The 221,879-nt window shown below is 42.7% G+C and overlaps 2 protein-coding genes across 7 annotated transcripts; one reads left to right on the top strand and one right to left on the bottom strand.

Annotated features, from left to right (window-relative positions):
• The first annotated feature begins 6,895 nt into the window (after positions 1-6,895).
• On the top strand, positions 6,896-56,216 carry ABITRAM (actin binding transcription modulator). Of its 5 annotated transcripts, none has more exons than XM_069960266.1 (7): positions 6,896-6,914; positions 9,510-9,616; positions 11,592-11,643; positions 38,911-39,040; positions 49,800-49,876; positions 49,990-50,059; positions 55,047-56,216. In XM_069960266.1, exons 2-7 carry the CDS (start codon positions 9,550-9,552, stop codon positions 55,188-55,190), a joined length of 540 nt encoding a protein of 179 aa, XP_069816367.1. In that variant the 5' UTR covers positions 6,896-6,914; positions 9,510-9,549; the 3' UTR covers positions 55,191-56,216. The 5 variants fall into 5 exon arrangements, with proteins under 5 accessions (XP_069816367.1, XP_069816363.1, XP_069816364.1 ...); XM_069960262.1 differs by having other exon boundaries at positions 6,903-6,953; XM_069960263.1 differs by lacking the exon at positions 6,896-6,914 and adding an exon at positions 6,956-7,014.
• A 9,546-nt stretch (positions 56,217-65,762) lies between these two features.
• On the bottom strand, positions 65,763-221,313 carry CTNNAL1 (catenin alpha like 1). Of its 2 annotated transcripts, none has more exons than XM_069958155.1 (19): positions 221,006-221,313; positions 150,222-150,411; positions 128,714-128,901; positions 121,282-121,401; positions 116,727-116,816; positions 114,830-115,000; positions 112,609-112,809; positions 105,467-105,553; positions 92,281-92,439; positions 90,035-90,127; positions 87,968-88,118; positions 84,355-84,392; positions 79,258-79,308; positions 77,988-78,142; positions 75,467-75,515; positions 72,502-72,558; positions 71,840-71,959; positions 70,516-70,599; positions 65,763-67,057 (listed from the first exon to the last, which is right to left on the bottom strand). In XM_069958155.1, the coding sequence occupies exons 1-19, from the start codon at positions 221,129-221,131 to the stop codon at positions 66,893-66,895; spliced, it is 2,295 nt and encodes a 764-aa protein (XP_069814256.1). In that variant the 5' UTR covers positions 221,132-221,313; the 3' UTR covers positions 65,763-66,892. The 2 variants fall into 2 exon arrangements, with proteins under 2 accessions (XP_069814256.1, XP_069814257.1); XM_069958156.1 differs by lacking the exon at positions 221,006-221,313 and adding an exon at positions 176,548-176,616.
• Positions 221,314-221,879: the final 566 nt, after the last annotated feature.

The following is a 221,879-nucleotide window of genomic DNA, read 5'->3' as shown; positions in this document are numbered from 1 at the left end:
CTGGTTATGAATTCTCCGAGTTCTTTGCCTTAAGTAGGGGTACACGGCAGGGATGTCCTCTCTCCCCTCTGCTCTTCGCCCTTGGAATTGAGCCCTTAGCAATTATGGTTAGGTCGGATGCTTTAGTAGAAGGCTTTGGGGTGAGGGGCGGAGGGGACAGGATATCCTTGTACGCGGACGATCTCCTTTTCTTTTTAAAGGATCCGGTAATTGGAGTCCCACGTATAATGAGTCTAGTCCAAGAGGTGGGGAGATTTTCTGGCTTGTTAACCCCTTGCCGCAAAATGACGTTTGGGGAACGTCATGTAAAGTAGGTAGTTAATGCAACATGACGTTCCCCAAATGTCATGTTGTTCCTGCCTCCCCCCGCTGTCGGTAAGTGAGATCGGGCAGCGGGAGGAGGCAGTATCACACCACATCCTCCCGCTGCCTCTGCCCGGAGGGTATCCGCGCTCCCCCCGGGCAGTTAACCCCATAAACGCCTCGGTCGATGCGACCGCAGCGTCTATGGGGGAGATGTGATGTTTGCCGCCGATCTGGCGGCGGGAGGAGGCTGCAGCACGTTGCCTTCTCCCGCCGCCACTGTCACTGTGTCCCCCGGCCCCCCTTCCCCTGCCGCCGGTACCGGAGATCGCCGCTATCAACGTTATAACGGCAATCTCCGGTACCGGGGCCGCCAACAAGTTTTCATCTCCCCCCACCGTGAATACACGGTGGGGGGAGATGAAAATGTAATAATCAGACCCCCTAGTGCCCCGATCACTAACCCGCTCCCTCCCCGGGTGGCCATCAGATCCAAGACGGCCGCCCCCATCCCTGCGAACAAACAATGTTTGTTCGCAGGGATGGAAATGAAAAAATGATCAAAGCCCCATGCTCTCCGCCACCGGAGGTAGCGGAGAGCATGGGGCAGTGATCGGGGACCCCCCTGTGGGGTCCCAGAACAGGCGATCGGCGGTATATACTATATACCGCTGATCGCCTGTTCCCAGTGCTGCCGGCACTTTTTATCCCCTGTCACCATAAATCATTGGTGACAGGGGATAAAAAGTGTTACAGTGTCGCCCCCCACCCCCCCAGTCACCCCCGTCCCCCAGTCACCCGCCCTTCCCCATATACTCACCGGATCCACGGAGCTCCTTCCTCTTCGGTGTCCTGGCTGGTTATGAAGTGCACATGCGCTCCACAACCAGCCAGCTCTGAAAATTTAAAGTGACAGAGACCAATTTGGTCTCTGTCACTGAACTATGATTACTGTGATAGAAAATATCACAGTAATCATAGTAATACAGTGAAAATGAATGTATAAAGTACAAAAAGTGACAAACATACAAAAAAATAAAACACACACTTTTTATTATAGTAATAATTGCAGTTTACTCCCAAATTACCCCTAACCCCCCCAGATTACCCGTGACCACCGCACGTTGCCCATAACCGCCCCAGGTTGTCCGTAATCACGCCAGATTGCACGTAACCACCGCACGTTGCCCGTAACAACCGCACATTGCATGTAACCACCGCACGTTGCCCGTAACAACCGAACATCGCCCGTAACCACCGCACATTGCCCGTAACTACCGCACATTGCCCGTAACCACCGCACGTTGCCCGTAACCACTGCACGTTGCCTGTAATCACACCAGGTTGCCTGTAATCACACCAGATTACCCATAACCACGCCAGATTACACGTAACCACCGCACGTTGCCCGTAACCACCGCACGTTGCCCGTAACCACCGCACGTTGCCCGTAACCACCGCACGTTGCCCGTAATCACGCCAGATTGCACGTAACCACCGCACGTTGCCCCTAACCGCCCCAGGTTGCCTGTAATCACACCAGATTACCCGTAACCACCGCACGTTGCCCCTAACCGCCCCAGGTTGCCCGTAATCACACCAGATTACCTGTAACCACCGCACGTTGCCCCTAACCGCCCCAGGTTGCCCGTAATCACGCCAGATTACACGTAACCACCGCACGTTGCCACTGACCGCCGCACGTTGCCACTGACCGCCACGCGTTGCCACTGACCTCCGCACATTGCCACTGACCACCACACATTGGCACTGACCACCGCACATTGCCTCTAACCACCGCACACTGCCTCTAACCACCCCAAATTGCCAAAGACCCCCTCCAGATTGCCGTAACCAACCCAAATTACATATAAGCACTTCAGTTTATATGTAACAAACCCAGATTGTCCGTAACCACCCCACGTTGGCCGTAACCACAGCAGGTTACCTGTAACCACCCAGATTGTCTGTAACCACCGCAGATTACCCGTAACCACCGCAGATTACCCGTAACCACCCCACATTACCTGTAATCTAATTTTTTTATTGTATTTTAGTAACTGCGCTATTCTAATAACTGTTTCTAGCTGCGGTTTTGCTCCAGCAAATTGGCGCTCCCTTCCTTCTGAGCCCCTCTGTGTGCCCATACAGGGGTTTATGCCCACATATGGGGTACCGTTCTACTCAGGAGAACCTGCGTTACAGATTTTGGGGTACATTTTCTCTCCTGTTCCTCGTGAAATTTAGAAATTTCCAGCTAAAGGAACATATTATTGGAAAAATTCGAGTTTTTCATTTTTACTGTCTACTTTTGAATACTTTCCTCTAATACCTGTGGGGTCAAAATGCTCACCACACCCCAAGATGAATTCTTTGAGGGGTGTATTTTCCAAAATGGGGTGACTTATGGTGGGATTTTACTCCGCTGGCACTACAGGGGCTCTGCAAATGCACCTGGCGCTCAGAAACGTCTTCAGCAAAATCTGCACTGAAAAAGCTAATTGGCGCTCCCTTCCTTCTGATCCCTGCTGTGTGCCTATAGAGTGGTTTATGCCCACATATGGGGTACCGTTCTACTCACGAGAACCTGCGTTATAAATTTTGGGTACATTTTTTCTCCTGTTCCTCGTGAAATTGAGAAATTTCAAATTAAACAAACATATTATTGGAAAAATTCGAGTTTTTCTTTTTTACTCTCTACTTTTAAATACTTTCCTCTAATACCTGTGGGGTCAAAATGGTCACCACACCCCAAGATGAATTCTTTGAGGGGTGTACTTTCCTAAATGGGGTGACTTTTGGGGGGGGGGTTCTATTCTGCTGACACTACAGGGGCGCTGCAAGCGCACCTGGCGCTCAGAAACTTCTTCGGAAAAATCTGCACTGAAAATGCTAATTGGCGCTCCTTCCCTTCTGAGCCCCGCTGTGTGGCCATACAGTGGTTTATGCCCACATATGGGGTACCGTTCTACTCAGGAGAACCTGCGTTACATATTTGGCATGCAGCTTCTCCCCTGTTCCTAGTGAAATTGAGAAATTTCAAACTAAACGAACATATTATTGGAAAAATTCTAGTTTTTCAATTTTACTGTCTTATTTTGAATACTTTCCTCTAATACCTGTGGGGTCAAAATGGTCACCACACCCCAAGATGAATTCTTCGAGGGGTGTACTTTCCAAAATGGGGTGACTTTTGGGGGGGTTCTCTTCTGAGGACACTACAGGGGCACTACAAAAGCACCTGGCGCTCAGAAACTACTTCAGCAAAATCTGAACTGAAAATGCTAATTGGCGCTCCTTTCCTTCTGAGCCCGGCTGTGTGCCCATACAGTGGTTTATGCCCACATATGGGGTACCGTTGTACTCAGGAGAACCTGTGTTACAAATTTTGGGGTGCGGATTTTCTCATGTTCCTTGTGAAATTGAGAAATTTAAAACTAAACAAACATATTATTGGAAAAATTCAAGTTTTTCATTTTTACTGTCTAATTTTAAATACTTTCCTCTAATACCTGTGGGGTCAAAATGGTCACCACACCCCAAGATGAATTCTTTGAGGGGTGTACTTTCCAAAATGGGGTGACTTTTGGGGGGTTTCTCTTCTGCGGACACTACAGGGGCGCTGCAAACGCAACTGGCGCTCAGAAACTTCTTCAGCAAAATCTGCATTAAAAAAGCTAATTGGCGCTCCTTCCCTTCTGAGACCGGCTGTGTGCCCATACAGTGGTTTACGCCCACATATGGGGTACCATTGTATTCAGGAGAACCTGCGTTACAAATTTTGGCATGCTTTTTTACCCCAAGTGTAAAAAACTGGGAGAATTGTGTGGTTAAATTTAAAAAATGTTGGTAATTTATAATTTTTTTATTTTTTCACCTTGGCGGGGTGGGGGGGGGGGGGGAACTGGGGGAGATGGGAGGGATGGGAGGGAGGGTAGGGAGGGGGGGTAATTTAATTAGAGGAACACTTTAGGGTTATTGTTTTTTTCTTGCTCTTCTTTTTGTGGATTGTTAGCTGTGGGGCATCCCCGCTACCCTGGAGGTGTATGGTTTTGTGCATGGGGATCGTTGTGGAGGGGCTGGGCGGGGGGGGGGGGCCCCCTGCTCGCCCTGTCTGGGGTCCCCCCCGGGCCTGTTCTTAGCTAGAGATGTGTGTTGGGAATTGTTCTTGTATGTTATTTGCTGGAGTGGATGTATGTTCTTTTTTTTTTTTTTTGGACCTTGGTTAGATCCGGATGGGCGTGTGCCCTGCAAGATTGGAAATTTGTCAGTGCGGTGAGCCTGGACACTCGTACTGATCATAATACATGGTTGGACGCATGTCTGGGTGGAAATGTATTGTGAGGTACTTTGCAGGTGATACTGTCAAGGGCCAACAATGATATGTTATGGAAGTATGCCCCCCTTGCGGACGCCGTGCACCCTCCCTTTATGGGGGGGGATAGCGGGCGTGGGCAGGGGAATATAGCTAAGTGTCTGGTTGTGTGGGCAGGATGGACACGTGAGACGGTGTACTGTGGTCCTTTTTTTTTTTTTTTTTTTTCTCTCCCCTCCTCTTTCTATCTTGTGGATAATTGTGGTGTGGTGTTCCCGCGCAGATAGCGTAGTATAAATATTGTTAGTGATACTAGAGGGTGGTTTATCGAAGGGTTGACAGTTATCCTAATGTTAGGTGTTGTTTAAGTGGGTCTTGGGGTTGCTCCACAGTGATTCGATTGGCTGTAATTGCTTGATGTTGATATTGGGAATGTTATTTGGATTAGGGTAGGTTTTGGGTGGGTAAGGGGTGAATATATTTGTCGGGTCTTGTTTTTATGAATGTTATAGGGTTTTTTTTCGTAAAGTGAATAAAAATTGATAAAATAAAAAAAATATATATACATAGTGTGAACCCAGCCTAATGGTGCGATTACACAGGCAGATTTATCTGACAGATTTTGGAAGCCAAAACCAGGAATGGATTTGAAAAAAGGAGAAATCTCAGTCTTTCCTTTATGATCCGTTCCCTGTTTATGGTCTGTTCCTGGCTTTGGCTTCAAAATCTGTCAGATAAATCTGCCTGTGTAAACGCACCATCATAGTGCGTTTACACAGACAGATTTATCTGACAGATCTTTGAAGCCAAAACCATAAACAGACTATGAACAGAGATCAGGTCATAGAGGAAAGCCTGAGATTTCTCCTCTTTTCAAATCCATTCCTGGCTTTGGCTTCAAATCTTTGGCAGATAATTTGTCAGATAATCTTTCTGTGTAAATGGACCCTAAATCCTTATTCCCATGTTCCATGCACCTGCCATACATATGGACGGTGTGCAGCGGAATGGATTATCGTAACTTTCTGCATCATGTAGGGTTTAAATCTTCTTCGTGGAACTGTATTGACACTGATGCCGGGAGATCTAATAATAAGTTCCATATATAAGTCAGGTGCATGGAACGTGGGTATAAAACACGTCAATTCTTTCAGCGGAATATGGAATCAGCCAGCCCATAGAATGGTGTCTATGGAGCCGGCGGAAAAGCGCTGTGCGCACGTATAGGCGATGGAATTCCGCAGAATTTATCCGTGAGAATTCCTCAGTGTGAACCCACCCAAAGAATTGACATGTCAATTCTTCAGGCGGAAATCGGATCCGCGGCGGAATTTTTAGCACGGAAGTTCCACTGTGTGAACAAATAAGCGGAAAGCCCATTAAAGCCAATCTACGTTCACAATGTTTATACTTTACGGGCGGACTTCTGTGCAGATTCCGCACCCATTTTGCTGCGGAATCCGCCTGAAAGTCCGCGAGAATTCCTCAGCGTGAACCCACCCTAAGGGTGCATGCACACTACCGAATCCGCGCGTATGACCCCCGGCGGATTCCGCCGCTTGTACCCGCACGTGGCCGCGTCATCTCCACCTGTGTCATAGACACTATTCTATGCACAGGTGGATTCTGCATTCCGCTGAAAGAATTGACATTGTCAATTGATATGTCAATTCTTTCGGCAGAATGTGGGATCCGCCCGTGTATAGAATAGTGTCCATGGCATGGGCGGAGATGCGCGCCGGTGGTCATACGCGCAGATTCCCTAGTGTGCACGCACCCTTTAGCTTACACAAAACCACTGCTGTGTGTAAGCCAGCTGCCCCCCCCCCCCCCCCCAACACACACTTTATCAGTGACAGTGTTGTATATACTTACATAAGGAGCTGTCACTGAGATCCCGGCAGGAGAGGGTTAAGGGGTCACAGGTCATCATCATCCACAGCGTGCAGGCCTTTAAGGGGCTAGATAACAGAGCGGCCTCTAGCTGCAGAAGCAGAGTCTCCTATTCAATTACTGCTGACAGGATGAGAGGGAGAGGGAGAGGGAGGGGGAGCCAGGTGCTTTATCTCCCGACCCTCTCTCTCTATATATATATACATACTGTAGGGGACAGTATAGGAGCCATCTGGGCTACAATATGCACTTTTTCTACACTGATGAAAATTCCTCGTCTGTGAGAATCTATTGAGCATTATTCAGTGTGGAATCAGCGAGCACCAATGCGCAGACGCGCTTCTCCCATGTTTGTGACGAAAATGCTTCCCGGAAATAACTGCTTGGTTGTCCTGGCCCCGGTGTAAGTGCAGAGCACGTGAGGTGAAGGCTGGGACTGGGTGTAAGTTGGTCGGTGTGTGAGCTGCTGTGCTGCTGTGGTTACTGGTCCCGGGGTAGACTGTGTACGAGTCTTATGTCAACTAACCTCTTATAGTGTGGCTGCAGTGTTATCCCCGAGAAGACTATTGTGTAGCGGACGCGCTCCAGCCTGTCAGTAGAGCCAATATAGAGGACGTATATGGTTTACTATGGTGACAATGACCACCCTTATACATACATGCTGTCCCATCTGTATACCTATGGTTACCTCCTGTATACCTGCTGTCCCATCTGTATACGTGCTCTCCCATCTGTATACCTATAGTTACCTCTGTATACCTGCAGTCCCATCTGAATACGTGCTCTCCCATCTGTATACCTATAGTTACCTCCTGTATACCTGCTGTCCCATCTGAATACGTGCTCTCCCATCTGTATACCTATGGTTACCTCCTGTATACCTGCTGTCCCATCTGTATACCTATGGTTACCTCCTGTATACGTGCTGTCCCATCTGTATACGTGCTCTCCCATCTGTATACCTATGGTTACCTCCTGTATACCTGCTGTCCCATCTGTATACCTATGGTTACCTCCTGTATACGTGCTGTCCCATCTGTATACCTATGGTTACCTCCTGTATACGTGCTGTCCCATCTGTATACCTATGGTTACCTCCTGTATACGTGCTGTCCCATCTGTATACGTGCTCTCCCATCTGTATACCTATGGTTACCTCCTGTATACCTGCTGTCCCATCTGTATACCTACGGTTACCTCTGTATACCTGCTGTCCCATCTGTATACGTGCTCTCCCATCTGTATACCTATAGTTACCTCCTGTATACCTGCTGTCCCATCTGAATACGTGCTCTCCCATCTGTATACCTATGGTTACCTCCTGTATACCTGCTGTCCCATCTGTATACCTATGGTTACCTCCTGTATACGTGCTGTCCCATCTGTATACGTGCTCTCCCATCTGTATACCTATGGTTACCTCCTGTATACCTGCTGTCCCATCTGTATACCTACGGTTACCTCTGTATACCTGCTGTCCCATCTGTATACGTGCTCTCCCATCTGTATACCTATAGTTACCTCTGTATACCTGCTGTCCCATCTGAATACGTGCTCTCCCATCTGTATACCTATAGTTACCTCTGTATACCTGCTGTCCCATCTGAATACGTGCTCTCCCATCTGTATACCTATAGTTACCTCTGTATACCTGCTGTCCCATCTGAATACGTGCTCTCCCATCTGTATACCTATAGTTACCTCCTGTATACCTGCTGTCCCATCTGAATACGTGCTTTCCCATCTGTATACCTATAGTTACCTCCTGGATACCTGCTGTCCCATCTGAATACGTGCTCTCCCATCTGTATACCTATAGTTACCTCCTGGATACCTGCTGTCCCATCTGTATACCTATGGTTACCTCCTGGATACCTGCTGTCCCATCTGTATACCTATGGTTACCTCCTGGATACCTGCTGTCCCATCTGTATACCTATGGATACCTGCTGTCCCATCTGTATACCTATGGTTACCTGCTGTCCCATCTGTATACCTATGGTTACCTGCTGTCCCATCTGTATACCTATGGTTACCTCCTGTCCCATCTGTATACCTATGGTTACCTCCTGTCCCATCTGTATACCTATGGTTACCTCCTGTCCCATCTGTATACCTATGGTTACCTCCTGTCCCATCTGTATACCTATGGTTACCTCCTGTCCCATCTGTATACCTATGGTTACCTCCTGTCCCATCTGTATACCTATGGTTACCTCCTGTCCCATCTGTATACCTATGGTTACGTTTTTACATATTGTGTTACTTGTTTTAGGAGGCTTCCTTTGGCAATAAATAGTGAAATGACCAAGCTAATGTAGCACTCTGACATCCTTATAGGAAGAGGAGATATTTAGCAGTCCGAGACTGCTAAAACGTTCCATCAACTTCTAATTTAAGACCCCCCCCCATTGGGACCCCACAATCCTGGGGGGCCGCAGTGCAGAAAGTTAAGCACTGCCCAGTACAGAGACATTACTAGGGTCCTACACCAATCAGAAAGTAGCTCTAGCTATTTGGACACCCTATGTCTGTATTCCTTTTAGTGAGATGCCCCCTTTAAATTCCAGGTTTCTGCAATAAAAAAATTATTATAATGGGGTTCTTAAAAATGGATCCAGCTCTATGCCATACAGCAGAATCTGTTTCCCATTGACTTACCTTAAAGAAAAAGAAAACACTTAGCAACATATACATGTGTTTTTGGGTTCACAAACTAACGGCATTTCACTCCCACTGCCTGGAGAGGATGGATTTAGCCTTACTGTGAGTTCACTCATCTCTGCTCCTGACACAACTGATGATCTGTTTGAAGTGGTTGGCTTGCCTTCAAACATAGAATTGACCAAGGTGTTGGACCCTCACCCACCCAACGGACTGGACCACAATTCCTACTTGACGCTAGTATAGTCTTCTGTGTTATGCATTTGGGGGTGAACTAATAAGGTTGTGTGTAGTGCATATATTTTACACTCACTACTTTTCCTTATTTTTCAAGGCACCAAAAGTAAAACAACTTTACTATCAGTGACCTTTATATGGCTGAAGCATCTCAGCAGTTCCCTTCTGTAGTTGATCGTTATTTTACGCGATGGTACAAATCAGGTAAAGTATAGAAAAAAATGCTGACTGAATGTTACATTAAATGGCACATTAAATGGTTACATCCAACGGCATCAACTATTTAAGTTTTTGCGCTACTGTACTGTCACATTGTATGTAAGCCACAGTTGAAGGGCTTTTGCTGTTTCTGAAAAAAGGGTCGGCCGAGGTTTTCCTTCGCCATCCCTATCACCATTGACATTTGTCGGTGGTGGTTCTAGATGGCCTGCTTAACTGATGAACGAATATGCGGTGAGTGCCGAGTTTGACTTCTCCAACTCTAAAGTGAACTCCAATGATCCAATAAAAAATAAAATGCAACAAAAGCATATTGTTTGACACCTTTCCCACTTGTCTGCACTGCTTTCTAGCCCCGGATTCAAACTTTTGATCTAAAGTTTTACATCATGGCACTGAACTAGGAATCTACATCTCCCAGCATGCATTGCACCTCAGAACCAACTGCTGGGTACCTGTACCTGTCTTCTAGTATCTGCCCACCACTGGCTCAATCTTTTGCACATTAAACACAGTATATATCTTCATCTACATAGATTAGAGAAAGATAGAGATTAGAGATGAGTGAACCGGGTTCGGCATTTGATTAGCGGTGGCTGCTGAACTTGGATAAAGCTCTAAGGTTGTGTGAAAAACATGGATACAGCCAATGACTATATCCATGTTTTCCACATAGCCTTAGGGCTTTATCCAAGTTCAGCAGCCACTGCTAATCAAATGCCGAAAGTTCAGGTTTGGATCGACTCGAGCATGCTCGAGGTTCGCTCATCTCTAATAGAGATTAAACAACATTGTCTCCTTCCCCATATGCTACTCAGGAGAGGCTGTTGGTTGGTGGGGTTACAGATGAGGTGTTACAGCTTATCAGGCAACAGAAGAGACAGACCATGTAACCTCTGTCTCAGAAGGTAGGGGGAGGACAGAGGATGTGATGTCAAGATGTGCTGCAGACAAATAGAAATCTATTACAAACAAGCTTAGATTATGAGTGGGGACTTAACAGGGTTAAATATTTCTTAACCAAAGTTCCTCTTAAAAGGGTTGTCCAGCGAAAATGTTTTTCTTTCAAATCAACTAGTTTCAGAAAGTTATATAGATCTGTAATTTTGCTTCTATTTAAGAATCTCACATTCTTCACATACTTATCAGCTGCTAAATGTCGTGCACGAAATGTTTTCCTTTCAGTCTGACACAGTGCTCTCTGCGGCCACCTCTGTCCAAGACAGGCACTGTTCAGAACAGCAGCAAATCCCCGTAGAAAACCTCTACTGCTCTGGACAGTTCCTGTCTTGGACATAGATGTCAGCAGAAAGCACTTTGTCAGACCAAAAGGAAAACATTTCCTGCAGGACATGCAGGAAGACAAGATTTTTAAAGAGAAATAAATTACTAATCTATATAACTTTCTGAAACCAGATGATTTGAATAATAATAATAATTTTTTTTTGCTTGATAACCCCTTCAAGCTCTCCTTCAGGCAGCTTTTCTTATGTGGGAGAAGGTGTTGATTCTACTTAACAAAATAAATTACTTTTGATTAAAGTAGAGGACCTATGAGCTGCATAAGTTCCCTGATTTTTCTTTGCAGCCAGAACTGCTAAGAAACTTTCTTGTTTTGGGGCTTCACACTTGTAATAAAAGAGGAGAGAGTCAAGGAGCCTTTCCCAATGTTCTTAAGTGCTGAGGACTGTAATTCTTCCTTGCTCCATCTCTGGTCCTCCTCCCTGCTTGATTGACAGCTGAAAGCTGTCTCGAGCGGGGAACAACTGTATCACAGTGTCAGCAGTTTGGAATGTGGGAAAAAATTGAATAGTTTGTTATTGGTAACTGAATTAAAATAAAAACCTCCAAATTGTTGAAAATCAAGATTTTTAGGCCATATCTCCTACCGTTAGGTGAACATGACAGATCTTCTCTGAACTTTGTTGCACAGTTTGCCCTAACAAACTTTATGTTTCAGATGTAAAAGGGCAGCTTCATGAAGACTATTGTATACTGCAACATTCCAACAGGTAAACAAATTAATTTAAAAGGCTATGCAAATGAATGGGTTTTCTGGGATATTCATAATTAATGCCTGAACAGAGGGTAGCGAACAGTTGGGGCTTTCATAAAAGCGACTCTATACCCACAATCTGCCCCCCCACCCCCAAACTGCTTGTACCTTCGGGTAGCTGCTTTTAATCCAAGGTCCTGGGGTCCGTACGGCAGGTGATGCAGTTATTGTCCTAAAAAACAACTTTTAAACTTGCAGCCCCGTGCCCAAAGGGTGTGGCCTAGATTGTGTATGCATTAGGCTTGCACAACCTCTCAGTCCCTTCTCCCCACCCTCTTCATTATTAGGAATGCTCCTGGCAGATTGTCTCCTAATTATCAGCTGTGTAAATCCTAAACATGGGCTGTATCGTTAAGGCACCTGTGCATGTTCAGCATGGAGAAAATGTTCTAGTGGCATTCCTGATTATGAAGAGGGTGGGGAGGAGGGATGGAACGGTGGTGCAAAGTTAGGGCACAGATATTCTAAGTAGATATGAGCGAACCAGCCGGATCTCAGTTTTCCAGGCGTTCCTTACAATGTATCCACCTGCTGCACGGAGGCGGCAGACAGCGGGAGTCAGCCGCCGAGATTTCTGATTCATACGAACCAGAAATCCGGCTGGTTCGCTAATCTCTAATTCTAAGCCACTCCCATTGGGCACGGGGCTGCAAGTTTAAAAGTTGTTTTTTAGGACAATAACTGTTTCACCTGCCGAACGGACCCCAGGACAAATCTTGGATTAAAAGCAGCTATCTGACGGTACAAGTGGTTTGGTGGGGTCAGATTGTGGGTACAGAGTTTAATCTGCGTGCTGTTTTCTATAACTTCAGAAAATATACAGACTTTTGCAATAATTCTTTGTGTTGCAAGGCTTCCCATAGTTTAGACAGGTAAAAAATCCATGCATGATTTAATACATGATGCGGTCAAGCATGCAATTCACCTGCAAAGTTAAGGCAAGTTAAGCCTGTGTTTTTCATTTTAAAAATGAAAAAAGAAACTTTGGGTGACTTTTATCAAAGAGTTTGCTTTACTATTTTGGCTAATTTTTTGCGCAAGGAGTTAAAATTAGCTTTTTAGCAGTTTGCGCAAGATTCATCAAGACCAATGCGCCTACTGATAAATTTTGCGCAAGGTCTGGGGGGTTTTGTGCAGCACGGAAAAAATGTGCAGGCATGGTTTAAAGAAGTGAAACAAAATGTTGGAAATATACAACTAAGTTCTCCAGATTGACAATATAGTTATTAAATATGTGTATAATATACAGTTGAAAACAGACGTTTACATACACTATATAAAAAGGTACACTTGCATGTTTTTCTCACTAACATTAACCCCTTGCCTCCGCAGCCTGTTTTGTCCTTAATGACCAGGCTCATTTTTCAAAATGTGACCGGTCTCTCTTTATGCGCTTATAGCTCAGTGATGCTTTAATGTATGCTAGCGATTCTGAGATTGTTTTTTCGTCACATATGGCACTTTATGTTAGTGGCAAAATTTGGTCACTACTTTGTGTGTTTTTTGTGAAAAACATCAAAATATCATGAAAAATTAGGAAATTTTGCATTTTATGAACTTCTGAAATTCTCTGCTTCTAAAAAAGGAAGTCATAGCACATAAATTAGTTACTAAATCACATTACCAATATGTCCTCTTTATTCTGGCATAATTTGGTAAACATATTTTACTTTTTTAGGGTGTTATGGGGCTTAGAAATTTATTAGCAAATTATCACATTTTGTGAAAGTTTCCAGAACTGATTTTTTTTTTAGGGACCAGTTCTTTTTTTAAATGGATTTAGAAGTCTGGTATCCTGAAAACCCCCATAAGTGACTCCATTTAGGAAAATAGACACCTTAAAGAATTAATCCAGGGTTATAATGAGCATTTTAACCCTACAGGGGCTGGAGGAAAGTATTCACAATTAGGCCGTAAAAAAATCGAAAATGAAAATTTTCAAATAATATATAAGTTTAGATTAAAGTTTCTCATTTTCAAAAGGAACATGAGAAAAAAAGCATGCCAAAATCTGTAACGCAGGTTCTCCTGAATACAATGGTTCCCCATATGTGGGCGTAAACCACTGTATGGGCACACAGCTGGACTCAGAAGGGAAGGAGCGCCAATTAGCTTTTTTAATGCAGATTTTGCTGAAGAAATTTCTGAGCGCCAGGTGCGTTTGCAGTGCCCCTGTAGTGTCCGCAGAACAGAATCCCCCCAAAAGTCATACCATTTTCGAAAGTACACCCCTCAAAGAATTCATCTTTGGGTAGGATGAGCATTTTGACCCCACAGGTATTAGATGAAAGTATTCAAAATTAGACAGTAAAAATGAATAACACGAATTTTTCCAATATGTTCGTTTAGTTTGAAATTTCTCAATTTCACGAGGAACAAGAGAAAAAAAGTACCGCAAAATTTGTAACGCAGGTTCTCCTGAGTAGAACAGTACCTCATATGTGGGCATAAACCACTGTATGGGCACACAGCCGGGCTCAGAAGGAAAGGAGCGCCAATTAGCTTTTTTAATGCAGATTTTGCTGAAGTAGTTTCTGAGCGCCAGGTGCGTTTGCAGTGCCCCTGTAGTATCCGCAGAATAGAACCCCCCCTAAAGTCACACCATTTTCGAAAGTACACCCCTCAAAGAATTCATCTTTGGGTAGGATGAGCATTTTGACCCCACAGGTATTAGAGGAAAGTATTCAAAATAAGACAGTAAAATTGAAAAACTCGAATTTTCCAATAATATGTTCGTTTAGTTTGAAATTTCTCAATTTCACTAGGAACAGGGGAGAAGCTACATACCAAAATCTGTAACGCAGGTTCTCCTGATTAGAACGGTACCCCATATGTGGGCATAAACCACTGTATGGGCACCCAGCCGGGCTCAGAAAGGAAGGAGCGTCAATTAGCATTTTCAGTGCAGATTTTTCCGAAGAAGTTTCTGAGCGCCAGGTGCGTTTGCAGCTCCCCTGTAGTGTCAGCAGAATAGAACCCCCCCCAAAAGTCACCCCATTTAGGAAAGTACACCCCTCAAAGAACTCATCTTGGGGTGCAGTGAGCGGTTTGACCCCACAGGTATTAGAGGAAAGTATTCAAAATAAAACAGTAAAAATGAAAAACTCGAATTTTTCCAATATGTTCGTTTAGTTTAAAATTTCACGAGGAATGGGAGAAAAAACGTACCCCAAAATCTGTAACGCAGCTTCTTCTGAGTAAAACTGTACCCCATACGTGGGCATAAACCACTGTATGGGCACACAGCAGGGCTCAGAAGGAAGGGAGCGCCAATTTGCTGGAGCAAAACCGCAGCTAGTAATAGTTATTAGAATAGCGCAGTTACTAAAATACAATAAGAGATTACAGGCAACCTGGGGTGGTTACGGGCAACCTGGGGTGGTTACGGATAAACTGAAGTGCTTATAGGTAATAGCGGCGATCCGCCGGTATCGGAGGACGAGGGGAGGGGGCCGGGGGACACACTGTTAGTGGCGGTGGGGGGGAGGCAACGTTCTGCAGCCTCCCCCCGCCACCCGATCGGCGGGAGGACACAGAATCTCCCCATAGACGCTGTGGTCGCATTGACCGCGGCAATTATGGGGTTAACTGCCAGGGGGGAGCGCGGCTCCCCTCCGGGCAGAGGCAGCAGGCGGAGGCTGTGTCACACAGCCTCCTCTTGCTGCTCGATCTTAGATAGGGTCAGCGGGGGGAGGGCAGGGAAGCCATGACGTCCAGTGACGTCATGATGCGTTCTGCCACTGCTTTTCATGATTTCCCTGGACGTCATATTGGGGGAAGGGGTTAAAGCAGATTTTTTTTAAAGGCATTTTTATTATTTTTGGCTAAGTCAAAAATTTACATGCATTAAGATATACCTTATATACCTATACCTTTAAACAATGTAGAACAGCCCATAGGATGATGTCATGTCTTTGAAAGCTTCTTATTGTTTATTGGCAACATCTGAACTAAAATACATCTACAGGTATGTCCTTAAGGCAAACCTGAAACACACTGTAACATCATAGGAAAATCTAAAGAAGTTAGCCAAAATATCAGAATGAGAATTGTGGACTTGCTAAAGTCTGTTTTATCCTTGGGTGCAATTTCCAGATATTTAACCCCGTAACGACCCATAGCGTATCTCATACGTCATGGCACCGTTAATGGAGTTCAGAGAGGGGCCGCGCTGCAACCCCCCCCCTTCTGAACCGCCGTGATCCCGACTGCTGCGTGCAGCCCAGGACCGCGGCTATTAGCCGATCGCCGCACCTGCTAATAAGGACATTTAAATGCAGCTGTCACACATGACAGCTGCATTTAAATGCCCTCCATAGTCCATCGGGCAGCCCTCAGCGTCGGAATGATGCTGATTTCGGCACGGTATTCTGTGAATCTGGTCTGCAGCAGGCCAGCTCTAATATATACACAGCATTGATCTCAATAGGAGATCAGTGCTGCGTATATAGAAGTCCCCCAGGGGGCTTCTAATTGATATGAAAGTTTTTTTTCTTAATAAAAAATCCCCTCCCCTAATAAGTCCAAATCACCCCCTTTTCCCATTTAATAAATAAAAGAAAAAATGTAACATATTTGGTATCGTCGCATGCATAATCACATGGACTATTAAATTTATCCCAACCCTGATCTTGCACGGTAGACGCCGTTATTTCCAAAAAATTCCAAAGTGCAAAATTGCACATTTTTGGTCGAATCAAATCCAGAAAAATTGTAATAAAAGGTAGTTAAAAAGTTGCTTATACGCAAACGTAGTATAACAGTGCTATAAGCATGCTCATTTTAAGGAACATTTAGTTTTTTTTTAAAGATTAAAAAATTTTAAAAGCTGTCTAATAAAATAAGTTATGCAAGTTAAATAGTTGTATAGTTAATAGTTGTAATCGTAACATTTTGAGGAACATGCATCAACATGTTCAAGGGCCATGTCGCATTTACAAAGGCAAATTTACAGCAAAGACATTGGAAACCCCCCACAAGTGACCCCATTCTGGAAAATACACCCCTCAAGGAATCTAACAAGGGGTGCAGTGAGCATACGGACCCCACTGGTGACGGCACAAATGGGGAACAATGTGATGTCAAAGTGAAAAGTAAAATTTTTTCACTTTCACGGCACAAATGTACCCGTCATCAAGGGGTCCATATCACTGCACCACTTGTTAGATTCCTTGAGGGGTGTAGTTTCCAGAATGGGGTCACTTGTGGGGGGGTTTTCACTGTCTTGGCAGCACGAAGGCTTTGTAAATGCGACATGGCGTTCATCATCCATTCTAGCCAAATCCAGCCTCCAAAATCCAAATGGCGCTCCCTTCCTTCGGAGGGTTGCCCTGTCCACGTGGGGTATTTACAGACTCGGAGGGGGGGGTTGGCGGGGGGCAAGTGCTCTACACATTTTGTGTGTTGTGTTTTTTTAATTTTTTTTTATTTTAACTTCTTGTGAAATTCAGAAATTCAAGGCTAGATCAACATTATAGTGTAAAAAATGTATATATCATTTTCACGGCATATTGTTAGTTACACATATGTGCCCGTCACCAGTGGGGTCCATATGCTCACTACACCCCTTGTTACATTCCTTGTGGGGTGTAGTTTCCATAACTGGGTCACTTGTGAGGGGTTTCAACTGTCTTGGCAACACAGGGTCCTTTTTATATACAGCATGGGCCTTGAAAATCCATTCCAGCCAAATCCAGCCTCCAAAAGCCAAATGGCGCTCCTTCCCTTTGGAGGCTCGCCCTGCGGCCGCATGGCGCCTTATGTCCAATGTGGGGTATTTCCGTACTCGGGGAAAATTGCTCTACACCTTTTGATTTTTTTATCTTTTAACCCCTTGTCAAAATGATCAATCATTTAGTGTAAAAATAAAATTTTTTTACACTAAATGTTGGTTTACGCTCTTGGGCTGGATTCACACTGAGGAATTCTCGCGGATAAATTCTGCGGAATTCCGTTGCCTGTATATGCGCACGGCCCCGCGCCTTTCCGCATAGACACCATTCTATAGGCCGGCTGATTCCGCCGAAAGAATTGACATATTGGTAATGTGACTTAGTATCTAATTTATGTGCTATGACTTACTGTTTTTAGAAGCAGAGAATTTCAAAGTTCATAAAATGCTAAGTTTTCAGGATATTTTGATTTTCACAAAAAACACACAAAATAGTAAAAATTTTGCCACTAACATAAAGTACCATATGTGACAAAAAAAACAATCTCCGAATCGCTAGCATATGTTAAAGCATCACTGAGCTATAAGCACATAAAGTGAGACAGGTGAGATTTTGAAAAATGAGCCTGGTCATTAAGGACCAAACTAGCTGCAGCACAAAGGATTTAAAATTGCATGGACTATTGATTTCTGCAAAAAAATTAAACAGTGACACTTTAAAAAGCCAGATTAATGTTTGCAAATGCACACAGGAACAAAAACCTTAATTTTTGGTCACATGTCCTGTTCTCTGACCAACCTAAAATGTAACAGTTTGGCCAGTAATGATTGTAATGTTTGGAGGAAAAAGGGGACGCTTGCAAGCCTAAGAACACCATATTAACTGTGAAACACGGGGTTGGCAGCATCATGTTGTAGGATTGTTTTTGCTGCAGAAGGAACTGGTACACTTAAAAAAATATATCATAAGGAAGAACATTATGTGGCAATACTGAAGCAACATCTCAAGATATCACTAAGGAAGTTAAAGCTTGGGCGCAAATGGGTCTTCAAAATGGACAATGACCTGAAGCATAATGCCAAACTGGTTACAAAGTGGTTTAAAGGGGTTAACCACCTAAGAACTAAAAAATTAAATGCTAGATGGTCTTACTCACCAAGTCCCCCATCTCATGTCTTTCTAGCTGCTGCCGTTCCTGAGTTAAAATTAGGTTATACATGTATATTAGACATAGGGTGGTATTGGGAAAGGGGATCGTTTAGAATATTGTTTTTGTTACCCAGATAACAAAGTGAAAGTTGTGGAGTGGCCATTACAAAGCCCTGGTCTCAACCCCGTTGAAGCCGTGGACCCCGCCTGTCCTATTCATTGAATAGGATGCATAAGGCTGTACACTGAAACATGAAATAATGCACTTTTTCAGAACGTCCAGTCATGACAGCACCACCTGGAGACTGATCCCCATTAGTCCTAATAGGAACAGGAAGCACAAGAGGTTAAAAGGAGCCCCTCCCTGCTTCACCCTCAGTGTTTTCCTGTTCCTATTCAGGACTAAGCACACAGAGGTTCTTACCTCTCCTGGTCCGGGGGGCTGGCTACTGGATCAATGTGGCGTAATTGCCAGGCAAGCGGGGTCGGCTGAATCAATCTCCCCTCTCCATGGCTCGCATCGGGTCGCGCGGAGGATGGTTTCCTGCGCCTCCTGGTCCCTTTTTTTTTTTTTTGCCCGCTGTTGCGCTCTAGGAGTTTAAGCGGCAGGTAGGTAAGTCTGCCTCGGGTGCACGCGTGTGTTTCCCCTGGCTCCTTCCGGTTTCGGGCCGCGTCGGCGTGCGTGGTGCATGACGTCACGCCGGAACCGGAAGCCCCGCCCCCAAGATGGCGCCGCACACCGGACAGCCAGGTGCTGGGGGGCATGGAAGCGCCTGTGTTTGGCGCCAGATCTGGGCTGGTCTGAGGTCTGACAAGATATTTAAGGTAAGAGAGAGCACTCCTGTGCCCCCTTTGTTTGTCCTGACTGCTATGATGGATGCCTCCCGCCCTGAATCTGTGGTGTGGGCCCCTTCTGCAAGCCCAGTGAGTAATTGGGCCTTGGGTTCACTTACCTTATTTTCTGATGTGGCATTCATTAATGTACTCCTTCTCTCCCGTAGGGAGACAAGGAGCCACCTGTGAAAAACTGTGGTATATGTAAGGAAAGACTGCCGGAAGGTCACAACAAACCCCTTTGTAAGGCATGCACATCTAATATCCTGAGACAGGTCAAAGCCACGGTTTCTGCGGCCCTGGCGAAAGATAGGTCTCAGTCCCCTGAACCTCCACCTAAAAGATCTAGACGCATCATAATATCTGATTCCGATTTTGAGGAACAAATATCTGCAGAAGACAAGTCTGATCATGAGGAGATAGAAATTGTCCATGAAACCTACCAAGAGCCTAAAAGATTTTATTTCTCTGCTGAGGATACTGATATTCTTCTGGCCGCTATAAGAAAGACAATGGATATCAAAGATGTGCAAGTCCCTACAAATAAACAAGATCAGATGTTTGCGGGGCTTAGGCCCATGAAAAAAACGTGTTTTTCCTGTCCATGAAAGTATAAAGAATCTTGTGTTAGATGAGTGGCATGAGTCAGAAAGAAGGCTGCAAATTCCCAAGGAGTTTAGAGCAAGATTCCCTTTTGATGAAAGTGATGTGAAACTGTGGACTGAAACTCCAAATATAGATGTTCAGGTAGCCATGGTAGTTAAAAAGATCTCTCTTCCTTTTGAGGATGCCTCTCAGCTTAGAGACACCATGGGCAGGAAGATGGACGGTTTACTGCGTAGGGCCTGGGATTCCTCTGCGGCAGCCCTTAACCCTAATATAGCAGCCACTAGTGCGGCTAGGTCTCTTTTTTGTATGGTTGGAAGAGTTGGAGGGGCAGTTGCAAAGCAAAACATCTACAGAAGAAATTCTCAAATCAGTTCCCATGTTAAAGCTTGCTACAGCTTTCCTAGTGGATGTATCGGCAGAGTCTATTCGGTTCGCAGCTAAAGCAGCCGCTTTAACCAATGCTGCCAGGAGAGCACTTTGGTTAAAGAGCTGGCAAGGAGATAATATTTCTAAAACTAAACTTTGTGCTGTTCCATTTGAAGGTTCGTTTTTGTTTGTTCCCGCCCTTGATTCCATCCTAGAGAAGGCCGCTGACAAGTAAAAGGATTTCCCAAATGCGAAGAAACCGAAAGGTAAACAAAATTTTCGTTCCTTCAGACAAAACACATACCAAAGCTTCAAAGATAAAGGCAAGACGGGAAGGTGGAGCTATCCCAAAGGAGGCAAGGGGCTAGAGTCTTCTCACAACCCCAAACCTTCAGATAAAAAGCAATGACACGTTCCCAGTAGGGGGGAGGCTGTCCCATTTCTTTTTTTTCGAATTCTCATTTTTATTAAAGTTTTCAAATTTTAAAGAAAAAACAACTAATCCAGGCATACCCAAATGGGCAAGACAAAACAATCATGACAAGCTAGTTACAAACATGGAAGGAACATCCATCAACGGCAAACATGTATGCGAAAATGAACAAGTGTACTTCACAATCTTGTGAAAGCATCGAAGAAGGAGGAGTGGGCTGCCACTTGGTCAATGACCAAGAAGGAGCACCTACAAGAAGAAGAAAAGAAGAGAGAGGAAAAGGAGTGGGAGGAACGGGACAGGGGAGGGGGGGGGGAGAGAGGGGGGGGGAGGGGAAGGAAGGGCTAGGATGTCCGCACCTCACTGAGCCAGAAGAGTCCGGTATTCAGCCGTCTCCGTGAATTGGTCCCAGTAGAACCATGTCCGGAAAAACTTGGAGTTATGGTCGTGTAGTTGTGCAGTAAGGTCTTCCATATGCTTAATATCCTCAACCTTGCGGACCCACATAGCTATGCTGGGGGGATCGGGTCGGCGCCAGAGAGCCGGGATGCACGCACGCGCTGCATTAATCAGATGTCGGAGGACAGAGCGCCGGTAAGACTTGAGGGGGATATCTGAAATATGCAGGAGAAAGAGTGACTGGGAAAAAGGGAGCTGACGGTCAGTGAATGTGGAGGAGATGCGCCACACTTCCGTCCAGAAAGGAACCAATTTAGGACGGCTCCAAAACGTATGTATAAGGGTGCCTTCCCCACCACAGTTTCTCCAGCACAACGGGGAGACCTCTGGAAAAATTCGGTGGAGGCGGGTAGGGACTCGGTACCATCGCGAGAGCAATTTATAACCCGCTTCCTGTAGGCGTGAGGAGACGGAGCAGGAGTGTGTGCACGTGAGAATTGTCGACCTGGGCAGCAGAAAGAGAGATATCTAGATCTCTCTCCCAGGCCTCGAAAAAAGGAGGAGGTGGTTCTTCTGGTGGAGAGCCCAACATAGTGTATAGGAGGGAGAGTGAGTGGCGGAGGGGGCCGGAGCCCAGTCAGAGGGCTTCGAAGGGCGTGCGGGAGCGGGCAAAGCCAGAGGGGTTCGGGAGAGAGCAAAGGAAGTGATGGAGTTGCAGCGCCCTCCAGAACCCTAAAGGGGCAGGATCTGAAAGGTCCTTAAGGTCGGACAGGGACAGCCAAGTCGGGCCTCGGAGGAAAGCGGTAGCTCGGAAGGAGCCAGCTCTGAACCAGGCTCGGAAGACAGGGTCCTCCTTGCTGATCGGGAAAGAGGGGTGGCCCAGGACGGGGAAGAGAGGGGAAGGGTGGGGTGCTAAAAAACCCTTGGAGAGGTGTTTGTGACACAGCTTCAGTGTAGGGGTGATAGTGGGGGGGGGACCAGCAAAGCGAGAGGAGGCAGGCATCCACGGAGCCGCCAGTAGGGAGATTGGAGAGATTGACATTTCCAATCCTACCCATAATTTAATGGGCGCATGACGGTGCCAATCTAACACCCGAGAAAGATGGGCAGCAACATGGTAATGGTAAAGGTTAGGGAGACCAAAACCACCTCTCGCCTTGCAACGGTACAGAATTGATTTAGCTACACTGGTTGTTTATGTGCCCAGATGAATTTCGTGAGGAGCGTAGAGTGCTGTCGAAAGTAGGACATGGCCACCGTCACAGGGAGGGCTTGAAAGAGGTATAACAAAAGCGGAAGAATGTTCATTTTGAAGATCGAGCATCGCCCAAACCAGGTGAAGGTGCCCCTGTGCCACCTGAGAAAGTCCGCTTCGATACGTTTAAGCATCGGTAGGAAGTTAGCTTTAAAGAGGTCAGACGCCGTGGGTCTCAACTGGACTCCCAGGTATGTTAGAGAGGAACGAGACCAGCGGAAAGGGAACAAGGATTCCAGGGAGGTAGCAACGGAGTGAGGAAGAGAGAGGTTAAGTGCTTCATATTTTTGTAAGTTAATTTTATAGTTGGAGAGAGTTTGGTAGCGGGAGAGCTCCGAGAGAAGGTTAGGAAGAGAGAGAAGAGGTTGGGTAAGAAAGAACAAAAGATCGTCTGCATAAGCCGCAACTGTGTGGACCACCGGCCCCACCCGAACCCCGTTAATGTTTGTATTGTTTCTCACGTGCCGGAGGAAAGGTTCGAGGGTCAGGATAAATATAAGGGAGGAGAGGGGGCAACCTTGACGTGTTCCATTCGCTATGGGGAATTGGGGGGAAAGAAGGCCGTTGACCGAGACCTGGGCCGTGGGGTGAGAATACAGGGAGCCTATCCACTCCAGCATATTAGGGCCAAGACCCAAATGTCTGAGTGTGGCGAAGAGGAATGGCCAACTGACTCGATCAAAGGCCTTCTCGGCGTCTGTGGATAGGAGCATGGTGGGGAGGCCTGAGGTGCGGACATGATGAATGACGTTGATCGCCCTAGTCGTGTTATCCCGAGCCTCTCGGGTGGGCATAAAGCCCACCTGATCGAGGTGGATAATGGGTTGGAGTAAAGGGGTAAGACGGGCGGCTAAGATTTTTCCGAAGAATTTAAGGTCCAGGTTCAATAAGGAGATAGGGCGATAATTCTGGCATTATGAGGGGTCCTTGCCTTCTTTGGGGATAACAAAGAAAGATATGGGCACGCAGAGAGTCCGAGGGGTGGGTGGAGCCGGTGGAGACAGAGTTGTATGCAGACAAAGTGATCTCGAAGGAGGGGGCCAAACGATTTGTAATAGGGCAGCGTAAGGCAATCAGGGCCCGGTGCTTTGCCTGAGGGCGAAGATTTCACCGCCCAATCCCATTCCATAGCGGTGATCGGGGATTCAAGCGAAGAGATGCTCTCCTCTGGCAGAGAGGGAAGGCCGGAGTCACGCAGGTAAGAAGAAATGGAAGAGTGAAGGTCGGCACCAGCCGGGGTAGACGTGGAGGGGAGCCCATAAAGATTCATGTAATAGGAACGAAAGGAGTCTGCAATTTGGGAGGAAAGAGACAATCGTGTGCCGTTGGCGGAGGAGACTTGGGGGATAAAGGAACGAGCCCTCTGCAGCCTTAATGCCCGAGCTAGGGTCTTGCCGGGTTTATTGCCAAACTCAAAATAGTGGCGACGGCAGCGTGCTAGAGAGGCCTTGGCATTGGTAAGTGTGAGGTCTCGTAGCTTACCCCGCAAGACCGCCAGTTCTGCACCCGTGGAGAGAGCTAGTGTCCTTTTATGTTGTTTATCAAGATCAGCGATTTGCGAGAGCAAAGACAGGATCTTGGCAGAACGCTCCTTCTTGAGCCGCGCGGCTAGTTTAATAAAGGTCCCCCGATGTAACATTTATGGGCTTCCCATACCACCGAAGGTGAGGAGTCGGGAGTGACATTAGTAGTAAAATAGCTGGTTAAATCCGAGGTGACTTCCGCTAGGACCGTAGGGTCTCTCAGCAGGGAGTCGTTAAGACGCCAGCGCCAAGACCGGGGTTGAGGAGGAGCAAGTGAGAAAGAAAAGGAAATGAGCGCGTGGTCAGAGAATGAGAGAGGGTCAATGGAAGCTGCAAGCACTTTATCCAGATGCGTGTGGGAGATAAATAGTCAATACGGGAGTACCGATTGTGCGGGTGGGAGAAGGTGTAATCCCTGTCACGGGGGTGGAGGAGCCTCCACACGTCCATTAGCTGATAAGAATATAAAGTGCGCTTATAAGCAGGAAAAAGAGAGAGAAGAGTGCCCCGAAGAAGAGTCAAGTAGGGGGTCCAAGGCCATATTGAAGTCACCACCAAGAACAACCATCCCCTCCAGAAAGGCTTCAGCTTTCGCCAAGCAACATTCTAAGAAGGCCGTTAGGCCGGTGTTGGGAAGGTACACCGTGCGGAAGGTACACCGTGCTGAAGGTACAGAGCGTCCCAGCCATCCTACCTTTTACAAAGAGGAACCGACCCTCTGAGTCCGACATCTGATCCAGCAGTTCCCACGGAGAGGAGCGAGCAATTAAGATGGAGACTCCTTTGGTTTTGGAGTCTGAGGAGCAGCTGTGAAAGACATCTGGAAAATTACGATCGGACAGACGCTGCACTTGATCTTTCCGGAAATGGGTTTCCTGGATAAAGGCCACCGAAGCACGCTTAGCCCATAAAAGGCGCAGTAAGGAGGACCGTTTCTCCGGTAAGTTCAGGCCTTGCACATTTAAAGAGACACAATTGATAGCAGACATGGCTCAGTGAGGAACGGACAGAGGAATAAGAGAAGGAACTAACAGGGGAGAAGAAAACAGGTGGGGGGGGGGGTGAAAAGGAGAAAGAGACAGAACAGGGAAGGAAAAAGGGGAGGGGATTGGGTAACAAAGACCCAGTCACGAGGATAAGCAGGAGCCACAAGGCAACCCGCCCAGAGCCTGTGTGGGGAAGACCACGCGGGGGAGCATGGAAGAACAGACCAGAGGTCACGACTCTAGCATCCAGCACCTGAGGGAATTCCACTCAGAAGGAGGACGTAAAGGAGACCTAGAATCTCAGCATACGGGCAGCCTGGTCCAGGTAAACAGTGGAACAGCCACCCTGGGTGACTGAGGACCCATGGACTGGTAAAGAAAAGGTGTCGTGAGGCTGCAATGAAAACAGGGAAGGGGAGAGGAAGAAAGAGAGAGAAAAAAAAAGCGGGGTAAGAAAGAGCAAGGAGAGTCTCGTGAGCGGTACAGGGTGCCCAACGATAGGCTGGTAGGCTTTAACGGTAAAATGCCATATACCTGAGAGAGCTGCATGGAGACTAAACAAATAACATAAAACTACAAATCAGAGTAGCGCAGTCATAGCGCGTCAATGAATATACCACATATACCCTCTGGTGGGATTTAGTGACACAGTAAGGTCCCTCCATGTCAGGATTCCACTATATGGGGGGTGGGAAAGACATGCAACAGGAGGGAGGGGGGAGGGGGATATGCGGTGGGAGAGGGTCTGGATCCAGTTAGTGAGGAGCAGTGCCCGGAGCCGAGAGAAACCACGTCTTCACTCGGCCATGTTCAAACCATGCCCCCCGGCTGTCCCATTTCTACCATCAATGGGAAAACATAACATAACAAACCCCTTCATACTGTCAACATTAGAAAGGGGCTACAAAATAGAATTCTCAGACCTCCCTCCTCTAAAATTCTGTACTACCTCTCTAGGATCAGACTTGTTAAACGAGCGTCTGTGGCAGGGGGTATCAGAGCTTCTATCCCTGGATGCCATTGTCCAAGTTCCCGATTCTCCATTGGAAATGGGCCACTATTCTCGCTTATTTCTAGTGCAAAAGCCAAATGGAGCTTTCAGGACAATTATAAACCTCAAACTTCTCAACAAAGTTATTACAAGAGGTTCAAGATGGAGACTCTGAGATCTGCTATTCCCCTGATATCCAAAGGAGCCTGGTTAGCCACAATAGATCTCAGACGCGTATTTTTACATTTCTATTTACGAAAAACCACCAAAAGTATCTAAGGTTTGCTGTTGTTCACAAAGGAGTCACTCACCATTATCAATTCAAGGCGCTACCCTTCGGGATAGCCTCGGCTCCTCGTATCTTCACGAAAGTGATGGTGGAGGTTGTAGCTCATCTCAGACTTCAGGGGGTGACAATAATACCTTACCTCGACGACCTGCTTCTTGTGGCACAGTCCAAAGATCAATTAAATGTTCACATCATGCTCACCATTTCTTGTCTCCAGGATTTAGGATGGATTGTGAATCTACAGAAATCAGATCTGGACCCTTCCCATGTGAAGAAGTTTCTCGGAATGTTGTTGGATACAAAGCAACAGATGACCTTTCTTCCTCAGGAAAAAGTCGTGTCACTTCTGGACAAGTTCAGGAAATTCTCCAGAAAGAAAACAACAATCAGAGAAGCGATGTCTGTGCTGGGGTCCATGACATCTTGCATACCGGCGGTGCCCTGGTGTCAGTCATTCAAGGGTCCTCCAAGCGCAAACCCTAAAATCTTGGAATCGACAGCAGTCATCCCTAGACTCAAGGATGTCGGTGTCAACACAAGTGAAACTGTCGCTGAGCTGGTGGTTAAAAGAAAAAAACTTAACAAAAGGTCTTCTATGGTTCCCTCCGCAGATTGTGACACTCACCACAGACACCAGTCAGTGGGGATGGGGAGCCCACGTGCAAGACATGTATCTTCAGGGTCAATGGCAGAAAAAACGAGATACTCCTCCAACCTGAGAGAACTAAAAGCTGTCTTCAAGGCGTTGAAGCAGGCAGTGCATCTCCTTTACCAAAAAAGCGTAAAAGTTTACTCCGACAACGCGATGACAGTAGCCTTCATAAACCACCAAGGCGGAACACGCCACTCTCTCCTACAGAGGATGTCTCAAAAGATTTTCAGCTGGGCAGAACTCCATCTTCAGTCCATCTCAGCGGTCCATCTAAAAGGCTCAGACAACACGAAGGCAGATTACCTCAGCCGGGAGAAGGTCCTTCCAGGAGAATGGAGGCTGAATCAGGAGGTGTTTCTAGATCTCACAGAAAGGTGGGGCGTTCCAGAAGTGGACTTGTTCGCGACAAAAAAGAACAAGAAAGCAAATCGCTTCTTCTCCCTAATCCAGAGGCAGTGGATGCTCTAATACAACCGTGGGTATTCCATCTGGCATACGCATTTTCTCCGTTTCCCTTGCTGGGGAAGGTCCTTCAAAAGATCCTGAGAAGTCAAACCCAGGTAATCTTTGTCGCTCCAGTCTGGCCAAAAAGGAGCTGGTTTTGCCTGTTAAAAAGACTAGCAGTGGAAGGTCCCATCAGGCTGCCACAAAGGACAGATCTCCTCGTCCAGGGCCCTCTAAATCACCAAGGGCTACAGCAACTCCATCTTGCAGCGTGGCTACTGAAAAGTCCTTCCTGACCCGTAAAGGCCTTTCCTCCAAGGTAATTGATACCATGTTAAAAAGTAAAAAAGATGTCACCTCTTCCATTTACCTTAAGTATTGGAGGAGATTTTGCTCACGGTGTAAAGAAGCAACTCCCGATCCTCTCAATCCAAATATACCTCAGATCTTGGATTTTTTCCAAGCAGGACTTGACAAAGGACTTTCACTAAGTACTCTTAAAGTCCAAGTATCCGCTTTAGGGTGTTTTTTTGACTCCCCTATTGCAGACCATAGGTGGGTCAAGAGGTTCTTTCGGGCTGTGTCGAGGCTAAAACCCAAGATTTCCAACCTTACTCCTTCTTGGGACCTCAACCTGGTACTTCAAGCTTTGACTCAACAACCTTTTGAACCTCTTAGTGAATTGTCTACAAAATTTTTGACTATAACAACTGTATTTCTAATCGCAATTACATCTGCAAGGAGAGTCTGCATACTACAAGCGCTCTCTATAGAGCAACCTTACCTGAATGTCTTAGAGGATAGGATTATCCTCAAATTAAACCCTTCCTTTTTACCCTAAGTTGTCACCGATTTTCATCGATCACAAGATATAGTGCTCCCTTCATTCTGCGATCCGCCTAAAAACTACAAAAAAGCTTGCCTCCACACTCTGGATGTTCGCAGAGCAGTAATCGCCTATCTTCAAGCCACTAAAGACTGAAGGAAAGACTCTAATCTACTCCTGCAGTTCCAGTGTCCGAATAGAGGCAAAAAGGCTTCTAAAGTATCCATAGCCAGATGGATGAAATCCGCCATATCAGAAGCCTATAAATCTCCAGGTAAAGAAGTTCCTGACAAACTTAAGGCTCATTCCATCAGAGCAGTATCGGTCTCCTGGGCAGAAAAATCTGCAGCCTCACTTGAGCAGATCTGCAGGATGGCAATGTGGTCGTCACCACACACCTTTTATCGTCACTACAAACTAAATGTGGCCTCGTCTCAAGATTTATCCTTCGGACGAAAAGTGCTACAAGCCGTAGTCCCTCCCTAAATGGATTATCTTGTATGTCTCCAGGTGGTGCTGTCATGACTGGACGTTGTGAAAAGCCAGAATTATTTACTTACCGATAATTTGTTTTTCATGAGTCCATCATGACAGCACCCATCTATTACCCTCCCTTGTCATTATATTGGTGTTGGTGCTATTTAAATAGTAATTGATAAACACTGAGGGTGAAGCGGGGAGGGGCTCCTTTTAACCTCTTGTGCTTCCTGTTCCTATTAGGACTAATGGGGATCAATCTCCAGGTGGTGCTGTCATGATGGACTCATGAAAAACGAATTATCGGTGAGTAAATAATTCTGGCTTTCAAAAAAGTCAAGCAACCTTCTATGTAGAAAATAATAAAGGTGTAAACTTACCTCTCCAGGCTCCCTTGGTGTCCTCCTGCCTTTTTTTCTCGCTGACTGCAGTCGGCGCTGACACTTATGAATCTGCCTCTGCAGCGACAGCCTGCTCCGCCATTCACTGACTGAGAGGAGTGATTGGCTGAGTGAGTGGGCTGTAACTGTGTAGACCGGTCCAGAAGTGGCTGCAATGGCTATGGTGAGCAGGAAAAAGGCAGGACGACAACAGGGGAGGGTGGAGCGTTAAATATACGTTTTTATTATTTACTTTACCCTTTCATCAGCCATCAGTTGATGATTTTTATTTTTTTAACATTAGCCGATGGCTGATCGTTGAAAGGCAACAATTAGCCAATGATCGGCTCATCGCCTGATTGTTTTAGGGTGCGTTTACACAGAAAGATTTATCTGACAGATTTTGGAAGCCAATACCAGGAATGGATTTTAAAAGAGGAGAAATCTCAGTCTTTCCTTTATGACCTGTTCTCTGTTCATAGTCTGTTCCTGGCTTTGGCTTCAAAAATCTTTCTGTGTAAACACACCATTACACGGGACAATATCTGACCAATTCTGCCTGATTTGGCAGATAATTGGCCTGTGTAATAAGGCCCTTAGTGTAAACAAAATATGGTTTTATCCCTTCATTAGACGTTCTTTGTCGAGCTTTGAGCAGACATGGGCCCATCTCCCACTGATCTTTCGCTGTAATATCAGCTTTTGAAAACTGTAGGGGCTTAGAAAGGGGATAGGGCTTAAAGGGGTTTTCCAGGCTTACAAAAGCATGGCTGCTGTTTTTTTTTTCAGAGACAGCACCACTCTGCTTTTGCAGATCCGTTTTACTAAAGTGGACAGAACTGTACTGTAATACCATGCACAAACTGAGATCAGGTGTGGTGATTTTTTAAGCAAGAAAGCAGCTGAGGGGATAACATTTGCGGTTAGGTCATACCCATGGCAACCCTCTGCAAAGCCGCCATTTTGGATTCAACTTTACTTTTTTCAATGAGAAGGAGGTCATACAGTTCGACAGTAACCCACTAAAGGATGTGCTCAAAGTGCTGCATATTGTGTTGAGTTGTCAACGCGATTCCCTTCTTTGAGTTGTCAACGCGATTCCCTTCTCCCACTCTTGACACACCGAGCGCAGTGCCACAGAAGAAATGCTACCACAGTCCTCCTGTATCCGTTGTTTCAGGTGCCCCAAATCCTGGATCTTGAGTACACCATAGCCTTCAAATGGCCCCAGAGATAGAATCCAAGGGAGATGTGGAGACCTTGGGGGGGCCTTTTCACTGGGCCACAGCGGTCAATCCACTTCCTAGGAAAATTCATCGAGGAACATTCGGGCCTGACATCCATAATGTGGGGGTGCACCATCTTGCTGGAAGAACTCGGAGAATGTGCCAGCTTCAATGCACAGAGAGGGAAACACATCATCTCAAAGCAATTGCAGATACCCAATGGAATTTAGGTTTCCATTGATAAAGAATGGCCCCACTGTCTTTTTACCCCGTATACCACACCATCAGTTTTAGTGTTCAAACACATTTGGAGCCATCTGTGTGTAGCCAGTATCCACCAAATGGAGTGCGCTGTGGGCTCTTAGTAAATGCTGCCAGGACAGTCACTGATGTTTGGTCATTGGTGACAGTTTTCATATGTCCAGATTTTGGCTTATCGAACACCGAATCATTAGCATAAAATTTGATGAGCAGTTTGCTAACTGTGGCATAGTGTCATAGGGTCTCTTGCATTGAAGTCTTCCTTGATGACCCGGCTGCATTTACCAGACATCAATATAATGTCTGCCTGCTCCTTGTTGGTTAACCACAAACAAAGGTGATGTCAGCAACCGCTTCCATTTTATTGGTGTATCCAAACTTGTGGTCCATCGTGTATATTATGGACTGAACGATTAACTCTTACAGGACTCCCTGCATCATATTTTATTATGATGCAGTAAGCTCTGGACCGATTAGAGCAGTATGCTGCTGAGCTGACATAGCTGTGTCTTTTCAACAGTACAATGTTTTAACTTACGGATCTCACTGTATGATAATTATGATGCAGGGAGTCCAGTAGAGTTTAGTCCATGATATACAATGAGCTTACGGAACAATATATATTTTTATGTTTTTTCAGCTAAAAATTGGCACTGAACAGATAGCCCTGGGGTCCATTCTAGGTCCTCCCTGTCACAGACTATAGCGTGCACTATAGCCTACTGTACACCCATCCTGCGTGCATAACAGGATGGTAACTTAAAGAGAATGTATGGCCTAGTTTTTATTTTACTGGTTAGAACCAGATACTAAAACTTGTTCTTTTATTCTAATCTATTTTTATTTTCATCCTTTTTTTTTTTTATAATCTCATCGTTTGTACATTATGGGGGCTGCCATCTTGCCTGAGCTGTTTTTAACAGCATTTAACCCTTTAAGGACAGAGCCAATTTCGATTTTTGCGTTTTCGGTTTTTCCTCCTTGTGCTTAAAAGGCCATAGCAGTTGCATTTTTCCACCTAGCGACCCACATGAGCCCTTATTATTTGCATCACTAATTGTACTTTGCAATGACAGGCTGAATTTTTGCATAAAGTACACTGCGAAACCAGAAAAAAATTCAAAGTGTGGGGAAATTGGAAAAAAAAACGCATTTTGTTTATTTGGGGGAAATGTGTTTTTACGCCATTCGCCCTGGGGTAAAACTGACTTGTTATATATGTTCCTCAAGTCGTTACGATTAAAACGATATGTAACATGTATAACTTATATTGTATCGGATGGCCTGTAAAAAATTTAAACCATTGTCAACAAATATACGTCACTTAAAATCGCTCCATTCCCAGGCTTATAGCGCTTTTATCCTTTGGTCTATGGGGCTGTGTGAGGTGTCATTTTTTGCGCCATGATGTTTACTTTCTATCGGTACCTTGATTGCGCATATACGACTTTTTGATCGCTTTTTATTACAATTTTTCTGGATTTGATGCGACCAAAAATGCGCAATTTTGCACTTTGGGATTTTTTTGCGCTGACGCCGTTTACCGTGTGAGATCAGGAATGTGATTAATTAATAGTTCGGGCGATTACGCACGCGGCGATAGCAAACATGTTTGTTTATGTATTTATTTATTTACTTTTATTTATAACCTGGGAAAAGGGGGGTGATTCAGACTTTTATTAGGGGAGGGGGCTTTTTACTATTAACAACACTTTTTTTTTTTACTTTTACACTTGGGCTTCTAGTATAAGTGCTTTGATCTCTCATTGAGATCTCTGCAGCATAGATATGCTGCAGAGATCCATGAGATCGGCACTCGTTTGCTTTCGGCTGCTGCAGCCGGAAACAAACAAGTGCCGAGCCGAGGACGGCGCCATCTTGGACGCGTCCCCGGCCGGCTTCAGTTACGGAGATCGCTCCTCCGGGATAACATCCCGGAGGAGCGATCTCCCCACTAGACCCCAGGGAACAGCTGAATCCGGTAATCGGATGCAGCTGTCATGTTTTGACAGCTGCATCTGATTACTGTATTAGCGGGCACGGCGATCGGACCGTGCCCGCTAATACCTACGGTCCCGGGCTACAAGCGGCACCCGGGACCGGCGCGGTTCAGAGCGGGGTCGCCGCGCGGCCCCGCTCTGAACTTCCTTACCGGCATCAGGGCGTAAATTTACGCCCGATGTCGTTAAGGGGTTAATGATATGCTTTACAACAAGCCCTATGGAAAAAAATTACAATAGACAGGATCTTTACCTTTTGAGATGAACTTCAAAGGTCACAGAGCATGCTCAGTAATGTTTCAAGAGTCATTCCACAGTTAGCTGCTATTGTCTTGATACTATTTATCTACTGGTGTCACCTGTCACTGTAGTTCTGTAAAGCGATCAATAAAACAAGCTGGTGAGGACTGTGCCTTTTTCCAGCTCGTTCTCACAAAAGGTCAGAACACTTAAACCAGGACTGATCAAAACTTTTGACATTTCTCTCGTTTTTTTGTGTTGACACTGCGTCCTTAGACATGTTTAACATAAAAGCTTGATTTACCAATAGGTAACTTTCTAATGAAACATTTAAAGGGAATCAATTAGCACAATTGTGCTGATATGGTTCCCAGCTGCAGCCATGTCTGCAACGGTAGGTTTACATTGGGGGAAAAGGGTGTGTTATCCGGGGTGGGTAGCTCTCTGCCTGTCAGCGCGCTCATCAGAGATGGTTGACAGGCAGAGAGACCTGTTAGTGGCCTCTCTGCCTGTCAATCATCCCTGCAGAGCACACTGACATAAAGAGAGCCATGACTAGTCACATGCAGCTCTCCTCGCCTTGCACACCAGAATAAAACTCCTTTTTCCCCCTCAGTTAAAGCTACCACTGCAGATGCGGCCAGAAGCCTTAACCCCTTAGTGACCGCCGATACGGCTTTCTACGGCGGTCACTAATGGGCCTTATTCTGCTGCCATCAGCTTTTTACGGCGATGGCAGAGAATAAGGCTGCGGGGCCGGGACGGCCCCCACCCCATCCCCCCGGCTACCGGAGGTAGCTGTGGGGTTGGGGCAGTGTGTGGGGTCCGTCCCGGCCCCCCCCCTTACCGACGATCGCCGCTATTAACGTTATAGCGGCGACCGTCGGTAAAGAGGATTACCGGTGCTGCCGCCGCCTTTCATCTCCCCCCGCCGTGAATCTACGGCGGGGGGAGATGAAATAAGTGTCCCCCAGACCTCAGATCAGACCCCCCTAGGGCCCCGATAACTAACCCCCCTCCCCCGGCGGCCATCATTTCCAAGATGGCCGCCGCCATCGCTGTGAACCGACTAACGTCGGTTCACAGCGATGAAAGAGTTAAAATGAATGAAAGTCCCATGCTCTCCGCCACCGGAGGTAGCGGAGAGCATGGGGCAGTCATCGGGGACCCCCCTGTGGGGTCCCGGTACAAGCGATCAGCGGTATATACTATATACCGCTGATCGCTTGTGCCATGTGCTCCCGGCACTTTTTATCCCCTGTCACCATAAATGATTGGTGACAGGGGATAAAAAGTGATGTCCCCCCACCCCCCAAGTCGCCCCCCCACCCCCCCTGTCACCCCCGTCCCCCAGTCACCCCCCCTTCCCCATTTACTCACCGGATCCACGGAGCTCCTTCCTCCTCGACGTCCTGGCTGGTTATGAAGTGCGCATGCGCTTCACAACCAGCCAACTCTGAAAATTTAAAGTGACAGAGACCAATTTGGTCTCTGTCACTGAACTATGATTACTGAGATAGAAAATATCACAGTAATCATAGTAATACAGTGAAAATGAATATGTAAAGTACAAAAAGTGACAAACATACAAAAAAATAAAACACACACTTTTTATTATAGTAATAATTGCAGTTTACTCCCAAATTACCCCTTACCCCTCCCCAGATTGCCCGTAACCACCGCACGTTGCCCGTAACCACCGCACGTTGCCCGTAACCACCGCACGTTGCCCGTAACCACCGCACGTTGCCCGTAACCACCGCACGTTGCCCGTAACCACCGCACGTTGCCCGTAACCACCGCACGTTGCCCGTAACCACCGCACGTTGCCCGTAACCACCGCACGTTGCCCGTAACCACCGCACGTTGCCCGTGACCCCCTCCAGATTGCCCGTGACCCCCTCCAGATTGCCCGTGACCCCCTCCAGATTGCCCGTAACCACCCCAAATTGCCCGTAACCACCCCAGATTACCTATAAGCACTTCAGTTTATCGGTAACAATCCCAGATTGTCTGTAACCCTTCCAGGTTGCACATAACCCCCCAGGTTCCCCGTAATCATGCCAGATTACATGTAACCCCCCCAGATTGCACGTAACCACCGCGCGTTGCCTCTGACCACGCCTTGATGCCTCTGACCACGCCACGATGCCTCTGACCACGCCACGATGCCTCTGACCACGCCACGATGCCTCTGACCACCGCACGTCGCCTCTGACCTCCACACGTCGCCTCTGACCTCCGCACGTCGCCTCTGACCACCGCACGTCGCCTCTGACCTCCACACGTCGCCTCTGACCACCGCACGTCGCCTCTGACCACCACACGTCGCCTCTGACCACCCCAAATTGCCAATGACCCCCTCCAGATTGCGGTGCCCATGTCAGATTACAGGTACCTACCCCAGATTGCCTATAAGAACTTCAGTTTATCCGTAACCACCCCACATTGCCCGTAACCATCCCACGTTGCCCGTAACCACCCCAGATTGTCTGTAAGCACTGCAGGTTGCCCGTAACCAGCCCACGTTGCCCGTATCCACCCCAGATTGTCTGTAAGCACTGCAGGTTGCCCGTAACCAGCCCACGTTGCCTGTAACCACCCCAGATTGTCTGTAAGCATTGCAGGTTGCCCGTAACCACCCCACGTTGCCCGTATCCACCCCAGATTGTCTGTAAGCACTGCAGGTTGCCCGTAACCACCCCACGTTTCCCGTAACCATCCCAGATTGTCTGTAAGCACAGCAGGTTGCCCGTAACCAGCCCACGTTGCCCGTTACCAGCCCACGTTGCCTGTAACCAGCCCATGTTGCCTGTAACCAGCCCACGTTGCCGTAACCACAGCAGGTTGCCCGTGACCACCCCACGTTGCCCATAACCACCCCACGTTGCCTGTAACCACCCCAGGTTGCCTGTAACCACCCCAGGTTGCCTGTAACCACCCCAGGTTGCCGTAACCACAGCAGGTTGCCCGTGACCACCACACGTTGCCCATAACCACCCCACGTTGCCTGTAACCACCCCAGGTTGCCTGTAACCACCCCAGGTTGCCGTAACCACAGCAGGTTGCCCGTGACCACCCCATGTTGTCCGTAACCACCCCAGATTACCTGTAACCACCTCAGGTTGCCCATAACCACCCCTGGTTGCCCGTAACCACCCCACATTACCTGTAATCTCATTTTTTTATTTTATTTTAGTAACTGCGCTATTCTAATAACCATTACTAGCTGCGGTTTTGCTCCTGTAAATTGGCGCTCCTTCCCTTCTGAGCCCTGCTGTGTGCCCATACAGTGGTTTATACCCACATATGATGTACCGTTTTACTCAGGAGAACCTGCGTTACAGATTTTGGGGTACATTTTCTCTCCTGTTCCTCGTCAAATTGAGAAATTTCAAACTAAACCAACATATTATTGGAAAAATTCGAGTTTTTCATTTTACTGGCCAATTTTGAATACTTTCCTCTAATACCTGTGGGGTTAAAAATGGTCACCACACCCCAAGATGAATTCTTTGAGGGGTGCTCTTTCCAAAATGTGGTGACTTTTGGGGGGAATCTATTCTGCTGACACTACAGGGGCTCAGCAAACGCACCTGGCGCTCAGAAACTTCTTCAGAAAAATCTGCACTGAAAATGCTAATTGGCGCTCCTTCCCTTCTGAGCCCTCCTGTGTGCCCATGCAGTGGTTTATGCCCACATATGGGGTACTGTTCTACTCAGGAGAACCTGCTTTACATATGTTGGGGTGACATTTCTCTCCTGTTCCTCGTGAAATTGAGAAATTTCAAACTAAAGGAACATATTATTGGAAAAATTCGAGTTTTTCATTTTTACTGTCTACTTTTGAATACTTTCCTCAAATACCTGTGGGGTCAAAATGCTCACCACACCCCAAAATAAATTCTATGAGGGGTGCACTTTCCAAAATGGAGTGACTTATTGGGAGATTTTACTCTGCGGACACTACAGGGGCTCTGCAAACGCACCTGGCACTCGGAAACTTCTTCAGCAAAATCTGCATTGAAAAAGCTAATTGGCGCTCCTTCCCTTTTGAGCCCTCCTGTGTGCCCATACAGTGGTTTACGCCCACATATGGGGTACCATTGTACTCAGGAGAACCTGCGTTACAAATTTTGTTGTACTTTTTTCCTCTTGTTCCTCGTGAAATTGAGAAATTTCAAACTAAAGAACATAATATTGGAAAAATTTTAGTTTTTTCATTTTTACTGTCTACTTTTGAATACTTTCCTCTAATACCTGTGGGGTCAAAATGGTCACCACCACACCAAGATGAATACTTTGAGGGGTGCACTTTCCAAAATGGAGTGACTTATGGCGAGATTTTACTCCGCTGGCACTACAGGGGCACTGCAAACGCACCTGGCGCTCGGAAACTTCTGCAGCAAATCTGCATTGAAAAAGCTAATTGGCGCTCCTTCCCTTCTGAGCCCTCCTGTGTGCCCATGCAGTGGTTTATGCCCACATATGGGGTACGATTGTACTCAGGAGAACCTGCGTTACAAATTTTGGGGTACTTTTTTCCTCTTGTTCCTCGTGAAATTGAGAAATTTCAAACTAAACGAACATATTATTGGAAGAATTCGAGTTTTCATTTTTACTGTCTTCTTTTGAATAATTTCCTGTAATACCTGTGGGGTCAAAATGGTCACCACACACCAAGATGAATTCTTTGAGGGGTGCACTTTCCAAAATGGGGTGACTTATGGGGGGTTTTCTCTCTGCTGACACTACAGGGGCTCTGCAAACGCACCTGGCGCTCAGAAACTTCTTCAGCAAAATTTGCATTGGAAAAGCTAATTGGCGCTCCCTTCCTTCTGAGCCCTGCTGTGTGCCCATACAGTGGTTTACGCCCACATATGGGGTACCGTTGTACTCAAGAGAACCTGCATTACAAATTTTGGGGTGCTTTTTGTCTCATATTCCTTTTGAAAATGAGAAACTTTAATCTAAACGTATATATTATTGGAAAATTTAAATTTTCAATTTTTTACTGCCTAATTGTGAATACTTTCCTCCAGCCCCTGTAGGGTTAAAATGCTCATTATACCCCAAGATGAATTCTTTAAGGTGTGTAGTTTCCAAAATGGGGTCACTTATGGGGGTTTTCAGGATACCAGACTTCTAAATCCATTTAAAAAAAGAACTGGTCCCTAAAAAAATCAGTTTCACGAAAATGTGATAATTTGCTGATAAATTTCTAAGCCCCATAACACCCTAAAAAAGTAAAATATGTTTACCAAATTATGCCAGAATAAAGAAGACATATTGGTAATGTGACTTAGTAACTAATTTATGTGCTACGACTTTCTTTTTTTAGAAGCAGAAAATTTCAAAGTTCATAAAATGCAAATTTTTTTAATTTTTCATGATATTTTGATGTTTTTCACAAAAAACACACAAAGTAGTGACCAAATTTTGCCACTAACATAAAGTGCCATATGTCACGAAAAAACAATCTCAGAATCGCTAGCATACGTTAAAGCATCACTGAGCTATAAGAGCATAAAGTGAGACAGGTCAGATTTTGAAAAATTAGCCTGGTCATTAAGGCCAAAACTAGCTGCAGCACAAAGGGGTTAAGGAGCTGCACAGAAGATCTATACTGTGCAGCTGGGAACCATATCAGCACAATCAGCAGTTAACAGGTTGTTCTTATGCTGCGTTTACACGGAGCGATAATTCGCCCGATCATACGATTAACGATTTCGAAGTAAAGATTTTTTTTCTAACGATCAGCGTTTAGACCGAAGAAAAAGCGTTTTGCGATCGCTTAAGCCTCGCAGATAGGTTAAATCTGTGAACAACTGTTTACACGGAAGGATCTGCAATTTTTTTTGCGAATGACCAACGACGATTTGAAAACATGTTCAAAGATCAAAATGAACGATTTCTCGCTCGTTGCTTGATCGTTCGCTGCGTTTACACGTACGATTATCGTTCGAATTCAATCGTTATCGTGCAAATTTGCACAATAATCGTTCCGTGTAAACGCAGCATTAGAGCAGAGTGTTCTGCAGCGACATTGCTGTAGACTCAAGATGGTGAGTGGTCAGTAAGGGGAGATAACATCTGTGTGTATAAACTATTATGTCAAAGAAATTAAAAGAAATACGAACTAAAACTAGCTAGTAACAAATGTTAAGTTCCTAATGATTAACTTTTACTTTTTCTTTCCTTTCACTTTTAGAATCTGTGTCATTACGCTGGCAGAATGCCACCCAGTTCTTCAAAGTGGCAAAAATATTTCTAGTATTAGTTACCAAATCAGTGCCAACTGCAGCAGACTACAGAACAAAGTGTCAGGAAAATCGAAAAGAGTAAGCATGTCATTTTCTGCACCCATTTTTCACATTGTATTGTGATTTTGCCAGTTATCATATATTAACCCTTTAGTGTAAATTCTTATAAGGCTGTGCTGCCCTTTCATTTGCAGGAAGAAAAAATACTGCACAGTATACTTTTTTTTTTTTCTAAATAACACTTGTGAAATTTTGTAGGCATATAGGGATGTATGTGGAGTAGTGTTGCTCAAGGCTCAGAAGCAATATAAAGATAGCTTAGGTATAGCACGTTTAAAAAAAACAAAAAAAACGCTTTAGCTTAGTCATATACCCATCTTAATATTATACTTATATGTAGCAAACTTCAATGTACACCGGTGCAGAGCTGGCGTAGATTTTACCAACGATATTCCCTTGCTCGCCATCCCGTCCTCTCCATGCAAGAAGCAAAGACACAAAAGGCTGTACACCTCTTCAAAATAACATTCAACAATTTAAGTCACAAGCACCTTTATCGTTCAAACCCAAATGGCAAGTTAACTCACAGCTTGAGACTCCAGCATCTGCTTAGGAAAGAAACTTGCATTGTTTGGATTTTTTTTTTTTTTTTTACAAAGCTGCCCAGAGTTTAACTTTAACCCCTTAAGGTCAAAGCCAATTTTCGTTTTTGCCCTTTTGCTTTTTCCATTTTATGTTTAAAAGTCCATAGCGCTTGCATTTTTTCACCTAGAGACTTATTGAGCGCTTATTTTTTGCGAAACCAATTGTACTTTGCAATGACAGGCATTATTTTTCCATAAAATATGCTGCGAAACCGAAAAAAAATCCTTTGCGCTGTCTAATTGAAAAAAAAAAACGAATTTGTTTTGATTTCGGGGAGTTTTGCATTTACGCCGTTCGCCTTATGGTAAAACTGACTTGTTATGCATGTTCCTCAAGTTGTTACGATTACAACAATATGTAACATGTATAACTTTTATATTATGTGATGGCTTTTAAAAAATTCAAACCGACTTCCGGTTCCGGCGCGTATGGGATGGCAGCAGTGTGAGTGAGCTCCTCCACCCTCCGCTCATAATATCGCTCCCCGCTCTGACTCCTGACATTACCGGCCCTGCCGGACCACACCTCTGACTTCTCTAAGTGCCGAGGAGTCGGAGGCACCACTTCATTAAGCGGGGAACCAGTTATACACCTCCCCATAAGCCCTCCTTCATTTACCTCACAGCTCTGTCACAGGGACACCTAAGATGGCGCCGACACGAGGTGCTGCTGCTGAGGCACACACAGAGGAAACACATACCTCACAAATCCCAGTGCCGGACCTCTGTGAAACCATAATACCAGGACTAAATATGTCTTGCAAGGCACTGGCAATTCAAGTGTCCAAGATGATATTAAATGACAGAAAATCCTCTCTTGAGGCCACTATAGTTTCCTCCCTAGCAACCATACAGGGAGATATAGCAACGCATACCTCACAGATTACTGAACTTCAGGACAGAGTCAGCCTGTTAGAAGATGAAATACATTCTACAAAAATAAAACTACAACAGAATATGAATGTCACAGCTTCATTGCAAACAAAGACTGATGATCTAGAGAACCGCTCTAGGCGCAACAATTTACGTATTATAGGTTTACCTGAATCCATTCCAGCCATGCAATTACATGCTATATGTTCTCTAGAAATTCCCCAAGCCTTGGGTATCCCAGGTCACATTACTGTGGAAAGAGCTCACCGTGTGGGACCCCCACCAGCCAAACAAAAGCAAGATGCAAATAAAAAAGGACAGAAACCCAGACAAGTGATTGTCAAGTATCTGAATTATAATGATAAAAACAACATTTTACAAAGCTTTAAAAAATCTACAGTTGATGTTGCAATTCGTGGCCACAAAATCCTCATGTTTAATGACTACTCCGCAGCAGTGGTTCAAAAACGTAAAGCTTTCGCACACATTTGCTCGACATTGGTGAAAAATCAAATACGATTTGCTCTTCTTTATCCTGCCATACTGAAAGTTTTCAAATCGGATGGTTCAGCCTCTCTTTACAGTTCTCCTGAGGAAGCCATTTCTTCCCTTAAAGATGTAAAGGGTCTCACTCCACCTATTCAAGACAAGCACACGAGACTACGTTTGGATAGTCCTACTGACACGGTAGAAAAAATGGAATGATTATGAACTCAATCTCTATTCTGTTGGACGCTATGCTGCTCATTAAAACTGAGTATTTTTTTCTCTATTTAGTCCTATATATGTTGACTAAATACTATATTAGGGACACCTTGTTACTACATTATTATTTTCTTTAGTCTAGGTAGTAATGCATTTGGTGGTGTGTGTGTGTAAGTATGTATTTATGTATGTATATACATGTACAGTATATGTATGTGTGTGTGTGTGTGTGCATGTATATGTATGTATATGTATAATTCCACCTTGTATGGTTTTAGGTTTAGGTACAACTTCTTTAAGTACTAATCATTATATACTGGCTCTTCCTTTTATTTTATTTATTTGCTTCCCTGTGACAACTCACACATTTCTCAGGAGGGTAGGGATGTGTATGTCTTTAATTTTAATATATACTCATTTAGTGGCGCGGAGGTTGATGTGACCTTTCCACCAGTTATTTCTTTCTCTTTATTTCTTCTCCATAATGCGGAGTTTGCGAATGCTCCGAACATTGGACAATACGAAAAAAGTGAAGTCCACATCTCACTTTATTCGCTTAGTTTATATTGTTAACTGTTTTATTCTTAGGTATATCACCTTTAGTTTGTCTGAAAATGCTACATGCTATCCTCTTTTTCTGCCTGAAAGGGTTACCCACTATGTTATTGTGCTTCTAGGGTCTCTTCTTAACACCTCCTCTTCTATTAATATTGTATGAAATTAATCACTTGGAATGTTAAGGGACTACGTTCCCCATCTAAGAGGACTTTTATACTTAAACATCTTAAGAGACTTAGGGCCGATATAGTATTATTGCAAGAAACACATTTAACTGAATCAGATTATTTCAGACTCAAACGTTTTTGGGTGGGTGCAGTTTATGGTTCACCAGCTATTAACCGTAAAGGTATGGTTCACCAGCTATTAACCGTAAAGGCGGGGTAGTTATTCTTACACATAAAAATTTAGCCTGTACGGTATTATCTCAATATCAAGATGATGCAAGGCAGGATATGTCATCTTCTTATTGACACTCCAGCGGGCAAATATAGCATATATAACGTCTATGGTCCCAGCACTCAGAGACCTGATTTTTTTTAAACAATAATAATCTTAAAATAGTTGGTGGAGACCTAAATACTGTTCTTAATACAACTTAAGATAGAAAAAAAACTAAGACCCCTACTGTATATACTTCATCAGATAATATTTTATCCAATTTCCTTAATTCTACCTCCCTATCTGATTCTTGGCGTCATCTACACCCAGATGGTAGAGAATACTCTTTTTACTCACTCCCAAACAGCCTGGTCAAGAATAGACTACTGTTTAGTGTCACCAGACTCTCTTGGCAGAGTAGAAGACTCTGAAATTCATGATATAGTAATTTCGGATCACTCCCCTGTTAGTTTACAATTAAGAGATATTTTTCAGAAGGGATCCGATATTATTTGGAGATTTCCTTCTCATTTAGCTAATGATGAATCATTTATCAAACTATTAAAAAAATGGTGGTCAGACTTTTATTCTAATAATGCTGAACATACACAATCCCCAATACTTTTCTGGGAGACTGCAAAAGCAGTTCTAAGGGGCCAAATAATTTCTTATGTGGCTGCCCAGAAACGTGAAGCACGTACAAACTATCTTCAACTTTCCCAAGATCTGCGCTCTACATACGCTCTTTTCCTGTCTTCCCCTACAGATGACAATAAATCTAAATGGACAGCAGCTAGACAAGCTTTCGAAATTGCACAGGAAAAACTCAATGCTATATATAGAGATCAATACATATCCCGTTTATTCCGCTATGGTAATAAATCAGGGAAAATGTTATGCTCTCAAAGATACAGCGGGTAATATACAAAAAGATCCCAAAGTCATATCACAACTTTTACAACAATTTTACCGCTCACTATATTCCAAAGATAGGCTTGATTTAGCTGCTGGTAAGAACTTTCTAGAGTCATTAACTCTACCTTCTCTTGATACACCTTCTCTTGATTCTCTCAACGCCCCAGTCACATTGGAGGAAATTACTGCCACTATCTCTACACTTAAAAAATAACAAAGCTCCAGGCCCTGATGGCTATAGTGCGGAATTTTATTAATCTATGTCTTCTGTCATCTCCCCCACTCTTCTTTCTACTTTCCAAACTATTCTGACTGACCATCACATGCTCCCCTCGGGAGATACTGCATATATCAAAATACTACATAAACAGGGGAAGGATCCGACCTCTCCTAATTCGTACAGGCCAATCTAATAAATGTAGACCTAAAATTGTTGGCAAAGATTATGACCAATAGATTGGCAGACATCCTACCATCACTAATATGCAGCCATCAAGTTTATAAAAGGACGTTCTGGTGTGACTTAATATAAGAACGGTACTAGCGGCCCAGTCTGGTGTCCAATCTGGGGGTCGTTCCAGCCACTCTCCAGGTCTGTTGGCAATTGACGCCGAATAGGCTTTTGATAATATCAGCTGGGAGTGGCTGGACATGACCTTAACAAAATTTGGTATCACAGGTCAATTCAAAGATTTTATTTCCACAATATACACATCTCTGAAAGCTAGAATTCATACCCCGGGTTTCCTTTCAGATAGCTTTTCCTTACAAAAAGGTACCAGACAGGGTTGCCCCCTATCCCCTCTATTGTTCAATTTGGCAATGGAGCCTCTTGCTAGATATCTTATTTCTTCTGACTTTTTCTCAGGCATACGGGTTGGTTCCCAAATCATCAAAGTTACATGCTTTGCTGATGATACTTTTATATATTTAGATAACCCAGATCTACATGTTCCGGCAGTATTAGATGCCTTAAAATGTTTTGGTTCCTTCTCTGGGTATAGAATCAATATACATAAGTCAACTTCTTTACCTAACTCCACATAAGAGGTCTACTTCGGGTCCTGCGGGGGTCTCCATCGCTAAATCTTATATTACTTATCTTGGAATCCAGATTGGCAGAACTCCCTCCTCACTATATTCCCTGAACTATTGCCCTATAATTAAGAGAATAAAACAAGATCTCCAGAGATGGGAATCTCTACCATTGTCAATTCTAGGCCGTACCCACTTAATCAAAATGATGTGTTTTGGAAAACTGTTATATCCAATGCAACCAATACCCCTTTTACTCAAACATTCTGACGTTTCCCTACTCCAATCATATTTCTCTAAATTTATTTGGCAATCAAAGAGACCTCGTATTGCCTATTCCACTCTCTGACTCCCTACTTCTAAAGGTGGCGCTCAATGCCCAGATATTAGATTATATAATTTAGCCGCTCTCTTTCGCCATGCTAAAGATTGGATTATGGACACGTCATATTTCTCCAATATTTTAATTGAGAAAGCTTTAGCAGCACCTGGGCCTTTACCCACCCTGCTACATGCTAAATTACCAGAACTACTAAGAGAAGTGTTATCTTTAAAGACACCATTGCCACATGGAAGGCGATACAAAAATTATATGGTTTACCCTTTTGCCTATCGAAAAGATTTCCTCTGTGGCATTCACCTCTTTACCCTCCTGACTCAGACAAATTAGATTACTCAGTGGCAGAGTGCACATGTTTCTTCTGTTGAGGATCTGCTGGATACTAATTCCAACACTTTCTTATCATGGGATATCGTCAGAACACGATTTAAATGGTCTTCATTTCATTTACCTCAATACGATTCTATAATTGAATTTCTTACTTCCAGAGTACGGGACATAGCAGAAGCAGAAAGTGATATGGAATTTGATAATCTATTCCCAACACCACCGGTACATAATTCTTTATCACATACATATGGAGAACTTAGATCACGCTCTCAAAAGAATTTATCTAGACAAATTTTTTTCAAAAAATGGTCCTCCGTAATTTTTTTCAGAGGATCTGACCCAACAAATATTGAGAGGATCTCAACTAGTGCATTCTGCCACTCCCAATGTGGTTCTACGTGAAATACATTTCCGCTTTATACACAAGGCTATATATGCCTTTAATATTCCTTTTTCCAACTCCCACACTTCTCACATAAACAGTTGCCCGAAATGTTCACTTCCTAAAGCAGACTTGTTTCATTGTGCCTGGGCCTGCACGCGAGTGCAGGAATTTTGGGACTCTGTGCGGCTCTATCTTTTGTCCACTTGGGGCCATGCCATACCACTTCTCCCTCTTAGTTATCTTTTTCATTTTATTGATATAGACTCTACTACTCCCTCTCCTAAATTACTTACTTCTAAAGGAATTCATTTAACTCTATTAGTTTCCCTGAAATGTTTATTAAGACACTGGATACTGGATACTCTACCAGACATTTCTGAGGTAATCTCCGCTCTGAAGGAGATCTTTCATTGGGAACTTTTGGATGTATTGCGCACCAAAGAAAAATCAACAAAAACATTTATGTCCAAATGGACACAATTTCTAATTCATGATTTTACTATAGAAGAGAGAGACTCTGTCATTAATCAATTTAAGGACACTGATTGGTAATGCATGGCCGCCCAAAAGGGAAATCTGGGAGCACTCCAAATATCTTAAGCTTTTCCCTTTCTCTGTTAAAGACAATTCTCTCCATTCTATTGGTAGCATATTTGAATATCTGACATCTATACCATGTTTTAAGGTGAAATTATAAATGACTGTTTTTCTACTTATGTTTTTGGTAAGACTACGTTGTATTGTATATGATAATATATCTTTTAAGGTTATTACAAAGGCTCATTGTATCTGTATGATATTGTAAACATACAATCCTTTGTTGCCTGTGAGCGACTTTGTTTTTGAATATGTAATGAATTTTCAATATGTATGTTCAAATATTACATAAGCCACTAATAAAATATCGTTTAAAAAAAAAAAAAAATTCAAACCATTGTTAACAAATATACATTCCTTAAAATCGCTCCATTCACAGGCTTATAGCTCTTTTATCCTTTGGTCTATGGGGCTGTGTGAGGTGTCATTTTTTGCGCCATGATGTGTTCTTTCTATCGGTACCTTGATTGCGCATATACGACTTTTTGATCACTTTTTATTACATTTTTTCTGGATTTGATGCGACCAAAAATGCGCAATTTTCCACTTTGGATTTTTTTGGCGCTGACGCCGTTTACCGTGCGAGATCAGGAATGTGATTAATAGTTCGGGCGATTACGTGCCCAGCGATACCAAATATGTTTATTTAATAATTTATATTTATAAAATGGGAAAAGGGGGGTGATTTGGACTTTTATTAGGGGAGGGGATTTTTTTTATTAAACACTTTTTTTTTGTTTTTGTTTTTTTTTTGTTTTTTTTTACATAAACTAGAAGTCCTCCTGGGGGACTTGTATATAGACAGCACTGATCTCTCATAGAGATCAATGCGGATTGCAGCCGGGATCAGTGCCGTTCAGAGCGGGATCCCGGCGGGACCCCTCTCTGAACACCCCGCGCGGCACCATGACGTACCAGGTAAGTCATGGGTCGCTGAGGAGTTAAGGGTGCATTCACACGTACAGGATTCGCAGCAGACTTGATGGCGCAGATTTGATTTGCTTTGGATCTCTACCTTCAAATCTGCTGAGGATACCTGTTCATTCAGTTCAATGGGATGACAACCTTGTATGTCAAACTTGGCACCATTAACCCCCGTGAATATCCTGTGGCCCGGGAACATACTGTACTGGGTCCCCAATCCGGCTTGCTTCAGGGGCTTCCAGTGGTGAGCCAATCAGTGCGCTCCCCCGCCGTTTGGGTGGGGTTTTGTAACTGTTTCATTGAAGTTAATTGCAAACCCCACCTGAACTGGAGACGAGAGTGGTGTTGTCTCTGGAAGAAAGTGGCCATGTTTTTTTTTTTTTTTTTTTTTTTTAATGTTTGATAACACCTTTAACCCCATAGCGACCCATGACGTATCTGATACGTCATGGTGCCGCGGGGGGTGTTCAGAGCGGGGTCCCGCCGGGACCCCGCTCTAAACGCCGCTGATCCTGGCTGACATGTGCAGCCGGGCAGTGCCTCTATTAGCCGGCGCGGGTCCTGTTGCCGCGCCGGCTAATTAAGCCTCTAAGTGCAGCTGTCAAACCTAACATCTGCACTTAGGGGCTTTGATCCACATGTCCCTGGTGTCTAGTGGGACGGATCTCCCCCCCGCGATGCGATTGCGGGGGGGAGATCCGTTCTTCTGCCCGTGCTGGGCCTCAGCGTCGGAATGACGCTGATCCCGGCTCGGCAATAGATTGCTGTGGCCTGCAGCAGGCCATAGCAATCTATGACCGATCTGATCGATCTTTGCTGTGTATATACACAGCATTGATCTCTCTGAGAGATCAGTGCTGTGTATATACAATTCCCCCAGGGGGACTTCTAGTTAAAGTAAAAATAAAAGTAAAAATGTTTTTTTATTAATAAAAAAATCCCCTCCCCCATTAAAAGTCCAAATCACCCCCCTTTTCCCATTTTATAAATATAAATAAATAAATAAATAAACATATTTAGTATCGCCGCATGCGTAATCGCCCGAACTATTAATCACATTCCTGATCTCGCACGGTAAACGGCGTTCCAAAGTGCAAAATTGCGCATTTTTGGTCTCATCAAATCCAGAAAAAATTTAATAAAAAGTGATCAAAAAGTCGCATATGCGCAATCAAGGTACCGATAGAAAGTACATGTCATGGCGCAAAAAATGTCACCTCACACAGCCCCATAGACCAAAGGATAAAAGCGCTATAAGCCTGGGAATGTAGCGATTTTAAGGAACATATATTTGTTAACAATGGTTTGAATTTTTTACAAGCCATCAGATAGAAGAAAAGTTATACATGTTACATATCGTTGTAATCGTAACAACTTGAGGAACATGTATGACAAGTCTAATTTACCATAGGGCGAACGGCGTAAATGCAAAACTCCCCGAAATCAAAATAAATTCCTTTTTTTTTTTTTTTTTCATTTGACAGCGCAAATGATTTTTTTCCAGTTTTGCAGCATATGTTATGGAAAAATAATGTCAGTCATTGCAAAGTACAATTGGTTTCGCAAAAAATAAGGGTTCATGTGGGTCTCTAGGTGAAGAAATGCAAGCGCTATGGACTTTTAAACATAAAGTGGAAAAAGCAGAAGTGCAAAAACGAAAATTGGCTTTGACCTTAAAGGGGTAGTGCGGCGGTAAAGAATTGACAGAATAACACACATTACAAAGTTATACAACTTTGTAATGTATGTTATGTCTGTGAATGGCCCCCTTCCCCGTGTCCCACCACGGTCAGTATTTCAAACCAAAACTAGGAATGGGTAAAAAAAACACAGAAAATGTGCAAATGTTTTTATTATAGTGTGTTTTTTTTATGTTGCTTTCACTCCTGGTTTTGGCTAAACATGCTAACCAAAATACTGTGAACATAACCTAAGGTCCAAAATGGCTTGATTTACCATGAGAAAACAATTTGGATACCAGGGGGAATTGGACATTTTATATCTCTGGTAGTCAGCAAAATCTTATATTAACCCCTTAGCGACCCATAACGTACCTGGTACGTCATGGTGCCGCGGGGGGAGTTCAGAGAGGGGTCCTGCTGGGACCCCACTCTGAACAGCGCCGCTCCCGGCTGTGATCTGCAGCCGGGGAGCGCCTCTATTAGCCGGCACGGGTCCCGTTGCCGCGCTGGCTAATAAAGCACTTCAATGCAGCTGTCAAACCTGACAGCTGCATTGAAGTGCTTCAGACCTCACGTCCCTGGTGTCTAGTGGGACGGATCTCCCCCCCCGATCCCGGCTCGGCAATACGTTGCACTGGCCTGCAGCAGTTCAGTGCAATGGATCACAAATCTTATGGATCTTTTCTGTGTATATACACAGCATTGATCTCTATGAAATATCAGTGCTGTGTATATACAATTCCCCCAGGGGGACTTCTAGTTACAGTAAAAAAAATAAAAATAAAGTGTTTTTATTAATAAAAAAAATCCCCTGCCCTAATAAGTCCAAATCACCCCCCTTTTCCCATTTTATAAATATAAATAAACATATTTAGTTTTGCCGCGCACGAAGACTCTCCGAAGTCTAAAGAAATTCCGGGTTTTTTTTTTTCAATTTGACAGCGCAAATGATTTTTTTACAGCTTCGCAGCATATTTTATGGGAAAATAAAGTCTGTCATTGCAAAGTACAATTGGTTTCGCAAAAAATAAGGGCTCATGTGGGTCTCTCGGTGAAAAAATGCAAGCGCTATGGCCTTTTAAACATAAAGTGGAAAAAGCAAAAGTGCAAAAATGAAAATTGGCTTTGACCTCAAGGGGTTAAAGTTAGGCTGGGTTCACACTACGGTTTTGCAATCCGTTTTTTTTTCCTTTTCATTTCTTTTTCATCAGTGTTTCCTCCGTTTTTTTTTTTGTAAAAACAGATGAACAAAACTGATTGCAAAACCGTAGTGCAAAATGTGTGCCTGTTTTGTCAATTTCATTTAATTAAAAGGAACAGAACTTCTTGTTTTTGCCCTTTTGCGTCTCAATTTGGCTGAACAATAGTGCACCCTAGAAACACTGTAAATAGTATTTCATTGATCCATTATAAAGATGTAACAAATGAAATACATTGCTTCTAATACATACTTTTTTTTTGTATTCAGGGGGCTCAATTCCTAACAGAGTTTGCACCTTTGTGTAGAATAACCTGCTGTGACGGTGATGAATATACCATTTACAGGTGCACATTTTGCCATTACCATAAGTCACTTGATAAATAGCTATTACATTGGCTCAGGAAATAGTTTTCATTGTTAAGCCTAATGTTTTTCTCTGTTTTACATTGTGTCCTAGTTGTATTAGAGGCCGGTTACTGGAAGTAAATGAAAATATCCTTCACAATCCTGAGCTGCTGAAAGAAAAGGTAACCTTGCTGAAAAGACAGACATCTCAGATGCCATAAAGTTCTCCCAGCAACCCTTGTAAACTAATTATGCTTAATAGGGAAAAAAGTGAAGAGACCCATAGCATCTAATGTGCAGGGAAATCACATACATATATTATGTATACACCTTTAGGACCAGTTCGCACTGAGCAAAAATGGCGGAATTCCGCGGAGACGCTCTCCGCCACGGAATCCCGCTGTGCTCAGTGTCCTGTAATATGCCTATGGAAGCACGCCCGCGCCTCTGCTGTTGATCTTCACTCAAAGAATTGACCTCTCCCCCACGGAATTCTGCCATTTTTGCTCAGTGTGAACTGGGCTGTACAGTGCACACAACAACTTGCTTGTCAAAAACTATATTATATGTACAATATATATTCACACACATATACATCCTGTTTTGACAGTTTAGATGGATACATGCTTTGTATGGCACAATAATAATGTGAACCCATCCTTGGGCTAATTTCACTCTGTGTTAGGCACTATACATTGGGGCTCTCCTCAAATATATCTCTGATGGTTACCTATGGGAAATGTTGAGTCCTATTTTTGAATTGTTGAAGGTTACACCTTGGCACTCATTTTGACTGCTGGCAAAAGGTGCTTTATTCAAACATATAAACAGCATAGTGACAATGTATCCAAACATAACTCGAGCATCTGGAGATGTACACTGACATGCGCAAAACAGCTGTCACGCTGCCTAGAGTTACTGGTGTCTTTGCTGTCTGCTATACCCTGCACAGTTTTAACGTTTTTCAATAAAGTTTTTATGGTAGTGCCCTTAAAAGACAGACGCATATTCAGATCTTATACATTTCTTTTTTTTCTAATGTATTAAGTGAGAACCCCATATATATTTTTTTTGTGCAATACGGAGTATGTAACATTTGAACTATAATGTTTTGGGGGGGCAGTGGTGCCGATCGCTTTATCCTTTCATGAAGTACAAACGACTCAAAGTTTCATTCCTCACAATAGGACAGTTTTCAAGCAAAGTGAATATAGTGCAGAATATGTACACACAACTTCCTCTTATTATCATCAAGTTTAAAATGCCAATTATTCAAACTCCTTAGTGCAAGGGTAGGGAACCTTGGCTCTCCAGCTGTCACAGAACTACAATCCCATCCTGCCTGGACAGCCAAAGCTTATGGGCTGAATAAATCCACCAGGTGCATTACATATAATTTCAATACAAATTGGAGATAAACTCAATTGGCTTTAGAGATTGCATGTCTTTTAAGTCATGGAACACCATGGCGACGCATCCTTAATCTTTAATGCCACATATATGGGGTCAGGACCAAATGGGGCTCCTATGATGGCCGTATCTGGCTCGCAGCCTGCCGGCGTCTCAATGACTATGTGCGTGTGTCACAGCCAGCTCCAACGCGGCCGTAACGCGTGCATGGAGGAGCACGCCGGGCGCTACATAGAGGTTTGCTGTTAAACCTTTAAAGGGGTACTCCGAGCAAAATGTGTTTTTAAATAGCTTATTACATAAAGAAAGTTATACAAATCCCTAATATACACTAATTATGGGAAATGCACATATTCTGATATTTAGCTCACTTTAGTAGGTCAGGCAGGCTCACTTTCTCAAAAAAAATGTGACGTCACGTCTCAAGTGTATGCAGCAGCAGGGGGCGCATGTAAAAGTATAGAAAGGGAAAAGACGTCTATTCTCCATCCCTCCCTCCCTGAGCTGGTAATGTCCCCCTCCCTCTGTCCCACCCCCCTGCCCGGTCCTATTATACTTGCTGCAGTGGCTCACCCCAAGTAGCTGCCCCCTCTGAGCATATCTCTCCCCTGGCCGATCCCCTGCAGGAGCACTCACCCACTGTCCCGTTTCGGCGGGGTGAGAGCTCCGTCACCTACTCCCAACTTGCCGCCCCTCAGCTGAGCACTGTGCCCGGTCCTTTGCACGAGCGCTCACCCGGCCACCCGGTTCCATGCATGGTGAAGCAAGCTGCTTGGGAGAAGGTGCAGCTGCTTGGGAAGAGGTGCATAAGCGTTCACCCCGCCAGGACGGGGCCAGGCGGGTGAGTGCTCTGCACGGGGCCAGGCGGCGGGCTGTGATGGAGGGTAGCAGACTTGGAGGAGGAGGTGCATGAGCGCTCACTCCGAAGGGCGGCGGGTGAGTGCTCATGCAAGGGACCAGGCACACTGCTCAGATGAGGGGCGGCAAGTTGGTATTAGGTGCAGGAGCTCTCACCCCGCCAGAACAGGGCGGCGGGTGAGTGCTCCTGCAGGGGACCGGCCAGGGGAGAGATGGGCTCAGAGGGGGCAGCTAGTTGGGGTGAGCCACTGCAGCAAGCATAATAGGACCGGGCAGGGGGGTGGGACAGAGGGAGGGGGACATTACCAGCCCAGGGAGGGAGGGAGGGAGGGATGGAGAAAAGATGTCTATTCCCTTTCTATACTTCTACATGGCGCCCCCTGCTGCTGCATACACTTGAGACGTGACGTCACATTTTTTTTGAGGAAGTGAGCCTGACTGACCTACTAAAGTGAGGGAAATAGCAGAATATGTGCATTTCCCATAATTAGTGTATATTAGGGATTTGTATAACTTTCTTTATGTAATAACATATTTAAAAACACATTTTGGCCGGAGTACCCCTTTAATCTTACAATCATAAATTTGGTTTTAGCTGTCCCTGGGGGCAGGTATAATATCAGAAGAGACTGCATTGGTACATGAGACAAGGCCAGGTGGGATTTTGCTGCTGTTGCTTTGCATGTAATTTGTAGTAGCACAACATGCGTGGGTCCTCAGATGAGCTGTGCTCACATTAGTGCCATTGGGGAAAGGGGTGTGTGTTTGTGTGTGTGTGTGTGTTTGTGTGTACGTACACATTTTTTTAATTTAGTTATAAACATTGTGTATGGCTCTCGCTGAATTAAATAAAATAAAAAAATTGCATTCATGGCTCTCACCCAAAAAGGTTCCCAATCCCTACCCCTGCAATATATCCTTGCTCCTGCCTGACCTCAGATACCTCATGACCAAATAGAGAACACCTGTTGCCAAGACCACTGCACTTCATATACCGATCATGTATCTGATCGATATGCAGTTAATGGACATCATAGACAAACAGTGTATGATTGCTTAGGCCAAAGGGAAATATCTGCACATTATGGTTTACTTATAGACAATAGTGTATGTATATTGTGCTCCAATAAATACACTTAATACTCATGTAGTCTGAAATTACGTATCTTGCTAGATGTGTGGCACAAGCAACAAAAAATATTTTTTTTGTTGCTTGTGCCACAGAAAACCAAAATACATCTTAAGAAAAATCAATAAAATTCTAAATTCAAAGTGCTTTACTTTTATCTGCCCAGAATCTGAAGCAAATTAATTATTTAAACATCCACATATTAGTGATAATACACCCAAATGTACTTTTACCACTGTTCTAGCATGAAAAATAACTTTAGGCTGCAAACACACTGGGCGTATCCGCAGCAGATTTCTCGCTACGGATCTGTGCCCCGTACACTAATAGGCAGACAAACTCGAAGCAGGATGGACATCCCGCTGCGAGTGTCAGCAGCCCGCCCTGTTAACCCCCAGGCCACCGGAGCGTATAAATCACCTGGTCCCCGCTCCGGCTTGCTTCGGGGGTTTCTGTCAGGTCCTGCTCGGCCAATCAGTGTGCTGCCCCGCCGTAGCGCACTTATTGGCTGAGCGGAACGTGAAGACACCAGGAGTCCCGAAGCAAGCCAGAGCGGGGAGCAGGTGATGTATACGCTTCGGCGGGCGGGAGGTTAACGGGGCGGGCTGCTGACAAACTTGAAGCGGGATTACGGGGGGGTCAACAGGGCGGGCTGCTGACATTTGTCTGCCATTGAGTGTACAAGGCAGGGATCCGCAGTGGGTTTCGCTGCGAATTCTCAGCAAGAAATCCGCTGCGAATTTACACAGTGTGTTTTTACCCTAAGGGGGACATGTATCAAGTATCATATGTTTTCCGGCGTAAAGAGCCGGGGGGGGGGGGGATGGGCGGGAGGGGGTGTGGTTGGGGCAGAACGGGGGCGCGGACTCATAGTCCGCGCAATTTACTATTATTTTCTCTAAAAGATAGCCGAAAACCTACTCCAGTCCTTAGCTGGTGTAGGTTTTCGGCTGTGCGCACTGGATTTATGTAGAGGCAGTCCGCCTCTACATAAATCTCCGTAGCGCCGGAGATGCGGGGATATTTTTAAGTCCGGCGTAAAAAACGTCGGACTTAAAGGGGTTATCCAGCGCTACAAAAACATGACCACTTTCCCCCTACTGTTGTCTCCAGTTTGGGTGGGGTTTTGAAACTCAGTTCCATTGAAGTAAATGGAGCTTAAAGTGTCACTGTCGTTAAAATTTTTATTGCAGAAATCAATAGTCCAGGCGATTTTAAGAAACTTTGTAATTGGCTCAGTCACCACTGAGCTATCTGACCTCTAATTAGGGCTCTGAATAGAGCAGATACGCAACAAATACGCAGCAAATTTGATGGTGCAGATTTGATGCTGTGTTCAGTTATTTAGATCTAAACTGCTGCGTATCGCATCAGTAAATACGCTGCGTATACGGTGTGTGGGTTTATACCCTGATACATCTGGGTCTTTGTATGTGCTTGAAAATGGTTCTATTGTGAGGACTAAAACATTGTCATGTTTGAATACATAGCCACCATATATATTTTTGATGCTTGAATAAATTTACCTTTTGATTTAGTGGAATTTGTTTGCCATGGAACACACACTTTTTTTTTTTTTTTTACTGGCTCTAGTGGCATAACACAGATGCTAGCCACCATTAAGTGGCTCTGTTAAATTGCTATTGCTAAATACAGTGTGAAAACAGCCTGATATGGACAGGCTACTATGATAGGAAAATAAGATGTAACACAAATGCTCATCTTTGGTTCACTTAAGACAATTTATATAACATTTTCTTTCTCCAACCCAGCCCTCGACAGAAGGTTACATTGCAGTTGTGCTGCCAAAATTTGAGGAAAGCAAAACGGTCACGGAAGGACTTCTTTCCCAGAAGCAATATGAAGAAGTCCTGTTAAAGCGGACATCTGCCCCTGATCCAAAGCCAGATTTATAACAAGTCTGTTCAGTCTTTAGAAACCTACAAGTGCATCTCAATAAATTAAAATATAAAAAAATTCAGTTATTCAATTCAAAAAGTGAAACGCCTATATTTTTATATAGAGTCATTACAAACAGAGTGAACTTTTTCTAGTGTTTATTTCTGTTAAAGTTGATGATTATGGATTACAGCCAAGGAAAACCCAAAATTTATTATCTCAGAAAATTAGAATAATTAACCCAGAACACTTACAAAGGCTTCCTAACCATTTAAAAAGGTCCCTTAGTCCGGCTCAGTAGGTAACACAATCATAGGGAAGGCTGCTGACTTGACAGATGCCCAGAACAGTCACGGACACTCTCCACAAGGAGGGTAAGCCCCAAATGTTTATTGCTAAAGAAGCTGGCTGTTCTCAGAGTGCTGTATCAAAGCATAGTAATGGAAAGTTGAATGGAAGGAAAAAGTGTGTTAGAGAAAGGTGCACAAGTAACGGGGATGACTGCAGCCTTGTTAGAATTGTTAAAAAGACCATTCAAAAAATTGGGAGATATTCACAAGGAGTGGACTGCTGCTTGAGTCAGTGCTTCAAGAGCCACCTCTGTAGTGCTTCAAGAGCCACCACGCACCGAGGTATCCAAGACATGGGCTACAAGTGTCGCATTCCATGTGTCATGCCACTCATGACCAATAGACAACACCAGAAGCGTTTTACCTGGGCCAAGGAAAAGAAGAACTGAACTGTTGCTTAGTGGTCAAAAGGTGGAGATGAGCGAATTTGCAGTAATAACGAAGCAAAGTACTTTTAACTCGCTGCTGCTCTGTGCTGTTTCTCCCCAGGTGCCTGGAAAAGCTGTATCAGTCCTGGAAAAACTTCTCCCAGTTTCCAGGGACTGGATCCAGCTTTTCCCACCACCCAGGGAGGAGCAGAGGTGAGTTAAACAGCAGCAGGCTGTAAGTTCACTAGAGATGAGCGAACCGGGTTCGGGTTCGAGTCGATCCGAACCCGAATGTTCGGTATTTGATTAGCAGTGGCTGCTGAACTTGGATAAAGCTCTAAGGTTGTCTGAAAAACATGGATACAGCCAATGACTATATTCATGATTTCCACATAGCCTTAGGGCTTTATCCAAGTTCAGCAGCCACCGCTAATCAAATGCCGAAAGTTCGGCTTCGGATCGACTCGAGCCTGTTCGAGGTTCGCTCATCTCTAAAGTTCACTCATCTCTAGTCAAATGTGTTGTTTTCAGATGAAAGTAAACTTTGCATTTCATTTAGAAATCAACGTCCCAGAGTCTGGAGGAAGGGCGGAATATTTGAGTATAATCTAATGTATTGAGATGCACCTAATGTGATTTACCTTGTTATGAAAGGACCACAATTTATATGCCTTAGGGTCCATTTACACAGAAAGATTATCTGACAGATTGTCTGCCAGAGATTTGAAGCCAAAGCCAGGAATGGATTTGAAAAGAGAAGAAATCTCAGTCTTTTCTCTATGACCTGATTTATGTCTATAGTCTGTTTCTGGCTTTGGCTTCAAATCTTTGGCAGGTAATCTGTCAGATAATCTTTCTGTGTAAATGGACTCTTAGGCTCCATTTACACAGAAAGATTATCTGACAGATTATCTGCCAAAGATTTGAAGCTAAAGTCAGGAATGGATTTGAAAAGAGGAGAAATCTCAGACTTTCCTTTATGACCTGATCTCTGTTTATAGTCTGTTTCTGGCTTTGGCTTCAAATCCTTGGCAGATAATCTGTCAGATAACCTTTCCGTGTAAATGGACCCATAGCTGCTGTCATGCATTTATTTGGAATCTTGGACTTGGAGATCAGTTCACATTCTGCAATACTGACTAAATCATTTTCAGTGGTAAAAGTCTTTTGTGTTGGCTTTTTCTACTTTATTTGTAGTTTGTTTTAGAACTATTAGTGTATTTTTATATTTAAAACTGAGCACATTATGGGCATCATACAGTAGGCAATAACAGAATACCTGCTACAGTTCATAGCTATAGCCACTGAAACTGCAAGTTTCATTTTGACTGTAATAATTTTTTTTCTTTGAACCCTTTAAAAAAGAAATCTGAATGTTCCTACTGGACACAGTAATAATCAAACTGCATCTATGATATTAACAGCTTCAATTGTGGAATTCAAAGCTATACTGAAATGGGATCATTATGTGTTGGAGGTGATCATATATTTTTAATGCCTCTTTGGCACCATAAACTACAGTTTTGTTGCGGGCTGTGGAGTCAGAGCCTGTTTTGGTCAGCCTCGGAGGAAAAAAAAAAAAAAAAAAATAGACTCCAGAGTTGAAGGGAACCTGTGGAGTCAGAGCCTGTTTTGGTCAGCCTCGGAGGAAAAAAAAAAAAAAAAAAATAGACTCCAGAGTTGAAGGGAACCTGTGGAGTCAGAGCCTGTTTTGGTCAGCCTCGGAGGAAAAAAAAAAAAAAAAAAATAGACTCCAGAGTTGAAGGGAACCGGCACAGAGCCGGCCCGACCCCCATGGTGGAGCCCCGGATACTTACCCTTTGCTGGAAGTCCCGTTCCTGGGACAGGGACATCATAGTCGGCAGCCGTGCGCGCACCAGATATGAGTCCGACGCCCATAGAGAATGACGGCTCCAGTCATTCTCTGTGGCCATCGGACTCATCTCAGGTAATTAGCATACAGCGCGCTCACCTTCGGACGCCGATATCTGCTTGCGGGATTTCCAGAGAAGGGTAATTATCTGGGGCTCTGCGCCGGAATGCCGGGTGACAGGTCCTTTTTAAGAAACCTTTAAAATTTTAGTGTTGAATTTTCATATGAATTGTGTAAATGTTACTCAATATATTTTGTGTTTTATCAATCTTAGACCCTTATTTAAAAAAAAAAAAAAAAAAAAGTTTATTTAGTGTGCTATGTCTGCAGCAGATTGCAATGTGTGTGAGTGAGAGGCAGAAATTAAAGGGGAATCAAAGCATTTGCTTTGGGGGTTTTTGTTCTGTATTCTGTGGCTGTACTTTCTGGTTGAGCAGCTGTACATAGTACTACAAGTTGCAGAATACATTGCTTTCCCTCAGCTGCTGTTCACAGTGCCCCACCCAAATCTGTTGCAGAACATCTAGGCTGTGTTCTCACATTGCAGTTTCATTGTGTTACTGAATTAATTGCTGTTCCCACCCACACAGCACACTGTATTCTCTACCTGTAATGCTGATATTGGAATAAAGTAAAGAACTTTTTTAATTTTTTTTTTCCTTTTCATCTCCACGCACATATTATGATTGAGCATCTTTTATCTTTGAGGTTGCGCCTCACGATAAGGAATTTATCCGATATTATCTTACATGGGATATACTGTGTATGCCTTGTTTGTTTTTGGTCCAGGTGGGGTTGGCAGTGTCGGCTCTGATCCTCTAGCATACTTTTTGTGAAGAAGCTGCAGTACTGCAATGTAACTCCAACATGTGTGAACACAGCCCTTTTCACTGCAGACTTTTGCACAGCATCAGTGAAGTTGCAGCAGCTGTTTCTGGCTGATCAGAGATGGTGAATCACTCAGGGGATTGGGGAATCCAGCCAAGCCTACTGTGACATCACACCCTGTCTGCATCATCATTCTGTGCTCAGCAAACACACACAATGTGAGACGGAGGCATGGAATCTTGTCTCCTAAGGGGGGGGGGGGGGGTGGGGGGGGGGGGGGGGGGGGAGAGAAGAAGAAGATAAAGTGGATTGGCACACAGGCCAGTTTTCTTCCCTTCCTGGATTTCAGTCAGCTACCAGTGTGGCAAAATAGTACAGATATGATAATACATTGTATAGACACATCTATATAACAATGTACTTTTAATAGAAAAATGGTTTTCCTTATGAGGACTTCTCCTTTAAAGGGGGTTTCTGGGCAGCAGTGAAAAATCCAGGTGGGACGGGGTGGTGGGATCAAAATAAAGATGATCTATGTCCCCTTCCCCCCCACAGTGCAGCATCACAGCTTATAGTCCCCCGCCGGGCTCCTGATCATGTGAAGTCACAGCCTCACTCAGAAATGCTGGCTGAGTGAGACCGGGCACAGCTGAATTCACATATTGGCTGAGCGGGTAGTTCCTGTGGGGCCGTGATGGTTCAGGAGTGTGGACCCTGACAGCTGATAAATCTGGGCCTATGTCTGATCTGTATATCACAGATATCTGGCATTGTTATCAGCTTTTCTTTGTGTATGGTGAATATTTTAGTCAGAAACATACAAGATTGGCTGCAGAAAAAGACCACTTGGTCCTTCTAGTCAAGTTTAGAGACGTTCGAACAGCGTAAAATCTTATGGAATCAAATGGTTCGAGTTTGATAGAACGTCCCATTGGCATCACAACATATGGGGTATTATCGCCCCTGAGAAGAAGAAATATTTTAATGAAATGATAAAGTAAATCTTTTATTCCCCTCCTCCAGGAAGTATAAATAGGCCCCACCTCCCCACACACCTCAGTCTTTTTTTCTTCATTCTTTTAGCCCTATGGGACCTAGTCCCTCCTCCTTCTATTTCAGATACCGATGCCAGATGTCGCCGCAGGAACCATCTCAGGCTTGTATTCTGTATAGGCATCGCACTGGCTGTGTGGGTTTCCTTGTTCAGGTGCTGGCTTGGGCGTGGGGCGCTGCGTTCCACGTCCGTTAGCCTTGCAGATTCTTCCTGGTATGCGGCCGAGCTGTGGAGCGCAGATGCGTTCTACCGCGGTGTATGTCACTTCTGGCGGCGGCCTTCTATGCAGATGTGATGCGTTGTGGAACGCAGTTTGCGTTCCAGAGCGGCGAATGTCACTTCCGGCGGCGTCTTAGGGTATATTCACACGGGCGGGCTCGTGTGCGAGCCCGGGAGGTCCTGGCAGTTCCCACACACTACATACTTGCTGCGGTCTAAACGACCGCAGCGAGTATGTAATTATACCGCCCTTAACCCCTTCTGCTCCCCCGCTGTGTATATACTTTACCTGTCCTCGCTGCACGGGTCCGGCGTCCTGCTCTCCTGTCCGGCCAATCAGTGTGTTGCCCAGCCGCAGCCACTGATTGGCCGGGCGGGAGAGCAGGACGCCGGGACCCGTGCAGCGAGGACAGGTAAAGTATATACACAGCGGGGGAGCAGAAGGGGTTAAGGGCGGTATAATTACATACTCGCTGCGGTCGTTTAGACCGCAGCAAGTATGTAGTGTATGGGAACTGCCAGGACCTGCCGGGCTCGCAGCGAGAATCTCGCTGCGAGCCCGCCCGTGTGAATATACCCTTACGCTGTGTTTAAGCAGCACTATAAAGAGGCTGCTGTATCAGCAGCAGGCAGATGTTCCATTGGGTAGATCTGTTACTTTTGTAAAGCCTGTAATTTCTGTAGCGAATTTCCTCAAATAGATCTCATGGCATCAGCAAGCAATGCCAAACTGACACGGTTTTGCTCCCTGTATACGTCGGACAACCCGACTGTGGTGGACGCTATGACAATTCTGTTGAATTTTCAGCTAGCTTACATCTTTCCACCGATTGCCATGATTCCCAGAGTTCTAACGAAAATCCGGATGGATCAGTCGTCAGTGATCATGACAACGCCCTTTTGGCAAAAGAGGTCATGGTTTGCCCTGCTCATAAACATGAGCAGGGAGAACCTTTGGAAGCTTCCTTTATATCCGGATCTAATATCCCAGGGTCAACATCTATGCAGAGACCTAGTCAGTCTCAGCCTGGAGGCTAGAAGGCCCATATTAGAATCCGGCTTGTCTGAGAAGGTTTTGCAGACACTTTTCCATGCACGCAGTTATGCCACAAACCAGTCCTATTTGAGAATAAGGAAGATTTTTCAAGCTTGGTGTTCTTCCAAGGGAATTAATTCATTTAAACCCTCTACACCACAGATATTGGATTTTCTTCAAGAGGGATTTGATAGAGGGCTCAAGCCTGGATCCATTAAGGTACAAATAGCACCCCTTTCGGCTCACTTAAACTTACATCTGTTCCAGATTATGAAAAACAAGAATTTTGTTAAGGCTGTAACTAGGTTGAGACCTAACTTGGTAAGGCAGGTGGACACTTGGGACTTATCCTTAGTGTTGAGGCGCCTATGCCTGTCTACATTCGAACCCCTGGAAGAAACAGACTAAAAATACCTGTCATTTAAAGTTGCCTTTTTGTTGGCAATCTGCTCTGCCAAGAGAGTGGGAAAACTGCAAGCACTTGGATCCACTCCTCCTTATGTCATGTTTTCCCAAGATAGGGTCATTCTGCGATACCTTCCAGGATTTCTTCCAAAGGTGGCAACCTTTACCAACATCAATCAGCCAGTAATATTACCAGTTTTTTCTCCTGCCGGGTCGGCTCAGGAAGATCTAGATCTTTCCCTTCTGGATGTGTCAAGATCTATTAAGATTTATTTGGACAGAGTAAGCTCGTTTTTTTTATTCTCTTTTCAGGACAGAATAAGGCCCCCTTCACACGTCCGGAAAAACCACCCGGAGTTCCGGACGCATAGACTTTCATTGGACACAGACACCCTTCCGGATTTTTTTTTAGAACCGGTCCTATTTTCATCTAGAAGTCTATGGGAGCGCCCGGGCCTCGGACACTTACCTGATGCACATCAGGAAAGTGTCCGGAGTTCCACTCAGCCGGACCACCTTTCGGCGCTGATCCCCGGTCTTCCCCGGCCTCCTGCTGCCTCTTCCCCGACCCAGTGTCAAAGTCTCCCCTGCCCGTGGCAGATCCTCGTCCCCGCGGCCACTCACGGCAGATCCTCGTTCCCCAACCCCCCCCCCCACTCGCACCACATCTCTGTTGACAGGTCATGATGGGAGTTGTACTTCTGCAGCCTGTGGCCATCCAGGTTGCAGAAGTACAACTCCCACCATGCCCTGCTGACAAGTCATGATGGGAGTTGTACTTCTGCAACCTGGATGGCTGCAGAAGTACAACTCCCATCATGTCCTGCAACCTGGGTGACCACAGACTGCAGAAGTACAACTTCCATCATGACCTGTCAGCCAGGCATGATGGGAGTTGTACTTCTGCAAGCTGTGACCATCCAGTTTGCAGAAATACATCTCTGATCGTGTCCTATTTTTCTTCTGATCAGGAAATCCTGAAGGTTTTTCCTGATGGTAAAAACAGATTACTGTCAGGAAATCCTGATACTATCCTGATGACATTTAAGGCCTCCTGATCAGGATTTCCTGACAGTAAAAACTGACACGGACGTGTGAATGGGGCCTTAGGGAAAGAAGGCTTGTAAACCAACCATATCTCGCTGGATCTGCGATACCATCGCGCTATGCTATACTACAGCCGACTTAACTCCACCAGAGTTCACAAAAGCCCATTCTACCAGGGCGGTAGCTTCCAGTTGGGCGGAACGTGCCTCTGTGCCACTGGAGGACATATGCCAGGCAGCTACCTGGTCAACCTTCGTTTACCACTACAGGTTGGAGTCGATTTTTTTCAGCTAGAACAACTTTTGCAAGGTCTGTTCTGTCAGCAGCTGTAATTAATAACCCACCCAATGAGAAGTATTCTTGCTAATTCCCCATATGTTGTGATGCCAATGGGACGATAGGGAAGCAAAAATGTTATAATTTGACTTAGGTGTGTGGGGAGGTGAGGCCTGTTTATACTTCCTGGAGGAGGGGAATAAAAGATTTACTTTATCATTTCATTAAAATATTCCTTCGTCCCAGGGGCTCGCAGGGGCGATAATACCCCATATGTTGTAATGCCAATGGGTCTCAGGGAAAACAAATTAACATAATAATTTTCGCTTCCCGATCCGTGGGGAAGGAGGAGACAGCCCGGGTACTGGCTGTATCCCACAGTTCCAGGCAGTACCTGCGCTGTCTCCTCCTTCCCCACTGCCCGGGAAGGTACCTGGAATCAAATGCGGAAGATTAGAGTTTGATAGAACCTAAGATTTTTTTTTCTTTTTGATCATTTCTAGTCTAGTTCTGAGTTCAAGACAACTAGTGACTGAAGACTAGCTGCATCCACTTGCCACACAGAAATAGCATTTGCTTTCCATGTTTGGCTCATTCACATGAGTTAGACTCATTCAAGTTACCCCAGGATCATGTAGGACATTAAAGGGAATCTGTCAGCACCTATAGAGGGGGAGTGGTGAGGCTTTGTGCCGCACTTTGGTCCGTCTCACTACTACCTCCTCCCAGCTTGTATTGAATATCCATGGCGCCCGTCCCCCAACGACGGCATCTGTAGCTTCCTGGTTCAGTGTAGTGCGTGCACGCTCCCGTGGGGTGATTAGCGCATGCGCCGTAGTGCGTCAGAGCAGCACTGAGAGAAGCCATTGAGGGCATAGGCTTGCGCATGCGCGAATCACACCGCGGGAACGTGCCTGCACTACACTGAACCAGGAAGCTACAGATGCAGTCGCTAGGAGGCCGGGCGCCATAAATATTCAATACAAGCTGGGAGGAGGTAGTGGTGAGGCGGGCCTAAGTGCAGGGCACAAAGCCATTACCAATCCCCCTCCATAGGTGCCGACAGATTCCCTTTAGGAAGCTGCTGAGCCAGATCTACTATACATCAGTGTGATAAATAACACCCCTGATGTCTAATTGGCCATTTATGAAGGAGTTGGAAGTTGGTGTCTGATAAAATTAAGGATTCAGAGTTAGAGCCGCAGTTTACAGACTCCACAGACCAGGTTTTGTCATTGTTATTGAGGTTTAGAAAGGGCTCAGGAGTGAGACCTATCAACAGTGTACATAGCCTGTGTGTTTTCAATCCACTACTGGTCTTGGTTGCAAAACACTGTGTGGGAACATAGCCCAATACTTTTGTAAAGTTTGCACCTAAAGCCACACCCACCTGGCAAGCCAGGATTAGATCGTCCAAAAGTGGCACAATTTTGTGGAACCCAAGGGGGTAGGGTAAATGTATGCATCTATTGTCCAATCTGCATAAGGCGCAGAGCATACATTTCTCATGTAATGTTTGGCTAATGCAAATATTATATTACATTAACCCTTTGAGGACAAGGCCCAAAATGACCCAGTGGACCGTGCAAATTTTGATCTTAGAAGGGGAGGAGGGAAAAACGAAAGCACTAAGAGCTCTAGCACTCTCAGTTTTCTATCTACAAGCCATGTAAGTGCTTGTTTTTTACAGGAATAGTTGTACTTTGTAATGGCGTCATTCATTTTACCATAACATGTATGATGGAATTCCAAATATATTATTTATGAAGATATAAATAGGTGAAATCGTAAGAAAGAATGCAATATGGTAACGTTTGGGGGGTTCCTGTGTCTACGTAATGCACTATATGGTAAAAGCGACATGATACTATTATACTATAGGTCAGCCCGAACACAACCATATGCAGGTTACACAGATTCTCTAATGTTATATATTTTTTTATGAAATCCTTTTTTTTGGCAATTAAATATTAATAAAATGGGCCTATTGTGACGCTTATAACGGTTTTATTTTTTCACCTACGGGGCTGTATGGGGTGTTATTTTTTCCGCTATGATCTCTAGTTTTTATTAATACCATATTTGTGAAGATCGGACGTTTTGATCTCTTTTTATTGATTTTTTTTAATATATAATGTAACATAAAATCGGTAATCTGCGCACTTTTTCCCCTCTTTTCGTGTACGCCGTTTACCGGTCGCAATGACGCTTGTTATATTTTAATAGATCGGACAATTACGCACGCTACGGTATATTATATGTTTATCTATTTATTTATTTTTATATGTTTTATTTATATAATGGGAAAGGGGGGTGATTTAGACTTTTATTGGGGGAGGGGTTTTGGGGTAGTGTGTTAGTGTTTTGAACTTTTTTTTTTTTTACACTTTTGAAGTCCCTTTGGGGGACTTCTACATACATTACTTTGATTTCTACACTGATGAATGCTATGCCATAGGCATAGCATTGATCAGTGTTATCGGCGATCTGCTCATTGAGCCTGCCTGTGCAGGCTCAGTGTAGCAGATCGCCGATCGGACCGCACGGAGTCAGGTAAGAGACCTCCGGCAGTCCGTTTCAACGATCGGGACCCCCGCAGTCACACTGCGGGGGTCCCGATCGGTAAGTGACAGGGGACTCCCCCTGTCACTTACACTTAAACGCCGCGGTCGGCGTTTAAGGGGTTAATGACACGCGGCAGCGCGATCGCTGCAGCGTGTCATAACCGGTGAGGTTCCGGCTGCTGATTGCAGCCGGCCCCCACCTGCTAAGAAGCGCGCTCCGCTCCGGAGCGCGCTTCATAGCGGGAAAAACACCCAGGACGTAAGGTTACGACAGACTTCCATGACGTAACCCTACGTCCAGGGTCGTCTAGGGGTTAATTAGGTATTGCAAATATGTATATGCGTTTCTTTGTTTTCTTGCCAAAAATGTCAATCACTGTAGAACTAAGTGGCTCCGTCTATTGCTGGGATCCATTTTTAGCACCGAAAAAAAAAAAAAAAAAGATACTGCAACCTGAGAACAAGCCCTTAAGGTCTTTCTCTATCAAATCAGAACAATTACTGTAAAATTAAACTGTTGCTTAACTAGAATGAAGTTTTGTCAAGTGCTTTATATAAAACAAGACACACAAAATTCATTAGAATTTTATTTTAAAAATAGAATCTTACATTGTAAATGTTAATGTAAAAAAACTACATTTTCATGATACTTAAATATGGTATACATTCTTTAACATGCATTTAAAATCCTAGGATTTAAAAGTAAGGGTGAGCTTTATAAGTCTATGAGATTGACAACAGACCCAGGGAAACCTTCAGCATGTTCCACCTAGTTGCCATCTCCAGCAGCTAACTACAGGACCATCTTCAAATCCAAGAACATAATACATAGCCAAACTAAGTCAGAAAATAGTTCTTTATGAGAAAATCTCCAATAAATTTAAAGATTTCAGCAGCAAATTTAGACTTAAAACTGAGGGGACAGAGGTGCAGGTTGTACATCTGGATACAGTGTGCTGTTTATTCTTGGTTGTGAACATCAGCCATAACAAGAGTAGCTGATCAGTGCTTCAGACCACAAAACATTGCCCTGATACAGGTAAACACAATACAACTGAAAAAAGCAAACCAGCAAGAATAATACAATGTTGACTGCAAATTGTAACACAGCAAATAGAAATCAGGGTTTCTGCATATTACACGTATACAAACCATAGCAGCATCTTTGGGTTAAGGTTCCATTAAGACATTCACAACAGAGCTTTTGATAGCCATTAAACAGTGCGATTGGTGAGAGGAAGGAAATGCAAACATTCACTTTAGCAAAGACGTCAACCTGACATAGCAAATGTGTAGAAAGTACAATGGTACCAGTAAGATGTGAAGCAAAACACCAAAATAATCATGTAGAGCTTAATATTCAACATCCTCTCCTTTTAGGGCGGGTTCACACTACGGAATTCTCGCGGACAATGTCCGCGGAATTCCGTCAGCTGTCCACACGCACATCTGGGCGCATTTCCGCCGGCCCCATAGACACCATTCTATGGGCCGGCGTATGCCACTATACGCTGAAAGTAGTGTCATGTCACACCTTTCAGCGGATCGCGGAATACGCTGGCCCATAGAATGGTGTCTATGGAGCCGGCGGAAAAGCACGTGCCCCGTGCGGGCGGACAGCTGAAGGAATTCCGCGGACATTGTCCGCGAGAATTCCGTAGTGTGAACCCGCCCTTACTCCTCCGGAAACTCTACATTGCTATTTACTTTCTAAAAACGTCAGGTTAGCTACATGGTGTTCCAAAGACTTTACTCCAAAAGCTTCTACTGTTTTTCCTTCCAGACCATCTTCATTTGAAACATTCTGTATCCGGTTTTCTTTCCAGAGTCCTGGAGGGCGGTAGCATCCATTACCTGCTTTACACTGCAAAATAAGGACAAATTTATTAAAACAAACATTAATATGCTACTCTCTCAGAATCTCTAAGGCTAATGAAACTTCTTTGGCGTGTGTGTACTGTGAATTGCTAGAACCCAAAAGCTGTTTATAGCTTGTCAAAGCTGGTTTTCACACTGATGTCAGGTACATTCTGCACTGCAGTCTATGAGAAGTCCACCAACAAACCATGTCCCATTATTTTCAAATCTGTGCTATAACACAAAAGTGCTATATTGGGCACCCAGGACAAGGATTAGCTTCATTGAGTGGGGGGGGAAGGGGGAAAAACCCACAGCAGAAATCCTAAGTTATGCTGCCATGTAAAAATAAAGTCAGTGCGCCTGCAACAGTTCACTGGGCCATTGTGTATGCTCAGAATACGGGTGGGGCTGTGCGATTTAATTCAGGCCACAGGGCATTACTATAATCAAGAGGCAAATGATAAAAGGAACACAGTCATGTCAAAACTTTGTTGGCAGCTACATAGCACTGCCCATACAAAGCACCACTCCCACAGCAGCACACACAAAATGATACCAATCATGTGGCAAATTAGAGTCACGCTGGGCATCATCAAAGTCACTACTTTCACAATGCTAGCATGTAGCTACATCTTCCCTGTCACGAATAGAAGACAATTTCAAAGCTGTTAAAGGTTTGTTCAGACACAAAGCTTCTGTACTGAAGTCCAGACATGCTTTCACATGGTTCACAGCCCAGCCATACAGACAAAGCCAGGGTGACCTTTATTCCAGTCTCAGTTACAGACCACATTAGCTCCATCTGAGTGACTGACTGCTCTCTTCACTGTAGCTACTCACAAGCTTTAGGCTCTGTTTACGCTGGTGTCATGGATTTTGCTTATAAAGATCTACCGTAGGGCAAATCCAATTTTAAATGTCTAGAAACATAAAGCAGACTTTGCTATTTTACCCTCCACAGGAAATACAGTAGAAACTGACTGAACTGTGATTCTAGTACCCTATTTGCACAGAGATAGGGACAGGTTTTTGGAAGTATAATTTGTTAGGTTCATACTACTTTTTGTGTTTACATTAAATGTGTGCATTTTTATTGAAAATGATAGAAACATATACATGAACAAACTGACTTCTATGGTGTAATGGACAAATGGAATATTTCTGTTTTTCTATGTCATTAGGTTTTTTTTTCTGTATACTACTATAGTGTAGTAGTGTGCACTATTGTATCCAGGTGGGCGGTCCTCTTATGACACGAGGGGGGTACAGAAATCCCGAAAGCGCTGCTGAGTGCATTGTAATATACTTACAATGCAGTCTATGCAATTTTTTTTTATCCTGCCCAAAACACAGCTGTTTTCCTGTGTACCCACCCTCTTGTAGTGGTGCAAACAAACATTCTTGTATGGAAAATACCATACATTAGAATAATGAAATTTGCTGCCTTTTTTTTTTTTCTTCAAAAGGACTTAATGGTCTTCTTTAGCTGCTTTAACACAGATCGTCCAGAACATAGGTTGAATATCTAAAGGCAAAAAGGAGTTAAAAAGATTGACTAAGGGGCTGTTCACACTGAGCTTAACAGGCGAAATTCCACCTGCTTCAGTCAATTGTTTGAGCAGAGAGTGGCGGTGCACGAGCCATCCCATAGAGACATTGGGTGACACTGAGGCAGTCGGGTTTCTGTGGCGACGAGCTCCGCTGCATAATTCTGCCTGTTTTGCTTACTGTGAACATACTCTAAAGGGTCCTATTACATAGGATAATAATCTGTCAAATCAGGCCAATTTGGGACCTCCGCAGCCAGTGATTGGCTGAGTGGCCTGTCACTTTAGAGCTTGGCTCTGAAGTTGCATAAGCAGCTGTGGGGAGGAGACAGGAAGACACTGGGGAACAAGGAGGGGTAATATATGAACTTTATTATTACACTTTTAAAAGCAAGGAACTGCACGGACATCGCTGACAATCTCCATGCAGCCCTTACTGAACAATAATCGTGACCAGCAGTAGGCTCAGTAAACGAGCGCCGATCTAGCAGATTGGCGCTTGTTTACTATATGATTGGGCCATCTCATACGACCCTAAGTTTCAGGCTGTAACGTCCATTGTTTCATTTATTTTTGAAAAACCCTTATATGCAACCTTCTTACCCACGCTGATGGTGTCAACGTTTGCTGCACTACTCAAGCTGTTCTACCCATTCCTGCATTAGGTCTGCTATCATCTATTTGCTTTACTAACAGTTGCTGTCAGCACCTGCTCCAGGCTCGTGTGTCAAAAACAGCAGCACAGTCAGCTGTGTAATGGTGCTGCACATCCTCTACTATCTGACAGTTAATTTTGCTTTTAGAAGAAAAAATGAAAAATAAAAAACAAATGTGCAAAAGTGTAAAAAAAACCAAAACAAACTTAAATATGCAGATCCGCTTCTTCTCTCCCTCCTTTACTAATTGGACAAGCTTCGGAAACTCCAATGCCACAGAACCAAAATGCTTTATATTCCGTAATAGAACTGATAAAGGTTACGATTTCAGCAGAGGAAAATACAAATATTTTTTTTTTTTTTTAACAAATGACAATTTAAAAGACAAGAGAATGTAACATTACAAGATTACCTATTGCAGTGTCTATGTTAAACATATTTTGTAAGAATTTTTGGTAATGTTTTTTCTAGTTATCCATTTTTTTAAATCTATATTATGAAATAATCCTGAAATCTTGCAGTTTTCACTCTCACCACTGGGGCTATATCTAAACTTTGATTTGGTGTGTGGTGATAAGAGGAGGCTGCAGTATGGTGATTTGTGAAGCCTTACAGCAACATGGGACACCAGTAGATAGATAACACCAGTATAAGACAATAGCAGCTCCCTGTGGTCCCAGTACACTCAGTAATGTTTCACATTTATCTTAAAAAGGGACAAGCCAGGCAAGATGGCAGGCAAGCCAGGCAAGATGGCAGCCATAACAATGTACAGAAAAATTACATTAAAAAAATTGCCATAAAATAGAAACAGATTAGAAAAAAAAGAACAGGTTTTAGTATTTGTCTCTAATCAGTAAAAGAAAATCTCGGTGATACATGCCCTTTAAAGTATGACATTCATGGGTTTGCCACAGGGGTGACAAAGCATTAAAATTCACAGTCTTCCGTCCCTCTCAGCAATGCCTGATAGCTGCCTGCTGTGAATCTGCACTCATATAACATAATTCAGATATTCCGGCTGATGATTTGCCAATACATCACTGGTACTAATGGAAATAACCAAAAAGATTACCTATATATCTAAAATGATTTCTCTGTCTATATAACTTTCCATACATGTTTCCTATGGTATCCCTCAGAGATGGGAGAGAAATACCAAAAGGCAGATAAAGATGGGTCAAGAATGGATGAAAAGGATGGAGAGATGTGACTAAAAATGAAACAATACACTTTCCATTTTCATATCAGCTGCTCACCTTCCTTAGCAACTTGCAGCAAATTGGAAGAACTTGAGCTAGTATCATCATGATTGCCTTTGATTTCTGAATACATGTGTCAACCTACCAGAAAAAAAGGAGAAGAAAAAGCATTCACTCATCCGAAGATTAAAACAATACACTAAAGTCACCCTGTCATCACTTAGTTCCATAAATGTTACCATTGACTAGAGAATTAAAAAGGACATCTAAGAACCTTAGAATGCATTCTTATGGGCTCATAATACTGAACAAAAATAGTAAAACAACCACAACTTGATTGATTCCTATCCTGATCCACCAGTTACCTATGCTGTCCAGCATCAGAATGACTACAGTATCTTCTATAGTGATTTCACCTCTGTGCAGAGCTATGTTCCCACTTAGGGAACATAGCGGAGAAAGGCGTTCATCTAGTAATATAGACAGGGGCAAATCATGATTATTAGCGGTCCTCAGTAGGTAAAGGCAGCCGCCTTTTAATACAATGTTCGTGAAGTGGGAACATATCCAGTGCCATATTGCATGACCACAGCATTGTCTAAAGCTTGCCACCTCTATATTTTTGATAGCCGCCGTTGGGACCATCTACACCATGGGTCTCCAAACTGCGGCCTTCCAGCTGTTGCGAAACTACAACTCCCATCATGCCTGGACAGCTAAAGCTTTGGATTTGGCTGTCCAGGCATGATGGGAAATGTAGTTTAGCAACAGCTGGAGGGCCGCAGTTTGGAGACCCATGATCTACACAAATATCAATTAACAAAAGAAGCATTTATACCAATCTACTCTTCAATTTGAATGCAAAGTATAATCTAAACATTAATTCAACAAAGAGGGAAATTTATTAAACTGGTGTAAAGTAGAATTGGCTCAGATGCCCCTAGCAACCAATCAGATTCCACTTTCATTCCTCACAGACTCTTTTGGAAAATGAAAGTGGAATCTGATTGGTTGCTAGGGGTGAGTGGGCCAATTCTACTTTACACCAGCTTGATAAATCTCCCCCAAGATATCTAAAACAAACCAGAATAATAATTTGCCTCAATACAAGACAGATACAGACACAGACACTATGGGGATGATTTATCATTTATTTATTACAGCATGACAATTTATGTACTCGTATTTGGCAAATCTGGGGCTGGTGTAGATTTCCGCATGATTTCCCTGTTAGGAGGGTTAAATGACGATAAGTCAGACGCAGGAGAAGGCCTCCAACCTCATGCTCATATTAGACTCAGGATTATGGAGTAACACATAGTACAACTCTAATTATCAGATGACTTTTAAACTCCCACATCATGCAGAAGATGGAGCTCACCTTGGAGAAGGTGGCAGTTTTGCCCTGGACAGGAGTTCTTGATGTTATCTGAAGCTGCTGACTGAGTGGAACAAGCTTTTCAATCTCCAACAAAAGTAAAGGTTTGTCATCATCTTCAAGCTGTCAGGATGTGACATATATGTATTATTTTCTACAAACAAATGACTAGAAGAAATGTAAAGTCATAAGGATACTGCAATAGTATAGCAAGTATAGCAAGTATAGCAAAAGGGCAAAATAATTTCCAACAGTTTCAATCATCTTAAATGTCAGATTTATTAGAATTGTTAAAAGAATACAAAGCTTAGACTCAGCTTGTGTTATCAGATTTACAATTAATAATTGTAATTTTAGCCAAAACCAGGAGTGCAACAGACATGGAGTAGACCTATAATAGAAGGATTTGCACACTTTTCTGTGATTTAGTTAAAGTAACTATTATTGTTGGCTGGCAGCAGGATACAATGTCAAAATCTTGCCGCCATGCTCCCTGTTCAGGTGCAGACCAAAGACAGAATTCTTCCCGCAGCGCCATCAATTACACTGTAGACAATGTAATCTGCAAGTATGTTCCCTGTCAGCATCAATGGTCCTGCATCACTCACAAATGCCACACTACTCTGCATTACCTGCCCATCCACACACTAGTGGTATTTAATTACCTGATTAGAAAAAGTGTGTAGAACTGATGAAAGCTTTAAACCAGCTGCAGCAAACACCTAAGGAGGGGAAAAAAAATTGAGAATTTTTTGAGACACTTATATTTTGTGATCTGCAAATACAAAAAACCATAACTTAAAGAATTATGTCATGAAGAAAAGTAGGTCTAAAGATGCATTATGTTAAATGAGACCTAATTCCAATGTGCATGCATTTCCCATTAGTACTGACCATTGGTTTTCACTTTACATGCAAGCAAGGGAAAATGTCTGTCCTGTTGCATGGTAACAGCAGGATCACAGTTTAGAGAGGAAACCAGGGAGTGAATAAATCAATGGGGAAGAAAAATGGTGCAGGAATGTAAGCTACTTTACTAAAAACAGAACATTCGTTCTCCTCTACATATATGTATGTGGTACACATCTGAATTTAAAGGGAACCAATCCCCTAAAAAAAAAATCGATATGATGGCAATAATCTGTGCTAATACACCTTCCAACACACTTTCCACACATATCAATAGCATATCTATAGCATCTGCCTGTGCCCCATACACCCCAAATCATACTTTGATCTTGTTCCCGCCGTATGCTAATTCCAGAAAGGTAGTCATGTGGGCGTTTGTTCAGGCAGAGTAGTCACGGCCTCGGGGGGCGGGGTTTGGCTGCAATCACGCCTCTATGGGCGTCATTCCCAGCCCGTCACTGCATTATCATCCGGGGGGCAGGGCTGGGACTATGTAGCTGAGATACAGCATAGTGGCTGCCTATCCCCTGTACTGTGTATGTGTGACCGGTCCTCCCACACAGGCAGCTGCTGCCTTACACAGCCTCCCTGAATTAATGATTCTAACCCAGCTGCAGCCAGCACAAGCCAAAGCAGTGTTATTCCTGTGCTGGTGGCTGCAAAAGGTTAAATCATTCATTCAGGGGCGTTCTTATCCCCCCCTCCGGCAGTTACTTTGTGTGGCCCCCTCCTCTCTCTCCCGTGTGCTTCTGGTGCCGCTCTGTCTGATTCTGTCAGTGAGGTAAATAAGGAGTGCAGCGGCCACGGCAGGAGGAGGAAAGGAGAAAGAAGAGGGGAGAGGAGGGGGGCCGGAGAACATGTGGAGAGAGAGGGGGGATGGGGCGCTGCAGTCACAGGGCGATGGAGTTACACAGAGAATATGTGGAGAGAGGAGGGGGGATAAGAGCGTCCCTGAATGAATGATTTTAACCTGTCTGCAGCCACCAGCACAGGAATAACAGCACTGCTGGGTTAAAATGATTCATTCAGGGATGCTGTGTAAAGCAGCAGCTGCCTGTGTGAGAGGCCAGGTCACACATACACAGTATAGGGGGAATAGGGTGCCGATGTGCTCTGCCCCGCCCCCCCGGATGATGATGCAGTGTCAGGGGGCTGTGAATGATGCCCATAGAGGCGTGATTACAGCCAAACCCAGCCCCCCCAAGGCCGTGACTACTTTGCCTGAACAAAAACCCACATGACTACCTTACTTGAATTAACATACAGCGGGGACAGGATCAAAGTTTGATTTTGGGGTGTATGGGGAAGGGGCAGATGCTATAGAGGCCTCATATCAATTTTTTAGGTGATTGGTTCATTTTAACTTTTATGCAACATGACACCACACCCCTTTAAGGGTGCCTTTGCAGCCCCTGGCAGCTGATAGCAGTGGAGAATGGCATGGTACAGAGAAGGGTCTCTTTGTACCCTTATGGATGCTATGATGTACACGTACCCCATGATTCCTTAAGAGATTGCCATATTCAGACCCCCTATAACATTTTCTGTCTACAGAGCTGTAGACCATTTGCACCAAAATCTGTAGTCTTTAGCGATACTATGTGTGCATATATTGGACCTATTGATCATTTCTTTTTTTTATTTTCTTCATTTGGATATGATAGGATTAATAAAAACTGCAATTCTAACATTTGTTTTTTTTGTGTTTACATCATTCACCTTGCTGTTTTGATAACAATATTTTAATAGATCAGACATTTTTGTATGTGGCAATACCAAACAAGTTTATTTTTTTTCACTGTTTATTTGAAAAATTGGCTATTAAGGGCAGCCCCCCAGTTGCAGATAGCAGCTGGGAGTCACACTGTATGGAGTTTCCCAAGCCATCTCTATTCCTTCTTAATGGCTGACGCTAAGATGAAAATAATGTTAAAAGGTCAATTAGGGGGGGGGGGGGGGCTATACGCATCTGCAACACTTGTACATTGTACTTGTACACTTGGACATAAGTGTCCCCTAGATGCCGGCCCCACCTCTGGCAGCCACACCTATCTTCATATCAAAGCTCCCTGGCCCCCTCTGGCCTGTTCAAGGTCAAAACATCCAAAGCTGGCAAATTACACTGTTTGCCTAACACCCATTCACTGTAACAAGAGTTGCACAAACAGCATAGGTCCAGAGTTATGTAAAGTGTAGCTTGTGGGCAACGTCATTTGTGCCCATTAATGCCAATAGGTGTTACGTAAATTGCATAACTTGCAGGTTTTTGCTGTTGTCGGATTCCCGATCACCTCGAGTGGCTGCAAATGAGCTGGAGAGGGTGGCGAGGGGAGCTCTCAATCTTAAAATAAGTGCGGGTTCCAAAGGTGGAACCTTCAGTAGGAGACAATAAAGTATCCCCCTTAAGGGGTTTATGCAATTTGTGAAACGGGTGTGCATTTTCTCCATTACAGAGCCACATCTGAGTTTGTAAAATAAACTGACTGTGCTGTAACACCAGACAAAGCGTGGGGACAAAAGTGATGCAGGTCCTTGGGGAAAAAAGCAGGCCTATTTGTCATAAAACCTTTTAGGATATATAAGTACCAACGCAGGAACAAGGTATCAAAGAAGGCACAATACAGAGGTTAAAAAATATGTCCCAGACTTGTTAGTTCATGAAGAATAAGAAAAATATGAAGTATTTACTACCTGCTATACTGCAAAGAGCATCAGGCTTACCTCTGCTTGATGAAATAAGTCCTGGGTGGTTTTTAGTAACCCTTCACCCCTGCAGAGTAAGAACAAGCTATAAACACTGTGTCCAGCCAAAAAACTTACCATGTTCAAACAACATATAGTGGAAGATGATTTTATAACTGGGATTATAGTTATTGTACTTTTGTAACATGTTCAAAGCCTTGACAACTATTATGCACTGTATATGTAAAATGATAGATCAATAGACAGGAGACATTTCAACTTCCTGACTTTCAGTGAATTAATCCAACAACTATGCTTACACCGAAAAAAGGCACCCAAGTCTACACAGTCATTATACAGCCTACTAGTACCACCAACTGCTCATACGGAGAACTGCAAAAGTTTACTCCACATTCATCTTTGCTACAAATTTACACAATGCACAGACGTTTCAGTACAAAAGGTACACATGAAATCTGTTACTTCCTGGACTGTGACCTTGTCTATTATTCAAATTAGAGATCCCATGGTGTAAAACAATGAAAAAATAAACAAATATTGTGTGCAATGAATTAAGTATCAACATTGTTTATCTGGTGCATTATATGCAACAGCTGGATATGTTAGTGGATTAACTAATATTTATTCTTTAAAACAAAAAATATGACACTTGTTCTGTTACCATAACAGAATAAAAATGGGAATGCGAATATTTGCAACTTGTTCTGTATTTTACATTCACTCCTGACCAATATACTTATGTGTGCATCCAGCCTAAAGGCCCTATTCCACCAACAGATCTGACGACAGATTATCTGCCAAAGATTTGAAGCCAAACCCAGGAACAGACTATAATCAGAGAACAGGTCATAAAGGAAAGACTGGATTTCTCCTCTTTTCAAATCCACTCCTGGGTTTGGCTTCAAATCTTTGGCAGATAATCTGTTGTCAAATCTGTTGGTGGAATAGGGCCATAAGTGTTATTGGTCCCCCGCAAGCAATTGTTTACACCACTGCAGCAACAAAACATTGTTCTGGCATTGAATAGCGGTGGCCAATCACCGGCCCCATCTGTGAGGTCAGTAAGAATGAAGCATCAAAGTTTACAATAGCAGCCAGCCACTGGCAATGTAAACTATCCTCAGGCTGACAGTTTCCATGTCTTGTGCAGATCTTTCTTATCCACACAGTATGTACCTTGGTATTATATTAACAATAGTCACAATATCCATTATAAAAAACATGATGTCATTTTAAAAGAAGCACAGTTTTTTTTTGTCTGCCTTTTATTGGTTGAGTTTAAGGTGGGGTCACATGATTATTCAGCAAGACCGCAGCAGCCTCAGATTGGTCACAAATATGACATACAAGGATCACCCCAGGTGAGTAAGTATAACACCTGATTCCTAGACAGGCAATAATGAAGCCTGCTTCTTTAAATGACTCCTGTCATCACTTATTTGTGCATGAAGCAGTGGTTTTCATTAATATATGCAGCCCCGATTCTAGCTTTTTTGCCGCCTGAGGCGAAAACTGACAAAGCGCCCCCCCCCCCCCCCCCCCCCCCCCCCCCCCTCAGAGCAATAGTCACGGAGAGAAGATCCAGGACAGGCACAGTGCAGCATCGCAGTGTGTATGGGACAGCACTATAGATAACAGTGTGCGGTGACCAGAGTTTTTAACTGTTTGAGCCACTATGGGCCCCCCTGGGAGCTTCAAAACAAACTACAATCTACAACTGCTGACCTCTGGAACCAGAGAAGAGCCATAAAACGGGCTGCTCTGTTAACTCTTTCAGTACTGCAGAATGTAGAGTATTACTGTGCATCCCTTACATTCTGCTATACAGAAAGAGTTAACAGCAGAGCAGAACATGACTTTTATGCCTCTTCTCCTGCTCTTGCACTATGCTGAGGTCAGCTGGGAGTTCGGCAGTGCAGAGAAGACGTAATATAGCGTCCCCGCTGCTGGTAACTTTTTCTTTTCTACAGTGTGTAAGTGATGCAGAGTATAATAACTCTGCATTATTGAAAGGGTTAACAGGAGGCACTATATCTATGTCTAATGTGATGTGAATACCTGTGAATACGAGGCTTCCAGCGCCTCCTCAGCGCTTCTCATGAGGCAACTGACAGGAAACACGGCTGGGCACTGAGCCGTAACTAGTTGTAATGATAAGGACACAGGAGGCTGATGCCGCCCCCCTCAAGGGCTGTGTTATCTGCCGCCTGAGGCAAACACTTCACCTCGCCTCATGGCAGATACGGGCCTGAATATATGCCTCCTTCTTATACATATGATTGGTAAGTTGCATCTTTCGCATACCCCGGGAGTCTGCATTCTCTCTTTACCTGCTTACAGACACTAAATTTTTAGACATTGAAAACTATATTTCCAAAACCAACAGAGGAAAGAAAGTATATGCAGATAATACACATTTCTGGTTACAGTATATCTGGTGCTTATAGAGAAATTGGGATTCTTTATTCTAATTATAACACATCATATTCATGTGGATTTTGAATGCTATTCACAGACAAAGGTTAAAGTGAATGCTTACCTTGTAAACAGATACATAGTGTAAGCCATACTGGACATGGTCTGCCCATGCCTAACCAACTCATTCTCTTGATCTTCCCATTTCTCTGCTTCAGAATCCACATCTGAGGTAAGTAGACGCAGCTCTAATCCTAGTTTAGAAATTTTTGCCTGCTCCTGCAAAAAATATATTTAGTGGCTTAGTATTGTAGTTAGGTGGACCAAACCTCATTTATATCTCAAGCCTCAGATGAAAAGCTGGCTGTATAACTGGAAATGATGTCATGCAACCTGCACATAGAAATTTTCCATTTCTACAGGAAATGAACACCTAATGTGTCCTAAAATGCTTCCCCTGGTTGTACGCAATAGAGTACATTCTACAGTGCATGGATGTCAGGATATAGTGGTGTATTACTGCATCATGTTTTATATAGAAATAGAAGTGCTACACATTCTGTTCTGTATGCCAGGACATCACACCATCCTCCAATAAATGTGGAGATGGTGGGATTGCAGGGTTTTTATAGCCAAAATACACTTGTAAGCCTAACTTCACTTCAGAAACATAAATGTGCAGTTTACTCCTTTACTATTTTATGACTTTTCTGCTGGAGAGAGACACTAAAGTTACAAACAGTAATGCTACTTACTTACAGAGTACCTGTCACCGGATTAATGCACTTCTAATCGCGAGGAGCATGAAGTAACCTCAGATTTCCTCACTACAGTATTATTTTTCAGAGAAAAAAAAAAAAAATCCTGAGTACCTTAGACTAGACAGTCTAAGAGTGCGGCTAACTTAACAGCGGTTCAGGCTATTTGAAATCCTGGCGCTTCTTTAGACTACCTATAGACCATTTTTAAACTTGGCTTATCTTCAAGCCTTAAAAGGTACACCAGAATTTGGCACAAAGTGACACCTTTAACCCATATACCAGTAAGACAAATTTCCTTGTTGAGTGTGCCACACATCTCTTGTCTTTTTGGCTTGCCTTGTTTTAAAATCAGTCTAACAACATGCCAGTTTTTTTCTCTCAAATTCTAGGGCCCAAGTTTAACAGTACCCACAGTCTTAGTGCAACATATGGCACTGGGCAACTCGTTCCCTTTATGTTTTCCTGTCACCCTGTGTTTGTTTCTATGTGCTAACTGAGAAGAAAACCTTCTGTATAGCATTTAGTTTGGTCTCCCACCTTCAACATGTAAAACAGTGAGTTTGGGAAGAAAAGGCGAGCCAACTTCTTCTATATTCATAGTAATACTTAATGTTCCCATGCATGCAGACCTACCTCTCCATCAAGCTTCACAGGTTTGAGGGTCTTCAGGTTCCCACTATGTTTCTAACAAGCAAATCATACATTAACATATGCGTTAAACCATAGAAATTGCTTCATTGATCAAAATCAGTCAAAGTTATAAAGTTAGGCTTACATTAACAGGCAGTCCAGCTATTAGAGTCATGGAATATATTTCAGAGGATATACTAGAATTTAGGATGCAATTCTATACAAAGACTTATTGTGTGATGGCTTCTGAAACCACATGCAATTTTACAACAGGAATAAGTTGGTTGCTAATAATTTAATCTATAACTTAAGGTGTTTTAAGTTTTTTAATGCACCTAAAAACAGAGAAAGGCTGGGTTCACACAACGTTTTTGAAATCCGGACAGAAATCCGCACACAAAGGCATCAGTTTTCCAATTGACTTCCATTATTTAAAAAAAGGTGTCAAAATGCAACCTTATTTTTGTGTACACTAAAAAAAAAAAAAAAGGAGGATGTGTTTTGATCCATTTATTTTTTTATAATGGAAGTCAATAGAAAAATGGATCAAAACGGATGCACACAAATGCATCCTTTTTATCAGTTTTTTGTAGAGACAGATGAAAAAACGGATTGAAAAAACCTAGCGTGAACCCAGCCTAATCCATCTCCAACCATTTCATTTATAGAGACTGGGCATTTTTACAAAAACGGATTGCAAAAACGTAGTATAAACCCAGACTAAGTCAGAGTTATGTATTTCAGGAACACAGAGTATAAATGATAGTGAACTCCGGCCATAAGATCAGACTTTTACAGAAAAGTTAATGGTCTATTGTATATTGCTTGTATTGCAATGTGTGTTTCAGTGGGCAGGACTGTGCTGAAAGCAGAATGTTCTCTCAGGTTGAGCTCCATATATCCTTTGTAGCATGCAGTACAAGCCATGGATTTTATGTTCTGAGAATATCTGACAGTGATTTTCTCCACAAAACTAGCGTTGTGTGATTGATAAATAGGGCAGTATTTCCTGGGAGCACAATGAATTAATGATAGTGATGTGCTTGACTGGCGCTGCAGTGATGTACTTTGCCTGTCATAGGAGTTTGTGCGGTCCGCAGACCATCTCACTTTATTATACAGCATTAATCAGTTTAAGGCATCAACACAACCTGACCTCCTCAGACAACGCACAAAACACCAGAAAGCGTGAATGATCCATCAAATTACAAATCTCACTCATTCTATGCTGTACACATGCCACCATTAGCTACAGCAACTTTTTTTTTAAGCTGCCCACAGATAAATATTCACTCAAACGCCAAAATTCAGCAAGTGTAGTTACACAGACAGATTTATCTGACAGATCTTTATAGCCAAAACCAGGAACAGACTAGAAACAGAGAACAGGTCATAAAGGAAAGACTGGGATCTATCCTCTTTTCAAATCCATTCCTGGCTTTGGCTTCCAAAATCTGTCAGATAAATCTTTCTGTGTAAACGCACCCTAAAAGTCCCTTTAAGGCTGCTCCTACACAGGGCAGTTTAGTTGCAGTTTTTGCAGCACCTTTAGAGCCCAAACCAGGCATGAATAATAATAAACTAGAGAACATAAAGAACAGATGCTACCTCTTCTACCTTTTTTTTTTATTCAGATGTAAGTTTTGGTTTCAAAGGTGCAGTAAAAAGTGCAACTAAATGGCACTGTGTAAGAGCAGCCTACAGCTAGGATTAGGATAGGATGTGGCCGAAATGCTGCAAAAAATCAGCTAAATGCTGCAGATTTTCTCCAGCATTTCTGCAACATGGTTTCCTAGCCTAAAAAAGTGTTTGCCGTTGGGTGGTTGGGTGTGTGTGTGTGTGTATCCTTATGAGAGGAAACAGCTGCAATTTTGCTGATAAGATATATTACATTGTTTTACATTCACTTGTACTATTGACCTGCATCTTGAGAAGTAGGGTCCCAAAAACTGCATGTGTGATTCCTGCCTAATGCTATAATTGAAGTAAAGTATATTGGCAACAACAGCAGGGCAACCTTAAAAGGAACCCATACACTTTATTGGCGCATTTAAATTACGGAATCTGCGAGCATAAAATCCTGCGGATTCCGGTGCACTCCCGCTTTACTCTATGCCCATCCCATAGACTCAATTCTATGGTCAGGCAGATTCCAACCTCCGCCCAAAGAATCGACATGTTAAATGGCTTACTATAAAATTAGACTGGGAGCTTCACTGTGGAAAGGAGCTGAGGGTGACAATCTCAGTATAATACTGAGTATAGTAGCAAAAAGTACATTAAAAACTGCATGCATAAATCCACTCTGAGGCCCTTTTTTTCACACAGCAGTATTTTATTCAGTATTTTGCCTCAATATCTGTAACATAAAACTAGGAGTGGAATTCACAGGGGAAAAAGGTAAACTATTAAATTAAACGATATATCCTTCCTTTATACGTTTTTTTCTTACTTTGTAACATAAAAATTATAAAAGAAAATGTAAAGTTTGCACTGAATAGCAGCAGTGAGGGGCGACATTCCTCCCCCCCCCCCCCCCCTGCCACTAGTGGCTGTGTCAGCCTTGATCAAGCCCCGATCCCAGCAGTTACAAATTGCTAGCATTAGCTATACAGTCTCCCGTTTCCCCCAATGTCAAAAATATATGTATATAGACATACACTGGTTATAAAAATAATCAATTAAAGTTTAAATAGGCTAAGATATACTAGTTAAAAAGAGAAGCAGAAGAAATAACCATGTCCATGTATGTGTGCCCACGTATGTAGAATAAAGCATTCACCATGTAATGATTAGTAAAGAGTAATATCTGAAACTACTTTGAAAAACTGATCTAGGTACCTCTGCCCTGCTAAGAAAACATCAAAAATATATAGAAGCAGGATGCTACCGAGATCTCTTCGGTCATAATTACAAAAGAAAAAAAAACATACCAAATTTATTTTTCAGTGCAAGGGACTGAAAATGACTGCACTAGCTACTATAAACTCCTATACCTTGGCGGCATTCACTCCAAGTTAGTGCCCAAACAAGTAACAAATGGGCAAAGAATTTGATAGCCATGAGTAGTGTCTAATTTCTGTTGCATCTAGTTATCAGACTTCCTCTTGGCAAGGACTAATACGCTGTAATCTGAAGTGACAAATGCACGTGTTTCCAGATGGCCTGGCTAACACCAGAAATCAACAGAGCTTGTTGTTGCAATACACACATTTTTCAACATCAGCAGACAAGCAAATCTGCTTCCAGAAGCGGATACAGGAATATTCATCTGCCTAAAGCAAACACGTTCTTTCCACATTCAAGTGATTAAACGCTTGCTAGTGCTTGAAACCAATATTCAGAATGAAGCATTGCCCATTACAGATAACATTACTCAGAGGAAAAAAAGCATCTGAAAGAAATCCATTTTAGATAAGTCATGATTCTTATTAGGTTGTATTATTATGTCATATCACTGTACAGATTAGTATCATAGTCTACCGTTCTATGGGTCAGAGCTATATTCTTCTGTTAAAGAGCTCTGAACCTGTGGCTTTCCTTCACACAGCTATAAAAGGGGTAATACATGTAATCTAGTTAAATCTAGTTAAATTTGTAGGCCTTGCCTCCTTCTCCTATATGTCAGTTTTTTTCCCTCATCTGGCAGACAGCGAATTGTCTAGGTTACCAACCACCAATCTGCTCTAAAAGCAGTAGTCTGCCTGAATATGAGTATAGTATACAATACATATACACTGAGGCCCAGATTTATCAAATTGAAAAAACAGAAAATGGTGGAAACTGTCCACAGCAACCAATCACAGCTCAGTTTTTACTTTACAACGGCAGAAAGCTGAGCAGTGATTGGTTTCTCTGGGAAGTTTACACTAGTTTCACTTTTACACAGTACAATAACACCCCCTTCCTCCATGACTATCCTGTGGATAGAGGATAATTTTAAGTTTTGTACCATAGATGATTCATATATCTTAGGGTGTGTTCACACAGGCAGATTTATCTGACAGATATCTAACAGATTTTTTTAAGCCAAAGGGCCCTTGCACACTGAGCAATAGGCAAGAAATTTGTTTTTAATTTCTGCTTGAAATTCCTCCCGTAAAATATGAAAAGTGCAACGTCCCATTGTGTTCAATGGAATGTCCGCTCTTTTATTCACACTGCAGAATTTTCTGCTGCAGATCCGCTAGAGTCTTTGGGAGGAATCCTATAGAAGTTAATGGGGCTTGAATTCTGCTTGCATTTAGCTTGAATTCAGTTCGAATTCCACTCAAATTAAGCTCCTATTCTGCCAGAGCAGAATAGAAGAGGAATTTCAAGCAGAAATCTTCTCTCTTCAATTCCTAGTGTATTGCTCAGTGTGCATGGGCCCAAAGCCAGGAACAGACTATAAACAGAGGACAGGTCATAAAGAAAAGACTGAGATTTCTCCAATTCATTCCTGGCTTTGGCTTTAATATAATCTGTCAGATAAATCTCTGTGTAAACACACCAATACCGATTAGCTTTTATTTTTCCTTGTCAAAACTTTTTAAAATCAGGCAGTTCCTATACTTATTTGGTATCTTTGCAGTCTTGTGACTCAAAAGAAATGGAAAAAATGGAAGATTTGCATTTTTTTGCTTTTAATATTTCATTTCCCAAAGGAAAAATAAAAGCTAATCAGTAATGGGGTGTTTAGACAGGCAGATTTATCTGACAGATAAATGTAAAAAAAAAATGCAAATCTTCCATTTTATTTCCTCTTTGAATGACAGACTGCAGAGGTACCAAACAAGTATTTATTTTTATGGTGTTCATTTATATTGCTCTACTACACAGTCTTTACACATGTCAAAACCTTTTTACATCAGGAAGCTCCTATCACATTAATAGTGCTCTGCAGATGGTGTGTAACTGCAAGCTATATTGATAGGGAACACTGTCTATCATAATAGGGATTGTTATGACTGATTTAGAAGTTACAGAAGCCGTATTTAGCCCCTGTATACGTGTGTCTCCTATAACATGAACAAGTTTTAACAAGTCGCATTACTCTTTACTAAAAGCTGGAGACACTAATAAAACATTGGACATCAAGTCAAACTCCAAATAGCTTACCCCTGGTCTTGGTAGAGAAAGATATGCACGCTTGTCCCCTGCCAAATAATAAGAAATGACAAATAAGTGATAGTCACTGTCGCTGCTGTTATATATGCCTTTCCTACTTACACCCACGCTTCTTCACATAAACCTAACATGCTGGCATTCTAACTATTCCAGACATTATATGTAATGTACAAACCTTTAGGAGCTAGAGGCGGCAGTCAATCACGCAGAGTTCTGTGCAAAATAGGTCAACACTTACACTATGTAATGGCAACATACAGTATATTTTTCTAAGTGTTCCCATGTGCCATTATGGATATGCCTTACGTATCATTGTGGATTTACAGACTGCTATTAGCTACAAGTACTTTAATTTGCTGATTACAGAAGTTCATTTAAATCTGTAATCAGTGCTAGCAAATGAGCAACTTCAATTCTCAGCACAGTTGTTCCAGATCTAATGAAATATAAACAAGACATATGGGAGGTATACATTTCCAAAATATAACTGCTAAAACAAAGAAAAAAAAAACTATTTTGCGTTGTGCTATGTAGTAATCTCTGGATATTGTAAAATAATAATTAGCATTAAATCTAATCATCAAGACCTTATAAATGCAAATAGTAGTCGCAAGTGACTCCTTCAGGTATTACTTTTGAGATTGGAAGAAATGCACTGGAGGCATGGCTGTTCAGACACAAGCTTACAAGTGAGCTGAGCTGGGATAAATGTAGTCGCAGTCTTCATTTATATTTTGTTCACTTGTTTCCTTATGCATCGAGTTGTAAAGATGTAAGAATAATTCACCCTTGCAAAAATGATTGCAGTCAAGTAACATAATTCTACATAAAAAATATTCATTGAGTTGAAATACTTCCCGGGAAGTGACTGTGCTGTCCATGCATATTTATTGAAATTAGACCTGATGGTATTTGCTTGCAATAAAACCCCAGAATCCATTAAATGGTGCTGGTCAGATAAAGGTATGATTCTGGTGATTACTCAAGTAACAAAAAAAGCACAAGCAACAAGTGACGACCATGTGCATAAATGACTGTGCCAAATATTTACGCCACCATTGCTTAGTGGAAGCCAATCTTAGCTTTTTATCTTTATTATGTGTGTTTGGTGTATAGTACCGTCCATATTTTCTACCACCCATTCTGATCCCCACGGATTTATATTTTTATAGGAGATTCTATAACCATTTTTATTGTCTTACTTCAACTGTAAACTAATATTGATTAACACACATTTATTATTTTAGTAATTTTTAAATCAGCATTTTCTGTGCAGCATGATGAAGACATATGCTAAAAGGGTTTTAACTAGAGATGAGCGAACCAGGTTCGGGTTTGAGTCCATCCAAACCCGAACGTTCGGCATTTGATTAGCGGTTGCTGCTGAACTTGGATAAAGCCCTAAGGCTATGTGAAAAACATGGATATAGTCATTGGCTGTATCCATGTTTTCCAGACAACCTTAGAGCTTTATCCAAGTTCAGCAGCCACCGCTAATCAAATACCGAACATTCGGGTTCAGATGGACTCGAACCCGAACCCTGTTCGCTCATCTCTAGTTTTAACCTAAATTAACAAACAAAAAACACACACTTGACTTGCATATTTTATCCACCAATGCAGGTCTGGTCAGTAAAGGAAGGGAGATAAAGTAAAATAACTTTAGTTTTGAAGTTTAAAGCTTTGTATTACTATTAGGTTAAATATTAGGTTTAATAAAAAACAGAACAGCACCCTTTAAGTCTTGGGGTTGTACTGTCCAGAAGCAGCTCTGAAAGGCACTATAATGCTATGATCACAGTTTTCTAGCTTTATTGCAGGTAGAAGCACAGAAACATGTTTTGGATTCATCTTTTCTTGGGTATGCATCGGCAGAATGGTCCATTTCTTCTGCTCCTGCTTTTGCCTCTGGGATGAGGATCACAGGCTACAACCCAGCAACACATTCCAATAGGAGTTATTTGGCTGGTGGGAGTGTTGCGCTCGTAGCCAAAGTTGAATGCAATCCAGCACTTTTGGGGTCATGGTATGTTCAAATCTGTACATGTGCACTCTCCCTTTTGTGTATGTGTATATTTCTTGCATATAACGGATTTGTCACTTTTTTGGAGCGTCGATCTTGCTGGAGATGGACACGATTAGCCTCAATGAATGAGGCTAATCAGTATTTTTCTGCTAAGGAAAAGTGTGTCTTTTTAACGTGCCCTTAAAGCCCCTGCTGTGTCATATTTTCTGTGGAGGTTATGACACAATATGTGTTTTTAGGATGGTCCATGACTAGTCCATAAAAAGTAGGGACAGTCCGAACCAAGTTCAGTTCGGGTTCGTACAGTTTATGATTCCCGCTGTCTGCCTGCTCCGTGAAGCAGGCGGATCCAGCGGGAGGACCGCCTGGAAAACTGGGATACAGCTGTAGCCATAGGCTGTATCCCAGTTTTCCAGGCGTTCCTCCCGCTGTATCCGCCCGCTCCACGGAGCGGGCAGACAGCGGGAATCTGCTGCCGAGCATTCGGGTTCATACGAACCCGAACCTCGGCAGGTTCGGACCATCCGTAATAAAAAGTAACCCAAACTGTCACAAAACAAAATTCTAACATTCGTTTTGTGTTCCAAACTAAAGAAGAATTTCCTGACATTAGAACGTAGACACGATTTCCACTGTATAAATATTTGATGCCGTGTTAAACACTAAAAGTGTTATGTTATGACATTTGCTGAACATAAATTTCCTCTCTCTACAAGGCAGTATATCACAGACCTTTTACTGACCACAGCACCTGTTACCAAGGCAGCTCAGAATGAAACCAGCAACCAGAAGGCAGCATTGTGGATCAATGGTGGGACCAGGCTTGGACTGGGAAACCAGGAAGCCAGGGAAACCCCAGGTGGTCTCTGCCCCTTCCTCCTCATTGTTGGGCCCTAAACAGGAGGCTTCCTGCTTCCACATCACCTTCCATGGTCATCACTAACAGCACAACACCTTTTTGTAATGATGGGTTCCCTAAATTGTGCACCTGCGATGGCTGCTACCTTCATCGTTACGCCATGTAAGCCAATCTGTCATTAAAAAGGCAAGTAAAGAGAATGCAGGGACCGTGTAGCTTTAGGTTTTGCTGTCTGTATTCTCTTTATTTTACTGCCTGACAACAAAAGTTTATATCTTCCCACACGCAATCAATTCCATTTGCTCACTACATGTGTAGTAGGCTCGCTTACCGAGCCTATTGCACAGCTTGATAATCGTCCGGTCAAGGCTGCACAGACATTACTAGAGATGCTAGCGCATACCTTGCTTTAATCAGCCGTTGGTCACAGAGAGATGTGCGGTCAGCGATTTCTTGACAGGTTGAAAGACAGCGATCAGCCAGCGAGCAATCGTTTGTTCACTTGTTGATCACTGTTTCTATTACACAGAGAGAGATCGGCCTGCTTTGGAAGATAATCACTCCGTGTAATAGGGCCAGTAAAACTCTATTGACATGTTATATTTGCACCTACTGTAGCCCTGGTTTCAAGAAAATCTATTAGGACACAGGGTATATAAACTAAACAGCCCCCCTCTTTCTCCTTCCTTCCTTCTTTTCTCTATATTCAATATTCTTACCTCGCCTTCCCTCGAAAACATCATTGATTTCCCGCACTAAAATGGACATATCACTCAGCTGAGACTCCCAGGCTTCACAAAAGACATCCAAGTTTTCTTTAGCAATCTTACTGGTTGGATGTAGAGCTAATGTTTCAGCGGCTGACATAATCTGGACATTACAAAGTCAAAAGGAAAGACATGAGTATTTTAAAAAAGACTTCTGTTAAATAAGTTGGATGAGAACACTTTGCACATTAGTAATTTTCTAGGAAACTATATATCTTTCAGCTACTCCCAATCTTTGACGTCAGTTAAAGGGATTATCCAGGCTTAGAAAAACATGTCCCCTTTCTTCTGTTTGTGTGTGGTTGTGCAGCTCGGTTACATTTTATTGAGCTGAATTGTAATACCACACACAACCAGTTATTATAAAAAAGTAGTTGTGTTTTTTCTACTACTGGATAAACCATTTAGGGTGCGTTCACATGTACAGGATTTGCAGCAGATTTTATGGTTGCAGACTCAAAGCAAATCTTCAGCTTCAAATCTGCGCCATTAAATCTGCTGCAGATCTTTCTCAAATCCTTCAGATTTTCTTGTTCACACTAAATTTCAAAAGGAAAAGTCCTGCAAAAGTAAAATAAAAATTACTGACAAGCAGGGGGTGCAGGAACATAACAAAAGAATTTGTACTATCCTGTCCATGTACCTGTCCACCATTTCCTGAAGGAAAAACAGCAGCTACTGGAAGGCTGGAGTTTTTTTTTTTATGGGAGCAATTTAAAATCTAAATAACTTTCTGACACCAGTTGGTTTAAAAACATTTTTTTTTCCCTCAAGAGGACCCCTTTAATTTACCTTTCAGAGACACTGGGAATCCTCGATAGACACAGCCAAGGTTCTCTTCTGCACATGGCACTAGCTAAGCCCCACACCCCCATTTTCCGAGGACCACAAATTTAACTGTTTAAGCCTTTGTTAATATTTAATTAGAAAATTAAGCCCTAATTTCCAATTTTGAGAGCACTGACGTAATATCAAAGCGATTCTATTACTATCCATAAAGGTTATACAATTATCAATGTGCTGTATTCGCTACACAGATAAATACAAATCACAAGTACAAAAACACACAGCAAGAAAAACAACCGATTTTGCTGTCCTCTACTCCCATATGAACAGATTGTATTAGGCTGAATGGAGAGATATATGCCTACTGGTATAAAACTGCTACAATAAATATCCGGTAAAATTGAAGTATCTACATGATTGGCCTCTGCATGGCAGGAAATGAGCTGATAAAATGAATGTGAGGCTATGTTCACACATAGCAGTTAATGCACACAGTATTTTTGCTCAGTATTTTGCAACCAAAATCAGGAGTGGATTGAAAACGCAGAAAGGCTATGTTTACAGAGGGTTGAGTTTGAGTGGATAGCCGCCAATATTTGCCGTTATTTCAAAATAACTACCGTTATTTCCACAGTGTGTCAACATAGCCTTTCTGTGTTTTTAACCTACTCCTGATTTTGGTTGCAAAATGCTTATCAAATTACTGAGCGGAAATACTGTGGCGGAACATAGCCTTAACTAGCATTAATTAGTGCTATAAAAAAAAAATAATCTATATTTTTGTTGCAATTCCACCAAAACCGCAAAAAAAACAAAATGCTAATTTACCACAAAACTTGTGGCAAGATAACACTAATTAACGCTAAATAAATGCTATGTGTGAACATGGCCTCACTGTTATTTTCCTTTGGCTCAGCCACAGTTGTGCATCTTACGTTATTTCACCATTTGCAGAGTGCAGCTCTTGGGCTCCAGTTACATGTTTCTTCCAATTAAAAGCACTTCCGCTACAGATACTCTTTGGCAGCCATTCATACTAGTAAAATCCTTAATTATCTGTTTGTAAATTCTTTCATTGTCTCATGTTATATTGCTGCCTAAACAAGGATGTTTTCCATTCCCGAGTGCTCTTGATTAGGTTTTGCTGTTGGTCATGATTGCATTGTCACTTCATATTAACAGACTGCTTGCTTACAACATTCTCCATACAAAGGATTTCATAGCTTTCCATACCTGAGGACCAGTCACCTGAAACGTATCTTCAGCATGAATACATGTGATTTCCAAAGGTTCTGTGCCTGAAACATGTCTCAACAGTCGACAAGTCTACAAGCAAGAGCAGAAATTCCTTAGTAATGAAAAATGTCTATGTACTTACATTATGATTCCATATGAAGAACAAGACAAAAACAATTGTTATAGCTTTAGGACATAACACTTTCACCCCCCATCATCTGCAGTGGTATTTTACACTGTCTGGAGCTTACCAGAAACAATATCATCTTACATCTTAGTGTCAACATGAGGACAAAAGAACAGTGTAACAGTTCCACAATAAGTAGTAACAAAAGCAGCTGTATTATTTTGGGGAATTGGGAATGCATACTTATGCCTGGATTATTCTTTTCTCTTTACTTGCCATGAAATCCTTTGTTTCCTTGCTGAAAATGTTGTATACCAACTAATGAAACATCATGGCAATCCATCCTATGGGGATGACTTGTTGCTGTAGTTGTGGGCTGCATCTCATGGTATAGACCCCAAAACAGAGTAAGGCTAGGTTCACACTGCGTTTTCAGCATCCGTTTAACTGATCAGTTTTTTGCAAAAAACGAATGCATTTGTCTGCATCCGTTTTTCCATTGACTTACATTATAAGAAAAAAACGGATCAAAACAGATGCGTTTTTTTGATGCACAATAAAGTACTGTTGACACTACTTTTTTGACCGTTAAAAAAAACGGATCCGTTAAACGGATTGCAAAAACGCAGTGTGAACCCACCCTAAGCAAAAAAATAGGTGCACCCACAAGTTTTTACAAAAAGGCATATAACTTTTATTCATAAAACTATGACATGATCCGCCCTTTTATTCAGATATAATGATGTATGAAATGAGGGAACCTTAGGATTGCTCCAGTTGGCTGTAATAAAGCTGTATTTTAGGGACCATATAACTGGCTTACCTGCAGCTCTACTAACCTGAACTTCCATCACTTCGCAACACTTAGTAGATGATTTATGAAAGGGTGTAAATATACACCTGGTGTAAACTGCCCACAGCAACCAATCACAGCTCAGCTTTCAGCTCTGGTAAAAAATAAAAGGAGCTGTGATTGGTTGCTGTGGGCAGTTTACACCAGGTGTTTATTTACACCCTTTCATAAATCTCCCCCTTAGTGTGTAGCTGAAATATAATAGACCATAAAATGTATGTTTTTCAGTGGTGTTAAATGTGTCCTATGTTCTGTTTCCATGTGATTTCTGTCAGGGTTTTACAAGTGCACACTATTCTAGTTCTATCATAAATCACCCTAACAGTAACTAGACCCATTTCATTATAAATTATGACATATCAGATGTTGCCATAGTGGTGCAATCTGGTTTGGGGAAGGGGGGTCAGCAGAGTGAAGCAGCATCTCAGAATACAGTGGATATTCTGCACTAAGTTTATCAAAATGGCGCTCTGACCTTGATGAATTTGAGTCCACTAAGAGGCAAATGAATGTCAGTGTTTCACCAAGCTAACAGACGTAGCCATTTAGGTGTGGTCTGGATTGAAGTGGATTTGGGCCAGCATTAGTGATTTTTGAACAAAAGTCGCTATTGATAAGTGTTCTGTGAGGTCTAAAGACAACGGTAATAAGATGTATAATCACGCTTAAAGGAGAACTCCAGCCAAATGTAAAAAGCCATGATGGGCAGGGAAATGGATAGGAAAAAAATCAAGGAGTGATTCCTACCAGTATTTTTTTAATATTTGGCTAGAGTTCTCCTTAAACTGACAACAGTCATAAGGAGAAGTACAATTGCAACAAGACATTCCCCTCTGTATGTTTAGCGAGGCTCCAACTATAAAGTGACATACAGAAGAACAAAATAAAAGAAAGCTTGGTGGAGAGGCAAGATGTGTAAGAACTGCCAGGAGGGAGTTGATGGTGCTGAGGTAATCCTATAGGTTACAGGAAGCCTACCCACAGACAAGACTGACTTCCTGTAGAGGCAGGAAAGCAAGCTTTTTACCAGTGATCAGACTGGGGGCAACATCACACAGCTACCCATAGTGAAAGGGTTCAAAATATACTGATGCATGTTAGCTCGAATGAAACAAATTACAATGTAGAAATATGTTTAATGAAAATTGCTAGAGTGCTCTTTAACCAGCACATAGGAAGACTTACTAAATGTAGACATATACTGCACATCGAACAGGTCCCAACTAGTAAAACACTCAAATTCATCAAACTGTGGAAACTCACTTCCACAAGTTGTTCTTTTTGTTCTGATAACTTGCAGGTGTACTGTGCCACTGCTTCTAGGTTTCCTTCTGCTCCAGCAATTTTTAGTGCTTTTAGGACAATGTGATCGGCATGGTATTTTAGTAAGTCAGATGCCAGTGTTGTAGCTGCAATATGAAGCTGAAAATAAACACAATTCTTGTTAGCATTTATTAGCACAGAAGTACTTGTACAGAGTCTATAATAGAGCACTACCACCTATCATTTGCCATTATAATACAGTAGTATTCTTCTGCAACGAAAATGCCTATTGGTCCCCCTTAGGCTACATTCACATTAGCGTTCGTCCTTCCGGCATAATCCCCATAGGTTTCAATGATATTTCATTGTGCTCGGTTTGACCAAATAGTGCTCCGTTAACATGCAATCAGTTCAAGTTCCGTTTTTCTGAACGGACAAAAAATTGTGTTAGCAGTATTTTTTTTTCCGTTTTAAAAAACGGAACTAAAACAGATCGATGCAATCAGTTTTTTTTTTTTATAATAGTCAACGGTGACGGATTGAAACGGAAGGTTAATCCGTTTGGGTCCATTGTTCAAGTTTCCGTCCCATTCAGTTTTCTAGTTGGAGCATGCGCAGAAGGGGAGAGAAGACAGGAAGATCTTCTGGGAAGGAAGGGGAGGAGCTGGAAAAAAAAACCTGTGGAAAACGGACACGAACGGAATTACAAACGGATGACAATGGAAGCAAACGGATGGCAAGCTTCCGCTAATTTTACTAAAATAAACGGATACACTAACATTTTTGGTTATCCGTTGACATCCGTTGGCAAATCCGTCTTTAGCTATCAGTTTACAAAAAATGAACGGATCCGTCAGTTTCATGTAAAAACGCTAGTGTGGCCGAGCCCCTACACTATTTCATAAGGACACTTCTGCAAAGCAGCTTACCAGGACAGTGCAAAAGTTTGGGATGAATTCACAGTGCTGCGACAAGGACCCATTGAACAAACTAAAAACAAAACGTAAAACAAAAAAGGAAACTAAAGTTCATTAGGTCATCTATTTGGCGCTATAATTATACACTTTTTTATATGCTGAATGAATATAAGTTTCTACTTGTATGAAAGCTGTTTCCGAGTTGAGACAGGACGGAGATTTCTCTTTCCTGGGTACACTGGCCTATATTTATCTCCTGAGTGGTACATCTAATAAGTGGCATTTGTTTCCTGTTTAGATCTGGCATGGCAAAATATGTGTTTAGCAAAACTAGATCTATTTTAGGCTGACAGATCAGCTATGCAATAATACACTCACACTGCTCTCTTGGCAGCTAATATTTTCATTTGTTTCCTCCTCAAGTATTTGGATTGTGGGAGTAAATTTTCTCACAGAGTAAATCACCAACAGTACAACAGGTCCAGTCAGCAAGCCATAGCACACGGTTAGTATGTAAATCTCATTTTTGGACAATACATTAAGAATTCGCTTCATTTTATTCTGCTTGAACCATGGGCTCTGAGTTACCGGGTTGGTCTCAGCAGTCTTCTGCTGATACAGCACTCCATTTTTTGTGTATAAAACTTGTGTGTGATCTTTCACTACCTGATGCTGGATGCGACATTACATCAACTAAGGTTGCCACTTACAGTATAAGTCACGAATGTCATATAAAGTGTTTGTTTTCTACCATGCTTTTCCTTTATGAGTTTCCTTACTTTTTTAATACCCTTTTGGGTTTGGCTTAAACTGCACCAAAAATGCCTTATGTGAATCCTACACCTATAGCTGAATTAAAGGGGTACTCTGGCCATTTATTCTTTTTATACTGTACTGAGGCTGCATAGAACATAACATGCAATCCCCACCACATCATGCTCCCCTGGGGACCTCCTATGACGTCTTTGGGCCCCCTTGTAAACTGAATGATTAATTTATCTCGCCGGTGACAGTCAGTTTAGCCACTGACTGAAGCAGGACGGCACTGTAGTCGGTGATCTGCTGAGAAGGCTGTCACTGCTGAGACAGGTCCATTTCGGAAATGGCAGCATAAGCGTTTACCAGGGGACCCAAATGATGCCAGAGTTGGACCCAAGGAGAACGTATTAAGAATAGCACTTGCATTATATTTTATGCAGCCACAGATATGAAAAAAAAAAAAAAATAAAAAAAGGAAGAGGAAGTTAAAGCGTCACTTCAAAGTAATTTCAGGGTCATTTTTCTGAAAACAATAACTATAGTACAAGCGATTTTAAGAAACTCTGTAAAAGGTTTAATTTACCAAAAGAGTTTCCTTCTGTACAAAAAAAAACAAAAAAAAAAAACTGTTTTTCTAGCTCCCCCCTCACATCAGAAGCAGCAGGATTTCTGTGTCCATTATGTGTCTATAGAGAGGGGATGAGAGGAGTGAGTGAGTACGGAGCAGTCCTGCACAGCACAACACCCTGCAATCTTCTCTCAGTAAGTTCCTAGATAAGCACTGACCTTTCTGACCTCTGAATTCAGCGTTTTAGGTGCCCAGGCAGTCTATAAAAAGCTGACCTTCATGTCTCCTCTTCCTGCTCACGCATCTCCCTCGGCCCCTCCCCCCTCCATAGGGATATAATGGAAAAAGCAGAACCTGTCTTCACTGGCTTCTCTGTAATGACGACGGATTTGCCTGATAATGCACAGATAAGAAGTGAGGGGGGGGGGGAATTGCTTTTTAAATACAGAAAGAGGCTTTTTTATCTAATTAAACCTATTATAGAGTTTCTTAAAATCGCCTATACTACTGATTTCTGCAATAAAAAAAAAAATATGACAGTTACGCTTTAAGAAATAGATACTATTAACGAGGTTCTTTATCACATGTTTTTACCAAACCATTTTTAGTTTCTCTTGTGGGTAAATACTAGATTTTAAGCAAAATATTCATTAGCATCTTAATATAAACTGTAAAGAGTTATTATGTTGCTTGCTGTAAAGCATTGGGGAAGATGCTATTTTAACTACGCCTTAGGCAGGAAAGCCATTAGGTATACACCCACAGCTCACCAAATTTATGTTTATACAGGCAATGCTTAAAATGTTAGAATAGTCAAACTAGCACTGATCCTCTGTCTACGTGTCCTGCAAGTGATGTCAACCATAAAAGTATTGACACAATATGGCTAGATAGAAGCATTAAATATCAAGGGATATGGAAGTAGCAAAAAATAAACACACTATGACTAACTTTATCTACAACTCCATAAGTCTGGGGAGGGGCAAGACCGTTACACAAGATGTCCTTACTTTCCTTACTATTAAACAACATATTTGTTGTTACTTTCCCCTTGCGAGACTTCTCACAAGGAGGATTGTGGGAGTAAATTTAGTTACAGAGTAAATCACCAACAGTACTACACACCCAGTTAGCAAGCCATAGCACACGGCTAGTATGTAAATATACAGGTGCCTATTGTAGACAACAAGCAAACATCAGCACTGCTCTATTCAAATGAATGGCTGTAGTTCACTGCACAGTTGAGAGGGCCACACCATCACTGTAGCGCTCCATTTCCACTTTCCTTGGGGTTGGAAACCCCACTGAATATAATGAGATGACAAATCGTCATGATAACCACCCCCCTATAAAGGTATGTTATGAAATCTCCATATGTGTTACATTTGTTGGGACTCTCAGAGGGTGTAAAGTTCAGACTAAGCTTTGGTATTGAGCTGTATGATTTCTGTATAGCAACGAGGATTTAAGTTGAATACAATACTCGTTATATTACCACAGGAAAAAAAGCCTTATGTCTCTTCTGTATGTAAAACTGCCTGTAGGCCATAGTTCACCAGCACTGTGCACCTTTGCTATCAAACATATTATTACTTACACTATTAATATGACTTTTGGAGCCCTTAAGTACAATGTCCTTTTAGAACACTACAATAAATCAATTTAAGGCTATGTTCATACAATGTCCTTTTCAGGCAAAAAAAAAATTGCATAAAAACACATTGCATGAACATAGCCTAAAAAGGGTTTCCTACTAACATCCAGAAAATAGTTGACAAACTATGGGGGTCAATTATGGGGGGTAATGGGGTCTGAGTGCAGAGCCCCACCAGTCATGAGAATGATGGACCTCAAGTAACCCATGTGAATGGAGCTGTTTAACCCGTTTCATTCACTCTCTGTGCGACTAATGGAAATAAATACAAAAGATAACGTGTAAGGTCAATGGCATGTGTAAGAAACCTGTGTCAGCCAAGGTATGTGGCTTACAACTGTCTACAAGGTATTAATCTATGCTGTTGTCTTTGTGTTATTTTGGTTGCTGCTTAGCACATTTCCACACTCCAAGTATAAGCCTATAAAGGTTAAATATTAATACATTGTAAATATCCAGTTGCCTGTCATTGAGAGACTAAGTCTTTTCTAATTCTGTCCTAGTTGCGAGTTTCCATGTGACCTTGGAGTGTTATACTATATGCCATATCTCAGTTTACCTGCACAGGAAACCGTACTTGAAATAGTCATTACAGGTTAAACTACAGTGACTGTCACTTACACAAGCCCTTAACACTTTGTATATTTACTGAACTCTGAGGTCTGTAAAAAAGATTGCAGATGGGATTCCAAATCAGTATTATCTGGGTTCAGCTATAAGACGTCAGAATACTCAGGATTTGTAAGCACAATACACAGACAGCCATACACAGCTTCATTGGCTAAACCTGTCATCACAGATTTTATTAAAATGAATAAAATATTCTTCTGCAGCAGGGCCCCACAAGAAGAAAAATTGCTTTCTAACTGTTCCAATGCTACAGAGACCCAAAAGTAATTGAATATTCCCTCCACGGGAGTGAGCATAAATTAAAATGTTTCTTTTCAGTTTCAGTCATTTGTGCCAAGCAGTTCATGCATGCAAAGATTACAGTTAATCGTGTATTAATTGCTGGGTCCATTGAACAAAGGGTTTTGATCATTTTAATGTGCTTCTAACTGGGCTATTAATGTGCTTTAAGAAGTTCTAAAATGTTGTGTTTATCATCCGGCAAGTATAAGTAGTCATAGCTGATGGCTCTAGAGGCCTGGGAGGAAGTATGTAGTGTATTACCGAGGCAGAACTGTCTGCTGGGTAAATACTAGAAACCGGACAACTCTAAATCCTCGCTGTGGCCTAAAGGATGACATAACTAGTTGCTAAGACTTGCCAGCCCTGATGTGTTCATTTTCAAATAGAAGAGTGTGAGATTTTTGTGTCTCACACTGAAGAGATATAGCCAGTAGTCCTCCTTCCGCTGAATAAATAGTCCAACAAGGTAAAAAAAAAAAAAAAAAAAGCAAAACTGAATGAATGCAGTGCTGTAATTGAGTCATAAATGTAACATAAGATTGAGAAGAAACCAGGGCTTACCTAAACTGGACCTGTAAAACACGTGCTATAGGTGATTAAATATAATTAGCTCTGAAGTGGTAGCAATGTGGCTCTGAACCAAATACCAGAATCAGTAGTGATAGTAGTATTGTAGTAAATTTAGTGACTTCTTTGGCAAGTATTAAAGTGACTGTGTAAAAGGCAATTTTGTATTCCAAACTGCTGACCCTGTTACATAGCTGTAAGTGCAAGTAGACACATGGTACCTTTCATATATCAGTCAGTGCTTACAGAACATAGAAAAATGCTTTATTTCTCTAGTGACATTTTTACTGCAGAATTAAAAGCATTTGTTCTGAAAGCGTGGCTGGATATATGAAATACACAGTGGCCTCCTTATCCGAACAGCTGTCTATATCTGTAAAACCTAACAGTGTCAGTAAGTTTGGGAAGTGAATGGCATCTGAAAAATTCACTTTAAAGTGTTACTGTCATTATAAATAACTAACTCAACAGTGGATGCGATATAAAGCAAGTTAGCAATTTACATTTATTTTTTTATTTTTTTGTTATGCTGTAAAACAAAGCTGAACTTACCAGATATCCAGGTCCAGTCTCCTGAAGGCAGATTTTTAGATTTGTGCTGACTGAAAAAAACTAAACACAGGAAGTCTGACCAGTAAAGAATGTCATGGCTTAATGCATCAATCACATGACTGCCTTCTCTCTGAGCACTTAGATGACATGGGAAACAAGGGACTTCCTGTGTTTAGACTCTTTGGGGAAAAAAAAACTGTCAGAAAACAGAAAGTGCCGTGTTTTCCATGATAACAAAGTGAATTACAAACTTGCTTTATATGCCATCTACGGTTGAGTTAGATTTTTAAAGTTATAACGACACTTTAATGAAATACTTAAAATAAACATTTTTGTGCCTTTGTGAGATAACTCCTATTCGAAAAAATAGTTTGTGTGTGTATCAATTTTCAGATTATGACATTAGTGACAAAGTTACTGAGGTTAAAGGGGTTATCCAGCGCTACAAAAACATGGCCACTTTCCCCCTACTGTTGTCTCCAGCTTGGGTGGGGTTTTGAAACTCAGTTCCATTGAAGTAAATGGAGCTTAATTGCAAACCACACCTGAACTGGAGACAACAGTAGGGGGAAAAGTGGCTATGTTTTTGTAGCGCTGGATAACCCCTTTAAAATGGAACATTAGGGACAAGTGACAAACAAACCGTCAGCAGCTTTGTATACCCATTCATGGATACCACCTTTTTTCATTAAAGGGTTATAACAGGGAGATAAAATTACAGGTAAATATGTCCCATTCCCAAACTTGTTTTATAGTGTCATTTATGTGCGTTTTAAAAACGAAAGCTTTTCTGTAATGCCAGTATACTCGCCCTCCCCAAATATACGTAGTGCTGTCTTTTTGTCCTCTGCGCTAATTCTGCAGGCTCTGCTCAATTCTCCGGCCCTTTGAGGCATTAGCTTAGGTGGTTTGGCTTTATGCAGCACTGCTATTTAAGCCAAGACACCTAAACTAAGGGCCCTATTACACATAGATGTCTGACAGATTTTTTTAAGCCAAGGCCAGGAACAGACTATAAAAAGAGAACAGGTCATAAAGGACAGACTTGGATTTCCTTTTTTTCAAATCCATTTCTGGCTTTGGCTGCAAAAATCTGCCAGAGAAATCTGTGTGTGAGACAGGGCCCTAAATGTGTGGCATGTTGGTCCTGACAGGAAGGAGGAGCAAGCAGAGCCTGCAGAACAGTGGGGTATAACAAGGAGAAAGAAAAGGCAGGAAGAATACCAATAAATTCACAATCTTAAGTTTTTAAAATAAGTATACTTCCACTATAAAACCACTTCTAGCATGGAAGTTTGGCTGTAATTTTATCTCCCCAGAATACACCTTTAACATTAAAGGGGTTGGCCACTTTATAGTAAAATAGGTCAGTACAAAGTATTAGTAACTGTGCTCACTGTATATATGGACAGCAGCTCCCTGTGTCCCTCATAGAGCTAAAATCACACTACCCTCCTCCAGGCTGGGCTGCCCTGCTCTGTTTTGTTTCAGTCCATAAAATGCCCAACATGGAGGAGCATGTGACCATGTCCTGTCCCCTGTGTCCTCCATAGACATATACAGGCTCAGTGGTGGACACTGGGGGGGACGGGGCTTGGTCACATGCTCCTCCATGTCGGCCATTTTATGGACAGAAACACCACAGAGCAGGGCAGCCCAGCCTGGAGGAGGGGAGTCTGATATTAGCTGTATGAGGTGCATAGGGAGCTGCTATCAGTATATACATTGAGTACACTTACTAATACTGTACACTGACCTATTTTACTATAAAGTGGCCAACCCCTTTAAGCAACATCACATTTATGAATGAACTGTGCTAAGAAATGAGATTGTATTACAGTAACACTGTCCCAATCCCATAATTTAGTAATCAGTACTGAAGTTGTGAAAGCTGAGAAGGTTGAAGCTGACCCTCACTTTCTAAAAATAGATAGGTAAGTCTAAACTGAGGGAATGTTGAACATGCCACACAGACTTAACCAGGTAATTCAGACTACTATAAAATGGATGTTATAAAGAACAAAAATGATACAAAACACATTTTATTTTCTGGGAGAGGATGGGTAGTGGGCTGGCTTGTATTTTCTCTATACAAATACCACTACAGAGTGCATATAATATCCCCTTTGCAGTACTAAATCAACACTGCAGTGCAGAAATAACTATTGCTCTACCAGTGACAAACCAACAGCACAGTAGTATTGTCCCTATTCCTCTACCCATCTGGAAGTTTTCACCTCTTCCTACCCATTCCCTGTTAATAGCAGCACTGACCCAATGGGTACCTCTGCAAATGGGTGCTGAGGGTATCAGTGATGCTATGAGAAGAGGTGCTGAGAGGGTTTGTGCTGCACCTGTTCTAGCGGCAACACTGACTTCTCCAGAACCTCTTTTACAATCAGCACTGACTTAACACATCTTTCCATAGCTGCACTAGCCCCTTCATCCCCTCTTCCAATAGGAGCACTGATCCCCTCCCTCAGCACCTTTTCTAAAAGCAGTTACCTCCTCTCTACTTCTCCCCCTAATCAGTTTCCCCCTCCCCAGCCACAAGATCTGTTGTAGAAGATTAAGGAGACCCCAGCAGAAGAAGTGGAAAGTAGTTTTATTCTGATAATGATACAGACAACCCAGGAGATGCTGGAGGTGTGTGTTTGTATATATATGTGTGTGTGTGTGTGGGGGGAGGGGGAAGCTTTGACCTCAGCCCAGATGATGCTAGAGGGAGAAGGGTGGGGGAGAATCCCTGTTTTGTCTTCTTTCATCCAAAGCAACTTGTAACCTTCGTACAACAATTACCATATGTAACCGAGGCGTAGGAGTGAGCACACTTCAGCAAGTTTTTATTAAAAAAAGAAAAGAAAAAGAAACTGAGCAATGTGTTTCTACGGCAAAACAGTGTCTTTCTCTGTCTCTAAAGATATGCATGTATACTCCGCTTATATAACTGATGCTGCATACATACCTACATACATACAAGTATCTTAAAAATGCAAAGGATTCAAAGTCGCAAATATCCTTCATATAACCGCAGTACAAATATCCATCCCTAACATACATGTCTGAAAAGTCCTTGCATGGGTCTGAGCTTACGAACAGTCCCCATTACGTTCCAACATAATAACAGTTATTCTCTATGCAGAGAAACAGTATACATCTTACTTACACTAGTAGTGGATAACTAAAGGTAACCCTTAGTGGAGAGACACAAAGCACAGATTCCACAGAGATACACCTGTTCTTCATACATTGTCTCTCTCATTACTTCTCCCTGCGGTCTAGCCTATGTGGGTGACACTATATTGGAAGCACAAAACAGAATCAGCACCATAAAAGCACCATAAGAAAGGCTATGCTTGATTAGCCCATTCCTCCTTTCTTCCATGCCGCCATCACACAAATAGTCAACTGAAATAAAAGCGATGCTCAGACATAAGGGAAATAAATGGATGCTGGACACACTGTACCCAAGAGGTTTCAACCTTGAATTAAAATGGCAGAAATACTTGGCTTAGATTTTTATTACTTTTCATTTTGACTGCATCCTCTGTATATAGCGTAGCTACAGTAACTTTACAATAGTTTATTTTTTTTATTATAGCGCATGTGTGACATTGTATATAGTTTCAGAGCGACTTCAATGGTTATGACTTTATTTACTTGACTCTGATTTATGGATTGGATTATTAATACTATTTGATACTTATCCTCTCTTTCTGCTGCAGATTAGATCATTGGTGGGAGGGTCGCTTTGATAAGTACTATCCAGCACTATTTGGGGAGCCTCTTCTACTCTCAGATTTATTCTTCTAAGCAACACAGGACCTGAGACAGTTCTTCACTGGATATTATACCACTGTCCAGTTTTGCTTTATATGTATATGTATAATAAATAATTCAGATATGAGCGTCAGTTTGAACCTGTTAGGCTGGGTTCACACTGCGATCAAAAAGCAACCCTTTTTTTAGCATACAAAAAAAAAAGTCGACCACGTTTTTCTGTAAGCTAAAAAAAAAAAACGGATATGTTTTAATCCTTCTTTTACAATGGTAGTCAATGGGGGAAAAAAAGGAATACATTTTTTGCACAAAACTGATGAAGAAAACAGATTACAAAAATGCAGTGTGAACCCAGCCTTACATGGAGGGTGACTGGATCCATGCAGCCACAGTAATGCCCACTGTTGTGAGGGTGTTGACAGGGAATGCCTTTGGGACCCTTTAATGGTGATCTCGATTTGGTGACACCGAATGATAAGGCCACCTGCACCTGGAGCTGACTGACTCCCCATTCACTAGTGGGGGGCAACCGCAACCTTTGGAGCAGTGGCATTTATAGTATGGTAGGGGACTCTCGTGCCATTGGCCCTTGGGATCTGGCTTCAGTGTACTCCAGTTTATTCATAACTAGAGATGAGCGAACCTTGAGCATGCTTGAGTCCATTCGAACCCAATCATTCGGCATTTGATTAGCGGTGGCTGTTGAAGTTGGATAAAGCCCTAAGGCTATGTGGAAAATATGGATAGTCATTGGCTGTATCCATGTTTTCCAGACAACCTTAAAGCTTTATCCAACTTCAGCAGACACCGCTAATAAAATGCCGAACGATCGGGTTCGGATGGACTCTAGCATGCTCGAGGTTCGCTCATCTCTATTCCTAACCCAGTTATACTTTGCCCCAGTCATCAGAATGATTCTTTGTATAATGTTTAACCCAATACAAGGTCCAGGTCGACCTTTGCCTTCGGTAGCCTCGTGGAGATGCTGAACCTTTTTTCCTGGTCCGTTATTCACTCAGCTTACTATCACTATACTACTTTCCTTCCTCCTCTGAATAGTGTGGTGTGGACACTGTCACTGCGGACACCCGCTTGACTGTGAGCAGATGACACAGCGTCCGTGTTGTCATGACTACCTTATGCAATGTCCTTGCAGATCTCGGGAGCATTTTTCAAGACATGGAGTAGATTAGGTATGAGTTGCTTATATGATACTACTATAGGTCTCTTTTCTGGTTCATAGCCATCTACAACATTGTATTACAACACTTCTCATCTCATCTTGCTACCCAGGTTTTGCTATATACCATTACTGATTTAAGTTTTGCTTATACACACTCAGTTTGTCTGATTGGTTGGGCCACACACAGAGACCATTTTTATACCGCCATGTTAGTGTATACTTGACAAAGACTTATAACACATTTGAAAAGTCATATGCTGTGCTTATGATCAAATCCTCCACTCCAAAAACTCTGAGTAGGTACAGGCGCAGGTCCAAGATAGGCAAGATAAAAATGGATGGAACTATAAAAAATATTTATTAAAACAATGACACAACGCGTTTCGAAGTCGTGCTGACCTCTTTCTCAAGTGTCCTGTACAAAGTGTGTTCTAAGGTCTATAAAAAGGGATTGCACATGCTCAGAAGGAGCTGTGATTCAGGTGGTCTCTAATTACAGATACAAGAAACGCCCATCAGTAGGTGGAACATTGTAACTCTTGGTGAGCATATACACAAAGCAATGCCAACAAAATTGTATATGTACACACATATATACGTGGAGACATAGAATATACATAAAATACGTGAAAAATACATAATCTAATAAGTATACATATTTATCGATTTTTTATCTATTATAATATTAAAACATTAAATATATAATATTAAATAATATAATTATTATTTATAATATTATTATTATAATTATAATTATAAATAATATTATAATAGATAAAAAATCGATAAATATGTATACTTATTAGATTATGTATTTTTCACGTATTTTATGTATATTCTATGTCTCCACGTATATATGTGTGTACATATACAATTTTGTTGGCATTGCTTTGTGTATATGCTCACCAAGAGTTACAATGTTCCACCTACTGATGGGCGTTTCTTGTATCTGTAATTAGAGACCACCTGAATCACAGCTCCTTCTGAGCATGTGCAATCCCTTTTTATAGACCTTAGAACACACTTTGTACAGGACACTTGAGAAAGAGGTCAGCACGACTTCGAAACGCGTTGTGTCATTGTTTTAATAAATATTTTTTATAGTTCCATCCATTTTTATCTTGCCTATCTTGGACCTGCGCCTGTACCTACCCAGAGTTTTTGGAGTGGAGGATTTGATCATTTGCTTACCGGTTTGGTCTCTGGGAGTGGCTGCGGTCCACACACATGCTTTACTGAGTGTTGTGCCTTCCATATGCACAACCTTCACAGGTGAGAGTCTCCAATTTCTCGCCTTTCCTTTACACATTTGCCATCAGACTTTACACTATGGAGCGCTGTCCACACTTCTCTTTTTTATATGCTGTGCTTGGTTCCTCAATAAAGTTTTGAAGACTACTTGGATGCTGTATCATGTCTGAGGATGTGTGAAAAGTTACTGAAAATGAAAGTAATGCTTTAAGTGGTTGTGTTGGAACAACCGGTTTAAATTTATCAAATATACTAATAGTGTCCAGAAGCCATGCCTCAAATTATATTTAAGAATAGCAGTGGATTAAGATTACATTTTAAAGTGTAATTTAAAGCAGAACTGTCATTTCAGGGTCATTTTTTTTGAAAACATTAAATATCAACAGTACAAGCGATTTTAAGAAACTCTGTAATAGGTTTTATGTACCAAAAGAGTTTCCTTCTGGACTGAAAAAGCAATCTCCCAGCCTCCCCCCCCCCTTCAGAAGCAGCAGGATTTCTGTGTCCATTATGTGGCTATGGAGAGGGGAGGGGCTGTTAGGAGTGACTGAGCACGGAGCAGTCCTGCACAGCACAACACCCTGCAATCTTCTCTCAGTAAGTTCCTAGATAAGCACTGACCTTTCTGACACCTGAATTTAGCGTTTTAGGTGCCCAGAGAGTCTACAAACAGCTGACCTTCATGTCACCTCTTCCTGCTCCCTCATCTCACTTGGCCCCTCCTCCCTCCATAAGGATAGAATGGAGAGAGCAGAACCCGTCTTCACTGGCTTCTCTGTAATGAAGACGTGTTTGCCTGATAATGCACAGATAAGTAGTCAGGGGGGAGGCTGGGAAATTGCTTCTTAAATACAGGAGGCGGCTTTTTTGGCTAATGAAACCTATAACAGAGTTTCTTAAAATCGCTTATACTACTGATTTCTGCAATAAAAAAAAAATATGACAGTTACGTTTTAAAAACTTGTGTAAATTTAAAAACTTAAAAATATATATATTAAAAAAAATATATAACAAAAATAATAATAATTTCACAAAATACTCACTTCTCGTTTAAGCTCTGTAATGCATTGACATGTTTTCAGTATGGCCAACTCCAAGTCTTCCACAATGTCTTTAGTCTTTTGGGTTTGCTGCAGGAGAAATACACTGACTGGTGAACTCAATCAATTCCTGTGATACTACTAAAACAATACCAAAAAAGATCACTGTATACACAGCTGTATGTAATTCATTGCTTCGAAAACAAGTGTGAATAGGACTTTAAAATTGACCTGTCAGCAGCTAAAGAGGTAAAAATAAGCCCATGGCTACATAGGGCTTTTTATCAGGATTCCAGGCATCCCATTTTCTGCTCTATATTCTTTTCCAGCACAGTGATACAATACATTTTGGTAATCTATAAATGAGGCTCAAAAGTGCCTAATGCGTTTTCTCTTGCACAGCAAGCCGAACTCATCCTATTCACCATCTATGTGCTCACTGTCAAAAGGGAAGTAAGCATATTCAAGCAGACACAGAGGAGGTAAATAAGAGGTGATAGGCTGGCTAGCCTTGGACTCAAACACTGAGAATCCCCTCAATCCTCCTATTAGGAGCCATTGGGGCTGTTGGACTTCTCGTCTGTTGTGCGGGTTATGTCACCAGGCATGTCAGATCTCGATATCGATCACAGTGGGTCTCACTGCTGTGACCTGCTGCTATTAGAAAATATAGCCAGGGCGTGGGAAAGAAACTTAGATTAACCTTTTACATGCAGCTGTGTCCTCCTCTGGCAGATGAACCCATTATAAGCAGCTATGCCCTAGGCTAGGATACTCTTTACAAGCTGTGTCCTTTCTTTAGCTGGGCTGTACAACACACATGGAAATCTTATTAAATGGCTGTTACTATTCTGTATGAACTAAATTAAACAAATAATGAATGCTCCCATTTTATTCTATGGGTCAGAAAGTCACTAAAATGCAGAATAGATGAACTGATTCACCCATTAACATGCCATATATAATTAATTACTTTTAAATAACCCCTTTATCTTTGCACACACACCCTCCAAAAAAATTATAATATTAATAATCTTCAGACACTAGGGATGTGCAAATTAAATAATATTTAGGGGGGATGTGAAATGTGAAACTGTACAAAGCACACAAAATTCATGTCATTGAAAGAATAGGTTAGCTTTATTTTCATGCCATGAAGCAAAAAGCAATAGCCTGGATGTTAAGGAATTCAGAATTGTAGTAAATACTGTGCTGATAAATTTGTAGATTCTTACTTCCATACAAATTAGTGTTCATAGGAGGGAATAAAAAAAACTATCATAACCGCATCATTACTAGAACACAAAGCGCAGTGTAAGGCTTGGTTCACACTGAGTTTTTGAAATCCGTTTTTGTCATCCGTTTTTTTCAAAACGGATCAGTTTTGATCCGGTTTTTTTTTACAATGAAAGTCAATCGAAAACGGACCTTTTTTTTTTTTTTACGGACACAAGTAGTAATGTCAGCTACGTTTTTGTGTTTTTTTTTTACAATGGAAGTCAATAAAAAAACGGATCAAAACGGATGCACACAAATGCATCTGTTTTTTCCATTCTTTTTTTGTAAAACACGGATGAAAAAAAAAACGGATTGCAAAAACGCAGTGTGAACCTAGCCTAATAGAAAATTTGCAATCTGTTTAACCAATCCAGCATTTCACTTAATCATAAATTCTACAGGTTTAAATATATGTTTTTATTTTTATTGAATATATTTCTGGAAAATACAGATTACGGAGGAGATTTATCAAACATGGTGTAAAGTGAAACTGGCTCAGTTGCCCCTAGCAACCAATCAGATTCCACCTTTCATTTTCCAAAGAGGCTGTGAGGAATGAAAAGTGGAATCTGATTGGTTGCTACGGGCAACTGAGCCAGTTTCACTTTACACCAGGTTTGATAAATCTCCCCCTACAGGTCTAAAATTACTTGTACTCAAATATATAGCAGTGTTTCTCAACTTTATTAAAATTTAAATTTTTGCGCCTTCGTTTTATTTTTTTCTCCACGTACTTAAAAGGCCATAGCTCTTGTATTTTTTTTTTTTACCTACAGACCCAAATGAGCCCTTATTTTTCCCCCCACTAAATTTACTTAACAATGACGGACTTTATTTTAGCATAAAGTATGCTGCCAAACCAGAAATTTTTTTTTATATATGTGTGGTGAAATTGAAAGTTACACAATTTTATTTTATTAGAGGGGGGTTGTGTTTAAGCTGTTCACCCTATTGTAAAACTTGCATAACTTATTTTATTTGACAGCTTTTAAAAAATTATGATTTAAAAACAAAACAAAACACTAAAGGGGAGATTTATGAAAGGGTGTAAATATACACCTGGTGTAAACTGCCCACAGCAACCAATCACAGCTCCACTTTTATTCTACCAGAGCTGAAAACGGAGCTGTGATTGGTTGCTGTGGGCAGTTTACACCAGGTGTATATTTACACCAGGTGTATATTTACACCCTTTCATAAATCTCCCTCTAAGGGTAGCTGCACACTGCAAGTTTGCAGCGAAATCCGCTGCGGATCCTGTTCTAGTGAAGTTCTATGGGGTCACATACCCGCAGCGGAATTTTCAATCTGCTGCGGATATGTGATCCGGCCCCTTTAATCCCCCCCCCACAGCCCCGGCACATACATTACCTGCTCGGCGCCGCGGCTGCGTGAAGCTCCCGGCTCCCCCCGTTCCTCATCATCCAATCAGTGCACAGCAGGGGATTTTTTTTATAACAGTCATTGATTAGAAATCCCCCTGGGGGAACTCTAATACAACTACACTGATCTATCATATAGATCAGTGTAGTATACTCAATACAGCACTGATCCATTAGATCGGAGCTGTATTACTCTGGTCTTCTGAAGACCAGATCTATAGATTACTAAGCAGGGATCGGCATCATTCAGACACTGAGGCTTGGCCGGGTAAGGAGAAGTGGTCCCTCCCTCCCAGATCCCCCACTAGACCACCACGGAGGGGCACCGCAGGGCACTTAAATACAGCTGTCATGTTTGACATGACAGCTGTATTTAAATGTCATAATCAGCTGGTGCGGCAATCGGCTGCACCTGCTAATTGTCACAGTCCCAGGCTGCAGAAAGCAACAGGGATTGCAGCAGTTCAGAGCGGGGTCGCGGCGCAGCCCCTCTCTGAACTCCCCTAACGGCGCCATGGCATATGAGGTAAGTTATGGGATGATAAAAGGTTAAGGGGAATCTACCCGAAGTGCTGACAGTGTGCTGTAGTTGGCAGGCCACAGATGATCATGGTACCTATTGGAAATTTGTCCATCCAGTGGATTATGTGCAATCTGAGTACTCCTCTTTGACTCTTCATTACAATAGGAGTGTTTGTGCCGCACTCATAGCTTATTTTCACCTTCTCCTCCCTTCTTCATGAATAATCAATGCTGCCCAGCCTCATAATCACTAAAGCTGTCAGTATCTGCCAACAGAGGACTGATCTGCACTCAAATATAGTTGAATCTCCTAGCCCGTGTTGGCACTGTGGTCTAGGAATAAATCACCTGTCTAGGGACTAGTAACAACTTTTCCTTTGGTACACAAGCCTCCTGGCTACTTTGAAGTAAAAAATAAATAAATACATTTTAAAAAGTTATTCCTTTTGGAATTTGGAGATCAAATATCATAACCACAAAATTCCATCAAAAAGGTTATCCAGAGCTAGAAAAACATGAATGCTCTTCTCCAGAAACAGAAGCACTCTTGTTGTCAGTTTGGTATGAGATTTGCAGCTTAGTTCAATTGAAGTTAAAGGGGTTATCCACCATATACAAAAACATGGCCACTTTCTTTTAGAGACAACACGACTCTGGTCTCCAGTTAAGGTGCAGTTTGCACTTAAGCTCCATTAACTTCAATGGAACTGAGCAGCAAAACCCCGCCCAAAATGGAGACAAGAGTGGGGCTGTCTTTGGAAGATAGTGGCCATGTTTTTGTAGTGCTGGATTAACTCTTTAATGAAGCTGAAATGCAATACCACACACAACCCCCTGGAGACAGATGTGGTGCTGTTTTTGTAAGAAAGTGACTTTACTTTTTCTTATCCTAGATAACCCCTTTAAAGGGAACCTGTCAGCTGTAATTCAGGTTCCAAGCTGCTGACACGGTTAGATAGACACAGATTACCTTTCTAATATCCATCTCTACTGTCAGAATGCAGAAACATGCTTTTATTACCTGGTACAAAAGCTATCCCAAGCTCCTGAAAATCTGCAAGCAAGAATGTCCTTTCTTTTCACCGTCCACCGTGAAGGGTGATTCAGGTTTGGGAGGGGGCATAAGGAGGTGTTACAGCTTGCTATACTTTAGGAGCTTGGGAAAGCCTCTTAACAGTGTCAGCAGTTTGGAACCTGAATTGTATCTGACAGATTCTCTTTAAGCCCCCAATCTATCTATGCTAGGATTTTAAGGGGTTAATTAAGATAAAATGTTAAGAGTGCCACAGTAAAAGCATGCACTTAGTCTGACCCTGGACCTAAAAAGTTTCCACCATTAAAAAAATATTTATTGCCAAAGAAACAGAACTCTTGCTGGCAACAAGCCGGCATCTTTAAAAACAGGAAATTGGCAAAACTGGTATTGTATTTTGAGTACAATTCAAAGTACTGCATGACCCAAATGTGCTCCTATGCCTCAGCCTTTTGTTTTCCTAATGCACATTATGATGATGGGCTTGCAATCTGCTACTAAAGTGTCACAGACCATAACTTGTTTCACGCTAGCTACCAAATTGCTTTCATATGGTAATAGAACTGGTCACCCCTGATTGATGGCAGGATGAGCAAACTAAACTGCACCACTAAGCTATGGAAACAAAGACATACTCATACAGCAATGTCAAGACAATGGACCAAGGCAAAACTTTCCTTTCTAAAAGTCCTTTAGAATTCAGACAGCATTGCTTGCTGCTGCTTACGCAACAGTCTGCAGCCGCTTATAGAGTTGAAAGCGCACAGCCAGACTGACATCCAGAACAGTAAGTGGTAACATTATGTAATACACAACACCACATTATTTACGTAAATATACATGTTAGCAATAAGGCTCAATGTGTCCAGGGTCTACAGAATTCATTGTCAGTAAGCAATAGGCAGCCTAAAATATCAGATGAAAAATTAGATTTTCTCATGGGAATTGAATATTTTCTCTCAAATTGAATTCTCTTATGAAGCAAATTCTTAGCAGTTTGCACACTGGGCTTAGTTGTATGTAATTTATTATAATTGAAACTAGTGTATGGTAGGAACCAGTATTACAAAGTGTTCTTTACAAATATTTGTGTACTTTTGTATTTCCATTTTTAGAAATATAATGACTGCTCTATGTGAAATACTGGCAGAAGTAGGGATCTGCAGATTCGAAAGACAGGGCAGCATAGAGTAGAAAATGCATTTGTCCCTGGGCAACGTTAAACAAGGGACAACTTCTCAGAAAAGGTGGGAAGATAAAGAAAGCAGGAGAATATTTAATATTTCCATAAAACTGTACTCAGACATGATTCTGGTGGAAACCTTCAACATGAACACACACACAGGCAATGTTTGATTAAATGCATGAGAAAAACTAAAAATGGGATAGGACTGTTTGAGGTTAGACAAAAAAGGCAGCACTCTTGTCCTTTGGTTGTGTCTGGAATCACAGCGCAGCCTCATCTTAAGTGTGACGAATTGGGGTATAAAGGGGGTCTCCCAGTGAGGAGCCATAAGGGCGGTCTCTGCAAACACGACTGTGCATTTGTGGGAAATTTTTCCATCAGGAGGCGGTGGGGGCCAGTATTGTATGGGAATATTGCCCCTCAGGTAAAGGCTGGGCTGTAATGGCTGCTGAGAAGGGAGGGGGTAAGCGAGCCAGAGGGCTGTGTGTAGAAAAAAAGGGGAATTAGCATGTGGAGCGAAATACCTGGGGGAGGGAGGGGGCAAGTCAGGGAAAGAAGGAGGGCGTGAGTCATGGTCATAAAGGGCAGGTAACTGGGTCAGAGACAAAGACAAGTTTTCAGATCCCTCCCACCAACCCCTTTTATTCTTGCTGTATGGTTATGCAATTGTCATTGTATTATGTAAAAGGTTGTCGATCCAGGGATTTATTCAGGAGTCGAAAAGGATTTTTTTTTCCTGTAATGGGGCAAATTGGCACTGGCCTCATGACGGTTTTTCGACTTCCTCTGGTTCAACAGATTAGGGTTATACTGTTGGTGGAAATTCCTTCTCAACCTTAATACCTACGCGACTATTGATGTGAGGCGGAAATCACAGTTCTTTATCCAGGGTTATGGCGATCGAACCAGGGGCCTCCTGGATGAAGGGTCGTGATTAGCCTCAGGCCTACCCACTTGTGCCTTAGGGTATAAACCCACACACCGTATATGCAGCAGATATGCAACAAATACGCAGCAGATTTGTTGGTACAGATTTGATGCTGTGTTCAGTTATTTAGATCTAATCTGCTGCGATTTTGCTGCGAGTTTGCTGCGTATCGCAGCAGTAAATACGCTGCATATACGGTGTGTGGGTTTATACCCTAAATGTTGCAAATAAAATGCAGCAGACCCTGCAAAATGTCCGCTAAACTGTTGTGTTTATGGTTAATGGGCTTTTGGGTAGCTTTGGGAATGGGGTTAGCAGGTTAAAGGGGTTATCCAGCGCTACAATAACATGGCCACTTTTCCCCCTACAGTAGTCTCCAGTTCAGGTGCAGTTTGCAATTAAGCTCCATTTACTTCAATAGAACAGAGTTTCAAAACCCCACCCAAACTGGAGACAACAGTAGGGGGAAAGTGGCCATGTTCTGTAGCGCTGGATAACCCCTTTAACCCCTAAAACTTAGCGATAAGCGCAACTCACTTATGCTCAAATCCAGTCGTTTGGCATCAGAGTACCAGTGGCTTACCCAAAACTACATAAAACATTGCTTTCCAGAGAGGTGGTCATCTACAGCAAGGTGGTGAGTATGCAAAGTACATGATGCATCCAAAAATCCCTTACAGATTCAGTTCCAAATAAGAGGTCATTTTTTAAAGAAGAGGTTTCTCTGTACAACATTTTCGAGATGAACAGTAAAGATGAGGTAGAAAAAGAATTTTTCAGAATATAAAAAGAATTACTTTGTTAAAAAGCTCTTACAGCTTGCATCCACACTGAAACCAGCTGTTCTAGCTCCATCTTGGCTTGGTTAGACAATTCCAGAATATGTTCTCTATTCTCATGGCTAGTATAGGCAGAGTCTGTGAAGTCCTCTGTATGTTCCAAGATAACTTCTAACATAGTGGATAGATTCTCCTTTGAGAGGAAATATAGGTTCTCTCTAAGTCCTTCAACTTTACCCTAGAAGAGAAATATAGAGACACTGTAAACATATAAGGGAGAAACATTGACAATACCTTTCCTTCTCTCTGTCAAGTGTAGTACTTTTTTTTATAATGTGTAATTCTGACATTGTCTGCCATCTTGGTCATCTGAGTAGCAGAAGGGACTCCCTGTACTTGCCAATATTTAATCATGTCAGGGCTGTGGCCCTACAATCTAAAAAGTTGCAAGTAAGCAGGCTCAATTCCTAGGTTGTCAAAGATCCACAATATTAAATCCAAGGCAGCACTTTTAACACCATTTCACCTTGATATAGGGCACATCTTAAGTTGGAAGTGCTGCCTTGGATTACTTCAATGTACAGGCTGTCCCACCACCCCTAAAGTGTCAATGTTGTTTTGCAAAACTTTTGACATGTCAGAGACATGTCAAAAGTTTTGATCGTTCCGAGTCAGAGTGTTCACACCCATACCGATCGGGAGAGCAAGTGGGGAGAGGACTACATTCCAGCACGTCTTCGCTTCGCTTTTTATTAAAAAAGACAAAAAAAAGAAGGGAGCTGTCCTCTCTCCACTCATTCTTCCGATCAGTACAGGTGTGAACACTGGCTCGGACCAATTAAAACCTCTCACATGTCTCTATGACATGTGAAAAGTAGGAGTGACTGCTTCCCTCTCTTTTTTTCTGAAAAAAATATTGAGCTCTCTCTAAGATAAAAATCAAAAAACAAACACCAGAATCTGCATCTGTAGAGGTCCAAAAATAAACTGCCCAAAGAGTCTGTTGAGTGTTGACATTACCTTGGAAGCCCCAGGCACAATACAGTGGCGTAGCTATGACCCAGCCCCCCCCCCCTCCATAAATCCCTATTGTGACCGCAAGCATTGTTTGGCTTGCGGTCAGAAGAGCAGGCTCGTGCAGGCCCCCAGTTGATGCACGGCTGCCGGAAGTGTCCCGTCCTATCCCCAGCAGCATGTGCATCAGCAAACTCCCTATGCGATTGGGGCCCTGACTTCCGGTACAGGAAGTGCACGTAAGAAAGATTCCCTGTGCCGGAAGTCGCAGCCCCGGCGCATAGGGAGTGGCTACATGCAGAGGGGGGGAGGCATCTATAAGGGGTGGGGGAAGAGGGGGCCATCTATAAGGGGGTGGGGGGAGAGGAGAAGGGGCCAATACAGATGTGCAGTTTGTAGAGAGATGAGGATGGTGCCAGAGTGAGAAGCATAATATGTCTGTCTGGCAGATTCTGTGGATTCGTGGCTCGGAGTTCTCATAATGGCCCAGGGCAGAAGAAGAAGAAAATGAAAAGGGAGGAACTCTGATCAGAGAAGACGCCCCCTGTGAGTCACTAAATATATCTGCACTGTAATTTATATAATGTATGGAACCTGTGTAGAGCTGCGTCCACCTTTATATGACTGCATGAGGTGATCGTGATATGTGTACTGTGGATTATTCAGTAGCAGCGGTGGTTTTAGTCAGTATGTGGTGTTAATATTTGTTACTTTTATCTGGTACGGTGTTTTAATGGTCTTAGTATACTGGATTTGGTCAGTAACAATATGGTGGAGATGGTAGTGGTTGTGGTGTGGCAGTACTATTTCCCCCTTGTATACTGGTATTATTGGTAATATTGGTCTCAGTATACAGGATTTGGTCAGTAACAGTATGGCGGTAATATGTATGGTGATAATATTTTCTCTTCCTATATGCTGGTGTTATTGGTAACATCTGTCTTGCGGTACATACACACAATATATATATATATATATATATATATATATATATATATATATATATATATATATATATATATATATAAACACACATACATATATACACCAGTAGCATTGGTCATGAAAGAAGGGGGGTGCCCAAGTTGACCTCTCGCACCAGGGCCCAGGAGACATTGGCTACACCCCTGGCACAATATAAGCACTAGTAGGGAAAAGATATACCTGTACTTTAAGAATGAAAGATAACAGTAATCCACAAAACCTGTAAGAAAATTGCTATTTGCACAATGATATAGTCTCACCTTAAAATCCCTAATTCCAGTGTAGATACTGACGGGTGCAATTTCGGTGTCTCCACTGGGTCGTGAGTCGGTAACAATTTCAATTACCTGCTCTAATGCCAATCTCATTCTTTGGAAGACTCCTTCCTTATTAATACGTGCCGACTCACAATCAGGATGCCTTAGACAAGTCTAAGGAGAAATAAAATTTACAGGTTAGAGTTATAAGAAACCTATCCTACCTTGGGAGCAAACTATGTTCTTTAAAAATGATATGGTTTCTTGTCTATCTAAGGCCCTGTTCACAGCAACATTTTCCTCTACATTTACCAGGTACATCTGGAAGGCACCCAATGTTCCTTTTGGCCTCCTTCTGACTTGTAAACTCCAGATTACTGGGAAAAAAAAACTAAGTATGGAATAGCCAGGTAAAGTTTGCTATTTCATACTTAAAGGGGTAGTGCGGCGTTTAACTTTTATACAACTTTGTAATGTGTGTTATTTAAGTGAATGGCCCCCTTCCCCGTGTTCCCCCCACCCAGGAAGTGTTGGTGCATTATACTTACGTTTTCGCTGTCGACCCCGGCCGCCACGCCTTACGAACAAGTATAATGCACCAACACTTCCGGGGTGGGGGGAACACGGGGAAGAGGGCCATTTACTTAAATAATACACATTACAGACTTGTATAACTTTGTAATGTGTGTTAGTGAATAAAAGTTTAACGCCGCAATACCTTTTTAAGGGTTCTTAAGAAATGTGTCCATTAAATGAAAGCCATGTTAACAGTGATGGATGACATTTAATGAACTTGAACTTCTAGAGACAGATATGCGGGGACCCCCTTCCTCGCCTGCACATTTTAAGCTACCCCCAAAGTGGTGGTACTGCAGACATCTACCGAACACACCTATAACATTTTGTGACAGGTGGCTAGCAGCAGTACCACCACTCTGCAGGGATCTTGGAAGGAGGTAAGGAAGACTTGGTAGCTTCCCTGGGTAAGCTCCAATTATGTCACTGTCAATCTATGGACAGTGACATCACTTGCGCTTCCCTATGACTTTTTTTTCAAAACATTTTAGTTAGTTTAGTTAGTGATATAACCAAGTAGAATACGACAGAAGTCACTGAAGATGTCAGTTGTCAAGGTCAGGCTGTCAAACAAGCTATAACCATAGTTTTCAAAAGACGTATTAACACGTCAAACTGGGAGATCTCTTCTTCTATTGGAGCTGCCTTAACATGACTGGGTGTAGTTGCTGGGGAGCAGCACACATTTTCCCCATGAAATGCAGCAATACACAGCAGCCGAAGAATTAAATGATACAATCATAAAAAACATAGTTGTGCCTAGGAATCTAGGAGATCTAGGGTGAAGAAACGTTAAAATTATTTTAAATAAAAACTATAAAATTGCGCTCAAAAGGTGTAGACCATCTTTAAAATGTAAAATGTACCTGTCATGTCAAATCAGCAGACATTTCCTCTGTTAACATGAAAGTTTGGGTCTCCATGGCTACGGACACCCTGTGGGACCAAAATTAAAGCAACCGCCATTGGATCCCATCAGATTAACAAGGAATATCTCAGCTGATCTGACAGCGGGCCATCATAACAGGTACACTATAAGGAATGACCACCATTAAGAAATGCACAGATACAAGAACACCACAAAATAAAGACTGCTGAAGGTAATGTTGCAGTAACCATTTCACCTTTGCCGTGAATAATTATTAAGAAGTTGGACGTAACATTTCATAGATGTTACAGACAAAATTCTTATTTATCTTAATGCTATACTGGATAAGTGTTTTCCCCTTGATTTAGAAAAAAAAAATAGTGGCCTTGCAAATTTTTAGCTGCAATACCTATACAAGAACACTGTGTGCTAAGTTGATAAATATAGTAATCTTACCTTGGAAGCTGTGAGCAGCATCATGGTACATTTCTCTAGCACAGCTCTTGCAGCAGCCATACTGGCCTTTTTCTTTTCGCTCTTCAAGTCCTTGAAAATTATTTTATTGAAAGCATTATTATTTGACCACTGAATACTTTGGAAACATTTTAATGTTTTATTAAAGTTGCAGCTATTGTGCAGAAATGGCTATATTAGCGAGTTTGTTCTTTAAGAACTGTATGATAGAAGAATCTAGTATTTTCCATAGAATATTAACACCAAGCATAATTTCTTACATCTCTGCATTGTGTTGTTCCTATAGCTCCTCCTTGAAATAGATGAATGACAACTATTACCTTTATCACTGGGGATTTTTACTCTCTAATGGTCTAATTAGTGATTGACACACTATTGAGAGGGAAGCCAGCACCGACCTGTCAGTTCACTGCTCGCTTCCTGTGCTATTACACGCACAGACAGTGAGCAGGGTGCTGCCTGCCGGAGGGGCCCATTGAAGTCAGTGGCAGTCTGCTGTAGCCGCTCCTATTACACGGAGCAATGAGCAGCAGACCATCACTGTTAAGATTGGGCTGTTTCAACATGTTGAAAGACCAAAAAGCCGTAATTTAATTTGCGCTATTACACCAAAAGAATATCAACCAGAATGGCTGGTAATCAGCCAATTACGGACAATAAAGATTTGGTGTAATAGGGCGTTTACAGACATGGGAAATGAGTCTTTAGTGTTAACAATGAAAAAATAAGAAATAATTACAATAATATCCAATATATACAAGTGTCCTACTCCCACTAAAAACACTAATGCCAAATTTTAAAGGGAAGCTGTCACCCCCCGTGACGGGGAGAAGGCTGCCTGACCCCCTGCTAAAGCGCCAGATACTTACCCCATCTCGCCAAGTCCCGGGACGGAGATATCCTTGTTGGAAGCCCGGCTCGCTGCATAGATAAGTCCGATGCCCATAGAGAATAAATGGAGCCGTCATTCTCTATGGGCATTGGACTCATCTCCGCAGCGCGTGTCCCAGGCTTCCGACAAGGATATCCCCGTCCCTGGGACCGGCTCCAGGAGCGGAACTTGGCAAGATGGGGTAAGTATCTGGGGCTCTAGCAGGGGGTCGGGCGGCCTTCACCCTGGCACTGGAGGGGTGACAGGTTCCCGTCAAATATGCCAATATCATCTCATCACATAAATTCACTAAGATTGAACCTGACTGATCAGATTCATAGATCGATATAGTTTGGGGAACCATTCTAAATTCCAGTGCCACTTGTTCATAACAATTAAAAAAAGAGAAGTGAAGATACAGAAGAAACTGCAATGATACTTGGCCTAAAAAAACAAAAGCAAAAAAAACAAACAAAAAAAAAAAACAACAAACATTCGGGTTCATCCTCTCTTCTTGCACTGTGTATGCCATTTCAGGGATTAAAATAAAAGCAAAGTGAGTGCACTGCTGAGTGCAGATGATACTTTTCTGTTTTTCTCATTGTTGCTAAGCACCACTACAGTTTGTTGCAAGCAACAGATACTCACTTCTGCCTTATTGTGCACAGGCAACACTCAGTGTTTGCTTAAAGGGGTTATCCAGAGCTGCAAAAACATGGACACCACCCTTGCACCACTCTTATCTCCAGTTCAGGTGTGGTTTGCAATTAAGTTCTATTTACTTTAATGGAACTAAATGCCAAACCCCACCCAATCTGGAGACAAGAATGGTGCAAAAGTGTCCATGTTTTTGTACCACTGGATAACCCCTTTAGGGTACCTTCACACCTACCGGATCCACAGCGGATCTCATTTCTGCAGATTCGAAGCGAGAACCGCTGCGGATCCGGTACCATTCACCCCTATGATAGCACATATTCGCAGCGGGATTAACATCCCCCTGTGTATATGTGCTTTAACCCCTCGCTGTCCGCAGACCCGCCGCCGCATTAGCCCATCCTCAGCTGCATCCCCCCCATCCCCTGCCGCATCCAGCAGCCCGCATCCCCGGCCGCATCCTGCAGCCTGCTGCCGAGAGCATAAAGTACCTGCTCCGCTGCTGCAGTGAGGCTCCAGACTCTGGTCCCGCTAATGAGCGGGACCGAAGCCGGGAGCCTCACTGCAGCCGCGCCGCCGAGCAGGTACTTTATGCTCCTGGCGGTGGGCTGCAGGATGCGGCCAGGGATAGGGGATGCGGGCTGCTGGATGCGTCCGGAGATGGCGGATGCGGACGAGGATGGGCTAATGCGGCGGCGTGGCTCCAGACAGCGAGGGGTTACAGCACATTCACAGCAGGATGTTAATCCCGCTGCGAATATGTGCTATCATAGGGTTGAATGGTACCGGATCCGCAGCGGTTCTCGTTTCGAATCCGCAGAAGTGAGATCCGCTGTGGATCCGGTAGGTGTGAAGGCACCCATAAAGGGGTATTCCCCCCAAGAGCTAAAAAATGAAATGCCTCCAAGCTGGTCTTACTCACCAAGTCCCCCTGAGTATTTTGAGCCGTCTCCCGTCTTTCTGGCTGCTGTCGTTCCAGAGTTACACTTTTTTCTAAAAGATGGTCTATATGCAAGATAGGAAACTACATTTCCCATCATGCAATGCTTCTGCCTGGAGATGGCGATGTAGCAGGGCTGAGATGGCGATGTAGCAGGGCTGAGATGGCGATGTAGCAGGGCTGAGATGGCGATGTAGCAGGGCTGAGATGGCGATGTAGCAGGGCTGAGATGGCGATGTAGCAGGGCTGAGATGGCGATGTAGCAGCAGAGGAGCACTGTGGGCGTCCAGGGGTGAGGGGGATGCAGGTGGCCACAGGTGAGTTCGCAGGGGGGGGGAGGTGGGACTGGGGGGCCACACGCACAGGAGTGCCGTGGGCGGCAACCTGGACAGCTGGGGGGGGGGGGGCCCACAGTGTATGTGCGGCCGTCGGGTGAGCTGCCGGGGACGGGGACAGACTGGGCACGCTACAAAGTGGCGCCGGGTGAGCTGCGGGGGACCACACAGACCGCAGGCACGGGTGGCCCCCGGCAGACCTGGGGGGCTGCACGCACAGGAGTGCCGTGTGCTGCGGGCTGTCACTGGGACAGCTGGCGGGACAGCACAGAGTGCCTTTGTGTTTGACGTTGGGTGAGCTGCCGGGATGGGGACAGACTATGGCCACACTCCGGAGCGGCGCGGGCGGACGCCGGGAGAGCTGCAGGAGGAGGACACAGACCGTGGGCACGGGCGGCCACCAACAGACCTGGGGGGCTGCACGCACAGGATACATATTACTGGTGAGCTCCAGGGCGAGGGGGGGTGGCGGCACAGTTGGGTGAATGGGTTTATACAGTGAGGGGTGCTGCTGTCAGAAACGCAGAGAGAGATCAGCTGCAGCTGTGAGCGTCTCAGTGTCCTCCATCACTTCAGTGAGACGAGTTAGAAGCACTATCCCAGCCCATTGAAGAGACTGAGGACACGTGATGCCGTCTCGGAGGGTGCGGGCCAGGAGCAGAGAGCGTGTCGGGTTGGACTGAGAGCTGATGATTCTGTGCATTCCGTGGGGGTGAACGCATCTAGATTAACAGCAAAACTGTGCAGAATCCATAATAACTTGATATTGGAAAGATGGAAAGCTAGGGGTGGGCAATGTATTAATGCAAAAATAATTTTTTTGGGGGGGGGGAATACCCCTTTAAATAGCATTCTATGAAGCGGTTTGATGATGGTGCCAACTATTCCTCTCTATATTGTGTGATATACCCTTTTAGCACTGTGTTACGTTATGGTAATACAGCTTTAGGCTGCGTTCACACTACGTATATTTCAGTCAGTATATGTATATTTCAGTCAGTATATTTCAGTCAGTATTGCAACCAAAACCAGGAGTGGATTAAAAACACAGAAAGGATCTGTTCAGACAATGGTGTAATTGAGTGGATGGCCGCCATTTAATGGCAAATATTTGCTGTTATTTTAGAACAACGGCTGTTATATTGAAATAATGGCCGTTATTTACTGTTATATGGCGGCCATCTACTCAATTTCACCATTGTGTGAACAGATCCTTTTTGTGTTTTTAATCCACTCCTGGTTTTGGTTGCAATACTGACTGAAATATACTGACTGAAATATACGTAGTGTGAACGCAGCCCCCGTGTGGATCATCATCTCATGGTCCTGAAAGGCTATAGAATATAATTTTATTGCATGCCATGGATGCTTACAATTTAAAACAGACCAGCTACTAGCCGTACTAGCTTTGAGCTTGTATATACGAAGGTACAGTACCTGTGTTCATTCCACCAGAAACCTCTCCATCTTCCCCTGAAAACCCAAGTTGAAATCCTATTTGGTTTACATTATTTTTATTTTAGATTGGTCTTCAGGAGGTAATAGGCGGCACAGATTGAATAATATACAAATGCGAACTGTACAGTAAAAAGTATATAACATTTTAATTAAAAGCTAACTGTAAATCTGTTTTATTTGCAAAAGTAATGTAAATGCAAAAAAATATTGTCTCAGATTTCAGCCCACAGATTTTTAATTCACCCTCACATCAAGTGTAAACCGGTTCTTACATACATTTTGTCGATCTCCAGTAAGGTGGGCAAACTCTACCATTTCATTTCCAAACTGACTGAATATCTGAACAAATTCTTGAAAGCTGTTTACTTTCTCAAGATGCTCCATGGTTGCAAGAACCTGAAAGAAAACAAGAGGATTTTATTTTGTACTAATATAATCTCCTATTTGCATCATGTCACCTGTCAAAGCTTTTAGTGGCGAACATTTTATAGAATATCATCTAATTCACCACTTGTTCTTATAATAATGACTGGCTTCCAATATAATAGCAATATCAGCATCAGTATTAGAAGTATCCTATTCGGTGCTCAGGGTCAGTGGTGTACCCAGAGATCAAATGGAGCATCCAGAGTGCTATGGTGTCACGGACATCAGCAGTCTCAGAAGGATGTGGATAAGAAAGTTCTTATAATGTACTGTGGGGAAAAAAAAGTATTTGGTCAGTCACCAATAGTGCAAGTTCCACCACTTAAAAAGATGAGAGAGGCCTGTGTAATTGACACCATATGGAGACCTCAACTATGGGAGACAAAATGAGAAAACAAATCCAGAAAAACACATCTGATTTTGTAAGAATTTATTTGCAAATTATGGTGGAAAATAAGTATTTGGTCAGTAACAAAATTTCATCTCAATACTTTGTTATATATCCTTTGTTGGCAATGACAGAGGTCAAACGTTTTCTGTAAGTTTTTACAAGGTTGGCACACACTGTTGTTGGTATGCTGGCCCATTCCTCCATGCAGATCTCCTCTAGAGCAGTGATGTTTTGGGGCTGTCGCTTGGCAACACGGACTTTCAACTCCCTCCAAAGGTTTTCTAAAGGGTTGAGATCTGGAGACTCGCTAGGCCACTCCAGGACCTTAAAATGCTTCTTACGAAGCCACTCCTTCGTTGCCCCCGCGGTGTGCTTTGGATCATTGTCATGTTCAAAGACCCAGCCACGTTTCATCTTCAATGCCCTTGCTGATGGAAGGAGGTTTGCACTCAAAATCTCACGCTACATGGCCCCATTCATTCTTTCATGTACCAGGATCAGTCGTCCTGGCCCCTTTGCAGAGAAACAGGCCCAAAGCATGATGTTTTCACCCCCATGCTTTACAGTATATATGGTGTTTGATGGATGCAACTCCATATTCTTTTTCCTCCAAACATGACAAGTTGTGTTTCTACCAAACAGTTCCACTTTGGTTTCATCAGACCATAGGACATTCTCCCAATACTCTTCTGGATCATCCAAATGCTCTCTAGCTTCAGACGGGCCCGGACATGTAGTGGCTTAAGCGGTGGGACACGTCTGGCACTGCAGGATCTGAGTCCCTGGCGGCGTAGTGTGTTACTGATGGTAGGCTTTGTTACATTGATCCCAGCTCTCTGCAGTTTATTCACTAGTTCCCACCACGTGGTTCTGGGATTTTTGCTCACCGTTCTTGTGATTATTTTGACCCCACGGGATGAGATTTTGCGTGGAGCCCCAGATCGAAGGAGATTATCAGTGGTCTTGTAGGTCTTCCATTTTCTTATTATTGCTCCCACAGTTGATTTCTTCACTCCAAGCTGGTTGCCTATTGCAGATTCAGTCTTCCCAGCCTGGTGCAGGGCTACAATTTTGTTTCTTGTGTCCTTTGACAGCTCTTTGGTCTTCACCATAGTGGAGTTTGGAGTCTGACTGTTTGAGGGTGTGCACAGGTGTCTTTTTATACTGATAAGTTTAAACAGGTGCCATTACTACAGGTAATAAGTGGAGGAAAGAGGAGACTCTTAACCTCTTAAGGACATATGACGTACCCCTACGTCATATGTCCTCACTTGCACTTCAAAGCGGGGCCGCGCGGCGGCCCCGCTTTGAAGTGCCGCGATCCCGGGTGCCGCGAGTAGCCCGGGACCGCTGCTATTAGCGGGCACAGTCTGATCGCCGTGCCCGCTAATTAGCTAATCGGAGGCAGCTGTCAAAGTTGACAGCTGCCTCCGATTACCGGAGGCAACGTTTCCCTGGGGTCTAGTGGGGGAGATCGCTCCTCCGGGACCTTGTCCCGGAGGAGCGATCTCCGTTACTGATGCCGGCCGGGGACGCGTCCAAGATGGAGCCGTCCTCGGCTCGGCACTCGTTCGTTTTCGGCTGCAGCAGCCGAAAGCAAACGAGTGCCGATCTCATGGATCTCTGCAGCATATCTATGCTGCAGAGATCTCAATGAGAGATCCAAGTGTATATACTAGAAGTCCCCCAGGGGGGCTTCTAGTATATGTGTAAAAAAAAAAAAAAAAAAAAAAAAAAAAAAAAAAAAAAAAGTGTTGTTTATAGTAAAAAAGCCCCCTCCCCTAATAAAAGTCTGAATCACCCCCCTTTTCCCAGGTTTTAAATAAAAGTAAACAAATAAATAAATAAACATGTTTGCTATCGCCGCGTGCGTAATCGCCCAAACTATTAATCACCTTCCTGATCTCGTACGGTAAACGGCGTCAGCGCAAAAAAACCCCAAATTGCAAAATTGCGCATTTTTGGTCGCATCAAATCCAGAAAAAATTTAATAAAAAGCGATCAAAAAGACGTATATGGGCAATCAAAGTACCGATAGAAAGATCACATCATGGCGCAAAAAATGACACCTCGCACAGCCCCATAGACCAAAGGATAAAAGCGCTATAAGCCTGGGAATGGAGAGATTTTAAGGAACGTATATTGGTTAACGGTTTGAATTTTTTATAGGCCATCAGATACAATATAAGTTATACATGTTATATATCGTTTTAATCGTAACAACTTGAGGAACATGCATAACAAGTCAGTTTTACCCCAGGGCGAATGGCGTAAAAACACATTTCCCCCAAATAAAAGAAATGCTTTTTTTTTTTCAATTTCACCACACTTTGAATTTTTTTCTGGTTTCGCAGTGTACTTTATGCAAAACTTCAGCCTATAATTGCAAAGTACAATAAGTGACGCAAAAAATAAGGGGTCATGTGGGTTTCTAGGTGGAAAAATGCAAGTGCTATGACCTTTTAAACACAAGGAGGAAAAACCGAAAACGTAAAAACGAAAATGGGCCCCGTCCTTAAAGGGTTAAAGACTACGTTACAGGTCTGTGAGAGCCAGAAATCTTGATTGTTTGTAGATGACCAAATACTTATTTTCCACCATAATTTGCAAATAAATTCTTACAAAATCAGACAATGTGATTTTCGGGATTTGTTTTCTCATTTTGTCTCCCATAGTCGAGGTCTACCTATGATGTAAATTACAGACGCCTCTCATCTTTTTAAGTGGGAGAACTTGCACTATTGGTGAAGAACTAAATACTTTTTTTCCCCACTGTAGTCTCAATAACTTCGAGACTATAATAAAAACTTTCTTATCCACATCCTTCTGAGCTGATCTATGTTTGTGACACCATTAAACAAAGTACCGTCAAGCCTATGGGCACTATGATTCTCTAATTCGTACTCTCATATCCAGCAGCTACCATCAATAGTCCAGCTGGGTAACGTCCAGAGATTATAAAGGATAACCCTGGCTTTTGTTCTCAATGAAACAGCATACATACCTGACTATAGACCAGAGATGCTGCCTAAAACTGGCTTATTGTAAATGAAAGCAATAAAAGATAGAATCAGATATACAGTACTATATGCCACATGAAGAATAACTAACATACATTAGGGCAACAATACATAAGCCTGACTAAAAGTGACAGACCCATTCTTCATCAGTAGCACTGTTTCTTTGCTGAAGTGGCAGTCAAACAATTAAAGGGGTTTTCTGCTTTAGAAAATATTCTCAAATACCATATTAAGAAAATGTGAGTTAACAGACTTAGTACTTTATTTGCTACATCAGAGTATGCCTAGCACGAACGATTCTTTCTAAGAAGGAAACAACATATGCATTTCTTACATGAAAAAGCGTACTGTTGGCACTATGTAATGCTGTACTGATCACAGGGGCTTTTAATAGTGCGGCACCCAGCAATCAACCTATTGTCACAGGACCTGCCAAATAGAAATGGATCACTTCTATAAGAAGCATCCCCATCTCATGAAGCGATTTTAAGCTACTAACAGTGGTGGTTTGACCTCTGACTCCACTGATGTTAAAAGAGGTACTACATTCAAATATAGTATTATACATTATTATGCTCCGACCCCTTCCTGACCGCCGTGGGATTTTTACATTTGGCCAGAGTACCCCTTTGAGAACAAAAAGGGCCGTGGCACCGATTTAGCACTGTACCCTTTAATGAGCCCAAATGTCCCTGCGGCCTATAAAGTAATGTCATACCCTAGAAATAAGGCATCAACAGAAAAAGCTGATCAGCTGTTGATTTCTTTTCTTTTAGGATAGCTGTATGTTTATCCGAGGTAAATTCACATTTACTTACTACGGATTTACCAACCACATGTGCTGGAAGTTTGTCCCAAGCATGTTCTATTTCAGTAAAATATTTTCTCATGTTGGTTCTGATCTTTCCCCTTAGCTAATCTCAGACTGTGCCCCTAGCTCTTGTGTTAAACCTCATTTTGCCCCTTAACATATTTAAAAGTTTTGATCATGTCCCAACTTTCCATTCTTTCCTCCAGACTATACAGATTTCACTCTAAGTTTCTCCTCATGAGCTTTATGCTTCAGACTGTCCACCAATTGTGGACCAGTTCTATTTTATCAATACCTTTTTGTAGGCGAGTTCTCCATTATTCAAGTTATGGTCTCACTAGAGCTCTATGAAGTAGGATCCCAATCTTCCTAGTGGTTTTACCACTAGCTATACAGCCCAGCAATCGATTAGCTTTCTCTACCACCTGGCTGCACTGATGACATAATCCTTCTCTTCTAAAGCCTTCTATAACACAACTGTCACTCACGCCTCCTTGTGTTTAAAAGGCCATAGGACTTGCATCTTTTCACCTAGAAACCCACATGAGCCCTTATTTTTTGCGTCACTAATTTTACTTTGCAAACGCAGACTTAATTTTTGCATAAAATATGCTGCAAAACCAGAAAAAAAAATTATGAGCGCTGTAAAATTGACAAATAAACGCAAATATTTTTCTCTGGGCGGTTTTCGTTTTTAAGCTGGTTGTCCTATAGAAAAGCTGACATGTTATACATGTTTCTCACGTCGGTACGATTAAAACAATATTCAACTTGCATAACTTATATTTGATGGCTTTTAAAAAATAAAACCTTCTACATCAAAAAAAAAACGTTCCCTAAAATTGCTCTGTTCCCATGCTTTTAACGCTTTTATCCTTTGGTCTATGGGGCTGATTGAGGTGTCATTTTTGGCACCATGATGTGTTCTTTCTATCGGTACCTTGATTGTGTATATGCGACTTTTTGCTTTATGCTTTTTATTACAATGTTTCTGGATTTGATGTGACCAAAAATTACACAGGTCTTTGCGCTTACGCCGTATACTGTGCAAGATCAGGAATGTGATAAATTATGAGTTTGCACGATTACGCACGCGGCGTACCAAACATTTATTTTATTAATGGAAACACTTTTTTTCTTTCACTTTAATTTGAAGTCCCCCTGGGGGACTTCTAATACAGCTACAGTGATCTCTCATAGAGATCAATGCAGCTGTATAACACAGCGCCGATCCATGAGATCTGTGCTTTACTGCTTTGGCCTGCTGCAGGCCAATACAATAGAATACAGAGTCGGGATCAGCGTCATTACATCGCTGAGGCCCGGTCCGGTAAGCTGAACGGATTCCCCCTCCGCAATCGCATCGGGGGGGGGGGGGGGCGGTGCTGGGGGGAATCCGCCACTAGACACCAGGGATGGGCTGCATTTAACACTGTTAGATGCAGCTGTCATGTTTGACAGCTGCATCCAACGGTGTTAATTAGCTGATCGCGGCAGTTCAGAGCAGGGTTGCGGCGCGGCCTTGCTCTGAACTCCTCTTGCGGACATATGACGTACGGGTACGGCATATGTCCCTAAGAGGTTAAAAAGCTATGTATCGCCTTCTGGGCCCACCCCAGCATAAGTGGCCATGAGGTAGACAGGGTGCAACATAAATGTTTGGCATTCGTTGATTTATTACTATATTTGTAATGTTCGTCATCTTCACTTCTTTCGTTTTCCCGATTTTAACTATATCTCTTCACCCCTATAGTCCAAAATGTACAGGTGAACTGTTTCTGTGGAAATCAACTCAAATATTTATATTAAGGGTACAAACCCACACACCGTATACGCAGCAGACACACAACAAATACGCAGCAGATTTGATGGTTTAGATTTGATGCTGTGTTCAGTTATTTAGATCTAATCTGCTGTGTATTTGCTGCGTATCGCAGCAGTAAATACGCTGCGTATACGGTGTGTGGGTTTATACCCTTAAATACACTTATCTGCAACCATATCTGACACAGATCTGACTTGGTAGGAGAAAAAGGGTGTTCCTGGTTTGGGACATACAGTATTAACATTTTGAAGAATATATTTCAATTTGTTACTCTCCTGCCCTCCGAAGTTTTTTCCTCTCCCATAACCAGATGTTTATGAACTTTGGTCGCAAAAGCAAAGGGGCAAGCACACTCCCCACACCCACATATCATATATTACAAAACAAAAGGAGTCATATGCTATTGTCTGTGTTGACCTTCTGTATAAAAGGAAAACAATCAAATCTCTCAGTCGAAAGTTTTAGATAAACATTGGTTTATCAAGCACAAAAAAGGAGCAATCAGTATTGTTAAATATGTGCATGAGAAGTATGTGTTTAATAAATAAGGGCAAGACAGTAATAACATACTCTTATAAAAAGAGGCCTGATGGATTATGGCCACCGGAGCACAGGGAGGAACTGATCTTAAAAACATGCTAAAGGTCTATACTATCATTAGTCACTCAATAAGTTACATTGTATTGGTTTTAATAGTTTTTTTACACCCACTCTTGAACGTCACAACAGGTATTTAACCTAAGACATAAGGAAGGGGTGACATCTGATGAAGCACGCATGAACGCAAAATAGCTGCTACGTTAATTAAGTGTTAAGCAACCCCCGTAAAGCACCTCCATGCTAGATTTTAGCAGAAGTTACACAGAATGATGAGTATCCTCTGTTTCTTCTTTTTATAAATATATGCTTTTATGTTGTGTTATATAGACATATTAGAACTAAAAATATTGAAGAAAAAAAAAAAAGATAAAGATAAGAAAATTTAAGAAAAATATTTCAGAAAATAGCTATGTTTATTATAAAATGCTTAATATATCAGTAATGAGTAATATGGCTTTAAAAACAGCAGTTCTTAGCGTGGAAGCAATAACTACAATTTGAAAAGATAACCGCCTATCCTTCTGCAACACTTGTTTACTCATACAAGAAATATAATCTGATGTCATTGATAAAAGCTGCAAAAACACATCTTTCTTCTGCAAATGGATCATGCCCATTAAAAGAAACTTAAGTACCTTGTTTCGGGAAGTGATAATTTGTTTAACGACAATCCTGTCTGCCAGCACAAGCACCTTGGTAACTGAAGACAGCAGAAGTCTAGCAGCTTTTACCACTCCAGTCTTATCAGTAAAAATCATTACTCGCCCATCAGAGTCATGGTGTTCCCCAAGGTTCATATCTGTTAACTGGGCTATGATTTCACCTGTAAGAGAAAAAAAACAGGACATATAAGACATATTAAAGGAGACGTCCGGCCAAAATTATTTTTTATATGTTATTACTTATGGAAAGTTATACAATTTTCTAATGTACATTAATTATGGGAAATGCTCATATACTGCTATTTCCCTTAATTTTGAGTATCAGGAAATGTTAGAATTCTCTCAGAACCAGTGAAGTCACGACGAAGGGTGTAATTCCTATGGAGTGTCCAGCAGGGGGCGCTCTCTATATAGAAGTCAATGAGTACCATTGACTTCTATATATAGTGCGCCCCTGCTGGACACTCCATAGGAATTACAGTGTATGTAATGTTATGCACTATACTTTTGTGACTTCATGAATACATTTATGGAATACTTTGGAGACTAAGTGTCCTTGCTCCCCAAAGTATCCCATAAATGTATTCAATGAATACATTTGCCTGGCACCGAGCAGGGAGGGAGAGAGGTGCCTGTGCATCTACCTCCCTCCTCCCTCCCTGCTCGGTACTGGGCACATATACAAAGTACTACTCCCCCATTATCTGCAGATAATGGGGGAGTAGTACCTGTGCTCGGTGCCCAGCAAATGTATTCATTGAATACATTTATGGGATACTTTGGGGAGCAAGGACAATTACTCCCCAAAGTATTCCATAAATGTATTCATGAAGTCACAAAAGTACAGTGCATAACATTAAAGGAATTAGTGTATGTAATGTAGAGTGTCCAGCAGGGGCGCACTATATATAGAAGTCAATGGTACTCATTGACTTCTATATAGAGAGCGCCCCCTGCTGGACACTCCATAGGAAATACACCCTTCGTCGTGACGTCACTGGTTCTGAGAGAATTCTAACACTTCCTGATACACTAAATTAAGGGAAATAGCAGTATATGAGCATTTCCCATAATTAACATATATTAGAAAATTGTATAACTTTCCATAAGTAATAACCTATAAAAAAAATAATTTTGGCCGGACTTCTCCTTTAATGACTGCAAATATAAATGTTATATCACATGCAAAGAGGAAACAAAAAATATCAGTTGTCTTATTTAGGATCTACAGTTTGGGTGCTCTCAGTATTAATATAGCAATGTACTGCTACAATTCTAGTCCAACACTAGGGTTAATATATTGTACAATTGTAATGACTGGTATTGACCAGTGCATTGTCCTCTGTAGCTGGACAAATCCTGAAACACGTGTATGTTACACAACACAGGATGCTAGTGTTCTCTAACGTCTCAGAAATCAGCCTCAGTTGCACACAGCACATCTGCCAGTCAACAGTGTTAAGACTACAGCATTGAACCAATCCATTCATTAATATCGGTGTTATTTACTAAGGAACATTAGTTACAGAAATATATCAAGTCATTCAATTCATCAGGCACATGAGCACTTTCCTTGCTCTCTAACAGCTAGATTAGCATAGTCTGCTGCACTTATCTTTCATATAAAGAATAAAAATAAAAAGCATGTCGGTTCATCTACAAGTCATGTACATTAGATCAGTTATTAATCTGGTAATAACAGAAGTCATGACAAGTTACGGTGTAAACTGAGCCCAAGCATGTATCCTCATGACCAATTTTTCTCTCTGTAGCCAATTTTATTTAATGTAATGATTCATGTTCACGATTAGTATGGAGCAAACTCTGCATTTAACTCTCCACATCTGGAGAAGGAGGATTTAGCTAAAGGACTGCCTGAAAAAAAAACATGGATGCAGCCTATGGGCTGTGTCCAGGTTTTCCAGGACTCCCTAGCGTAGTATCCACTTTCTTCAGGCGTGGGGAGTTAAACTGAGCGTTTGGGTTCAGAGAAGTTGCCGAACCCAGACACCTTCATGAAGCTTGCGCCACACTACACAAGGCCAAAAGCAGGTATGGCTAAATACTATGGTTTGCCTATGTAAAAAAAATATCACTTAATGAACAGTTATCCTCTCCTAGGAGGATTTTTTTATACACATTTGTCCAGACAATCATTTTTCTAATTAATTTGCTTGACTATAACTCTGTATAACTGAATGGCATGTAGGTAAGTAACCTGGATCATGATTATAAACTCTTTTTTCAGGGTAATTGTATGGCGTGTAATGCATGGTCTCAATGTCACCAATTTTTTTTTAAAGGCTATTCCCCTCAGACATTTATGGCATAACCACAGACGTCCATTTAGGTTGGATTCAAACAATGCAGTACTTGTGGCAATTTTTGCTGTAGTGCTTTTTTTTTTTTTAAATCAAACACAAGAGTTATCAATATAGTATCAGTCCTTTTTTGGATCCACTTCTGGCTTACGCTGGTTTCATAATGTATTTGTAGTATTTCTGATGCTGAGTATTGAGAATCATTTATGCAGCCATTTCTCCACTCCTTCCCTCTCACAACATTTTGGACAAGAGGAAGGTTCCACATATCACTTATTTAAGACATGCCGTGTGAACACCACAGAGGAAATCCCATTAAACACAATGGGACACTGCTTTGTTCATATTTTATTGGATTCTGCTTCAAATTACTCACCTATTCCTCAGTGTGCACATAAAAAGTGACTGATGGGTGGTGCTCAAGCAAGAAGGTTTCTTATATAGAGATTTTTACAAAAATTCTAACAGATGTGGGGTTAAAATAAGCATGGTATATGGACATACAGTCAATGGCTGCTTTGCAAATCTGTGCTTCTTCCAGCTTCTTGACAAAATAAATGACCTAGTCCAATGGGATGTTGTATTCAAATAACATTTCTTTTTTCAAAATCTTTTTATTGTTTAAGACATTTTGATTTTATGGAAAACAAACCATTGAATGATGCAGCACTCACAATACAGCAGAGAAATACGATGCGTAAGCAGTTCCATTTTGACATAGTTTAACATTCCAACAACAGTGACAAGTAGGATTAATCTCGGGGCTGGGTATGAACACAAGGGAAAAGGGGAAAAAAAAAAAGAGGAGGCAGGGGAAAAAAAAGGAGATCCAGAGAGAACACAAAAGGGACGGAAAATAGATAAGGCAGGTAGGCATGGTATTGTTGCTTGGGTATATACAATTGTAGTTTCACACTAAAAGATAATACTGCATGTCTCACTGAATTCTCAGTGGTCCCAAGGTTCCTTGAAGCTCAGCTTTTTAGGTACCATGTTGTGAGTGTAAAGTGTATTACAATTTGGCTGATTTGGTCTCACGAATAATGAAATGTCAAAAAGACCTTGTATTTAACAAAAAAAAAAGAAAAAGAAAAAAAAAGCCAATTATTCCTTGCATCTTTCTGCCTCCTATCTGTCTACTTCAAAATAACTCTGGATTAGGAGATGTTGGGGATCGCTGCAATGCCACAATTGGGGCAACATTGCAACCTATCTGGCACGTTAGCCGTTTGCAGAATGTTAAAGCCCTTATAAGCTCTATGCATCTTTTGAAGGCGGCTTCACGCCACACCTCTCTGATCACCACTGAGCGGACCTTCATCCAACCTTCCAAGATTTTTTTCTCTGATGTCAGCATCCCCTGTTAACCTCTCCCATTTGGAGTAGACAGTGTGTTTTGAGATTTTCAGAAAGTTTTCGTTCATCACCCTATAGAGGAACGAAAGAAAACTCTCTGGGGTGTCATTTTAAGATATCCTAAAAAATACTGGATGAGAACTCAGCAGTAGGCTGTGTTAGTCTAGCTTTACAGAAAGTTATCACCTGCGATCTAAAACTTTCTCTGTTCGCAGCCACCTTTTCTGCTCTACATGCATGAGCTGCCCCGCTCTGGCAATCGTTTAACAGGGTGCTATATCCTGTCCTTCTGGGAAATCAGGGTGATCCCAGAGAGGAAGCCGCATTGACATCCAGTACGGCAAGCTAAAAGTTTTCAGAGGACGCCCGGGAACGTGATTAGGCGAGTTAATATTTATTTTTTTATATTACAATCAGCTGTCAGCCGTGAATCGCTATTACACGTAGCAATGCGCGGTTGGCACCCAATGATTTTAGGTCTGAACCTAAAGAAACGGTCAGCCAATGATCTTAACATCGGATGATCGTTCTCTTTATTACAGTGAGTAATGCTGTGTTTACACGTAACGATCGTGCGAATTTGCGCGTTAACGGTCGAATTGGAACGATAATCGTACGTGTAAACGCAGCGAACGATCGAACGACGCACAATAAATCGTACATCGTGATCTTTCATCAGGTCAGCAAATCGTCGTTCATCGTACGCAAAAAATTCGCAAATCGTTCCGTGTGAACAGTCGTTCGCCGATTTAACCAATGTGTGAGATAGGCTTAAACGATCGCAAAATGATCGCAGTGCGAATTTTCGGACGATATATCGTACCGTCTAAACGCTGATCGTTATAAAAAAAAAATCGTAAATCCGACACCGCTAATCGTACGATCGGGCCAATAATCGTGACGTGTAAACGCAGCATAATAATCAGCCTGATTTATCTGATCACTCCATGTAATAGGGACCTTAGTGTCATGTGATCTGTCCATAATGTGTCTAAATAAGCTTGCTAAATTGTATCCCCTGATGTTTGCCAAGTTGAACCCTCCATCCCATCTTGTATGCATGAGTTTGTTCCAAGCAATCATGGGATGTTTATAAATGCCAAGTTGAGTCGGTTCACATCTTTATGTTTGAGCAGTAGGGGTAAAGCTTGCAGGAGATTTAGGAGCTTAGAAATACATAACATTTATATTTTTATTCTAGTTTTTGATGTGGATTATTTTCTCAAATCAGATAAAACCTTTTGAAGGATCTCTCTCATTGACTACTCCCATACTGTACACTATTGTTCCTGTAATAACACTGTGGATACCTCTGCTCCCTGTTCTGCAAAGTGAAAAGATGTCTCTCTGGGAAGCTACAGCCTATTAGCTTCCAGCAGAGATGTGTGTATTAGACACTTCGTTTTAACTCTCACACACAGAGGCATGATAAAAATAAAAAAAAAAAGCAGTAAGAAATCCCTGAATACTCATGGCATCAAAAAGAAATTCCTTGTCTAAGATGTTAAACCATAAAAAGTGCATCACATACAATCCAAGTTACCATATTTGTATTAACTTTTTAATTTTATATATAAAGAACAAAAGATCTTTGCTCCTAAAAGGAGAAGTCCGCAGGGGACAGGGGTGTAGGGCAAAACAATTACAGGCAGGGGGTGGGGGGAATAAAAAAGTAGATACAGTCACCCGTCTGGGCCCCAGCCCGCTGTCTTCCGATCTCCGCCCAGGCTAAATTACAACCTGGCTGAAGGATAATCCACTCAACCAGTGACTGGGGCGGGGCACTGCTGCAGTCACTGATTGGCTGAGCGGGCTAAATCACAACCATCTGATGTTAAACCTGGGTTGTAATGTATCCAGAACACGGGAGAGAATGACAGCAGGTGGGGTTCAGGAGCTGGGTGATATTGTCTTTTTTATTTTCCCCCCACCCCCTGCCCAAAAAAGCAAAACCTATGTATTCCTTTTTTGTATAGCTTATCACATAAATCAGCTTTTTTGGGGTACTATTACACGGAACGATAATCAGGCCGATTATTGCTCCTTGTAATAACTAAAACTATCAGCCGATGACAACGATCATCGGCTGATCGTTGATATAGGTTTGGACCTACTTTTGTTGGGCACCGATCGCGCACCGCTACATGTAATAGCGGTGCACGGCCGGGGACTGACGATATACATTACCTATCCACGTTCCAGGGCTGCTGCGGTCTTCTCCTCCCCAGGTCCTGTGCGCTCTGGCTTCAGAGGGACCCGTCAGCTGACCGGACGCCCGGCCAATCACAGGCCGCGGTGGTCCCGGCCTGTGATTGGCTGAGCGGCCTGTCAGCTGACAGGTCACTCTGAAGTTAGAGCGCGCGGGACCCGTGGAAAAGAAGACCGCAGCAGCAGCCCTGGAACGTGGATAGGTATTGTATATGGTTAAGCAAGGGCTGCAAGGACATCGGTAACTATGTCCCTGCAGCCCTTGTTTAACGATTATCGGGCCGTGTAATAGGTCCAGTAAACGAGCGACAATCTAGCAGATCGCTGCTCGTTTACAGGCATTATCGGGCCCCCATCGGCCCCTGTAATACCACCCTTAGACTGGGGTGTGTTGTTTTAAATGAGCAAAACAGCATGAATGACTCCCTTTACTGTTAAGCGCTGGAGCCAGCTGCCTACTGGGGTTGAGTGGCAGTGACATACCTGTGCTCAGTAACAGTTAGCTTGTGAAACAGAGAGATGACAAGGAGTCAACACAAAAACATACAAAACTATGTAAATATGGCATCACAAATCCCTGCTCGTCATCCTGTCACAAAGAAAATGAGCCAAAACAATGTAATCCACAAAATATGACCAGCCCTGGCATGGAGCCTGGAAACACAAACCACCCTGAGGCCACTGAAGCTAGGGGAGGCTTTGAAATAGCCCAGAAGCGGAAAATGGGATTGTTATTGCTTGAAATCCTGACTGACAGCCTGCTTGCCGAGGATGAGAGAAAGTGAACACAAGCCGGAGAAAATCAGCAGACCTCTAAGTTATTTAGGGAATGCAGCAGCCTGATTCCTAGGCTTTTCTACTGTATGATAAATTTGGTAAATCATCCAGTGTCACACTTCTGATGTTCCGCAGGCAAAACTACAGCTCAGGGACCACATAGGGAAATGCAAAGACCTAGAAAATAATGTGCTCAACTTGAGTCATGTGCCGGGGAAAAGGGGAAAAAAAAAAGACAGATCTTCTGTATTATAACATATAATTCAGTCATTCAGCTGACAATAACTAATATATTACCAGGGGCGGATTAAGGGTACCATGGGCCCTGGGCTGTTCAGAAATTGTGACCCCCACCTCACTAACCACACTGCACCTAACCCTGCCCTCTAACCTGGCTGAGAGGCTATATAACAAGTCCTCAGGCTATGTGATCTATAAATGCTGCACAGGGATTTTCTGTGGCCATTAGCCATATAAGTTACCACAGAAAAGCCATATACACCATCTACAGGTAAATAAATTATAGATAGATAGATATGTACCGTGGTTTGCAATAAATTAGAATATCAACAAAATTTTCAACAAAAAGTGACCTCATTCTATAGTCATTACATACAGATTGAACTTTTTCAAGTCAGTATTTCGGAAAATTAGAATAATTAACCCAAAACACCTGCAGTGGCTTTCTAAGGGTTATAAAAGGTCCCTTAGTCTGGTTCAGTATGCAACACAATCATGGGGAAGACTACTGACTTCACAGATGTCCAGAAGGCAGTCATTCACACACTCCACAAGGAGGGTAAGCCACAAAAGATCCTTGTTAAAGCTGGCTATTCTCAGAGTGCTGTATCAATGCATATTAATGTAAAGTTGAGTGGAAGGAAAAGTGTGGTAGAAAAAGGTGCACAAGCTATCGGGAGAACCGCAGTCTTAACAGGATTGTAACGAAAATGCCATTCAAGAATTTGGGAGAGATTAACAAAGAGTGGACTGCTGCTGGAGTCAGTGCTTCAAAAGCCACCACACACAGCCGTCTGCAGGACATGGGCGACAAGTGTTGCATTCCATGTGTCACTGCTGACCAATAAACAACGCCAGAAGCGTCTTATCTGGGCCAAGGAAAAGAAGAACTGGACTGTTGATCAGTGGTCCAAGGTGCTGATTTCATTCAGATGAAAGTAAATTCTGCATTTCATTTGGAAATCGAGGCCCCAGAGTCTGGAGGAAGAGTGGAGAGGCACAATCCAAGCTGCTTGAGGTCTAGTGTGAAGTTTCCACAATCAGTGATGGTTTGGGGAGCCATGTCATCTGCTGGTGTAGGTTCACTGAGTTTCATCAACACCAAAGTCAACGCTGCAGTCTATCAGGAAATTTTAGAGCACTTCATGCTTCCCTGTGCTGAAAAGATTTTTGGAAATGGACCTCTGCAGTGCCATCAGCTGATCGCCTCCATGCCACACCATATAGAATAAGCCCCTTTGTGTAGAATCCCCTCCATATAGAATAAGCCCCTTTGTGTAGCATCCCCTCCATATTAGTGTTGCACGATGCACCGAAATATCGATACTACTAACGATATTCTGGGCCGAAAAACAGTTCGATACCAGGATTTCCTGGTATCGAAACTTTATGTTAAACTGCGCTATTATGCAGTTTAACAAAGTATAGCGCAGAGAACACGGCCGTGTGAGTGCCGGCCGTGTTCTCTGTGTGCCGCCCCCTGCTCCCACCTGTCATCTCCTCGGCGCGCGCACCCTCTTTCCCCATCGGCGCCCAAATTCAAATAGCCGGCACATAGCTATTGCTTGTGCCGGCTATGTAACTATATAGATGCCGCTGTCACACTGACAGCGCATTAACCCCCTCCTGAGCCCGCTCCATATACAGCAGGGGTCGGCTACTGTGTGTAGCAGACCCCGGCTGTTAATGACTGCGGGCAGAGCAGGTCACGGCTGCAGAGGGAGAGCGGTGTCCGGGAGAGGAGAAGGCTGGGGGAGATGCGGCCACTACATCTGCACCAGACTATGAGGTGGTGGGGGCAGGAGGAGTGTGAGGAGGGGCGGGAGGCCGGGGCCAGCAGGAATCTCCAGAGCAGACATTAACAATGTGGGGGGTTTACAGTCAGCCTGACTCTGACTGAGGAGGGGGGCTGTAACCTGCAGATTACAGACAAATCCAGGTCACCCTGCTAGGTCAGTGGCCAGCATGCCCTGACACCAGGAATAGTAAAACTACAGCCCCCATCATCCCCCCTGCTGGCTGGTGTGTGTTATATGGCTACAACCCCCATCATCCCCCCTGCTGGCTGGTGTGAGTTATATGGCTACAGCCCCCATCATCCCCCCTGCTGGCTGGTGTGTTATATGGCTACAGCCCCCATCATCCCCCCTGCTGGCTGGTGTGTGTTATATGGCTACAACCCCCATCATCCCCCCTGCTGGCTGGTGTGTGTTATATGGCTACAACCCCCATCATCCCCCCATCTGGCTGGTGTGTGTTATATGGCTACAACCCCCATCACCATCTGATTGTTAAAGTGTAACATGACTACAACCCCCATCCTCCCCCTGATAGCTGGTGTGTTACAGGACTACAACCCCCATCCTCCCCCCTGATAGCAGTTGTGTGTAACATGACTACAACCCCCATCCTCCCCCCCCCAATAGCAGGTGTGGGTTACATGACTACAACCCCCATCCTCCCCCTGATAGCAGTTGTGTGTTACATGACTACAACCCCCATCCTCCCCCTGATAGCAGTTGTGTGTTACATGACTACAACCCCCATCCTCCCCCCTGATAGCAGTTGTGTGTTACATGACTACAACCCCCATCCTCCCCCTGATAGCAGGTGTGTGTTACATGACTACAACTGCCAACCCTGGCAGCTGAAGTGTTATTGTCCATACTACCCGTCACCTTCCTGATCACGCACGGTAAACAGAGCAAGCGCAGAAACCACCCAATTCAGTACCACATAAAAAGATGGTACTAAATAAAACTACAGATCACAGCGCAAAAAATGCCCCCTCACCCCCCAGCCAGACAGGCAAAGAGATAAAAAAAAAAAAAGTGAGTCAGAGTTGGGAAAGTTTTTATTTATTTTAAATAATGGGGACTTTATTATTAAAGTAATAAAATTAGGGGAACATAAATTTGGTTCATACTGACCTGAACCCAGGGGGGTTTCTATTCTTCTGTTTTTTTTTTTTGTTTCTTAAATATAATTTAAAGTATCGAATTGGTATCGAGCATTGAAAAAAAAAAAAGTTGGTATTGGTATCGAACTCAAAATTCTGGTATCGTGACATCACTACTCCATATAGAATAAGCCCCTTTGTGTAGCATCCCCTCCATATAAAATAAGCCCCTTTTTGTAGGGTAAAATAGCTCCATCTGTGTAGCACCCCCCTATATAGAATAGCCCCCTTTGTATAGCACCCCCCTATATAGAATAGCCCCCTTTGTATAGCACCCCCCTATATAGAATAGCCCCCTTTGTATAGCATCCCCCTATATAGAATAGCCCCCTCTGCGTAGCATCCCCCATGAATAGTCCCCTCTGCGTAGCATCCCCCATGAATAGCCCCCTCTGCGTAGCATCCCCCATGAATAGCCCCCTCTGCGTAGCATCCCCCATGAATAGCCCCCTCTGCATAGCATCCCCCATGAATAGCCCCCTCTGCGTAGCATCCCCCATGAATAGCCCCCTCTGCGTAGTATCCCCCATGAATAGCCCCCTCTGCGTAGCATCCCCCATGAATAGCCCCCTCTGCGTAGCATCCCCATGAATAGCCCCCTCTGCGTAGCATCCCCCATGAATACCCCCCCCCCCCTCTACGTAGCATCCCCCATGAAAAGCATCCCCCCATGAATAGCATCCCCCCATGCGAAAGACACAATAAAAGTATACTCACCTCTTATATAATGCTCACCAGCAGTGTCTCTCTGCTTTGGAGCGACATTGGTCTTCTCTTCTCTCCTGACCTCAGCTCCCTAGCTCCACCGCACCAACATGGATCCAGGAAGTGACATCACCGGTCAGAGAAGGCTCTAGCACACATGCCTGTACGAGCGGATATTTTAATTTGGGGGGGGGGGGGGGGGGGGGGGGGGGGGGGGGCAATGGTGTGCAGCGACAGAATTATTATAATGGGGGCAATCTCATTGGGCCCCGGGCAGGTAGCCCAGATTACCCTCATTATAATCTGCCTATGTATATTACACACACAAATCTATGAACTTAATCCCTGCATTAAGAACACATACATAATAGACTGGCGTTCCATTTATTTTGACAGTTACGGTTTGCAGATATCATGGAACAGGTTACACCAGATGGCAAACATTCTCCACACTTAAAGTGACACAGTCCCCCCTTTTTGCATTCTGACTTCTCTACACATATGTAAAGGGTAAATTTAGTAGTTTCCAAACCTTATTTTATATCATACGTCATGGTGCTTGTTCAAGTAAAAAGTGGGCGGGGCACAAAATATTGTAAAAAGTGGGCGGGGCTTCACTGCAACAGTGCCACTTAGCCCAGCTCACTGCGCAACCGTAGACCCACCCCTCAGTAATATTGACACAGGCCCCGTCCCCTCGACGTCCTTGGTATGGGCCGACTTAGAGGGGGTGGGGCCTAGACCTTTAGACCAGCCTGTTCCAATGGTCGTCCAGGGGCGGGGTCGATGTGCCTATGACGTCATGGAGGGGCGGGGTCAACAGTGGCGTTGTGGTTGGGGCTAAGTGGTGATGTTGCCGTGAAGCCCGAATAGAGTTCGCCGAACACACGTCTAATTTATTTGGCAAGCTGCTCTACTATAGTGTGTCAGTCTGTCCATCTTAGCCAATGTTGACCCTACAACCATTTCTTTGATTACCACTTTAAAAAAACAATATTTAAAACAAAATTGAGTGAATCATACATACTCACACAGATAGATATACATGTTTAGACACAAAACATGGTCACCATGGTATGCATGGATAAAGGCTTTTCTTATAGTATTTTTCCTGTATGGTGCGATACCTGTGTCATATTATGGGACAGATATGGTTGTGATAGGCTCACATTTTCACGTGAATTGTTTCTATCCAAGCAGTGACCATGTGCATTAATCTGTACCTTGGGCAACAACAACTGAGGAGAATGTAGTATTATAGCGGTTTAACTTTACTGTTTGATGTTGAATTATTTTTTTCTAATAAAGATATGTACTTTCAGAGGTGCACGTAAGTTGACACAAGTCTTTTGTTTGTAGTCTACCTGGGGTCCCTCCTGCACCCATAATGGTGTAACTGAATGGTAATCTTATCTGGAAATTAGTAAAATCTGTTACTTGGGAAGCACATGGCTCTCATACTTTGGCACTGCAAATAAGGTTGTAGGCACTCTATGGTAGAAGTATACAAGTCTTATTGTAACATAACTTTTCATGTCTTGCTGCTCATGGTGAGACTAACTATTCATTCTTTTCTTATTATCTATTCAGTTCCCTTCCCCCTGTTCGGAGCTGCTGTTTTCCGCTGAAGACACAAACTGTATGTGATCTTTTCACTCAATCTCCTCCCCCCTCCTTTCCGAGACGTCTAATATAAACAAGTCCCTCTCTGCAACTCTGTAGCATCGAGAGGCTTAAACACATTGGGGGACATTTATCAAGCTAAAAAGACGAATAAATTTATTCACAAATAAATGGCATAGGTTTCCTGTCGCACACACTGGTGCACATGGGATTTATGTAGAGGCAGTGCACCTCTACATAAATCTCCGTACTCCAGGAGCTGCGGGGACATTTTTTAATCCGGCGTTTTTCAGAAAACGCCGGACTTCATAAATGTTTCCCCATTGAGTTCTTCAGCAACTTGACCTCAGATTAACCCTCCCAGCATTACAAAGAACCTACAAAGTTGCAGATAAAGCCTGCAAGGGAGAGACAGGGGAGGAGGGGGCGTCGGCGACAAAATATCATATAGTTTTTTTGTGTCTTCAGCACAAAGCAGCATCTCAGAACTAGGGAAGGAGACTGAATAAATGGAAGTATGGAAGCAATTGTTAAGGTATGTTTACACTGAGGAACAGGCGAGGAATTGAAGAGAAACGTATTCTCTTCTTCAGCTCTGTTGGAACCAGCAAGAATTCGATTGGAAATTCAAAGCCCCATAAAAATATAAAAATGTTTGAGTGAAATACCCTTATAAGTAGGACACTGCTAATGCTACAATTTGTCACTACCGCTTGAATAAATAAATGGCACACCACAGGACCTATTTGCCTCCGCAAACCTTGATCAAGCACGGATAATAGCAGCTTCTTTTCTACCAGTGTAATGATTGATGATTTCTATGCCTATGTAAAGCATTATAAAGACTACTGTAATGTCATCAACTTTAGTGTGCAAATAAAACAATAGGATCTGCAGTTTGGCAAGATAACTTGACTGTGGTGCAGCTTTGAATTTTTTACACTCTTCAGGTCACAAAGAAAAGGCCATCGTTCCTCCCTGCCATCGATCTTCTATAAGCAAGAAATGCTGAAATGTAATTCATGCAGAATCCAGAAGCTGTTTGTCTTAGAATTATCAGTGAGGCCACATCTTAGCTGTTGTATTAGTAATGAATGATGTACAAGGAATAAATATTGGCGCATACAGAGCTGTTTGCTATGGCTGGGAATCTATTTACACAAGTAATGGAGGAAAGTCTCTCCAATAAAATGATACTAAACTAATTCTGTACTTTGACAAATGTTTAGTAAGGACATAATGAATAAAAGATTACAAGAGCATTTCTCCTTTGATGTACAAAGATAATGGTGGCAAAAAAAAAAAAAATGTGCAGGGTGACCGGTCATCCTCAGCAGCTACTGAGAAATATCGTTTAAGATTTAGATACAGACATATACAGTTTTGCACACTACAACAGTGCCCAGTTAGGTTTCAGCTAAAAAAGTCAATGTATCATCTTATTACCTTTAACTAATAGAAAAAGACTGTTAAAGTATCTATTGAGTGTTTTGTTTTCTCTTTACATATTTTTTACATTAGCAATATCCAAATCAGAAAATAACTTCTTGACTTGAGAGTGCTGTGGGCATGCCCTGCAGTATGTTAAATACTTTGTTGAGACTCCATTAATCATACTCATATATTGTAATGTTAGACATTCTATTGTATGTTCCGGTGGCTTAGATCCAGTTCTGGATTATCTGCAATATGATGCATGCCTCTCTGCCTATTCAATCCTCCATTATTTTTTTTTAACTGTATTTTTATTGAGATTTTACATTTATACATCAAAAGTAATACACAGAAACAAGAAGATGCCAGAAACAGAGTATCCCAGGATAACAGTGGTATCTAGTCATAAAATAACATAATAGCCATCGAATAACAATGTATAAGGTGAAGAGAAAAACGGGACCTCATCCCAACTGATTATAATGTGACACAGAACATGAAACAATGGACACAAGAACAGGGGGGGAAGACATTAGACACAACAGGAAAAACTAATGGGTGTGGAAAGGGTGGGGGTGGGGGGTAGGCCTAGGATTACATCAAGTAGGATCTAGGCCACAGTAGGAGTCCCACGGAGACCATATAGATTCAAATTTTGAGATGCTATTATTGAGCATTGCGGTCAGCTTCTCTAAGGATCTCAATTCCTTGATTTTAGATTGTAGGCAATCCATAGAGGGAGGGGAGGTGCGTTTCCAGTTCCTGGCAATCAGGGTTTTTGCCGCGGTGAGGATCGTCAATAACAATTTGGCAGATTTCTTACCCAGTCTCTTAGGGAAAAGATTGAGAAGACACACCGCTGGGTCTTTAGGCACTTCCACCTGCAGAACCGTAGTAGAGAGAGCACAGACCTCTCCCCAGAATCCCTGAATTAGGGGGCAGTCCCAAAAAATATGGAACTGAGAACCGACAGCTCCCAGGCATCTCCAACATTGTGGGGAGATACTACTGTGAATTTTATGGAGTAGCTCCGGTGTGTGGTACCAGAACATAAGTACTTTATAGTGCACTTCTTTATACGTTGTACATATAGATGAGGTTGCTGCCCTGCTCCAGATCACACTCCAGACTTCCGGAGGTAATTGTCTCCGGAGGATATTTTCCCACCTATCCATATAGGTATGTCTAACCTGTTCATCTCCCACCGGGGACATTAGAATACGGTAGATATCAGATATCAAACCTTTGGTAGACGTGCCAGATCTAGCCAGTTGTTCAAAGGCTGTGGGTTTAGATACTGTAAGGGATCCTAGGTGAGAGTGCATAAAATGTCTCAGTTTAAGGTAGGTGAAGTGTTCGGATGCCGGGAGATGGAACCTGTCTACTAGCTTTTCAAAGGGCAGTATGGTGCGAGTGAGAGGGTCAACAACGTCTGCAAACTGAAAAAGTCGTAATAAACCCCAGGTTCGCACAGTTTGAGATTGTAGGCCTGGGGAAAAGGTTGGAAATAGTTGGAAGGAGACAAGCGGAGAGGAGCGAGAGAAGAGGCCAAATTTAGCAGCACAGGTATTCCAAATGTGCATCGTGAATCTGATAGGACCAAGCAGGAGAAGGTGGGATGAGGTAGGGGGGGAGACATGCCAAAGGAAGGAGTTGGGGTGGGACGGGGCCAACCAAATCTTCTCAATCTCAACCCACTTCCTAAATGCCAAATAGGAGGACCATGCCGGCACATGTCTCAGGTGGGACGCCCAGTAGTACAGAACAAGATCCGGGACTCCAAGTCCCCCAAGCGATTTACTTCGCAACATTACAGACTTAGGTATGCGATGCCTCCTAGAGGCCCAAATAAATTTAAGCAAGTCCTTCTGTAATTTTCTAAGCTCCTGGAGCGGAACACGTACCGGCAAGGTCTCAAAATAGTAGAGAACCTTAGGAAGGATGGTCATTTTGACTGCCGAAATCCTCCCCAGAAGGGAGATGTAATGTGAGGACCATTTGGCAAGTAGGGATCTAATGTCCTTAAACAAGCCGGGAAAATTAGCCGAATATAGGGAGGAATATGTGGGTGTCAGACGGATCCCGAGATATTTAATAGAGGAGGAGGTCCAGCGGAAGTGGAAGGTAGAGGACAGAAGAGAGACTATAGAGCTAGGTATGTTAAGAGGCATAGCCTCCGATTTAGAGGTATTCACTTTGTATCCCGATAGTGTGCCATATTTATTCAGCAGAGCATGGAGGTTAGGCAGAGTAGTCAAAGGGTCAGACAGGGAGAGGAGGACATCATCAGCAAACAGCATGATTTTGAATTCTTTTCCTCTAATGGATGCTCCCCTGATGTCCGGGCAGTTCCGAATGGCAGCCGCCAGGGGCTCAATACATAGAACAAAAAGTAGGGGTGATAAAGGACAGCCCTGCCGGGTGCCATTCGAGAGGGGGAAGGAGTTGGACACCATATGAGGAAATTTAAGGGCTGCAGTGGGGCGTGAATATAGACCACGCACTGCCGTTAAAAAAGGTCCGGTGAAGCCAAAACAGCCAAGTGTCTCGAACAGAAAGGGCCAGCCCAGGCGATCAAACGCCTTCTCTGCATCCAGACTTAAAATAAGGGCCTCACTGGATTGCTGGTTCACAGCATCTATGATATCAATCGCACGCCTAGTGTTGTCCCCTCCCTGTCGACCAGGTACAAAACCCACCTGATCTGCATGTATTAGGGAAGGTAGCCAATTACCTAAACGAGTGGCCAACAGTTTGGTGAATAGCTTAAAGTCGGAGTTCAAGAGGGAGATGGGTCTATAGTTAGCACAATCTAGGGGGTCCTTACCAGATTTCGGGATAAGAGTTATATAGGAGTGGGACATAGAGGAGGGTATAGGGGCTCCTTGTAGGAAAGAGTTAAAGAGGGTAAGAAGGCGGGGGGTTAGTTCAGCGGGGAAAGTCTTATAGTAAAGATATGTGAAGCCATCAGGCCCCGGGGAGCGCCCCGACGGAAGAGATTTAAGAATTTCTGTGAGTTCCTCTGTCGTAACCGGAGCATTCAGCTCCTCCAGAGCCTCACTCGAAAGAGAAGGTAAATTACAATCTGCAAGAAAATCCTTGATGCGTTGGGAGCGCAAGCCCGGGTCTGAGGGTAGAGTGGAGGGCAAGGAATACAATTTAGAATAGAAGTCAGAGAAGATATTAGAGATTTCCTTTGGGTTATAAGTAAGAGTACCTTGTCCGTTCCTAAGGACCTGCGGGGACTGAGCAGCAGAGCGATCATTGAGCATACGAGCAAGGAGGGTATGAGCCTTGTTGCCTTTCTCGTAAAATCTTTGTTTAGAGTAAAGGAGAAGCCTCTCAACCTTATGAAGGGAAAGGTCTTTCAATTTAGCTCGGGCTGCCGTCAACCGTCGCAGGACCCCAAGGGAGGGGCGTTGGTTAAGAAGGCGTTCCAAGGTCTGTATTTTTGTTTTAGTGGTGTCCATAAGTGCACGTGCGTCTTTTTTTTGGCGCGAGCTTAGGGCTATGCAGTGACCTCGAACCACAGCCTTATGGGCTTCCCAGAGGAAGGCTTCCGAGGACACGGAGCCGTCATTGGTGCGAAAATAGTCAATAATGGCAGTCTTTATAGAGTCTCTGGTAATTTGGTTCTTTAGGAGGCTCTCATTTAGCCTCCAGTGGCAGTGGCGAGTTGGGGCAAGAAAGGAGGCCAACTTAAGCATAACTGGGCCATGATCCGACCATGAAATAGGCTCAATGAGGGCACCGCGCAGTAGGCGGACCGTAGGGACGTTGCCAAAAAAGTAATCGATACGTGAGTGGGTGTTGTGAGGGGAGGAAAAGAATGTATAGGTTCGCTCCGTGGGGTGGTCTAGTCGCCAAAGGTCATAAAATTGGTGCCTACGAATCAGTTTGCGGAACTCCAAGGAGAGTTTGGCTTGTTCGATTGGCGTAGGCCGGCCAGAGACCGAATGTCTGTCCATGGTCTCAGAAAAGGAGAGGTTAAAGTCACCCCCCACGATTCTGGGACCCGGAGGATACTTGGAGAGGCGAGAGAGGACCCCACGGAGGAAGGGTATCTGAGATCTATTAGGAGCATAGATGTTACAGAAAAGGATACTTGTACCCTGCAGCATGCCCTCTACTATCACAAATCTCCCGCCAGGATCAGAGTAAGATGAGGAGATCTGGATGGGGCAAGAGCGGGAGAACAGGACAGCAACCCCAGCAGTTTTGTTGCCTTTAGAGGCCGAGACCACTGTTGGATAAGCGTGCCTGGCAAAACGAAAATTGGCCGTATTATCAAAGTGGGTCTCTTGCAAAAAAGCCACATCAGCCTGCAAATTACGTAGTTCCCTCAGAGCTAAGCGTCTCTTAGAGTTGGAATTGAGGCCCTTTACATTCAAAGATACACAATTAATCATTGGGACAGGGGGAGAGGATAGACCCAAGTGTAATGAAACTCACCGCACCCCGATAGCCAGGCCAGGAACCCTTGAGGGAGGATCCAATGGAGTCCCGGATAATGTCAGCACCCCGCGACCTAGGGAGAAAACACCAGGGAACACACAAAAGGGAGGACAGGGGAGAAGACAGATACCAGACGTACACAAAAGTAACACAAAACAACATCCTAAGATTGGACAGGGCACACGGCCCAACATCCTGAGTACCAGTACTCGGATAGGAGCAAAAGCAACTATGGGAGGGATACTCCCCATTGAGGAAACGTGAACTTATAGGTAGGGTTGCACAAAGAAAGCTCCATGAGGGGGGAAGGAGACTCCTCCAGAGCATGACAGCAGGGAAACAGAACAAGTGCTACCCTATTCCCCACAGCTATGTGAATTAACTACATCAATAACTTGGAAGGCCCAGATAGCAGATCAAAAACTACCGAAAGGACATTAGAAACCAGGAGGGGGTATCATAACAGGGACCCCATTTGCTGCAGAGCAGCATCTCAGGCAGGGCAGCTACCCTCCATGTTGGGTAGCGGTGGAGATCTCTCTGAGCGTCTACGTCTCCTCTTCTGACGGACCGTTTGCCACACCGGTGGAGGTGGTGGGGGTGGGGGGGCAACAGTCCAGTCTGAAATCTGAGGAACCGGGATTCCTAGGGTGTCGCAGAAGCCAGGGAGGTCCGACAGATCACGTAGGACTGCAGAGCGTCCGTTCTTCCTGGCTGACAGGGCAAAGGGGAAATTCCAGCGATACAGTACATCATGATCCTTCAGGGCTGTTAGCAAGGGGCGCAGGAGGCGCCTTTTTTGCAGAGTGACCCAGGACAAATCCGGAAAAAGTTGAATGGGGGCCCCATCAAAATCAAAGTTACGAAGCGTGCGGGCTTTGGTCATGATGCGCTCCTTCACCGAATAGTCGTGCAGGCAGCAAATTACGTCTCTGGGGGGTCCTGAGGTGGGTTTCGGCCTAAGGGCCCGGTGGGCTCTATCCAGCTTAATTTTATGAGACGGCGGTTCCCCCAGGATGGTGTTAAATAAGCCCTCTAATGTCGAAGCCAGATCATCGTCCTGTGTGGCCTCCGGTAAGCCCCTGACTCTTATGTTACACCTCCTGCCCCTGTTGTCCAAATCTTCCAGGTGCCTTTGCATATTGTCTAAGGCGACTGTCTGGGAGCAAATGGTAGATTGTAGATGGCCGATGTAGTCGCGAGTGGAATCATGCTCATCTTCCAGGGACTCCACTCGTGTTGAAACATGGCGAATGTCTTTCCTGACCTCCGACAGCTCTTTTCGGAAGGCCTCTTTGACCTCAGATTTCAGGGATTGGAAGTCTCGTTTAGTGGGGAGCTGAGAGATCAGGTCCCGGACATCATTTTGGGAGCGGAGGCCCGCACAAGAAGTATCAGAGTCTGAGTCAGCATGGTGCTGCAGTGTTTTATCTCTGTGAGGGGACTGTCGGGCCGAGGCCGGAACCGCCCTAGTACATTCTGGGTCTATGGCCTGTGCAGCCATGAGGGTTTTTTCAGCACGGCGAGATTTTGTGGAGGACGCCATGTTGTACAGGCCCTGGCCCTTTAAGACACCCGACGAGGTTGTAGTATTTATCCCCACTGCAGAGGGTGCTTCTCCCAGGGAGCAGCCGGTGATCAGGGTATGGTGGAGTAAGGATGGGGCAGGAGTAGCAGTGTAGGCCAGAACCCGAGGGGTTAACAGTTCAGCTGCTGCTCTCTCTGCTAGGGGCTGTGCTGTGTCCGGGAGGCAAGATGGCACCTCGTCACGTGACGTCTGTGCAGAGGATTGCGGCTTACCTTGCCCGCCTGAAGACACTGGAGAGAGGTGCTGGGAGGAAGACCAATACTCGGGGCCCAGCCGGGGTTGAAGGAGGTGTACGTCCACCCCAGGTGCCGGACTGATCGCTGCTCCCGCCTGCGGCTGCTCTGTGTGAGGGAGGCAAGATGGCGCCTCACCACGTGGCGTCCGGGCGGAAGGCCGCAACTCACCCGATCCGCCGGGGAGCGCAGGCAGCAGGTGACGGGATGAGGTCTGAGGCACAGAGCGCAGCGGAGTGTCCGGAGGGCCGTTCCCCACACCGACGGATGGATCAGCTCCGGTCCCGGGCTGCCGGATGGAGGGACGTACCGCGGCGGGATCGCAGCTTCTTGTAAGGTACCGGAGAAGCGTCCGCGGACGGGGTACCGGGTCCGGGGTGGTGAGGGGTAGATCGGGTTGGTCTCCTTGGCCGTATGCCCATCGGTGGGGTGTGCAGATGTAGCTGGGGCCGCTTATGTAGCTGCGAGGAGCGGGAGCTCAGTTAGTGCACGTCTGCTCTCATGGACGGCTCGCCACGCCCCCAATCCTCCATTATTAACTAATTTTCCCACTTGCTACTGTCCTTCCATAGAGAAATGTGTTAAAAATAGACTATTGTGTAAACCACATTTTATAATATTACTAATAATTACATTTTGGGTTTTCTATAGCACTGTATTTATTAAAAAAAAAAAAAAAAAAAGGAAAATCTAGCAGTTTTCACACTCATGCATACAGCACTCTAGCAGATATCACAAGTCATTATAGTAAACGCAGACAACACAGGATCCACCACTTAAGGTGATTGTCACAGCTTACATTTTCTGCTCTACAAAGTGACCTATGCACAAGTCAGAGCACTCCCACAAAATTAGTTATCTCCAAACTACACTTTTTATATGTCCTTTTAGCTGCTGTAAAGCAAATCTCTAAATTGCTGCTAAAATAAGTATGATTCCTAAAGTAAAAACAATACTTTACAGCTATTGTTTGTATTCATAGTGGCCCAAATGGGACAGACATCTATATCAATTGACTTATTGGAGCACTAAATGACTGCAGCAAACCCAGAGTTATGAGCTTTCTGTATTCATTGGGGAGGGGCGGGGATGCTATACTCATGCAAGCAGGACCATATGAATGATCACTGGATCATTTGTGTAGCTCTTCAGTTTATCACTGTCAGCCAAACAAGGTGATGTGCAGCTATGGGCGAATTTTAAGGTAAGCAACGCAATCCAAAAAAAAACAAAAACCTAACATTTGCATGTATATTACACTGTATTATATCTACCCATTCAGCCAAGAAAGACCACGTGTAATAGATCCCAAAGAGTCTGCTACATTCATTCAATGCTTCTATCAGCCAAATGGAACAAAGATTGTTTTTTTTATGCCAGTTGTGCTACAAGAAGGGCTTGCAGCTAAAGAACTGTAGTATGAGATATTATATATATATATATATATATATATATATATATATATATATATATATATATATATATATATATATATTACACACACACTATTCAGCAAGTCTTTAAGAGTTAAGCAGATGTATGAATTTCTGTAAAAGAACACACAGTTATAGCAGCTTCTTACCAGCTTTCTTTGCCTCGCTGCAGGCTAAACTCATTTCTTCTTTAAGTTCTCGGTTCTCATTCGCTATTGTTTCACCTACAGTCACAAATCTCCCAACTGCCTGGTTTACGGCCTGGCCTACCCGCTGAATGGCCTGCAAGGTCTTCTCTGATTTCTTTGGTTTCTCTTTGTGGTTGATGAGTGTTGTAATCTAAAAAGAGAACACATCATAAAGACTGACTGTCAACAATCTAGACATCACTTCCTAAACTGACTCAATGTATGAAAGGTCATTGTCATTAAACTTTATCCCCCTCAAAGTAAGATCTCCAACATGTCAATCTAAACAGTTCCCCCAGATTTTCATGAATTAAAAAAAAGCTAGTCCTCAAGCTATTTCCATCTAAAATTTTCATACAAATGAGCAATGGGCTTAGTTCATTAAAAATGCAATTAATTTTTTATTATGTATAAAAGGTACCAATACATATAACATTTCATCTGAATTAAGTAAAAAAAATGACCACAAGGTTAAAAAACAATAGTAAAAAATGGTGTCAGCAAATATAAATTATTATGGATACTGCAACTATTTAAAGGACAAGTGCCATGAAAAACTTTTTCCCAGTAATTGAAGCACATTACAAAGTTATATAACTCTGTAATGTGCTTCAATCACCTATCTGCCTCCCTTCCCTGTCTTTTCCCCCCTCCACCAGGAAGTGTCCTGACTCACACAGACCTGATTACTGTCGTCACCGTCACCAAGCTCTTCTCTCAGCTCCTTCTCCTGTTACACTAGCCTCCCCCCTCCCCTGCCTTGTCAGGTGACAGGCTTGCTCAGCTCCCATTGGCTGAACAACTGCAAGCCATCACTTGTCACATCTCACTTGCTTATCTTCCCTCAGACTGACTCCGGCACTTAGGCAGCTCCCTCCTCCCCTCATACCCTCTCTCCTGCTGCCCTGGACTCAGTGAGTGAATTAGTCATGTCACTAGAGAAGATAAGCTGAGCAAGCAGAGTCACCTGACAAGGAGGGGGAGGGGGAGGCTGGTGTAACAGGACCTAGAGCAGCCCTCCTGCTGATGACTCATCCTCACAAGATGGAGCTGCCTGGTGACGGTGACGACAGTAATCAGGTCTGTGTGAGTCAGGACACTTCCTGGTGGGGGGTGGAGGGGGGAAAAGACAGGGAAGGGAGGCAGATAGGTGATTGAAGCATATTACAGAGTTATATAACTTTGTAATGTGCTTCAATTACTGGGAAAAAGGTTTTCATGGCACTTGTCCTTTAACATCCTCTGTCATGACCTCAAATTCAATATTCTGCATGGGGATAAGCACCAACTATATGTTTAAAGTCTCACAGTGCCTTCTATGACTTAGTTCATCTAGTCTCTGGGAATCTATGACTGGTTACTATCACAGCATCAAACCGAGATCGTCCAGGCAGCCTATAGGGGATAGCTGCGGTCTTCTGTCGCCGCAAATTTTCTACGGAGTGCCGGCAGCAGATCGTTACTATCAGTCGTTTGTCTTTGAAAGACAAACGACTGCAACGATCGGCCGACATCGTTCATGTCGGCTGATCATTGCCTTCTATTACACGGGTCAATCATCTGTTGACAGGTTCCTTAAAGAAAAAAAAAAAAAAGAAAAAAGCAATACATCAGTTTGGAATGTACGTCTTCTAGGCCTTGATCTGTGTTGTAGCCTAGTGAGACTGAGAGGTCATCTTTTCTGCACACATGGCAAGGAGATATTTCTAAAGCAACCTGCAGACAATTATAGTCACAAGTAAAATCATCCAAATACATACTTTTCCTGACTGTATATATAGACTGTATATATAGAACAGGTTTAAAGAAACTAGACAGGCAGTCTCGAGATATTTATTTAGATGCAATAAGTTTAATATTTTGAATGTAGAGTTAAAACCAGACATGTTTTAGTCTTTGCATCCTTTGGTGAGCAGACCTGAAACTTCTATAAGCCAGGAATCATACACAGCAGTGGTGGCAGGAAGCCACCTTGCATCTAAAAACCTCTACATTTTTTTTTAAAGGGAATGTATCATCAGAAAATGGCCTATTGTTTAAATAAAGGTTCAATGTTAAATAAATATATCTTTTAAAGAATATCTTTGATGTTTTGTCTATTTTTTCATTTTACTGCCGATATTTTTAAATAATCCCAAAATCTTGCCATTTTTATTCTGACCACTAAGCCTAAAACTAAGATAACCCTTTCTGTTCTGTCTGTGACAAGAATGTGGGTGCTGGAAAGGGTTCTGTACAGAATTCCAGCAAATTCTCCCCTGATAATTACAGTAACAATAACCCTTCAAACTTCCTGTTCTGAAAAGAAAGCCAGAGGAATGTAGGTGTCACTAAAACCATGGTCAAAATACAGGATACAATAATTTAATTTTAGGACCATAGTATCAAAGTATAGTTACAAAAGACTTGATTGTACTCAGACAAACTGTCCAAAGCCCACATGCTAACATTTTCTATAGCATTACTAGACTGTCTTACACTGAGCTTATGGACTATGCACACATACCATACAAAACAGTTTGACAGTCACAAAAATCTCAGGAATTTTAATGCCACGAGGATAGGTGTGTGCCGCCTGTACTCTACTAATACATGAATCAACCTATTTGCACTTTGAAATTCCACAACTATACTAATGGAAAAACAATGCAAATGTAAACACACGGCTTTAGTACATCTTATTGATCGCGATTATGTGTTTCCACCCAAACGGACTGTTTAAAAATCGACAAACATAAGACGCAAAAGTTTCACATTACAAGAAATCAGTGGGCATGAGTTACTGACCTAACGCCATCATACCTTGCTACTTCTTTGGGTCCTATTAGACGCAGCGGTTTTTAACAATTAACAATAAAACATCGCAAACAGATCGTTTACCATATTACAAAGAACAATAGTCGTTAGTTATGCTTGTTACCTCCATCCGATCCCAGAACAATGAACGAATAGCAAACAAATGTGGAATTACAGTGAACAACTGACAATGATTTTAGGTTCAGATGAAAAGATTCAAAGCAACGACACACTAACAATTTTTTAATCGTTGCCTGCATTTACATGAAACAATTATCGTTTACATTCGAACACTATAGCGATTTCTTGCACGATAATCAGTCTGTGTAATAGGGCTGTTACATTATACAGCTTCTATGTTATCCCATGTGTTAGACATCTTAGTTCCTTACTATAGCGCTAATAAAATAGTAGCTCACTCACTGATTTGGCATTAGATAATAACACCAGCTCCCCTGGTCTTTGTAGTGGATTTATTTCATCACTTCTTGCAACCATTAATATTCTATTCATAATTCTGACAACACACCCCCCTTGCAGCTGCTATAAAGCACACACTTTGCTGTACTGTCTGTAGAAGAAATTTCTCTTGAACAGATAAAATACAGTACAATACAATTTTGTTGCCTAGAATTGCACTGCAAATCTGCAGCATAACTAACACATGTTGGGGTCCTTTTACACACACAGATACAGATTTTTGAAGCCAAGGTCAGGAACAGACTATAAACAGAGAACAGGTCATAAAAGGAAAGACAGATTTCTCCTCTTTTCAAATCCATTCCTGGCTTATCTGTCAGATAATCTGTGTGTCTAATAGGACCAGGAATTTACCCCTACTACATTGAGATTATGAAATACATATCTCCAACTGGACATTGCAACAAGCATATTTTATAAAGCTTCACATCTGGGTACATATACAAAGTCCATTCTAATTGTATTCATAAGAAACTACTACAACGATCAGCCGTCAGCTGATCATTATGTTCTATTACACAGGACGATTAACGGCGTTATGGCCGATATCAGCCGATAATCGTTCTGTGTAATAGTGCCTTTACAGAACATCAAAGGGACCAGGAGAGTAAGCGGTGGCGTAGCTACCAAAGAGGCAGGGTAGACAGTTGCAGGAGGGGGGCCCAGGGGAGAAGGTAACCCCTGCTTAACCCCTTATGTACTGCAGTGTGTAAGTGATCCAATGTTTACTTACATGCTGCAACGCAAAAAAGGGTTAACAAGCAGAAGACAGAGCTCTGCTTCTCTGCTCTGATAACCCCTGACCTCTGCAATGAGCACTGGAGAACAGAGCTCAGAGGTTATCAGTGCACGAGCAGTTAAGCAGTTATCTCTGTCTTCTGAACTTTGGGTCACTATGTATTTAAACCATAAAGGGCCCTTAATGGGCACTTATAGGTAAAAACAGTGGACTGTCATAGCAAGCAGCCATTGGCTCTCAACTCTGTCAGTCACTCTTGTGGCTGCAGCCAGGAACATAACCGAGCATACAGTGTGTGTGTGTGTGTATATTATACACACACACACACATATATATCATTAATATATATATATATATATATATATTAATGACGTGTGTGTGTGCGTGTGTGTATACACACACACACACAGTGCTTTGTGGTGTTTGTAGGGGAGGAGGCCCCCTTAAAATCTTTTCCTCTGGGGCCCCGCGAAAAAAAAGTTTATTACAGGATATGGTGCTTTTTGCCCTGGTACCCCACGTGACAGGTCCCCTTTAAGGTTTCTGTACTTTGTACTTTTTGGCTGCGTTCACACGTAACAGATCCGCAGCGAGATCCACTGAGGATCCCTGCCCTGTACACTCAATGAAAGACAAAATCCCGCTGAATGTCACGAAGCGTATACTTCACCTGCTCCCCGCTCTTGCTTGCTTCAGTGCTCCTGGTGTCTTCACGTCCTGCTCAGCCAATCAGTGTGCTGCAGCTTGGCAGCGCACTAATTGGCTGAGCGGGACGTGTCAGGATCCCAGAAGCAAGCCAGAGCGTGGAGAAGGTGATGTATACGCTCCAGTGAGTTTGTCTTCCACTGAGTGTACAGGGCAGGGATCCGCAGCGAGAAATCCGCTGCGGATCTGTTACGTGTGAATGCTCCCTTTGGAAGTTTTATAAAATACAATTCAAAAAAATTTCAATGATAATTAATTGCACAGATATTTAGTTTCTTCATCTAATAAGAAGGAAACCTGGTGTAGTCATTCCAACAAGCAGCGATTATAAACAAAACTGTGAAATAAGACAAGGTGAGCTAAAGCTACGTTCACATCAGCGTTTGACCATCCGGCACCATTCCGTCTACCTTTTCCGTTTTGGAGTAGGCAAAACAGAAACTGTCAGATCCGTTAAAATCACCACAGATTCCCAAGCTATTTTAGTGTGCTCCGTTTGCATGCAATCCGTTCAAGATCCGTTTTTTTGAACAGAAGAAAAAATAGTGTTTGCAGTATTTTTCTTTCCGCTTAAAAAAACTGATCACGAACGGAAAGTGCACTTCCGTTTTTTTTTTACATTGTAGTCAATGAGGACGGATCTAAAACGGGAGGTATTTCCGTTCACATCCGTTTTTTTTCATCCGTTTTTGCACTAAGCATGCGCAGAAGCAGCAAGAAACCAAAGAAGAAAAATAAACGGATAGAAAAACGGATGCTGACTGATGCAAACGGATGTACAAAAGTCAGTTTTTTTAACCAAAATACAAACAGATCATTAAAAAAAGATGAACATTTTGCAATCAGTTTGCATCAGTCTGCTCATCAGTTTATGCTCATCCGTTTAATTAATATAGACGGATCCGTTAGAAACAAAGAAAAATGCTAGTGTGGCCGAGCCCTAACAGGCTGCACATTAAAAATAGAAAATTACTAATTTAATTGTATTTAGCACAACTACTGAATACAAACATTTAAAAACACAACAATACACATAACATGAACCTGGTGAGGATCAACCTTGTGCTATGGCAAAGATTACCCAATATCCCCAACAACAAAATATAAATAATTAAATGGATAAATACCCAAGAAGTGTTTGCAAGGTAAGTAATAATGAACAAAGATCAGGCAATTAAATAGATGAATACCCAAAATTGAAAAAAAGTAACTGCAAAGTAGATAGTAGTGAACAAAAATCAACCACATTATCGTATACAGCTCTCAGATGGGTAACCCTCATAATCGTATACAGCTTCTCAGTGGGATACCCCTAATGATGTCCATGCAACCCTTACTGGCCGATTATTGGGCTGTGTAATAGGTCCTGTAAATGAGTGCCTATCTGGCAGATCAGTGGCTCATTTACCATAGTCAGCCGGTGTAATAGTACCCTTAGACCCTGTCACATTGGCTCCCCAGGCCCAAGCACTGGTGTTCGCATGGACTGAAAAAAAACAAGATCTAGATACTGCTGTACAGAGTTTATAAGACCTCAACACACTGCTGAAAAGTGACGGAAACTCCATTGCATAATCCACCACTCGCGCACTGCGGCAGGCGCGCGCGTTTCCGCCCGTGTCATAGTTGAAGTGATTAGTTCATTTTTTGAACGGAGGAAGGAATTCGCCCGTGCATAGAATAGAGTCTATGACACGGGCGGAGACGCAGGCCTGCCGCAGTCCACGAGCTGAGAATTCCACAACAGAGTTCCTGACAGAATTACTCAGTGTGCACATACCCTTACTGGAAAAAAAAAAAAAAATTCTTCTCCAGAGAGAGACCTGTTGCAGAACAATAGAGTCTGCCTTCTATTCCACGGGATGATTATCAGCCGAATACGGCTGATAATCCTTCCGTGGAATAGAGTCTGAAGGTATCCATATCTTCCGCCGCAGATTCTGTCTCCTTAAAGGGACCTGGATTCACTAGGAACCCAGGTGAGATGTTTCATCTGAGCCTTGTAATAACAGTAAAAAAAGAACAGTAAACACTGGGTGCAAGGGGACTCCCCCCCCCTCTTCCTATTAGGTCTTAGGGGGACAGTCTCATCTAGGGTGTCATGGTGTGAGACCTTTAAAAAACACCTAGTGGGGGCATATGTTATTGCCCTGTCATGGTTGCGCTACAAAAAGGCATCTAAAAATATATATAAACAAACTGATATGTCTTTAAAAAAGGAATAGAAATATTAAATCAGCAGATTAGTTTTGATAACACATATGTGGTATACTTAGCCACACATCCAACTTCAGTATAGGTTCAGTATGTAGGCTGCACCTCTGCTCCACTGATTCTAATGAAGCAGCGTCACACTGGGGGCCAGCGGGCTTGCCTCCAGTGCTTCATGCCTGGTGCTCGATAATAAACCGGCGCTGTGCTCGGGAACCATGTGGTGGTTCTGTTCATGTAAAAAAAATAAAGAAATACCAAGCAATGTACCTAGTGGTACATTTACTTTAAGAAAAAAATGTACACTTACCAGTCCTTGTGCCTCCGTAGTGCCACTTCCTGATGCCACAGACAGCCACCAGCTGTCTTTTTGGGCTGGGATATGAGCATGTCACATACTTGGCTCTTCCAGGTGCCACATCAACTGCCTGAGTGATTGCACGCTCCGCCAGTCAGTGACATGGCCAGTGTCCTGTCCCAGTTACTGGCTCAGCTATATATATGATATTGCAGTTGGAAGAGCAGCAGGAGGCTGGCAGTTGTCAGCAGAACCTGGAAGTGGCACTAGGGGCAACTACTTGTTATGTTCCTGCCCCTTTTTTAATTATTATTCATGGGACTTCCCCTTTAATAGGAGCCAACATTTGATTGTTTATTGTTAAATTTCTTAAGTCTCAATAAAGCCTTGAATATTTTAACAGTTGTTGGGTCTGTTCTATTTTGTCTCATTGCAGGTGACTACTATACTTTCATCCATTCTTACACAGACAAAGGTGGAATGATCTGGACTTGCACAACATTTTTTCAACTTCTGATACCAGTCAGTATCTTCAGATAAACTGGAAGTAACTTTTAGAGCACAATTCTAAAATGACATAGCTGGTTATCGGACAAGACTGTTGATTTGGATGAATAGTTAAGTATCTCTCTCTCCACAAGCGTAGCAGTCAAACATCTCCAAGCAGCTGCTTCCACTCCAAATTGTAATAGCATGTATATGGTCAACATCTGCTCCATCTTTTTCAACCACCAGAACACCCATAATGTGCAAAACATAAAATGTATCAAAGCAAAGACTGCCAATCAAACACGTCCTGAAAGGATTTCCTGTAGCTTATTCATCATTGCTTTATAGTGTGAAATATTTTTTAAAATTTCAATCTATTCTTATCTACAATGCATAAGAGAAACCAGCAGGTGCCAGATACCATTCATGCTGCTTCTCACAGTAGGATCTAGTAACATTTATCCAACGTCAACAAGTGACATATGCATTCAGACCATATAATTAAAGAATACGTATCACATTATTTCATTACATGTTTTTATCTTTATTAATAATTGGTGCTGAGGTTACTGTGCAGGGAGGGGAAGGTGGAAAGATGAGACTCCTATTGTCAATGATGGAAGCTAGGTTATCACATATACACAGTGGTAACTCCGTTCTCGAGCACCTCCGTGTTCGAACGATTCGGGTCTTAGCTCCAGTCCCGCTCAGTAAATGTCCACTCAGCAAACTACTAGGCAATCATTGAGCAGGAACCAGAGCCGATGCCAGAAGGCATGGGAAGGATGGGTAATCCTTTTCTTTAAAATCAACAGGTTTCAGAAAGTTACATAGATTTGTAATTTACTTCTATTGAAAAGTATCAAGTCTTCCTGTACTTACCAGCTGCTGTATGCCCTGTGGGAAATGTTTTCTTTTCAGTCTGACACACTGCTCTCTGCTGACATCTCTGGCCGAGACAGGAACTCTACAGAGTAGTATAGGTTTTCTATTTCTATGGGGATTTGCTGTTGCTCTGTCTTGTCTTGGACATAGATGGCAGCAGAGAGCACAGTGTCAGACTGGGAAATTTTTTTTACTGCAGGGCATACAGCAGCTGATAAGTACAGGAAGACCTGAGATTTTTAAATAGAAGTAAATTACAAATCTATATAACTTTCTTAAACCAGTTGATTTGAAAGAAAACCTTTTTCCCTGGATAACCCCCTTTAAGTTTCTCTTTGAAGGGTCTCTCATTGAGAAAAGGATCAGTATTAGTAAATTAAATAATGCATTGAATAAATAAAACACATCATTTGCATAAGGAAAATAGCAGGTTCTCCCAGAAACAGTTAAGTAGGTTGAGAAAGTTTAGCAAAAGAAAAAAAAAAAAAAAAATCATAGCACAGTGATGTACTGCTAAAAAGACAACAAGAACTGTAAGCAAACAGTTAAAACCAACCAGTAAGAGAGTCTTTGAAACTAATCCTGGTATGCCTTTCACTTGTCCTTCCTCCTAATGTTGTTTTCACCAACAGTTATGAACTTGATTTCTGTAAAATGAAGTTTAGAAACCTCTAAGGACTGCCATCCCATTCTCTATTTGTTCAGGCATATCCATCATTACACTTGTTGTCATCAGCTTCTAATAAAAAGAGACATGTTTGCAGAAGAACAGATTGTCAGTAAAAGAGCAGTGTGTGACAGGAAAGGTAACAGTAATGAAAACTGGCACTTGTTACCACTGGAACACTTCCAAACACTACTTGGTGATTTAGGTGCCTAACCATACCCATAATGAGATCTTAATAACGGCAGCGTTTCAGCAGGAATGGATGTTTTACTGTAAAGCCTTTGAGATTTCTAACAAATGCCATATGTTAAAAAGTAACATGCATAAATTAAATTGCTGAGTGTCTACATATTTACGAGTGTTACTTCTGTATTCAAATGCATCAGAGTTCAAACTGTCCAGAATTCAAACTAAAAATTTCCATGAAATTAAGTTGGGAACCAAGTTCAGTGTCTCAAAACAACATGTGCTCGGACGACAGTTCGAATGTTCAGCAAGTTTACTCAACAACGCAGTTTTCACATGTCACTCGTCTGTTCCCTTCTCCTTCTGGTATCCTGACTAGAGATGAGCGAACCGGGTTTGGGTTCAAGTCGATCCGAACGTTTGGTATTTAATTAGCGGGGGCTGATGAACTTTGATAAAGCTCTAAGGTTGTCTGGAAAACATGGATACAACCAATGACTATATCCATGTTTTCCACATAGCATTAGGGCTTAATCCAAGTTCAGCAGCCACTGCTAATCAAATGTCGAAAGTTCGGGTTCGGATCGACTCGAGCATGCTCGAGGTTCGCTCATCTCTAATCCTGACTTCTCCTGTCCCCCTCTAGTGTCTGATGTACCCACTAAAAAGTCTATAAAAGTGGTGATATTATAAAACAATAAAAACCGTGCAAATAAAAACAGCCTATCCAATAAATTCCAGTTTTATGTGCCATGCTGTAATAACTAGTTTTTTGTTGCAGTATTATAAAAAAAACTTAACAAAAATATAATTAAAACCTGTATAAATTTGGTATCACTGTAACTGCATTGATCAGATCAGTCAACATGTCATCTATACCATTATACCATACAGTGAACACTGATTATGAGATACATTATACTCGTATGTAACTATGGAAGAGGTTACCTGTTAGGTCAAGGAGACACATGGTACCTTTCATATATACATTGGTAGGGGTAGTGCGGCGCAAGAAAAATTATTGACGCGGCTGCGTCATCAGCTGCTCACCGCGGTTGGCTGAGCATAACTGTGCTCAGCTAATCACGGCTAAGCACAGTTATGACGTGGCGGAGGGGAGGGTGGGGGCAGCCATTCGGAGCCAAACTACCCCTTTAAGGCTTTCCTAAACTGTTGCAAGCTGGAATTTCTCCTCACTCCACCTCCCATTCCTGACTATGCTTGGGGGCTTTGCATAAAGCAGACTGTGAAACATGCAGGGATTGGGAGGCAGAGGGAAGGAGCTTGCTGCACTTCAGGAACTTAGGAAAGCCTCTAAGGGCCCTATTACATGAAGCAATTATCTGCCAAATCAGGCCAATTCGGGCAGATATTGCGCCATTTAATAAAAGACAGTTATCAGCTAAGGAGCCAATCATCGACCCATCGTTATATTTCAGTATGTTTAAAAATCATTGGCCACTGGCTCCTCGGTCTTTCTGGCTTCTCCTGGCAGCCACTCTTGAAGCAGTCTCTGCAGCGACAGGCCACTTAGCCAATCACTGGCTGTGGCACTGTCCCATCTCGGCCAGTGATTGGATGAGTGTCCTGCCACTTAAGAGATGCCTCAAAAGTGCCAGCAGCAGCTGTAGCATACACAGAGAGAAGCTGGAAGGAAACTGGGGAGTGTGGAGAGGTAAAGGTTTTGGATTGACACTCGCCGTGTAATAATGGCCTAACAATGACAGACAAAAGTATTTTCTACATTATGGAAGTACAGAAGATATGAAAAGTACCACGTGTCTCCTTAACCTCACAACTATCTAACATTGTCAGCGGTTTGGTCTTGCACACCTGGAAAGGAGGGGGGGGGGGGGGAATCAAGGCAGATAAGCAAAATAGGTGAGCCATGGAAGTAGTCATAAGGTGTTTAAAGGGGTTATTTCAAATCAACGGATATCAGAAAGTTATAAAGATTTGTACTTTACTTCTATTAAGAAATCTAAAGTCTTCCCATACTTATTAGCTGTTTTATTTTCAGTCTGACACAGTGCTCTCTGCTGACATCTCTGGCCGAGACAGGAACTCTGTCTCAGTTTTCGATGAATCCCTATAGAAAACCTCTGGGCAGTTCCTGTCTCGGCCAGAGATGTCAGCAGAGAGCACTGTGTCACACTGAAAAAACATTCCTGCAGGACATATAGTAGCGAATATGTATGGGAAGACTTGAGATTATTTTTTTAATAGAAGTAAATTATAAATCTATATAACTTTCTTATATATCGGTTGTTTTGAAAGAAAAAGATTTTGGCTGGACAACCCCTTTAAGGAGTAGCAAGCAGGATGATGAAATAAGGCTAAATTGTACTCTGTTCCTGGATATGCCCCTGAAAGTGTTACAATGTTAAGTATGGCTGATAGTTGTCATATGAGTAAGAAAGAGTTCACCGATTGCATCTGGCTTATAACATTGTTAAAGATCAGTCAAGATAAAGAAGAATGTAAATGTATCATCAAGGACACATAACGTGTGAGTATAAAATTACCATATAATGACAAACTAATACATAAGGTTTCCATTATGGGTGGGGTCCATTCATGTCCACTACATCAATATCTACAACACAGCATGTAATGCAAGGGCAGGCTTATATATACACTGAAACAGAGAAGACATGTTCCCTAATTATTACAATGTATGCCTCAGTAAGTCTGTTCTAGGAAAATGATGCAGGATCCCACATCTGTTGCTAGCCCTGGTTAAGTGTCTATTACAAGTCTCATGGGTGTACATAATTTCCTATCACACTGCCGACACGCGACCACAGCATCTGTTCCACAATGCACTGACTGCTTGAAAAGCATTTGTAAATGATTGCTTGTTACAGGTGAAATGATTGGGCAAGTTTAATGACAACCATCATTTTATGCCTATGTATTTGTTTAGCGGGGGGGGGGGGGGGGGGGGGATTAAAAAAAGAAGTAATATTGCAGAAATGGATCTATTCAGGAGAATCATCAACAAGGAGATTTCTAGATGACTGGTTAGCCAAACTCCATAGAGGCCATCAAACAACTAAATCTATTCTTCTTCTACTATTTTTGATTCTCTAAATAGGAACAAAAGCTGAGCATTTGTTATTATTCATGCTCAATGGCAGTCAGAACATCCTTATTCTAATACAGCGCCCCAAATCATATGCTGATTAGAGATGAGCGAACCTCAAGCATGCTCGAGTCCATCCGAACCTGAATTTTTGGCGGTGGCTGCTGAGGTTGGATAAAGCCCTAAGGCTATGTGGAAAACATGGATATTGTCATTGGCTGTGTCCATGTTTTCCAGACAACCTTAGAGCTTTATCCAAGTTCTGCAGCCCCAGCTAATCAAATACAGAACATTCGGGTTCAGATGGTCCCGAACCTGAACCCAGTTCACTCATCTCTAATGCTGATACATACAGGCCCAGATTAATCAATCTGCCTAAGGGTCCATTTACAGAGAAAGATTATCTGACAGATTATCTGCCAAAGATTTGAAGCCAAAGCCAGAAAGACTATAAGCAGAGAACAGGTCATAAAGGAAAGCCTGAGATTTTTCCTCTTTTCAAATCCATTCCTGGCTTTGGCTTCAAATCTTTAGCAGATAATCTCTCTGTGTATATGGACCCTTAGGCTCCGTGCACGCGGAGCAAAAGGGTCATAGTTGTCCACCTCAGAATGCCACCAGCCTTCCTGTCATAATGACAGTCTATGGGGGGCTCGCACGCCTCCTCCATCATGCTGAAGAATGAACAATGTGACACTGCTTCTCTATGGGAGGGCTCACGTGCCTCCGTGTGAGTCACTCTCTGCTCAAAGAATTGACGTGTCAATTCTTTGCGCAGAGAGTGGCAGGAACAGGGGCACGCGAGCCCTCCCATAGAGAAGCAGTGTCACATTGAAGCATACCCTAAAAGACAAACTGGACTGATTTAGCCACAGTAACCAATCACAGCTCAGGTTTCATGAGCTCTGGTAATAAGAAGCCTGAGCTGCATTTAGTTGCTATGGGCAAATCTGACAGATCTGGGCCTGACCACTTGAGAGTATGGCCTGAATATTGTTTCTACACTAGACCTAAAATATTACAAAGATAGCAAAGCCTTTATTACAGTGGAGACATTTTTACAGAAACAACACACATTGTTAAAATAAATGACAGGTTTTCATATAGCACCAGAATTTTCCTACAAAATTCTAATAAAACTGCCAGCTATGTTTTAGAGAATAATAAAATGTATATGCCTAGATAAACTTTTCTGACATCGGTAAGAAAATGTAAGAACAAGATATAGCAAAATAATAGTTAAAATAAGGACATTTTAAACAAGACTGACAAAATTAGTAAAAGTAGATAAATTAATAAAACTATTCATCACAATTTAAGGAACTTCATTCGAGACAAGCAATAAATTGCACTCTGACCTGCATGGGGAGCAGTGGCGCAGTTACAGACAGCCTCCAGCTTAAACGCCAAGTCAGAAGTGCCTCGCCCCTCCCCCACCATGCCTACCAAGTAACTACAATTACTCCTCCCACTACTGCTCAAAACTCCAGATAACACCATCATTCATTATGATGCCAGGATCACCATATTTAAACTGTTAAATATCACGTTAAACTAACATTTTGTTGAAGTACCCTATGAATTTATGACAGCACTCTTTCTAAATATGTCAGATTACAAAGGGCATCTCCTGTGTTTCACCCTCTTCAGGTCAACCTAAAGATTTTATATTGGATCTAGGGCTGGGCTTTGAATGGATCATTCTAAAACAATGATCTTCTAGTGAACTTTGATCTTCTAAAGCAAGGGACTCCAAACTGCGGCCCTTCAGCAGTTGTAAAACCAAAATTCCCATCATGCCCCAACAGCTAAGGTTTTGGATTTGTCTGTCCAGGCATGATGGGAAATGTAGTATTGCAACAGCTGGAGGGACACAGTTTGGAGACCCATGATCTAGACTAGAGTTTGGAAATGGACACCTATCAAAGCCAGCATTAACTGATTCAGCAACCTATTCAACTGATTCAGCAACCTATTCACCTACACCCTCTAACAAGATGATACAAATGTGAACCGCTCAGGGTCACTGGACCTGGAAGAACAAGATTAACTCTGACAAGATGGACTATCAATTGCTTTCCCTTTGTATCAATGAGCCCTGCCCACTGACTGTTCTTTCCTGGGAAACAACTGGTAAGCCACAAAATTTGCCCCTTTTGGAGAGGCCCACTTATCTATCACAAGCTGGCTTGCACATTTTTCCTACATTTAAATACATCAAATTTAAGTGACTTTACTGCTGCATAATACATCCCTCATCCTAAAAAGTACCAGTCATGAGGTATCAGTGTTATTTCCTTCCCGTCAGTGGATTTTCCAAAACCATTTCTGATTACACTGTTTTGCTGTTTAGTAGCAGCATGGACTGGCTGCTCATAACGCTGCAGAAATAGAGCTTAAAAAAAAAAAAAAAAAAAATTACAGTGCTGTAAATAATCGTATTTAAAATGCTTTGGAGCAGTAAATAAAGTGTACTTAACCATTAGATGTAGATTAAATCAGAAAGACATTGTAACAAAGACCAGATAGAATTTTCCTCTACTTCATCTCCTCTTGTTCACTCAGGCCCTTAAGCAGAACCATTTTCCTGCTTCTAACTTGCCTGCCCATTTTACCTCCTTTAAACCAGAGTATGAGGAGAGCCTAATAGTTATGGAACACTCAACCAATATTTTACAGAAATAAGTAGTACCACAAGAAAAACTTGAGAAAAAAAAAGTAGTTGAAAAATACAAACAGTAGAGTAGATGAAGAGTATTTTATTACAAAATGTCCCACTGTAATAAGCACCTAGGCAAGCTCGGAGTCCATTCGTGGCAGCTCCCAGTGTAATCAACTCTTGATTAGTGCAATTTTTAATCATTTATTCAAAATTCAGCCTCTGGGGAGCAGCGAGTCTCCTAATCAGTTTAAAGCCATCTGTTGGCTGCACTAAATGGAGCAACAAGAGAAAGAAATGCATTTAAGCAAGCAGCCAGCAAAAGAGCAGTGATGTATCTACAGGCAGTAGGACCTTTCCTACACGCCGAATATCCACTTTGAACCTAAAAGGAACTGCAAGACTCTAAGCAGATACATATACTCCTTTTTTCCCGCCTAGAGATTCAGTTTTGTTTTTGAACTGTTGCTATCAGGAAGGCAGTGGTTTCAATAAGCATTGATTTTGGTATTTTAATTAGGAAAGAAAGCAATAACAGCATTTGTGGAATCACAGGTTTAATTAAATAAATCAATTGTAAACTTGATTGAAGGAGGCGGCACAGCCAGCCATGGGCAATCTCGGTCTCCTTGGAATGTCACACAAATTTAATTTTACACACTATGCAAATACGGACCTTGTGTGCTCAGTTTGTCGATCGCAGTGCATTCTTCAAGCAATAACTTGCAGCAACACCACAGCTAACAGGATGGTTTCCATTGTCCTCTACAACTACTTGTCAATTTCAGGTTAATGTACAATCACTGTCAACAAGGAAACCCAGCAACAGGTCTGCTGCTTGGAAAATATTTATTACATTAGACCGAGCAGATGGCTCCTGCTAGAAAAAAAGAGAAAAAGCAGAACAAGAGAAAAGGAATCAATCAGAAAGCACCTCCAGCAAACCAACAACTGCAGCCCGGAAGCAAAATAAAATGAATATTGATGTTTAATAAGAGCCAAGGTCTTTTTTTTTTCTTTTTTTTTTTCAAATCAGCTGGTACCAGAAAGTTAAACAGATATGTAAATTACTTTCATAAATATATCTTAAATCTTCCAGTACGTATTAGCTGCTGTATGTCCTGCAGGAAATGGTGTATTCTTTCCAGTCTGATACAGTGCTCTCCACTGCCACCTCTGTCAGTGTCAGCAACTAATCAAAGAAAAAGGTTTACTATGGGGATTTGCTACTGTTCCGGACAGTAGCAAAGGCCACGTGCCTTTCCGCAGGCTCCATAGACACCATTCTATGGGCCGGCGTATTCCGCTATCCGCCGAAAGAAGTGGCATGTCACTTCTTTCGGTGGATAGCGGAATACGCCGCCCCATAAAATGTTGTCTATGGAGCCGGCGGAAAGGCGCGCGGCCGTGCACGCGGACAGACGGCAGAATTCCATGGACATTATCCGCGAGAATTCCTCAGTATGAACCCAACCTCAGACTGGAGAGAAAACACTATTTCCTGAAGGACAACACTACTTCAGTCCAATATACATATTTAACATGCACAGTATTGCAGTATTAACTGTACTATTACACTTGACAACACTGGTTGTGTCAAGCATCACAATCCCTGCGTAGTATGATCAAAAGCACCATATCAAAGCACTCTGAAGACTTCCAAACCAAGTGAAGAAATCTGTCACTTATAGGAAAACTCTTAATACTATTAACCTCTTAACCACTGCCTGATACGCCTTTTTACAGCAACTGCAGTCGTTGCATGTAGAGGGGGCATTATTTTCACTGGGTGCTAGCTGTATGTTACAGCTAATATCTACTTTAAGATTTAACTGCAAAATTAAGACTTCTAGCTTTATGAGCTGAAATTTATTCAATCTAACAATTCATTTGAAAATAAATGAATCAGAAAATCAGAAATCAGGTCATAAAAGGAAAGCCTGAGATTTCTCCTCTTTTCAAATCCATTCCTGGCTTTGACTTCAAATCTTTGGCAGATAATCTGTCAGATAATCTTTCTGTGTAAATGGACCCTGAGGCAGACTAGAAGCAGGGCACTGGTCTAACACCAGAATTGCAGATCTTTGGTCATATCATACAATCAGATAAAAAGCACACAAAACCTACCATCAATCATCTGATATTAACAAAGAAAAAAAAAAAAAACAGATCACAGCACAAAAATAAGCCCTCACAGTTCTCCATACGCTACAAAAATTAAAAAGGTTATAGAGGATATATATATTATATATATATATTTTTTTTTTTTTTTTTTTAAGTTGACATTTTTGTCAAAAAGAGTCTATGGGGAGAAAGGGTTAAACACTCAATCCAGGATAAGTAGCTAGCATAGATCATTGACCTATATCATTGAAACATGATCACTTCCTGAATGTTTGAATCTCTGCAGCACTGTAGGGACTAATAGCCCGATTTCACAAACGATTATCGTTCATAGACTCGCTCCAACGACCGCTCGTTAACGAGCACTTAACGATTTTTTTAAGCGAACGATAACACATAATACGTGTGGGAATGTGAATGATATCTGTAGTGTAACAATTTTTTTTGCGGTCGTTACATCGTTACATGGTCGTTTAAAACGTGGGGAAATGTAGGTAGACATTTCAAGAACGTCTGAAAGATTTTTTTATTCAACGAAAAGATTAGCGAATTATTGTTGAAAGACCAACGATTTTTTTTCGACATGTTGAAAAAAAAATAGTGAGCGACTCAACGACGATTTCGCTGTTGTCGTTCGCTCGTTTACAGCTTTTCCACAGAACGAATATAGTTAACGAGCGGTCGTTTGAACGATTTTATGAACGATAATTGTTCAAAAAAGTTCAGTGGAAAAGGGCCTTGAGCCACAAGGCTGCTTCATTACAGGACCACAGAGTTTCAAACAGTTTTCCCCACTTCCAGCATGATACTGATACATCATTCCAAACATTCCACTACAGGCCTTCCCTATCGGTAGAGTGTGTGTACAATACTGTGGGAATAAGCACTAAACATTTAACGTTTTGGTTATTAACGTCTATCGTTAAAGATGTTCCTTTGCAGTACTTTATTATTAGAGTAGTAGAAATCAAGGCATTTGCAGGCTTGCAGAAGGCTCCCAGTATCACTGTTGTGCAGTTTTAAGTTTTATGAAAAATAAGTCTTTACAGTGAAAACCTACTAAAGAAGCACAGGATCAGCAATATATTTACAGCAATACATGGCTTAGGATAGAGATCTTCAACACTAAACAGACAATTGCTTCACCAAAACTATAGGGTGCAAATAAAGGGTTGCCAAAACTTTTACGTTTTCAACCAGTTCTATAAAAACGCCAGCCCGGAGCATACATCACCTGCTCCAGGCTCCTGCTTGCTTCGGGGCCTCCCAGCGGTCAGCCAATCAGTGCGCTGCCCCACCGCAGCGCACTGATTGGCTGACCGCTGCGAGTTGCTGGAGGCTATAGAGCAAGCAGGAGCCTGGTGCAGGTGATGTATGCTCCAAGGCTGCCCCCGGCCCGAAGCATACATTACCTGCTCGGCGCCACGGCTGTGTTAAGCTCCCGGCTCCCCTCACTCCTCATCAGCCAATCAGTGCACAACAGCACTGAATGAAAATTCCGCTGCCGGAATGGGACCCCATAGAACTTCACTACACCCAGATCTGCAGCGTGAAATCCACTGCGGATCTGGTACGTGTGAAGCTAACCTTAAAGTAGATATGGCTCAGTAGCTACTTCCTAATACCCTACATGATCCTGGGGCGACTTGTGTGTGAATAAGGCTAATTTGTAAAGCAAATCCTATAAGTGCAGTGGATGCAGCTCTCTGTCCTGAAGAACCCAACACTAGACTATATGGAGCAGGTGGTCTTTTCCTGCTGATAATCTTCTATGTTTCTAACAAAATTTTAACCATACACAAAGACACTGCAACAATGCCAGATCCCTGTTATGTAGAGGGGTCACACATAGTGATATAGAGGGGTCAGCCATAGTGATATAGAGGTCAGACAAAGGCCCAGATTTATCAACTATCAGTACCTGTGCTCCTAAATCATTCCAGCCCCGCAGGAACTACCTGCTCAGTCAGCCAGTTGTGTTCTCCCTCAGTTACTGATTGGCTGAGTGGGCATTTCTAGGTGGGGCCATGACATCACAGGATTGGGAACCCAGAAAATGACCATGAGCCATGACTTTGCACTGCAGGGGTATGAGGACAGGTAAGTAGGACTTCTTTATTATGATGCCACCACCCCCTGTCCCCCCTAGATTTTTTACTCTTCCCCAGAATCTCTTTAATTTCTGCCTCTCTAAAGCACACATAACAGCTTGCTGCAGCCACAGCGCGCACACAACAGCCTGCTGCAGCCATAGCATGCCCACACACATAACAGCCTGCTGGAGCCATAACACACACACAGCCTGCTGCAGCCATACCATACACACACAGCCTGCTGCAGCCATAACATACCATACACACAGCCTGCTGCAGCCATAACATATATATCCCCTTAAGGACAGAGCCAATTTCGATTTTTGCGTTTTCGTTTTTTCCTCCTTGTGCATAAAAGGCCATAGCAGTTGCATTTTTCCACCTAGAAACCCACATGAGCCCTTATTTTTTGCATCACTAATTGTACTTTGCAATGACAGGCTGAATTTTTGCATAAAGTACACTGCGAATCCAGAAAAAAATTAAAAGTGTGGTGAAATTGAAAAAAAAAAAACGCATTTTGTTTATTTGGGGGAAATGTGTTTTTACACCATTCGCCCTGGGGTAAAACTGACTTGTTATGCACGTTCCTCAAGTCGTTACGATTAAAACGATATGTAACATGTATAACTTATATTGTATCGGATGGCCTGTAAAAAATTTAAACCATTGTCAACAAATATACATCACTTAAAATCGCTCCATTCCCAGGCTTATAGCGCTTTTATCCTTTGGTCTATGGGGCTGTGTCAGGTGTCATTCTTTGCGCCATAATGTGTTCTTTCTATCGGTACCTTGATTGTGCATATACGACTTTTTGATCACTTTTTATTACAATTTTTCTGGATTTGATGTGACCAAAAATGCACAATTTTGCACTTTGGGATTTTTTGGCGCTTACGCCGTTTATCGTACGAGATCAGGAATGTGATTAATTAATAGTTCGGGCGATTACGCACACGGCGATAGCAAACATGTTTGTTTATTTATTTGTTTACTTTTATTTATAACCTGGGAAAAGGGGGGCGATTCAGACTTTTATTAGGGGAGGGGGCTTTTTATTCACAACAACACTTTTCTTATTTTTTTTACACATATACTAGAAGCCCCCCTGGGGGACTTCTAGTATATACACTTTGATCTCTCATTGAGATCTCTGCAGCATAGATATGCTGCAGAGATCCATGAGATCGGCACTCGTTTGCTTTCGGCTGCTGCAGCCGGAAACAAACGAGTGCCGAGCCGGGGACGGCGCCATCTTGGAGCGGTCCCCGGCCGGCTTCAGAAACGGAGATCGCTTCTCCAGGATAACATCCCGGAGGAGCAATCTCCGCCACTAGACACCAGGGAGATGCTGGATCCGGTAATCGGATGCAGCTGTCATGTTTGACAGCTGCATCTGATTACTGTATTAGCGGGCACGGCGATCGGACCGTGCCCGCTAATACCTACGGTCCCGGGCTACACGCGGCACCCGGGACCGCCGCGGTTCAGAGCGGGGTCGCCGCGCGGCCCCGCTCTGAACGCCCTTACCGGAAATAGGGCGTACCTATACGCCCTTTGTCGTTAAGGGGATATACACACACAGCCTGCTGAAGCCTAAACATACACACACACAGCCTGCTGCAGCCTAAACATACACACACACAGCCTGCTGCAGCCATAACATACACACACACAGCCTGCTGCAGCCATAACATACACACACACAGCCTGCTGCAGCCATAACATACACACAGCCTGCTGCAGCCATAACATACACACAGCCTGCTGCAGCCACAGCGCACACACATAACAGCCTGCAGCAGCCTTAACATACACAGTGACAGCCTACTGCAGCCATAGCATGCCTACACACAGCCTGCTGCAGCCATAGCACACACACACACACACACACAGCCTGCTGCAGCCATAACATACACACACACACAGCCTGCTGCAGCCATAACATACACACACAGCCTGCTGCAGCCATAACATACACACACACACAGCCTGCTGCAGCCATAACATACACACACACAGCCTGCTGCAGCCATAACATACACACAGCCTGCTGCAGCCACAGCGCACACACATAACAGCCTGCAGCAGCCTTAACATACACAGTGACAGCCTACTGCAGCCATAGCATGCCTACACACAGCCTGCTGCAGCCATAGCACACACACACACACACACGCACACGCACACAGCCTGCTGCAGCCATAAACACACGCACACATACACACAGCCTGCTGCAGCCATAAGCACAGTGAAGAGTAACATACAATCTTCTCCCAGAGAGAAAACACCACACTGAGTACAGAGGTTACTACTACACTTCTTATGGCTTATCCTCCTCCCCCTCTCTATATTACACAGGATATCTTCATATTACACTGCTGCTCATATACAGAAATTCAGCATCCAGGAAGAGAACAGCACAGATCACCCCGCGCACAATGGACTCTTCCAGCTCAGAAACAAGCTGCCAAATAGTGACTGAATACTTTTCCACGACCACCCTTATGTAATAGGGTCAGTGTCTTATTACTGATATATGGAGGAAACTAAATGTATATGAGAAAGGGTTTTTCATAAATAAGGTATTTAGACTGATAGGACATAAAACATAAAAACTAAATTTTTTTTAAGCTGCAGTCAGAGTCTGTACATTTTTTATAACTCCGACTCCAGCCAAAACTAGCTTCCTAAAGGGAACTGGTACCATCTCTATAAATCATAGAGCAGCAATCATGCCTGTGTCCATTGCTAATCATTTGAAATTGCTATATTTGGTCCAGCTGAAGTGTCAAAGAGGCGGTTTGGCTAGGCACAAATCCCCCCTCCCTCTCATCTTAATGATGTACAGTGCTCAGATCACAGCAAAGAGCCCTGGAGCCCTGTACCGAAACCATATGTCAATTAAATGAGGGCAGTGTCTTTTTTTTTTTTTTTGGGGGGGGGGGGGGGGGGAAGATTTGTACTATGCAAGCTAAATCTGTCATTTCCATTTCTTCCAGAAGTAGAGCCTTACATCTTTGGTATCTGCGCACACAGAGGAGATTCTGCACACCCTAAAAAGCAACAGCAGAAGCATGGAAGCCATGTCAAAGCTGAAGTGAGCCGTCTACACTGCATATGAATCCTTGGGGTGAGATAGACAGCTTTGTAAATAAGCTATTAGCGGTCTCTCCCTCTAAGAAGAATTCCCTTCAACCAGGTGTAGGATAAACATACAACTTTTCTAAAAGAAAAATAATCAGGAAATTATATAAATAGGGCAGAATAGATGGTCTTGTTCTGCTGTCACTTTTTTGTTTTTCTAAAAAGGTAATTGAGCTGGTAACTCTGTGCACCCCGGGCCCTATAGCTGGTAACTCTGTGCACCCCGGGCCCTATAGCTGGTAACTCTGTGCACCCCGGGCCCTATAGCTGGTAACTCTGTGCACCCCGGGCCCTATAGCTGGTAACTCTGTACACCAGTTGTACCCAGGTCCTACAATATGTGCCACAAAGGGCAGCAATCATATAAAAGACACAAAGTAAGTAGTAGATGCTGTTAGTAATTTTCCATTGGTGCTCTTGGGATTCAAGTTATACTTTTCCCTACATAGGAGACAAAATCCAAACCTGCTTCTGCTTAAGCTGTTTGGAGTAAAGAGGCCCTAAAAACTTGCTGTATATTGATCAGTCCTGAATAACTCTTACTAAAGTGTTCTTATGCATTTCATACTAAACTTCTCTAATTAAAATAAGCAATATCCTGGAAAGTCCCAATACAATATTGTCCTTTGATGGTTTTCCATGGTTCTTCATTAAACGGTTAAGTAAAACAGGAATATATTGAGAACCTAGAATCTGCTCTAATAGCAACAAGAACATATCGCTCCAGTGAGTGGAATATTATTCCATCAGTAATGGAAATCAGATGTTGCAGCAAGGGACTGATGTGCTTGAACTAGAAACTGCTACAACTCATTAAAGAACACTTTGAAAACTTAAAAACAGTTACATCACTCCCTGAGCACGACTGCAGCAGAACAAACAGGAATATAGTACAGACCGAGACCACCAACACAACCCAGGTTGGAAAGACAAACCCCACGGCCAAACAGATTTTATTTCAACTAACTCGTCAACAGGGGTACATGCACCTGTACAGACGGAGTTCAATTTCAATACTGTGAGTGAACAGGCCGGTAATTGTGGCATGAAGATATCAAGCAGTGAATGGCATTATTATACTGCGCTCACAGTCAAGTCCAGACCTCAATATTGTTAGGTTTGAGCACTGGAATATGGTTAAGCACTGTTCTATAAAGCCTAAACTGAGTGCTCTACAACATTTATTCATTGCTCTACAACAGTTATTCTAAAATTGCTTTCGCCCCAAGGAAATAAAAAACAGCTATATACCCCAGTGAGAAGCTCTTACCCATCAGTAGGCATAATGTCTTGTCTGCTTTTACTTTCCAGAGATGGAGTAGTTGAAATTAGATTGACCGGCTTAAACTCGAGGAGCAAGTTCTCTGAGGTTAGGTTCGATAATATTTTCATAATAAAATACATGGAATGGGTTTTAGAATTAATACAATCTGGGGGTTACTCACTCGCTGGGATCACCATCTCCTGGGTCTGAGAGAGTTGGCACATCACGAGTTGCAGTCCAGTCAGTGCTGTATGCTTTATACTGATCTCAGTCAGCTTTATTTATCCGTTCAAAGAAAAACACAAGACATAGGCAACACTGCCAATAAAACCTAGGCCGTCTAGCCACTGACTATCACATTACAGCTTCCCTAGCAGACTTTCTGAGCCTACTGCTCAACTTTACCAGGTACACTGGTCTCATCCAGACTTCTTGTCTGCAGCTCCCACAGGCCTAGCACTGCCTTTGTTCTCCCACCCTGGGAGTCTTCACCTGGGAGCCATCACCTGGGAAGCTCTGGAGTCTCTAATAGAGCTCCACCAGGTGTGTTTCAGAGCCTTATCAGCTCTTGGACTGGAGTGGAGTATCTGGACCAGGAGCTCCACCTGAACTCCAATTCCCACTCCTGAGGCACAGAACTGCCTCTTACAGCCCCACCATGCCACAATATAAATTATATATATATATATATATATATATATATATATATATATATATATATATATATATATATATACACACACACACAAACACATACATACATACACACATACATATAAACACACGCAAAAAGGCACTGTGAATGGCTTATAGCCAGCGTCAGATGCACAGCTCCAAGGACCTCGTCTTCCCAAGTTCACCAATAATCCAATGTATAAACCAAACATGCAGCATTTTTTTATTAAATTGTAACTATCATTGTTAAAGCATCTGTGATAAAAAAGAATCATTGGATATCATCTGTTCCGTGCCCCTTGTCTTTCTCTACAATGCTTGGGGTCTATTGACCCAGTCCAGCCCAAAGGGATTTAGACTATTGGGATCCACCATTTTATTCAACGTTTGTTTCTATTAGGGATGAGCGAATTTACAGTAATAAAGCAAAGCACTTTATCTCTACAGTCTGCTTATGAGCCTGCTGCTTTTTAACTTACTGCCGCTCTGTGCCGCTCCTCCCCGAGTGGAGCATATTTGCATCAAAATATGCTCCATTTCCTTCTGTTCCCACGTAATGTAGCCCAAATATTTCCTTTAGCGACCACACCTAACCTTGCAACACCCAAATTAGTAGAGCAGTGAGAAAACTTGCAAATTGTACAGCGGAAATATTGCAGTTATCTATGACATTGTAGTAGAGCAGTGTATGGCTTAAAAGGTACCTAACACTACATTTGAGCAGAATACCTTTTCAAAACATCCACAGCTCAGCACATTAAAGCAAGCATGGTACAGAGCTGGTAGAAGCTCTACAGACTGCATTGTAATAAACTAAGGGTACAAACACACACACCGTATACGCAGCAGATACGCAGCAGATTTGAGGGTGCAGATTTTAAGTTGTGTTCAGTTATTTAGATCTAATCTGCTGCGTATTTGTTGCGTATATGCTGCGTATTTGCTGCGTTTCGCAGCAGTAAATACGCTGCGTATACGATGTGTGTGTTTATACCCTTACAGCGCAGACTTTGGAGCTTCTGGAAGGTCCTTAATACGCTCCCTAAAGGAGGGAGTGCAGAGCCTAAATGGTAAATACCTTTTGAAGGGGTTGTCCTGGGATTAAAACATTTTTACATCGGATGGTGGTATATAGAAAGCTAAACTCACCGGTCCCAATTGCCCTGCTGATGCTCTTATTCCTGTCAGACACTTCCTGTTTACTGAAGATGCATCGCCCCGCCGTAACTGCCCCTTGCTTACTGGATGAGGCAAAACAATGCTTGATCCACCGACATGGATATTAAGAAATGTGGGTCATTACGCTGACCTCCTGCCCAAGTTCCCATGTCTACGGTAATGCAACATGGATGAAGGTACTTCATGTATTTTTTTGCATCAATTTAAAATTGACAATTAGTGCAGAGGCAACAAAAAATAATTTTTAAAAATTATTGTTGTATTAAGACACACCCCTAGTTTAGACAATTAATATCTATCTATCTATCTATCTATATATATATTTTTTTTTTATTTAATGCTTATTAAACTTCCCTGGTGCTCAGACAGGGCCATTTCAACACTCCGCATAACAGTACATTATACCCACAGCTCTGCTGCATGCACAATACACACCCAGCTCTGCTACATCAAAACATACATGCCTGTTACATAAACATACCCAAAGAGAGACACAGAGCTACTACATAAGTATACAGAAACACACCCCTCTGCTACATCCCCACAAACAGCTCTGCTACATACAGTTCTGACACACAAATTGTAACAAATATTGTCCTTACCTACAGTATCTGTATTTTAAATGTACAAGCCTCACTGTCATGTGACTAAAGACTTATGGTCCTGCAGCTCCTATTCTGATGATGATGATGATGATGATCCAGTTCTCAGATGGATCTTCAACAAGTAGGAATCTGGAGGTGGTTCACACAACATCTTGATTCCTCTCCTGCAGGGCACTGATCTCACAGATCAGTGTCCTGCAGGAGAAGGGAAAGGACTGCACAACTCTCAGTTAAAGCACAGTTCACTCAGCAGTTGTGGACAGCTCTAAATCAGCCCATTCCTGGAACAATAGGGGAAACAGTCAGGGCGTCTCATAAATCGTAACATACGGTAAAGTGTACGATGAACACACAGAACAATACAACCAATTGGGTAATACAAACTAAATACAATAAAATGGAAACATGCCTCTAAATTTAACAATTCTACAAAAAAAAAAAATCACTATGACAGTGAGGAGATGTAACTAATCTGGTCCTTGTAAAAGTGTCCTTGTAATAGACAGATACTTTAGAACAAGGTTATTTAGCGGCAGGATATACCGTACATAAGTAGATTAGATATGTGAACATGTGGAGGGTCAGGACAACCTTGAAATGGTAGGGTTATATTAACAGTTGGTGCTCTTTATATACCATCAGGTGGCCCCACTGACTAGGTGCATATCTGTTTTGTTCTACAGCTAGGCATACATTCTGGAATCTATCTTGTCTAGTTTATGCATAAAAATAGTAAATATTTAATAGCAATTATTTAAAACAAAAATACAGCTGTCTGGAATTTAAAGAATAGCAACTTGTCACTCACTTACCAGAAGAAGCATATATCATCACAGGGGGAAAAAACACTGTTTATTGGTGCGTTCACACAGGATCTGCAGCTGATATTCTGCAGCAGATTTCATTTAAATAACTGAACACAGCATCAAATTTGCTGCAGATCCTGTAGGTGTGAACGCACCCAATATTTGTTCCCTTGGTGGATCCTTTTCTCAACGAGAGACCCTTCAAGAGAGAAACTTAAAAGGGGTTGTCCAGCGGAAAAAATTTCTTTCAAATCAACTGGGGTCAGAAAATTATAAAGATTTGTAATTCCCTCTATTTAAAAATCTCAAGTCTTCCCATTCTTATTAGCTACTATATGTCCTGCAGGAAGTGTTTTATTTACATTCAGAAACAGTGCTCTCTGCTGACATCTCTGGCAGAGTCAGGAACTGTCCTGAGCAGGAGAGCTTTTCTATGGGGATTTGCTGCTGCTCAGGACAGTTCCTGACTCTGCCAGAGATGTCAGCAGAGAGCACTGTTTCTGAATGAAAATAAAACACTTCCTGCAGGACATATAGTAGCTTATAAGTATGGGAAGACTTGAGATTTTTAAATAGAAGTAAATTACAAATCTATTTAAAAAAAAAAAATTCGGACACCAGTTGATTTGAAAGAATTTTTTTTCCGCTGGACAACCCCTTTAACAAGCTCCCTTTCACCATCACTTCCGCCCTCTCAATCTTAAATGTCATTAAGCTGCACAGGCACCAGTACTTGAAGTACTCCACTTAAGGTTTAAACCTGTTCTAATCCTACCAATAATCCAAGCTTGTTTTTAATAGGTTTCTATTACACAAATTTGTCTGCAGCACATCCTGACTCAAACCCTGAAAATGCTCACTTCTTGGTCCTCCTCCTCCCTTCTGAGACAGAGTTCACACGATCTCTTTCTCTCCTGTCCAGGAAAGCTATAACACCTCTATGTAACCCTGCCCACCACTGACATCACACCAATCAGTGAGCCCCTGGCCAAGGGGCAGGAAACAAAACAGTGACAGGCTCCTGAGTGGCATAGGGGAAAGGAAACACTGTTGTTTCAACTCTCTTTCTAATCTATTTATGCAGATAGAAATATTTTGTTAACAGTATAATGCAGAAGCAGACTGAGCCAACGATGGGCAGATTACTACAAGACTACACTTTGACAGCTCTAACAGCAGCTTGAGACTCGCCAAGCGTGTCAATCACTGGGGGGAAGTCAATCAAACAGAGGAAGGTGTTGCAGTCCAGGACACACCAACGCCCCAGCTATGCCTCGACACTTTGGTTTGTAACACAAAGCATTTTTCATGGAAACAAGCCACATCTTAACATAACAAAAGGTACCTCTTCTATCTGTTGTCTAATTTCATCAGCAAATTATTAAGCATTTCACTTCTACCTTTAGCGTTTCTTCCAGTTATCTTTTTAGTTCTAAAATTCCTATAGAGGCCTGATAAACCAGTGTGAAAGCTGTGGAAAATATGCTCAGTAATATCTAACATTTGGTAATTTATTTATTGCAGTTTGGTTAAAGGGGTACTCCAGAGGGGGGATTCAAAAACTGGTGTAAGGAAGTTACACAAATTTGTAAATGACTTCTATTGAAAAAACTCCAGCCATTGAGTACTTATTGGCTGCTGTATGTCGTACAGAAATTGGTGTATTCTTTTCAGTCTGACACCGTGCTCCCTGCCGCCACCTCTGTCTGTGACAGGAACTTTCAAGAGCAGTAGCAAATTCACATTGAAAACATCTCCTGTTTTCCAGACTGGAAAGAATACACCATGTCCTGCAGGACATACAGCAGCTAATAGGTACTGGAAGGCTGGAGATTTTTTTTTTAAATAGAAGTAAATAGCATATCACTGGCACTTTCTGACACCAGTTGATTTGAAAGTTCACTGGAGTACCCATTTGAGAATGAGCTTAGCCTCACTAAAATCAGCCTAAATAGACAAACAAATTTAGTCAAATTTTTCATGTATAAATGTAAAAGGTTTATATACTCCTAGAAGATACATGTAGTAGTCGTACAGTGCATAGGTTGTAATGATCACGAGGGCACAGCAGTACAATTTGTAAGGAAAGGTTACACTCTAGAGACTTGCTTGAGGTCATTAGGATTATTTTAGCAACTCATTATAAAACATATCTAAGCAAAACTGTTTGAAAGGCGTCATTAACCAAATCAATTAGCTAAATGGGATAAAATGGGAAATACACATAGGGCGGTACAAAATGGGAAATACACAGGGCGGTAGAATTACATACTCGCTGCGGTCGTTCAGACCGCAGAGAGTATATAGTGTGTGGGAACTGCCAGGACCTGCCGGACTCGCAGCGAGAGTCCGGTCGTGTGAATATACCCCAAGGCCATCTCACACACTAGGGTGAATCTTTGAAAGACTGTCTAGACTTAGCGATTTGCGAATTATCAGCGAATGACCAGTGTTTATTTGAGAACATGTTGGAAGACCATGATGAACAATTTCTCGCTGGTCGCTTGATTGTTAGCAGTGTTTACACAAGCAGATAATCGATAAGATGCGATTGTTATTGCACAGATTTGAACAATAATCCCTCCACCTGATCGGACCATAAGGCCTCATGCATCCGGCAGTATCTGCATTTCATGTCAGAGCTCTCCGTTCTGTATTTCAATACAGCCAAACAGGTCTGTATAAAAAAAATGGGGTTATACAAAAGATTTTATGCAGAATTTTCACTGGTTCTAGGAGAAAACCAAGTCTGAAATTTGTTGTGCATTTCCTAGAAGAGTGCCGTTTGATAAACAAACCTGGACACGAGGCAGAGGTCTGATCTGCTATGCCTGTCTGTGTAACAATGACAGGAATAATGTACTGCAGAACCGATTAGTACATACACAACATATAGTAAACACAGGCCTAAACCCACTGTGTGAACAAGTCCTGAGCCAGGCCGCTCAACTTGGAATACTACCGCAAATAAAAATGATCAGGACACAGTCTTTTCACAAGAATATTTCCTTGTTGCTTTTTCCAATGCAAATACAAAATAGAGTATACAAAACCACAAAAGGATTTTACCACAGTACTCGAAAATTCGAAGAGTCCGGTCTTCACACTACAGCACTGGTAAACTCCACATCTTCCGTGAGACACTCACTCTAATCAGGTAGCAAGTCGGTGACCTCTGGACTCACTATGTTTCAGGGTCCTGCCCCCTTTGTCATGCTTGACAAAGGGGGCGGACCCCGAAACTAAGAATGTCCAGACATCACCGACTTGCTGCCTGATGAGGTACAGACCAGTACACCTGAAAATACACAATCCCCATGTTCCTCATTACAAATCATCTATTAAAAAAAAACAAAAAAACACCACCACAAAACCCACATGGTTTTTAATAAAACACTCAATAAAATTTGTTATTTATGTTACTCTGCCTAAAATTTAGACTGCATAAATAACGCAAAAAATAAACAGTGGCAGAACTGATGAAATGTGATATATAATAAATATATATACATACACATACATACATATACACATACATATATACACACACACACATATATATCTATATCTACACACACATATATACATACAGGGGTAGATTAATTTTACCATAGGCCCCAGGCTCTTCAACAAGCCTGGGCCCCTCCACTTCACTGTAATTATGGCAGCATTAAGGCCCTATTATACCAAAATATGTCAGACAGATTATCTTACAGATTTTTTCAGCCAAAGCCAGGAATGGATTTGTAAGGAGGAGAAATCTCAGTCTTACAGTATGTTTACGACCTGTCAGATAATTTGTCAGACATCATTTGGTGTAATAGGGCCCTTAGTGTGATGTTTATAGTATGGGATAATGTCATGATGCCCTGATTTGTGCAAAACTGAGGTAACAAAAGCAGCGATTGTTTGCAAATCATGGCAGAACTGTAGAGAGGGACAATGCACCACTGAAAGTATAAGTCTGTTTGGGTGGCGATTGCCACCCAGGAGCTCCCGGGCCCACGCTCGAAACGGATTGAAATAAAAAGCAATCAATAAAAGTAAAATGTACCCAAAAATAAATCCATACATCACTCACATGGCTACAAAATAGGAGGTGAGCAGTGCTGAGCATAAACAAATGGGCACAGTGCCCAGGTGAACACTTGTCATTTCTTTTACTGAGCTCCCAGTAAATGGTGCCCAAAAATGGTGTTCAAAATCTCCTCCAAAAAGCTACTAAGCCCTGCTGGGCAATCAAACAGCAATTCACATCCACATATAGGGCAATGCTGTACCCGTCAGAACCTGCTCAACAGTTCTTGAAATGCCTCTCTCTGGTGGCACAAGCTGGACACAAAATATTGGGCATTAAGGCCGCATTCAGATGTTCCGTGTTCTGCATGGAACACGGACGTGGAATGCATGTAACGGACTCCCCCTCCACCCGGGCAGCATCTGTAATTAGATGCTGGAAACAGGGGAACTGTATGCATATGCAGCGCGGCGCTGTCCATACGCAGGTGCATATGCATACAGTTCTATGCAGATTACAGATGCTGCCCAGGCAAAGGTGGAGTCCGTTACGTGCAGAACACGAAACGTGTGAATGCGGCCTTATACGGCAGATTTGTAGAAAACAGCAGTTTTCACTTATCTCTGGAAAACAATAATGTTCCCTATACTTCTTTATAACTGCCTTGAGCAGTGTAGTTTTCAAAAAGGGTGTTTCTTTTATTATTCCTTGTCAGATATCTGCAATTGGAGGTCAGTGCAATATTTTGGGTCAGGCACAGGATAGCTAGGGGGAAAACGTCTGATCTTCTAGGCCACAGTTTTCTTTTCCTTTGTAATTTTAGGCAAAATAGGACTGAAAGAAAAAAAGGATGTGGGGGGGAAACAAAGCAGTAAGGTTTGTTTTGTGCAATTTTTCCATGCTTAGCGATCCTTTATATAGATAATAAACATGAAAACAGTGAATCGCAATAAAAGTTTATGAATCCTATAGCTCAGTATCTGCCTTTCTAGTATATACTTCCCTCAGATAACCAAAGGACACTGCTATCCATACAGAACATAAAACATTCACTTTATGTTCTCTAAAATGGGAACAAATTTGGAACCAAGATAATTGTTCCATTATATTATATTATTACACTGAATTTCTTTGGCAAAAAAAAAAAGTTATGTTTTAAAGTGAAGAGGCATGTTCTGCATGACATGACTATGGGAGGCAGGAAACTAGTTGGTACCAATCTAATTTTATTAGTCCATACACTCAGTGCATATCAAGCCAAATGACACCATGCATAGCACACAGCAGCAGATCAATTAAATGATAACATGCCTACAGAAGGCACACAATACATTATCCTCATTAATACAGATGTAAATCACTCATCTGAAGAAATGTAATAACGGTGATACTTCATTTGCTCTAAAACACCTATTGTTTATGGTAAGGACCAATTCACACATCCGTAGTGCTGTCTGCAGCCATGGACCTGCAGTTACAGACAGCACTACCATGGTGTATGAGCCATTGTGTATGTCATAATGCACAATGGCTTGTCATTTTTTTATTTTTGCTGTACGGATGACAGCCTCAACAAGGATCCGCAACACCTACGGATGTGTGTGTATGGGACCATAGAAATGAATGGGTCCTTATGCTGTCCGCAAATGAGGACAGAATAAATAAGTGTGTGAAAGGGGGCCTAAGGACACAAAATTATGTGCACAAAGCTCAAAATCAAACCTCTGCAGATGCCTGGGGAGGTTGACCCTGTGCAATGTTTAAGCAAGATAGGTCGCAACGACATATGTGTAAAGGAGAGAGGATGCAAATGTAGACAGAGGGCGTCGATATGGTATGCTGGGGGCGGCAACCGGCGGTGAGAGAGGCGATGCAGGGCCAGGCATGTGACTGCCATGGGGCGGGGGTGGCGTGAGGAAGACACACCACAGAGGCAGCAAGGTACTGGCAACGTCACTGCAGATGCGCCCTTTGGGGAGAACAGTGGTGCATGCGCAGTGACAGCTTACACAGTACCGTCGGCCGGGGTGGGCGGCCAAACAAGAATCTAGGGGGAGCGGAGAGCACCACCACATAGGCGGTACTGGCCTAGGGCTGAGGGATTTTTGCCCTCAGCAAAGCAGCACCAGCATTTTTAAACACATCACCAGAAAGGACTTGACTGCAGCTACACAAAAGGTATAAATAGTTAGGGGGGGGTTACAAAGTGGGTACAGAGTCACTGTAGGCCAAGGTTGAAAGATTGCGGCTTTATGTGAAAAGTAAGCACTTAGACCCCGTCCAAACAAAACATGACATGCCAAAAGTTGTTTTTTTGTGACAGTACCCCTTGTCAAGCTTGACAAAGAGAGGAGTCTCCCAAATTGTTGCAGAACAAGCAGCCTCCATGGACTGCCTCATGTGAAGCTCATTGTGACATTGCACATAACTCGGATTGCATCCTAAAGCATGGACTATTACACTATTGGGTGACTATATTACCACTGTATGAACTTTTGGATATTCTATTAAATAAAATACAAAACTAAAAGGTATCTGTGTTATTTGTAATATTGGACTTTGGTCTAGGATTAACAAACTCCTAGGATACACTTCTGGCTGAGTGTGAAACGTGGGCAGTTTATGTTACTTGTTGGATTTAAAGGAGAAGTCCGGTGAAAATTTTTATTTTAGTATTGTACTGCCCCCCCAAAAGTTATACAAATCACCAATATACACTTATTACGGGAAATGCTTATAAAGTGCTTTATCCCTTTATTACTGCATCAAGGCTTCACTTCCTGGATAAAATAGTGATGTCACGACCAGACTCCCAGAGCTGTGTGGTCTGTGGCTGCTGGAGAGGATGATGGCAGGGGGATGCTCAGTGTCCCTCTCCAGTGCCCTGTGTCCCTCAGTGTCCCCCTGCCATCATCCTCTCCAGCAGACACAGTCCGCACAGCTCTGGGAGTCGGGACGTGACATCACCATTTTATCTAGGAAGTGAAGCCTTGATACAGTAGTAAGTGCAGGGAAAAAAACAGCACTTTATAAGCATTTCCCATAATAAGTGTATATCAGTAATTTGTACCACTTTCGGGGGGGCAATACAATACTTAAAAAAAAAAAAAAAAAAGTTTGCCGGACTTCTTCTTTAAGTTTTCCATTTGCCCCAAAGAACCTCACAAAATATTCATTTGACATCATTAGACATGTCAAAAGTTATTGCTCTCAGGAGAGATTGTAAGAGCCGTGCCAGTTACTCTCAGACCGTATCTCCATTACAGCTGAGCTTATCAATAGATGGAGCTTCCTCTCCCCGGCTATATCTCCTCATCCCAGAGGGTGGAATCAACTTGTCAAAAGTTATATTTTGTGACAGAAACTCTTTAACATTAAAAGCATCTGCCAAAACATCTCCAATCCATTTAGCAATGTACTCCAAAACAGGGCTGTGAAGTCGGTAAGCCGCAACTCCGATTCCAATTTTATCAGCACCGACACAGACTCCCGACTCCTGCTCCTTCATAAATGCCAGTCATATACCAGGGGAGTTAGTTATCACACTGGCTCAGCAGCTTCTCCCTAATGTCCTACATGATCCTGGGGCGATTTCTGAGGGAATGAAGATAGATATAAAGCTGAATCTCCTGTGTGTGCAGTGGATGCAGAGAGTCTCCAGCTTCCATGTCCTGAACAACTCACAACTACTGTAGACTAGAAGGAGCAGGTGGTCTTCTCCTGCTGACAATCTTCTATGTTTCTAAGTAAATATTCATCATACACACAGAAACACTGCTAACAATGCCAGATACCTGTAATATAGAGGTCAGCCATAGTGATAGAGGGGTCATGCCATAGTACACACACACACACAGCCTGCTGCAGCCATAGCGCGCGCACACACACAGCCTGCTGCAGCCATAGCGCGCACACACACACAGCCTGCTGCAGCCATAGCGCGCACACACACACACACACACAGCCTGCTGCAGCCATAGCCTACACACACAGCCTGCTGCAGCCATAGCGCGCGCGCACACAGCCTGCTGCAGCCATAGCATACACACACTGCCTGCTGCAGCCATAGCATACACACACTGCCTGCTGCAGCCATAGCATACACACACTGCCTGCTGCAGCCATAGCATACACACACTGCCTGCTGCAGCCATAGTGCGTACACACACACACAGCCTGCTGCAGCCATAGCATACACACACAGCCTGCTGCAGCCATAGCATACACACACAGCCTGCTGCAGCCATAGCATACATATACAGTACACCCACACACACACAGAGCTGCATCCATATAACACTGAAGAAAAACACCACATTGAGGACAGAGGTTACAGCTACACTACTAATGTCTTCTCCTCCTCTATATTACACAGGATATCTTCATATTTCACTGCTGCTCATATACAGTCATCCAGAATCCAGGAAGAGAACAGCACAGATCTCCCCCCACACAATGGACTCTTCCAGCTCAGAAACAAACTGCCAAATAGTGACTGACAACATCTCCCCGACCCCCTTATCTAATAGGGCCAGTGTCCTATTAGAATGTTGCTCATAATATATATTGATGAGCAAAACTTATAAAATTCATATCAAAACTCAATTTTAAATCATTCGAAGATTTTTTTAAAGCTGGAGTCGGAACATTTTTTCCGACTAACTCCGACTCCAGCACTCAGACTCCACAGCCCTGCTCCAAAAAACCTCTGACAGTGTTCTGTGGTGTCTGAAACCAAGATGTTAGCAGTGGATCCATTAAAGTCTTTTAACGTCCATGGGGCCTTCTACGCATTTTCTGCCATTGCCATTACAGAATACCGATTCCATAAAGAAGTGTATACTTGGTATGTATGTTTAGGTAGGTTGTAAATATTGTGTCATACACATGAATGCTAGGACTCAAGGTTTCCCAGCAGAGCATTTTTCAGAGAATCACACAGTCTCTGTGTTATGCATCCATTGAAGGCACTTTGGTAAGTGGACAGGGGTCAGCTTAAAAGGGTATTCAGATTTAGCTCAGCACTGCTATGTTCTGCAGGGGGTGTGTGTATGTTTGTGTGTGTGTGTGGGGGGGGTATCGATGATTAGCTGCAGAGGGAATTAATGCTGCAGGTGCTAAAAATTTATTGAGTACAGAGCAACAGTCTGCTGTATGCTGAAATGTTCTGCAACAGCTCTGGGAGGGGACATTCCCATCCCAGAATGCAATAGGAGGAGCCAATGCACTGCTTCTCTACCACAGTTCTTCCATGCACAACAGCGGTCCTGACACTGGCTCTGCAGACATCACTGTATTGAGAACAACATTTTTTGCAAACTATCCTCCAGCATTTCTTAAGAATGCTGAAAGATGTTTTATCACCACATAGGAACATAGATTTTGGGCAACTTAAGAATGATTGAAAAATGGAGACAAATTTGTCTTGAGGTTATAGAATTGCATTATAAACAATTGCTGTAATCTTGTAAGACATAGGCATGGGACATGTGGTTTCTACTTTTTCATAAAACTGTGAAGGATCGATTTGTGTTTGTTTACCCTGAGGCCCCGAGTGACTGTTCCTGTCCAAATTAGATATATATAGCAGCAAGGAATCACACCAGAGAGGTATGATCCTCTCTCTGCCGAACAAGGAGCCTTTCCCTTTATATGAGGAAGTTACAAAGTTTACAAAGTCATGATATTCAGATATGATCATGTGTATAGTTATCAAAATATGACTGGTTAAATAAAGCATTGTCTCATATGAAGTGAAAAAAGTTCTTTTGCATCTGCATGGTGAGTATTGGGCACTGGATTTCCGGGCTAGCTGTTCCTCTTCTTAGCACACAAAATCTGTATATAGTTTTTTTTTTTGTCTTGCATAAGAAGAAGTTGCAGCCACAAGCTAATGTCATTATATTATATATATTTAGAGATGAGCGAACCTCGAGCACGCTCGAGTCCATCCGGACCCGATCGTTCGGCATTTGATTAGCGGTGTCTGCTGAAGTTGGATAAAGCTCTAAGGTTGTCTGGAAAACATGGATACAGCCAATGACTATATCCAGGTTTTCCACATGGCCTTAGGGCTTTATCCAAGTTCAGCAGCCACCGCTAATCAAATGCCGAAAGTTCGGGTTCGGATGGACTCGAGTATGCTCAAGGTTCACTCATCTCTAATTATATTATAAATTTTAAGGAAAATATAATGTCTCATTTAAAGATTACATTTTTTTGCCATTTATGATCATTACCTTGACAAAACCAAGTCTTGTTTAACAAGACTTTGTTTTGTCACTTAACTATGCCAGTTTCCTGCTAAAGTCATTTCTTTCCACTGCTCACTGCCTCCAACACTGCACATTCATGGAAAATGATTTGATGCCAAATGAGACAATTTAGTTTTAAAACACGACAATGGATTATTTCCAAGCATTTCAAACTAGTGTAAGGTTTGCTCTGCTTTTAATAGAAGCTACTATTCTTGCCAAAAATTATGTTATCACTTTCCCTCTTGTTTGTAGCTTCATAGCAAATACACAAATCAAACATATTACATGAGACCATTCCATATGTAAATACAAATTAATGGTAGAAGCTTTTAAAATTAGTCTGCAGTTAACAGTAAAAAGTAGGAATGGTCCGAACCTGCCGAGGTTTGGGTTCGTATGAACCCGACCGCTCGGCAGCAGATTCCCGCTGCGGGAGTAACACCTGGAAAACTGGGATACAGCCTATGGCTATGGCTGTATCCCAGTTTTCCAGGTGGTCCTCCCGCTCCACGGAGCGGGCAGACAGCGGGAATCATTACCGAGAGAGACAATTTGCGTAATAGAATTGAATGGGAGCCCCTTCAAAGTGGAAATCCAACAGTGTAGGTGGCAAGGGACTGTTTCAAGTAAGCTTGTAAGTAAATCTTGCGAGTTTAGCAGCGAGATCCGCTACGAGTCAAGGTCCTTGCAAGCCCCTGGGACTACATACTCGCAGAAGTCTGAAAGATGCAGCCGACCCCTTAACCCCTTCAGCTGCCGCTCGGCTCCCCTGCTGTCTGTATATACTTTACCTCTCTCCTTGCTGCATGAGGTCCCGGTGTCCTGCTCTCCCACTCAGCCAATCAGTGAATGCGGCTGGGCAACACACTGAAGGGGTTAAGGGGGTTGCTGCATTACATACACGCAGCGGTCTTTCAGACCGCTGCGAGTATGTATAGACAGGGACCTGCCAGGACCTTGACTCGTAGAGGATCTCGCTGCAAAACTTGCAGTGAGATTTCCACCGCGAGTCAGTACGTGTTAATGTAACCTTAAAGGGAGTCTGTCAGCACCCAGACCCTACCCGAAGGTGCTGACAATGTGCGGTGGTTGGCAGTCCCCTAGTGAGCATGGTACCTTTGGGTAATTTGTTCATAATTGGATTATGCATCATGAGTCTCCTACTGTAATGAAGAGTTGGGGCTCAGCATTTGTGCTGCACTCTGGCACACCTCATCCTCTTCATTAATAATCTCTGCTGCCCGGCCTCCTGTCAGCCAATGTCTCTAAATGTTTGTCTCAATCAAACTGCCTGCAATCAGATATAGTTGAATTTCCTAACCTAACTGTATTTGAGCCTTAGTCTTGGGGTAAATTATCTGTTCAACAGTTTTTTTCCTGGGTTTAATTCTCCTGATAATAATTCCTAATCAGGACTAACAATTATATATTTTTTTTCATTCATTGATAAGAAAAAAAAAATGATTAACTATATTTCATTTTCGTCAGAGCAACCTAACCCAGGATTTACCCCAACCACGGCTCCAACACTGCTAGGCTTGAAGATTTAACTATATATATGAATGCAGATCAGTCTTCTGTAGGTAGTATATGACTGAAATAAACACTCAAACATTGGCTGACAGCATGTGCAAGCAGGAGGCCAGGCAGCAGAAATTATTCATTAAGGAGAGTGTGGCACAAATGCAAAGCTACAACTCCTCTTTGACTCTTCATTACAAATAGAGACATGATATTGCGCATAATCCACTGCATGGATCGATAACCAGAAGGCAACAGGCTCACTAGGGGACTGCCGGCTACAGCACACTGTCAGCACCTCCTTTAAAAATACAAACTGCACAACATAAATAGTGGAAAAGAGGAATCAATAGGTTTACATACTGAAAATACAAACAAAACCCAGAAGTAATATACCTAAAACAGAAAAAAAAAAAAAAGGTTACAGTGAGCTAAAGACAAGCAACTGTGGCGTGTCAAAGATTGTATGAAAGTAATCTGCATAGACCAAGGGAGCCGATGCTGAAACTTTTATCTGATGCCATTCTAATAAAACATTTAAAGATTTCCACACTCCTACATTATGGGGTTGCAAATCAGATAAACTAACAGGCTATATGGCAATTCAAAAGAAAAAAAAAATGTTCCAGCAAAAAAGTCCTAAAAAACACTTTTTTTGTGAAAAAAAAAACTTTCATAAAAAACAGCATGTGAACATGTATGTATAAGCTAGACACGTTTCGGCTGTTACCAGCCTTTATCACAGCTAAATAAGTAATGGACATACAACTCATATACAAATAAAACAACAAAAGAAACACCCTGCCAATCCCACCTAGAAAAAAAACAAGGCATAAACAGTATATCCCATGTAACATATCAGACTAAGTCCTTATTGTGGGGCTCAACCACAAAGATAAAAGATGCTTAATCATTATGTGTGTGGAGATGAAAAGAAAAAAAAAAATTAAAATTTAATTTAAAAAGTTTGTTACTTTATTCTAATATCAGCGTTACAGGTAGAGAATACAGTGTGCTGAGTAACTGGGACCACAAGGACATGATAAAGTACTGCAAATAATTCAGTAACACAATGTAAATGCAATGTGTGAACACAGCCTTGATGTTTTGCAACAGACTTGGGTTGGGAATGGGCAGGGTGGAGGACTGTGATGATCAGCTGAGGGAAAGCATTGCACTCTGGAAGGGCAGAAACACAATACAGAACCAAAAATCCCAAAGCAAATGGATTTTTGGTAGTTTCAAAACTGGGATAGACAGGTAAGTAACTCTATTTGCTTCTGCAGAAGTTTCATTCCCCCCCCCCCCCTCTACCTGGAGTTCACTTTAACTATTGCAATTGTAGAGCCAAATTCACATGAAGAGAAAGCCAACGTCCTAAAGATGAATGAATGGTACACCAAAAGTATCAGAATAGTTTTGAAAAAAAATCTATTCATAGATATAAAGAAGATCTGATCTGAAATGTAAACCTGCTGGAAAGCGTGTATTCAGTTTGAGAATTCAGAACGCTTCTCTATTGAGAAGCTTTGGTTTCCAGTCACCACCCCTTACTTTCTTGGTTACTTTTTCTAAACACATGAAAGTGAAAAATGTAACATCTCCTTCATGGTGATCAATGAAGTTCTTAGCTGCACCAGATGATTTTACATTTTTGACTCTTATGCCATGTAGGTGCTCCGCTATTTGGGTTTAAATTTTTCTGAGCGGTGCATCCTACATACATAAGGCTACAAGAGGAGCACTGAATGGCATAAACCGCATGGTGTGAATAAATGACTGGATATTATAGGACTTGTTGTTTGTACCTACAAATGTTTTTGTTTTGTGTGCAAACTTGCACACATTGCATCTTGCGCCCCACAGGCAGAGAAACCTGTTTCAGCCACACTATTACTGGACGCCATGGGGAGCAACGATGGTGACACGATATTACTAACAGAGGTGCCACTACCTGACAGGCATTCTGTAAGATGTCACTTAGCTTACTATCCTGATACAAGATTGGCAGGCATTTATGAATGATATGTTTAACCATAGTAAACTGCCTACTATAGGCTGTGGAGAAACAGGTTTCACTATTTTGCTACTTGTGTCATGGTCATTTTTGTCACAAACTGGATGGAGAAGTGAGTCCCTGTCTCTAGAGGCTGCAATTTATCTTGCTTTCCTGAGCATCCAAGGTGCATAGCCTCTTTTTCTGAGTCTCTCCTCCAACATAACTGTTTGCTGTTGGTAATCTACTAAAACAAAGAAAAAAAAAATGTTACAGTGAGCTAAAGACAAGCAACTGTGGCGTGTCAAGGATTGTATGAAAGTAATCTGCATAGACCAAGGGAGCTAATGCTAAACCTTTTATCTGATGCCATTCTAATTAAACATTTAAAGATGACACCTGAAGAAAACTATCACATTTCCGCACTTTACGCTATGGGGTTGCATGTCAGATAAAGCAACAGGCTATATGGCAGTCATTACCTCAACAGCCAATGCATAGTGTACAAATATTCTATAAACAGAAGAGAGGTTTAGAGGTCATTTTTCAAGATGATAATGCATCTTGCCACAGAGGCATATTCATTCAATGACAACACTTAACAGTCCTCATCTTAACCCAGTTAAAATGTATGATAAATATATAACAAAAAAGTTCATCCATGAAAAAGCTCCACTGCAATATATGTCACCATACGTTAAAGAAAAGAAAAAAAACACAGACATGTAGGACATAACTATGAAATTATTTTATACTAGCATTGTGAATGCTGGACAAGAATGGCAAAACTGCTGCTGTTTTGTTCATGCTGCCTTCAGTACAAGAAAACAACAGAAAAAGAAGGAAAAAAGATTAAGGTTAAGTAAAGGCCGTTACAAAAAATGATTATCAGCCTCAATTGGCAGTTTATCGGCTGTTCAGGCACGTCGGCTTATCGAGGTCTTTCAAAATGTCGAAAAAACATGATATATACAGCGATGATCGCTCCAAATAATAAGAGCGGCGGCATCATGTGGGGCTACCCGGATGATCCTTAGATTGTCCAGCTGGCCCATTGAATTAAGGTGTGGTCTGCTAACACCGCTCCTGTTACACGGAGCATTGGGCAGCAGACTATCGCTGTTGTGATCGTTTTGATCCAACAAGTTGAATGACAATGATCAGCCAACATTGTGCAAGTTGGCTGATCATTGCCTTTTAACATGACCAATTACATCCAACGGTAGTTAACCAAATACAGGAGATAATCACGTAGAGTTCTAGGGCCCAAACCCTAATGAATATGCTCTAACAGCAGGTTGTTTTCATATTTTTATCTCTAGGACCTGTACCCAGTTATTAGCTGAGGAGAAGTAATACAGAAAAATGTTGCTAATGTGACTAGCACAATAATATGTTCATATTGAATCATACAGCCCAAAGTCTAGATGGAATGTACTCCACTACTAACGTGGTTCTATTGAAGAGTTTATATATATATATATATATATATATATATATATATATATATATATATATATATATACACACACATATACACATATACATACACACACACACACACACTTCATTACAGCACTACTTAAACAATGTTCTGTTCACTCAGTGCTCTTCATACCCTGATTTTACCATTAATGAGTCACAGTGTGGAAGCCTCAGGGGAAGTCACTTCTTCATCACCCTAATATGTGATAACTATGGGCTATGGTCATAATCACTTTGGCTAATCAGACTTTAAGTGGTTGCTTTATGTCAGATATAATTTCATGACATTAGCCTCTTACTGTGTAGTCAACAAATACTACATTATGTGCCTAGTGCATATAGGTCAATGTCTGGCTCTCAACCATGACAGCAATTAAAAATGCACTGGAAATGTACAATGTATCCCTCATTAAAAGGAGAAGTCCTGTGAAAACAATGAAAAAGGAGGAAGGCAGGGGAAGTGGGTAAATAATAAAGTAAATTGTTATCTGGGTCCCGCTGCCAGCTGCTGAATGTAATTTTCGGCTAAGTTATGTACTGGGCTCTTCCAGCTTTGAAGTCGCATTATAGAGGGGCGGGGGTTTCCTCCCACTGGGGGCAGGCCGGCCCGCCTCCAGTGCTTCAGCCAAGGCCTGGTACCCGTGGATAGAACGGCGCCGTACACGGGAACAGCTATATATATATATATATATATAGCTGTCTGTCATTAATCCCTTAAACGCTGCGATCACTATGTTTAAGGAAGTCAGTGAAAGGATAAGCACTGCTATGCTGCTTGTGACCTGATCACTTTCTCTGACAAGAAGAGGAGAAACACTCACCTCCATCTTGTTGGATCAGGGATTTTCTCATAGAGTCTGTCTTAAAGCAGGCTCTATGAGTAGATCAGCAATAGTACTAATCAATGCTGTGCAATGGCATAGCATCGATCAGTATATGCAATCCAATGATTGCATATGTAATTGTAAAAAAAAAAAAGTGTAAAAGAAAAAAAGTTTAAAATACTTTTTAAAAACACAGTAATGAGAACCAAGAACCTGCCAGAATCAGGAAAAGGAGAATCACAAAAGTACTTTACCAGTCATAACTTATTTTTACCTGGATCTACAATTAAGGCTTATTCCGTAAAACACCTATGGACAGGTAAGCATTACAGTGGACTCAATCACCCCCCCCCCCCCCAGCATGATGTACCAATATGAAGTCAGGAGCAGGAAAGTGTTTAAATCTTCAAGGTACTGTAATGAAACTGCCATGCAGCTGTTTTCTGTGTTATGTAAGGGGAAGTAGCTACCTCCATTTGGCTTGTACTGCATCCATCTCCCAAAGTGTTTTACATAGAGATTAGCCAGGTCTAGTTTTGTAGGCCTTGTATTAGCCCAAGAGAGACCAGAGTCAGTGTACAAACCATCTCTCTAAGGTCACCTTAACAAGGCAAGAAGGTACACTCTATTTGATCAAATGGTTTGCTAAAAGCCTAATTTAAAATAAAAAAATAAAAATAATAATTCAAGCAGTGTTTTCAATTTCAAATATCTATATCATTTGCTCAACAGGGGGATTGTATATGTTAAGTCCTAGCATTGCAGATTGCCATTGCATCTATCTTTTGTGGTCTGTATTTTGGCAACAGCAGCATGCAACAGTGGTATTGGAGTGCTGCCATTTCCTGCTTTTTAATGTCACAAAAACACATCAAAAGTTTTGTTTGATCACAAGTGTTTAGATCCTCAATGATCATTAGGAAGAGCCAGGAAAAACATGCGGCCAGGCGCTTCTCTCACCATCTCACTGCAAAAAAAAAAAAAAAAAAAGTCTATGGAGAAGAAAAAGCTGCAGCCTTTCCACTGTGGAAAATCTGTAGTGAGTCCACTATGTGTTGCCAACCCCATAAAGTTTGTGGGAGATATATCAGGTGTTTAATTGGCGCACGCTTTAGTAAACCCGGTGGACCCAGCCCTGCCTAACAACAGACGCAGACTTACGGACCTGCTCCGCAGCCGTTGTCTTCCAGCAAGCGTAAATCATTATAAACAAGGCGTGAAAGGAGGGCATTAGGCGAGCCAGGCATATTTCTCCTTAAAGTAAATTTTGAATATCGGTCCATCACAATTTTTTTCAAAGCCTCCCCCAAATTTTTTCAAGTTACAAGCTCGAACATAAAATACTTAGACATGCTTAGATTTTTATATTGCAATGCTATACAAAACAGAATTCAGGGAATCTAAGCCCATAAAAAGTACTCCTACATAAGAAAATATTTTCTTAACCATTGAACCAAAAACATGCAATGATTAAAGAACACCAACTGTTCAGGAGAGCTACAATGTACAAATAAACACAATTTACTAGCCATCTCTAATGCTCATACTATGTGTTATTAATCTGTTCCTTGACTTAGCCTGCAGTAAAACTAAAGCAAAGTCCGCATTTTTAACATGTAGATTCACCACAGATATTGCACTGATATGAAAAGCCATGACCCATTTTATAATATGGTTAACACTGCTATATTTAAGAATCCACAGCTTGAATAAAATGTCCGCAGCAAGTGCTATAGAATCTTACCCACTTGCCTACTACTATAATCTGCTGTATTTTTAAGCTGTGCTAATTACCAGGTAAAATTCCCATACTTTCTGGATGACTCTGAAGGCCACAGTTCCGCTGGATTTAGCAAGAGGCGTGCGCACCTCTTAGTCAATATGACATGGGGGATGGGGGCGTAGATAAATGCTAGGCGGACATACAGGTACACCAGTCTTGCTAAATTCTGCCCTGGAGCACTGGGGGCAGGCCCACCAGCCCCCACGTGTAACGATCTCCCCTCCCCTCTTTGACATGGCTGCATTAGAATCAGTGGAGCCGCGTCACAGAGGAGCTTTTGTCACACTGGGTGGCTGGTGGGTCTGCCCCCAGTGCTCCGGGACGGGCCTTAGGGATTAGAGTGACGTCATGTGCGAGAACCGGCCGGCAGTTCAAAAAAGGACTAAGCCACTGGCATTCCCGCGCCACCAATCTGTTAATGTAAAAAACCCAAAGCGATGTACCTGATGGGAAATTCGCTTTAAGGGTACAAACACACACACCGTATACGCAGCCTATTTACTGCTGCGATACGCAGCAAATACGCAACAAATACGCAGCAAATACGCAGCAGATTAGATCTAAATAACTGAACACAGCATCAAATCTGCACCACCAAATCTGCTGCAGATCTGCTGCGTATTTGCTGCGTATACGGTGTGTGTGTTTGTACCCTAAGAAAGACTTTTGAAAAAGACCCTTTGGAGTTGAAATGTTGCTCACATATATTTGGGAATCTAAATAAACTTTAAAGATTTACTACTGGATACTATTGGACTCAGATGAAATTTGAAAATTTACTTCAAAATGACAGTACCACTTTAAGTGGATTTTATCATTGACAGAAGCAAATACAAAAATAAGAATTGAGTCCAGTTTAAAAGCAACATGCTGATAAAATATTGTAGTCATCTGTGCAGATGAGGGTTAAAGTTTTTCAGATCATGGAAGGTGACAAATAAAGAGGACCAGTGAGACAATTCCATAAAATATACATACATTCTATTCACCTGAGCTAGTTAAAATTACAGGACTAGAGATGCACACTAGAAACCGATAGATGAGCAGTAGAGATGAGCGAATCAGATCGTTTGGCATTTGATTAGCGGTGGCTGCTGAAGTTGGATAAAGCCCTAAGGCTATGTGGAAATCATGGGTATAGTCATTAGCTGTATCCATGTTTTCAAGACAACCTTAGAGCTTTATCCAAGTTCAGCAGCCCCAGCTAATCAAATGCCGAACGAACGGGTCCGGATGGACTCGAGCATGCTCGAGGTTCGCTCATCTCTAGTCCTAACACATCTTTTAAAAGGTAGTATTTTCCATGAATGAACAGAACTGCATAAAGAAAAGGTAAAAATTAAGTAGAGAACACAAAATAGTTCCAGCTACATTTTAGATGTGATGTGATATATATGATATATATAAATATTTTAAAATAATTAAATAATAATATTGCCTTGGATGAGAATAATTTGTTCCGGGACCATGCTTGTAATCCAAATCACTCGTAAACCAATGGAAATTTTTCCATAAGAATACATTAAAATACAGACAATTGGTTCCACACCGCAAAGACAATGCTTTTTATTCTGATCATGTAAAACAAATGAAACAAAAATGTAGAAACCGCTGTTTATGTGATATGTTACTGTACAGTATAGCAATCAATATGTGGAGTATAATGTATAGTAAGTGCATAAACCTGATAACATAGCAGCAGTTTGTAGATACAGGATGGAGCTGCAGATCCCCATAATGCAGTAGCGTAGTACAACAGGCTAGAATAGAGAAGCAAGGCTGCTGTCAGAGGTCTGTGTGGTCACATGACAGCAGTGCTGAAGGGGTGTGTGTTCAGCATTGACCAATCAGGAAGTGAGAATCAGAGCTATGCAGGAGGACAGTGACTGAAAATTTTCTATACAGCAGTGTGCATAGCTGTGTGTGAGAGCAGCCACATAATAGCAGAAATGGGAAGGATAGGAAACACAAGGGCTGACGGAGACTGCAGGGAGTATGAAGGAATGAGCAGGGCATATGTGGGTACATAAAGGCAGCACTGTCTGGGGGGAGAGGGGTAGTAGCTATTAATTATCCCCCACAGTCCTGTCCCCTGATGCAAGCCCCAGCCTGAAGTGGATCTGCCATCATTTGGAAGCTGAGGAAGACTTCCTGGGTCACAGTACAGTGCTGTAGACTGCGCTGTGCAGACCATTCCCGTCCCACCCAGTACAGTTACAATTTTGAAAAACAGTTCTTTTTGCAAAGCGCTCTCAATCCATGTTACTCTTAAACCAAGGTACCACTCTAAGTGCATACACATACAGTGTTGCCTATGCCAGGTTGCCATTAATAATGGGAAAGGCACATCAGTGGATGTTGTAAAAATGATGACAGTTTAAGACCCAGGAACAAGCACTGTTAGGTCCTCTGCAACATTGCACATTATGAGGTTATGCTAGACAACCTCTTTCACTATATTAGTTGAGATGAGAATGCCCCTTTTAAGTCCAAAAAACTCCACTAGGCACAGTTATTCACAATTGTCAAATTTATGTTGTGCAATTCAAGAATGGCAAAACTCACCCTCTATTTTACCCAGGTATCTGGGACATATTGTGTAACTAGGGTAAATCATTTTATTATTCCTATTATGTCACTCAGTCCTGCACTATATTGACTTCACAACAATAATAAGTACTGCAAATCACGTGAGATAGATTATATATATATATATATATATATATATATATATATATATATAAACAGCAATGATACATTAACATAACAATACAACATAAACACAGCCTGCAACAGGGCAAGAACAACTTAAGAGTTTACAAGAGTCCGTCTGACAAAGCACTTCTCTTTGAGGCCTGTGTCTTGTGACAAAAACAAATAAACAAGCAAAGCTTTGGCCTTAGATATTGAGAAACGCTGACTCTTAACACTTGCCAAGGACTGCTTTCCCACGACACATTTTTGAAATTACTTGTGTAGGTCAGATCTTTGCCTTTCTTTGCTGTCATGTGAAGGCTGATAAATTCTATCCTGGACCTCGGCAGTCATGTCACCACGGGTCACAGCTTCTCAATAACTGAAAGACCAAATGTCATAATCTTTTATTAGTCAAAATGACAGTGTGGTAAATTTCACAACCAAGAGGTGCTGTTGAGAATGTTGTACACAGCGGAGCCATTCCTATTTATTCTTCTCAATCTACTCATTTACAATTTAACTCTTTCATCTCTAGATAAAGTTATCAATGAAGATTATAATGATTGTAACTTACGCAAATGAAGTAGTTTATATATTCTAGAGCTGCTTATTTACAAACCACTATTACAGAACCCTTAGATTTGACAATAATGTAGTTCTTGTGGCAGCTTTTACAAGTCATATGTGAGCACTCCTTAATGTTATACTGCACCTAGTTCCTTACTAATATATCTAACTTGCCCCCATATGTCCCCTCAGACATTTTACTTTTCTCTTTTTTAATAATCACAATTTATTTTTACATAATATCCAAAAAGTACATATCCAATCCTCAATACCAGTACAAAATACAATATCACCAACCTGCTCATCTCCACGACACCCCCTGCCCCTCACTGAAGCGATCCTACGATCACATGATCACCTGGATGGGAAGCTTCCCGGAGCTCTGTGTATACAGTCAGCATTCTGGCCTACACCACTGTCAGTACATCACATGTAAAAGATCTTTCACAGTGGTAGAGTCTGCCAAAAATATTACCAGCTGCCTGGTCTCTTACTGAAAACATATGAAATGCTCAGGATCAAATAGACAGAGACAGGGACTATGGCCTGAGGTTCCTTTGAGAATAAAATACTTGGATCATATGAGCCTTCAAATTTGTCTTGGCTTAGGAGTTATTAACATAAGAATTGGACTAAACAGGCATTTGATTTGGTTGGTTATTATGTGAGGCAAAGATGTCAGCCCCCTACTGTTTTCCAGAGATGCATAGCATACAAATGAATAAGGCTAGAGAACTCCACGCGCTAATGGGGACCACCAAAGCTTATATCCTCAAGACATAACAGGCAGCCAGCATTGCAATGTACACAGACGTCAATGCATCTCTACAATGTTCTGAAAATATCAGTCCGTTTAACCAGTTACTTGTACATTAAATAAAATGGGTATGAGAGCATGCTGTAGATGACGTTATTGTATGAAGACACCAGAGAAATGCAGCGGGCATTAAGGGTACAAACACACACACGGCTTATACGCTGCATATTTACTGCTGCAATACGCAGCAGATTAGATCTAAATAACTGAACACAGTATCAAATCTGCTGCGTATCTGCTGCATATTTGCTGTGTGTGTTTGTACCCTTAAAACTACTACCCAGGACTGTATGCAGGATAAGCTTCTTAAAAGGGTACTTTGACATCAGGTAAAAGCATAAACGTGCTGCAGAAGCATGTAGCATTGCTTACCCGCCTGTCAAGTTCTAAAACCACCATCTAATGGCTTATTTCATTTTATGAATTCAACAGGTGTCCAGGAGAGATGCTGAAATGAGAGCAGAATGCTCAAGGATTCTTCAAAGTAAACTAGATACAATTAAACATGCCAGAGGCAAAGAGAAAAGCAAAAACGATTTAAAGGGAGTTTTAATTTGAAATATTTTCAAAGAGGCAAAGGGAGCTTAGAACAACACTCTGAAGACATCAAGAGCCAAACTTAGACAGAAAGGAATACAGTTGAAATACTAAAGGCCAAACACATATTTTACAATATTGGCTATTATCAAAAGTTTATTTGCAGTGCCCAACGTCTTCAGTCTTTACACAGGTGAGAATAAAGGTGCCCATACACCTTAGGTTAAAGTTGATGAGATTGGACAAACGAGAATATAAGCAGACCAATAAGACAGACTGTTGTAGTCTGACAAGAAGTCAGCTGTGTTGGAAAAGTTGAAATATTCTCAGAACATTTCCGGAAAGATTCTTCAAATCATCTATCTGCGTGAGATGCATCTATTTGTCCCGTCCTGTAACAGTGTTTTAATTTTGACAAGAAATAAAAGTTGATTTCTCACAGATTGGATGTAGTGGTGGTTCCCCCCATCTACCTTTTCCAAAACTCTGCAGGTACACTACGGTATGTCAAAATAGCTTTGTTCTGGTGGTCAGACATATACTATGGCATAATAAACTGAGACCAGTCCTAAGGGTCCATTTACACAGAGAGATTTATCTGACAGATTTTTGAAGCCAAAGCCAGGAACAGACAATAAAAAGAACAGGTCATAAAGGAAAGACCGATTTCTCCTCTTTTCAAATCCATTCCTGGCTTTGGCTTCAAAAATCTGTCAGATAAATCTCTGTGTAAAGGCACCCTAACAAATAGGTAGAGAGAAACCTGCAACAGACCACCCCCTTTATCCAGACCAGAATTTGCATGACAGATTCAGTCCACCATACATTATACATAGTTGCCATTTTCCCTCATAGAAGACCACTTTTCAATACAATTCTCAGTGTGTGTGGATTACATGTTGAGTCTTTTGTTGGGTTGTATCCCTTATTGCAGAAGAAGAATCAGACAGTATTTTTTCCCTAGGTTGCCAAGCAGCAGCAATATGACACGTGGAAATGTGAGACTTCCAAGCTCCCGAAGCCTTCCACCGTAATAGCAGCTATTTTCTTGTTAAAGCACCCTTCATGCCGTGTGCATTATTAAGGAGATCTTCAGAGCAAACTACTTTCTATGGAGCCTGTGACTATTAAGGGAGAGAAAATAAACTGTCCATTAATAGCTGGAGAAAATCTGTCACATTTGAGTCTGGTAAAATAACACAAGCTATCGATACATCTCAAGAGAAGATCAATGGACAGTGGTCTAATGTAAGTGATGGGAACACTGCTCTTCATGGTAATGAAAAGCACAACAACACTGCATCTCAGCTTGTATACATATTGTCCTTTTACACAGAGCTATAAATCGCTCAATCGATCGCTTAACAATTTGGAAGCGACAGTTTGTTTTGTATGCCGATCAGCGTTTAGATGAAGAGATAAATTGTTTGAAAGAAATAGTTTTTACGATCGCTTAAGGCCATCCCACAAGTTAACCCGAATGCATTTGAATGGCATTGACTGTAGCCATATTTTCTAGGCAGCGATATTCAAATGCTAAGCATTTGGGTTTGCGCAAACTTGAAATTACTGTAGGTTTGCTCATCTTCACGCACAAGGGGGGAGATTAATCAAACATGGTGTAAAGTGAAACTGGCTCAGTTGCCCCTAGCAACCAGATTTCACCTTTCATTTTCCATAGAGTGTGTGAGAGGTGGAATCTGATTGGTTGCTAGGGGCAACTGAGCTAGTTTCACATGTTTGATAATCAATCTCCCCCTAGGTTTGCTAGAACTGTTTTTCTGGGCATGCTGCTTCCCTATACAGAAACACTTAGAAGAATTGCTAGAATGTATCTAATAAAAGCTTAAGTATTTCATCCAAAAAATGATTTTCTTTATAAAAGATACTATAGCCGGGAAAAAAAAATCCATACAATACACTGTCAACACACAACTGTGTTTACAGCAAAACCTTGCCTAAAAAGAATAAAACTTAACAAACTATAAATTGTTAGCAGTGCTCTGAAAATCCCCTTTCACATCACTGGAAAAAAGGAGGACTAATGCACCACGTGAATGGGAATTCCTTACCTACCACCAACTACACAACCAGTATCCAAGACTCCTGCTATGCAGCAAACTTGTGATCCCCAGCCTGAAGAGGCTTAAAATTTCCAAAAGAAAATACTCGTGAACATTTTAGAAAATCAGTGCCACAAGTGTTAGAAAATGTAGTCGTAGTGAAAAAGATAAAAATCTGTCAGCCAAGCTTTCATATTAAGGGTTGGTTCACACGTACAAACTCGCAGCGAAAAACTCACTGCGAGTCTGTGATGCCTGGCAGTTCACTGTCACTACATACTCGCAGCTGTCTGAACGACCGCTGCGAGTATGTAATTCTGCTGGCCCCTTAACCCCTTCAGCTCCCGCTCTGCTCTCCCACCATGCCAATCAGTGTGTTGCCCAGCCGCAGCCACTGATTGGCCAGGCGGGAGAGCAGTACGCCGGGACCCAGTGCAGCAAGGAGAGGTAATGTATACAGAGCGGAAGCCGGGCGGCAGCAGAAGGGGTTAAGGGGGGGGGGTTATGTAGTGACAGTGAACTGCCAGGGCCTCACAGACTCGCAGCGAGTGTGAACTGACCCTTAAAGTGTACCTGTCGGTATAACTTTCAGAATCTAACACTAGATGTAAAATAAAGCAACTTACATTCATAATTAAAAAAAAAACAAAAAAAAAACATTGATACACATACATTTCATACTCAACATCCCTCCGTCGATGATTGCCGCTTAACTTTACTGCTGGCTGCATCAGCGTCTTTTGATCTCCTCCACTTCAGAGAAGTGAATGGAAAAGAAAAGGCTACTGGTGTGCATGCACACCTGAAGCCTTTTCACCTTTTCATTGGCTGGATCGCATCACATGGCTTCCAGCTTGCTCAGTCAATCAGGGCTGGGAAAGGGGCCAGATAGCTAATTAACATATATTATAAAGTTATAGAACTAATTAAGCAAAAAAAAGTAAAGCACAGGAGTACCCCTTTAAAGGGTACAATGACTGCAATACAGCCTGCCTTGCACTGTATACTTTAAACAACTAGATATACCGCCTCAGTTTCCATCACAAGTCCTTGTTATCCATTTTCTTCATGGTCTCCTCTTCTTATCATTTGGAAAAATCAGACAATGGACCATCAGCTGAATAGGTTTGGCCTTAGGAATCTACCGCATGCTAGTTTCTGTTCTCACAACTCTATAGTAATATGATTGCACAGCACCCTGAGTATTGCCTGTTGCTTTGATTACTTTAATAAGATAAGGCTGCACAGATAACCAATATAATTTACGCAGCCACTTCCAAAAGTCAAACCACTGGATTTATAAGACATGACAACAGAAGTACTTACATCCTGCCTCCTTCATCCCAGCCCTTCTGTATTAGCGGCAATGTTTAAAAAAACACCACAATTTCAGTCACTGGTAGCCATTCGATGCTTCACAAATTCATTGGCTTCACTGGATAAATGCTTCCTACTACCTTTAGTCTAGGTATGTATCTAATGTACAGTGGTACCTTGGTAAAGAGTAACTTGGTTTAAGAGCGTTTTGGTTTAAGAGCTCACAGTTTGTCAAAATTGTGACTTGGATTAAGCATTGTTTTGGTGTAAGAGCTCCCTGTACTGGGTGGGAGGAGGAGTGGAGGAGGGGCATGGCCTGCATAGCGGGGGTCTATAGCCCTGTACTGTGACCCAGGAAGTCTCCCTCACCTTTCAAATCATAGCAGATCCACTCAAGGCTGGGGCTTACATCAAGGGACAGGACTGTGGAGGGAATCTCTCCATAGCTGTAACCCCTCTCTCCCCGGACAGACAGTGCTGCTAATACTGTGCCCACATCTGTCCTGCTCACTCCTTCATGCTCCTTGCAGCCTCTGTCAGCCCTTGTGTTTCCCATGCTCTCCATTACTGTACAGTAACTTATAATATCACATTCTGCTGTTTGTGAATGTTTGTTTCATCTGTTTTACAAGTTATTTAGAATAATCTATTATTTTTGGGGTGTGAAACCAATTGTCTGCATTTCAATTATTTGTTATGGTAAAATTTGCTTTGGTTTTAGAGTGGATTTGGATTACAAGTGCGGTCCCGGAACGAATTATGCTCGTGATCCAAGGCACCACTGTACTTACAATTGGAATTTTGCTCCAATGCCTGCAGCTCCAGTCTTAGGATCCATATGGGCTAAAGTTTCCTTCATAGATAGGGCATGACTGCAGTGACTACATCAGCCCATTGCCACATCATGCATACAGACATCATAGCAGAATTTCCATGGAAAATATGTTACAAGGTGTGCCAGGGCATTCCAAATGACTGATCTTACGTCCCCTGCTTAATTCAATTACGGTTTATTAGGAATATAATCTCAAACACTTGCTGGCGAAAACAGATGTCAGAACTACGGCAGCTCTTTTGCCTACAAAGCGGGCCAGTAACTTTACATGCAAAGTCAGGATTTAAAGGTTACACCTCAAAACACTTTTTACCACCACCTTATTTTAGACAGGACACGTCCAGGATATATTTACACAGCATGTAGCGTGACTGGCCACAGTTTCTTTACTGCACCATGCTAGTAATGAGAGAACAGCGTGGCATTTAAAAAGCATGCCCAACACATTCATAGCTGAGATTTCCAGAGTTAACATCGAGGAATGTGGGGAAAAAAAATCACTAAATACAGTTATTTCTCAAGTTGGCTACAAAACTAGGACATGCTAGTAGCCCAGGAGTACGATACTGGTACTTGCCAGAACAAACGCACCATAAAAACATGATTCCACTTCTTGGCAAAGAGCTTTTTTTTTTATTACAATGAATGCAAAAGTCTATTTTGTGAAGATAAGAAAATAGACTCAAACAGTGGCAAACAAAAATGTAAGTATATAACATTAAGACAAGAAGAAACATATTCAAGAACAAGTGTATGTTAGATGGGGGTTTGTGGCCAACAACAAAATAGGAACAAGCTACAGAAAGGGCATTTTGTATATAAAAAAAAAAAAAACAAAAAAAAAATTAGAATTGGAAAGCTGCATCTCAGACATATTAGTCACCGCAAAGTTTGGCAAGGCACCAATATAGTACAGGAGAAGCAAATATTGCAGATACCAAACCATATGTGGTTGCTCAGTAGTTGCCTGTACAACATACTTGTAGCTGTTGATCTAGAGCAGAACATTATAGGGTCTGCTTCCCTCCAGGCCAAGTATAAGAGAACAAACACATTCAGCTGCCACATTCTCACCTTGCTCAATCTGCTTGTCTCTATGGCTAGAAGTTTAATACTATGTTAAAATGTGCAATCCTCATTAATTTTAACATACAGTGGTGCCTTGGATTACGATCATAATTCGTTCCGGGACTGTGCTTGTAATCCAAATCCACTCTTATACCAAAGCAAATTTTCCCATAAGTGCTATGGATATAGACCTAGTAATCTGACGCAGGTCCTATACACTTATATGGGAGAGTTTTCCAGATATGCTCTGTGACCTGTGCAAAGGTCATTCTACAGGAAGGGGGAAGGAAGGTTCTGAACAACAGCTATTGGGAATGGCCTGATTCCATCTCATCTATACACAGCTGCCACCTGTAATCCCACCTGTTTTATAGAGGTCACTTTTCAGCAATGTCCTTCTTACAACAGATCATGTCAGCTTAAAGCGACTTTGTACCCACAAACTGCTCCCCCCAAAAACCACTTGTTCCTTCGGATAGCTGCTTTTAATCCAAGATCTGTCCTGGGGTCCGTTCGGCAGGTGATGCAGTTATTGTGCTAAAAATTTACTTTTAATCCTACAGCGCTGTGTCTAACGGCCGGGGTTTACATTTGTATATGCATTAGGCTGGCACACCCTCTCTGTCCCTCCTCATCATTAAGAATGCTCCAGGCAGATTGCTTCCTATTCCCCACCTGTGTGCATAATGAACATCGTCTGCATCGTTAAGACACCTGTGCAAAGCTCAAAGAGCAGTAAATGTTCCTGGATCATTCCTAATGATGAGGAGGATGGGGAGGAAGGACGGAGAGGTGGTGCCAGCCTAATGCATATACAGATGTAAGCCCCGGCCGTTAAGAGACCGCGCTGCCGGATTAAAAGTTGTTTTTAGGTGAATCACCTGCTGAACGGACCCCAGGACAGGTCTTGGATTAAAATCAGCTATCCGAAGTGGTTTGGGGGGTGTCAGATTGTGGGTACAGAGTTGCTTTAATATTATTTAAAACTATTTAAAACTATTTTCAGGATTTTATAATACAGTCAGTGTAATAAAACTCTGAAACTATCAAATAAAAATATGATTAACGTAAAAACTTCATTTGGCCTAACAGGGTTTTTGGCATATTTCTAACTCATCACCTCCTAAGAGTCGTAACTCTTATTTTTCTACTTACAGAGCTGCATGAAAGATGCCTTTGATTTTACCATACAATGTACTATAAAAATTTGGGGGCTGAAAATGAAAAAATAAATCAAAAACCATGGTAGTGTACAACAGCTTGCTCTGAATGAGGAAATAACTTCTTTCAATACTTCTCTGCAGCTTGAGAAATAAGCTTTATAACTTTCAGTAAATTATGAAATAATGTCACGGGTGTTCCCCTGGGCTGCAAAAACTCAGCAATGTTCAGCCTGTCAGGCTAAACAGAGTCAGTGTTTACAAGCAAGCATAGGGGCGTTAGGAGAGAAGGGTGTGAACATTGCATGTGGTACGCACAAGCCTTATGATGGCACAGAGATTGGTTTCTTTGTGATAGGCCTAAAAGATCTGATCAAACAATATACAATGGTACCTTGGTTTAAGAGTAACTTGGTTAAAGAGTGTTTTCGTTTAAGAGCTCCCTGTACTGGGTGGGAGGGGGAGTGGAGGAGGGGCATGGTCTGCATAGTGGGTTCTACAGCACTGTACTCTGACCCGGGAAGTCTCCCTCCCCTTCCAAATCATGGCAGATCCACTTCAGGCTGGGGCTCACATCAGGGGACAGGACTGTGGAGGTAATCTCTTCATAGCTGTAACCCCTCTCTCCCCAGACAGAGAGCGCTGCATGTATGGGCCCACATATGTCCTGCTCATTCCTTTATGCTCCCTGCAGTCCTTGTGTTTCCCATCCTGCATTACTGTACAGTAACTTATAATATCACATATTCTGCTGTTTCTGAATGTTTGTTTCATCTATTTTACATGTTATTCAGAATGATAAATCATTATTATTATGGTATTGAACCAATTTGCTGCATTTCTATGATTTCTTATGGGAAAATTTGCTTTGAATTAAGAGCGGGTTTGGATTGCAAGCACGGTCCCGGAACGAATTATGCTTGTAATCCAAGGCACCACTGTATATTATTAACTCAAGGGAGATTCACAGTTGGTTACACAAACATACACTTTGTTTTGGGGCTGGTGAATTAACTATGTGGCTATGTTTCTAATGAAGACATTAAACAAATAAAATGTATAGTGAGCATTGCCTTCCTGACACACAAATCTAAACACCCCCAGGGCAAGCATAAATAACAGCAGCTAATCTACAATAATTAAAAGAAACTGAAGAGGTGTTCAAATCGCCAACCCTTGGGAATCCTATTGGCAGCAAACAAATACAAAGCTATTAAAGCTAGGTCAACACATTAGTGTTATTATATGGGCAATACAAAAAAGTAGAATTGCATGCTTGACAATTACTTGTTAGGGTACGTTCACACTTACCGGATCCGCAGCAAATTTCACCTAAATAACTGAACACAGCATCAAATCTGCACCTTTAAATCTGCTGCGGATCTGCTGCAGATCCTGTAGGTGTGAACGCACCCTCAAAATATCTTTGTCAAAGGAAAGCAAAATAGCATATGTACTACAGTAAGAATACGAGCTAAAGGTGTGGGTTTTTGTGCAGTGTTAAAACAAGACTAGAACAGAAACTACCTATAAATTCAGATGCTCAGAACTTTAAAAAAAAAAAAAAAAAATACAAAAAACTGAAAAGTGTCTAAAAGTGTAGTACTTCTTCTGGTGTCAGAACATTATATAGATTTCTTTCGGCGGATAGCGGAATACGCCGGCCCACAGAATGGTAACTATGGAGCCGGCGGAAAGGCGCGCGGACAGACAGCGGAATTCCGCGGCCATTATCCGCGAGAATTCCTTAGTATGAACCTACCCTAAGAGAGGTTTTCTATGGGGATTCATAGAAAACCGAGACAAAGTTCCTGTCTCGGCCAGAGATGTCAGCAGAGAGCACTGTATCAGACTGGAAATAAAAAAAACAAAAATAAAAAGATTTTTGCTGGATAACCCCTTTAATAGACCACAATAGTAAAAACAAATTGTGAATATGTGAGCAGTAGAAATGCAGTAGCCTCAACCAGATGTATCCAATTCAAAGGAAAGTTGTAAAGCAACATAGCGCTCAGTATAGCTGGCAGTCTATGCATCGTAATACAATTACCATTTGTCATCATTTCCAAAGCGTGTACAAAGAAATGAGACGACCTGTGCTGCCAAGCCATATCCAATCAGGAAGTGGATACAATCTACAGGAAAATGATCCGATTACCACGGGGGAAGCTGGAATGAAAACTTTCTATTAATTAGACAATAGCATCCTTCTTAAGGGAAACATGAGAGTCTTCCCTATACAAGCTTGTTACCGAGTTTATAACTTTAATACTATGGCAAGAACACTTTGTACAAGGAAAGAAACTTTTAATTTTCAAGTCCATTATACTCTGCGTAAATCCCAATGTACAAGACACAATTATAACATCTCATAAGTCAATGACATATGTAGTGCTGTAAGGCTGGAATAAGCATGTTGGTATAGAATCCTTTCTTCCTCTAGTCGTTGCGTATGCTCCTCATGATAGTTAGTCACGAATGGGGGGGGGGGGGGGGTGTAACAGACTATTAAAAAGATCTCTGTACTGACCCTCGAGTTATTATTAGATAACCATCTCAGCCATTTTTTTCACTGAACAAAATATTCTGGGCACTATAGTCAAGCGTTACTTCTTATGATTCAAGTTAGGAAGCACAGCCAGAGAACCCTCCCAACCAGAAAGTGTTAGTACCAAAAGACTTGTGAGTGGTTTCTGCAGCGCCACAAACCGTAGGGAACTTCTAATAGCAGTAAATTTAACCTAGGAGCCCTAGGAAATTTATAGCCAAGAAAAAAGTGAAGAGTTAGAAAACCACTTTAACAATTACTTGCTTCTTTCCTAGATAGGAACATATCTAGAAATGTAAACCAGATACAGCTTCTAAAACGGATATAATTATGGAAGGCATCCAAGACTGCGGTAGTAAATATGTACTGTAGCACTTAAGAACATTGGTGAGTATTATTTACAGTCCACATGTACATGTCAGCAGCATTGGACTGGCTCAGAAATACAACCTGCTATTTATTTATAAGCTTCATGTCCTGAAACGTGCACAAATCTGACTAAGTACACAAATTCCCTCTCAAAGAAGCCAGGCCCATAAAGCAGATTTAGTGCAGGCTCACTATGCTAGGTGCCTGCAGATTATATGGCTGACAACATGATATCCCTCAGCAATAGTAGGGCCCCCTTTAAAGGGAGCCTGTCACTCATATTATACCCTCCTGAGGACAGCGTAAAAGAGCAGCAGATAAACTATTTCCAGTGGTCTGTCCCTCATCCTGATGTGATTGGTAGACTTCTTATAACACAGTGACAGGGAAAGGCCTGTCAATCACTGGTGACTGGGGACAGCGTATTTATCATCTGGAACAGCTATCACAAAGTCTCCATGAAATGATACTAGTAATACCTTCACTTCTGTTGTCCTTGCCAACAAGCTTGGGAAAAATCCCTCTTTTTCTGCATTGCAGTATTAGCGCTCGTTTGCTCCTCGTTCCCCGCTCGCTGCTGCCGCTATTACACGCGTGTGGGAGGCGTGTGGGGGGCTGCCCGGATGATCGCTAGATCGTCCGGGAAGCCTATAGCATACAGCAGCGGTCTGCTGCCGCCACTCCTGTTTTGCGGGGCAACGGCAGCAGATCGTTACTGTATGAGTCGTTTGTTTTTCAACATGTTAAAAAACAAACAACTGCAACGATCAGCCAACATGAACTATGTCGGCTGATCATTGCCTTCTATTTCACGAGACGATTATCGGCCGTAACAGCCGAATACGGTCGATAATCGTTCCGAGGAATAGGTTCTTCTCTGTCCAAAAAATCTGGACACACACACACATATACACACACACATGCCTGAAACGACAACCAGTAAACTGCGTAGAGTCAATGATGCACAGCCAGCTGTATATGCATGTAGGGAAAAAGGCAGGAGCGCAGAGGCAAAGTGGTATTCTGGGTAGTATTCTGCTGGTAATCCATGGCACCTAGCATTTGTGTGGCTGTTTGGGGGGACACATTTCATCTAAATATGCACTGTGCAGACTTAGTACACTCTGAATTACAGCTGACAAAGTCCTTTATTTGGCATTCATCTATCGTTCCCTGTTGAACAGACATGTACACTTGAATATGACTGTTTATAGTGAGGTCAGGACAGACTGTTGTTGGCAGCTGAGATCATCAGGTCAGTTTCACGTCCAGATTACCACCACAACACCTGGAAAGTAAACGGTCAGCTGTTCTACCTTACACACTACATACATTAAAAAGAAACAGGGTCATATAAATAATTTTGGAAAGGATTATCTCTACACAAAAAGCTAGAAACATGCTCCTAATATAATTATCACTGGACAAGTGATAGTTCTGGTAACAATGTAAATCTGGACAAGGAGTTGATATTTCTGGTAACAATGTAAATCTGTACTGTTTCGCTCCAGTGCTCCTCACTTCGCACTCTGTTGAGGCCATTTTGATAGCTTCAATGATTGCTGATACTTAGTCAACAAAAGGTGCTGACACCAGGGGGAAAAAAAGTACTTTCCACAAAACACTAAAATGCTCTAAAAATTATTAATATTTTTTTCCTGAAAAAAAGAACAATTGGAGCTTCCAGTTGTGATAAAAAAAAACTGTGTAACTAGATCAATATGGCACAAAGCAGATCAAGGCTAAACTGATAATACAAAGCTCAGCAGGAATAGAGATGGCAGACAAAACTTGTTTTTCTAAAAATTACTCATTTATTTTTTAACACTTAAGCTGATAAATCTCTCAACGTACTAAAACTAATACATGCCAAAAAAAAATAATTTAAAGCGTAACTGTCATTTTGTTTTATTGCAGAAATCAGTTGTATAAGCGATTTTAAGAAACTCTGTAATAGGTTTTATCAGCCAAAAAAGCCTCCTTCTGTACTCAAGAAGCAATCTCCCAGCCTCCCCCCCCCCCCCTGACTTCTTATCTGTGCATTATGAGGCAAACACATCTTCATTACAGAGAAGCCAGTGAAGACAGGCTCTGCTCTCTCCATTGTAAGCCTATGAAGGGGGGAGGGGCTGAGGGAGATGAGGGAGCAGGAAGAGGTGACGTGAAGGTCAGCTGTTTGTAGACTGTCTGGGCACCTAAAACGCTAAATTCAGGTGTCAGAAAGGTCAGTGCTTATCTATGAACTTACTGAGAGAAGATTGCAGGGTGTTGTGCTCTGCAGGACTGCTCCGTGCTCAGTCACTCCTAACAGCCCCTCCCCTCTCCATAGCCACATAATGGAGACAGAAATCCTGCTTCATTTGATGTGAAGGGGAGGCTGGGAGATTGCTTTTTCAGTACAGAAGGAAACTCTTTTAGTACATAAAACCTATTAGAGTTTCTTAAAATCGCTTGTACTACTGATATTTATTGTTTTCAGAAAAATGACCCTGAAATGACAGTTACACTTTAAAGTGGGTAGAAATTCCTGCTAGAAAGTAAGAATGGTTTGGGGAAATGCCTTCTGTTTTTTTAAAAGCATCAGATGCTTTTTCCCTCACAGAAAAAGTCTTCATGAGGGTGCCTTCACACGTACCGTATCTGCGTTTTTTGGTGCGATTTTTATATGCGAGTTTTGATTTTCACATGATTTTCATGTGAAAATCAAAACTCGCATGTAATCGCACCAAAAACGCAGCGATAAGGTACGTGTGATGCTACCCTGAAACTGGAGGCATACAAAGTAAAGTATGAGCTCACAGATGTCTATGGATAGCATACTACCAGAAGTGTGTAACATGGATGACAAGTTTTGACTGCTGCTGTACCAATTTTACCTTCTCTTATGTCAGCACAGGGCTACAGTGCTATGTACTGTACTGTGCTAAGACCAAGTCTGTTAAAGTAACTTAAAGAGAACCTGTCATGTTGAACGTGGTGTCTCATCTGCAATCATGCTGTGTAGACACAGATACAGGAAAGGGATAATCATTTACACCCCTGCTTCTCCTATCCTTGAGATTCCAATCATTGGCAGTATATGCTACATACAAAGATTGCTGTGGGACACTTAATAATAATTATGCTAGGAGGCCAGTGGGACAACCTTCTCCATATACAATTAGATGTCAATCACTGAGTACGACTACTCACTGGACTCATTTTAGTCAAAGTGAAACTGAATATTTTCCCACAAAACTGTATCGATCGGTAAAATCGATCTGCTCAGCTCCTACTGATGGAGAAAAAACAAATGCCAAAAAAGGGGCTTCAGATATCTATCTTCCACTATAAGAAACAATTTTGAAAAAACTCTGGTTCTATCTGTTGATGAAGCAACTGATGGATAAAGATATCAATACAAGGTAGAAAGTAGGCTTTACTATACAGGGTCCCATTAGTTTAATCCCATAACTGTTCCCTATTATGGGAATGCTTGCCAAAATATTCACGCGGAGACCTAGTTCCATTTATAAGCACAGGGACAGCAAGCCTTCCACCAGTTTATAGGTTCTGTCTCGCATTATCACTAGACACAAGTATAAGATCTAGGATGTAACATAAAAGAACTTAGCAAAGTGCTACAAATGTGTAAACGTGGTAAACAGTGATTTCCTCTGAAAAGCTGCTACAGAACAAAGTTCTCTCTCACACCCTGCAGATCCTCGCCCTGGAGTGAATGTCACTTTAAGTCTATTACTAAGTGATTTAACTGCATGATAGTCCTGGAATAAAACCTTTTTGCAAGATTTAAGGAGGAAATATGCATTTTATGACAAGCTCCAGTTACAAGGGATAGATTTTTCACAACACTGCTAAATATCCCTTTCTTACTAAAAACATTAGCCAAGCCATATATTCCCTCACATAATGTAAGAGTGAAGTGTACAAAGGGCACAGGAATTTCTATGTTCTCCAAGAAGAGTTCATAAAGAGTCACAAGCTCCTTCTGAATGTATGTTCATCAGAACAAGTCACTTGGAGTCAATGGAAAAATGGAAACAGCAGAAAGGACTGAAATCCTGGCAATGCATTATTACAACTTTGCCTTTCAATTACTGAAGCAACATGGCAAGTTATGGCAATGCAAAAAAAAAGAATTATGATGCTCTGTCATTGTATTCTAAGTACTATTAGTAAACTAGATTTGCATTTCCAGGGAAATACATAGTGCTTGAAAAGAGCACCCCTTTACCAGTGACTTCCTTTTAAAGGAGTATTCCCCCCAAAAGCTAAAAAAATAAAATGTTCCCAAACTTAGCTAGTCTTACTCACCAAGTCCCCATGAGTATTTTGAGCCGTCTCCCGTCTTTCTAGCTGCTTCCGTTCCATAGTTACAAGTTTTTTAAAAAGCCAATCTATATCCAACATGGCGCCGGCCAGAAAACTACATCTCCCATCATGCAATGCTTATGTCTGACTGGTCCATGATGTAGCAGAGTAGAGTGAGGGACTTAGCAGAGCCGAGGGACTTAGCAGAGCCAAGGGACATAGGGGCCGCAGGTGACGGGGAGCCGCAAGTTAGCCATGGGGGAGTGAGGGGGCTGCAAGGTAGCTGCGGGGGTCCGTGGGTGAGCGGGGCCTGCAAGTGATGGGGTGAGCGAGGGTGAGCTAGGCGGTAGCCGAAGGTGACGGAAGGCGGCTGCTGCAAGTGAGCCGTGGGAGAGCCGGGGGGGGGGGCGGGGGGGAAGGGGGATGCAGGTGACTTAGGAGGGCCGCGGGTGAGCGAGGGGCCGAATGTGAGGGGGGGGGGGGCAAGGGGTTAGCTGCCGCAAGTGAGCCGTGGGAGGGACGACCGGAGGTGAACGAGGGGTTTGTGCCGCGGGTGACGGGGCTGCAGGTGACTGAGGGGGGGGTCTGCGAGTGAGCAGGGCAGGGGCCAAAGGTGACGGGGGGGTCGCGGGTGAGCCGGGCACGGGCCGCAGGTGATAGGGGAGCCGCAAGTTAGCCTGAACGGGGGGGGGGGGGGGGGGGGGGCGTGGGTGCGGGGGCTGCAGGTAACTGAGAAGGGGGGGCCACAGATGAGCCCAAGGGGGGAGAGGGAGACAGTGATCAGCATCAGCTACTGTCACTGTCTCTGTGTCCTCCCTCACTTCGGATTGGCTGGGTTAGAAGCACTAACCCGGCCCATTGAAAAGACTGAGGACACGTGATGCCGTCTCGGAGGGTGCGGGCCAGGAGCAGGGAGCGTGTCGGGTTGGACTGAGAGTGGATGATTCTCTGCAATCCGTGGGGGTGAGTGCATCTAGATAACAGCAAAACTGTGCAGAACCCGTAATAACTTTATATTGGAAAGATGGAAAGCTACGGGTGGGCAATGAATTAATGCAAAAATAATTTTGGGGGGAATACTCCTTTAACTTTAATCCTGGGTGCCGTCCCTTTAAGAGCGACTTGGGTCCCATCCCATTAAGAGAAACTTGGCTCCCGTCCCTTTAGGAGTGAGGTCGCTTTAAGAGCGGCCTGGGTCCCTTCGCTCTTAAAAGGGACCCAGGTCGCTCTTAAAAGGGACCCAGGTCGCTCTTAAAAGGGACCCAGGTCGCTCTTAAAAGGGACCCAGGTCGCTCTTAAAAGGGACCCAGGTCGCTCTTAAAAGGGACCCAGGTCGCTCTTAAAAGGGACCCAGGTCGCTCTTAAAAGGGACCCAGGTCGCTCTTAAAAGGGACCCAGGTCGCTCTTAAAAGGGACCCAGGTCGCTCTTAAAAGGGACCCAGGTCGCTCTTAAAAGGGACCCAGGTCGCTCTTAAAAGGGACCCAGGTCGCTCTTAAAAGGGACCCAGGTCGCTCTTAAAAGGGACCCAGGTCGCTCTTAAAGGGACCCAGGCCCATTATTTGCAATGAGCCATTATTTTCTATGGAAAATTCGGGGTCTTTAAAAAAAAAAAATTCTTAATAACGACAAATCCGATCGAAACAAAAAATAGATAGCACACCTCACACCGCCGAGGGCTTCGAAACGCAGTGTGAACGGAGTGTGTGCGCAAAGCGGTTCGGGCTGTATTACGCGCAGAAAAATAGCTGGAAGAAGAAGAAGAAGAAGACGGATTACAATATAGTGCTTTTCAAGCACTATAATGTAAGCCACAAGTTATCACAATAGGACGTTCTAACATACTGATCTGCTGGAATTCAATGCAACCATAATCACCGTCTGCCATATAACCAGAGCCTAAAAAAAGCAGTCCACTTTTTTTATCTCTCCGCACACTGGTGTATATACTTACCAATAATAATCGGTGTCCTGTGGTGCAGCTTCAGTCTGGTCCTACAATGCCATTTATATACCACAAGCACCCACATGACCTCTTTGCCAACTAGCCTGCAGCTAGGGAGGCCAGGAGCTAGGGTCTCCAATGCATCTGTATGCGAGCACTCTTACAGAGATGCATTAGAGACCCTGACTGTCATCCTTCAATAGCCCTGGAGAAAGAAGAGGGGTCAGAAGAGCTGTGACGCCAGCGCATGCAGGATTCGAATGGCATTACAGGACCCTTGCTGCGGGACACCAATTATCATTGGTAAGTATATGCACCAGCATGCAGCGGGGTGGTTGGTGGGGATTGAAGAAAAAAAAAGTGGACCCATATACACGATAAAGAAAAGAGTGGTAAAGTCTGGCGAAACCTTTAAATATGTTAAACTACTAAATAAGGTTAAAAAAAAGCGTTTAAAATTTTTTAAAAAATGAACAAGAACAAGGGGACACAGTATGAGATTTGGGAGGAAAGGGGGGAAACACAGGAAAATATTACTTTACTGAAAGAGTAGTAGATACTTGGAACAAACTTCTAGCAGATGTGGTAGGTAAAGCTACATAACTGTCTGGTAAGATAATATGAAAGGAAATACTAAAAGGGCAGACTAGATGGACCAACTGGTCTTTTTCTGCCAACAATATTCTATGTTTTAATTTGTTATATAATTCAGTCTGAACACATTGCAGACTGAAAGAGTTGGTAGCGGAAGGGTTTGAGAGATCAGGGTCATGAGTACCAGTGACCCTCATCCTATGTTGATCATGTGATGTTGAGAGTCATCAGTGTTATTGTGATGTAAGTGGTCCACAGAGAGGGGTTAATCAACGTTATGTTGCAAAACATTCAAGTGCCCTTACCCTCCAGAATTAGGCTGGGTTCACACTGCGTTTTTGTAATCCGTTTTTCCATTGACTTCCATTGTAAAAAAAACGGATCAAAACGGATCCGTTTTTTTTGACGGACACAAAAACGTAGCTGACACTATTTTTGTGTGTTAAAAAAAAAACGGATCCGTTTTTTTGCAATGGAAGTCAATGGAAAAACGTATCAAAACAGATGCACAGAAATGCATCCGTTTTTTTCATCAGTTTTTCATCCGTTTTTTTTTGCAAAAAAACAGATAAAAAAAAACGGATTGCAAAAACGCAGTGTGAACCCAGCCTCACCAGTAACAGCTCTGTCTAGATTGCACAGTTATGCATGCAGCCTTAAAAGTGATATTGTCGCACCCTTTTCATATAAGGATTTATCAGCAATATTAAGCTTATATTCTGAACATTTCCTATATTACTATATAAATGATTTCTTTGTGGTCTCTCCTCTCAAAAATTATTGTTGTTTAACAGTGCAGTATGGGTGGGGCTTCACAGCCATCATGCCTCATACCCCGGCCAACATCTGCGCCTTAGGCCCCCTACTCCATGACGCCATCGCTGCATAGGCCCCACCACCTCCGCGGTGTCATAGAAATGAGCCAACCTAGAGGCCTAGGCCCCACCCTCTCTGATCCAGCAGTCACAGACAAGGCATGTAATAGCTCTGGCCCTGAGCACAGAACGAGGAGCAAGCGAGCGCTGACTTGACAGGTTGGCGCCCGCTTGCTCCCACTGATCGCCCCATGTAATTAGGGCTTAACTAAGGGTGTGAGAGATTTATCTGACAGATTACTGAAGCCAAATCCAGCAACAAACTATAAAACAGGGAATAAGTCAAAGGAAAGATTGAGATTTTGCCTTTAAATCCATTCCTGGCTTTAGCTTCAATAATCTGTCAGATAAATCTGTATGTGTAAACATACCATTAGGAGAAGTGGTAAGTAGACCCTTAGAACTTCACAGTTTTGGCAACGTTCTCTGAAAATCATGGAATCAGCCATAGACTGTAGCGATGTTTCCCTGGCAGCCCTAGAGCTAAATCCAACTTCAGCAGCCACTGGGAATCAAATGCTGAGCATATAGGTTCAGAGAACTTTGCCGAACCTCAATTGTTTGACAGGTCCGCTTAACACTACTGAGGAGGTAGAGCCATAAGCTGGTCCCAAGAGTGCATGTGTATGAGGATTGCAAGGACAGTCAGCTTGACCAGTGTTTGGCCAATAGCTATATGGGTATCTTAAATGACAGACACAATGAATAAATAGGGGGCAGTTGCCACAGTTCTATTTGACAGTAAACATCATTTTTCACAACCCAGATATAACCGAAATGTGCAAAATACCATTGGGTCTGATAAACACAAATTTACTACAGGAAAGTGATACAAAGAAATGTAATTAGCTATTACATAAAAAATACAACATGCTAATGGACACTGTAACCATATATATTTCTTACTTTTTATTTTCAGCCCTTTTCTATGCCAGTATACACTGACTGGCTTACAGTCATAGTTCATTACAGATAATGGGGCAAAGAGAATGAGATGATTGAACCAATCCTAAGAATGACATCTATAGTCCATCAGCTTGATCATGAGATAGCTCTTGTATACCCTCCTCTCGGCACTAGACGCTCTATGGACTCTGTCCTGCCAGTCAGCCCATAAACCCTTCTGGGAAGCTTATGATTTATGCATATTTAGCCACTGTATTTCATTGGTCCAATGATTAAATAAGAAAAGGCTTTATAAACCACAATGGTTTGGCTATAAGAAAAAGTGCATGCAAACTCCTAAGCCACAATCTGCAATGCAAATAATGGAACAGACCCAATGATCCCTTGGTGGGTTCATGCGAAATGTGTTGCTGGGAAAAAGGTATGTGGTAGAAGGAATGCGAGGAAGCTGATGTCATCAGACAGGGAGCACGTACATGGCACTAATACACATGCAGCCTTAGTACAGATGGGATGCTGCTCGGTTTTGCTTGCTGCTACAGTACGTCAAGGCCGAGTACTCGACTATCTGACAGTCCTGTAGACTTTTAGTGGCTCCTGTGTCTGTTCTATACATCTCATCCATCTAGACATCCCTTTACATCAGGTATCAGGGAAGGGTTAATAGCTGAACAGTACATAACTTTATTTGATGGCGTGGAGCTTTCCGGATCAAGTTGAGGAACAAATGATGGAATCACCTAGTAATCTGCAGCTTTAAAACAAATGCTGGCACAAGGGTACACATAAGGACACATTCACACAGTCTGTTAGGATGCATATATTTTTGTGCAGCTCATGAAGCGAACGTAACGATACGGCAAAAAATGTACTTCAATAAAAAACTATTAGAGATTAGCAAATCTGGAGCACATTTTGGTTTAACCCCCAAGTGTGTGTGGCATTTGATTACCAGCAGCTGCAGAAGCTGGATGCAACTCCGAGGCTGCCTGAAAAAGCTATGGCTGTATCTGTTTTCTACAAGTCCCCAGGGCGGCATCCAGCTTCTGCAGCCACCAGTACTCAGATGCCACATGTCCAATTATTATATTGAGTTATGAATCTATTTCAATGCCTATACTGTAGCATGCTTGCTTTCATAGGTGATAAAGTCTGACATCACCATTTTATTACAGTAAAGGTTGTTATTAATTCCTATGCACCAGCCGTAGGTGAAGGAGCCCGCTTAAAGTCTCAACTACACAGCTGTCCAAAAATGGCATCATAATGGGAGAGGGAACAAGCTTATAGACTTTACCAGGCTGTAAGATCTGGATGACTAAATGAAAACACAGCCACAACAAAGGCGATAAAAAAAAAAAATAAGAAAACTACTTCAAGACAATGATCCAGGAGATCATACAGGTAAACCAAGGAAGACATCACTATGCCTAGAAAACAGAAAATGCCCAACCAAACAAATGAGAAATAAACGTGTAGAAGAAAAGTCATGGATGCAGCAGCTCTTATCATTTTGAAAGGTGTCCCAGTGATCAAGCCCATAGAGGCAGCAGAGATATCACTCATTTTCTGCCACTTTATAGTCATTATTATCTGCTACAGAGCTGAGCGATTATCAAGAGCAATAACTCACTTGTATACTATATATACTATATAATAGACAGGAGTTTGCATCTGTGGGGAGTAAAGAGGGACAGGTCCATGTGCACTGGAATCCCTTAGCATATCCCTCCACACAGTGCATAACATATATACAGCAACTGACACGAGGAGCCAGTCACATCATCCTACACACAGCTGTATAACAGGAGAGTATGCATGTCATAGTAACATTATCCTGCTATACATATAACCAGCTGTAATAACAGACAGCTAACTAGTGATACTATATCACATATAGTAACATCACCCTGCTGTGCACAGTACCTGACTGACACCAGACTATAGACCTGTAATAGTGACATTATCCGGCATAACATACAGTAACACCACCATGCTACTGACTGATCATAGTTACATACATCACAGTACTCCATGCTGTATACCAGGGGGTAGGAATCCTATGTGTGTCACACTGTGACATCACCCTGCTACACTCAGTACCATAAACAGCTGTATAACAGGGGGATGACTGAACACCCTGGGCACCTCATACTAAACCCCCCATCCTGTTACACATAACAGCAGCTGTATACAAGGCCACACATGGTCTATCATATTTTTATTACTTTTGTCTTAAGATTGAGCTGTTTACTGTATAAGAAGCTGTATAACGGGGTCCTAGGTATGTCATACTGCTACACATACAAACAGCTGTATATCAAGGGACAGCCTAAACCCAATGTCATATCACACTGTGTATATAGAGTATAAGCAGCCATATAACAGGTGGCTGGGGATACATGTCAGTCACATCAGCACCCTATACAGCAGCGCTATAGCGGGGGTCCTGGGACAGCTGTGCGCACAGGGTCCCCCCCGGCACCCCTCCGTATAGCGCACAGGGTCCCCCCCCCGGCACCCCTCCGTATAGCGCACAGGGTCCCCCCCCCCCGGCACCCCTCCGTATAGCGCACAGGGTCCCCCCCCCCCGGCACCCCTCCGTATAGCGCACACGGTCCCCCCCGGCACCCCTTCGTATAGCACACACGGTCCCCCCCGGCACCCCACCGTATAGCGCACACGGTCCCCCCCGGCACCCCTCCGTATAGCGCACACGGTCCCCCCCGGCACCCCTCCGTATAGCGCACACGGTCCCCCCCGGCACCCCTCCGTATAGCGCACACGGTCCCCCCCGGCACCCCTCCGTATAGCGCACAGTGCCCAGCACCCCTCCGTATAGCGCACACGGTCCCCCCAGCACCCCTCCGTATAGCGCACACAGTCTCCCCAGCACCCCTCCGTATAGCGCACACAGTCTCCCCAGCACCCCTCCGTATAGCGCACACAGTCTCCCCAGCACCCCTCCGTATAGCGCACACAGTCTCCCCAGCACCCCTCCGTATAGCGCACACAGTCTCCCCAGCACCCCTCCGTATAGCGCACAATAATGGGAGCAGAGACTCTCCCCCTGCTCCCGGATCCGAGTCCTGCCCCCGCCCGGGCTCCCCGCGCAGTTCGCAGCCACAGTCCCGGCTCCGCACCGTGTGTACGGTTACCTGAGAAATGAGTGGGACGAGGGTCTGCTCCACGGATTTGGTCTTGATCTCCAGCCCGCTGTCTATGCTGAAGCCGGAGGAGGACGACGAGGAGACCCCGCTGCTGCTGCACGGAGAAGTGGCCATGGCTCGGAGCACTCTGAGGACAGTCCGTGTGCTCCACTCCCGGTATAGACGCGCTATCCCGCCCGTCACGGCTCCCGCTCTATGGCCGGCACCGGAGAACACCTAGAGTGCGGAGAGAGGCTCCAAACTACAAGTACAGGACGAGAGCCATCCCCGCCACCGAGCCACGCTGCGGAGGAGCCCCCCACTCCGCCCGCCTCCTGCCTCAGCCCCGCCCCCTCTCCGCCCACCGGGACGAGCTCCTGCAGCCTGCAACTTTCTCATTCTTCTAAAATTCTTGCCGTGTCTAGGTGAGGTGACCCGGAGCCTGCCGCCAGTGACAGCCGGGCTGTGAGGGACAGCTCACACGGCGACACGCACAGCTGCCAGTGGCGTCATTCATGTTACATGCGGTATTTGGTCGGCTGGGCAGGTGCTGGTGCCGCACGGCCTCCCTCACACCTGGGTTACCGCCAAAACCAGGTTCTCTTCTGCCATTAGGAGAAACTACACTGGACATTGCTACTAGAGGGTGGGCCCACACTACCGAATCCGTGCGGATAAGTTTCAGCGGATTCTGTCGCTCGTTGACGTTTGCGGCGGTGCGCTTATTCGGCCGTTCTTTCGGTGGAAGGCGGAATTTGCCCATCCATAGAATGGTGTCCATGGCACGGACAGATAGGTGCGCCGCCACGAACGGGTACGAGTGAGCGCAGTGTGAACCTACCCTAAGAGAATGTGCACACTACGGATCACCAGTCGATTCTGA

Source organism: Dendropsophus ebraccatus, chromosome 2 (genome assembly GCF_027789765.1).
Source record: "Dendropsophus ebraccatus isolate aDenEbr1 chromosome 2, aDenEbr1.pat, whole genome shotgun sequence".
NCBI lineage: Eukaryota > Metazoa > Chordata > Amphibia > Anura > Hylidae > Dendropsophus > Dendropsophus ebraccatus.
The sequence above is the reverse complement of the archived record's forward strand: the minus strand, read 5'-3'. Positions and strand labels throughout refer to the sequence as shown.

Coding starts and splice junctions, on each gene's coding strand:
- ABITRAM (XM_069960266.1), top strand. CDS start 9,550: ATGGCTGAAGCATCTCAGCAGTTCCCTTCTGTAGTTGATCGTTATTTT. Junction 11,644..38,910: donor ATACTGCAACATTCCAACAG/GTAAACAAATTA, acceptor TTTCACTTTTAG/AATCTGTGTCATTACGCTGG. Junction 49,877..49,989: donor GATGAATATACCATTTACAG/GTGCACATTTTG, acceptor ATTGTGTCCTAG/TTGTATTAGAGGCCGGTTAC.
- CTNNAL1 (XM_069958155.1), bottom strand. CDS start 221,131: ATGGCCACTTCTCCGTGCAGCAGCAGCGGGGTCTCCTCGTCGTCCTCC. Junction 79,309..84,354: donor TTTCTCTACCAAGACCAGGG/GTAAGCTATTTG, acceptor TTTGCTTGTTAG/AAACATAGTGGGAACCTGAA. Junction 67,058..70,515: donor GCTGCAAGTTGCTAAGGAAG/GTGAGCAGCTGA, acceptor CTTATTTTGCAG/TGTAAAGCAGGTAATGGATG.